The sequence below is a fragment of the Schistocerca serialis genome, chromosome 1, assembly GCF_023864345.2.
Source record: "Schistocerca serialis cubense isolate TAMUIC-IGC-003099 chromosome 1, iqSchSeri2.2, whole genome shotgun sequence".
Classification (NCBI taxonomy): Eukaryota; Metazoa; Arthropoda; class Insecta; order Orthoptera; family Acrididae; genus Schistocerca; species Schistocerca serialis.
In genome coordinates, this window is record NC_064638.1 from 355823553 (window position 1) to 356111910 (window position 288358).

General features: G+C 42.0%; 1 protein-coding gene across 1 annotated transcript; it reads left to right on the plus strand.

Moving 5' to 3' along the window:
• Nucleotides 1–35167: 35167 nt before the first annotated feature.
• Nucleotides 35168–221970, plus strand: LOC126470147 (adenylyl cyclase-associated protein 1). The gene is made up of 9 exons (XM_050097764.1): nucleotides 35168–36514; nucleotides 157846–158089; nucleotides 158652–158847; nucleotides 159032–159117; nucleotides 163046–163308; nucleotides 180809–180981; nucleotides 190807–191013; nucleotides 206576–206719; nucleotides 216783–221970. The coding sequence occupies exons 1-9, from the start codon at nucleotides 35575–35577 to the stop codon at nucleotides 216864–216866; spliced, it is 2337 nt and encodes a 778-aa protein (XP_049953721.1). The 5' UTR covers nucleotides 35168–35574; the 3' UTR covers nucleotides 216867–221970.
• Nucleotides 221971–288358: the final 66388 nt, after the last annotated feature.

Consider the following 288358-nt stretch of genomic DNA (forward strand, 5'->3'; position numbering starts at 1 on the left):
ATTGTCTCAAAAACGAACCCATCGTAAAATCAAATAAATGTTAATGGTGTGCAGTTGCACAGACTGATGATAATTTACACGATGAAAGTGAATGTCACTATGTATTTCTTGGGTCCTGATGAAACATAAATTAAAATAGCGCTTTTTATGGCATTAATGCACTCAGGAGTGAGTTGAACACGGTTTTAACTTTTACTCATTTCGTGTACATGTAGAAAGATGTATACAAATTTTGCACATTTTCTTTTGTTTATTTAGGACATAATTTCTCGATGTAGTCCATCTAAATCAACGAAATGTGTGCATACAGAAAAAGTATGTAAAATTTTTTCTGGTGCCATACAAAACACACAGTTTCTATCACCGAAGCTCGCAAAAAATGTCATATGCTATGATCGTGACGCTGCTACGAGCTACCGAGTTGAATGAATAGCGCGTTACTAATTCACCTACACTTGAGTTAAGGTCGTGTCCTATTAACTTCATTCCTGTAAACTATGTTAATTCACGGTGTATGAGAACCAAAATTAAAAATTTATACTTTTGACACGCTTTTGAAGCTTACGTAGTGCTTAAACTTCAACTTAAGGGGAGTTACAACGGATTTTTTTAATTTTTCGGATTTTTGTCATTATAAAATTTGCAATTTTACGAATATAATTATATATATATCGCTTATAAACGCACATGGAAAGTATTTTATTTTTTAAATATAATCTACAGTGGATGAAAATGTTAAAATTTGTATCTGCATTACAAGATCTAATGAAATCGGTAATTTTGTATATACAAGGCTGTGGATTGCTGTGTTATTAAGGTTAAATCAACTGTTTGTATTGGTAACACTGTCCAAAACAGTATCGTATCGCTTCATAGTATAAACACGTGTTGTATGTCGAAGTGCTAACGTTTTTGCAAGGAAAAGTGACAAATAGATTGGTAAATCTCTGTAAGTGAATAATGACGCAAAAACGACGTTTTTTAGAAAAGTGGGTTTCATGTTACGTAATAGATTTTCGAATAAAGGGAAACACTGTGTTCAACATGTGGCGTGTGAAGTCACAGACAATGAAATACAGGTAAACTCGTCAGTATCTAGAGAAACGCCCATTAGTGCTTCGAAGATTAAAATAAAACGTTGTGATACAGTTTTCTCGAAACTAAAGTGATGTAAATGTAGGTTAGGTTATATTGTGATAGATTTACACATCCTAACAAGGATGTTACGTGAATGTGAATGTGTGTGTGTGTGTGTGTGTGTGTGTGTGTGTTGTAAAATATGTGGAAGGCCAATTAGTTTACATGAAGCCAGTGAGGTATCAAATGGACTACCCAGGAAACTTATCATTAATTGTGCCAGTTGTAAGTATACTCATTTATTCTGGTAAGTGTAAAGATAATTATTTTGAAGTAAATGTTAGGTGGTTTTATGGTTTGAGAGCTGTTGGCAAAGGACACATCGCAGCAGAAACAATCTGTGCCGTGATGAATATGACACGCCCACCTTGCCGGCCGAAGTGGCCGTGCGGTTAAAGGCGCTGCAGTCTGGAACCGCAAGACCGCTACGGTCGCAGGTTCGAATCCTGCCTCGGGCATGGATGTTTGTAATGTCCTTAGATTAGTTAGGTTTAACTAGTTCTAAGTTCTAGGGGACTAATGACCTCAGCAGTTGAGTCCCATAGTGCTCAGAGCCATTTGAACTATTTTGAACACGCCTACCTTGAAAATCGACCAGTATACAGGATTTATTGGAGCTGCTATGGAATCTGTTGCATGTGAGTCAATGAAGGGTGCTGCAAACGAAGCTGTTTAAATAAATGATGGTATGACAGACATACCAATACTTCAAAGAATTCTGTTGTTACGGTGACCAGTGTGGGTACTGGAAAGGTAATAGATTTCCAGATTTTAACCAAACATTGTTATAAGTGTAAATCAGGGGCATAAATTATGAAGAAATAAGCTATTGAAATTTTTAGTCGATCTTTGAACGAAAGGGGAGTGTGTTACTAAGTTCTTAGGTTATGGAGACTCAAAAGCATATTAAAGTGTAGTAGCCGCTCATCCTTATGGTGAGAAGGTTATCACAAAACAGGAATGTGTTGAGCGTGTCCAGAAGAGGATGGGCACCAGGTTGAGGAAGTTGAAATAAAGTTTGAGAGACAAGAAACTTTATGATGGTAAAACCATAAGAGGCAGGCTGACAGACAAAATGATTGATGAACTACAGCAGTATTATGGGATGACCATTAGAAATAATGCTGAGGATTTGTTGAAAATGAAGCAAGCAGTTCATCCACAGACTGTCAACTCATGAAAAACCAGTACACCACCGTTGCCCTCCCTGACATAATTCATGGTGCAATTACTGCAATGCCCAGTACTCAAACAGTTCATACAGCCATAAACATTCCATTCCAGCAGCAGACATGGATATCATAAAACCTATTTACAGAGACCTGGAAAATCCTGAATTACTGAAGAAGTGTCTGCATGGTCTGACTCAAAATCCCAATTAGTCGTTCAATAATCTTACATGGACTCGCTTACCAAAAAATGTTTTTGTTGGAATGAATACACTAAAATGGGGGTCAGTGATGCGCTTCGAGTAGAGTATTCAGATTTTCATGGAGTAATAACGTACATATCCTGAGTCTACTGAACTAAAAGAACAACATAATATTATGTATAATAATTAAAATTATGTAGGTAAACGTAATAAAAAAAGGCACACAAAATTTTAACCATGTCATTAAAAATTGTATTTCTGAAAGCAGTGGCTGAAATGCAATTATTGTAGTTCAGTAGACTCGGAGCACACAATTTAATATCCTGTAAAAAGTTCATGTCAGTGGCTACAGTGGTTCCTGAAAGACAGGGAAGCCGTCACCTAATTTGACATTGTCGGGATAAGGCGTTCCATCTCCTCTTAAGTATCGCAATTCGACCTATTATTGTTATTACCAGTATTAACTTTGCAATCTCTAGGATAAAGATTGTGTCTGTCCAAATATTCGGGTTTCCTAAAGAATGAATACAGGATACACACTAATTTGCCTGCTATGCCGACATGTTTCGTTGAATATTGCTTCGAATGTTTTTTTTTTTTTAATGATAATTGCCGTTTCTGTAAATGTTGTTTATCATATGGTTTTTGTGCATTTAATGATTGTATACCTTTATCTTATAATCTTCATTTAACCCTTTTTACGACTATTTAGTAGCCGCAACAGAGCGGTTTCATTCATTATTCCAATCCCAAATAGTTACTGACCATTTTGAAAGCGAAATATACTATTTTAGGTAAGTTATGGCTTACAACTGTGCACTTTGAAGTAATTAAGCCCTAGTCTGCTTTCTACGTGTCTACAAGGCATTAGGAAATACCCGTTACAAACTGCTGGGACTTGTAGAGGGGAGTGAGTACGTAATATTTTGAACGCGAACCCATAGCCGGAGACGTTCTGTTTCCATTGTAGGACAATTTCAGCCCAGATGTTTACCTTATCAATTTCTGCTTTAGGAATTGAATTAGTCCTCGCCCAGTACAGTTATTAGGTAACATTTCGAAATGAAACATAATGTTACATCCATTTATCAAGCACATTTGTTTGTTTTGCACTTAAACATTGTGTATTTACATTATTCAAAAACAAAAAGTACCTATTCTGTACGTACAGAACAGCACTGATGCATTACAACAGCGGCTCGGTGTGGTGACCACCACCGTTGTTACAATGTAGCTACGAAGGATGTTCTGGTACACTTCATCCCTCCTGGTGTCTCTTCAGTTTCTAATTCAGAGACCAGAACTCGTGCCAGCAGATCTTCTTCTGTCTCAACAGGACTTTCGTAAATTAAACTTTGTGTTCGACATCAGGTGACAGTCTGACGTAGTACGCGTCATCGTGTGTACCCTATTGCATACTAGCAGAAGCATTTCTGAGACCTTTCTCTTTCCGTCAGGAGCGATGGATGCATTATACGTTTGTATTGATACTGTTCTACGGAAGCGGTACGTTTCTAGACATGGATTCGTATTCAAAATATTGTTCACTCACTCCCCTCTGCAAGTCCTAGAAGTTTGTAACGGGAATTTCCCAAAATCCTATATATGGCTATATACGAAGTCTGTTCAAAAAATTTTGGATCATTCATAGTTTCGCGATAATGGTGTGTTGGAGGGAAATGCAGTTGGCGTACCTGCACACGCCTGTGTTTAATGTGTAACTGCTGGAAGTTGTATGTCTTTTAGTTATTGTTCAGTACTGTATTGAGTAAAATGTTGTGCCGCACAGTTTGCGAATTTCGCGGTGGTAGAGTTAGGGGAGCAATGCGACTGCATAAAATTTTGCATGAAACTAAAAAAAAAAAAATGACAGACACTAAAGGGTGCAGGAGGTCTACGATGAGAGTGCTTAAGCCGTACTCGGTGTTACGGATGGTTCACTCGGTTTAAAAATGGCGGGACGGATGTTAACGATGAACCTCGTTCAAGACGCGCTTAGACGCCTGCAAACGACGATCACGGTAGGAACGTCAACAAAATTGTGCGTGCCAGTCGAAGACTGACTGTCCGAGAGATTGCAGAACAATGTAACATTTCAGTTAGATCATCTCTTGAAATTCTGACAGCATCTTGGAATGAATCGTGTTGCCCGCCTAGTTCGTCCAATGGCTCGTGAGGCAAGACCAGAAAGACCATCGTCTCGCATTCTGTGAAGGTCTTTTGGATCGCGCAAATGAGGACGAGATGTTCCTTGACAGAATCATATTAACTGGCGAAGAGACGTGGATCTACAGTTATGATGTTGAGATCAAGGTTAAATCTTCACAATGGGTCGGGAAAGGTTCTCTAAGACCAGAAAAAGCTCGTCAGGTCAGGTCAGGTCAAATGCCAAAGCCATGCATAATTTTCTTTCACTTTAAGGGATTAGTTCATCGTGGATTCGTGCTACAGGGACAAACTGTTAATCGATGGTACTATCGTAACGTGTTGCGACACCTGCGAGAAAATGTGAGAAGGAAACGGCCTGGAAGGAAATGTGTCGAGACAGTTCGTGGGTCCTTACATCACGATAACGCACACGCTGCCTCGTCCTCTGTACTCTCCTGACCTGGCTCCTGCGGGCTTTTTTTAAATTTTTTTTTAACTTCCAAAGTGAAAACCCCTTTGAAAGGACGAAGATTGTAACGATAGACGAGATAAAAGTCTGCAGACGGCGCTCTCCAGCAAGAGGCGTAGTGAGACTGCTTCCGGAAGTGGAAACGGCGTTGTGAGCGGTGTATGAATTGTGGAGGAGAATATTTCGATGGTCATCGTGCACAGTAAGTAAAAGTTTAGCGAAGAAAAATTTTGTGGACGAAGTTCCGAAAGTTTTTGAACAGACGTCGTACATATATAAATCTGATATTCACTAATATTCTTGTTAGGTCATTCACCTTACATTCCGTATCTTTGGCATATACAAATTTCATCTCAAAGACAAAACATTTGAATCATTTCTTAATTGTCTATGACAACGGCCGCGGAAGCCTACGTTTACATTTGAATCACTTGTCACGTTTACTCCTTTGTCATTGACACCTGCTGACTAAGTTAGCGCAGTGGTAAGGCACTAGACTTGCGTGGCTTTCCATATTTAGGTATTCCTTTATTTTTCCTAATTCACTTGAGGTAAATGTCGGTTTGGTTCTTTTTTAAAGGATACAGCCGGTTTTCTTCCCTAAACGAGCTTGCGCTCCATCTAATGATTTCGGTCATGGTCGAGACATTAACCCCTAATCTTCCGTTTTTGGTCTTTGGTAATGCCTTCTCATTGCTTCTTTAGTTGAAATTAAAATTGTGTATTCAACATGCTGTCTCCAGCCTCCATCCAGGCCGGACATAAGTCGTGGTCCCGGTGCGTGTACGTCGACTGCACCAATTGTGCGTCTCTGGTTGAACGGACGTCCTTCCGTCCCTCTCTGTACTTGAAATTCCAAGGGAGTGATGGAAATTGCTCACAACTTAGTTGTGTGAGTAGCCACTAGATAACGAAGCAGAGGTTTGACGACTGACTGCGTTATGTATGCGTCGTTATTGCCTCGAAAGCAATGAACAATACGGCATGGTGTCAGTCTTGCAGCAGACTGGTACATTGAGAAGAAATTTATGCCCTAACCGCAAAGGTCCACAAGTATCTTCATACCGAGGGCAATGCAGTATTTAGTTAACGAATAAAAAAATCATTGTTCAATTCCAGGTATTGGTAATAGCTTGTCTTCAGTTCGAATAGAAATCAGGTGAAATGTGTCCGCGCTACATTATTCTAATTATTCTATGCATAGCATTTGGTATCCAAAAAGTTTCGTGACTGGATTAATAAAAATAAAAGTTAAAATTTTGGCATTGACGCTTCAGGTGTTCTACGTAGCCTCCTCCCGCTTGATTACGAAGCCCAGAACTTTCAACCAGCCATGTGAAACTGTCAAACGTCCTCCTTTTGGATGTTGTTCAACTCGCGCGTCACATTGGCGCGAATGTTGGTTATGTCATCAAAGTGTTGACCCTCCGTGTGAATTTCTGCACTTTGTCGCTTTGTGTTAGGTTCATATTGACACACATGGCACATTTGTTTGTGACCATATATCTTTGTGCCACTTCTCCTTTTTGACACAGGTATTTTCGCAAAATTATTGAACACACGAAACTTCTATAAGTTTAAGAGAAATTGCCACGAAGTGACAAATTCGACAAGTACTTGTAGCAAGAGCCAAGAAACTAGAAAGAATTTTCACCCTGCAGCGGAGTGTGCGCCGTTTTGAAACTTCCTGACAAAACTATGTGCAAGACCGGGACTCGAACCTGGGAACCCTGTCCGGCATGTAGTTTTAACTTACCAGGAAGTTTCATGCAAGACGGTGTTTCGACTAACTTGGGAATTTCTTGAAGTTGACGAAACTGGCGGACCTCGATGGGAGGCGCGGGTTGCAGATTTGGTGGATCCGAATACTCCACCCACTTCTGTGATTGTATAGGTAATGCGCCATACCATGGAAGGAAATTCGACAGAATGCCTAATAATTAGGATTTCAGGATTGCGAATTTAGAGTGGTTGCGACACAGGCAAATAAACTGTAACGTCTCATTGAGGAAGGTTGAGCTATTGTCTAAAATAAAATAAAACAAACCAGCCATGAAATGTGTGTCGTCAATAAAATTTCCGGGAGCATAGGCCACAAAGTAGTTCATTTACCCCCCTACAGTTGTGATCTGAACCCGGTAGAATCGGCATGGGCCAAAATAACATGGATAGCAATGTCACAGGTGACTTGTCGAAGAAAAGACTGTAGAATCTGCACAATACTGCCAAAATTTCGGCAGGAAAGTGCAGCAGCTGGAGGGAGAGTATTTTACAGGAGATGGAATAATAGAAATGGCCATTGATGAAGCTCTCATCAATGCCGCGTCCTCAAGCGGCGGCGGCGGCGGCGGCGGCGATGATGGCGATGATGGTCTTGAATCAAACATAAATGTCTGTGTTATCTTTAGTGAAAGGCATTTCGACGTTTCTTTTACACGCAGTTAATTATACTTCTAAACATTACTGCCGTGCTATGTTAAATAAATGCAGTGTGCAAATAGATTCCAAAAATCAGTTTTGGCTTTTGATTCACTGAGTCGTAAATTGTACATTCATCTAGTTTCATTTTTAATTATTTTCGATAAATAATACATACGTGGTATGTAAAACTCTGGAGCATGAATGTGTCAACAAAGTAGGTGATTTCCAATCCGACGGAAGTGTCACTTAAGCGGGCGTTATATTCGCGAGTGCCGTCTTCGATTTGTGTTGAGCACAAAATGCGGGTAGTGGTGCCAGCACAGCTGCAAGCAGCCGACGCTGCGTTCCCCTTACCGCTCCTCTCCCCTCAGCAGAGGGGCACGACGTACCCGACTGCCGCTTATCGTGGACAAACGGTCTAGTTGTTACAGTAACAATTTTTTTCTGTTATATCTTGCCCTTTATGTACGCAAATCATTTATCAGCTGTCAACGCGTTGCTTCGTAGCGTTTATGTGTATGTTGAAGTCGTAATCCCTCGCCCAGCTTCACGAAATATCTGAAATACAAGTGTGTGCTAGTAGCGAAGTAATTATACCTTTGCGGAGAATTGTGTCCCTAACAGAATAATTTACGTGGCTAGTAGACATTTTGTAGAATATGCTGTTGATATTTAAAGGAACTGTGCGAGAAAGAACATGGCATTAAATGTATTAAAAATAGGAGAGACAGTTCGTTCATGGCTAACAGCAGCCATGGTATGAGAAAAATAAGTAAAAGAAACGTGAATCAGAACACTAAAAGAGAAACACCGAATATTGGGAAGTTTCAGCTACAGGATCTGAAGCAGCGCCCGAGAACAACATATTTCACTCTCGTCAGCAGCTCTCGAACATCGGTCCCCATCTTTCCTTAGAGTTCATATAACTGTTATGTCTGCTTTTCTATTAAATGCTCTCAGCTTTTGATAGCATTTTCAGTGGAGCTGTATTACAACTATACATTATTTTTCTATTTTTTAGAGGTGATTTTCAAATCATGGATTGGTTCTGAACTCTCGGTCATAGTATAAAAAAAAGAAGAAAATGAATCCCTTGCGAAACTGCATTGTGCTGGTGGAAATGCCACACGCATATCAGCGTCATTCATTTTTAAAATAACCCAAAATTTACTGGAATTAATTTAGCGGCATTTGACCCACAGCCAGAGGTCAAGGAATTTTCAGTTCTTTGATTTTGCTTATAACGAGAAGCATGTGAAGGCTAGGACAGGAACTAAGCTGTTGCAGGGCCTCATTCTCTACCATTCTTCTTTTACCTTATCGCTGCTTCGTAAATATCAGTATCTGTCTGTGGAATAACTGTGCATTACCTCGAACGGGATTTCTGTATTCTGAAGGCTTACAGGTAGCCACATGTGTTGGTATGGGTTCTCCATCGCGAATAGAGGCGCCTGTAATGTGGTCGTCAGAAGAAGTTATTTTAAACTTCTGGCAAGCGGTGGAAAGTTGCGCAAGTTTTACGGGTTTGCATAATACTGCTGTTTGTGTTCCAGTTGCAGCTGATTGCTGAAGAGCTGCCCGCGGGAGCATGTACATATCTGGGTGGAGATCGCGGTAGCCGATAGACCGTGAATGATGTAGCAGCCGGCTCAATGGCGGCGTTACCACGGCCACCTGATAACGATACGCGCCGGCCGTTAACCGCCCCGAATTGCTGCCACTCCGCTGGGGATTTTATGGCCGCAGCTTTATCCTTGGAGTCTACCTTGCAATTACACCTCTCTTTATGGAGGAAATAGAGATAACTTGTTTTCTCCCACACCCGTATACAGTGGTCACACAGTATCAAGTGTCTGCTGAAGAGTGTTTCAGTATTCCTAGAGCGTAAAGATTACACGCTGTTTTATTTCTCTTTTGAATAACATTTCCTTTTTCAGTTTTAAGATGTATGCTCTCAGGACGAGAACGTCGGCGTGTATCTCATTCGACTGCTGCTGCCGGGAACAGTAGTATAAACTCGGCAAAATCTGAAATGTAGATAGTTGATGGATGAGAGACGTCTTATGTATTGCGAAAACATAGAAATTTGTAGGTGCAGGTTTTCAAAACAGAATCTAAGCAAATTCTGGGGCAGCTTATACGTTGCTCCTATAGAAACCGTGAAGACGAAATTAATAACAGTTCGCACAGCAGAGGCAACGAGCATTCTTCCCTCGCTCAGCCCATGAATGATAGGAGGAAAGAAGGAAAGAACTGTGTATAATAATAATAATAATAATAATAATAATAATCTACTACCGACTTGGAACGGTAACTGTTGAGAATACAGTTACGTAAGTGTTGTTTTGTTTTAGATTAGCTATCAGAATTGTTAAACATATTTGCAACTCGGCACGTTTGTCGTTTTAACAACATGTAGTGTGAATATAACTCTGAAGAACTAATATATTTGAGTATAAAAATAAGTAATAAAAGTGAAATAAGAAAAATAATAAACAATAACATATAAACGACGAGAAGATTAAGTTTCGTATTACTCGATAAATGGCGCAAACAATCCACTGTGCGACAATTTCTTCACCCCATCTCTCTCTCTCTCTCTCTCTCTCTCTCTCTCTCTCTCTCACACACACACACACACACACACACACACACACACACACACAGAGAGAGAGAGAGAGAGAGAGAGAGAGAGAGAGAGAGAGAGAGAGAGAAATATCATAGGTTGTGTGCGAAAGCGTAATGATAAGTGCATAACTTCACAATCGTAGCCGTGGTCATGTGATCGCCGTTTCATCTGTGATCTGCAAACTGCGTGAAAACATTAACTTGCTGTCGTAATAGGTGGAACTCTGCTTCTACTGTATTGCAACAGAGTTCCCCAGTAAGTGCAAACGGTGTGGGTTACGTAAATCAGCAACTGAGACTATAAAAAAGTGCGACAATCTAATTTTTTGGTTAACTACATGCAGCATCTAACTGTGAAATTAGTTCGTCTCTGTCCCTAACATTACAGAAAGGACAAAATGACATCCACATTTAGCCCACCACATATTTCATTTACTGTATAAATTGTTTCTCACCACATTTAGTACATAGCTGGATCAATGCTATTATGAAATGATATTTAAATCAAGACCCTAAGCTGTCAACAGGCGTTGATATACATCAACGGGGATAGTTGAAAAATGTGTGTCCCGACCAGGACTCGAACCCGGGATCTCCTGCTTACATGGCAGACGCTCTATCCATCTGAGCCACCGAGGGCACAGAGGATAGTGCGACTACAGGAGATTATCCCTCGCACGCTCCCCGTGAGACCCACATTCCCAACTTAATGTCCACACACTACTTTCGTAGTGCCACTGCCCATTACACTCATTACTCGCGGCAGATAATCTTGCCGATTCCTGTAAGAGTTCGGGCAATACATGTGCATCCGCACAGGAGGAGGAGGTCAATGGTCGGTTAGCCTTAACTATATGAGTATGGTATCTGTTCTTTCGGACATGTCCAGAAGAATATATACCATCTTCATACAATGCTATTATGTTCTTCGCCCTTCAAGAGTAGAGTGGTGCCCTTTTTAACCCAGACCACAGTTTCCTACTTAGTACTTTGTATTCATGGAATCAAAGCAGACACTCAGACCGGAGCAGCCAGGGGTATTCCTTTTCCATTTCTCTTCTCCCTGCTTCTGCGACGAAACCTTTCAGTGGCATTCTCAGCCGCTTTCGATAAGGACTCCCAGGGCTTCCCTGCCCACAGACGTAAAGGTGGGCACGAAAGTCACAGCTCCCTCATTTATTGTGTGCACTTAACACGTTTCACTTCAGTTTTTACTATTTTCCACTTCACGATCTACGTTTTCAGTGCAGAGTAACTGTTTCATCCTACTAATGCTACACTTCTGTTAAGTGAAAGGAAAATTTATGTAAAACCAGCAGCCATATGAAAAGGCTGCTAAGTGCAAATTTTCTATGTGAGATTTCTTAGGATGGCTTCTTCCACAAACTTATGTTTAGTTAAGTGTGTAACAGGTCAGTTTATGGATACCTTGCTATAGAGTCCATTGCTCTCTGATTAGAATAATAATCGTAACATATCATAGTATCATGATGAAGACTCATTGCGTATCTCGTATTCTGCAATGTGTATTTTGTGTGTACTTGCGTTTCTCATTTCCTTCTATTGATGAGAACATCGAGCAAGATGACAAATGATTGACACACTGATTTCCTTTCGTGAAAAGTGGGAATACAAATGCCCATCAGGACTTGCTAATTCGTTTTCCACGTTTCCTGCGCCACTGTTTCGTTGTAATTATCTCACAATCAGAAATAAGTTGTTGCACACATACCTTTTTTGTTTGATGCCCTTTAATAACAGTAGCAGGAATAATAATAATAATAATAATAATAATAATAATAATAATACAAGCCAGCAGTATAAAATTTATTATACATAACGTGAGAAGGAAATCATGCTTATAGGGATATGCCTCTTGTTTTTTGTAATGTAAATAACAATCATATAGCAGCCGTGGAAACGCTTAAATATGCACAAAAGTGTACATAACAAAGTTACTCACGTGCACCATTACAAAGCGAAGTGCTCAGCCACCATCTCGCCATCTTTAGATCAGTCTTTCCTAATCGACAGAAAAAGAGAAAATGTCAAGCTTGGCAGAGAATGTTATCTTCGCAATAGCGTGTATTGAACGAACTCGTACTGTACTTACAATACTGTAAGACCATCTACTATGTTGAAAGTAGGGCTACTCGACAGGCAGCTGACTAGTGGTCTTTTGATAACTACTGTGCACTGTTGCAGTTAGAAATAATAAAATCAGGCATAAACTGTGTACAATTCATTTCAGATAGACTCCTCGACAAGAAATGATACTGTTGATAATGATATATCAAATCGACAACAAACTTTATTTTGAAAATATCGATATGGTTTCACACGAGTCTCGTTGTTCTTGAAAATGTTGCAGTTGGTCCACTCATATCTACCAGCAGAAACACAATTCCCGTCGCAAAATAAGAACAGGTAACTACAACGGAATACCCAAAATAATTCGTTCGGATGTAGGTGAATAGTCTAGGGCAATACCTGTTGGTCAGTATGGGGGAATGCAGGGCTCCCATCTATATAGCAAATGTGAATACTTGAATGTTAATCAAGTAAACGTGGATTGCAAATGCGAATGAACATTGAGAATGATGCTTCAACTGCGCTGCTACCTTCAGCAAAAACCTAGCCATTCTCCGATCTGTGGATGTAATTGTGTGTGTGTGTGTGTGTGTGTGTGTGTGTGTGTGTGTGTGTGTGTTTGTTTGTTTGCCGTACCAGGGGATACTACCGTGGCTAATGTTTGCGCCCAATGACGGATGACTGTCTTATGTGCTCGCCAACAAGATCTGTGACTGCAATAATCGCGAGCAGCTGTTATCGGCTACAACTGGCTTCATACAGATTTTGGTTCCGACTCTGGACACGTGCTAAATAGAAGCTTAAATTAATAACAAAGAACTTTATGGTAGCGTCTTCCTACAACCTATGCATTTGCACTTTGAGGTATAGTAGCACTCCTGATTAAGGAGTACTGTTTCCCGAGGTATTATTGCAGCAAATCCTGTCACAAACGACGCATTTTTTGTATCTGATTAAATTGCTAATACCCTGGAAAAGCACATTTTCCCTTGCCACGAGTTCTAATACAAAATATGGCACATCAGTAAACTGCATTGTAGTTTGGATTCAATTTGTGATGTACAAACTTACATCTTACTGGTTTCGTAGCGCGCTGCCATTATCCGACGGGACGCAATGCCGTTGTTCATGCGCGAGTGCCTCGTAATGTGGAATTTCAACGGAGTCGACGAATAATACTTCCCTTCTGCCTTGAAATCCATGTTATCCTTCACGTCCCGCTTAAGGAAGGCTTTAGCGAAGTAGACCACAGAGCTTATTGTAAACGCAGTGACGTTTCTGCTAGAACACTGTTTCAAATTACCGAACGTCACAGCGATCCATCCGAAAACAGTAGCCATTGAATCATTGTTGCACGCATGCACTCTGCCACCGTCCACAACTCCTTCCCCCATTATCTAACACACACACACACACACACACACACACACACACACACACACACACAGTGTGTGTGTTTCAAACAGAGTGATATGAAGGAAATGTCCAAATAGCTGGTGGTGCGCGTCCAGTCTGTATGGACATATCTGCTGTAGGCACTTACAGATGTGTACGCAGTAGTGCAAACTGCATTGTAGTCACTCGTCGTTACGAGAAACATTGAATACAAAGGCGGAATAGTAAAGACCGTATTGGTATAACAGGAGTATCTGAAACGACCTTCTAGTTGTCCTCAGTAAGATTTGTGTAGTTTTTCGCTGAATGTTGCAGTGACCCCGCTGATAAAGACATGCTGAGTCATTGTCGTATGCTTTGCAATCAAGTTAGAGTTCGGTCTTGAACGGCATAGATGGCGACGAGACGCTTATTACCTTATGCTACACCGCCGTCATCTCTGCCGCTAACTCATCTACTTATTCCTCCTCCTTGTTCAGCCTTCCGTCGTCGCCGTCGCCGTATTTATTGGCTGTTTGTGTTTCCGTCTTCACGCTTACTGCTCAGCTATCCCCTTTCTCTGTTGACTACTCCTTCACATGTGGAAACCAAGGAAAAACGGGCACGCGATTAAAAAAAAAAGTACATGTTTTGAAAAAGGCTGCTTCAAACAGCAGGCCAATCCAACTAATTTATACAAGGTGAAAATTAATTACACCGATAACCTCTGGTAGATTGCACAGGATATCAAAACAAATATTTTTGTGTGCTGTCATATTTCCTGTGAGCAATTTTTAAACTGTTGGAAGGAGTTGTCTCTGGATGAAAATTAATTAAACCAACAAACTTTGGTACGTTACATGGGACACTGAAAACACTTTTTCTCATGTATTTTCCTGAGAGTCACCATTTTACGAGAAAATCAAATATTTCTTACAGTACATAAAAAGTAACACAATTTTTAATTCTTTATTACCAAGACACAGGGCCATTAACACAACACAATTACTTCAATTGCACTAGAGATTCAAAAAATGCCACCATTGACTTGTAAAGAAAGGTTATATCGGCGGGTCATGTTCTGTCCAAAACGGTCAAAAGCTGCAGGAGTGTCTCCTACTTTCTCCTGCTCTTCCTCCTGCTGCTGCTGCTGCTGCTGCTGCTGCTACTACTACTACTACTACTACTACTACTACTACTATTCGAGCAACCGGATAGTCTTCCGATACAACAGCCGTCCTGTAAACAAGATTGCGCATCTCTCCTCACAGAAAAAGTCCAAAGGGCCGAATTCAGGAGATCGCGTAGCCCATGGTAAAGGACCACCACTGCCAATCCACTTTTATGTAAACTGTCTGTTCAAGAATCAACGTACGGGTCGACTGAAATGTGCCGGCGCCCCGTCGTTCTGGACCCACGTGCGCTCTCTTGTAGCGAGTGATACGTCATCCAGCAATCCTGACTATACTCCGACGGGAAATTGTAATAATGACTGCCGTTTAATGGCCTAGGTATGGCCCAATTAAACTGTCACCAACAGCACATACCATCACATTCACGTAGAACCGCACTTGACGAGCACGAGTAACTGTGGCTAGTGGATGCAGAAGTACGCACATCATTGTACTCCAGGTATGTCGACCCCTTAGTAAACAAGTACTGTGCTGGGTTGAGGTGTGATGGCTGATTCACATTTAGTTGTACAAGTGAAGAGTGAAGTATACCCTCTACCTGCGTAACAGAAACCTTTACAACAACAGTCATTAAAACTGAAAAGTGAATACGCCCTCCATCGGTTTGAATAACTACAGAAAAATACTTCTTTTGCTGCCCTGTGCAACCTCCCAGAGTTTGTCGGTTTAAATAATTTTCACACTGCAGTAAAAACAACTACGAAGATCTTGCAGCGCAGACTTTATTTTCGTCTTTCTCGGTGATTTTTGTTTTACAGGCTTTACGCCTCGAGCAAAGGATTGTTTCTCCGCCGCGTGCCGCTACCTCATGCTCATGAAACGAAAATCGCCGAGAATGACGAAAATATTTATTTTCAAGCTGAAAGCCGTAGAACGTATCAGGAATTTAATTTCTTTCGATGAAGCTTCCTAACTGCAGTAGAGTTTAGAAAATGGAAGCCAGTGCATGTGCTTGGGGCTATGGATAGTTTGATGAACTTTGCAGTTTCCCTCGTCGTACAACTATGCGATTGACGTGTCGTTCGAAAGAAGTGGTAGGAGCGGCTCAGACTTGAAAGCAGTTGCCGCTGCTCGAAATCAGTGGCGGCTGTTTTGCGGACTCGAGCGGCTGACGCGGAAACCGGAAAGATTTCGATAAGAGGCGAGTTTCTGGCGCGGCGTGGCGCAGCAGAGCGCGATCCCGGGAGGAAACTCGGGACAGTCGAGAACCAGGCTTCTGGAAGCTCCCAGCGGCGCGTCAGCAACGAGGGGGGTGGGCGCGGCTGGTCCAGAAATAGAATTCCGTGCGTTGCTCGAGATCAGGACGCAGGGAACTACGCGCCTGCTCCAGTGCCGGTAAGGTACAGCCGACAGCGACGGTAATGGGACAGGCGCGCTGTTCCTGTCCTGCTGGCTACCTTCTCTCGTATACATGAAACCTGTTGCTCGGCTGCGATCAGCATTACAGGAACACGATGGCCCAAGCCCAAAGATTTCGTGTCTGTTTTACTTCATTTGTTACACCAACCACGTTCATCTGTACGTTCCAAGAATAGCAGAGATAAACACTGAAGCGACAAAAGTTATGGGATAGCGACATCCGTATATACAAAATGGCGGCAGGATCGCGTACACAAGGTATAAAAGGACGGCACATTGACGCTGTCATTTGTATTGAGGTGATTCGTGTGAAAAAGTTGCCGACGTGATTATGGCCGCACGACTTGAATAAACAGATTTTGAACCCGGAATGGTAGTTGGAACGAGATCCATGGGACATTCTGTTTCGAAAATCGTTAGAAATCCAATATTGTGGATCAAGACTATGTCGAGAATACCAAAACACAGGCATTAACCTTCACCACGGACAACACAGCGACCGGGAGCAGCTGAGCTGGACTAACACACAAGGAACAGTACGTGAAATAACCGCAGAAATCAGTGTGGGACGTACGGAGAACGTATCCGTTAAGGGAGTGCAGCGAATTTGGCGTTAATGGGCTATGGCAGCAGACGACTGACGGCACGACATCGCCAGCAGCGCCTCTCTTGGGCTCGTGACCATTTCGGTTGGACCCCAGACGACTGGATAACCGTGGTCTGGTCAGACGAGTCCCGATTGCAGTTGGTAGAAACTGATGGTAGCGTTAAAGTGTGACACAGACTCCACGAAGCCTTGGACCCAGGTTGTCAACAAGGCACTGTGCAAGCTCACCTGATCACAAGTGCTCGCGATTGGTTTGGAGAACATTCTGGTCATACGAGCGAATGGTTTGGCCACCCAGATCGCCCCTCAGGAATCCCATCGAACAATTATTGAACATAACCGAGAGTTCTGTTCGTGCACAAAATCCTGCACCGACAACACTTCTGCAGTTATGGACGGCTATAGGGGCAGTATGGCTCAATATTGCTACAGGAGACTTCTAACGATTTGTTGAGTTGATGCCACGCCGAGGTGTTGCATTGCGCCAGGCGGAAGAAGGTCCGACACGATATTAGGATGTATTCTTTGACTTGTGGCACCTCAGTGTATATGAGTTCATGAAGTGGAGAGATATTCCGCCTTGTGAAAGACGCGCTGTTTGCTTTCCGTTACAGTTGGGCAACATGTCGCCAACTATATACAGTGGCGGTCGAAATAATAGAGCCACCTTTATTGACGAGATTAAGAACTAGGATATCTATTAGTTCGCGAAATCGCCACGAGTGCCGTGTTGTCAGTCCCTTGTAGACAACATCAGGGAAGACGTTGCTGCTATCTTTAGTCGTCCGAAAGGAAGCGTTTGAGCTAGACGTGTGAAAAGAGGCATAAAGGTAAGAATCTTATGGGTCAAAATAATAGAGCCGCTTTACACATGTGCCTTTAAATTGATTTTTATGCAGTTGTTTTGTATGTAAATTGACGTGTGGTTTTGTTTACATTCGTCTAGATGGGCAGAGCAAAGCATACCAGTGAAGATGAGCGTATAGTAATGTTCCGGATGTTCAAAAGTGGGATGTCCATGAATAAAATAGCCAATGTCTTGCACGTTTCGCGAAAACGAGTCCAGAACGCCATGAGACGGTCAAAACAAACAAAGCCGCAGGTGGAGAACAGGGGGCGACCTCGTGTAACTACTCCTCGCGTAGACAGACTCATCACTAGGGAAGTGAAGAAAGACCCATTTTTGTCAACACCACGACTGAAAGCCATTTTGTTTAGCGACGAACATGATGTTCAACCATCAACCTCAACGATTCAAAGACGACTGAGATCTGCAAAATTGAATGGGCGCATTGCAAGAAAGAAGCCACATGTTTCACAAGCTAATGTTCGGAAAAGGTTAGCCTTTGCCCGGAGAAATGAACACAAACCTAATACTTGGTGGAGGAACATCCTTTGGTCCGATGAATCCAAGTTTAATAGGTTTGCCTCAGACGGAAAAGTCTATGTGCGCCGCCCACCAAACCAGGAATTTAATCCCAAGTACACTTTAAAAACTGTGAAATACGGTGGCGGAAGTGTTATGGTATGGGGATGTTTTTCGTGGTACGGCATTGGTCCAATACACCGTATCAACGGCATAATGAACGCAGAAATGTACAAAGACATCTTGGCAAATGTGATGCTGCCTTATGCTGAAGAGGAAATGCCGCTGAAATGGAAATTTCAGCACGATAACGATCCAAAGCATACTGCAAGGATCATAAGGCAGTTTGTTCAAGAGCACAATATCGAAGTATTAGAGTGGCCACCTCAGTCCCCTGACGCATCACCCATTGAGAACTTATGGGAGATCTTAGACAAGAGAATTGACCGCTCAAAAGCTACATCGTCAGAAAAACTGTGGGAAGAAATCCAGAGAGCCTGGTATGCGATCAGTAGTGACGAATGCAGGCGTTTAGTAGACTCTATGGGTAAGAGGTGCAGGGCAATCCTCAAAAATAAGGGTTACCCCACGAAGTACTAATGCAGTCCTATGCAAAAAAGACTGTTCCTGTACGTTTCATAAGACTGAGATCAAGTACAATATATTTGTTTCAATTGGCTCTATTTTTTTGACCCTGTGGTCTGGTATTCTTTTGAATATTATCGATTATTACTGATTATTTTGTGTTGTGTTATCGATATAACTGACTATAGTACAATGTGACTCGGTTGTAATGGTTTCCATCATAGTTCAAACATGTCAAGTAATAAATGTGCACTTTATTCCAAACCTATGCCAGGTGGCTCTATTATTTTGACCGCCACTGTATGTGAACCAATACATAGTTTGGCGACTACTTACCCTTCCTCTATATGTATATAAATTACTTTAAGCAGTAATTCAGATATTCCATATTGTTATAAGTTTCACTCAGCAATAAAAAAAACCACTGAAGATAGCACAAAAGTGCTCAAATGAGTTTAGATAAAAAAGCCGGTATCTTCCATAAGGTGGAACCTCTCTTGAATTTATCCCTGCTGGCGCAGAATCAGAGAGAGAATGAAACACAGAATTTTTTTACTCACTGTTCTCGCTCCCAAGCTACCCTTTAACTATAAATTGAGCTCTAGTTGAAAAACACAAATACAGTACATCCTTTGGAATAAAGAATCAATACCATTTTAATAAAAATCTGAAATCACTAAAATGCATATATACGCGATGAGTTTTTTTTTTTTTATCATGAGACAACGAAAGATCTCAAACTAAGCATCGGATTAAACAGTGAACAAATAAGTGTTAAATATTGTAAAACATTCTCTCCGGCGATAACAGTGTTTGAAATCTTAAATAGGAACATCCTGTTTGTATTGTAGATTCGGATTCTGTCGGGAAAAAATACGTTTATTTTGTATGTAACGCTTTTCTCATTGCGCGATAGATGGCGTTCTAATCTACGAGTGCAACCAACACAGCTGAGTTCGGAAACAGTATTATCTCGAGAAAAATGAACTGGTTCAAAAAAAAAAAAAAAAAAAAAATTGAACTTGTAACACCTCAGTGTTGCGCAGTTTTCTCCGTGCAGCTGTTTCGAAACATTCATTTATTCATTATTTGACTTGATCTAATTGCTTTCACGTCGTATCTCATTTCTTAAATACGTTCCGTCATAACCTGACCACGTTATTTATTAGTACGCAGGTTGTTACGATACAAGATAAAATTGAAATGGTTTACATTTATGGATAAATTGACAGGAATGTCAGCTGTCCAGGACTTATCGTCCAAGGCTTTGTGTGTATTGATCCATTGGTCCTTGCAGAACACCACGCGACACACTTTGCAACAACATTGGCATCCTCTTCCTGTTATGCTACCTTTCTTCGGCAGAAGCGCCAAGCTGAAGAGCCCCCCCCCCCCCCCCCCCCCCTCTGTTTTAATCCCCCACCAAGCTGAACCCCATAATGAACCCTTCACTGAATGGGAATTGTTGCAGGATCTTATCTCTTCACATGACATGGCCCAAGGCTCGGATTCGATCCACAACCAGATGATCCAACACTAGAACGTTACCCAGAGGTAATACATACTCAGGATCTTCAACCAAATTTGACTCGCAGGTGCCTTCCCCTCGCCATGGCGAGACAGTATAGTTATCCTGTCATTACGTCCGGGAAGAACCCAACGTCTCTCGACAGTCACCACCCGATACTGCTTGACATGATGGTTAGCTTCTGATTAACTTGGGTACTCGAATCTCAGGGTCTTTTGTCCCTGTATCAGTGTAGCTTCTGTGAAGGACGATCTCCAACTGACCATTTACCCGCCCGAACCGTGTCTTCTTTGACTTACATAAGGCATATAATATAACTTGGCGCCATCACATTTTAGTTGCCCTCCATGACTGGGGTTTTCGTGGTCCCCTTCCGACTTTTATCCAGGTGTTTTTATCCCCCCAGCTTTTCCAGTTTCGAATTCCCACTTCACTCAGCGCCTCTCAGATTCAGGAGAGTGGTATCCCACAAGGTTTTTGCATCTGGTGCAACTCCCACTCAGTAGCATGTGCTGAGCGCCGGCTCCAAGGCGCTATCCGACGGTCCTCTGCGTGGGCCGTCTCCTATGGCTTCCAGTTTTCTCCCTCCAAAACGCGGGCTATACATTTTTGTCGTCGACCCACAGTACACCTCGATCCAGAACTTGATTTAGGCGACCAGCTCCTAGACGTTGTAACACAGTCTCATTTCTCGAGTCTTATGCTTGATCAAAAGCTGATGTGGCTGCCCCATATTTCCTACCTAAAGACTACATACATGTGGAAGCTGAATGCTCTCCGTCTCCTGGCCCAAACATCTTGGGGAGCAGACCGTGCAACTCTTCTCCATCTTTACTGTGCTCTTGTCATGTCCAGACTAGATTATGGCAATCAGGTTTATGGCTCAGCGGCTCTTTCCACTCTGAAAATGCTTGACCCTGTTCACCATTAGGGGTGCGTCTAGCTGTTGGTGCCTTTCACACTAGTCCCGTTAAGTCTCCTCGTAGAAGAGGGGATTCCCCTCTGCAAATATGATGGAACCAACTCCTTGTTTGTTACACAATTACCAATCGCCATTCGCCGATTCCCTGACCAAATTTCTCTTCACAAATGAGTGATGTCTCCCTACCTATAACCGCTCGCAGGTGGGATTGCCGGTTGGAATGTCTCTTTACTGGAATGTGCCCTGTGTATTCCCCCCTCCCTCCCCCAATCACCCTTGGATGCTACCTAGACCATGGATTAGGACCGACATACTCCAGGGTCGTAAGGTCTCCGTCGCTGCTATGGTCTTCTGGCGTCTTATGCATTCCATCCTTGCAGAGTTCCAGGATGCTGCCATCTTCTATACTGATATTTCTAAGACGATAGGTAAGGCGGTGCAACCACAACGGAGGGATATCTGTTGAGAGGCCAGACAAACGTGTGGTTCCTGAAGAGGGGCAGCAGCCTTTTCAGTAGTTGCAAGGGCAACAGTCTGGATGATTGACTGATCTGGCCTTGTAACAATAACCAAAACGGCCTTGCTGTGCTGGTACTGCGAACGGCTGAAAGCAAGGGGAAACTACGGCCGTAATTTTTCCCGAGGGCATGCAGCTTTACTGTATGATTAAATGATGGCGTCCTCTTGGGTAAAATATTCCGGAGGTAAAATAGTCCCCCATTCGGATCTCCGGGCGGGGACTACTCAAGAGGATGCCGTTATCAGGAGAAAGAAAACTGGCGTTCTACGGATCGGAGCGTGGAATGTCAGATCCCTTAATCGGGCAGGTAGGTTAGAAAATTTAAAAAGGGAAATGGATAGGTTAAAGTTAGATATAGTGGGAATTAGTGAAGTTCGGTGGCAGGAGGAACAAGACTTCTGGTCAGGTGACTACAGGGTTATAAATACAAAGTCAAAAAGGGTAATGCAGGAGTAGGTTTAATAATGAATAGGAAAATAGGAATGCGTGTAAGCTACTACAAACAGCATAGTGAATGCATTTTGTGGCCAAGATAGATACGAAGCCCACACCTACTACAGTAGTACAAGTTTATATGCCAACTAGCTCTGCAGATGACGAAGAAATTGAAGAAATGTATGATGAAATAAAAGAAATTATTCAGATAGTGAAGGGATACGAAAATTTAATAGTCATGGGTGACTGGAATTCGAGTGTAGGAAAAGGGAGAGAAGGAAACATAGTCGGTGAATATGGATTGGGGCTAAGAAATGAGAGAGGAAGCTGCCTGGTAGAATTTTGCACAGAGCACAACATAATCATAGCTAACACTTGGTTTAAGAATCATGAAAGAAGGTTGTATACATGGAAGAACCCTGGAGATACTAAAAGGTATCAGATAGATTATATAATGGTAAGACAGAGATTTAGGAACCAGGTTTTTAAATTGTAAGACATTTCCAGGGGCAGATGTGGACTCTGACCACAATCTATTGGTTATGACCTGTAGATCAAAACTGAAGAAACTGCAAAAAGGTGGGAATTTAAGGAGATGGGACCTGGATAAACTGAAAGAACCAGAGGTTGTACAGAGTTTCAGGGAGAGCATAAGGGAACAATTGACAGGAATGGGGGAAAGAAATACAGTAGAAGAAGAATGGGTAGCTTTGAGAGATGAAGTAGTGAAGGCAGCAGAGGATCAAGTAGGTAAAAAGACGAGGGCTAGTAGAAATCCTTGGGTAACAGAAGAAATATTGAATTTAATTGATGAAAGGAGAAAATATAAAAATGCAGTAAATGAAGCAGGCAAAAAGGAATACAAACGTCTTAAAAATGAGATCGACAGGAAATGCAAAATGGCTAAGCAGGGATGGCTAGAGGACAAATGTAAGGATGTAGAGGCTTATCTCACCAGGGGTAAGATAGATACTGCCTACAGGAAAATTAAAGAGACCTTTGGAGATAAGAGAACCACTTGTATGAACATCAAGAGCTCAGATGGAAACCCAGTTCTAAGCAAAGAAGGGAAAGCAGAAAGGTGGAAGGAGTATATAGAGGGTCTATACAAGGGCGATGTGCTTGAGGACAATATTATGGAAATGGAAGAGGATGTAGATGTAGATGAAATGGGAGATGCGATACTGCGTGAAGAGTTTGACAGAGCACTGAAAGACCTGAGTCGAAACAAGGCCCCAGGAGTAGACAACATTCCATTGGAACTACTGACGGCCTTGGGAGAGCCAGTCCTGACAAAACTCTACCATCTGGTGAGCAAGATGTATGAAACAGGCGAAATACCCTCAGACTTAAAGAAGAATATAATAATTCCAATCCCAAAGAAAGCAGGTGTTGACAGATGTGAAAATTACCGAACTATCAGTTTAATAAGTCACGGCTGCAAAACACTAACACAAATTCTTTACAGACGAATAGAAAAACTAGTAGAAGCTGACCTCGGGGAAGATCAGTTTGGATTCCGTAGAAATGTTGGAACACGTGAGGCAATACTGACCCTACGACTAATCTTAGAAAATAGATTAAGGAAAGGCAAACCTACGTTCCTAGCATTTGTAGACTTAGAGAAAGCTTTTGACAATGTTGACTGGAATACTCTCTTTCAAATTCTGAAGGTGGCAGGGGTAAAATACAGGGAGCGAAAGGTTATTTACAATTTGTACAGAAACCAGATGGCAGTTATAAGAGTCGAGGGGCATGAAGGGGAAGCAGTGGTTGGGAAGGGAGTGAGACAAGGTTGTAGTCTCTCCCCGATGTTATTCAATCTGTATATTGAGCAAGCAGTTAAGGAAACAAAAGAAAAATTTGGGGTAGGTATTAAAATCCGTGGAGAAGAAATAAAAACTTTGAGGTTCGCCGATGACATTGTAATTCTATCAGAGACAGCAAAGGACTTGGAAGAGCAGTTGAATGGAATGGACAGTGTCTTGAAAGTACTATATAAGATGAACATCAACAGAAGCAAAACGAGGATAATGGAATGTAGTCGAATTAAGTCGGGTGATGCTGAGGGAATTAGATTAGGAAATGAGACGCTTAAAGTAGTAAGGAAGTTGTGCTATTTGGGGATCAAAATAACTGATGATGGTCGAAGTAGAGAGGATATAAAATGTAGACAGGCAATGGCAAGGAAAGCGTTTCTGAAGAACAGAAATTTTTTAACATCGAGTATAGATTTGAGTGTCAGGAAGTCATTTCTGAAAGTATTTGTATGGAGTGTAGCCATGCATGGAAGTGAAACATGGACGATAAATAGTTTGGACGAGAAGAGAATAGAAGCTTTCGAAATGTGGTGCTACAGAAGAATGCTGAAGATTAGATGGATAGATCACATAACTAATGAGGAAGTATTGAATAGGATTGGGGAGAAGAGAAGTTTGTGGCACAACTTGACCAGAAGAAGGGATCGGTTGGTAGGACATGTTCTGAGGCATCAAGGGATCACCAATTTAGTATTGGAGGGCAGCGTGGAGGGTAAAAATCGTAGAGGGAGACCAAGAGATGAATACATTAAGCAGATTCAGAAGGATGTAGGTTGCAGTAGGTACTGGGAGATGAAGAAGCTTACACAGGATAGAGTAGCATGGAGAGCTGCATCAAACCAGTCTCAGGACTGAAGACCACAACAACAGGTAAGGCGGGATATGCTTTCACATATCCTACTGGCTTAGAACATCATTTATTGCCAGGATCTTGTAGTGTGTCACAGAAGAGCTGCTGGTCATTAACAGGGCCCTGCATTTTGTTACTCAGGCCTCCCTCCATAGTGTTTTAATGTGCACCGACTCAATGAGCAGCCTGCAGACAATCGGGCGAAGCTACTCTCGTCACCCTTTGTCTCTGCTATCCATGACCTTCTCTCGGCCCTCGGCTTTGCCTCCTGCTCAATTGTCTTTCTCTGGGCCCAAACTCATGAGGGTATCCCAGGGAATGAACTGAACTGGCTGACTGTTTAGCTAGAGAACCCCTCCCTTTCGTCATTCCAGCTGCGGATGTACGTCAAATCTCTCTTTGCCCAAAAGTGAAATGACATTTGGTGCGCTATTGCTCTCAGTAATAAACTCCAGAAAGCTGACAAGTAATTTTTCTTTTGTTTTTCTCCGTCCGTGGGTGACAGATTAAAATGAGTCGGCAGGAGAGATGTATTTGCTCAAGTGAGCGCCTGACCAATATCAGAGTAACATTGGACGAAAAAATAATAAAGCAAACGCTGCATCACAACCACGAAACTAAACGGGCATTGTCACTTCGCAGTCGAGGGAGGTACGAGACATTACGAACGCCTAGTCTACCGCTAGAGTTTTTTGAGCATCTCCGTAACCTTCTCGCATTTGCTAAAATATCCTGTGACACGACAGGCTTGAAAACATTTTTCCACACAAGCTACTTCTAATTGGGCGCCCCCTCCCTCCCCACCCTATCACCCTTTTCTATCGTGTCAGTTTCAGCTACTAATTGTTACACACACTGTGTATAAATTTTGCACTTAGGCGTCCTCTTTCGGCTTGTTGCCACAAGCAGTTGCTACCATATCACTCTCCGAAAGTTGAGGACGTGACAAATAAAGTAACATAGCACATTAACTACTAGTTGGAAATGAATGAAAGAATGAGGAGTGGGATCGCGTGATCTTCTCGGATGAGAGCAGGCTTACGTACACTAAAACGGCGAGAAGTGTGAATACGTACTGTACCCAAGAATATTATCGATACTGATCGTCTTGGTGGTCCAAGTACTACGGTGTGCATTGAATTTTCGCCAGTTGCATACTTGAACAGTAATGGGTCTTGTCTCGTATTTATGCGCAGTACTTAAACTATTATTTACGTTCAGAGTCCGCAACGATACGTCGCGGTCGTTACATTTTGTATCGAGATACAGGAGACTGTTCGTTTAAAGTACGCCTATCAATTGTAACTTTTTATTACACTTCGAGATATTGCAAGTACTGTTTTCAATTAGGATACTCCTGTTGAGATGAAGTGACGATTTTCTGACCCAGCAAATTTTGGTCTCATACTGCCCAACTGATTGTGACAACTTTTAACCACAAAAATTAATAAACACTGTATTAGAACCACCGCTCACAAGATCCACTAAGAAATGAAGGACAACGAATAGATTGACAAGTATAATGTACCTAAATTTCGTAACGAAATACGAGAAGAAATGCGCAGTACCAGTTTAAGCTATTTAATTTAATCTATAGTACTTCCCCCTCGCTCTTTCAAATAGCTTAAAAATCGTGATTTTTACATATTGTCATCGTAGCAACGCCTTTGTGTGAAGCGTTGCATATTACTACATCTACATGACTACTCTGCAAATCACGCTTAAGTGCCTCGCAGAGGGTTCATCGAACTACCTTCAAAATAATTATCTATTATTACACTCTCGAACAGCATGCGAAAGAAAACGAACACCTATACCTTTCCATGAGACCTCTGATTTTCCCCTTTTTTTTTTTTTTTTTTTTTTTTTTAATGATAAACCTTTGCCCCTGTGTTGGTCAACGTCGACAAAATATTTTCGCATTCGGAGGAGAAAGTTGGTGACTGAAATTTCGTGAGAGGATCCCGTCGCATCAAGAAATGCCTTTGTTTTAATGGTGACCCCACCAAATCCTGTATCATGTCCGTGACTGTCTCTCCCCTATTTCTCGAGGATACGAAACGTGCCGTCCTTCTTTGAACTTATTCGATGTACTCCGTTAATACTATCTGGTACGGATCCCACCGCACAATCGTACTCCAAAAGAGGACGGACATGCGTAGCTTGTATAAATCTACTGTGTAAATAAATCTTTCCTTTGAATAAAACTTCAAACACCGTTTCTCTGTCTGAAATATTACTCTCTCATGACGCCCCAAATGAGTTTTCACTCGACCGACTATAATTAGTCTGGTTTCGGTGAGAGATTTTACTGTCGACGGCCCTGCTTTCCTGAATCCGAAAGGCGAGCTGCAGAAGATAGTTGGTTAAATAGGCAATATTGAGGTCGATGCTTCCAGTAGCACTATGCTGCCATGCATCAGTCTCTCCTGCTTTCTTGCGTTATTTTGGTTGCACCATCACCCTAAGCTGTTTGTTGCCCGTATGGAGTCGTTCCGATAGAGTTTGATGCTTACTAAAATAAAAGAAAATTGGATCTTTGTTACTCCAAATTGCTACTAAAACGAAAACTCTTATCTCTCAAAGCCTTCAACATCGTTGTCACATTCGATATATTATTTCGGAAAATAGTTACTATCGCCTGGTACGCATAGTATGTAATGCGTTGCATTACAAAAAAATGAGATGTTGCCTCAGCTGTGTTGGATTCCACTCGGGGAGAATGTATCGACCTAAAGTAAAAATTCTCAATGTTTGGCAAGATGTCCAACACCTTGCTCTGCTGCAACATACAGCGCATCATCTGCTTCCACGAATTGGCCAACATAGAGAACATCGCTGATGATGAAAGGGGCACAGATCAAAACCATACTAATGTAGTCATTTGTACGAGCCGCACTTTTAAGAAAACCCCCTATGCTCCTGCCTGTATTCAGGAAGCATCTGGTACCATTTTTACAATGCACGGAGGCGCGTGTTGCCACTAAAGGAAAAAATAAAGCTGCATTGGAAGTGCTGCTAGTGAGTGGCGCTGACATTCTCTTATGAATTCGGCTTCATGTAGTCTTATTTTTTCCGGTTCTGTGCCAGTATTCTCGCTGGAATTAGCAAGCTGCTTTGCGTTCTTTCCGTGTCGGAATGTTAAGTTAATCTTTCTGCCTGCGCCCGCCTCGGGTTCTCGAGGAAAGTTGCTTTGTCCATTCCATTCCAGTCCGGGCTAAAGAGCGCGCTGCAGATATTAAATAATTGAGTTTCACTCAGGAGCGAGTGACTAATTCCTCGCCGAGAGCACTCTCACTTCGTTGATTAATCTTCTCGCGGGAGGTGTCGCGCCTTTCATTGCAGTTGCCCTGTAATAAGGGCGTTTTGTAATTGATTGCAAGCACATTTTAAAGCGATTACGAAGCTTTCGTTTAGACGAAAATTCATCTAATTTTGCGGCTAAGCCGTAGCTCTTTCATCCTAATGGGAGGTAGCTGTAGAAGAAATGCATGCCTTGCAACAGATTACCACCTTACGTGTATTTCTCTCTCTCTCTCTCTCTCTCTCTCTCTCTCTCTCGCTCTCTCTTATGGAGGCAGCGGAAACCGCTGGATTATGTTCACCATTCAAAGGCACTACAAACGGTAGTACTCCAATGTTTCTTGGTAAAGATAAAACTTCCAAAAAATACACGCCACCCTCTGTCCCAAATGTTAGCAGAGAGACTATACAATGAACATGAGCAAACACAGTTCGTTATAAATTTGTTCATATCCAGCTCAGTAGATGTCTTTTGTTTTTCGGAATTTCATCGCGAAAGCTTTCCAAAAACATACATTTAGTTTTTCCTCTATGCTATCAACTGCATTGGACGTATTTACTTGGGAGGAAGACAGGTAAGGTCAGTTGAATACTTAAGAAATAGAATACGCTAATTCATTTGGAGAGAGAGAACTGTAGAAAATGATATAGGAGAGTACTGTTTGCGGTTGTACGTGTAGAGTGGTCTAACCGAAATGTAGTGTCTGACAATCGTGAAGTCGATTTCCAAAATAGTTATACGACTTCTTATATTCTCTTGATTTTCCCCAAACTCCACAGAACTGCCACTGTCAGTTATAGGTTTCTCACATTATGAGCTTACATCTCAAGTTACATGTTGGCTGCACCACCCTAAGCAAATAAGCCAATCACACGAATGGAAATTCGTTTTTATGGAAGTTTGGCGTTCAGCCAATCAACATTAAAAACACGGGGAAACAACCATTTGATATCGGTACCAAACGTTACATTCCGCAATATTCGCCATCATTTACAACGTTTTGTCAAGGTAGCCTGTGATACAGCGGAATATTTCCTCAATCTGGTGGGTACGCTAGGCTCATATCACGATAAATGCTTTTAACTCGATTAACATGTTGTTTCGCCCCTGTCCATGATCGATTGAAACTGTTTTTCCCTTCAGTGCAAGCGACTAGTACAACTTCTCCCGATGCATCTTACGACTGACGTCACAGAAAATGTTACAGCATTGGGTGTGTGTAATTACGGATTCATTCACTTATATCAGTCTTGAGATCGTGGTTATAAGGTCTTGGTCATCCCTCATCGAAACGCTACTTCTATTCAGTCCAGCTGTGACGAAGACCACATTATATTAACCGCGTTTCTGTTGGCACACTGCAAGTATACTGAGGTGACAAAAGTCGTGGATAGCGATATGAACATATACAGATGGTGGTAATATCGCATACACAAGGAATAAAAGGAAAGTGCATTGGCGGAGCTGTCATTTGTATTCAGGTGACTCATGTGAAAAGGTGCCGCACGACGGGAATGAACAGATAGTTGGAGCTAGACGCAGTGGACATTCCCTTCCGAAATCATTAGGAAATTTAATATTCCGAGATCCACAGTGTCAAGAGTATGTCGAGAATACCAACTTTCAGCATTACCGCACACCACCGACAACCAGTGTTCAGGTGTTCACTTAACTTACGAGAGCAGCGGCGTTTTCGTAGAGATGTCAGTGCTAACAGATAAGCAACATTGCGTGAAATAGATGTAGAAATCAATATGGGACGTACGACGAACGTATCCGTTAAGAGATTGCGGCGAAATTTGGCGTTAATGGACTATGACCGACGGGAGTACCTTTTGCTAACAGCACGACGTCGCCTGCAGCGCCTCTCCTGGGCTCGTGACCATTTCAGTTGGACCCTAGACTCCTGGGAAACCGTGGCCTGGTCAGATGAGTCCCGATTTCAGGTGGTAGGAGCTGCTGATAGGATGCAAGCCATGGACCCAAGTTGTCAACAAGGCACTGTCCAAGCTGGTTGTGGCTCAGTGATGGTGTTGGCTGTGTTTACATGAAATGGACTGGGTCCTCTGGTCCAAATGAACCGATCATTGACTCGAAATGGTTGTGTTCGGCTACAGAGAAACCATTTGTAGCCATTCACGGACTTCATGTTCCCAAACAACGATGGAATTTTTATTGATGACAGTCCGCTATGTCAGAGGGCCACAGTTGTTTGCGATTGTTTTGAAGAATATTCTGGACAGTTCGAGCGAATGATTTGACCACCCAGATCGACCGGCATGAATCCTATCGAATATTTATCGGACATAATGAAGAGGTTATTTCATTAACAAAATACTACACCGGCAACACTTTCACAATTATGGACGGCTGTAGAAGCAGCATGTTTCAATATTTCTGCAGGACGACTTGTTGAGTCCATGCCACTTCGAGTTTCTGCACTACGCTGTACAAAAGGAGGCCCAACACAATATTAGGATGTATCCCATCAATTTTTGTCACCTCAGAGTATTTCGGTTTCATTCTTGTTGTGTTCTTATGTTTTTGCCGGTTGCATTAGGAAATCTTAGAAGCTAACTGGACACGATGAAATAAGACTTAATATATTCGACACATATGAAACGGTGAGATCCATGACGCGCTCCAGTTGCGATCAACGTTTTTTCTTTCCGTGTTTTGTGTACTGTGCTCTCTCGTTTATGGTGATTAACATACGTGAACTTAACAACTACTCCTATTTAGAGATCATTACTTGAATATGGACTATATTTTATATATATACAGAAAATTTCAAGTACCTAGGAAAAACAATACATATTACAGGAAGAAATAAGTTATCTAATGAAGAGAGAAGAGCGAAACTAGAGAAGGCCTACAATAAGTAAGCTATCTCACGAAAGGCCAAGCTACGATACTAGGAGACGGTGGTGCTACCAGAAGAACAATAGTACAAGGATAGACACGAATACAACAAATAGAGAAAAGGGAACGAAAAATACTTAGGAAAATTTTCGGGGCGATGCAAAAAGACGGATTATGGATAAATAGGTCAGCTGAAGAACTATACGAACACACAGAGAAAATAAGACCAAATCAGGAAACGAAGACTACAGTTTTACCGACACCTCAGCAGAATGGCACTACATAGAATACCGAGACAGAGCTTGGACTGAGTTAGCACAAGGAAAAACAACAAATGGATGAATGAAGTAAGAAATGACTTGGAACAACTCAACATCACACAGGAAACAATACAAAACACTCCTTAGGAACCTGATCAGAAGAAACAAACTACAAGAGACACCACTCAACAAACGAACACAATGGACCGAACAGAGACGACAAGAAAACAGCCAGAGGATGAACGAACACTGGGCGATCAGGGTCTCACATCGTATTTTCACATTCACATTTTGTATTCCACTGCGCGTGACAAAATACATCTACTTTTCAGCTTGTCTCGCGGCGCGGGGAAACTAAGTTGCACTGTGAGTTGTTGCGGAGTGTTATTGGTAAGAAAGTAACCACTTTTCACCTGAACTGTTAAGGTTATTCAGGGGTACGAAAGGTATCATATCTAACGGGTAAAAATGGCTCCATTGAACATTATCAGGTATCAGTCGTAATCAAAAGTGAATTCAGTAAATAATTTGTAACGGGTCAAATATTAGCTTATTAAGCAAAAATAAAATGTGTAAATAGATGACTTATATAAAGTAACTCCATTTCGTTCTTTGTATGTGCCAGCTCTACAGTCTGGAGAACTATAATAAATGAAATAACCACATGTGCCATTCCTATTGGACAACAATTGCTAGATAAAGCCGTCCTCCATACTTTTCCATGCGTTGTCGTCTCCATATTGAGGCATCCGTGTTGCTGCTGTTTCCTATTTTCATCGTTCCACGTTCCATTAGGGTGTCATTCCGGAATTTTCCCATCTCTAAGAATCCAACAAATAATTTCCGGAGTATGTCTTCGCCCTTCACTTCGCTTGAACACAAGCTATGCCCACCACAATTTCAAGTTCGCCGCAGTCGCAGTTACGTCTTTCATTCCACTCTATTCCCTGATTCATTTGCTTGTTTTCCTGCCTTCTTCAAGCAATTGGCAACATGCGTCTCCCCATCGTTCGCCTAACAACTCTCAATTTTTGGATGATTTGCACAGTAAAATTCAACCCTACTACCATGAATTAGTAGCACATACTGATTGTATACTTTCTGTTTCACACACATCGGAAGTTTAGTCTTGAATCGTTTAGTTTATCAAAAGCATTGCAGACCATTTTTACTCTTCTGTTTTTTGTTTTTTTATTTTGCAGTCCGTCCATTTATCGTCTTTTACTGCCATAAATGTAAATTACGATTTTCATAAATGTATCTTCAAAATGCTATAGTATGACTTTAATAATGATATTCATTAAAAAAAAAGCTTTCACCAACTATTTCACCACATAGGGGCCAAATTTCAAAAAATGCTGAAACACATATTTCTTTATTTCTGACCGAGAAACCGACGACCAATTTTTGTAGTTTTAGATTCAAAATTGCAGTAACAGCGACATACTTTCGAAAAACCTTTCTTCCCCTGTTTCGCCTCATTAGGGGTGGAATTTCGAAAAATCACTTCTTAAACGATGCCTACAGCATAAGGTCATAACCTCCTAATTTCAAGTTTCTGAGGCGCCTTGCAACGGTTCGCGCGGCTCCCTCCGTCGGAGGTTGGAGTCCTCCCAAGGGCGTGTGTGTGTGTGTGTGTGTGTGTGTGTGTGTGTGTGTGTGTGTTGTCCTTAGCGTAGGTTAGATTAAATAGTGTGTAAGCCTAGGGACCGATGACGTCAGCAGTTTGGTCCTATAGGAACTAACCACCAATTTCCAAGTTTTTGTCTTTAGCGGTTTGGGCTGAGCGATGATGGGTCAGTCAGTTTGTAGAGAGTTCTACATTTTTCTTTTTATTGTGTTATTATACATTATTTTTAATGTTGTTATAAATTATTCTCAGACCTACTTTCATAGTTGCTCCATAAACTTCGTCGATTCGTTTGCTAAGTTTATCTGGACTCGTACAAAAAGTACAGTATCATCAAACAGACGAACGTAGTCCAGGCACGTCCCACTCACTTATTTTTCTTAAATTAGGAATGTGAAAGCGTATCCCAGCGCCGCTGAGAATGGTCTCGTGATAGCGAATTTCCTTGCCTGACTTCCTTCAAATCTGAATTTTCCGCTTTCGTGGCCAAATAAAATGGAAGATGTGGCTTTGATGCATATATTCTTCAGTTATATTAACATAAGTTTAGACGGTGCCTGGTTTGAGTGGGGGGTTTGTAAAGATTTGTTTGATACTGAATTCAAAAGCTGTCTCGATCTCTTTGGCTTCTAGGCAGAGCGATAAATCATGAAAATTACTCTGAGATATTCATAAATGACTTGAAGATGTTGCATTCACCTACAAGAATCTAGAAATAATGTAGTTAAGACAGACAAGTGCTCAAAACTGAAATATAAATGAATAAATAATTGCTGCACACTATTGGTAGTGGTTCTTCTTTGTACTGCTCCTTATTTAAAATACGGCTGTGAAAACACAATTGTCCAACTAGTCAGGAGGAAGAGGAGGAGCAGAAAGAAAAACTTTAGCACTGTGATGACAATAAAGTGTATCAGAGGCCACGCGTTCGTGTTTCGGAACTCACAAAAGGAGGGACAGGGAAAGGAAGAAAGGTTGAAATATGCTAGCAGGTAAGAACTCGCGTAAAACTTTCGCAGAAGTGGTCGAAAGAATGCCGGCAAGTGCTTTGCGGGCACGTTTGAATTTATTGTGCTGACTTTACCTGGTAGAAAACTGCTTTCGAAAGTTTGCTGCCTAGTGGAAATTCCTGTTATATCTGTTGACAAACAGATTCTAACATTGTGTGGTTGATTTTTCGCTCTACTTGTGTAGGGAGAAGAGAGTTAGATATTATACAGATAGGCAGGTTAATTTCATTGTATTGTACAGCAATGCAGTCGTCAGAGGTATCTGACGAAGGTCATGTAAGAGGAGAGGGAAACCAGAGGAACAAAGAGTAATAAATTTTCCTGTACCCAGGTTGACAAATTTGTATTTTCACACCCGTCCAAAAGAGTGCCATGCACCATGTAGCAGTGCTATTGGTTCTGTGACAAGCTTTTGTCCGTAATAAGAATCGAAAGAAGTTAGACACAGGCACAGATATGGAACCCACTTACGTATATTCCCAGCCTACCAACATTCATTTTTGTTTTTCGTTTCATGCAGTATTTGATATTTGTATTTTCTGTCTGGAATGGGGTGTGTGTGTGTGTGTGTGTGTGTGTGTGTGTGTGTCAGTAATAGCCAGAGACTGAATAGAAATGACAGCTGGAAACAAAAGCAGGGAAGCATTATTGTTGCGGGAATCAGTTTCTCCTCGTTTCGTAGCTGCTTTTCGAATAACAGTGTTACTGAGTCCTAATCTTTTACTGATTGTAAAGCTTAAGGGATTACATTATAATATAGCTCTTTAGTGCTATCATTAGATGAAACATAACTATATACTTTATATCCGTCCTGGATTGTGTATAGTCAAACTATGAGTGGTTACTGAACGAACAACAGGTGTTATGTCATTGTAGAAGTTAGAATCGTAATTCGATCGAAGACCACCTTGTTTGCAGTGAACTTGACATCGACAAGTAGTAAAACACACACACACACACACACACACACACACACACACACACACACACACCAGTGCACGTACACGAACTGGCGCTATCCGGGTGGCGTGTGGGCGTCGAGATCGCAAGTGTATTGAACGCCGCCGCGTAAGACGGCGCAACGGGCGGGAGGCTGCGTGCTGAACTCTGCGCGCGGTGCGGGTCCCGTGCGCCAGATGGCTCTGCGCTCGGTCGGATCCCGGCAGTCGCGCTGCTCCTCCCCGAACGTGCCGTGCCCTGCCGTGTTGCGTCCGTAATGGCGCGCTACTGACACACAGGGGCGCGCCTCCCGTTGCGTGGCTATTGGGCGACTACCGTCACGCCTGCTTGCTTCGACTGTGGTGTTTCCGCGAAGCGCCGAGACGGTGCGACAGCAATCGCCCCCGCTGCCGCCGCCGCCCTGTTCCCGGCCGTGCCTGGGCTGCACCGGGCGGCGCGAAGTGGGTCACGAGGCAGCCAGCACTCCCATTGATAACGGCTGCGGCTGTTGTCGGCGACGCCGCTGACCCGCACGGCCGGTGTCGTGTCGCGCACCGTCTGTAGTGAACACTCCGCACAATGCGCGTCGCGACACAGCTAGTGTACGTATCGTCGGGTAGGTGACTTCCGCCTCCGTTTTTCGGCCGGCTCCGTCGCGCTTCAGGACTACTGAGCGTCTCCGAGCCGCTGGCGTCCAAGTTTGTTTCTGTGCACGAGGTAGGTCCACCAAAGTAGAGGTGCGCCATGTTCAAAAACTGCTGTGGTTGCAAGAGCAATCCGGCGAAGAAGCAGAAATGCGCGGAAAATGAGATGGACGTCTACAAACCGGACGAGACGAAGGAGAGTATACAGAACAACAAGGTGTCCGACGTGAAGGAGCCGCGGCCTATAGAAATAAAGGCGGAAGATGTCGACGGGGTAACGGAATTGCCGGCGAAATCGGCCGTCATAGCGGATGGCAAGTCGCCTAAATCGGACAAGGTGAAACAGGAAGGCGTCAAGATACAGACCGACGGCATCGCGGCGCCGGAGAGGAAAAAGTCGCTGTTGGTCGAGATCAAAGGAGCCGCAGAGCAGCGGGCGCCGGAAGAGGATGCCAGGAATGTAAAGCGGCCGAGCGACGCGAAGCGCGCCAGCGACGCCAGGAGTCCGGAGCCGCCTGGCGGCGCGGGCGAGGCCGAGGCGAACCCGGGAGCAGGCGGGGAGGCGAAGACCGAGGAAGAAGAGCAGCACGCCAAGCAGGCCAAGGACGCACCTGGCGAGGCGAAGGACGGCCAGGAGGGGGACCGGCACAAGGCCGAGGAGCCCTCCGAGGTGGGCGGCGGCGGAGGCGGCGCCGCCCCTGGTGGCGGTGGCGGCGGCGACGACGACGACGAGGAAGAGGAGCCGCTGGACGAGACGGAGGCGGCGGCGCTGCGCGCCATGGTGCCGACGCCGCACCCGGCCAAGCGATCAGGTTCCGTGCCCGGGCTGGGCGCCATCCCGCAGTGGCTGTCTCAGGAGGACGACGAGGTGTTCGAGGGCGGCGGCGAGCCGCCCGCCACACCGGTGGGCCGCGACGAGCTGGCGCTGCGCAGGCACCGCTTCTTCTCCGACCTGCTGGGCGCCGCCAAGGCCAGCGTCGAGCACCGTGTACGCTTCGACCCGCTGGGCCCCACCGTCGCCGGGCCCGCGCCGCAAGCCGGTCAGTCCCCGCCCTCACGCCTCGCTTCCCTCCGATTCCAGTAAATCTCTCACCATTTGGTAGTCATATACTTTCGGATGGTCAGTCGAGCTGTCGATTCCATTTTTCTGCACGATATTTCGACGAGCAACCTAGTCTTCTTCTTCAGGGCGCCCGCATCTCGTAGTCGTGCGGTAGCGTTCTCGCTTCCCACGCCCGGGTTCCCGGGTTCGATTCCCGGCGGGGTCAGGGATTTTCTCTGCCTCGTGATGGCTGGGTGTTGTGTGCTGTCCTTAGGTTAGTTAGGTTTAAGTAGTTCTAAGTTCTAGGGGACTGATGACCATAGATGTTAAGTCCCATAGTGCTCAGAGCCATTTGAACCATTTTTTTCTTCAGGGCCTGTGAGTTGTGTTATGCCCGCTCGCTAGCAGTCGGGGGTCCAGGCACCGACTACCGAGTACGCGTAACAACACAGCTCGAAGCACCTGAAGAAGACGACGACGACGACGACTACGGCTGGGTCCGTCTTCGAAATATCGTGCGGAAATACCGACTGAATCCCCGCCAGTACACCATTAATTTGTTAAAAAAAAAAAGCCACGTAATGTCTTGGAGATCAAGTGATTGACGTGTGTTCAGATAACAGATTGCAGCCTGGTGATGTGTTCGACAACCACGGTTGTTCAAGACATCACACGCCTGCATTGCCGTAAGTTATCTGAACTTTCTATAGCGTCTCTCTCCTAAGAGTCGTCATGCGCCTTTTCCTGGTGCTTCGGCAGATATTTACAATTTCGTTTTTGCAGTGCCTAGGTGGAGTCAGTCCAAACAATGCTGTTCATCGTGTCTTTCGTACGGCGGAAAGCGTAAGATTGTTTCCGGTTACGAGCAAAATGATTTTTTAAAGCGGAGTTTTACGCGTCCTTCAATAGGGTGGCTCCAAATTATGCTAGTGCGATATGCGTTTTATCGGTATGTATTAACAGGGGCAATAAAACACGAAGAATAACAACCAGCACTACAGCAGCGGCCGGTTAGCGCTCCTACTGCACGGCGGTAGCAGTGCCGTCCACGGCGGTGCTGTCGCTGCTGGAATATTGTTTATTCTTCATTTATTGTCCCTGTCAATACATACCGATAAAACGAATATCACACTAGCATAATTTGAAGCCACTCTATAGAAGGACGCGTAAAATTCCGCTTTAAAAAACCATTTTGCCCGTAACTGGAAACAGACCAACGCTTTCCATCCTAGGAATGACGTGATGGGTAGCATTTGTTTGGGCTGAGTCCAACAACACTTTACAAAAACGAAACTACAAATATCTTTCGAAACAACACAGTAAATGGGTCCGACTACCCGTAGGAGATAGACCCTGTATTGTCCGGTAGAAACAAGTTCGATTTACTTAGATCTTTTATTATTTTATATTTTATACGACTACACAGTGCCATGACGATTCCACAATGCCATAATCGGTTTCGAACACCTAGTGATCATCTTCAGATTGCCAGTATATAAACATCTGCCGAACTAGATACTCCTTTCGCAATATTGACATGGATGAGTACACACACACACACACACACACACACACACACACACAGTATTGCACTCCAACTACTAAACCTCCTTTCAGTGATGTTGAGAACGCAACGGAAACTGCTTGCAGCATATCCCTTTAGATATTAGTTTCTTCTTTTTTATCATTGTCAGATTTCATAGATTATAGAACGAATCTTTGTTTCCTGTTTTTTATCTACTGCCAGTCTGAAAATGACATCTAGCAGGTCGAACTGGCTACATCATTGCCAGATGTTCATGTCATTGTGTGAGCACCTATTGTTCCTGGTAAAGTTCATTTGGTTGTGTGACAATCTCATATTTTAAAATCCAACATTTCTGCCGATACTGCTTTTAACCTCCTTAAGGTGGACTATATGTCGTCGTCCTGATGAGAGCCACCTACAATATTCACACATACATGGGGTTTGTACATTAGGGTGCGGTAGTGTCGTTGTCGCGGTGTCCAGTCTGAAAACTGTTTAGATGCTGCTCTCCGCAGTAAACACAAACAAGTCTCCTCATGTCTGTATGATTACTACAATCTACATTCACTTCAAACTGCTTGTTGTAGCAGGCCCTTACCTCCAACTATTCCCCTCACCACCATATTACACTGGTGATCCTGAACATTATGACTATTTGCTTAATAGTGCAGATCCGCCTCTGCAATGCAGTGCACCAGTGATTGCACGTAGCATGGATTCGACAGGTCTTTAGTAGGTTTCCGTTGGTATGTGGCTTCAGATGTCTACGCACAGTCGCAAAAAACCCATAGATTACTGACCGATGGCGCGGAGCAGACATCCTATAGCGTCCCAAGTGTCTTCCATTGGGTTCAGATGGGTGGATTTGGTGACCAGAATATCAACGTGGATTCGCTCCTCAAATCACTGTAACACGATTATGACCATGAGACACGGAAGATGTCTTCAACTTTGGGGAATCATGCATGAAAGAGATGCAGATGTCCGCAATATCGTCCACGTAGTCGAGAGCTGTCACGATGCCTCCGATTATCCTGGAACCATAGGTTCCATTGAGGCCCAGGTGAACGTCCACCACAGAATAAGGCTCTCCACAGCAGCCTGCGTCCGTATCACCATGGATATTTCGAGAAGCCTGTAGCCTGGATGACAGCACATGCAGACACGACCATCGAGCTGGTATGGCAAGAAACGGGACACAGTCGACAAGACGACACGTTTCCATTGACCTGCGGTCCAATGTCAATGATCCGGCATCCACTGCAGTCGTAGTTAACGGTGTCGTTGAGTCAACGTCGGAATATGCAGGCGTCGTCTGCTGCAGAGACCCATTTCAGCAATATGCGCTGAATGGTGTGCTCCGAAAGAGTTGTCTTCGCACCAGGATTGCATTCTGCCGTCAGATCGCCGCCTATCCTGCTCTACAGATCGGGCAAGCCAGGGCGCTCCTTATTCTGTAAGGCGTCAACGTGATGTTCCTTGTCGCCTATTCTCGCGGTTCACCGTCCTTCAGCCGCTTTCCACTGATGCTGACGATAGCAGCACGTGAACAGCCGCCGACCAGTTTCGCTGTTTTCTAGATGCTCATTCCCAGGCGCCGGGCATAACAGTCTGCCCATTTCTCAAAGTCTTTTTTGTCAGAAGATTTCCCCCATAGTCACTAGAATGATTCTCCATTTTTCCACTGTTACACGTAGGCCTATACTGTATAGTTTCCTCACAACGTCACGTGTCCACAACGCGGGCGGCATTCAGTCTCGCGGCGGGTAGTGTTCATATGTTTTGGTTCATCGTTTGGGTCTGGATTTTAATGATCTGAAAATAGTGAAATATTCAAGTATTTATGACCTAAAACGTATATGACCTTAAAAATTAAATATGACTTTTGTAAGCTTATTTAAAAATAGTCTTGATTTGCTTTATGCACCATGTAGTGCAAAATTAATTTTTGAACAAATTGTGTGGCCGAGTGGTTCTAGGCGCTACAGTCTGGAACCGCACGACCGCTACGGTCGCAGGTTCGAATCCTGCCTCGGGCATGGATGTGTGTGATTTCCTTAGGTTAGTTAGGTTTAACTAGTTCTAAGTTCAAGGGGACTGATGACCATAGATGCTAAGTCCCATAGTGCTCAGAGCCATTTGAACCAAAGACTGTCACTAATTTTGCACATTGTGGAATGCCCAGTATTCTTCGCAATTTGTTGTTCACATTGTCAGTTCCACTACCGCGAGCTCCATCCAACTCACTTTGCGCATGTTGCATAGTTGAGTACTTGCAGGTTTCAATAGTGTGATGGATTTTGATACTACTGAAAATATGCCGTTGATATATGCCAAGTTTCCAGACAAGGTGTCTATAAAGACCTTTTTCGCAGTTTTGGTAGCAGTGGATTAATCACATTTAAGCCTCACAAAAGAATGTCTTTATTTTGGTGAAGTAATACTCAGTAGGATTAAGCCGAGAACCCTATCGACTATCGTCTAAGAACAGGCTGTAGGGGGAGGAGCAACGAAGGTGCTTGTTGTGAATTTTTGCACCCGCAGCGGAGTTTTCACATAGATTTTCTTGTCACAGGAAATTAATATGTCCACATCAGAGTTATTTGACCACATCTCTTCTGGAGCTCTGTGTAACACATGTGCAAGGCATATGACATATACCGCATTGGGTTAGAGGATTTGAAGTCCCTTGGTGCTTCAGCCATTTATGAAACACCATCTGTTACTAGCAGCAAAACGTTATCTCTGTTCAGACCCATCTGGCTACAATAGCTTCAGAGAGTTGCCAAACAAAATGGCAATAGTAGAGTTGTTTACTCTTGAGTGAGAGTCGCACGTTAGAATGTACATTTCTGCAGGCCCGTCAACTATTAGAATACCAATAACATTTTCAGCATAGCCCATACGCACTTCGATGGTTTCATCTATGGACATTTGGGCCAACCACACTAATTAGTATTTTGTTGAGCAAGCCCTCGTAGCACACGAGGAACTGGATGTGTACTTCCCAAGAACTGTCTCAAGCACGGATTCCTCAGCTTCTCCTGTGAGATAATAACACTCTCTAAGACTGACCTGCCCGTTCAAAATAACAGCGTTCGTCTGCTGTCATTTTCAGCACAGCTGCTGCGTTTGATGATATTACAGTGTTCTTGCGTGTTAAAGCGCATGTGTGCACTAACTTCTCATAATTTAGAAAATATTTACCCATCAGTGCTGAAGAATCTCTCCAGAATCACAAACAAAACCTCGCAACTTCATGCTATTGGGCACTTTACTTTCCGCATGAACTAGGCTGAGTTTGTATTCGAACTGAATAGTGTGACTACGCTAGCGATGTTTGTTACGTCGGAATTTGTTTTTATTCGCTGAGCGTTGTGTTGATCTCGCGCAAGAGTGTCTTACGTCAGCGAACCGATTACCGTGTTACGCTGTTTGTCTACTGTAGTCCTGATAAATAGTCTTGTAGTAATTGTGTGCACTTGAGACAGTATAACTTGAAACATTGTCATTGAGCAACATTGTCATTGAGCAACATTTTCATGTATTTCTTCTTGTGTTTTTAAAGATATGACAAATATAAGCATTTTTGGGAAAAGCTGGCCGAAATGTGACCTATTACTAAAAAAGAAGTAAATATATATTTTATATGGACAATTAAAATATATTTTTCTACACTTTAATACCTAGATTTGTGCATACATTGTTGTAAAATTCATTCGTAAATTCAAGAAAAAAATAGTTGTCATTAAAATCCGGGCCCTACTCATCAGTGTGGATATTTCTTGATGACACAAGATGTGCCCTGTCAGCTTATCCTTTCTTTTAGTCAAGTAGTGCCATATTCGGAGATTTCCCTCCCTGATTCGGTTCACTAGAGTGAAGGAAAAAATATAATGCGTTCGATGATCACACCATCATCATAAATAGGCTGAAGCTATCTTTTACATAGCTGTTCTTAGTGGCAAGCATTGGTTATTTCTTTCAGCAACAATGAGAAGTGAGGCTGCGACGTTCAAGTGCAAGAAAAAATTGTGTGTGTGTGTGTGTGTGTGTGTGTGTGTGTGTGTGTGTGTGTGTGTGTGTGACGAAAAATGTAATTTCTTCAAATAATGACTTGTTTTGTGCATCGATGGATTGTCATCTTCAAAAATTTGCATCTGTGGTAGATGAATCTTTAGTGACATAGGACGGCAAGTGTCTTGTTCCCATTCGTATCCATTCTTCCTTGCGGCAGTCATAAACCCATCTTATTACCGGAAATATTACGAGGAGTGACTCATCAGATTACCCTACTTTGCTCCAGCCTTCAGCAGTTCATACTTGATGCTCTGCCCACTGTCCTCTTCGCTATGAAACGTTGCCTTCGGTAATAAGGGGCTACTCTATATACTGGGTGCATGGCGTACAACGGTTTTTGTACAGTCTGATGAACGTTCATTCAGCTGTGGTTTCAGTTGCCTTACAGCAGCTTGACAAGTTTTTGCAACCGTCGTGCCTGGCGTTCGACGAGCTCTTCTCCCCAGTGAAATTCCTGAACTTGACGGTTCGTGTCTCGGTTTTGTGTTAATCTACATTATCGCATCTTGTGTTCTGCAGTTTATGCCGAATAAAATGGCAGTATCTGGAATAGATCGGGTAGATAATTGGACACGGCGGTCCATTCTTTCTGAAATTCTGACTCGATGTTACTCTACGAGATCGTTTACAAATAGAGGTTTGTGTAACAGGTCACATTAGTATCAACTTTCTCATATAAAGGGTACTAACATCATATCATCACAATGTTCCGTTTACCAAGTGAACAGTTTTACCTTCATAGTATGGCATTTGTCATTTTGTACATTCTCTATACATATTCAAACTAGCTGCCCCTTCTCTACTGCAAGCAATACGAAGGGAAGAATCTACCACGAGAATGATGTAAGGAGACGAAATGAGGAGATTAAAAATTTGTAATTATTTTTCAGTAGCGTGACAGCCACGGTTGTATCTGAAGATAGGTTCTCAAGTAACATAAAAAAAGATTTAGTACGAAGCACTTATTTTTCCAAAAATTATTCCGTGAGTTGCCCTTGGCCATTCTCAAAACCACTAAGCTGCCAGCAGTAATCATGAATTAGATTCGAAGGGCCAGCATCCAAATTTTTCTTCATGTTAGAAATTCAGGTGCGGCATAGCGTTCAGTAATCTGCTGGCTTTCATCCCAACAATGGGTACCATATAGGCCAGTGGTCGTCAAGTGCAGGCCGTGGGTCGCATGCGGCCCGAATCAAGTACTCGTGAGGCCCGCGGTTCTCAGATGCATTTTGTAATAATGGGCAAGTAGCTACTAACGGTCAGATCCAAAATGTCAACTATCGTTAAGAGCTTCTTGATTTTTCCTGCTCAGTAATGCACAGAAATACTTACAGAAACGGTAACATCTTAATATATGCTTAATTTTAGAATGCGTAGGTGAATTCGTCCATGAGATAAGTAGCGTAGCCACTGCGGGGCTAGAGGATGTGAGAGGGGCGGGGGAGGGAGGAAGTCTTATTATTTGTCTTCCAGCACTTACAACTCATGAACATGCGCGACTTGTACCGATCAGTTGCTATGGTAAAAATTTCATGCGGAAGTCACATGGATTTGTGAAAGCACGTTATAGAGACAGTCATTTTCGAGTGCAATAGATATTTGTAGCAAGGAATATGAAATTAAATTAAGGCTGTTGTAATATAGTGAAATGAGTAGAAGAAGGAGGACATTAGCAACATTTAGCAAACATTTATGATCGTGTCTCATATTGCATAATGGATTTAAATTTAAGTACAGTTACTCTTGTCAATCAGTTAAACTTCGTATCACACGGACAACGCAGCTACACTCCGTCAGGCAATTACAGTGTCACAACTTTGCAGTCGCTGAGGGTGGAGCAAACTGAAACAGAGAACAGTCGACAAGTAATGTTCCCGCATGGTGCGGACTTCTGACGATCAGCGGGCCGGCGGCCAATTTGTCACGCCCTTACTGTAGCTGTCTTATTGGGGGCTCGTAAGATATCAATTTATGTGGGTTACCAATTAATAAGATCGTTCCCTGAAGGAATACAACCACACGCGTGGCAATACTCTTATGCGACCCGAAGTGGCAACCAACACTGTCAGAATTGGCTCTTAATACAAACTCAGTGTGCGTGATACGGCCCTCAAATGCTGGGGCTCGTGTGGCTCTCGTTGTTCGTTGCAGCAAGTTCAGCAACCAGTTTGTTCACACTGTTTTGTTTGAGCATTAATGCTGGTTGAAGCGATACTGATTATTATTGTACGATGAAAACACATAGCCAGCTGACTGCATAATTTTGATTGGAGGAGGTTGGTAAGGTCCCATTCCCTTAAATAACATTTTCTAGCGATTTTTCTGACACATTTCCAATTAATTTTATGTCCATGGCGTTTCGTAATACTATCATCATAGCAGGAAGTCCATCACGTATGTTAATACAGGAATGCCGTCCTACATACAGTTCCATAGTGAAGAACCATAAACTAATTATATACCTGTGTATACGTCTGTGCAGCTCTTTCTTCCAAGTTCGTGTTTCTTTTTTTAACTACATTTCTGAGACACAGCAATTTGACAACTTAATAGAAAAATGTGACCTTTCGATCTTCTGTCACAGTTACAAATCATAAATGTAAATTGTAAGTTTTGTGCTTGCTGTCAATCCAGAAACTATAAATTTTCATCGGCGAAAGCAATTTACACATTAAATTTTATTTACAGATTAAATGCTCCGTTAATGTACTTGCAGTATGTATTCCTTAAGCTTAATTACTATTAGTGAAACTCTCCTTACCCCTGCAGTAGATAAATGATGAGTTTGATGAGTCGACGGAAGAGAACCTGAAGTCCGAACTACAGACAATCCGGTATACGTATTTTGTGGCTACCTACATGTCAGGTTCCGGGATGACTACTTCAAGAAATCTCCACTAGAATTAAAATTCTCCCTCTGTTCATGTTCAGCTGAACATTACTTCGCTTTTTGATATCGACATTGACGAGGCATTAATGCCAGCGCGAAAACTAAAGAAAGAAAGAAAGAGAGGCAGAAATCATCCAACTACATGTTTCTGTGAATTAAATTATACGCTGTGCGATCAGTAGTATCCAGCCACATGACTGAAAATGACTAACAAGTTCGTGGCGTCCTCCATCGGTAATGCCGGAATTCACCCTTAGCCTTGATGACAGCTTCCACTATCGCAGGCATACTTTCAGTCAGTCAGGTTTCTTCGGGAATGGCAACCCATTCTTCACGGAGCGCTGCACTGAGGAGAGGTATCGACGCCGGTCGGTGAGGCCAGGCACGAAGTCGGCGTTCCAAAACACCCCAACGATGTTGTATAGGATTCAGGTTAGGACTCTGTGCAGGCCAGTCCATTACAGGAATGTTATTGTCGGTAACCATTCCGTCACAGGCCGTGGATTGTGAATAGATGCTCGATCGCGTTGAAAGACGCAATCGCCATCCCAGAATTGCTCTTCAGCAGTGGGAAGCAAGAAGCTGCTTAAAACATCACTGCAAGCTTGTGCTGTTTTGGTGCCACGCAAAACAACAAGGGGTGCGAGCCCCCTCCGTGAAAAACGTGACCACACCATAACACCACCGCCTCCGAATTTTACTGTTGGTACTACACACGCGGGCAGATGACGTTCACCCTGCCATCGGATCACCATATTGTGTACCGTGATTCGTCACTCCATACAACGTTTTTTCACTGTTCAGTCGTCCAATGTTTACGCTCCTTACACCAAGCGAGGCGTCGTTTGGCATTTACCAGCGTGATGTGTGACTCCTGGGCAGCCGCTCGACCATGAAATCCAAGTTTTCTCACCTACCGCTTAACTGTCATAGTATTTGCCGTAGATCCTGATGCAGTTTGGAATTCCTGTGTGATGGTTGGTTGGTTGTTTTGGGGAAGGAGACGAGGTCACCGGTCTCATCGGATTAGGGAAGGACGGGGAAGGAAGTCGGCTGTGCCATTTGAAAGGAACCATCCCGGCATTTGCCTGGAGCGATTTAGGGAAATCACGGAGAACTTAAATCAGGATGGCCGGACGTGAACCGTCGTCCTCCCGAATGCGAGTCCAGAGTCTAACCACTGCGCCACCTCGCTCGGTGTGTGATGGTCTTCAACTGTCGGCGGTCTCTGTCAGTCAACTGACGAGGAGGGCCTGTGCGCTTTTGTGCTGTACGTGTTTCTTCACGTTTCCACTTCACTATCACGTTGGAAATAGTGGCCCTAGGGATGTTTAGGAGTGTGGAAATCGAAATCCCGCGTACAGACGTGTGACACAAGTGACACCTAATCACGTGACCACGTTCGAAGTTCTCGAGTTCCGCGGAGCGCCCCATTCTGCTCTCTCACGATGTCCAATGATTACTAAGATCGCTGATATGGGTTACCTGGCAGTAGGTGGCAGCACAATGCACCTAATATGAAAAACATGTTTTTGGGGGTGTCCGGATACTTTTGATCACCTAGTGTATATTGTGCAACACTTCTCAGTTCCTACTATGATCATAGAGTGATTCAAAGTTCGTTTCCTTCAGTCGATTGCTCGTTTCTCAGGCCAAGTGTTTTATCACCCGTGGGACAATTTCAGATTTGTGCCAAACGTTTTGGGAGGCACTTTGGTTATTTATGTGCCATTGACTACCAATAATAATGTTTTGAACTTCATACTTATTCCTGTGGATATTTATTGAAAATTTGCTTGACGCTAGTTCGTCGTAAGTTTTAACAGCACATGGAAGAGTTTGATAGTGGTTTTTATTATTGTTGTTGTTGTTATTGTTGTTGTTTTGCAACCCTCATACATCTGAACCTGCTTACTGTCGTCAAGCCTTAGTCTCTCTCCCAGGCGTTTACCCGCCCCTTCACTTCTCTCTATTACCAAACTAACCATTCCTTGAAGCCTGTGGATGTGTCCTGTCAATCAGACCCTCCGATTATTAACGATGTGAGGTAAATTTCTCTTATATTCGATTGTACAAAGTGGCCTATTATAAGTTATCCCATCTAGCCATCTAATCTTCGTTCTTCTGTAGTACCACATTTTAAAATCCTCTGTTCTCTTCTGGACTTTTTATCGTCTATATCTCACGTACGTACATATCTAATATCACACAAATACCTTCATAAGAGACACTTTACATTATATTAGATGTTAACAAATTCCCGTTTTTCGGAAATGTTTATCATGCTATTGCCAGCCTGCATTTTATGTCCTTTCTAATTCAGCCATCGTCTGCCATTATGCTACCCAGATAGCAATGCAGTACTTGTGTACTATTCTTAGTGTCTCATATTGTGATGTAATTCGACTACATTACGGTAACCTCGTTGTTTTAAAATGGCTCTGAGCGCTGTGGGACTTAGCATCTGATGTCATCGGTATCCTAGAACTTACAACTACTTAAACCTAACTAACCTAAGTACATAACACACATCCATGCCCGAGACAGGATTCGAACCTGCGACCGTAGCGGTAGCGCGGTTCCAGATTGAAGCGCCTACAACCGGTCGGCCACACCGGCCGTCCTCGTTGTTTTACTTTAGTTGATATTCATAGTGTCTTCTCTCTTAAAGAGACAACCCGTTCCGTTCAAACAGCTCTTTCAAGTCCTGAGCTGTCTCTGGAAGAATTAAAATCTCATCGGAAAATGTCAAAGATTTTATTTCTTCTCTCTGAACTTTAGTTTCGCTTCCAAGTTTCGCCGTGGTTCCCTTTACTGCTTAATGTAAGCATAGTTTGATTATGCCACAACCTCGTTTTACGTCTTCTCAACTGCTGCTTCCCTGTCATGTCCTTGTACTCTTGAGATGGTAGTTGGTTTCTGTACAAGGTGTAGATTTCTTTCGATCCCTGTTTTTTTATCCCCGTTGTTTTCAAAATTGTAAAGACCGTTCTTCAGGCAGTAGTGTAAAAAGCTTTGTATGAAAGAACAAATGCAGTAAATGAAGGTTTACCTTCCTTCACTCTGTCTTCTACGATAACTCGCAGGGCTAGAGTATTGCCATGCGTGTGGTTGTATCCCTCCAGGGAGCAAACTGATATACTCAGAGGTCGGCTTCTACCAACCCTGCAGTAATCATTGCCTGTATATTAAGAAAAGAATGTAGTAACTGTGCTGTCCCAAAATTCTTGTAACGTCACATGGTCATCTCAACGTGCGTTTATAACAGGCGTACAGGTGTCGATTGCTAAGCAAGATTACGGTATAGAATAACTCTGCACACGTCTTAAATATAATGGTTGATCGACACTTCTATAACTGAATTTTATTTTATTTTTCCTTGTATCTGAATGCCAACTAAATTGCTTGCCAAAAACATCGGCTACTGCCTGTTGCTATGCTGAATCTCACCGATTAATTATTTCGTTCCGAATGATCTTACTGTGGACATGACGCTAAATCCCCATTTATTCCAATTGCCGACGTGTGCTAGGTGGATGCTGTGTAGATGTCGCTGTCTGTCAGATGGCCTCTTCAGATGTAATTAATATAACTGGGCTCCGTTCGGTTGTGCCTTGCGTCTTAAACAGTCAATCTCTCTGTGTTGACCCCATCATTCTCAATACATGCTACTGGAGTGAAGGTTCACATTCTTTAGTAATTGGGCCAATTCTGAAGGTCGTGCTCCGTTTCATTTGATAAAGACAACATTCGTTATTGTTCTGTACCTGTCAATCTATCGTGAGATATTTACTGTTACCACGCCAGGTGGCACTGTGGAAGACCCTAGACCGGCAGTTCTAAACCCCGTACTGCCATCCACTTTAAGTTTTCCGCGGTGTCCCTATACCGCTTAAGGCGAATGCCGGGATGGTTTCTTTGAAAAGGACAATGCAGATATCCTCCTTCAATTCAGCTTGTTCTGCATTTGTAATGATCTCCTCTTCAACGAAACATAAAACCCTAATCTCCCTTCCTTTTTTCTACGTTTACTGCTAGACTGCCAGTTGCAACGTGAGATTCGAAAATTAATCAGAATGTGATTGCGCGCAACAGGAGACTGTTAATGAGCAACACATTTCCTTTTTTCACGCTGCTTTCAATTTTCTCAGAACAAGGATTTGTATATTGCTTAAGTTTTTCGATTATTTGAAAAGGTTTCAGATATTTAGTTGTCTACATATCGTCATCAGTGTAGATATTCTTGTATCTTGCCGAGTACATATTCCGAAAGTCGTGTGCATTAGATCAGGTGATTTCGTCTCCTCTTGAAAGATCACTACCATACGTTAAGTAGGACGCCGCTTCATCGAGCATGAGAACTGTGTGCAAGCGTCCTACGTATAGCCGAGATCTTGAGCATTACGTGCTCAGCAAAGTGATAAGCAGCCTTGGCATACCGTCTTTCACTTGGAAGGCAGACACATACAACAGCCTTCCAAGTCCTCCATTGACCGAGAGGGGACTTGCATTATAAGGCATATGTATATGTAAAAGCAATAAATATATTTGCATCACATTGTGTCTAACGTCCTGATCATGAGAAGTGTTACCTGGTCTTAATAAAAATCACGTACTTTTTGAAATACTATATTTCCTAAATAGCCTCGTATCATCTGTCGTGTCATCAGTTTATTTGTCTGAGTAATGTAAAGGCAATCGCGGAAGATGGGTGTATACGGTTGGCTCATCTCTTAGCATTTGGATCACTGAAACGTCTTTTCGTTTAGCTATGAAAATGTTCCGATAACGAAGTTGTCCACTTTCTAAAATGTGGGAGATACTGCTAACAGTAAGAAAGCTAATGTTCCGTGTGTTGTTAATAGCCGGCCGGAGTGGCCAAGCGGCTCTAGGCGCTACAGTCTGGAACCGCGCGACCGCTACGGTCGCAGGTTCGAATCCTGCCTCGGGCATGGATGTGTGTAATGCCTTAGGTTAGTTAGGTTTAAGTAGTTCTAAGTTCTAGGGGACTGATGACCCCAGCAGTTGAGTCCCATAGCGCTCAGAGCCATTTGAACCATTTTTTTGTTTTGTTAATAATTCACTAGCAGTAAAATGGTATGGGAATTTAAGCTAACCCCCATATTGTGGATGAGTACGGTCGAAACTAAAATTAGAACTACAATTTCATCAAAACTACTACAGATGTTAGAATAACATTTCACATAATGCCGTGTCCGAATTGGCTTTCTTTGAGACGTGGGTAATTAGACATCTTGGTTTGAGAAGATGAGATACTATCTTTCTTATGCAATATCCACTTCCCTACACAACGTGCGCGACGTTGGTACCGCATTTTTTTCCTAAATTGGCTAGCCTTCACTTCGAAGGTTTTTTTTTAAGATGTGGAATACGAATTATGTATACCGACTTTTATCGTCTTCAAATCAAAGTATACGTATCTGTAGAACTTTCTCCAACCGTCCCAGTGCCCGGCTACATTTAAACTATATGAGAAACGTTTGAACGGCTTTCGTTTCCGCTGTAAAGCGTTAACTAAATATGTTCTACTTGTTTAATTATGTTCGCCTAGTCACATTTTCGCGTTCCTTCTTTCTTCCCTTGTTAATTAGCGGAATGCACTTCGTTAGTAGCGGTAGGATAACGCGAGACTTGTTCTAATCAGCGCTTGTGTTTCGATTCGATTGTGGTATTCACAGAATGCTATATACTATGGTCAGAGACGTAATGGGAGAGTTAGCGAGCATGTGTCCTTACTGTGTGAAGGAGTTTATATATTTGCACGGAATAAAGCTGCATTCTGTCTTGCTTCTGTTGACTGGTGACATTAGGTACATTTTACAGAGAGCAGTTTGGACTGTATTGAAGATTCGGAAAGTAGCGTATCTTTGGTTGTGAAAGAGATGCCGTGTTAGGTGCGGAGCCAAGAGAAAATCTGAAATTTCAGATTTCCTGCCTTTGTGTGTTAGCGAAATTGCAATTTGGATACTATTACCAGCACAGCAGTGCTAGAACTTTGATATTTGTTATTAAAATGCTCATAGCATAACGATATCAGTTTTCACCGCCACGCTCTCTATATTTGTAGGGTTCCGGACCTCAGTCAGTAAAAACAGAACTTTTATAGGCTCTTTCTGTTGAAATTCATGTCACATACTAAGATCTATAGCCTTGACGATCGTAAAAAATGGAAGCTTCTAAGTAAGTGTAGTCAAAAGATACGGCCATTTATGCCATATTTTTAGATTCGAAAGCGCACTGATCTCCTTGACGTATAGTCATGAACTTTGGCAAGAAGCGAAGTTTCATAGTACAGTCAAAGAAAAAGAAATCCGAAAATAATTTGTAATTACATCACATGAAAAAATTGTCATTTGTTGACTGATAAGAACTGTCTGTTAAGAATACGTTTTCTGTGGAACGGTTAGACATATCAAGTTTTAATTTATGTCATATACTAAGGAATATTCCTTCGGTGGTGTAAAGAAGTTTAGCATTTTAAATCAATGCAATCAAGAGATACGGCCGTTTATATTATATAGTCACTGATTCAAAGCTACAAGATACTTTCCGTTGACGAGGAATTGGGCAAGAAGCAAGGTTTCACGACACAAGTAATTGTTAATTTGTAATTATGTCGAATCGTGCAGCATCCAGATTTGTGGGGCGTACGGATGTGAGAGTCTGAAGTTGGACTGCGTGGGAACGTGATGGCGAACATACGACGATTCCGTGTGACCACCACAAGGTAGGACCGCCGTACTGCGCACCGGGAACGTCGCACCCACTGTACATCTGCACCTGCCATCCGAAAACAAGCAATCGACTCCAAGCAACATCGTGCGTCATTTCGCACCATTGGGCGAGGACTACCAACAGACGGAGTATAAGAATTACCGCCGATGCGTGGGCTGCCGTTAACAGCGCAACACAAACGGTTGCGTCTGGAGTGGTGCGATGACCGAGAAGTGAGAAATGCTGAAAGTGGTGTCGGATTGTGTTCAGCAACGAACATCGGTTCTGCGTTAGATCGGATGGCCATCGTCGGCGGGCACGGCGGCGACCTTAGGGATGGTTCCATTATTAACACGGATTTTGAGAGACACAGCAGTGTTATTCCTGGTGTCATGTTGTGGAAAGCCATCTGGTATGCCTTCAGGTCACGGCTGGTAGTGGTTGAGGGACTTTGATGGCACAGCGCTACATCGCAGACGTCTTGCGTTCCCATTCGTTACCTCTCATGCTACAAGATCGTGGTGCCATTTTTCAACAGGATAGTGCTAATCCACACATGACACGTGTGTCTATGAACTGCATGTGCGATGTTGAGGTACTCACGTGGCCAGCAAGATTCACAGATCTGTCTCTAATACAACTTGTGTAAGACCAGCTTGGACATAAACTGCGTCCCAGTGTTAATGTCCGGGATATCAAGGACCAGTTGTAATAGTTGTGGGCCAGCTTGCCTCAGGAGATGATAGAACGGCTTTATGATACTCTTCCCAACCGAATCATTTCATGCATACAGGCCAGAGCTGGTGCAACGTCAGACTGTTAAGTGGTGTCATACTACCAAGTTCTTTGTAAATTTGACTATATTTTCCAATCACAGAAATAAAGTCTCGTAATCTCTCAACTCATGAAGTTTCATTTCGTTTCCTCCTCCATTTCTAGGCTCTTCACTTTGTCAGGCAGTGTCCGTTACGTTACTTTACTTTCTTTTAATAGCCATTTTTGATTGGTAGTATCCACAAAGGCAAAGAAATTGCCCGCGGAAGCTAAAGATTTACTTTACTGCTACGCTCACCGCCGTACCTCTTACAGGATGCCGTTTCCAGTGCTTTGTTTTTGGTACCTTTCGCAGCAGCATTTCTCCGTAAACGTACACCATTTGTTTTAAAGTCCTTTGAACAGCTCGGTATAACCTTCTAACATTTACTCAATTATATACCATTTCAAGTGCTTCTAGCGGGAGGCACAGACTTAATTTACGTAATGGAGAGCAATATTTGCCCAGCGCCTTCAACAGATAGTCCCCCCCCCCCCCCCCCCCATCTCTCTCTCTCTCTCTCTCTCTCTCTCTCTCTCTCTCTCACGCACACACAGAGAGAGAGAGAGAGAGAGAGAGAGAGAGAGAGAGAGAGAGAGAGATAGTTATTTCCTTTTACTATCATCATTAGTCGAGACATGATAAAATGGCACCTCTAGCACTGTTTCTGAATTAAGAGTTGTGCATATTTGCTGTTCAGAACAGGCTGTGGCTCGATTGAATCTGGCGTTATGGGATTTTAAGAACGAACGTAACAGATTTTCCAGGAAATGTCTAAGTAAAAATATTTATCTTTTCCGCATTTGCTATAGGTGTTGAGGCTTTCCTCAAACTTAATTGACATGCGTTTCCGTTTTTGTGTTGATTTCTCTGTAACCCCTGTTGTGGACTGAGGCACAAAATCCGTTTCTGGTCTTTGGGAATGAGTGCCTTATAACTGTTTTCAGTGAACATAGCAAAACTATTAAGAACAGGTGAAAATGTTACGGTAGCATTTCCTTTTCAGTCTCACAATTTTTAGCAGTACGAAATACTTTCTTTGGTCGTTTATGTAGGACACTAAAATATCGAATGTGCGCCAATTTCCCTTAGAAGCACATATAGAATTTTCCCCTAATGGACCGCATCGCAACAATACGTATGGAAATCATGATTACGTACGCCAGAAAGACAATAGTTTCATGCGTCTTTGAACAGCACACCGTCAGCCTTTCGGAACTGTTCTGCCGTTGTTATTTAGTTTCGTAGCCCGCAGATCTGGGTCTAGTCGTTAGCGTAGCTTTCTCTAATTAGGGGAGGCCTGGGTTCGATTCCCGAACAAATCGATTTTCTTCGCTCTGGGACTGGATGTTTGTGTCGACGTCGTCGTCGTCATCGAGTAAGTCGTCGAAGTCACGTCAAACAGGACGACCTACAACACGCGGCCCAACGCCTCAGATCGGGTCTCCAGGCCGATAATGCCACACGATCATTTCATTTTTGCATTACGGGTGGGGAAATACGTGTTACGACTTGATAGGATGTGCAAGCGAAATCCTTGGATTGGAATCCGTTGCTTGCTACGAACTTCAGAATTTACGTGCATTTGACACATTTTCCTTTTGTACGATCCGTTCACTGTGCACTGCAGGTAAACATGTTCTGCAAAGGGAAAGCTGTCATTGAAGGGTCACGTTTTTCTCACTAAAGAGACAGTACTGTGCTTCACAAGCTTATGTGCGCGACATTTATAATTGCATGTGGGGAACCGTAACCGCTCTAACAGCATTGGAAGCGAAGGATTAATTCGATTAGCCAAAGACGAGAGAAGGATTCAGTCACCCCACCGAAGGAACAATCCCGTTATTTATCTGTTGCTATTTAACAAAATCTCGGAAAATCCAGATCGACATGGTAGATCGTGAATTTGCACTCCTCACCTTCTGGTGCATGTATACCTGCATGACACGCAGAAGCTGGCATGGGGAACAACAGGAGAGACATGCGACAAGAGCATTGGTGTTTACGAACGTCTTTTCGCGTTTTGAGTTGCCATTAATCAACAATGCAGGAATATTTTTTAGTTTTTCATAATTCCGTGCAGAGCATTAAAAAGCACGAGCAAGGGAGGCAAAGTTTGTTATAACTATTGTCGTTAGGTTAGTTGCGTATATTTGTGGCTTGATTAAGCAGAAAACAGATTTTCCATCTTTGTTACATCGTAGAAAAAGGATTTCTGTTTTTATCATTGGATGAATAAATTACAGACGGTAAGCTCATGCTTTAATTATATGTATCTCGGCACAAGGTTGTCTGCTATCTCATGAAAAAGAAAAATTCATTATCCGCATTTAAAAATAACTTGCGGGTAAACCTATAGCTCACTACGCCAGTCATACTGGAGGCAACAATAATTTCCTTTCATGTGCATTATTTTATATTTATACTGCACTGTGGCTCTTAAATTACAGTGAATTGTTGCAGAATGCTGTGCTATTTAAATAGTTGCAGCTAGATCCATTAAGAGCACCGGAAGGAGAGGAGGGGAAGGCAGAGAGAGCGGTCAGTAACGGTCTCACGTATTGTGCGTAATAGTGTAGTAGGAAGAATACAGTAAATGATTAAATTTGTTGGTGGTTTAGGAGTATACAGAGTGCCAAACTTAGGACACGGAGCTACCACCTCAGGCTGCAAGAATGGCTGTAACCCGGCTGGGCATCGTGTGGAACTGAGCTGGGATGGCAGTTGCGGGTATGTCATTACACCCGGTTTCAGCTCTTTATCAGTTTTCTGTCGTAGTAGCCGGGGAGTGGTGGCGTCTAAATTACCGTTTATGCGGAGCAAATGTGGTCGTGAAGTTGTACCATCACCACCATGTCCTGCTCCCTTATGACGATGTGAAGTGCAGTCAGCAACTTTTCTTCTCACCGGAGCGTCCGCATACTGCCGTCCAACGATATGCTGTACGTAGAACCGGGACTCAACTGAAAAGACGACGCTGTGTCACTCTCGTGTGCAGTATTGTCGTTGGGAGCAGCGCCGTCGGCGCGCCTTCCTCTGATTTCGCGTCAAAGGAAGCGGCAACAACGGTTGCCGTGCTGACAAATCTTGGTGCCCAGGACGTAGTGTCACTGTGCATGCGGATGCTTGCTTACCTTGCTGCAGACAAACCCATTTCCTGAATCAGAGTACGGCTGTACGATCCTGCACGGCCGAGTAAACAGTAGTCTGTCGTCTCGGATAGTAATCCGGCTTGGGACGTTGAGATTCTGCATGGCATTTAGTATGGCTGTCCTGAATCTACCGTTTCCGTATTCGCGTGACAGTCATCGGATCCAAACGAAGCGGAAAACCGCAGTCTCTTGTAGGCCACGATCGTGCCATCGTTGAAAACAGACATGTACCGACAGACGTTTCTCCTTCTTACACAAGACATACAGAATCGTGTCACTACCTGCAAACATTCAGATGCGTTTTCTGAAGAAGAGGGCCCTCTGTGTAGTGTTTGCGTATTTACGGAATGTAGATGTCGCTACTCACACCTGTTTTGTGCGATTGCGTTGAAATGCTAATCATTTCCACTGGCAAGGTATCGCATTATGTGGTGCACTTGATACCAATTTTATTCAGGACTCTAATACACCATGTTATTGCTCACTCTTTTGGCTACAAAAACCTATTTTTCAATGTAACCTGCTTTCAGTGCAACGGTCTTTGGCCGTCTTACTGCGAGGGCGTGTATGCCCACACTATACTACTGTAACGGTCGGCGTCGCAGCCTGCTGCATCGATAATCTTCCCAATATCTGCGTACTGCTTCCCACTGAGTGCGTCCTTCATTGGGCCAAACAGTTGGAAGCTGGAAGAAGCGAGATCGGGGCTGTAGGGAGGATGAGGAAGAACAGTCCAGTGAAGTTTTGTGAGCTCCTCTCAGGTGCGCAGATTTGTGAGAGTGCTTGCGTTGTTATGGAGAAGGAGAAGCTCGTGTGCATTTTTGTGGCGACGAACACTCACGTTCCAATATTGCAAGAGTCAAAAGTGTGTGCGGCGGGCTGGCACGCGGGAGGTCGGACAGGTTTGTTGCGATGATGACAGATGCCTCACTGTGCTTTTGTTCATTACCTGGTCTCTGTAGACATTCTACAATGTATGAAAAGAGGAAAAAGAAAGAAAGAAAGAAAGAAACTCAGTGACAGCTCTCTGCTTGGAACGCACATCAGTTACTGACGGTATTTTGAGGGCTGCGTATAGCGCCGCCATCTGCCGGAACTTCATTAAACTATAGGCGCTAGAGGGGAACCATGTCCCACAGCAAATACAGCATTTTTTCAACGGAAATTGACCGAGGAAAAAAATGCGATCCATTACTTACCGATCGCCCATCGTATATAGCTTATAATATTACACTTTAAATCTACGCCGCGGAGGAGGACGAAAGCTGTCTTGTTGTGTGGCTGCTTCTCGAGATCGGTTTAGAGAACTGGTAGCCACTCGTCCGCGTAGATTGATTCGCTACTGGGAAGACTGGAAAAGAGACATTGGATATACATGACGGTTTTCGCCACTGGAGTAAAAACCATGAAAAAAGGCCGGTGAGCCGTGCAGGAGAGAAGCGACGGCGGCGCAGTCACAGCCGTGAAGAGCAGAAGCTGCCCCGGCGCGCCAGCGGCCCCAGCCGCTCGTTGGCGGCAGGCGCTGCCAGACACGGTCAGTTAACGCGCCCGGATGGGTGTCGGCCTGGCGCTGTTATGTGCTCGTAACGCGCGCTGGCGATGTAGGGCGGCGGAGGAGCCCGTGGCGGCCAATTCCGGCGCCTCAGCTGGGATGCCCTTTTTCTCCTGTACTGCCCGCTCTGCGCGATGGACGTAAGTGGCCACGAGTCTGCTACGGTGCTCTTAATGGATCATGTCGTATCTGCCCATGTTCTTGGCGCTAGTACGCGCATGTTATTGCGATGCATTACCCCACCTTGCAACGTGCACTGAAATTCCGTTGTAATAAATGAGATGTAATTTTGTGTCTACTGAATCTTGCTTCTTTCGTGGCGACTGTAAGGAATTCTTTCTTTATTAATGACTTCAGTTACGTACTGTTGATTCTCTCTGTCTTTCTCTCTCCCTCCTTCCATCCCTCCCTCCCTCCCTCCCATGATGAGGCTCCTCGCTAACGATTCAAGAGCTGTAATCCAAGCAGTTCCGTATTAACCCATAAAAACTGAAGCAGTCACCATCTGGACTAAAAGTCTTTTCATTGGTTTGATGTGGTTCATCACGACTTCCTCTGCTGTACTAACCTCAACGTCTTGCAGTAGCACTTAAACCCGACGTCCTCAGTTATTTCTGGATGTATTCCAATCTCTGTCTCCCCCTATGGTTTTTACTTTCTACATCTCCCTGTAGTCCTGTCCGAACTATTCCCTGATATCTTAACACGTGTCCTATCATCCTGTCTCTTCTCCTAGTCAGTGCGTTCCACATATTCCTTTCATTGCTGATTTTACTCAGAACAACTTCACTTCTCACCGTATTAGTTCATTTAAGTTTCAGCATCTAGAGCACTAAAAGAGTGCTGTACGATTGTCATTTCAGACATAGCTCTAAGAGATCTACAAAGGAAGTCCTCTGTAACTGACAGAGATGAGTGGGAGAATATTCCGTCGAGAGACGATGGGGCTTTGTTTCCTCTATAGAGCTGCTTCACATAAGCAACAGATCACAGGAACGAAGTTCTAGGCAAGATGGATACGCCTGAAACGCTCCTAAACGCATGTGGGGGAAACATCGTACAAGCCTCAGTCAAGCTGCCTTGTACACCAGGAAGCGACCTGCTTGGCTCTTATCTCTGTCGCGCCAGTGTTATCCTATACGAGCAGGGAAGGACCGTTATCGTGTACATATTGCTGAGATAAATTTACACTGTTATTCTTTGGGCTACCGACTTTTGCCTGTATGTCTACATCATTATATGAATCGCTAGGTATTTAGGTGATTTTACAAGAAACTGTGCACATCGAAATCGTGGCCTCACTAGGAGAGATATGTGTCGAATGCTCGTCTCTCGAGATGTTGACAAAAGAAACGACGAAAGGCGAACGTATTGAAAACAGAAAGTCATTAAAAATGAGATCAACAGCACTTTTTTTCACTCAAGGGAATTTTTAAGAAATGAATAATATCACTTACATTACTCATAAGGTACACCGTCGTCGTGAACAATACCGCCTGGTATAGGCACCATTCATTTGACTCCTACGCAGGCCACACTTTTGACGCAAATTTTAGAAAATTGGGAGTGTCTTACAGGAGATAATTTACCAGATATTTACTCTCGTGGGACGTTCAAGTCCCATGCGACGTTTCATCGTCACAATAGAAAACAATATCCGTATTTCCCGCGTCGAGAGTCACGTTCGGCACGTATCGCTCGTAGTGAAGCCGCGGCTTGGAAGTTACCAGTATTTGTTGCACCTCTTTATGCAAAACTGTGACATTTGTGACTCCACAGTGAAGAAAGTGCGATTTGTGTACTTAGTGGTATTAATATGGCTGTTGGTTTAAAAATAGGCTAGTTTATGAAAATGTTACAGCCAGGAATATGCAGTAATACTTTTGTGTAACGTTTGAAATAATTGAGAAAGGGGGCCACATTAACATGTACTATGCATTAATAGACGTAATGGCTAGTTTCACATCACCAAAACTGCACTTTATTTATTTTTAGTGTAAGAAGTACGCTCAATTTCATTCCGTTACCCAGCGGGTTACATGAAACATGAAAAGTTCTCAGAGTGGTATGATGATGCGCCTGCCCTCAAAGACAGTTAAATAGCAGAAAAATTGAGACGAAGCACAGGGTGCTGGTGCTGTCGTCCTGTTCACCAGTTATGCACCCTGTGAGTTTCGTGTATTTTACTCTTAATGGAAAAAAGTGATTGTTTTAAGTGGAAGCGTTCGCGTCTATAGTTACTTGTGAATTCATTTCACAAAGGTACGAATGAAAAACTGAGAAATACCACGTGAAGTTGCTAACGTTCCCAACGATTGTTTTAAGTTAGTTTATTACTGTAAGAAACTACAAGAAACGCAGCATGATTTTTATCGTGTAACAGACGAGGCGGCCACGTGCTGTGCTGCTGATCACGCCTTTGTTAATGATAGCTTATGTTTTCTACTCCACTGGTAAACAATGTTGTGTGTGTAAGCCGCACATAAATATCAAAGATGAGTGCGCGGAGAATAGCCGCGCTGAAGAAGTGAGGGAACAGCTGGGAACCAGTATTAGCACATGGATTTCCCAGCTGTTGCACATGAAAATCAGACCGTATCCTATACAACAGGCGTTCCTTGACATTTAAAACAAAATATTCATTTGACATCGTTATTTCATAATAATATGTAATGGTTCCCCCCATGAACCATGGACCTTGCCGTTGGTGGGGAGGCTTGCGTGCCTCAGCGATACAGATGGCCGTACCGTAGGTGCAACCACAACGGAGGGGTATCTGTTGAGAGGCCAGACAAACATGTGGTTCCTGAAGAGGGGCAGCAGCCTTTTCAGTAGTTGCAGGGGCAACAGTCTGGATGATTAACTGATCTGGCCTTGTAACATTGACCAAAACGGCCTTGCTGTGCTGGTACTGCGAACGGCTGAAAGCAAGGGGAAACTACAGCCGTAATTTTTCCCGAGGGCATGCAGCTTTACTGTATGATTACATGATGATGGCGTCCTCTTGGGTAAAATATTCCGGAGGTAAAATAGTCCCCCATTCGGATCTCCGGGCGGGGACTACTCAAGAGGATGCCGTTATCAGGAGAAAGAAAACTGGCGTTCTACGGATCGGAGCGTGGAATGTCAGATCCCTTAATCGGGCAGGTAGGTTAGAAAATTTAAAAAGGGAAATGGATAGGTTAAAGTTAGATATAGTGGGAATTAGTGAAGTTCGGTGGCTGGAGGAACAAGACTTCTGGTCAGGTGACTACAGGGTTATAAACACAAAATCAAATAGGGGTAATGCAGGAGTAGGTTTAATAATGAATACGAAAATAGGAATGCGGGTAAGCTACTACAAACAGCATAGTGAACGCATTATTGTGGCCAAGATAGAAAAAATGGTTCAAATGGCTCTGAGCACTATGGGACTCAACTGCTGAGGTCATTAGTCCCCTAGAACTTAGAACTAGTTAAACCTAACTAACCTAAGGACATCACAAACATCCATGCCCGAGGCAGGATTCGAACCTGCGACCGTAGCGGTCTTGCGGTTCCAGACTGCAGCGCCTTTAACCGCACGCCCACTTCGGCCGGCGCCAAGATAGACACAAAGCCCATGCCTACTACAGTAGTACAAGTTTATATGCCAACTAGCTCTGCAGATGATAGAGAAATTGATGAAATGTATGACGAGATAAAAGAAATTATTCAGGTAGTGAAGGGAGACGAAAATTTAATAGTCATGGGTGACTGGAATTCGTCAGTAGGAAAAGGGAGAGAAGGAAACATAGTAGGTGAATATGGATTGGGGGGAAGAAATGAAAGAGGAAGCCGCCTTGTAGAATTTTGCACAGAGCATAACTTAATCATAGCTAACACTTGGTTCAAGAATCATGAAAGAAGGTTGTATACCTGGAAGAATCCTGGAGATATTAGAAGGTATCAGATAGATTACATAATGGTAAGACAGAGATTTAGGAACCAGGTTTTAAATTGTAATACATTTCCAGGGGCAGATGTGGATTCTGACCACAATCTATTGGTTATGAACTGCAGATTGAAACTGAAGAAACTGCAAAAAGGCAGGAATTTAAGGAGATGGGACCTGGATAAACTGAAAGAACCAGAGGTTGTAGAGAGTTTCAGGAAGAGCATAAGGGAACAATTGACAGGAATGGGGGAAAGAAATACAGTAGAAGAAGAATGGGTAGCTCTGAGGGATGAAGTAGTGAAGGCAGCAGAGGATCAAGTAGGTAAAAACATGAGGGCTAATATAAATCCTTGGGTAACAGAAGAAATATTGAATTTAATTGATGAAAGGAGAAAATATAAAAATGCAGTAAATGAAGCAGGCAAAAAGGAATACAAACGTCTCAAAAATGAGATCGACAGGAAGTGCAAAATGGCTAAGCAGGGATGGCTAGAAGACAAATGTAAGGATGTAGAGGCTTGTCTCACTAGGGGTAAGATAGATACTGCCTACAGGAAAATTAGAGAGACCTTTGGAGAGAAGAGAACCACTTGTATGAATATCAAGAGCTCAGATGGCAACCCAGTTCTAAGCAAAGAAGGGAAAGCAGAAAGGTGGAAGGAGTATACAGAGGGTTTATACAAGGGCGATGTACTTGAGGACAATATTATGGAAATGGAAGAGGATGTACACTCCTGGAAATTGAAATAAGAACACCGTGAATTCATTGTCCCAGGAAGGGGAAACTTTATTGACACATTCCTGGGGTCAGATACATCACATGATCACACTGACAGAACCACAGGCACATAGACACAGGCAACAGAGCATGCACAATGTCGGCACTAGTACAGTGTATATCCACCTTTCGCAGCAATGCAGGCTGCTATTCTCCCATGGAGACGATCGTAGAGATGCTGGATGTAGTCCTGTGGAACGGCTTGCCATGCCATTTCCACCTGGCGCCTCAGTTGGACCAGCGTTCGTGCTGGACGTGCAGACCGCGTGAGACGACGCTTCATCCAGTCCCAAACATGCTCAATGGGGGACAGATCCGGAGATCTTGCTGGCCAGGGTAGTTGACTTACACCTTCTAGAGCACGTTGGGTGGCACGGGATACATGCGGACGTGCATTGTCCTGTTGGAACAGCAAGTTCCCTTGCCGGTCTAGCAATGGTAGAACGATGGGTTCGATGACGGTTTGGATGTACCGTGCACTATTCAGTGTCCCCTCGACGATCACCAGTGGTGTACGGCCAGTGTAGGAGATCGCTCCCCACACCATGATGCCGGGTGTTGGCCCTGTGAGCCTCGGTCGCATGCAGTCCTGATTGTGGCGCTCACCTGCACGGCGCCAAACACGCATACGACCATCATTGGCACCAAGGCAGAAGCGACTCTCATCGCTGAAGACGACACGTCTCCATTCGTCCCTCCATTCACGCCTGTCGCGACACCACTGGAGGCGGGCTGCACGATGTTGGGGCGTGAGCGGAAGACGGCCTAACGGTGTGCGGGACCGTAGCCCAGCTTCATAAAGACGGTTGCGAATGGTCCTCGCCGATACCCCAGGAGCAACAGTGTCCCTAATTTGCTGGGAAGTGGCGGTGCGGTCCCCTACGGCACTGCGTAGGATCCTACGGTCTTGGCGTGCATCCGTGCGTCGCTGCGGTCCGGTCCCAGGTCGACGGGCACGTGCACCTTCCGCCGACCACTGGCGACAACATCGATGTACTGTGAAGACCTCACGCCCCACGTGTTGAGCAATTCGGCGGTACGTCCACCCGGCCTCCCGCATGCCCACTATACGCCCTCGCTCAAAGTCCGTCTACTGCACATACGGTTCACGTCCACGCTGTCGCGGCATGCTACCAGTGTTAAAGACTGCGATGGAGCTCCGTATGCCACGGCAAACTGGCCGACACTGACGGCGGCGGTGCACAAATGCTGCGCAGCTAGCGCCATTCGACGGCCAACACCGCGGTTCCTGGTGTGTCCGCTGTGCTGTGCGTGTGATCATTGCTTGTACAGCCCTCTCGCAGTGTCCGGAGCAAGTATGGTGGGTCTGACACACCGGTGTCAATGTGTTCTTTTTTCCATTTCCAGGAGTGTAGATGAAGATGAAATGGGAGATAAGATACTGCGTGAAGAGTTTGACAGAGCACTGAAAGACCTGAGTCGAAACAAGGCCCCGGGAGTAGACAACATTCCATTAGAACTACTGATGTCCTTGGGAGAGCCAGTCATGACAAAACTCTACCATCTGGTGAGCAAGATGTATGAGACAGGCGAAATACCCACAGACTTGAAGAAGAATATAATAATTCCAATCCCAAAGAAAGCAGGTGTTGACAGATGTGAAAATTACCAAACTGTCAGTTTAATAAGTCACAGCTGCAAAATACTAACGCAAATTCTTTACAGACGAATGGAGAAACTGGTAGAAACGGACCTCGGGGAAGATCAGTTTGGATACCGTAGAAATGTTGGAACACGTGAGGCAATACTAACCTTACGACTTATCTTAGAAGAAAGAATAAGAAAAGGCAAACCTACGTGTCTAGCATTTGTAGACTTAGAGAAAGCTTTTGACAACGTTAATTGGAATACTCTCTTTCAAATTCTGAAGGTGGCAGGGGTAAAATACAGGGAGCGAAAGGCCATTTACAATTTGTACAGAAACCAGATGGCAGTTATAAGAGTCGAGGGGCATGAAAGGGAAGCAGTGGTTGGGAAAGGAGTGAGGCAGGGTTGTAGCCTCTCCCCAATGTTATTCAATCTGTATATTGAGCAAGCAGTAAAGGAAACAAAAGAAAAATTCGGAGTAGGTATTAAAATCCATGGAGAAGAAATAAAAACTTTGAGGTTCGCCGATGACATTGTAATTCTGCCGGAGACAGCAAAGGACTTGGAGGAGCAGTTGAACGGAATGGACAATGTCTTGAAAGGAGGATATATGATGAACATCAACAAAAGCAAAACGTGGATAATGGAATGTAGTCAAATTAAATCGGGTGATGCTGAGGGGATTAGATTAGGAAGTGAGACACTTAAAGTAGTAAAGGAGTTTTGCTATGTAGGGAGTAAAATAACTGATGATGGTCGAAGTAGAGAGGATATAAAATGCAGACTGGCAATGGCAAGGAAATCGTTTCTGAAGAAGAGAAATTTGTTAACATCGAGTATAGTTTTAAGTGTCAGGAAGTCGTTTCTGAAAGTATTTGTGTGGAGTGTAGCCATGTATGGAAGTGAAACATGGACGATAACCAGTTTGGACAAGAAGAGAATAGAAGCTTTCGAAATGTGGTGCTACAGAAGAATGCTGAAGATTAGATGGGTAGATCACATAACTAATGAGGAGGTATTGAATAGGATTGGGGAGAAGAGAAGTTTGTGGCACAACTTGACTAGAAGAAGGGTTGGTAGGAGATGTTTTGAGGCTTCAAGGGATCACAAATTTAGCATTGGAGGGCAGCGTGGAGGGTAAAAATCGTAGAGGGAGACAAAGAGATCAATACACTAAGCAGATTCAGAAGGATGTAGGTTGTAGTAGGTACTGGGAGATGAAGAAGCTTGCACAGGATAGAGTAGCATGGAGAGCTGCATCAAACCAGTCTCAGGACTGAAGACCACAACAACAACAACATGTAATGGTTAATGGTGCTCGTAGTGGGCAATAGCGATATTATCGTCAGTAGTGTTGATTGATGAACTGCCTAGGAGGCATTCTCTTCGGCCTATTCCTTCACGTTACACATGGGCAAATGCAAAATTGCTGCTTCGGTAGTGCCACAGTTAATGCATATGCCATTAGAGCAGATGAAGGCTGCATCTGGGCAACAGGACTACTCTGCATTGTAATACGGTTTTGTTTACGGTGTTGTTCTCCAATAACTGCGGTTTCTGAAGAAGTTACGGTTCGTTAATTATATTATATAAATGAATATTACGTCAGCTTTATTTGTTGGTGAACAACCCACCAGGGTAGCCGAGAGCGCTAATGCGCTGCTTCCTGGACTCGGGTAGGCGCGCCGGCCCCAGATCGAATCCGCCCGGCGAATTAACGACGAGGGCCGGTATGCCGGAGAACCTGGATGTGGTTTTTAGGCGGTTTTCCACATCCCGCTAGGTGAGTAACGGTCTGGTACCCACGTTACGCCCCAGTTACACGACTCACAGACGTTCGCACAATGCCATGGCTTACACCAGGCGCAAACAGCTGGGGTACACTACTTACGTCCCGGGGGGTTCGAGGGTGGCAGCAGGAGAGGCTTCCAGCCACCCTCTGCAACTAATGCTGCCAAATCCGTAATAACAAGGCCGACCCTGCGTGACGCGGGACAAGGCCCAAAGAAAGAAAGAAAATTTATTTGTTGGTGAACAACACTGACACTAAAATCATTGTGTCCCTCCATATCTCCTTTATTTTTTTTTATTTTTTTTTAAGGTAGTGCACCTAGCCTCTGTAACATTGATTCCAGACTCTGTCAACAGTAATTACAGCATTTATTTTCGCTCCGTGACCACTGCATAGAAAAAGATTTGTACTGGGATAAGACTTTGTGCAGAAATTTATGCATTTTTGAGAAAATACCATTTTCAGCAAGCTCCCGACAAACATGAAAAAGTATAACTAAGACCAGAGGCATTATGGTTTCACACTCGACTCATTCTCCGCGGTGCTGCTCATGCCAACATAGGACCTTTTGCTGTATTGTTACATATACTTATACACTACTTTTTTTCAGAACTTTCTGAATTAGTGATTAGTTCGATAACCTCAGACTCTTACAGTTCAGTGACATGTGAGAAAATAAACACACTCCGCTTATTGACACATCCTAATTTATTTATTTCCAAAATCTTACTCTTAATGGGCACTATGTATTAAGTGTAAAATGTTCCCTGACCTACACTGGAAATACGAAGAGATCATTGTCACCAAGAAAGAAATTAATTTGTACTCGCGTTCTTAAGTGATACCTTGCAATTAAGTAACTATCGTGGCAGAGCAGTAGTAACGATAGGATGGACTAAGTTGCCGTTATATCTCACTTATTTGTGAGCTTGCTTTCCTTCCATTGACCGAATAGGTAGAAATCTCTACGTGTACAACTTAAACTTAAGGGTATGTAAGGCTCTCATAACTGAAAGTACACTTACCTTCTCTGACTGGGACCTCAGATCCGCGTTTATATGTCCCTCTACCTGCAACACCCAAGCACCTTTAGCGGGCCAACTCGTAGCTTCGGTACCATTATCTCACTCCTTCGTTCTCCTACTCCCCGTAACTGCTCGTGGAAAGACAAAATTATTCATTATGGGTCTCGGTCCGGCAAACAATTTTAATCTCTTAGGTCCTTATTGTACCGCAAAAGATCGTTGTGAATAAAAGATGTTTTATAAAATCTTTGAGGGTGTACTAGGGTGCTTTTATCATAACTTTTATAAAGAATTGCTGAGCGGTTCTAGGCGCTTCAGTCTGGAAACGCGCGACCGCTACGCTCGCAGGTTCGAATCCTGCCTCGGGCATGGATGTGTGTGATGTCCTTATGTTAGTTATGATGACCTCAGATGTTAAGTCCCATAGTGCTCAGAGACATTCGAACCATTTTTTTATATATATAAAGAATTTGTCAAATAACTTAGACAGTGTAGCGCCGACCTTAGGTTGCTTCGTTGCTTTAATCACAACGCTGTTGAATGAAAATTTTGTTTCGGCGAGTCCTGCTTTATAAACGTTCTACAGTCATTCATAGTAGTGTGTTGGTGTGGTAGCACTCCTATTTGAAACACAGTGAGTCCATATCTTCGAGCTACTATACAACATAGTGAATGTAAGTCTTCGGAGTAACATTCGTAGTTTTTGTTGTTAAGAGTCATAACGATTTGACGACCAGACTCTTTACGTTATTTTCAAATTCCCGTTAAGCCCAAGTCTCGAATATATATATATATATATATATATATATATATATATATATATATATATATATATATATATAGAGAGAGAGAGAGAGAGAGAGAGAGAGAGAGAGAGAAGGTCGCTGTACCTAATTTATTAAGTTGCTGTAGTAGTAGGAGAAATTGTTATTTACTTATTCAGTGTGTTTTTGTCAGTCCTGAAATTACTAACTGCTACAGTAAATGGCGATTTTCAGGCTCTGATCAGGTTTTGATATGAAATGTGTATCACACACATCCAATTTAGCGTTTCAGCCATTGTCTACCATATGTGACATCCTTGACAGGGATCCCACACGTCATATGAAACATGTGCACTGCTCGTTACACTGACATGGTAGCTCTAAATACATCATAGTTGATATAAAAATACAAATGTGCATGCGCGAAAGCTATCGTGTAGCTCTCTTGCAAACGAATTAGAAAATCTATGATGAGTACTTGCAAAAGCCAGAGTTGCTAGCTGTTGTGCGCGTGGAGTGGAGTACTGTCGTTTTGCATCCTCTCCTTCGCGGCTTCTCTTTCACACATGATTAATATACTGCAATACTGCTGAGAATGAACACATGGGTTGCAAAAAATATTACGAATATCCTGGTATGGCATCTCTCTTCCGGAACGTGTATAATTATTTATTAACTTGGCTGTGTAAACTGTCTGACATTATCTTGTATTTACACATGATTAATATACTGCAGTACTGGCGAGAATAAATACAGGGGGAACAGAAAATATTACGAACATCCTGGTATAGGCATCTCACTCTCGGAAGGTCTATAATTATTTATTACGCTATTATCTGGTGTTTGTCTTCAGTGTAACACTCTGTTCATCTGCCGTTATGTCAGACAGACTGATTTTCAATGATAGTGCATTCTGGATGTCTAATCTATGCATTTGTGAAACTAGTCGGTAATTGTCTACACGTATGACCGGTATGCACAGCTAATGCGGCTAGTGATTTGTTTTCATGCCACGATCGTACTAAAACACCGTCCACTGAACGCAGTATGGGAAAAAAATGGATTTCTAAAATACGCGGACGGCGTTAACGTTCTAGAAAAGAGATCTGTACCACCAAAAGATCTGTGAGTAATATCCGGTTACAGAACTATGTGAGCGAAAAAAGCGATGGGAACTCCGTAAACAAAACATTTATGGTAGAGCAGGTATTGACAGACATCTTGCGAACCAAGTAAATCAAAGTCAGCAAGTGCAGTGATGCAAGTGAAGTACACGGGGAGGACACCAGAGGAATTTTTCCAACTGTGAGGCGTGGTTGCTGGTCGTACGGTAACCTAACCTATCCTATCCTATCCTAACAATAGCTGGTAGGTCTGTGAAATGATTTTAAGTGACCAATTTGATTCATTTGGAGAAGCATCGTTTACAACTGTTGACAGCATCTTCCAGGGTAATAACCCCCATTGTCATTCGGTTGAAAATGTCCAATATTGTTTTGATGTCGTGAGGACGATGTGGGAAGTGATATTCAAAAGTTTCTGAAATTTACAATTAAAATTATTACGTCTTACGTAGATTATTTTGCACCATCACCTTCAGAGTAATTCTTCAGAGCGTCATCAGTGCCAGTCTTGAAATGCATCCTGGAAGTCTTTCTTATAGAGAGTGTTTAGTACGTTTTGCAATTCCGCTTGAATCTCCTACACTGCATCAAACCTTCGCTCATCGAACACGATGTTTATCTGTGGAGCGAGGAAGAAGCATGTTGAATACGACGGGTGGGAAACAACTGTCATATTTCATTTAATACGAAATTTCTGAATAATTTAGTCCGTACTCGGTCGTGCATTGTGTTGGTGAAGTATCCAGTCGTTCATACGCCACTTCTCATGGAAGTTTCCTCTTAATCTCCTCCCTCAAACTTAGAAATGACGATAGAATTCTATTGAACATTTGACGAGGTGGAACAAATTCGCTATGAACAGTGCCGTCAGTAAAGATCAACAAGCTGTTAATGTTACTCTTGACTTCTCGAGCTATTTTTGTCCGAAGCGAAAAACTCTCTCACTGCAGTGATTGCTTCTTGGTCTCAGAGTCATATCAATAAACCCAAATTTCGTCACCAGTGACAGCCTTCAAAAGAAAATGTGGATCGTCTTTAAACAGTTAAGTTTCCTGCAGACTTTCACGCGATATTGCCTTTGACCGACTTAAGTAATCGTGGCAGAGACTTCGTCGCCGGCCGGGGTGGCCGTGCGGTTCTAAGCGCTACAGTCTGGAACCGCGGGACCGCTACGGTCGCAGGTTCGAATCCTGCCTTGCGCATGGATGTGTGTGATGTCCTTAGGTTAGTTAGGTTTAAGTAGTTCTAAGTTCTAGGGGACTGATGACCTCAGAAGTAAGTCCCATAGTGCTCAGAGCCATCTGAACCGTTTTTAGCCAGAGACTTCGTCACAGTTCTTGACGTGTTCATTTACTGTGACAGAATACATTCGCAAGTGACAAAACTTACTTCCGAGGTGTTGCAAAGGGCTTAATGGTCTGTCTACGACCTTGCAGAATTAGATCCCTCACTGCTGTACATTTTCTGGTGTGGTACCAGTTGATGGCCGACCGGAACGGTCATCATTAGACGATGGCATTTCTGCGGCTCTTTTCCCAAGTCTAAAACAATAGTGGTCTTTAAGATGTGCCATCGCAGAAAGAAAGAAAAAGAAAACAGGCTGGCATAAATACGATAGTGGAAATATTCCCACCAACTAGCTAAACTCTCAAGCCTTCAGCCACTTTTCAGACCGATTTATGGAGAACGGGTGGGAAGTATTTCAGTATACTCGAAACAATTTGCGAGCAAAATTCAAATTTCGGAAACACTTAGGTCTTTCCCAACTTTCTTAATCTTCAGATTGAATATTATCGGCCCATTGTGGCGTATTAAAAAATGGAGTGGTATAAAATCCTACGTGTGAAGATTTTGACTGTCAAGGGCAGGCATGGGTAACATTTGGTGACCGACGAGCCTGAATCGTATGCTTACTTCAGCTCGTGTGACGGCTCGTCACGTGACGCGACAGCAGCGCTTCTACGTCAAAACCGGCCGGGGTGGCCGAGCGGTTCTAGGCGCTACAGTCTGGAACCGCGCGGCCGCCACGTCGCAGGTCCGAATCCTGCCTCGGGCATGGATATGTGTGATGTCCTTAGGTTAGTTAGGTTTGAGTAGTTCTAAGTTCCAGGGGACTGATGACCTCAGATGTTAAGTCCCATAGTGCACAGAGCCATTTGAACCTGCACGCCACGCTAACAAAATAGGCCTCAAATCATGCGTTTTCGAGAATACGTTCATTTTATATTCACCCCATGTTCAGATGATACATTTATTTGTGCGTCCTGAACATTGTTTCTGTACTTACGATCTTTTGCATTAGATGTGTTAAATACTTAAGCTCCTGTGATGGCTCGTCACGTGACGCGACAGCAGCGCTGTTGCATAATTATGCAATGCCGCTAGTAAAGAAACATTGTTTACGACGCGTAAATATAAACCTCTGAAGATGGGATGCCAGGCATCTTGAAGTGTCATCACGGAAAAATAAACGCGTATAAAAACAACTGGTTGCATTTAATTTATTATAAATTACCTGTTTCAACCGTTACAGTGTTCTAATAATACCACTATGGACAAGAATTTTTTACTGATGATGTTAACACGAGAAAGAATAGAAAAACAAGATACGGCAATGAGACAGGCAATCCCAGTCGACGAGCACCTAGGAGTAACTTGTGCCTTTTGGCCACAGCCAGGCTATTACTGTCTTAGTATTCACAAACACTATTAACAAGGATGTTTTAAATGTTTTTTTTTCGAAAAATACTTTTGATGACTGATCGCATAGGCTTGGGTTGTTTCTGTAACTTACGAAGTTTAGAAGACTAAATCGCTGGAACTATTTGGTTGGCTGCGCACACAATACGAAAGAATCGCGTGCGCTACAAAGGCGGCCCGGCAGAACAAGCGCACGTGCTGCTGGATTCTGCACCGGTTGGGATCTGCGGCCAGCCGGCCGTGCAGAAATCCGTGACGTCCGCCGGCTTTTTCCACATTTTCACCTCGGCTCGTTGTCGACGCTGAACCCGCGCGCGCTTTGTCTGCGTTGAGTGTCTGCGGTCTCTCTTCGCGGCTGACAGTAACCAGCTCATTCACGGTAAATGCACTGCTGTGTCCTGTGTTTGCTTCTTACACTATTCTCTCTCTCTCTCTTTGTGCTTTTTAAGTTTAGAAAATCGCGAAAGAGGCTAATATTTTTTCTCCACTGTTCCGCCTCGTATTCTCATATGAACGTCGCTAAAGTGTAGTTTTCAACTCTCAGTGTGATAGTGTTGAAAGTAAAATCTCCTAACTTGTTAGGTCGCGTCATGTTCCTCTTCAGTGTTCGTGAACACCAGATCATTCTGAAGAAGGTTCCAGCAAAGGGATTGAAACATCGATTGTGTAAGAAGGTACTGAAACAGAACGTGACACGGCTCATATAACAACGTAAAAGATAAAGGCCATAAAAGCCTGCAGACTTTCGGTAATTCTCTTTAACATTCACATTACTTCTTGAAGTGTACCTCTGCTGTCACAATGGTTTGATAGTACCAAGCCGCGTTTTTTTTTCTCCCACTTATTACGACACAAGCTTTCATTTATGGTACTTTATGATTTTCGCACGGTGTTACATATTTTGGATTGATGCACAATTTCGTTTGTACCTTACCTTCTGAAATCTCTCATACATTTTCAATGTGCAGAGGCAATAAAGTTGATGATGTTGTTGATATCTAAATGTGCAGTTAAGTATAACAGTGCACATCCTTAAAATATTGAAGTGTACCTGTACGTGCGACACGTGCAAACAACTTGCTCTCGAAATGCGTTGGCCAAACGGTTTGAAATAATTGAAACTTTGATTTTTTTGTGTAGAGCGAGGTTGCCACCATGGTACTATCGTCGTCAGCTACGTCTTCTCTTCGATGGCTGAACGAGCGAGGTGGCGCGGTGTTACGACGCTAGAAGGCGGTGATTCAAATCGCGGTTCGGCTATACAGATTTGGTTTATCCGTTTTCCCTAAATATCAAGGCTGGAACTGCGGTGGCTCATTTGAAGGAGACACGGCCGGTTTCTTTCCCCAGTCTGAGCATTTGCGTTCCGTTTCCAATCACTTCATCGTCGGCGAGCGTTGAACTCTAACCTTACCTACCTACCTACCTTCCTTCCTTCCTTCCTTCCTTCCTCTCCCCCTCCCCGATATTTTTTATTCGTAGATGATTTAGCCAGTGGCAACGTCTAGAATAGAGTAACTAGCTGAAGCCTATTGGCCAAGTAAATTTGATAGAAGGAAACGCAAGTCCTTGATTGCGATTCGCTGCCTGTGTTGTTACAATCTTTGTCTTAGCTACGAGGAAAATTCTTCAGGAGATAAATGGCGTTATCTGTGCAAGTATTGTTATAAATACAAATAAAAGTGCTCATCTTTTTTTTTCCCAACCAGAATAGATATCCTCCCTGACACACAATGCAGGTGACGTTTGTGTTTCGACGTAAAAGTAGCATTCGTTTAGCTATATCATGAAGGCCTCGTGCCGATTATACAATGTCATGACTTTTGCTGCAAACTCATTAAAGAAACCGATACTGTGCAGAATATTGTTGACCAAAGACAAGAGAACGACCAAATAACTGCTCTTCCATGTAATTTTATGTGTATAATGTATTAGATTCACTGAACATTAAAATCAACAACATGGCGTACTTATTCCCAGTCACTGGATATTTCGTTAGTTGGTTAAAACCCCTCTGAGTTCGAAGTCTCACATTTCGAGGGCCAGTCAAATCAAAACGAGACAGACACGGAACCATGGTTGTGCCTAGGCGTGCATCTTTTCGTCCGAGCAAATCGAGGGCCAAGAATGCCTTTCCTCAGGGCTCCAAAAATATGGAAATCGCTTGGGGAGAGTTCGCGTCTGTACTGTTTGTCCATGGTAAGCTGACGATTGGCGCGGTGGCTGTCTGGAACGGCCGTGCCACCGCATTACGGTTGCCGAGGGATGAGGGGAGGTGAGAGGAAGGCAGCTTCGGCGGCTTGCGGCGATGCAGGCACCTAACATTTGGTGCTTAACACGAAATCGGAGACTTCACTCGTGGAAGTATTATCCGCTTAAGTGACACTTCCATCGGGTCGCGAATCACCCAGCTTGTTGATACATTCAAGCTCGAGAGTTTCGCCTACAACTTAACGCATTATTTATTCATCGAAAGTAATGAAAAACGAAAGTAAATGAATGTATGAGGTTCATTCAATTGAAACCGGTCCAATGCGTCTACCTTTGCCTTACATGTGAGGTGGCACCAAGTAACTGCGGGTGTGGTGGCGCCATCTATTGGTAGAGCGACTGACACGTGCGCGCTGTTTGATGCTGCATAGTGCCAGTGTGGTTTCACGCCGAAGAGAAGGTGGTCACACAAGTTGTCGCCGACTACCGAACATGCAGGAGAGTAAGCAGGAACAACGAGGAGTGATTCGATTTTCGGCAGCGAAGGAGTGAAATTTACTGACGGATGAAGGCTGTGTACGGTTGAGTACAGTCTGAGTTGTTTAAGTGTTGTGGAATGGCACAAACGATGCTTTGAGGTTCGCGAGTCACTGGAAGACGATGTTCGTCCTGGACAGGCTCATCGTGTCATCACACCGGAAATGATTGCGGAAGTGAATGAAGTTTTGGACAACCGCAGAATCACCACGTGCTTGGAGCTCTAAAGCAAGCTATTCGCGGACATCGATTCGCCACGGACGACGAAGTGTGTGACTGGGTCCAGGCCTGGATCCGACAGCAGCCTACTAGCTTCTTCAAGGATGGAATCGATCGGCTAGTGTCGCAGTGGGATAAATGTGCCAACAGTTTTGGCGACTATTTTTGAGTATGTGTACTGTGTATAATAACATTTTTGAGTTAATAAAAGCCGCGCGGGATTAGCCGAGCGGTCTTAGGCGCTGCAGTCATGGACTGTGCGGCTGGTCCCGGCGGAGGTTCGAGTCCTCCCTCGGGCATGGGTGTGCGTGTTTGTCCTTAGGATAATTTAGGTTAAGTAGTGTGTAAGCTTAGGGACTGATGACCTTACCATTTAAATCCCATAAGATTTCACACACACGGTTAATAAAAACGTTACCGTTACTGTACACTAGTGAATGGATTTCATTTGAATGCCCGTTATACGACTTACAACACTATGAATCGAAAGTAAAAAACTGGATTTTGGAATCTGTTTGCACATTGCATTTATTAAATACAGGACAGCAGTACTGTTTACGAAGTGTACTTGACTGTGCCTCAAAGAATTGTCAGAAATATGTTCACTAAATATCACTGTCATTTGTGTTTGATTCAAGAATATTACCATTATCGCTTCGTGGTATTGATGATAGTTTCATCAATGGCCATTTCCATTATTCCATGTCGTGTCCAATACTCTTGCTCCAGCTGCTACACTTTCCTGCAGTAACCTTGCCAGCTCTGTGCAGGAACTGAAAAGAAAGCAGCGTTAATAAGATTCTGCAATCTTTCTTCGACATGTAGCCAGCGACATTGTTCTCCCTGAAATTGGTTTTTTTTGTGGTCCATGCCAGTTTCTTATGATTTATTTCGCAGTTGCAGGGAGGTAAAATGACTTCTTTGTGGCGTGCATTTTTAGCGGTTTCATCCACGATGTACACTTTCACGGTTTGTTTTGCTTTATTTTAGAAAACAGTTCAACCTTTCTCATTGAGTCGTAGCAGTTTGTGTGCCTCGCAATGACTCTTAATATCTTAACCCTGAAATCATATTTATTAAGCATTCTGTGAACATCCTGCTGGGGTGTAGCACAGAATTGGTTCAAATATTAGGTGCCACCTTATCTTCAGTCCCCCCCGCCACCGCGGGTTGACGTCCGCCAGTTTAATTCACTTTAAAAAATTCGCATGTTAGTGGAAACAATTTCTTACATGAAACTTCCTGTCAGATTGAAGCTGTGTGCCAGACCTGGCTCGCAGGTTCGAGTCCCGGTCCACCACAAAGTTTTAATTTGTCAGGAACTTCCATATCAGCGCATACCCCGCTGCATGGTGAAAATCCGTTCTAGTTTCTTGCAAAGTCCTGCAAGTACTTGCTGAATTTGTCATTTCGTGGAAGTTTTTAGCAAACTTGCGAAAGTTGTGTGCGTAAAGTACCGGTGCGAAAATATCAGTGTCTAAAAGGAGAACGGCACAAAGAGAGATGGGCCAAAACAAATGTACCATTGGAATCCCTAAACACACATAATTGGCACCACCAGTCAAGGAAATGAGTTTACCAACCAATTTGTTTTACCAGAAGAAAATCTAGAATGGCAGTGCAGATACCTTTAAATTTTAGCTGGCTTTTTAATGTGACCATAAAAAATGCATTACATTTTTGATGAAAGTAGAAAATACGGCTTGCAAAAATCGAAGCGTAATTAAAACGCCATCTCTTGGTGATGTCGCGCCGCACTTTTGGTTCCTGCTGTCGAATATTTGATTATACATTAACAAGAGTGTTTCGAAATTTGCATACATCCTCAAGGTATATAATGTAAGTGAAATTCTCTGATTTTTAGTTAAATGAATAGTGTTCCTTGTTAACTTAAATATGTACACTCTAAATAATTTTTCTATTTTTTTTAATTCTCCTGAAGTAAGCTTGCCCTAGTGACTTGAAGACAAGTAAACGCCTCAGCAAGTGCTTACAGAAGTTACTTGGTAGTGGACACAAGCATATCGTAGTACTTCGCGTCTCGGTGACAAATGAATAGCTTTCAAGTAGTGCCTATTTTCTCCGCTTCTGGCAGCACTATCGAAGTCGTCAAGATATCGTTGCCAAATAGTATGGGTGTGTAAGGGTTTCCCAGCGAAACTTCTGCAGCGTAGTCGACACAACCTTGGCAACATGTGGTCGGGCATTATCCTGCAACATAATTATGCCTTTCCGTCAACATCCCTCGGCGGCTGGACTTCGATGGTGCGCATCAGTTTTTACAAAGTGTCCGCGTACCGCTGTGCGTTGATTGTTGAGCTGTGTTCCAGAAAGTGAGAGAGCAGCGGACCCTTGCAGTCAAAGAAGGTCGCCATGACTTTCCCGGAGCTGGCGTGAGCGGCTTCGGAGTTTTTTCCAGGGGGAGAATCCTCGTGCTTCCGTTGTTGGCTCAGACGCACTCCGGCTCAAAATGGTGACACCACATTACGCCTTCCCTGACAATACAAGTCAGGGAACGATGTTCTTCATCTTGATAAAGTCACAAGTGCTGCAGTGGTTTCTGTTCAACTTCTTCTCCTCCGTCAGGCTTCGGGGAATGCAGCGCGAACAGATTTCCGGAACTTAAGATGCTCTGCATGAAGACGTGAGCGGTAGATTGACTGATGCCTAGCATGAGCCGAATGCCTTCCACCGATCGCCATCGGTCATTTCTGACTGCAGCATCCAGCGCAGCAATAACGGAATGGGTAACGATACGAGGAGTCTCTCTTGGCCGACTGCTGTCTTTCAGTGGCACCCGATCTTCTCGAAATCCATATAAATACACGCGCATTTGACTTGTTGTGTTCTCCATACACAGTAAACATTGGGCATTAATTTCACGCCCCGGCACACCTTCCACAGTCAAAACCGACTCGCTGACCTCACGCCGAGCATGTCTAACAGACGAATAGCGCAGCAATAAACGTACGCGCTGTTCTGTTCCTTCCTGATTGCCACTAGAGGGCACACCTATATACACACATTTATCCGCGTTACCAGTGCTCACGCCTTGTTCGTTATTTATAGCCTGTCTCATTTCTTTTGACTGCTGCTTGTATTTGTTTTGTTCAGATCGTTCTGTTAGTGTACTAGAAGCTACAGAGGATTTCTTATATATGATGTAGATAGGATCAGGAAAAATTTGGAAACAGTCGTTATATTCCTGAAATCAGGTCAAAACGTATTAGCGTCTTAAGAACAAATTTATCCTGCTAATCAGACTTTTCGTTTGTCCAAATGTCCCTGATCAGTGGAGATTAGTTGTCGAATTATCTTCCCATGATTGGTTTGTGGTGTAAGGTTGTTCAACACTAGCTTTCTCAGCTTAATATTGGTATAGCCCCTCCCGCATTCACGTCGAATTGTTATATCAGTTCAAAATATTTGTAACAAAAGCACAATTCATAATGAATTGTTAATTTACACTTCTCTTGATGTTCGTGTAATAAAGTTTCAGGAATTATCATAACAACCAATTATAAGACCATTATCACATTTTTGTTTGTTAAGCACCATCTAATTTCTAGTGAATAACCACACATTTTAAAGGGCTGAATCACCAGGTTTTGCCGGCCAGAGTGGCCGAGCTGTTCTAGCCGCTACGTTCTGGAACCGCGCGACCACTACCGTCGCAGGTTCAAATCCTGCCTCGGGCATGGATGTATGTGATATCCTTAGTTCAGTAAGGTTTAAGTAGTTCTAAGTTCTAGGGGACTGATGACCTCAGAAGTTAAGTCCCATAGTGCTCAGAGCCATTTGAACCACCAGGTTTTTTTTGCTACAGAATTTTTGCAGCAGCACCTAATAACACCCTCCCATCAACGTTTTTTTCTCTCCATTTTTGCATAACCGTACAGACAGATGATGATGCATGAATCAGAAGCGGCTTGTGTGGGATCGAAACTGTTTAAAAATATAGTGACAAAGTGCATGTGTGTAAGGGATGTTCTGCGCGAGCTTTTCTCCAGCAAAAACGCGTATATTAACGATCTTACGATGATTTGTCTACTTTATGCAGACAAGTATCACAGTTTTTAGTCGTAAATTTGGCGTTTCGTCTGTAGGCTACAGACACCTTTAGAGAGTATGTGACAGAGTCCTGACGTATACAAATGGCTCTGAGCACTATGGGACTTAACAGCTGTGGTCATCAGTCCCCTAGAACTTAGAACTACTTAAACCTAACTAACCTAAGGACATCACACACATCCACGCCCGAGGCAGGATTCGAACCTGCGACCGCAGCAGTCGCGTGGTTCCGGACTGCGCGCCTAGAACCGCGAGACCGCCGCGGCCGGCCCTGGCGTATACAAAGTGATTCCGTGCAGAGCAGTGGTTAAGTTATTGTACTCACATCCGGAACAACTGTGATTCAGGACAATGTTCACGTGTGCAGTTTAAGCATTTAATATGTTTTCCAGAATAACTCGAAGATAACTCCAAGTGGTTCCCTTCAAAATGTTATGGATTGATTTCCTGCCCTATCGTTTTCCTGCCCAGGTTTGTTCTTCGTATGTGACGTCCGTGTTAACGAAGAACCATTGAACCCCAATCTTCATTTCTTTTCTAGTCTCGCTTGGGTCGGATTATATCTGGGACCGAGCCCAGTCCGTCACCATAAACGCCAAGGTGAATCTTTTATGCCAGCCACTAGTTTTGGGGAAACGTCATGAAAATTATTAAACGAACTTCAGTCGAAGATCTCGAGACGGAAGCCAAAGCATCAACAAATAGCCACAAAAATGGTTCAGATGGCTCTGAGCACTATGGGACTTAACTTCTGAGATCATCAGTCACCTAGAACTTAGAACTACTTAAACCTACCTAACCTAAGGACATCACACACATCCATTCCCGAGGCAGGATTCGAACCTGCGACCGTAGCGGTCACGCGGTTCCAGACTGAAGCGCCAAGAACCGCTCGGCCATTCCGGCGGGCAATATCTTGCAGTTTGTATACTTTTCTGCATCTTGGAAGTAGAGTGAAACATAGTTGACCGTCTGCTACGGTCGCATGTTCGAATTCTGCCTCGGGCATGGATGTGTGTGATGTCCTTAGGTTAGTTAGGTTTAAGTAGTTCTAGGGGACTGATGACCTCAGATGGTAAGTCCCATAGTTCTCAGAGCCATTTGAACCAGTCGACCGTCCAGCATGCAGTAAACTGGTTTTTCTTCTCCGCGATAACGAAATAGGGTGCTACTACTCCTCATATAGACGCTAGTCTCTGAAACATGTAGCTTCCCATTATATTCATCACGATTTGCATATTTACCCAAAGTGTGTGTTTCTTAAATGCGACGTCTGGTGCCAGATGCAAACATGTCGTATCATTAATTATGAATGACGTCACTCGCTGTGCCGTCGCCCCGTTGAGAGCTACTGGAGAGCCATATATGGAACGCGTACCGAAAAGGAGTAGAACTCTCGCGCGCTTGCGAAAGCCGGTTGTCGGCGTCACACGTCTTCATGTTCTGAAGCTAACAAGCTTTGAATACACAGGGTTTCACTAAAAATGACTGTGTTGCCACGACTAGTCACGTAGTAAGCGTAAAAGTAGTATCAGCTTCGCGTAAAACATAGGCAAAGATTTAAAATTCAAGCATCCTTATTGAAAATACTTTATTTTTCCACTAGATAAGCGAAAGGGAACAATACTTCGCAAAATTTCGATATTGTTTCATTGAGTAGCTTCCTGATTGCACTCTTGCATGCAGTGCAATTTTAGCGTGCAACTCAAGAGTGCACCAAACTCAGACTCGTGGTTGGTGACTCTCAAACTGTACAGACTTTACAGTTATGAACTTTTTCCCCGGTATTTGGGAGAATTCCCTTTAACATGACACAATTTATGTGCTATGATGTCAAGAACACAGGTTGAACTCCAGAAATGTATTTAGAATAACACGGTAAGCCGTAATCGATTTAGTCCTCTGACTGAATTAGAACACACAAAGCATTTCTGATGTAATGGATTTAATTTGGATAATTTCGACATCGTTTGTGAAGTTTAAAACTGTATGAAACGTAAATTATTCAAACACGAAAAAGCATGTGGGATGTCTAATAACCTGACGAATTGCTACAAGTCACATGTTTCCCACAACGCTGTTTAATCCAGAAAGGACTAACATACTACGGCTTCTGCAGTTATCCAGTCAATACGTGCATTGCTTGGGAAAGTGCACGTCGAGTAAAAAAAAGAGCACTGATCGATGGCTATGTAATCAGTGTCTGCGCCCGGGGAACACACGTGATTGATGGCACTTTTTATCCCGCTGTCCAGTGGATACGTAAAGTATGGATTTACGGCCGTAATTAATGGTTTTTCTCAAGTGCAGTACAGATGCGAGGAGAATTTAAGAAATATCTCACCTATAACGTTGTGTACTTGGTCCTAGTGCGCAGTGTAGTAATTGAAGTTCTTTCTACTGCAGTATTACCAAATAGCAGAAAAACTCTCACCGAGAAATGGAAACTTCGATAGATGAGAGCATTGTGCGCTTAGCTATAGTCAAACGCGAGTTTGTCTATCACCGACAGTATGTTAGTTACAACAATGTGGCCCACTGACTGACGTCAAGCTTTAAAACTTTACCATATGTGTCTGGCAGCTGCGTTTCATAACCCGCTGTACAGTCGGTGCTTTACGTAGCAAATGCCTCTATTATTAGTTACTATGAAAATTTTAGTGGGGATAGTAATGGAAGCGACAGAGAAAACACATCAGTTCTTGCCAAGGTTTCAGTTGTATAGAGTACAGTGGTACACGTAACTTGTCTGCAAGCATACGCAGTATTAGGTATGATGTAGCTGCAAAAGTCTTGCTCCAGGATCTTGAACTGAATTTCCGACGATAAACGCTCGTATTTCGCACATCAGTCTTAAGATTCATGAAAATAATCGATTCTACCAGATCGTAGATTATAACTAATCGTCCCGAGTGGCGAGTTCCATTTTCGTTTACTCCACAACTGCGGTAGCCATATTCATCGTTTTTCTGAAAGCTACAACGGTTCTCTGCACATTGAATATGCATCTTTGATAATTGACGAAATATTTGCCGACGTGGAAGCGTATCAACCAAACTACTTGGCCTGTTATATCTGTTTGTAAACACTTAGCTGTAAAAACTATCACAGAGAAAACTGTATCGTGGTCGAGCAACCATACACATTTGCATGTAGGAAACTTGTTACTTCAGCCAAAGCGCGGAGCAATAGCTTTTCGAATGAGGAGAGTTTTATCATGAAATGTATCCAGAGCTTTCCGATTTATTTTTCTGTGTTGTTAGCGGTTATTTCGTTTCCTAATGTAATCCTGTGGCTTGTTGTATATGAAACATATTTAACGCTTTAAGTAATACTGGTCAGTAAATATACCTCTGAAATTACCATGTATAGTTGTTCTGTTCCCGATTCAGTGGCATGATATTTACTAACACATAGCTCAAGGTAGACTTAGAAATACATAATAAATCGAGCAAGTTTGTTTATTGCTATTCGCAAAGAGTACGTACTGACACATTTAAGCCGAAAGAAACTTCTGTCGTTTAATGCATTAATTATCCTCAGTGTCGACCTTCTTTTCTGTTCATTAATTGTCACAGCGAGACGGCGCAGTGTTTACAACGGAACTGATGTTCGGAAGGAAGAGAATTGAATTTTCGTCAGCCCTTTTTTTTCATTTATCTCTTCGTTGTCCGTTAAGTAACCATCATTCTCCAACTAAGGCGAGCTGTTCCTCTACTGACGTCGAACCGACGAGACCCTATTTAAACGCTAACCCGCCTTCGTTTCGTGGTTATATCCGTATCGGAACTTCATGAATCCACATTTAATCTTTCTTCTCTCCTATTTTTCGCAAGAAATATCTTTTTCAATATGGCATTACAGGGGACCGTAGACGGCAGAATTATAGGGGAAGGCATATTGGAACGTATCCAATAAGTAATTCAGCGGTTTGGGTGTAAGTGCTACTCCGAGGCGAAGGAATTCGTACAGAAGAGAAACTGTGGGAAGACGGATTAACCCAGTCCGAAAACTGATAAAGAAACAAATAATGCTCCTAAAGAAAATTATTTTCGTTCTACACGATAATAATCCGTACTGAGCTTCACTAAACGCTTATAAATTTGGAACTTCCGGGTTAACTTTCGACGCGAGTTAAATTACCCGTTAACTTAAAGGACAACATTATGTGCTTTATGTATCTGTTAATTATCCAATATCGTATCGACAGATCTTCCCGTAACTGCCACCTGATAGGGAGAAACATATACGTCCCAAGTTCAATTTTTTAGGATGAATGTGCTGGAGTCTGATGTGTGCCATTGTCTAGATAGTGGGGTCTGTCAGAGTTTCAGTATCTGAAACTTACGTTCACCTACTGATAAGGGAAGTGTGATTCATGCCCGATTCCTGAAACATCTGAATGATTCGGCCATCCTCCGTTGATTACGTCAGCGAACATGAGTTGCAAGGCTGCTGAGAAATTTCTTCACTGGTTCCAGACCGTTTTGAATTTTCACCTTTCAGATATCAATATCGACTGTCATACGTAACTTCAGGTGTGTAACACACCGATTTTACTGCATGTATATCAACAAGTGAACGAAATATTTTAGAATAACGAAACTTCATTGATATCTCTGTAATCGCTGAATTCAGATAGTATAAGCTCACCTCGTAAGGCTCTCTGGTAAATGCTGTAGAGGTGACTTTTCTATATGCATATATTTCATTTATGTTTTAATTTTTGCTGTATTTAATCACGGTCTCTATATTTAGTGTTCCCTTAAAATACAAATGTGGAGATACAAAAAAGATTTATTTAAGCATTTTATAGAAGGAAATAGTTTGTTAGGAGTGTAACCTTGAACATAATTGCTGCGATTCGATTCGAAGTACCAAGAAACTTTCGCACAGCTTCGGTATTACACCATTCCCGTTCTACGCATGTAGTGAAGAAAACAGCAGTCGTATCTTCTTTAGTTGCTTAGATCAGTGTTAGTCCACAAATGATCCATAGGAAGATTGCAGAATCCAGTGATACTATAATCGCGCAACATAATTTAATTACAAAGTCATGATGCGTTTTGCAGTAAGCCTTAGCTTTGGCATTTCTCTCACGTTACCTAATCACTTTTTTCCGGAAACAAGTATTTAACTTGTCGCCGGTGCAAGCAATTTTCGTTCGTAACGAGACTCCCAGCCTGCTGTGTAATCCAGTTTTCTGCATCAGAGGAGGATATAGGTGGTGTACTTTGTGTGTTGTCGCGCGTGAGGTACCAAGATGAGGCTAGTCTAGCCCAGTTTTTTAGGAGCGTTTTTATTTTCCGCTTAAGCTGGCGTTTTGTACAGAATCGTTTTGCACGTATCTAAACCCATTAGTTTCCTTTGCACCTCTTTTGTCTTTGCATTTACATCTGTGCTACGTAGTCGCTAAATAATGACACCTACCGATTATAAAGAACTACATTATTCACAGCATCGACATGACATCATGTTACTGTTGCGAGAGGTCGGTATTAATCTTGAACTATGCCAGCTCACGTGCCGTTCCATGAAGTCCTGAACTGATTCAGAGGAACGAGATGGTAGTGGTCAGGGAAAACTTAGATGTTGGAAGTTCATAAGATCGAATACTGGAAATAAAATACTCGCTTTGTCAGCAAAGTTCCAGAGTTTGAAACACTAAAAAAAGGAACAGATGTTGTTTTTTTTATGTCACCTAGTATCTGTGCGTCTTTGAAATGACCTTGGCCAAGCGTCCGCGTTAACTCACTAGGTAGCAGGGCTGTGCTCAGTAACATACTATTTAGATTTTTGGCGTATTAATTTCGGTGACACAGTGGGTGATGACTGTGAGCAAAGATTGAACAAAGTTCTGCGTTACATCCCAAGTGAAACGTAAGCAAGCATACGCAGGCGAGACACTTTCGAGTAGTCGTGTTTTCGAGTTGCACAAAAGGCAGAGATTCAGTGCAAAACGAACCCAGAGCTGGTAGCCCGTCTGCAGCACACAACGATGCTAACGTGAAGCGTGTAAGGCAGCTAATGCTAGAAGACCGTCGTGTAACTGTGCTTGCATTATCAGAACAAATTATTTCGAATCGTGATGTGTGTCATTGAACGCGATGATTTAGGGAAACGGAAAGTTTATGCGAAAATCGCCCCTCACGCACCAACAGACGAGCAGAAAGAGGAAAGACGAAGAATTTCTGCTGAACTATGGACTATGGTGGACCACTTCCTGGATTTCAGTAAAGTCGCGGCAGGTGTCTACGCGTCGTTGCTTGTGTTCTGGAATCAGTATGGATGACTAATTTCGCACACACTATTCTCCTCTTGAAATGATTCCGTAGAACGTCTTTAATACTTGATTTGGAGATGTTACTCCATTACGATTTGTGACACAACAAAGCTGACACACTACAGCCGCCCGTCCACCATTTAGCACTGACTGCTCGCAGCTGACTGGTCGAATGCGCGATTCTCTTGTTTACAGTGGTTAGTTCAAGCTGCCACCGTCATTATTCCGCTGACGTCGCTTATACGCTAAGAATAAAATCAGTCTCTGAACTTGTTGTGCGAACGATGTCTACTTGTCAATGATCTGCATCAATACAGCGCCACATTCGGTATGTGAACTTCAGTGTTGATACACTGCAACGCCGGCAGATCTCCAGGGCAACGAGTACATCCGCACAAATGATCGAGGTTCCCGCCTGTTAGCTCACACTACGTGTCTTATATCAAATCTTTTGTTGTCACATAACGTACAAATGCTGAATACCTAATGACTCGTTACCCACATGATGTGTACCAAGAGATTCTGCCCTATATTACATGTAAAGCAGGAAAGAAATGCATCGCCCATGCGAAATGTGTTCAGTGGCACCAGGGTATCATATCCACATACTGAGGGGTTGTAGTATTTGTGAGTCATTTGTCACCGACAATTATATAGCGTTCAGGAGGCCTGTCTGTGGACTCTGTTTTGACTCTGCTTGCAGTAACCATGCCAGGTTTAGAGGTGAACAAAGCGGCCAAGGAAGCATATCAGCATGGTGTTGTCTGCCAATGTCCCATCCCGTTGCACACCATCATACCATTTTCTGACAGACCCATCATGCGTCAGTGGGAGACTGAATGGTTGAAGGTTATGGAAACAAACTACTGTCGCTCAAATCGATCACACTTAATGTCAGCCTCCCTGCTGGAAGGAGGTTCTGCTTACCAGGCTGCGCATCGAACATAGCCTTTTAACACGTGCTACTCTGTGAGGTTTGTGGTGTGCCACTTTCAGGTAACCATATTTTGCAACGTTTGTCTTATATACTGATATCAGGCAGCAATCAGTCTCGATGGAGATATGCCAACCATCCTCACTGATACTGATTCCAGTGTTACCAGAGATGTGACATTTTGTGAACTGTCTGGCCTCATCCCTAAATTGTTACGGAAGTGAGGCAGACTTTAATGCATTGTAAACTGCTCCGCATGTGTGGACTGCCTTCGTCCCCACCCATGAGATTGCCATGCTGACTTTTCGTCAGGGCGCTGATGTCCATGATGTTGAGCGCCCCTCACCTGAAATCATCATCATTATAATCATTGTTTGGAACATTCATTCTAGGTCTCGGCCAAGCCGCACTGACGTACTGCTGTTGAACAGCTACAGCCGTTTGAAAGGGATCGCATTGTGGGCCTATGGGAAGCACAGTTACTGTGTTGTTGTGAGAGAGTTGACCGGAGGTTGGAATAGTGCCGTGTTGTCTTCAGTGATTGAGAGAATGTTCTGTCTGTATGTATGCTAGTGTTGGACTAACAGGTGTATCCCAAGACACATGGGTCCCATATCAGAATTCATGGATTTTTTTTCGGAGGGGGGGGGGGGGCGGTATTAGTTACAACGTGCGGTCACATTTGGTGTTTTTGCAGCATAAAGTAAAAATGCCTGCTACATTGCATGGGCTGTTATCCCCATGCTACTGCCACGTCTTGGACAGAAAGATGGCGTGTTTTTCCAGCATGACGACACATGTCCACTTACGGGCGTTACAATGCAACGTGCTCCTCGTGGTGTACAACTATTGCCCAGACGTGCAAGTTCGCCAGATCTTTCACAAATTGAACACGTATGGGACATGATGAAGCGGGAACTTTCTCGTTCTCCAGGGCCTACGAGAATCATTGCCGAACTGTAACAAAAGGCGCATGAGCTTGGGACAGTTTATCGCAGAATGCCATTTGGCACCTTTCTACTGGTTTGAGTACGAGAATACATGCATGCGTTGCAGGCAGAGGGGACTACACTGTGTACTGATATGACTGTTTGGACACACTTTACACATGTGTGTTTCATTTGGTCTGAAATGATTTTCACAAACTCCCAAAATGATGAACTACCTGTCACCTCACTTGCCACTAAAACGACCTTGTCCTAGAGGGTGTTGCATTTTTGCGGCAGTTTCTCTCTCTATCTCTGCTGTGCGTAGGTCCCCTAAGTCAGTTGATGCTGGCTGGCAATTTGAGCTTATATTGTTTGTGTGTTATACACCCATATATGAATAGAAAGAATGAATAGAAACTTTACTGCAGAACAGGGTGTGTTTGTTTTGCAAATATGGTGGAAACGTGACCGTAATTCCGGTAGTGTTTGTGATTTGTTCGTGGTACTCAAAATATATGATGGACGCATTATTAAACTGCGCTTGACCATACGGCGTAATGGCACATTTGTGCGTGACTTTGCTTACAATTAATGGCAACAAACTGTGTGAAATGTAGGGGGCAGGTAGGGCACGTAATAATGCGTCACTTGTTATAGCGGTCGGTTACAGGAAGAGGTGCGTGGCCAGTAGCGCGTGCAGGAATGAGTATTAGCGGCAGTTACGGTAGCACCGTCCAGGCAAAGAGCGAGCGACCAACTGGACAGTACTGACGCTGAGATACAACAGCTACCTCCGACGCCTTTAGCAAGACTTGGAAATTTACGGTACACAAAATGGAAACCAAATGTTATTCTCTCGGTTCTGTTGTCGGACAGTGAGTGATGCTGAGAAATGAACAAGGAATGTAGCACAAACATTGTACGTGTCGGGACTTAAATTAGTGGTCACAAGCAATACATAGACTTTGTTTTGCCTAGCGTAGTGGTAGCCAGTTGTGAACTTGTGCGTAGGTCCCCTAAGTCAGTTGATGCTGGCAATTTGAGCTTATATTGTTTGTGTGTTATATACCCATATATGAATAGAAAGAATGAATAGAATCTTTACTACAGAACAGGGTGTGTTTGTTTTGCAAATATGGTGGAAACGTGACCGTAATTCCGGTAGTGTTTGTGATTTGTTCGTGGTACTTTTTCCAAACACCAAGCCTCCGTCACGACAAGCTATGCGCAAAATAAATGTAAGACTTGAAGAAATTGAGTCGATAGCGGTGCTTTCTCGTTCAGGTAGGTCAAAGTTCGTTACTGCTAAAGATAATGTTGTCACCCAATGTTTCGTGCAGTCAACGACCACATCTCAAAGCAAAGCGTTCAAGGAGTTCGGAATAGCAAAGCAGGCTTACAAAGGATTAACAAAAAGGTGAAATTGTGATCATGCAACCCTACTTTCCTTAAAGAACTAAGTGAAGATGATTCGGACAGGCGTATGGAATTTTAAAAATCGCGCGCCGTCCGACAAGAAGCTTATCCCAAGTTTTGGAAACGCATTCTTTAGAGCAACGAAGCGAATTATAAGGTGAATGGCAGCATGATGAAGAGAGACAACTGTGTCTGCTGAGTTTCTACGAATTCCTATCTGGCGCTGAAGACAAACTCTTCTTGTGTGAGTGTATGGACTAATCGGACCTTATTTTCTAACAGTACTGTCGAGCCTGTAAATTACCTAGATATGCTTTAAGAGAAGTGTTGTTACACCTGGAAAACAGTAACTTTTTGAACGTCTGCAGCCACTTAGGGAACAGTTGATGTGGCAACAAGATGGAGCATTATGGAATTATTGTGAGACTCTCCAAATGAAAACTTAGACGAGTGGATTGGTAGAGGGGGTACTTTAGATTGGCCTCCACGATCCCCCGGTATCACACCCTGGGATTTTGCAGTCTTGGATATACTAAAAAATGAGGTTTATTCCGTCAGGATGTTGAGCATTTGAAGGAACAAATCCAATCGGAATATGAAAACCTACAGTCCCAGAGGATTTGCTAAAAGTTTTGTAAATCAGGGGTGGAAAAATGAAGTATTTGCTTACAACAGCATAGAAACCACACCGACCATCTTCCGTAGGTTCGTTGAACTAATAATTTTTTACTTTTATTTTGTTTAGTCTTTTTACATCAAGCGCATTTGTGACAAACGACTTTTGGCCCGAACTGTATTATGAAAAAATTTCTTTGCGAAAATTTATAAACAAAACAGCATCGTACACTAGGGATAAACCGAACGAGTTTGCGCTGTTGCTAGCAGACCTACCTTGTCTTCTGTTGGATGGAGGATGTAATTCCAAACTTAAGTTTTCCGTGGCTTCCCCAAATTACTTCAGGCAAACACCGGGAAGACGACGAGTAATACCTGCCCCATCCTTAACAAACTAGGCCTGTAAGAATGACGGATGTTTTTTTTCTCCAACTGTAATTCCACGAAGTATCCAACATCCATGTGAAACTGATTCAGGGATGTATGTAACGGTTATCACTGCCTCTGTTGATGTTGGTGCTACACCACACCAATGCATTATCGCGGTCTGTTATTACGTGTATCGTTTAATTCCAGTTTATGAACAACAACCACTGAATTCGACGACATTCGTCACGGCTAAAATAACAACGTTTATTGCAATACTTTTGTAATAGTTTTTTGTAGAGACTGTTAACTTTTCTGGGGTGTGTGGACATGTATTAGACTGAAACTTCCTTGCTGATTGAATCTATGCGCCGAACCGTGACTCGCACCAGGAACCTTGGCTTTTGCGGGCACGGCTCACGACTCGTCCTCTCAGTTTCACTTTTGCCACTAGCTCTCACCTAGATTCCAAACTTCACAGAAGCATTCCTGCTTATCTAGTGGAACCAGCACTCTGAAAAGAAAGGATAGTAGTGTGTACGCTGTTTTGAAACTTCCTGGCAGAGTAATGCTGGATACCGCTTCCGGTTTCGCGTCCTTGTTCAGCAAACAGCTTTTATCTGCCAGTAAGTTTCAAAACAGTGCACACTCCGATGCGGATAGCGAAGATTTATTCCGAAAATATTATATTGTTGCACATGACATTTCAGGCTTTGTAACGAAATTATAAACAGGTACGCTGACTGAAAGAAGTATTTATTAATCGAAGTGGATGTCTGCAGGTGTCTCAGACAGGTAGTTTGGCATTAACGCCTTCTTCGTAGAAGTTCGTTCGTGCTAGAAACTTACACGTTTTGAGGCCTGCGTTCTTGGGGAACGTTGTTACGCTTGAGATTTATGATAAAGTTTGGAATTACTAAGCAAGATAACTAATGCATTTGCCAGAGGCAGTGATCCTCATAGTGCAAGCTATACAGTTATTGTGGTGTTCTGGCCATATGGGAATTGGCATCAGCGAAACATTATGTCGTTCGATATATGCGGTTGTATCGTTGTTTTTATTGCTGTTCTATCTATATCAGTACTCCGAAAGCCATCGCGGAGTTTGTGTCAGAGTATAAAAATTGCACTACTCATATTCACCCCCTTTATATTCGCACTTTGGATATTTTATGGGCAGAAAGATTGTAGAATTGGGCGAACGAGAGTTTCGTAATCGAGCTCTTTCGCCCGTGAGTTACTTCCTTTTAGGGTTCTCTTTCTAAATGTGAGTCTGCCACCTACACTCTCCATTGATAGGTCTTTGTGGCCATTCCATCTGTAATTTCTCCGCAATAGCTAGTTACTGGCCACGTACTCGTACGATATCATCGGGTATTTGTACATGTTTACGCGCTTTATTAACGTTGGGAAACTCTGTCTTTGCACTAGGTTTTGTTTGCTAAAAATGTCTTTAATTCAGTTGTATGTCTGCTTGTATATTTCTTATGCACCATTTTGTTTAATAGGCGACGGTACAGAACTGTGTCTTGCAATGAAATTGTTCGGTCTCCAGAAAATAGGCAAATAATCGACCGGACACCCCATAGGTTGCGGCGGTCTTTATCGAGGCACGTGAGTCGATTATAAATTCCTCGCTTACTTTTATATCTGCCCTTTTCGCCTCAGTGCGACGATGAGAAGCAGACTGTAGTATTTCTTTGTCTTCCTTTTGCCAGGAGTGCTCGACGAATCACCTCAGGTGAAGTGCATTTATCCTGAGGGTCCGTTAGCGACTCTGTAACTACCTGATTCGCATCACTGTTCCACGCAAAAATTGAACGTATTCGTTAACGGGCTGCAAGAGAAGACATTTTTATTCGTGTGATGCCTTATCCGTTGTCCATAAAGTTCATAAGAAAACAGCTATCGACCTTCTTGCCTTTAGCAAATTGCTATAAATACCAGCAAGAGACGACTGACGTACGTCCAGTGCCTCAGCCTTATTGGTAGCTCACTAAGCTGCTCACATTTTTTCGTTGGCTGCTTGTACTCGCGTATGGCCACGCAGTTCAAGCTATATTATGCTGCGTGTTCTGATTAATAAGTGGTTTAGTATTTCTTATTCGTCTCATGAATTCAAAATTATATGCATGTGTCCGTGATTGTTTTCTGAAGCTCAGAACGAAACTAGTGAAGAAATGTTTCACATCTTTCAAGATATGTCTATTCTGTTGTCGGCTAAATATCATTCAGCTCATTGTCACCTTACATATACGAATTTGGGTAAGAGGAGATTTCTTTGATATTTACAAAATTTGTTTTATTTTTACTTTTTCTTTTACGTTCGAATTTGCTGCGTGGCCCATGTAAACCAAATACCACCTAGATCTGCTTAGTCATGCTGGATGTGTTTCATGACTGCCAACTATTGTGGATTTCCGTACCGTTACGGGATTATCACTTTAATTACGGAATAGACAATTTACAACTTGATGTTTAAAAAAAAAAATCAAATCGAGTGAAGGACTTAGAAGAGCAGTCGAACAGAGTGGACGATGTCTTGAAAAGAGGATATAACATGAACATCAACAAAAGCTAAACGATGATAATCGGGTGATGCTGAGGGAATTAGATAGGAAATTTTGGAAATCTGTGGTAAGGTCTTATGGGACCAAACTACTGAGTCATCGGTCCCTAAGCTTACACACTATTTAATCTAACTTAAACTAACTTACGCTTAGGACGACACGCACACCCATGCCCGAGGGAGGACTCGAACCTCCGACGGGAGGGAGCCGCGCGGACCGTGACAAACGGCTGAGACCGCGCGGTTGCCCCGCGCGGCAATTAGATTAGGAAATGAGACACGAATTATTAGATGAGTTTTGCTATTTGGGAAGCAAGTAACTGATGATTGTCGAAGTAGGGAAGATATAAAATGTAGACTGTCAATGGCAAGAAAAGAAGAAGAGAAATTTGTTAACATCGAGTATAGATTTAAGTTATCAGGAAGTGCTGGTGCTGCAGGAGAATGCTGAAGATTAGATGGTTTGATTACGTAACTAATGAAGAGGTACTGAATAGAATTGGGGAAAGGAGAAATTTGTGATGCAACCTGACTAGAAGAAGGGACTGTTTGACAGAGTACATTCTGAGGCGTCAGAATCACCAATTTAGTACTGGAGAGAAACGCGCGGGGTGGGGGGTAAAAATCGCAGAGGGAGACCAAGAGATGAATACAGTAAGCAGGTTCAGAAGGGTGTAGGTTGCAGTAGTTACTCGGAGATGAAGAGGCTTGAACTGGACAGAGTAGCATGGATAGCTGCGTCAAAGCCGTCTTTGGACTGGTGACATTATCAACAATAACAAACGAAGAATGTGCAGTTTAAATTTCGTTAATCATATCCTACTAAAATGTTTTATGGATTGTAATAATTTCCTTTCTGAGTATGCCGTAAACCTGTCTGGAAATGATTTCATAACGTCTACTTACCAAAAGCGCATTTACTCTGAGCTCTAAACATCTTCTGAAACATTGTTCGCAGCTAGTACTGGACAATTGATGTTCGCAAAATGTTGTCAGCATCTTGGGAACACAAAATCAGTGTCCCACTGCTGTGTCTGTACAGATTTACACTGTTCTGGCCTACTACCACTAAATGCCGTTACACAGCGCTAGTGTTTTTGTTCTGTGTGTAGTGTTACGTGTTGGCTTTACGCGCGTTTCTTTACGAAATGGATTGAACAAGAAGCAAAATTTTCGAACTTGGCTCGCTGTATGAGGGAGGGGAGAGCCTCTGGAAAGTTTGACGGCATATTTATACAAATACATGACTCTTGTGTGAATGGCCTCCCGAGGTGTTTAGTGCCAAATTGTGTCTAGTTGAAGCAATAAATGGTCAAAATCCCGAGATCCCGAGCTTAATTGGGGAGATATCCGGCGACCTTTCCGGCCATTACAGTATTTGGCAAGTACGAAGATCAGCAGTAGAAACTCTCGCTGTGTACGGGCGGGTATTTGTTGCTGAAATGTGGGCTCAGGATGGCATGCCACGAAGGACAACAAAATGAGGCGTAAAATATCGTCGTCGACCGCTGTGCTGCAAGGGTGCCACGGATGACAACCAAAGTGGTCCTGCTATAAAAGAAATGGCACCCCTGACCATCACTTTTGGTCATCGGAACGCGTAGTGGGCTACAGTGAGGTCGGTATCCCACTGCCGGTCGTCGGGGCTCAGTTGGAAGCGGGACACGTTACTGAAGACAGTTCTACTCCAGACAATGAGATCCAGTCCGAAGACGCGTCTGTAGATGCCCCGAACGGCGGTAGGATACCAATCTGTCTCCCGCCTCTGGCGTGTCGTATTTTTTCATAGCTGGACGCCTTTAGTTGTCATCTGCAGCACCCTTGCAGTACAGCGGTACATCGACGACATTCTAGCCTCGTTTCATTGCCCTTAATGGCAAGGCATCATGGGCTTGCGTTTCAGCAAGATATGCCCGCCCTCAAACGCCGAATGCCAAACCCTACTTTGGTCAGGAAGGTCGCCATACCTCTCCCCAGTTGAGAACGTTTGGAGCCTTACGGGCAGTTCAGAATTTTGATGATCTAACGACTCAACTGGAGGGAATTTGGCACGACATCCAACAGCTCTTATGAATCAATGCGAACCCGAATAACTGCTTGCATAAGGGCCAGAGGTGGGCTAACGGGTTACTGACTTGATCAGTTTGTGTAGCTCTTTCTCTTGAATAAATCATACAGATTACCTGAAATCATGCAAAGAATACATAAAGGTTTTTTACATTTCTTAGTCTATACATGTACATCACGTCTACTGATTTCCGCCGTCGGATAATTCCATCGTGGGTGATTAGAGTGTACTACGCAAATTATCTAAGCTGAATGTATCTAATACGCGAGCACAAGCTAGATTTGTAAATCTACACACAATATGAAGTCCCCCGCCGCGTTTTCCTGTGTGCATATGAAGGGGTTTTGAAATGAGTTTCACAAGCCGAATGATTCACGGGGGAGCGCCCCGGAAGGCTTCCAGTCCTAAATAATTAGTGCTACCCGTGCGAAGTCGGGGCGCGCCGCGAGTACATAAATATGGGACAGATTTAGGACCTCTGCCACCTCTAGAGAAATTCATGAATGGAACACATTTGGATCCTTATGACGAGGTTAGGCAGTCAGCCATAGATGGGTTTTTGCAGACCCTCTATTATAATCTCACTTTAGGGATGAAATCAATGCAGTGCAAAAATGTTGGACGTAGTGCGTGAATCAAAAGGGACTACGTCAGGAAACAATTTTGGATTGTTACAGCAATGATTCCCTGTCACGGCAGAAGTCTACTGGTTCTCTTCCGTGGACTTGCCGACATAATGGAAGCATTAGGTGACATAGAGCAGAATACAATCGCATATTATCCTAAACTGGGTCACATCAATCGCGATTATCTAGTGAATTGTGAACGATAGAACAGGAACACACACACACACACACACATACATACATACAAGAGTAATGTCTCGGGTGTCGGCGTAGGATACGGTACTCCGGACTCTAGTGATGCGTGCTGGAATGAGCAACAGCAGCAGGTACGATAACGCTGTGCTGATGGAACTGCCAGGTGCAGAGTGAGACGGGCGTATGAGAGGCACCCACTACAGTTACACTCTTTGTGTTGTCTGCACTCACAGGGACAACGAAATGAGGTGCAGTCAGTACTATCCATCATGACACGCTCATCGAACTTTGACGTATATGCAAGTGCATACCGAGCTGGAACTATCACTTCTTGTTTAAGGTCAATTCACCGAGCAAAGTGCGCCAGAAAACCTAACGTGGCTTCCTATTATATTGCCACTGATCACTGAACGGAACATGTGGAGCTACTCTGCTGAAATGCAGTAACTCTTACTAAGGAAGAAAAGGCTCACCCACTTCCAGACAAATATCGCCCGCGTTTGGACCCGTCTCTTGTAGCTAACGCAATAATTCGAAGGACCATTCAGGCATCCGATAGCGAGATTTAGGCCTACTATTCAAAAATCTAAATATGTTTCGGCGTGCTGAACTGAAACCTGCGGCGTCTTCGGAACTACAAGCGCTTCGCTTTACAGTTGCGTCTTCGGAACTACAAGCGCTTCGCTTTACAGTTGCGTCTTCGGAACTACAAGCGCTTCGCTTTACAGTTGCGTCTTCGGAACTACAAGCGCTTCGCTTTACAGTTGCAGGCCTCAGCAGATTTTTTTAGAAAAGGGAGGATACTATGCTAATAGCGATGCAAATTTTAGCATTGAAGGCGGAACTGTGTTTTAACAATGTATGACGTAAAGCAAACAAACAATATTTATCAGTTTTACTATTTTATACATCTTCAGCAACTGTTTTTGTACATATCGAAATAATCAGCATCCAGTTGCATAAAAGAAATTTTATTTATTCATCGGTTAAAGGCATTTAGCGCCTTTCTTCAGAAGGTTATAACTATTGCATTATTTGCAAGTATCAACAATAAGATGCATGCAGCAAGTTTCTGTGGTCATGTGGTTTATAGTGCCTGTTCAAAAATGGTATGAAAAAGCCAAACAGCAAGTTCTGGCATGATGTCTGCACTTTCGTTTAGCTTTTGTGCCATTTTTGTACAGGCACTATGAACCACATGACCACAGCAACATACTGTGGGTGCCAGCCGACCCTTTGAGAATGTTGTGCTCGGACACAGTCCGCCACCTTTAACTATCGCTTATAGTGATATTTTGTTAGAAATGCGTATTTCGCAGCCCCTGGGGTAATTAGAGCGTAGGGCACAGTCCGAATGGACGGTTCCAGCTGAGCTACAGTAATGGTTTTGGCTGCCAGCAGCGCGCCGTGCCTTGTTATTTGCTTGTCTGCAATATTTGTGTGTCTAGGCCACGGTGTTCACGCCGGCGATGCAACTACGCCGTCCATTTCGCCGGCTCCCTAGTGACCTGCTGTAATTAGAGCAATCTTTTCGTCGGAAGACACACTAACGCATTACTCTGCGGAATGTGTGCACCAAATGATGATCTAATCTCGGTGCTACGGCGTTCGGAAACTCCACGCGGGAACGGAATTTCTCCATTGACTTGCCGAAAGAGATTATTTAGTAATTGAATAAATGATTTGCACTTTGGATGCACCTTATACAGGGTGTTACAGAAAGGTACGGCCAAACTTTGAGGAAACATTCCTAACACACAAATAAAGAAAAGATGTTATGTGGACATGTGTCCGAAAACGCTTAATTTCCATGTTAGAGCTCATTTTAGTTTCGTCAGTATGTACTGTACTTCCTCGATTCACCGCCAGTTGGCCCAATTGAAGGAAGGTAATTTTGACTTCGGTGCTTGTGTTGACATGCGACCCATTGCTCTACAGTACTAACATCAAGCACATCACTACGTAGCATCAACAGGTTAGTGTTATCACGAACGTGGTTTTGCAGTCAGTGCAATGTTTACAAATGCGGAGTTGGCAGATACCCATTTGATGTATGGATTAGCACGGGGCAATAGCCGTGGCGCGGTACATTTGTATCGAGACAGATTTCCAGAACGAAGGTGTCCCGACAGAAAGACGTTCGAAGCAATTGATCGGCATCTTAGGGAGCACGGAACATTCCATCCTATGACTCGCGACTGGGGAAGACCTATAACGACGAGGATACCTGCAATGGACGAGGCTATTCTTCGTGCAGTTGACGATAACCCTAATGTCAGCGTCAGAAAAGTTGCTGCTGTACAAGGTAACGTTGACCACGTCATTGTATGGAGAGTGCTACTGGAGGACCAGTTGTTTCCGTACCATGTACAGTGTGTGCAGGCACTATCAGCAGCTTATTGGTCTCCACGGGTACACTTCTGCGAATGGGTCATCCAACAGTGTCAATCCTCATTTCAGTACAAATGTTCTCTTTACGGATGAGGCTTCATTCCAACGTGATCAAATTGTAAATTTTCGCAATCAATATGTGTGGGCTGACGAGAATCCGCACGCAATTGTGCAATCACGTCATCAACACAGATTTTCTGTGAACGTTTGGGCAGGCATTGTTGGTGATGTCTTGATTGGGCCCCATGTTCTTTCACCTACGCTCAATGGAGCACGTTATCATGATTTCGTACGGGATACTCTACCTGTGCTGCTAGAAAATGTGCCTTTACAAGTACGACACAACATGTGGTTCATGCACGATGGAGCTCCTGCACATTTCAGTCGAAGTGTTCATACGCTTCTCAACAACAGATTCGGTGACCGATGGATTGGTAGAGGTGGACCAATTCCATGGTCTCCACGCTCTCCTGACCTCAACCCTCGTGACTTTCATTTATGGGGGCATTTTAAAGCTGTTGTCTACACAACCCCGGTATCAAATGTAGAGACTCTTGGTGCTCGTATTGTGGACGGCTGTGATACAATACGCCATTCTCCAGGGCTGCATCAGCACATCAGGGATTCCATGCGACAGAGGGTGGATGCATATATCCTCGCTAATAGAGGACATTTTGAACATTTCCTGTAACAAAGTGTTTGAAGTCACGCTGGTATGTTCTGTTGCGTGTGTTTCCATTCCATGATTAATGTGATTTGAAGAGAAGTAATAAAATGAGCTCTAACATGGAAAGTAAGCGTTTCCGGACGCATGTCCACATAACATATTTTCTTTCTTTGTGTGGAGGAATGTTTCCTGAAAGTTTGGCCGTACATTTTTGTAACACCCTGTATAACAATTACAAGACATGTTAGGCTGTGATTCCCGAAGTTTTCTTGTGAATTGTATGTATAGGAATCGTGACTATATCATACGCGTTTAAATGGGCGTGGCGATCCCGCGACCATTTGTTCAGTATCAGTGTAGTACAGTTAATGAAGGCCATCACACAAATAGGATGTTACTTTTACTCGTTTCGTTGAAATAGCGCACCCACTAATTAAATCTCTGGTAGTTTCGTCCCACACCCGAATGATCCAGCTCAGAGTGACAAAAATAAACTGCTAGATCACGGGAAATATGAAGTCTTTAGAAGCACTCGGCACCGAACTCGTTTGACACTCTAAAGCTTTAGCTCAGGACGTGTTAATTGCGTAACGAAACAGCCGTCTGTCTTTGTTCGCTTATCGCTTGAATAATGAAGATTTGTGTCTCAGCATTAACATGGATTGGTTAAAAGAAGCTATTAACAATCAGAAGACCTATTGTCTTGCGTCCTGTGAACAGGTAAAAATTATTTTATTTTATGCTGTTTTTTGCTAATTTCGGTGTCATTGTTTGCCAGTTTTGAAATTAGCTTCTAGCGGAAGTTTCTCGAAGTATCGAGTGGCTTTATTTTTTTTTGACTTCTTTCATTGGCTTTCGGTGTTCGGTATGTAGAAGATGAAAATACAACATTTTTTACTTAAAGTTAAAATTTTTAGTAAAAACTTTTAATAATCAAGATCGCAAGTAAATAACATTACGTAACGACTAGTTTTCGCTGATTATACAGCCATCTTCAGATCTGGAGCAACAGAAAATTGTTCTATGGAAGAGCACCAGAAGGTTCTATAATAGGAATTAACAATCGCATTGTATTTGACATGACAGATCGCGTTTGTTATTAAAAACACCATGTGCGTTAAAATGCGTTAAACCCATTAAATCAAATCAACTGAAGAAAAAAAATATGCCGATGTCAAAACAGCACTCAAATGTGAACTTGAAAGACAAATTACCTTGAGAATAACACGAGACATTTGGTAATACCCACATTTCGTGCTGGCAGGAGAACCTACTATTCCACTAAATTTATATTCCCACTGGGTGTGGACACGTCTGAAACCTGCCATTCCAGGTGCACATAACAGATCCCATTGCTATTTCGACATTACTAGAGCCCCAGTCATAGTCATCCTATGGTTCAAATGTATGTGAATTCCTAAGGGACCAAACTGCTGAGGTCATCGGTCCCTAGACTTACACACCACTTTAAACCAACTTAAACTAACGCTAAGGACAAAACACACACACACACACACACACACACACACACACACACACACACACACATTCGTGATATGCCGCCTCAAACTGCGCTGCCACTCCGTACGGCATCGTATGGTTGAAACAAGAGCAAATGCCTAGGGCTGTGAAACGGACCTACACGGATTTATGGCCATAAGAGTTGTCTAGCTTGAAGATGCAACCCGATACGTTTCTCTGTTTCCTTATCCCTGCGTGAAGTATCTATCCCTGCATATTTTTCAAATGCTTACTGGTTACATTACCTAAAATTCCTTTTCCTGCAATAATGAACCAATCTTCAAACTCTTTTTAACTTCGAATCGTGGTAATAATTGTATACAACGACCTCACATTTCCCACTGTTTTTGTGCAACGAATCATACTAAAAATAATCCGGATTGGATAATCATAGCACATTACACGTGACATTATGTAAACGTGTTTCTGGTGGTTAACTAGGACACTTCGAATGCTTATTTCAATATTTAATCAATATTACCTTAACTGTTTTATGTATCCAGATTGTGGTGACAGCTTGATCTGTTCTGTAGCTCGAGGCTTAGGTAAGTTGATAGATGATGATTTGGTTGAGAGTTGGCGAAATCATGAACGTGACTCGATAAGAAGCTAGTAATCACTCTGCTCGTACAATATGACTTCAGTATTTCCATTTATCATGGTGTTTGTGTGACGTCACGTATTCTGTTCTACGATTGGTTCGCAGAAGCAAATCCAATTGTCGCCATTTTGATTTGCGTATTTGAAAAACAAAAGTGCCGGTATAGGTGGGTTTGGTGGGTTTTATATCTATACTTGCTTACTATGAAAATATACGCATTAATTTATGCGCCATGTTAAGAATTCCAAAAACGCGTCCTTTTTGGTACGATTTGTTGTACAAAAGTATCGTGTAAATGCGACGTCCACCGGGGGCCGAACCGCACAATAACCCTGAAAGAGTGGTTCGTGGTTCAGTGTGGGGCGGCGGAGGGGTGAAGTGGACTGCGGTAGTCGTCGTGGGGTTGTGGACCACTGCGGCCGCGGCGGGGACGGAGCCTCTCCGTCGTTTCTAGGCCCAAGGTTAACATACAATACAACATATTTGTCAGATACAACTCTTCTTCCTCTCTTTTTATTTACACTTGGTTTCCTTTTTGGCTTTCAGCGTCAGGACAACAGACTTTACGCCTGCGTTTACCCAACTGTAATGCATATAAAGACCTGATTCCGGAAAAAAACCAGTGGATATATCAAAAGTTAAAATCAAACGGCAATCAGAATTATTTCCATGAAAGAAAGTGACAATTATGTCGAAGGTATACCGCTATAAACGTAAATTTACATGTATTAGTGCTACAATGAAGCTGATACGACAGACGATTTGTCGTGGTTTGACAGCGTTTATTACAAAAGTAATATTTAATAGAGATTACGCGAGAAACGGAAACGTTCGTGGTAGCCTTCGCCGATAAGTGTTGTCATTTTTACAGATTGAGGCACGGAAACCTAAAAACTATGTTCCTTCAAACAACACGCAGAACATTACGTGTACAGAATTTTGAAGAAGGAACCAGCGAGCAGCTGCGTAGAAGCTGTGCACAGAAGGGGCGTGATCTGCGACGCAGAGGAAATTCCCGCGCAGTGTTTGCGGTTAGAAGCGCGCCGCTACCCTTTCATGGCGACTGAACTGCCGCCCCTCAGCTGTCAGCGCTTCCGCGCTGCGTCTTGTCACAGCACAGCTGTATCCGGCCGAGCTGCTGCCATTGCTGCTGCTGCTGCAGCAGCAGCAGCAGCAGCAGCAGCTACTACTACTTCCAGCCCGCCATTCTAGTAGCTTGAGCCTCCCCTTCCCATTTCTTTCTGGATATGTTCTTCTACATGATCTCTTCAACGACTTTTGAAGTTCATCGTTTTATTTTGTTGTTCCTGTTTGCATCAACATATCTACTCCGTTAACCGCGTTTTCGACGTAGCGTGTTAGGAATTATCCCCCGCCCTTTATCTCGGAGGGCTAGTCATAACGCTTCAATTATCATATCGAAAAAAAAAGTCAAGCTGCAACTGAAATATTTGGCGATGCCGTTGGTCCCCGCCCTCTGTCTGTTCACTCCTCAATACAACATAATCCGAGCCAGGGATTTTCTCCGTCCGGGGACTGGATGTTTGTCTTGTCGTTGTCGTCTCATCATCATTCGGGTAGTGGTGAGACAGGAACTTGTACAGGCGCTGATGACTACGATGTTGAGCGCCCCACGAACCAACATCATCAGTGCAACATAATGTTTTCCATGGTGGATGACTCGTTGGAGACACTCGTTGCAGATGTCTTCATTTTGGCTGTTTGGGAAACTTCTTACCTCGAAAATCACCTTGTCATTATCCTACGAGTACATATCCCTTGTGTAGATCCTCTGTGTACTACTCTTGTCTTTCGGCTTTCCCTTCTTTGTTTAGGACTGGTTTTCCATCTGAGTTCTTGATATTCATACAGGTGGTTCTCTTTTCTCCAAAGGTCTCTCTAATTTTCCTCTAGGCGGTATCTTTTTTTTCCCCTAGTGAAATATGTTTCTACATTCTTATATTTGTCCTCTAGCCATTCCTGCTTAGCAAGCAATTTTGCGCTTCCTGTGTGTCTCATTTTTTAGACGTTTGATTCCCGATTCCCTTTTCTGTTCCATTTGCAAAATTTTTAAATTTTCTCGTTTCATCAACTAAATTCAATATCTTATGTGCTGTCGAAGGATTCCTACTAGGCCTCATCTTTTTACCATCTTGATCCTCTACTGCCTTCACTGTTTCATCTCTTAAAGCTGCCCATTCATCTTTTACTGTATTCCTTTTCCTTGTTCTAGTCAACTGTTACCTGATGCTCCCCCTGAAGCTCTCAACAACCTCTGGTTCATTCAACTTTTCCTGGTGCTATCTCCTTAACTTCCTATCTTTTTCCAGTTTCTTCAGTTCCAGTCTACAGTTCAGAAGCAATAAATTGTGGTCAAGAGTCCACAACTGCCCCTGGCAATGTCTTACAATTTAAAATCTAGTTCCTAGACCTCTGTCTAACAATTACATAATTAATCTGAAATCTTCCGGTGTTTCCAGGTCTCTTCCATATATACAGACTTCTTTTATGAAGCTTAAACCAAGTGGTAGCCATGATTAAATTAGCTCTGAGCAAAACTCTACCAGGCGGCTTCCTTTTTCGTTCCTTCCCCCCCCCCCCCCCCCCCAGTCCATATTCACCTACTATTTTTCCTTCTCTTCCTTTTTCCTACTATCGAGGTCCAATCCCCAATTACAATTGAATTTTGTCTCGTTTAACTATCTGAATAATTTATTTTACCTCGTCATACGTTTCTTCAGTCTCTTCATCATCTGTGGAGCTAGCTGGCATGTAAATTTTTATTACTGTGATAGGCGTGGGCTTCGTGTGGTTGGTGGTTGATTCGGGGGAAGGGACCAAACAGCGAAGTCATCTGTCCCGTCGCCCTTTCAAAGGAACCAAACCGGCATTTACCTAAAGTGATTTAGGGAAATCACGGGAAATCTAAATCAGGATGGCCGGTCACGGGTTTGAACCATCGTCTTCCCGAATGCGACTACAGTGTGGCTTCGTGTCTTGTCCTAGCTATGATAATGCGTTCACTATGCTGTTCATAGTAGGTTCCACATTCCTATTTTCTTATTCGCCCCTTAAGCCCCATTTAAACGAGCGACCTTCTTGTTCACAGTCAGTTGACAACTCCAGATAAGTGAGTCTGCTGCAGCGCCCCAGACTTTTCATTCGTGTACTGACTATCGTCTGTTTCGAATGGTCGTATTCGTTTAACATGTCAGCGCCAAAAATGTGAGAGCTGTCTGCTGTGCAGTTTGGCATCTGAAGGTGAAAGTGAGGTTATGGGATATTACCGTTTTCACGAAAAAAATCGAATATAGTAACAAAATTAAGAACACGCGGTAATATAGCTTACTAATGACCAAAGCAAAATTCATAGTTGATATTCTCGTCAAAGGTGTGGTTATTCTCTACACTCCTGAGAGCAGAAAGAATAGGTCAAGTGTCGTCCAAAAATTTTAATGAAAAACCTACACATCTGTTTGTTCGAGAACACTTGCGAACACATCAGTGAATATCTAGAACGCAATGAACCGCGCCTATTTACTTTACCCTACGTATCTTGTTACATCGAAAATTATTTTTCGCGTCAGATAATTCTGACGTTTTCACTGTCGAAATAATTTTATTAAAATACTTAGATTTTTATTTAAGCATAGTGGACGCATTTTCTCCTTAAAGATAGTTATCATCTTTCAGATACTTCGTCGCTCTTGAGGAGAACACTAGTAGGAAAAATACGAGGACCTCGTGAAACCTTTTCAGTGCCACGAAAACAAAGCAAACAACACAATAAAGATTAAGAACACACGAAAGTAGAAAATCCATTTCTGTAAAAGGAGTGAGCTCGTACAGAATAGGTTAAGTTCCGAAGTTAGCAGAGACTGCTGCAGTGCCGCTGCCCGTTTCTGGGCATGCGCAGTTCGCAGCGTCTCGAAAATGAGACCTCCACAATCTATGGATCATTGAAGTCGTAGACGTACTAGTGACGTGGTTGGCTGCTGATTTACACGCAGGCACAAAAGGCGCACACACTTTGAATAGTAGTCGATTTTGACCGGAAGTCGTTCGTGTGAAATCGGCTTTACCACCACATCATTGTAGCAGACCACAACGTCAGCAGTTCTCCTACGATGACTAAGGAAGACAGCTGGGCTGGTCTGACGCAGCTGCAACATTTGCGCCGCTGCCCTGGCTCGGCGGCCTTTTGAGTGGGTGTGAGCAGTCGCGGAACCCGGTGGACGACGACCTTTGTCATATTTAAAATGTCGTGCGACATGTTGAAACCTGATCCGTGACTGATTTCCTCTTGATTGTCGTCGAGCAACAGGACCTCCACTTACCATGACATTGCCGATTGTTCACAGGTGATATATATATATATTCAGGTAATTCAGACTTGTTCTAGAACACTGGAAGAGTCTTCGCCACCGTTTCATATGATGGTTCGTTGTTGCCGTAGACTTCCGTCAATTCAGCCTGGATTTTTGTTCCCTTGCAATAGCAGAAAACCTACACCACTCTCAGTAGGGTACGCCGTTCTGTTTCGGCACATCTACGGTATTGTGGCAGGGGTTTCAGTGTGTACCCAGACTGCAGGCATGTACCTGCAAACACATTAAAAAATTAACTATGGAACTTAATTTTTTCGAAGTGATAATTAAAACTTTGACTACCCCGTCAAATTTAATTCATTTGTTAACATGCGATGTACAGCTGTCATTATGCCGCCCGTATAAGTCAGAATTATTATTCGATTTATGATTTATGGTAGGTATTGTCTCCTGCATCGTCTCGGAATCCGTGCTATAGGAATTTTTTTTCATACCGCCTCTTTCATTCTGCTCCTCCCACTAGCGTTAAGACGAGCATTTGCTCGAAGCACTTGCCCTAGCTAAACAAACTGATAACGAATCGAGCAGTTTCCTGTGTCTCTTTTACTAGGACAACTTGACTCTCGGAATGCGGACAACACTCAAGAATTGATCAGACGAGAGTTTTGTCAGTGATACTCCTAGTCTGCGCTATTACTGTTACATGACAGAGACCTAGTTTTCTTAATTTATGTGTAAGGAGGTTTCTACAATTGCAGCTACATCATGTGCATCAAAGCAAAGTGTTGCGTGCAATCCTTTCGTTCACGCTACTTCAAATTTACTCTGTATAATACGTCCATTAGTCGCTCCCATTTTGCTGCAGAATAACTCTCATTCGACGACAACCAGAAATGGTTTCAAAATTAAGAATGCTTTTTGCAGACTTATTCTTTTTTAATAAAAACAAAAGGAAAAATAATTCCACGTGTTAATTTACTGTCACCGAAACCGTAGTCCCAATTTTAGACGCATTATATGTAACATTACTGTATATTCTAGGACTGCCTCTGCGCCGTTTTCGTGTGTCTCCAGTTGTTTTTGGCAGTAGCTATGTAATTTCGGTGTTTCAGCTTGCAGGGCTACAATGTGCACCGGAGAAAAAGTTATATTACTTTATGTGTAATATAGTTTCATAGTTGTGGCTGCTTGGTGTTCCATAGCTGGTTGAGATGAGATGAGACTCTCTTCTCTTAGATTTCTTGTGCTAGAAGGGGCTAGTAATTTCAAAATGACTAAAGTACGCCTCTTAACACGTTAGATACGTTTTCTTTAATCACTATAATGATTGGAGATGAAAGTTTTACATTTACCTCGCTTGGGGGCTTACATCACGCTTAGACCTGTCATTGTAGGGTTAACTGCATAAAAGCAAACGTCTGCTGGAGCCGGGTGAAAACAGTAAACACCGAGCGTGCCGTGTACACTTTGTTCTGTCCCCTTTCATATTTTAAGCGATATTCATGTTGTAAAGCGGTGATGAAGCGGAAAATTTACATTATGTGTTTGCAGACCACCGAACGTACAGGCAAACCCTCTCTGCGTAATCGAAATAAACAGGTGAGTACGCCGTTGGGCACATATTTGCCACCGTCAGAATTAAAAAAAACTATTTAATTCTAACTGTGTGATCATATAGAGTTTATTAAAGGTATTGGCTATCAGTGCCTCATTCGTTTTCTGCTACATCAAAGTTATTTCCTACCACCGCGTGGGATATTCCACTCGCAATGAAACCTACAGTGATAAAATAGATTTTTTTTGGGTAAATACTGTAGGAGTAACGACGAGCAAGTGGATATTAAATTTTCAGCATATAATATTCCAATTCTTAAACATATTCGTTGTAACCTGCAGTACAGCTGAGTCTTTTATACCACAGTTACCATTTCGGAAAAGGTGCTGCCAAAGTTTATAGGCGAATTAGCGACGACAGATTGAGAATTTAGGAAATTTGTGTTGGTCATTGCAAGATATGTAAGTAAAGAGCCCCTTTTTTTACTTTTATTATTAGAGGCTGCCAATAGTTTACTGACGAGAACAGTTTGAAGGGAGTTGACCGTAGAAGAAAATATTCTATCGAAAGTGGTAGTACGCGAAGAAAGTCGTATTTCTAGATATATATGTTGATAAGAATATTGGCACTCATGTTTTATTAATATACTCGAGACGGTGTCGAAGTCCCACTATTGCACTGGCATAGCCAGTGCCCGATTGAGACTGGCGCCATCTCGAAAGGTTTAACATAAAGAAAAAATCATTCACAAGAAGAATCACCTTCATCGTTATTGTCGGACTCACTTGAAAACATTGCCACCTCACACCTCACACGTCTAATGATGCCACTGTCACCTGAATCATCCTCAGAACCATAACAGAAAGTTCATCCGTTCACTCAGTCATCAGGATCTTCATTCTCGCTAGGAAGTATTGAATAATCATCATCAAAAACCTCCGAAGGTATTTCAGTGTCGTTTAATTGCTTCCGTTTTCTGAAGAGGCCATCCATAAAAGCGGGAGGAACTTAAAGACAAAAGTAATACAACTATATGCCAAATAAGTAAAAAATACATGAGGACAATCTAGTTTGATACATTGACTACAGGTACAAACTTCCAAATAGATTAGTGAATGACGTCTTCAGACAGCGTGTAGAAATTTTTTTTATCTCGAAATCCATCTGTAACGGATGGCGTGAAGCTCGAGTAAACTCGGAATCCGTTCGCATTGTGTTCACAAAGATTTTAACGGGATGTCGGTTTCGACTTTCACAGTGCTCTTCTAGCCGTGGTCACAGTTGTATACAAAGCACTCTCCGCCACGCACCAGAAGTTAGCTTGCCGACTATATATGTGTGTTCATGTGGCCCTATTAGAGATTGTGCGCTCTTACCTTCCTCCGACTTAAGTCAAATTACTCAACCATTTATTGGACGGTGACCTAGATTATAACGCCAATCAAAACCCCGCACCTTTATTTCTTCACATAAAAAAGTATTGCCAGAGATGAATGTCACTTTTTTCTTCCAGAAATAAAAATGTGGGGGCCACTTAGGATCATCTTACGGTCTGTCACTTACTGTGCCACAAAACTAAATAATTTTAATGTAATAGTCTGTGTCATTCAGTGGCGTGATTGAAGCTTCTATATAACATACATTTTTATTCTCCAATAATGGTGTGATTCCCAACAGTCATGAAATCTGTACTTCGTTAAGTAACTAAAATGCATATAAAAATGTACCCCTCGTACTGTAATTTATTTGGGAATAGTTTTCTACTGTTAGATTCATTACCGTTACAGATAACGTGTTTTATTTCTGTGTGATCACTGGTATAAGTCAGCCCCTTGTTATTTTGATGTAGAGTACGAGGGAGCAGATTTTCGCAGTACAGCAGTCGAAGCACTGAAAGATGTCCGCATTCTTTGGCAGCACTGCAAGCTCCTGAGCCGTCCATTCACAGCGTAACGCAATGGGGCGCGGGGTAGGTTTCGCACAGCTATAGTGCGCGCATGTTAAAGACCCGTGCTTTGTGCTGCACACCTTTTGCCCGGCTTCTCAATAGACTCGGGTCGGCAGGCTGTTTTATTTTTCCCGGCGATGCATGGACGGCAAAACGTTTTGCTCTCGGTGCGTTCTTATTAAAAAAAAAAAAAAAAGAGAGAGAGAGAGAGAGAGAGAGAAACGCATTAACTTCTTCTCGTACTCTGGACGGCAGATGTTCAGTAGAAACTAACGTAACCCCAGGATACCACAAATGTTCTCAATATATCGTTTGTAACGATTTCTCAAATAGGGTCAGCTGCGTTATCGCATTGATCATACTGTCTACTGGAAAATAACGTCATCGGACAATCGTAAGATTATGTGGAAGACTTGTCCAAAATGTTCTGTTAACGTAATGAATGACAGCTCTCATTAAATGCGATTAAATACAGCAGACAAAGCCCTATAATATCCAGTTACAAGGTTAATGGTAAACCTCTGGAGCCAGTCACATCATGTTTAAAATGATTAAGGCTAACTCTAAGAAGCTATTGAAATGGGACGAAGGCGTGAAGTAGGAAGTAGGAAAGGTTCACTGAAGACTCAGATTTGTTGGATGAGTTTTTTGAAAGGGCGGTGATTTCGTAAAGAAAGTCCTCCCACATACATGAGGCTAGTGCAGACAAGTCTAGAGGGCTGCACCATCGTCTGGAGTACTTATCAAACAAGGCATGACAGCACATGTCGATCAAATTCTGATGCTATAACCAGACATTTAGTGTTTCAATTAATTTCATGTTCCATGGATCATTTACACGATAAATTGTAATGATGTGGAAGTGGAACGAATCATTTTATATTCACATCATAAATTATTTTGTAAATATGGCTCACGCTGGACATTCAGTTTTTTAAAATACAGATGTGAGTTAGTAATTCACTACCCACCACCTTTTGTACACATTACTATAATAAAAACAAATCTTGTACCGGATAGGAGGTATGAAGGAGAAACTTTCTCAGTATGTTTTCAAATTTTACTTTACTGCGTGTTAAACATTTCATATCTCTAGGTATGCAAAGTATGTCAACTAACAGGGCTGTATACACCATACGAAAGTGACCTGAAGGAACTTACTTGAGAATCTTCGAAAGAAAAGCGACGTTGTTCTTGCAAAAGTGTATGTGGTAAATTTAGAGATCCGTTATACTAGAGGAGAGCTGTACTACAATTACGCTGCCACCACAGTGTACCTCGTGTAGGGCTGTAGGGATCGTGAAATTACGCTCGACTGGGGCACTTGGCAAGATATACAGTCAGAATCTTTCCCTTGCTTAGTACGCGAAGAGAGTAAGACAGAAGATTGCTAACATGGGTACGAAGTACTCTCCATCATGTACAGCAGCTTTCCCAGTGTATTTGTAAATGTGAATTGTTGTGTCGACTGCCTCCACATCTACGAGGCGTGTTTTTTAAGTAAGTACCGTTTTGAAATTAAAAAAACACGTGCAAAGACATCTCAATAATTTTATTTTTACATGAAAGCCTGTACCTTAATCTACGCACTGACACCATTACAGTCTGATTCTTCCTTGTTTACGTTGTGTACTGAGTGTTTAAGATGCCTCCGATAATCGTGAGTTCCGCCGATTGTGAAGTACGGGCTGTTATAAGATTTCTTAGTGCTAAAGGCCTAAGAGCGATCGATATTCATCATGAGATCTGTGCAGTTTACGGAGAAAACATTGTGAGTGATGGAATGGTAAGAAAGTGGGTGAGAGCATTTAAAGATGGCCGCACAAATGTGCATGATGAACAACGGAGTGGGCGTCCTTCGGTCGTTAATGAAAGTTTGTTGCAGGAAGTGGACAATAAGGTGAAAGAAAACAGACGCTTTACGATTTCCTCCTTGCAGGATGACTTTCCTAATGTCTCTCGTAGTGTATTGTAAGGCATTGTGACCGAGCACTTGAATTACCGAAAATTGTGCGCACGTTGGGTACCGAAAATGTTGACGGATGTGCACAAAACCAAACGTTTAGGCAGTGCATTGAGTTTCCTTGAGCGGTACCACAACGACAGTGATCATTTCTTAAGGCAAATTGTTACGAGCGATGAAACATGGGTGGCTTATGTCACACCAGAATCAAAGCAACAGTCCGTGGAAGTTGAGCAAGCGCATCGTTTTGATGTAAGACAATGCCCATCCGCGTGTGGCGAATCAGACCAAAGATCTCATCACATCTTTTCGAAGGGAAACTCGAGATCATCCTCCGTACAGCCCCGAACTTGCGCCCAGTGACTACCATCTGTTCCTGCACTTGAAGAAACACCTGGGTGGTCAGCGTCTTCAAGATGCAGTTATGCGGTGGTTAACAAGTCAGGTGGCAGACTTCTATGAGGAGGGTATTCATAAAAAAGTACAACGTCATGACAAGTGCCTCAATATTGACGGAAATTATGTAGGAAAGTAATTAAGGTACAGGCTTTCATATGAAAATAAAATTATTGAGATCTTAGTACGTCTTTTTTTAATTTCAGAGCGGTACTTACTTAAAAAAACACGCCTCGTATGAGGTGGATTTGTGCGTTACATCGAGAAGATACTCGCTTCCGTTGTTAAATGAAAATACTTTACGTTGCACTTCTAGTGCATGACTCACGGTTCCAGACTGACAGTCGAGTTCGCTGCTTCGAGAAGATGATCAAGTAATAAACACCTCAGAGAGCAGGCTCCCTTAGTATGCGTTCCGTCCTCAAAACTTTGGCTGCTTGCTTCGCATACATTTTAAAGCACACATTAGATTGTCTTCGGCGAGTGCCCAAGGAGACAAAATTTGTTTTGCTAAAGACTCGTTAAATGTTGAAAGTGGAGTTTCCCTTAAGACGAAGGATATAGTCTGACAGTTTGCATCATTGTGACAGTCTCCTAGATTTGAGGCGTTTAATTACCTATAGCCCACTACATGCTCCACCTGATGTGCTCTAGTGAAATATATATATATATATATATAAGACTTCCATTATTGTGGGATACATTCAAGGTCATGGATGATCGCCGGCTTTTCGCCATTGAAGGAAAAGCTCCTTGTCCAGGCCATGAATGCCCAAGGATTGTCGACCGGCCGCTGTGTCATCCTTGCGGCGTCATGCGGATGCGATGTGGAGTAGTATATGTTCAGTACATCGCTTTGCCGACTTTCTAGACCGTCTAGCTGCTACTTCTCATTTAGGTGGCTCCTCAGTTGGCATCACAAGGCAGAGTGCACCCTCACTAGTCCTCTCGCCGAGGAAACATCCTTGATAGTACAGCGAATCTAGCTCAGATCCTCCTCATGTCCAGTCATCTAAGCTGACCACTTACCTACGGAGGCGGACTCGCCATTAAAGATATGCTCTACTGGAAAAGACCACTGCCCAAAACAAACCGGGCCGCAAACTGTCTCGTGTCTGCCTTAACAGTTCATCAAACCCTCAGGCGAATGGGGCTATGGTACAAAGAAATGGCCTAACATTGAGGCCATCTTCCTGGGGTCAGTTCCTTTTTTTTTAAGTGGTATAATACTCATTGTCACACTGCTAGAAATACCGGCAAATGATGGAAGAGTATGTTCGTGATTTAAAGTGTTTGTTAACTCACTGCCATCATCATATTCGCTTTCTCAGTCGTATCGTACACGTTTTGCAAAAAGTGTAGGAAGCAGTACAAGATATCAGTGTTCTCTGTACCTGTAGAAACCTATCAGAACGCGGTAGAGTTGTTTCAAGGACGTAGCCAAAGAAGGGTCCGGAACCCTCACCCCCTCCCCATCACTAAATGAAATTACACACGAAATTGTTTCGGTGTAGTGAAACTGAAAGATAGAATGGGCGATCAAAAACTTTCCGTCTGATTGCGTTGTTGCAGTATACAGGCATCATATCGCGGCTCCGGTGCCTGTATGTAAGTACTGGTATGTGGGCAAGGGATTAAAGTAGCATTAGTGTCTTATCGGCGTGCATGGGGTAAATGTGGAAACATGATCTATAACGACGTTGTTACCAAATGCGTCTAAACAGGACCAACATGCTAATATTCTTTTTTTGGCTGCAGAACAGCAAACAGTGGTAGTCACCTGTCGGAGGCTGAAGAATGTGTATGAGGAAGCACTTCTGTCGACTTGCACAGTCGAGGAATGGTGCAACAAGGGATGGTGCTGCTTCAAGATAACACACGTCCCCATACCGCAAGTCTAACGCAGAATTTGCGCGAACTCAGGTGGGAGACAGTCGAGCACCCGCCCCATAGTCACGATGTCTACCAGGCGATTTTTGCGCCTCCGGCTCCTTAAGAAAAGGCCTGTAAGGGCCAACGATTCCCGTTGTAGCAGGCACTAACGGACTTCTGCAAGCAGCAGGACACGGCGTTTTACCAAACGGGTGTCTTCAACCCAGGATTTCCTGTGTCGCCCAAAAATGGCGTTGATCAACAAACATATCACCCAAATGGCGATGGTAGCATTTCTTTAAAAAATTTGCTCAAAATTCTATCAATATTAGTGTGGATGGGAAAATATCGCCCAATCTGGTTACCCAGGCTGTACTCAATTACGATTGGGAGGGGTTTGTGGAGAGCGAAAGAGGTATGTGATGACAACACGTTATATAGTTCGTTCGTTTCTAAAAGATGTTTTGAGCGGGCTGCTTGAATTCATCCGAGCCGACTGCGCCGTGCACCCCCCTGCCCCTCTCCCTTCCCTTTTTCGTCCAAAATCTATATACACTCGTGTAATATTTGGTTGGTGCGTAAGTTGGTAACGGTTTTGTTTTGCTGTGGGTTTATTTATCGATTGCCATTTTTTATTTGTAATTCACGGTCGCTATTTGAGTTTACATATTGTCATTTTTTTCATTTCGAGGTAGTAGGTCGAGTTGCGGACGCTAGAAAACGGTGTGCCAAGTGGAGAAATCGGAACAATTCCGACATATTCCTCTGTTCTAGGACAATAGAGAGGTGACAGCAGCGGAAGCAGCCAGAAACATTATCCTGCGTAAGAGAATAATGCCGTTCGACAGATCAAGGCAACAAAAAAGTTTTCTAGTTTTATGGAGGATCGTTTTGACATTGGTGACTCTCCACGTTCAGGAAGATCTTCGGGCTTCGAAGAAGATCGTTTAAACGTATTGATCCACAATGATCCAGGTCAGTGTTCTCTAGAACTGGCAAATATTATGATCATTCCACCATCGTAGGACATTTGAATCCAGTGGGAAAGTTTCAAACATCTGATGTATGGGTACCGCAGGATCTAAGCCAAAATTGCAAAAATCAGCCGGTGATTATATGTACGCGCATCTCTTTTTGTACCCCGTCGTCAGTTGGCTCAACATCGACTGTTCCTATACTGTATCGTTACTGGTGACGAGGTGTCTTTATGCTAACACAAGGAAAAGAAAGGAATGGTTGAACCCAAACAAAGCAGCAACTCCCGTACAAAGAGCTGCCCTCATCCACAAAAGATGTTACCCATCTGGTGGAACAGCAAGGTGTGGTGTCCTACGAATTGCTTTCCCGAGGTATAGCCATCACTGCTGACATTTATTGTCAACAACTGAGATGTCTTGCAGAGTCAGTCCAAAAACAACGATCAGGAGGACTGTGTGAAGTGCTGCTACTACACGATAACGGCCGCTCGCATTCTGCAAGATTGACAAAAAACATTATACATATTTTGGGCTGAGGAGTCATTCCGGACCCACTTTATACCACTGAGCTTGCGCCCTCAGATTTTCACTTCTTCCGCTCTCTGTAGAACAATGTCCAAGGAGCTTCATTTCCGGATAAAAATTCGCTCCGAACATGGCTCGACGGGTTTTCCACCTCAACATCGCGTTATTTCCACAGTCACGAATTCGAAAAGTTTCACCAGCGTTCGCAGATTGTTGTAAACAGTTAATGATAAAATATTACTGATGACTAATGTCTCAGTTATGTGTACCTGTTGTATTTATTAAATTTAAGATAAAAGCTGCACCGAGCGAGGTGGCGCAGTGGTAGCACACTGGACTCGCATTCGGGAGGACGACGGTTCAATCCCGTCTCCAGCCATCCTGATTTAGGTTTTCCGTGATTTCCCTAAATCGTTTCAGGCAAATGCCGGGATGGTACCTTTGAAAGGGCACGGCCGATTTCCTTCCCAATCCCTCCCTAACCCGAGCTTGCGCTCCGTCTCTAATGACCTCGTTGTCGACGGGACGTTAAACACCAACTACCACCACCACCATAAAAGCTGCGAACTAATAGATAATAACTGAAGGCACAAATTCCCTGCACAACTAACTCTAAAGATATGCGTTCATCCACGCACTGTCAGATGACGAAACATGTACAATTAAAGGAACAACATTCAGAGTCAAAATTCCATGTTTTGTAGTGATGCCTTTTATTTTATTTGGCAACAGTGTACAACAACCAGTTTTTCCAAATTCGTCACCGTGCGGGGTAGCTCTTCGCCTTGAGGTGCTGTGTTAGCAAACCCTGGATTCGGGAGCCCAGATGGTTTGAATATCCGCCGACACCTTGAGAATACTATTCTAAAGTTTCCTATTTCGGCATATACGGGTTGTTCCCTTATTATAAGCCACACCAATTCCTTCCGAACTGTTTTCTTTCCTGACATTCTAGTTTCCTTAAAGAAGTCGCCTGTGTGCTTAGATGGATAGAGCTTTATCTAACGCGAGCCGCACATCTTTTCGGAATCTCCCGGCAGTAATAGCCATATTACAGTGGAATGCTTCTAGCGATCGTCATTTTATACTACGAATCGACGCATAAAGATGGCTCTCTTGCAGAACAGCTATATATCATGTTTTCAAGTTTTTTTACAAGAACGATGTTGTACTGTGAAATGTTTTATTCGTAATATCCTTGGAACGGTGAGGCCAACCGTCACAACTCTACAAAGCATTTGTAAATAAATGTCAAATAAACTGCAACGTACTTTGTATATCGTAGAGGAATTTATTGACGTCAAAGTTTGTATAATCATATTGTCATGGATAAATACAAACTCATTTTATGATGTCCAGTTTGTAGAGGAATTTATTGGCATCAAAGTCTGTATAACCATATTGTCGTGGATAAATACAAAGTCATTTATGATGTTCCGTATATTAGAAATCTAATTGAAATTAATGCTTGAATCAGTGTTAAGATCTCAAAACTTCTAGCTCATAGTATCTGTGTATTCCGTTTTGTTTTTACAAGTAAATTGGGTTGCTCTAGTTTGAAGTGACTGTTGAAATAATAATTTTGAAAAAGTGTTGGTCACATAAACGGAAGAACTTAATGAAATGAAAAGTACTTTAATAAAATTTGAGAATGAATTGAGGAACTTTGGATGGCTTTGGACTGCTGAAAAAATTATAGTTTGGTCTCAGATAAATCGTAAATATAAATACGAGATTGTAATACGAGAAAGATAACTATTGTCAAAAAAGATGTGAACCCGTTTAAGATCACAAATTATTCAGCCAAAATTTAAGGATCTTCTGCTCTGCGATGGTGAACCTTGTATTAGGTTAGAAGACTGAACTGTGTTTTGCTAGCAAAGAGGCAGTTCATAATTAAGTTCGTTTGCCGATAGAGTGAAGTCATCGTATTGCCAAATTAAGAAATATTTAATTGCGCATATTGGGCATTTGTTATATTATATATATATAATATTATATGAGAGTTTTTTTTCGTAAATATAGACCAAATATGAGGGGCGTTTGAAAAGTCCGTGCAAAAATAAAAACTACTGGGTAAACCTTTTATTATTTTTCGACATAGTCTCCTTTTAGACATATACACTTCGTCCAACGCTGTTCTAATTTGTTAATCCCTTCCGAATAATAGGAACTGTCCAAGTCTGTAAAATAGCTATTAGTTACTGCAGCCACCTCCTCGTTTGAATAAAATCTTTGTCCCGCCAGCCATTTCTTCAAATTGGGGAACAAATAGTAATCCGAGGGAGCCAAGTCTGGAGAATAGAGGGGATGTGAAACGAGTCGGAATCCTATTTCCATTAATTTTGCAACCACAACTGCTGAGGTGTGTGCTGGTGCATTGTCGTGATGGAAAAGGACACTATTGCGGTCCAATCGCCGGCGTTTTTCTTGCAGCTCGGTTTTCAGACGGTGCAATAACGATGAATAATATGCACCTGGAATAGTTTTACCCTTTTCCAGATAGTCGATGAGGATTATCCCTTGCGAATTCCAAAAGACAGTCGCCATAACCTTTCCTGCCGAAGGACTGGTCTTCGCCTTTTTTGGTGCAGATTCTCCCTTGGTAACCCATTTGTTTAGATTGTTGTTTGGTCTCAGGAGTATAGTAGTGCATCCATGTTTCATCCACAGTGACGAAATGACACTTAAAGTCCTGTGGATTCTTCCTGAACAGCTGCAACCCATCCTTGCAACACTTCACACGTTTCCGTTTTTGGTCAAGCGTGAGCAGTCGCGGAACCCATCTTGCGGATAGCTTTCTCATGTCCAAATGTTTATGCAAAATATTATGTACCCGTTCATTCGAGATGCCCACAGCACTAGCAATCTCACGCACCTTAACTCTTCTGTCATCCATCACCGTATCATGGATTTTATCAATGATTTCTGGAATCATAACCTCCACAGGGCGTCTAGGGAGTTCAGCATCACTCCTAAAATTTTGAAACCACTTGTAAACTGTTCTAATTGAAGGTGCGGGGAGTCACCGTAATGTTTATCAAGCTTCTCTTTAGTCTCCTGAGGCGTTGTGCCTTTCATAAAGTAATGTTTAATCACCACACGAAATTCTTCTTCGTTCATTTTTTGACAATCACTCGACTTCCTTGGTTCACACGAATGCCAAACACAAAGAATTAGACCAATATGGCTGAAACTTGGTGTGCGTTCTTTCCAAATATGCTACTAACTTAACATGACCTCGATACGCGGGGCCAAACAGATGGTCATACTATATAATGCCAGTGCTTACGCAGTTATAGTGCGGTACGTAGTGCAGTAGTTTTACATTGTCCTTTAAAAATGATCGTGGGGTTCTCAATTACATTTTGTTGCAGAAATAGGAGACCGAAATGCGGAGATATCGTCCCATGTAAAGGAAATTATTCAAGTTGTGATATTGTGGTAACTAAACGCAGTTACTTGCTGTAATTAACATGTGACCAGCTTACCGAATAACAGTCAGGCTTCCGCACACATTATAACACGCCATCTGCTTCAATAAGTAGCAATGGGAACGGATAATATCAAGCGTACCTCAGAGTTTGGTATTAGGTCAGATACCCTTCTCATTGTACGGCAGATACATGTCAACTGTTCTGGGTCAGTACGTATACTACAACTAAGGTTTTGACTTCCAGTTATACATATTGTTGAAACAGCTATCTTGAGGATAGCCTATGATCGTTGCTGAAGAGTGAAAATTATCAGTATGGGGACGGAACATACACTTAAAGCTCAGTCTATCTGAAAGCCAGTCCATGCGATCCTGGTTGGTCATTGGTTCATTAGTAAAAACTGATGGGAATTCCTACCACCTTTAATCCTAAATGGAATATGCATAAATTTCTCTCCCTCTGCGAAATGTGTTGGAGTGGTAATAGATGAACACCTCAACTGTGTTGACTCATTAACAATTTTCTCACTGTCACACAAAAATCGTAGTGATTTACGGATAGTGCCTGATTGTACTAAATTGAGTTGAGTTGATGTGGTTGGTGCTTCAAGGGGATCTGTGAATCGTATCTTGAAAACATTACCTTTATGTCGCGATTAATTGTAAATACATAAGTGGAAACTCGATTTCACTATCTAAACTTCATTATTCATGAATCATTATGAGTGGAAGTTAAGTTTGAGTTGTGCGTTCAGTCTTGCTAGTGATAGCTAATGAGAGAACGAAACATCTCAGAGGAAAGAGACTCAAGAGGGTGTCTCGAGAGAAAAAAGAAGCAGAAGAGAAGGAAGTAAAACGTATGTAAGTACACCAAGGATATCAGGAATGTGGGACATAATGCAAAAAAAAGAGAAGGAAAGAACAACTAGGAAGAGCTTACTAAAAACAGGATGGGGGGATTTAAGCAAACACTACTTGTTCCATACCGGGAGGCGAAGAATACTGTTGATTAAGAAAAAAAAAAAAAAATCGGCTCTTTGAAAACGGACGATATATCTAATCATATTGGATAATATCTTTTGGGCACGAATGGCCGGAGAGAGGAAGAAACTGGAGAAAATTTTGGTATCATGCCTACCCACACTCCCTTGTGTTCGCCATCAGACAGGCAAGGAAGTAATTTTTGTGGACATTGTGGAAAAGGTGTGTGTGTGTGTGTGTGTGTGTGTGTGTGTGTGTGTGTGTGTGTGTGTGTGTAGGGGAGAGGGAACAGAACTTGTCGTTGCCGTGGTAACTAAACGTGTTTATTAGTTGTCCCTTTTAATGTGAATTTGGTTAATTTTTATATGCATTAAAAGTTTGAAATGATTCTTGGAGTGAGTGTGTGGCATAAAATCTGGAAGGAGGTCAATTGCCGGTTAACTTCGGATCACAATTTTGGAGTGCTATGAGCAACATGTTGAAAGAGAAAAATGTGTGTTTCTAGGTAGTTTAAGCGACAGAAAAAGCAATTTTATTCATGTTATGCAGTCATCTGTGAAGTATGAGCAATTCAATTCCTGTTCCATCAATTTATTCATCGCATGCTGTAAGCTGTTAATCTAACCCTAGCATTGATTCTGCTTTCATTTTAAATAGAGACCTCTGGCTGCGCTACCAGCTGTTGCTGTTAGCACACATCTCCGGCAGAATGGCAAATTGTAGCTCGAATGTACTTACAGACTACTCCAGTATTGAGTGAGCAAGTTTCTCTCTGTTTGATTTACACCGACCTGTTGCTTTGTTTGCACTTTATTGCCGGCGGCCGTTTAAGCACTCATTTCGCTGTCGCAGAACCAGCTAAATTGAAGTACAATACCTACCATGCGATACTTCCACCGCTGCCCCGAAGCTTTAAAGCCGCACTCCACACATTTGAAGGTGTCATTCATTCTACGTTTCGTATTGGATTCGTTCAGAGTCTTTGATTATCAGATGCTGCCTGTATATGAAGCACAACTAAAATCACAACGGCGTACAATGTGGCTCTATTGCGACATCGTAACTGCCAGGCTACTAGTATTATAGCGAGCTGAAGCTAATCGCAGCGTGAAGTATGGCTCATTTACCGTTGCACCAAATTCCAACTTGGTTGACCCAGACTCTGAAGCGGGTGTCTCCCTTAACCCTTCGTTGAACACGTTAGGTCGTAGGCAATTTTACAGATTAGTCCAGAAGGACAGCTAGCTGTCGGAGTCCTGCCTAGTAACAGATGTTACATAGTTCACCAAGAACAAAAGCGCAGTTACCATCGTTGGGCAAAGTTGAGTGACCAAAAGAAGTGATCGACAGTCATGATCGAACAAGCCAAGCTTCATTCATGCAGTACGATCGAAATATCTTGTAACTTGTAAATGGTTTCGTTTGTTCAAGAGAGGTGTTAAGAAAAATGAAGGAAGAAGATAAATGTGAATGTCCGGTGGGCGACGAAGTCATGAGAAACGGATCATTGGGCAAGGATGTGAGAAATCGGTCATGTCCCTTTTCAAGGGCCATTTCCGGTACTGAGACGTAGGGAAACAACAGAAAGTCATAATTTGGATCGCCGGACGGCGATTTGAACTCCACGTCTCCCGAATATTAGTTCAGTGTCTCGATGAGTATTCCACCTCACTCGGTGACCCTCATAAGACGACTAAACTATCCCATGTAGTTTCTTTAGTCAATGACAGACGTCACTGACATTTATTACACTTCCCTATTCATTTAATCAGAGGATACCCAACCATTTCTCTGACGGAACACTTGGAGACTCCTTGTACTTTGAATACCTTGTATATTTTGAAAGTTAATAATTTTTTTAAAAAATGAGAAAAGTTGTTTTATTCAGTGGTTACTTGTGGTTTTAATCATAAATAATAACACAGAAGTCATAATAACATTTTAAAAACACAATTAGACGGCCGGTGTGGCCGAGCGATTCGAGGCGCTTCAGTTTGGAACCGCGCGACCGCTGCGGTCGCAGGTTCGAATCCTGCCTCGGGCATGGATGTGTGTGATGTCCTTAGGTTAGTTAGGTTTAAGTAGCTCTTAAGTTCTAGGGGACTGATGACCTCAGATGTATAGTCCCATAGTGCTCAGAGCCATTTGAACCATTTTTTTGAACTAGGTCCCACTAGACGCGTTCTCGAGTCGCAGCTACTCTTATGGCAGCTGTTCGCTTGGTGGAAACGGCATCGTTTTCACAACTTAACTTTAATTCAACTTAATTCAAGTGTAGCAACTAGTCACAACCGGGTTAAAATACCTACTGCAGTTCTTGAGATTACCCTGCGTATACACACGGACGCGAGGAGGCCACTTTAGTTTATATATATTGACAAGAGTAGAACTCAGAATAATAAGTGTCCTGTTACATTCCAATTAGGCGTGCCCCGGCGTTACGTTTCCTTCTGATTTAAGTATGTATTTAGGAACTTACAGAGCTCTGTCCAGTAAACTCATTCCAGTTGCTTAGGTATCCAAATATTGAGTAAGAAGAATAATAAAACTAAAGAGCAGTGAGTTAGAGAACTCAGTCGGAGAAATTTTAATATTTGTGTTTGTTGTATAACCGAGCGAACAGTTTTGTCCTTCTGCTGCGCCAAAGCACATTTTTTATGACATAACTGTGAACCCCCGGCATTGTATAATTTTTTTCTGTTACATACGACATATGGACGACAAGTGTTTAACGTCCAATCGATATCGAGGTAATTAGAGACGAATTAGGGAGGGATGAGGGAGGAAATCAGCCATGAAAGGAACCGGCCGGGCATGTTTGCTTTTCGGCGATATAGGGAAATCACGGGAAACCTAAGCCTGGATGGTCAGACTGAGATTTGAACGTTGTCCTCCCGAATGCGTGTCCAGCTTGCTAACCGTGCGTCACCTCCCTAATTATAAAATGCTTTCACTAAAGGCCTCAAAAAACTTATCAGCAACGCCGGTGATTTACGGGGACGCTGGTGTCACAGGCTAATTGAGGAACAGACCGACTTCTTACCCAACAATGATTCACTGCTCTGTAGGATAACTGTTAGACAACTCCCAAAAGAAAGGGAGAAAAGGGATTTTCAAACGTTCACTGTGTATAACTGCTCTTCATTAGGACATGCACTTTCACTAATCAAAAATTACAGGATTTATGATATGCTTCGGCGTTGTCGTCTGAATACCCCGAAGCGCACCATTAATCAATCTGCGGAGACATCGCAGTGTAGGGTTTGTGAGTACACCTTGAAGGACTCTCTCTCCAGACTGATTTCGGCGAACACTCGCCATCATCAGCGAATTTTCTTTTATTTTAGAATACATGAAATATAGAATTCGTACATAATGGAATAAGTAAAAAAATCAGTAAACAGTTGATAAGCATCATAGCAGAAAATGTGAGCACACGAAAAAAAAAAAACGGTTTGCGAAATGCCATTAGACTGAATATGCGAGGAGAAAAAAATTGCTTCTTACTGTCTTTGCAAAGATGTTTTACTTTCGATTATAGTAGGAAAGTATTGAAGTGTAATGTTCGAGATGGAAAAGTATAACTAATCTTTAAATATAGAAAAGGTCGTTAGATAAAAGTGAATGGTACTCTCCATTCCCATTGCTATGCAGACACTGGACATTTATGGGGTGTGGCGTCGCATCAAGGACGGTGCGGCCTCGATTCTTGTAAAACTGTCACCGTTATGGTCAGCTATAGCGCGTAGTTTGTGAATGAATATATCTGAGCTGCAGTCCATTCGATCAGATTTTAAGAACGGACATTGTCCTTGGCGATGCCCTCATAAGGGAAATATAGACTCTGCTACTTCTTCCATTGTCCATCGATATCCATTTATTATTCTGTTGCACCCCTCTACTGCGCAGTAATTAGGACAGCGCTGCATCCCCGGACAGTAGAACAGTGGTTTACCAAGAGCCCCGCGAACATAAAGGTTCTCACCTGGCCTCCATAATCTACTGACCTGCTGTTGAACCTATCTAAGCTATTATTGAGCTAATTAAACTGCTTGGGACGCTACTGTGATGAGTCTTCGTTCTGCTAGTGGTTTTGAGCGGTCGTGGAACAGCGTGGCTTGTGGAGTCAATGCCATGGCGAGTCGACACGTGAGGTGCTGCACGCTACTGGGAAAGTCTGTTCCAGTTGATCGTCGGCATAGTTGTCCCTAAGGGCACAATTCTAGAAGCTGCTCGGCAGTTCACTGACAACCAGTGTCACAGTCCAAACGATTCTTACGAATAGTGTACTGTACGGAAGAAGATATCATAGGATTAGAAACTACAACTGGTATCGTGTTACACTTTTTACAGACAGAACGATGGCGAACGAGCGTCGTCTGCTTCCTAGGTAACGTAGATGCGGCTTGGTGAGTTTATAAGATTCGTCATCTACAACTGAATGAAGGGCTTTAGTACTGGTACTTTGATCCCAAAATGAGCTCGTGTACATTTTACAGTGACGCTGAAATAACCGCCGAGCGCCCTGTTATCGCTCTTTAAATTTGACCATTGCTCGCTCATAAACGATAACAATGTTATATTACCGTTAGTAACGTATTAGCAATAGTCAAACATATATGCGCTACTATCGACATTCTGTGAGCGCCGCTTAACTATATATTGTTTCTCTTAAGCGATAGCTTCCATTTCACCACCAAACTGTCTAGCAGGAAATAGCACAACCCGCATCGCTATTTGATAAACGTCTGCTTACGACTTAAATTCAAAAATTCATATCAGTAGAATGCTTATTTCAACACTTTCTCGTTGAAAGATTCGCACCTAAAAGACAAAACTTGCACAAGTCATGCCAGCACCCAAGAAAGGAAACAGGAGTAATCCACTGATTTACAGACCCATATCACTCACGTCGATTTGCAATAGGATTTTGGAACATGTACTGTATTCGAACATCATGAATTACTTCCAAGAAAGCGATTTATTGACAAGTAGTACGGATTCTGAAAATATCGTTCTTTTGAAATACAGCTATTCTCACGAAGTAGGCCTAATGAGTGTTATCTACAGGAGATGTCAAATTGATTCCATATTTTTAGATTTCCAGAAGATTTTTGACACCGTTCCTGAGAAGTCTCTTCTAATCAAATTTCATGCCTACGGGGTATCGCTTCAGTTGTGCGACTTGACTCGCGAGTTCCTTTCAGAAAGATCACATTTCGTCATATCTGCCGGAAAGTCATTAAAAAAAACCAGAATTAGTATCTGGCTTTTCCCAAGGAAGTGTTCTAGGCCCTCTGCTGCTCCTGACCTAGATAAACGATATATAGGAGACAATCTGAGGAGCCCTCTTAGATTGTTTACAGATGATGCTGTCATTTATCGTCTTGTAAAGTCATCAGATGATCAAAACCAATTCCAAAATAATTTAGATAAGATATGTGTATGCTGCAAAAAGTGTCAATTGATTCTAAACAATGAAAAGTGTGAATACTCAAAGAAATCCGCTAAATTTCGATTACGCGATAAGTTACACAATTCTAAAGGCTGTAAATGTAGCTAAGTACTTAGGGATTACAATTTCGAATAACTTAAATTGGAACGATCACATAGATAATGTAGCTTGGCAAAGCTGACCAAATACTTTGATTTATTGGTAGAACACTTGGAAAATGTAACTGATCTACTAAAGAGACTACTTACAGTACGCCTGCCCGCCCTCTGTAGGAATATTGCTGTGCCGTGTGGGATCCACATCAGATGGGACTGATGGAGTACATCGAAAAAGTTCAAAAAAGGGCAGCTCGTTTTGTATTGCGAAATAAGGGAGAAAGTGCCACGGATATGATACACAATTTAGGATGGCAATCATTAAAACAAAGGCGTTTTTCATTGCGACGGGATCATTTCGTGAATTTCAATAAACGACGTTCTCCTTCAACTGCGAAAATATTCTGTTGGCTCCCACCTATATAATGAGAAATGAACATGATAAAATAAGAGAAATCAGAGCTCACACACAGAAAGAATTAATAAATGTTCGTTTATCCCGCGCGCAGTTCGATAGCGTAACGGTAGAGAAATAGTTTGAAGGTGGTTGGATGAACCGTCTGCGAAGCACTTGATTGTGAATTGCGGACTGATAATGTAGATGTAGATGTGGATGTAGGTTCTCGGTGACCAGATTTTGCCCTTTCTTGCTAAGTTTTTTATGGACGCCCCCGTCTACGGAGGTAAAAAGTCATGTTCACTAGCTGCACGCATTTGTTGGTTTGACGAACACTCAGGCTCCCTATCGCATCTCGATTGGCACGCTAAATATTCCTATGTAAATAACGTAGAAAATGTATGGGACTACTTGGAAGAGCGGGAGACACATAATAATAGACATCGCCGCGACTTGCTGGTTCTATGGATCTAACTGTCAATGATGGGCTTCAGATGAATATGACGTACGTAAACAAACTTGCGTACTTGCATCCTGGCTGAATTGAGGCCATTACCACGTCTAGATGTGTTTTTACGTGGTGTTAAGCATGATGTGTCTTGAGATGACTAATTTTTTTGCCCTACTAGGTTACGCTCAAAAGAAAAAGGCATCTCGGCTTGTAGATGTATCGTGGATAAGAGGCCAACATATGAGTAATTCAGGTAAAATAGTTTTTGGACTGTTCGATACGTGAAACCAATATGCATACGGCCTCAGATTGTCTCCCCGACAATCAGATATTTGTAGTGCACGCCTCAAGGGAGTTGCTGCCGTGAATTTCAGCCAGCATCAGAGCAGTTGCGACTGTCACTCCCACCCTGCCGACCGCTCCACTTGCAGTTCCGGAGCACAGAGGAACTGGCGCAAGTTTCCTGGCGGCCGCCACAGTAGCCTCCCACTTCCGAAGAGCCGGTCGCCTGGCCTCGGGCGGCGCGGCGTGGCGTGGCGTCCCGCATTTGTTGTGCGACGAGCCATCGATCGGCGCCCTCGCAACGGAGCGCTATCGAGTGCGGCTGCCGGCAACGCGCGAGTGCGGCAGTCGCGGTCGACTCCATAAACTAGTCCCTCGGCGCAGCCCTTGACAAGACTTGTGTACGACTTGTTCCGCGCCAACAGCTGCCGCTTGTCAAGCCAGCTGTAAATTTGAGCCTTGTTGGCCTGAGGGAAGGTTCCAGTGTGGTTCTGTATACACATTCGTGTGTGCCAGAATAATAGTTTACCTAGTTATTTAACTTGTGATCAAATGTCGAAATAACAATAATCTTTCCCAGCGAAATTTTTAGTAACATAACGTAGGAAGTAGCAGTATTAAACTGGAGAAATGTGTCAAGCACCTGGCACCTGATTGACAACAATGGTTTGAGTAATGTTACGCTGAATTTATGATATAAATAACAGAAGTGGAAGATAGCACACTATGAAACACTAGACCAATAATTATTAAACTTGTGAAGACATTCATCATCATTTTGAGCCTGTGCGATCTCCGACGGTACGAATATATTCGTCTATTTTTTGTGTCATAGAAGAAAACAGTATGCGAATGTCATCTTGAGGAATTTCTTGCTATGGTAGAAATCCTTGCTGTCTCAATTATGATGGTTACTCAGTGGAATGAAAGTATACTTCTTCCCATCGGATCTTACTCATATTTTTTGGGTGACAAATCAGGGTATCTGGCAGGTCGACCAAGCATCCGCGTGATACTCAACGTGTTAGTGGTGTGAAATGCGATGTTGGTTCGCCATTATAGTGCTGAAATATGCCGTTCGGTACTGTGGTCATGAAGAGTTTGACAGCAGGTTTTACCCTTCTTGTCACATACTGGTGAGCATTCAGGCTCCCTTCATCAGTTACTAATTCAGTCCTTCTGTCACATCCAATAGCTCCCCACGTCACGATTCCAAGAGTTTGTTTGGTATGGGTCTCAGGAATCGCTGCTCCGTGTGAAATTTCACCAGATCGCCTAAGGAAACATTTGTGTCGATCTAACCGCCACAAATAGAAGCAAAGCTCGCACCAGAACTCGGCGGAATGCTAGCCACCGCCCCAGGTGACACTGGCTCTACACTGTCAGAGTCCCTGTTTGTGGTGTGGCATCAGCAGTAAACAGCACATGGCAGCTCGAGATCTCAACCGAGCTTCAAGTAGGAGTTCGCGACGGTTTGAAGTCACTCTCTCCCTGTAACCTCTGCCCGGATTTCAGCTTCTGCCATCAATTTTTTCGTCAGGCACTCGAAGTTGCCACCCTCTCAGCCTGAGCCCATCTCGTCAACACTCTTTTCTGCATTCATTGCATACAGCCAAGTGTACGTACGGTATGTCAGTACGAAGTTATCAAATGTTTCATACCAGTTCTTCAATCTGTCCGAAAAATGGCGATAAGCTGTAGGTGCACGTCCACTAGGCAAGCTATTTTGCGATTTCCACTTGAAAAGGGCCATTTAATTCAGATATACACCTTAGCCATCGTGTACTCTCACCTTTCACCTTTCATATATTTGTGAGAGTAAAGATCGCTTGATTTTACGGCCTTTATTCCAAATACTAGTTTCGACAGAATCGTTCTGTCATCTTCAGATTGGCGTTACACTGTATGAAAAGAAAGTAGGCAATCGGTAATCTGCACAAGATAATAACCAGTTTTTGGGAAGACTCAAACGGTACAAAAACTTTTACATGCCTTTGCATATATGTTCACATACATGTGTCGTCCATAAGAAAAAAACACATGGTTTGCCATTTATAAAACAGAATGCTCCCAGATGGGTTGTCTAATGAATAAAAGGTAAAAGTACAACATCCATAGCAGCAGTAGAGTTAAAACTAAACGCCATGTTGACGACCTCACATGGACTAAACTGAGGCGCCGCAGTGCCCTTGTGACTAGCCGTGTAGACGTCAGGTGGCGCCATCGTATTAATCGGTGATATATTGAAATATTTTGAAATTAGGCCAAAAAAAAATTTTTTATGCACAATTTAAAAACATTCTATAGACTAAAGGAACCACTAAGGTAAATCTTTACGCCTGATGTGGCGCATTTCACCGTTATAAATTACATGTATGGAAAACGTAATGGTCACAAACATTTATAATCCTCCTAGACTGTCATCATGTGCTACAACGCGCTCAGTACTCCGCAATATCCGATGAGTTCGTCCACTGTACATGACAATCTTTTTATTTACATCCTGTACATACCATTCACTGATCCAGCCAAGCCTAATCATACAAAAATTATTGTACGCACCGTAGAACAATAAATCCAAAAAGCAGGGGGGTGGGGTAAGAGGATGGGTGGATAGCGGGGGAGGAGAAAGGGCGGCCCTTGGGGGGAGATAGTGGAAAGGAGGCAATGAGGGAAGGGGTAGCGGGAAGGGGAAGGAATCCTACAGGGTTAGGGAAATGTATAGGAGGAGGGGCAGAAAGAGGATGGGTGGAGTGGGGTGGTGCAAGGTTAAAAATTGTTTGTTATGGCAAGAATAAAGGGGAGTTGGAAATTTGGGGTGGGGGTGAAAAAATGAAAAAGTGGGGTGGGAGTTGTGGGAAATAAAGAGGGGGTGGTCTCTGATAGAAGACTGCATGTAAATTTTGTGAAGGAGCAGCAGGGAGTGGAGGAGGGGGTCTCAGTTTCACAATATATCTTCAGAACTATTAAAGGAACTGTTAATTTTTTACTCTTAGGTGGCAATATTTTCGTAATGTGTTCAGTTTCATAGACTGTATGGTTGGAGAGTCGTAAATGCTCACCAAAAGTTGTTTTATTGTGATTACCCATATGCTCACCAAATATTTGCCGGTCTGCCCTACAAAGAGACTGTCACTCCCCTCCCCCTCCCCCCACAATGTGATAGGTACACAACTGATTTGCCACATAAATCGCGGGGTGATACACTATTATGGTGAAGTATAAATTGTATCTTATGACCCATACTAAAAGCTGCTATAACATTTGTCTGAAACAGTTCCTTGGTAGGTCATTGGCATGTACTTGGTTTTAACCAGCAAACGTGTTTCATTTTTGATCTGGTTCCTTTTAATTGTTATATTTAATTCATATACTAAGGATGACTCAGATTCATTTCTAATAGCAGTGTATCTCAATACAGTAAGTTCATCAATTGCTGGTTGTTCTAAGGGGAGATTCAAAAGTCTATATATCATTGAACGAAAATATGCTTTTTTATAGCTAGATTGGTGACACGAGTTGGCGTTAATTACCAGATCAGTGGTACATGGTTTCCTGAAGCTCTGAAACGAAGTACCACAACTACCACTGTCAATGGTCAAACCCAAAAAGTTACCTTTGTCATTATCCTCAAATTCAGCAGTGAACGGCGTGCTTCTGTGCATACCGCTGAAGTCCTGTAAATAAACCTCTACATATTTTTATCACCTTGGATTAGAGCTATAATGCCATCAACATACCGCATAAAATATTCTTGTGTACTCGGTATTGGGTAAATAATTTTTTGTCAAGGTCGTTGACGAAAATATGTACCAAGGTTACCGCAAGACAATTCCCCATGAGCAAACCTTTTTCTAGGTAGTAATATTTATCGTTAAATTGGAAATAGTTGAAAGACAATGGCAACTCTAAAAGTTCTATTAATTCTATTGCTTCTTTCATCTTTAGGGATGAATTTTCCCAAACTGAAAATAAGCTTTCGTAAGGATGAAATCTGGATCTAACAGGCCTGCAATTTCTGGAGTATTTGTTTGGCAGCCTTCGGTCAAGGTGGTCATGATGTAACGGTTTTCACTTCAATCAGTGTAGACAGGGTGAGGCAGAACTCGATTGACAAACTTTCTGAGGTTGTTCAGGGGTACTTTCTGAGTATTATGGTATAAGAGACCCATGGTCTTCGGCGCCTCGTTACAAACTAATAATGTAATTATGATTCACTCGGTGTTTCACCGTAGTCACCCTCTGTGAAAATACCTTCACAGCAGTGAAGAATCCCATAAAGTGCATTAGCCAAAACGTACCCCTCACAATACACAGTAATACAACAGCCCTCAAACGAAATAATGTACTGTGGCGTGGCTACCGTCGCTGTGAGAAAGGCTCAGCATAGCGTCGTTGTGCCACTCTTCCATTGTATTCGGTGAACCGGACACCAGCTGTGTGTAGGCCAACTCTTCGTCAGTAAACGTAGCCGTATAGCCGAGTATCACTGTGAACGTATGACTAACACTGCCGGAAAAACAAGTCGAAGACAGGAACGAGCAGTACTGAATACAAGCTTAAAGATGAAGAGTAAAATGTGTACCACCGTTGTCAACAGCAGCTACTGTGAGCGAATGGAAATCAGACACACAGCTCATATTGTAGCCACTTGCTCTGATGTGCCCTGTTTCCATTGGAACACAGATACGAAGCTAATGGTGGCAAGGAACCAAACGAAATGCAATAACTTTGTAACGAGCCACGGGAGCGTGGTTCCCTTCTACCAAAATACTCAGAACGTGTCACTGAACAACCTCTGAAAATATGTCGGTGTTCTGGTTCACACTGTACAAATATAGCCCTGAAGTGTTTCCTCCTTCATACTCGGAATGTTTTGCTGGCTGAGTTTACCCTAAATATGCGACTGTTATCTTGTTACATGTGTAACAGTTCTCGCACTGCATTGAACATCGATTAGGGAAAGCGATTTCTGTCGCAAACTGTTCGTCTCGACATCTCAGATCTGGAAGGAATCGTAAGGACCTAGTCGCATGCTACAACTTTATAGCTACCCGTGAAGTATATCCGGAACTCGATAGGAGAACCTCGCAAACGAAAGAGAGGTGCCTGTTTCCACGTCTCGATCCAGCATGCTGTTTGCATTGCCCACAAACATTTATTTTCAAGCAATCCTTGAAGATGAACGTCTGCTTATTTTTAAGCGTTAGTGTAAAGCAGAAGTTGCTGACGTATGCGGATGACGCAGCAGTGTGTGAATTTCTAAAGATATAAGAGTTATTTTATCACTATTGTATCACTGAGTACTTGAACGCAGATGCGATGGCACCGTGTGCATTTAGCTGCTAGCAAACATTATTAGGTTTCATACAACGGTTCTATTACGATGCACACAGCTCTTGGTATTTCCAGTAGATTTGTTACTGCTCATATTTATAGGGGGAATTTCTTTGATGCTTGTGTACATCCTTACAAAGTGGAGTGGGTCATCGTCTTAACCTACAATACAACAGCGTTTTTCTCGTGGTTTTATATCATTGTCAGAGAACAGTTCTGCTCGTGAAATGCCCAGATCCATCTTCTAACCTGCCTCCGTAGAGCTGAGTTTGCCAAACTGCGTCCCTTGAAATACTGGCGTTCCGCGGGAAGTGTATAGGTGCTGCGTGAAAAACTATTAATAACATGGCAGTTTTTTCGACATTTTTCTTACTTTTCAAAGATTTTCTTATGATTTGTATGCTATTGGTTATGATTTAAAACTGAAGTAATCAATGAATAAAACAAGTTTTTCTCGTTTCATTAAAATTTTTATTACTCTTCAAAATAAACTTTTCCCACAATAATACAAGGATTCTCTAAGTGTTCCGTCCGAGTTGACAACCACTGCCGTAGAGCATGTTGATGCTAATACCCCTCCACAGAGGTTCGACGCACTGAGACAATGTACTGGTACGTTTTACTTATGCCGATTCGTATGTCTTACGTATTGGCTCAGTTTCATTGCAATCAACACTCAACATTCTAAGTTACCGTTATTTTCCTCTTATTTTGTGAAAGACACTGCACTTAGTGTGTGATCTCTTGAAATTTACTCCATTCAGTGTCGTACGTATTTATGCTACAGTAAATGATGTGTGCTAATACAATATTGGACTCCAGCCACGTTTGCAACAAATGGTCCACACTTTCGGGGTGACACAGTGACTCTCATTCTGGAGGGTGGCGAATCAAATCCCCGCTCGACCATCGCGATTTAGGTTTTCGTAAATCGTTCAAGACAAATGCTGGTGTCACTCGCTTGAAAATAACGTAACAGAGTCCCTTCATCATCCATTCCCAATCCGAGCATGTGCTCTGCCTTTTAAATAACGTCTCTGCCGACGTGGCGTTGAACCATTATCTCCTTTCTTTTTATATTACAACTTCATCAGTGGGATTTCCATGTACATTTGTATTCCACAAACCACCTTATGTTAAAACTCTAATCTTCCTTCCTTCCTCTCTCCTTTCGTCTCTCTCGACGCGAATTCGAGTAACGGCCCCAGTCTCCATGGGCAGGAAGGGCCGAGCAGTTAACACGTTCTGCTAAGCGCGAAGACTTAACAGTTACTGGTGCTCTACAGCGCATCGATCGAGACGGTGGAAAGAAACTTGTGGAGAAAGTATTAACACGGCCCAAAATCCCCATCCTTGACGCAATTTTTCGCACTTCCCTTAAGTCACTTTATGAAATACGGTAACAGTTCCTCCAACAAGACCGCGATTCGTTTGTGTTAGCTCTGGCTGTTCTCATTTTCGTCGGTATGTCATTAGATAAGACGGTTGAAAGTATTAATCTTCAGCAAAATTGGTTCTCCTTTTAGTACTATGACTTGATAGAAACCTTATTAAAATAGACTACTGGTCATTAAAATTGCTACACCACGAAGATGACGTGCTACAGACCGTCAGACTGTTTGCAAACTGCAGCACACACAACGCGTTCTTCTTTCATACTACAAACTGAGAAGACGCACGGAGAGTTTTTGAAACTCTAGGCGGCGCCCATTCAAACAACACACATTTCTTTGGCGGCGCGTCCCATGTTTAGTAATTATTACCGTCCAAAATGAGGTCATTCCTTTTGAAACACCTTGTATTTCATTTAACAATAAGACGTTTCGCATTTTTACCAAATTTCCACCTACTAAGAATACCCTCATTTTCAAGCAATTGGTTATTAACTATCGTTACTCGGTATTTGTTAATCAACGTTTCAGTGTGATATAATATAGAATTCAACTAAAAGTAAAGAAGACAGCGTTTAGCGAGAATCGAATCAGCAACCTGGCGATTACTGGGCTCCAACGCCGCACTCTTGCCCATAAGCAGTTACGTTAAATCGCTCTAAATTTATTATATTTAACTGCGCTCTTAAACGTTCAAAGTAGATTTTTTCGAGTTTTTTTAGAAAGTGTGCTTATGGAAATTGATGTCCGGACACTGATCTTCTCACATTAGAAGTATGAAGAAAATCTTTGTGGACAATTCAATCCGTGCGGTCCCTTCTCTACCATCCTGATTTAAGTTTCCGTTATTCCCCTATATGCCAACTTAGAAATTCAGTAGGATCGCGACCGGTTAACTATTCTATTCTTGGCCAACTGAGCTGCTGTTGCTCGATCACTGCGGTAAACTAGAGTCAAAAGCAGCACTACTGGTCGTAGTTAATATCGCCAGGTCTAGAGTAGCCGCGGCTGAATTTCGACTCTTTAATCTGTAACCTTAACGTGTCAGGCACTTTAACAGAGTTGACACACTGACTCTCCCAGCTTGCTGTGTAGTGGCTATTGGCCTGTGCCTCGTGTTCCCTGCAGTATTAACCACCAGCGTGGAGTACTTGGGGAGTTAGCGCGGCGATCCTGAGCGCCGAGTGTTGTGTGTCCGCTCGGCTGGTGTCGGTACAACTCCCATGTGCGGCAGAACAGGCCAGCCGGATGAGCGGTTATCAAGTGTCGGCTTTGAGCCTCGCCGGACACGCCTCTTCTGCACTGCCTCTGACAGACGCGCCTTTGTGTCTGCCTCTGCAGTACACGCTGTTACTCCGAATTTAGCTCTCAATACAAACGGCTTCTGTCGAAAAGTAGTAGTGTTGTGCGCTGCAATGTGCTTGCAGTAGTTGTTGCAGCAAGGAGGCTAAACGGTATCCCCCTATATAAGCCTGTTGTTTGATTTTCTGTGTAGATGATTCCTTCACATTCTCTGACGTAATTAATGTTATTGACTAAATTCGTTGCTGAGACACACAATCGATTGCTGCATGTAATCTCCGGCACCAATTACTTCTGTTGTGTAAATTCAAACATTCTAATAGAAGCCAACAAAAAAAAGTAGTAGTTGTATATTTATAATATGTAATTCGTTTTGATTCATTTGTTGTCTTCTCGGCGAGCAGTTCCTTTCTGTCATCATTTCCTGCTATCCGTTTCTTTCTTTTACAGATCTTTTTGTCTTCTCCCACTGTTCATTGCACTTAATGCCTGACTAATTCGTCCCCACTTTTTTAGTCTTCATCGCACCCACTTTCCACAAGTATCTGCCCTTTCTATGTCCTTTCTCTGTGCCAAAGTTCCTGCAGTTTTCAACGTAACACACAACACAAATTATTTATAAGATATTTCCTCAGACTGAAGTCAATAATGGGGCAAAAATATACTCCTGTTCTTTATAAACAGGAAACTTTTCCTGCGTACATCTTTCTCTTTTAATTTCTAAATTTTTTGTTCTTGGATATATTCCAGTTCTTCCATATTCAATATTATTTCTTCTTTTACTGTTTGATAGCTTTTGTTTTCGTGACTTCGATATTTATTACTTTAGCATTTCCATAAGTGACTACTGTTGCCGTCATTTCCGGAGCTTCTTTTTACTGTTTGGTAAAAGGATCATTTGCCTGACCCCCAGATATTTAATATCGAATTTACGTTCGTTGGTCTTGATTGTAAGACTGGTGGCCACTATTCTCGTGATTTCCACGTCTATGACGAGAAGTTTAGATATTACTCAGGGTTACGTTTTTAATACGAAACATATCGCTGTTGAAATGAGCACAGTTCATAGAATATACTGTTTTGTCCCACGGCTAAATTTTACATTGTCTCGAGAGCAAAATTGGTGGAAACATTTCGTGAGCGCCAGGAGTAACCTTCCCGGAGTACTGAAGGCACCCAGAAGCCGAGAGTTCGCACAAAAATCAATCGGTGACAAATATTACGAATGTGTCTGTTATATCGTCCAGTTCTTGTTTTTTCGTGATTTAGTGGCACACTGGTGCTTCCCTTTCTTTACTTTTTTCCCTTCTTTGATGTGTAGATGTTTCAAACGTCAGGTTTCCTATACGAAGCCGCGTGTACTATGTATGTTGCTGGTTTCGTGTGTAAGCATATACACTCGACGGTCTTCGATACCTGGCCCCATTTCTATGGGCTCCTCTGCTCCACGTTTCAGCACTTCATTTCAAAGCCACGATGCATGTTCATAAAGTGAATAGAACACTGAAACCGTCTAAATTGTGTTTGTCGTAGTTTCGTTACAACAAATTATTTTCGTCTATAGTTAAACTGGGAATTAAAGAAAAGTACCTAGAAAAGTGGTTCAGTGGTCAGCACACTGGACTCGTTTTTAGGAGGACGTCGGTTCAGCTCCCCGTGTGGCACTCCACATATTCGTTTACTGTGATTTCCCTAATTCGCTTAGAGCAAATTCCGAGATGTTTCCTTTGAAAAAGGGAACGGCCAATTTCCATCGTAATACTTCCGCAATCGGAGCTTGTGTTCCGCCTCTAATGACCTGGATGTCGACGGGACGTTAAACTCTTTAATTTCCTAAGTTCTTTCTTTCCTTTAAACAATCACACTGAAGATTGCGTTCGAAATTAAAGAATTTGCGTGTTGATTAATCATAGGTCACGTCACGTATTGAGGAAAGTATACATTATGACCACATGCTTAATTGCTTGCTTGTCCGTGTTTGGAACTACATCAGTGATTGTGCGTATCAGGGATCCGACAGTTTGTTGGTAGGTTTGTGGAGGGGCGTGGCGTTAGAGGTCTACGCACAGGTCATATAATTCGCTTAAATAAATGGCCGCTTATTTGCGTACGCGGTGATGACGAAAATTTCTGTTCCGACACTGACAATGTTGAGTGTTTATGGAAAAAGTTCAAGGCAATCGTAAAATGCGTTTTAGACAGGTACGTGCCGAGTAAAACTGTGAGAGACGGGAAAAACCCACCGTGGTACAACAACAAAGTTAGGAAACTACTGCGAAAGCAAAGAGAGCTTCACTCCAAGTTTAAACGCAGCCAAAACCTCTCAGACAAACAGAAGCTAAACGATGTCAAAGTTAGCGTAAGGAGGGCTATGCGTGAAGCGTTCAGTGAATTCGAAAGTAAAATTCTATGTACCGACTTGACAGAAAATCCTCGGATGTTCTGGTCTTACGTTAAATCAGTAAGTAGCTCGAAACAGCATATCCAGACACTCCGGGATGATGATGGCATTGAAACAGAGGATGACACGCGTAAAGCTGAAATACTAAACACCTTTTTCCAAAGCTGTTTCACAGAGGAAGACCGCACTGCAGTTCCTTCTCTAAATCCTCGCACAAACGAAAAAATGGCTGACATCGAAATAAGTGTCCAAGGAATAGAAAAGCAACTGGAATCACTCAACAGAGGAAAGTCCACTGGACCTGACAGGATACCAATTCGATTCTACACAGAGTACGCGAAAGAACTTGCCCCCCTTCTAACAGCCATGTACCGCAAGTCTCTAGAGGAACGAAAGGTTCCAAATGATTGGAAAAGAGCACAGGTAGTCCCAGTCTTCAAGAAGGGTCGTCGAGCAGATGCGCAAAACTATAGACCTATATCTCAGACGTCGATCTGTTGTAGAATTTTAGAACATGTTTTTTGCTCGAGTATCATGTCGCTTTTGGAAACCCAGAATCTACTATGTAGGAATCAACATGGATTCCGGAAACAGCGATCGTGTGAGACCCAACTCGCTTTATTTGTTCATGAGACCCAGAAAATATTAGATACAGGCTCCCAGGTAGATGCTATTTTTCTTGACTTCCGTAAGGCGTTCGATACAGTTCCGCACTGTCGCCTGATAAACAAAGTAAGAGCCTACGGAATATCAGACCAGCTGTGTGGCTGGATTGAAGAGTTTTTAGCAAACAGAACACAGCATGTTGTTATCAATGGAGAGACGTCTACAGACGTTAAAGTAACCTCTGGCGTGCCACAGGGGAGTGTTATGGGACCATTGCTTTTCACAATATATATAAATGACTTGGTAGATAGTGTCGGAAGTTCCATGCGGCTTTTCGCGGATGATGCTGTAGTATACAGAGAAGTTGCAGCATTAGAAAATTGTAGCGAAATGCAGGAAGATCTGCAGCGGATAGGCACTTGGTGCAGGGAGTGGCAACTGACCCTTAACCTAGACAAATGTAATGTATTGCGAATACATAGAAAGAACGATCCTTTATTGTATGATTATATGATAACAGAACAAACACTGGTAGCAGTTACTTCTGTAAAATATCTGGGAGTATGCGTGCGGAACGATTTGAAGTTGAATGATCATATAAAATTAATTGTTGGTAAGGCGGGTACCAGGTTGAGATTCATTGGGAGAGTCCTTAGAAAATGTAGTCCATCAACGAAGGAGGTGGCTTACAAAACACTCGTTCGACCTATACTTGAGTATTGCTCATCAGTGTGGGATCCGTACCAGATCGGGTTGACGGAGGAGATAGAGAAGATCCAAAAAAGAGCGGCGCGTTTCGTCACAGGGTTATTTGGTAACCGTGATAGCGTTACGGAGATGTTTAACAAACTCAAGTGGCAGACTCTGCAAGAGAGGCGCTCTGCATGGCGGTGTAGCTTGCTCGCCAGGTTTCGAGAGGGTGCGTTTCTGGATGAGGTATCGAATATATTGCTTCCCCCTACTTATACCTCCCGAGGAGATCACGAATGTAAAATTAGAGAGATTAGAGCGCGCACGGAGGCTTTCAGACAGTCGTTCTTCCCGCGAACCATACGCGACTGGAACAGGAAAGGGAGGTAATGACAGTGGCACGTAAAGTGCCCTCCGCCACACACCGTTGGGTGGCTTGCGGAGTATAAATGTAGATGTAGATGACGCCCGATAGTGACCCAGGTGAGTTTCACAGGATCACACCAGGCGAATTTGGTCGGAAAAACATCAACGTGAATTCACTGTAATGCTCCTCAAACCACTGTAGCAAGTTTCTGGCTCCGAGACACGGATAGTTATACTGCTGAAAGATGACATCGCCGTCGGGGAAGACATCGAGCATGAAGGAATGTAGGTGGTTCGCAGCTATCAGCGTAGTTTCTTGGATTGCTACCACAGCGCAGGAGAATGTCTCCCATGGCATAATACTGCTCCCGTCAGCCTGCATCTGTGGCGCGCTGCCGGCCGCGGTGGCCGAGCGTTTCTAGGCGCTTCAGTCTGGAACCGCGCGACCACTACGGTCCCAGGTTCGAATCGTGCCTCGGGCATGGATGGGTGTGATGTCCTTAGATTAGTTAGGTTTAAGTAATTCTAAGTTCTAGGGGACTGATGACCACAGATGTTAAATCCCGTAGTGCAAAGAGCCATTTGTGGCGCGCTGCACGTTTCGAGCCGCCGTTCACCTCGATGACGGCGATTGTCGAGACGACCATCGACCTAGTGTAGCAAAAATGTGATTGGCCCAAAGAGCAGACACTTTCCATTGTTCTACGGCCGAATCCCGATGGTCCCTTGCCCACTGCAATCACACTTGACGATGTAGTTGGATCAACAAGTGAATACTTACGGGTGGTCTACTGCGGAGCTCCATTTTCCGGTGTTGCTCTGAAACATTTGCGCGTGCACCAGCATTGTGCTCTTTCGGCAGAGATGTCTCAGATCACCATCTATCGTTCTTTACAGAGCAGACAAGCTTCCGAACCGCGCGATCTGTGAAGAGTTAGCCCCTAATGGTAGTTTCACTGTCTTTCTAACTCTCTCCGTAGATATTCACGACATAGTACGTGAACATGCGACCAGCTTCGCCGTTTTCAAGATAGTCGTTCACTGGCTCTGCATAATAATAATCTGCCCTTTGTCAAAGTCGCTTATCTCAATGGATTTCCCCATTTGCAGCCCATATCTTGGTTAGGGTGAACCCCCTTCCGTGTCTGCTCTGCTTACATACTTTTGTGTCCTCCCCGATAGCTGAATAGTCAGCGTGACGGAATGCCGTCCTAAGGGGCCCGGGTTCGATTCCCAGCTGGGTCGATGATTTTCTCCGCTCAGGGACTGGGTGTTATGTTGTCTTCTTCATCATTTGATCCCCTTCTGGCGTGCAGGTCGCCCAATGTGGCGTCGAATGTACCTGCACCAAGGCGGCCGGACCTGCCCCGCCAGGGGCCTCCCGGCCAAAGACGCCAAACGCTCATTTCCGTTTTACATACTTTTGTTACCGCGTCACGTCCCCGCAACGCCCCCAGGCGGCTTCCAACGTCATAGTGTGCAGTGGTTATAATGTTTTGGCTCATCAGTATATACATCTGCCGAAGTACCTCCTCTGCAATCTGGAATATTCATCAGCATTTTGTATGCAAGCAGTTGCCGCCGCCGCCGCCGCCGCCGCCGCCGTCGTAGTAATAGTAGTAGTAGTAGTAGTAGTAGTAGTAGTAGTAGTTGTCATCTATTGTGATGAGGGTGCAACAGGTAGTCGGACGCGACCTTCCATGGTGATCCATCCCGGCATTTGCCCCAGGTGTTACGAGGAAACCATAGAAAACTTAAATCATTATGGCCGATCGAGGTCAGGGCCTCTATCCTACCGAACACAAGGCCAATGTGTTTAAAACAATGCAACCTGTATCGATTTATCCATTGCGTACAATACTGGTTCGTTGATTGATACATTCTTGAAAATAAGTTCCAGAATGAGATTATTTAGTAGTTGTATTAGGCTGGTGTTATACTGTTCAATACTATGACGATAATATTTGGTTTCCATCTTGTGTATCCCACTTCCCATTTGCTTCTATAAAAAATCTGTCATCCGTGATAAGTGAGATCTTGAGTCAGTAAAAGGATAAGACGGTAGTGTTGACCAACGCAGAGGTTTGGTGTGAAGTTCTGCAGGAAAATAAATATTTTATTCGAGGTTACGCATGTAATACGAAACATATTGCTGTTTAAAGGAGAACATTGCAGTTCAGAGAATATGCTCTGTGTTGTCCCATGGCGAAAGTTTACCTTGCCTAGTAAGCAAAGCTGGTGAAACATATCGTGAGCGCGGGAGCAATCTCGCCTTGAGTACTGAAGGAAGGAAAAATGCAGAAGCTAGGAGTTCTCAAAAAAGGCAGTCGATGGCAAGTTTTATTATTATTATTATTATTTACTTGTGTTACATTTTTTGAGAAACCCATACTCTGTTACCTAAGTAGACCCCCACCTAGCAAAACGTATTCCATTTCAAATAAGTTTTGTTTTAGTAATCTCCTAAAGAAATATATTCTGCAATTCTATTCCTTGACAGATTTGATGTTTATTCTTCATTGGTAAATAGAAATTCTGTCCAGGCCTTGTGCTACGTCCATGGCTAAAACAATTTACGCAGTAATTATGTAGGTCGTTTTGTGTGTGTAATTGACTTGTCAATCTACTGACGTGGTGCAGTTTAAGTCTTAAACATGTACATATTTTTCCAATGAACGCGATTACTATTTTGATTATTTTTCTTGAGACTATTTTCTGCAGTCTGAAACTTTGTTCATATTTTCTGCGTTTGTTCCACGGGAAAGTATTCAATACTGTTAATTTTTAATTTTGTATGTTATGAATCATGTTCGAAACTTCTAGACTACCAGCAGTGTGCTCTACAAAGCAAGTAGAGGTATGCCACAGGAAGGAGAGTTGCTCACTTACTGTCACTTTTGGAATGTCGCTTTTGTTTCCACGGAATGACGTATTCTCTCTGAGGACAAATCTGCTGTTGTTATGGCATTCATGTACTGATTTCTTGCCTCATTTTAACGTTTTCATGTAGAAGGCACCTCATCGTCTGTTTACCATTCTGATAGCGAGTTGGAGGTTATGACCATCTCACATTCAGGTTTATATGTAAACTTTTCTCATTCGGGTCCCTTTATTATTATTATTATTATTATTATTATTATTGTTCTAGTACTACTAGTAGTAGTAGTAGTAGTAGTAGTAGTAGTTTTTGTCGTCGTAGTCATCTTCAGTCCAAGACTGCTAGGTGCAGCTCACCACGCTACTGTGTACTGTGCAAGCCTCATGATCTACTAAGTGCTGCAACCTACATCCTTCTAATCTGCTTCAAGTGCCACAAATTTCTTGTCTCCCCAATTCCAGTCAGTACCTCTTCATTAGTTACCCAATCTATCCATCTACCTATCTAATCGTTAGCATTCTTCTGTAGCATCACATTTCAAAAGCGTTCATTCTCTTCTTGTCTGAAACTTTATTAACCACGTTTCGGTTCCATAGATGCGCCACTCCATACAAATACCTCCAGAAAAGTCTTCTATCATTTAAGTCTGTATTCGATTGTGGCAAATTTCTCATCTTCAGAACTCTTTTCTTGCTATAGCCAGTCTAAATTTTATTTGTTTTTCGTTTTGCAGTTCATCTACAACGGTTGATACGCAATAAAAGCATTAAACCACTCTTAATGCTGCAGTCAGCTTTCTTATTACGTTTTTCATATGCAGCAGCTAAAGCTATTCAACATTTCATCTGTTGCAAACTAAATAGTATCATTTCCTAAATAGAGTACCTGGTGAAACTTCTGTGTCTCTAGAATCAAAGTTCAATATTTCAATGAATAACAATATTTTACGTACCACACAGTCTGCATACAAAATTTACAGCATTTACAGTGGGTCCAGTTGCCAGTGCTGTGAAGTGATTCACTTTAGAAAAAAAGTATATGATATTTTCTCCTGTTCCCCCTCCCCCACCCCTTTCTGTTCAGTATATGCTGTATTTGTCCTGCCTGGACAAAATATCGTGACTGTCACCAGTTCAGAGAATGGTTTCTCTTCCCTAAGAATTAAATCTTCCAGGCCCACTGCATTTCATAATTTTCCATCCTGTATATCTTGTTGAAGACTGAAATTTTTGCTACTATAGGTCAAACTCCAACCACAGATGAAGGAATGTTCAGCTTACAACTTAATGTATAGACTGTGTATTAACAAGTTCAGTATCTACAATACCTATTATTATTATGTGTATTTATACCAACATTTGATATGGATTAACGATGTAGCACTTGCAGCATCAAGCAATAGAATTAATGATAACTGTTCCATTTATTTCATAGCCGTAGCTATCATGAGCTAGTTCGTACCATATATTTATATGAACAACGCTTTGTAGCCGGCAGTATGTAGTTCACAAATTCGGCATATTTCCGCGCGGGGAAGCAATTTATGCGCTATTGATGCACGGCGTGTGAATAAATTGAAAATGAGTACCGGCGTTTGATTCGCGGTTTCTTCCCGATTAGAACTGTTGCTGGGTTTCTGTTCCCTCATTAGGAAGTCCTGACACAGAGTTTCTGCCTTTTATGAATCCAGATCGATAAGTGATTAACACGTCCCACTCGTCTGATCAGGTTTCGTGACAGTTCTCATGACGTGTGTGGAGATAATAGCTCTGTTGGCCGTTATTGTTTTGTTCATCCTGTGCGATTCTGCATAGGTGCAGAGATGCATTGGTTCATTTGTAAAACTGTTACAGTTCTTCTTCTGTTCACCACTTGACGATCGGTACTAGTTATTATTTTCGGGTTAACGTTTCATTGCCATTGCCATCGCCACTTGCCCGTCGTCGCAGTCAGCTTTCACTACAGAGGACTTTACACGCACTGACGCTGTAACCTCGACGTAAAAAGCCGATGCGCTGATGATAGTACGTTTGACATTGATAGTATATAGAGACAGTGGTATAGCGGGTGAATTATATGTTTGCTGTTGCTTCGTTCAACATGGAAATTATGGAGCTATGTAGAGTTTTGTTATGTACATACAAAACCGTTTGAAATATCGGTTGATTCAATGGAGACGCAAATTTTGATGTTTCTCTACCAGTGCCTCACTGTGGTTTGACCGACATTGTCGACTATTGTGTACAAACAACATAGTTCACTTATCTGAACCGTGAAAGATCTTTCACAGAATGTGGCGAGGGTGAACAGTTTGACGAATAAAGAGAAATGTAATTTCTGTGGAATGCAGAAGCGGCAAACAACTAATGCTGATTGTAGGTTTTGACAATAAAAAAAGTAATTGAGCTATTAGAGGTTTTCGTAGTGAAGTCTGGAAGACATATCCATGTATTTAGAAACGAAACGCTATGTGTGTGTGTGTGTGTGTGTGTGTGTGTGTGTGTGTGTGTGTGTGATACAATGCCAAAAATTTAGGAAAACAGATTTTTCAAACATATCTTCATTTTGTAGCGCACATCTTTCTAAACGGTTTGACATATAATACATATGCTTTAGAGGAAATGTAAGAATGTTTTTCGGTCTTACGTGTCCCAAAGCGAAGTGTCACTCCTGTTCTCACAGCATTCTTCTATCGTACGTCACTCTATTTCGCTCTGTGGAATTCAAACATCTATGTTTTTGTAATGCAAGCCTTCAAATCTATATTAAGGACAGTGGAAATCAAAATGTCCTGTGGTGCCTCTCCTACTCCCAGTCGGGTAGGCCGGTTTGATATACTATCCCCCTTTAGGAGGGGGGGGGGGGGGGGGGGGAGAAAGCTCACAATTGATACTGGGTGGGATTATTTGTGACCGAGAGAATAAGAACTCTTCTGAAAATTTGCACTCTTTATTGCCTTTCTCTTTTGTGCGACATAAAATTAAGTACAGAGAAAATAAAACCTGTAAAGACAAGAGTCAAGCAAGACAGTACACATTTCTTCAACCCTTCGGTCCCAGCATGTTTTTCTCTCTAATCTTGCTACACGGCGTGCTTTTCTTTCTGCGAAAGAATCTATTACTTCATCAAAGTTCATCGAACGTTTTGTTACTTGATAAATCAAAATGTCGTTGTATAATATTGAAAAATCTGATGATGCGAATAGTATCCAATAATGGTGAGGTTTCTCGATTTGTTTACGTCTATTTTGTCACTGTCTGCTAAATAAAACGGAATAAGCCTTTCAAATATTGCACCAGTTGTAACACAAGCCAAGTAAGCGAATCTGTTTTGGCACAAATGGTCATTTTTATGTATCTCATTTACATAAATAACACGAAACAACATAATTCACGAAATACCAATATCAAATGCATGTTGGGCCTACTACAAGCAAAAAGTTTTATGTTAGGAAATAGTTTCACGTTTCATTCAAACGCCCTAGTTTCTCAAGCATGAAATCGAAAAGTGTTAGTATGAAATTTTTATATAAATTTGGAATCGTCATATTCTACCATATAATTTGTGTGATGTCCCCGTTTCTTCTCCTCATTCGTTCTAACAGTCAATCTTGTCGTCACTAATTCTATAACTGTTCCTGTCATTGTGAAAACTTTTTCCCCCAGTTAACTTCTCTAACGCTGCCAGAATCATAGATTCAGTTATGCCGCGTTTATTCTGGCAAACATTTTCTGTCAAAATTTCATTTTCTTGGATACACCGAGAAGATAATATGTAATCTTTCATACCTGTTATTCCTGTTAGTCGTTTTTTTCCACTCTGGTATTCCGAATCTGTGGACTTCGCTAGTAATTATAACAATGCTGATCATTATCACACCCAATCAACCACATAAAAAACAGCGATTGGCATTTGTCCGTTTGGGTTTATTCTACTCATTTCCTATAGTCCCGTTCCATGCGGGAAAGTATTTTACTTCTAGATGCGACGGGGCTTCCCCTGGCTGACACATCACATCACATCACATCACATCACATCACATGCACCACTCAACTTATGACTGTACACTATGAACGCATTCAAAAACCAACTTACGACTCGTTCAGAAATCAACTTAGAATTTACTAAAAAATATTCAAAAACCAGCTGGACGCGTTTCAAAATCATATGAATAATCGATAGACCAGTGTGCGCTGGATGTTGGGCGCTTTGTGAAACAAGGTTTTTTTCCTTCAAGAATATGAATTTGGCGCCCCCTGAAATTGCAATTGCCGCCCGGGACAGATATCCCGGTTTACCCCCCACCCCCGGGCCTTCGTGCGTGCGTGCGTGCGTGTGTGTGTGTGTGTGTGTGTGTGTGTGTGTGTGTGTGATATTTTGCTTGGATTTTAATCTGTGCTCTGAAATTTAGTGAAACAAATAACCCTTCTCAAACCACCAACTTTTTTTAGAATTGGCGTAGCGGAGAAGAATGCAGCAAGCTTCACCGCCCTCAGGTAGTGCCACTCTAGACTAGAGAAATGGGAGCCATAGTTAGTATATCGTGGTGAACATCTGTGCAGCTAAACTGACTCGCAGATGTTTGTAAGTTTTATGGCACAGAAACTGAAACTACATATCAAAGGAGTCGTTAACGACTCCTGCACTGGGCGAGTACATACTTCTGGCGCAAAATAATCGAAGCGCCAGTCGGGGAACAATGGTCATAGTCGTCGTTCGTTCTGTTTATTGCCGGTTAGGGGCTAAGAGCTGAAGGTCAAGAGAAGAGACGGCGAATCCCAAATAACTGATAAGTACTGGCATGAGAAACAGTATCTTATCGTTTCAAGTGGATAATGACGTTTAATTTCCGACCTTTTAAGTCCAGAGACGTTTTCCTGGTTCTGGTGTCGTTAACGGCTGTCCATTTAGTGATCTACTTTCCAATGGCATAGTGAGGAATTAATTTGTCAAAATGGCAGAGTTTCCCAGAAGACACTTTGGTCCGAAACCTTACCTGGCAAAAAAGAACGGCAATGGTTCAAGACGTGAGTATCGCTGCCGACTGCATGCAGCGCTAGAGAGGCTGTATTGGTGCGTCGCCAGTGCACTACACTCTTACAACGTAATTTTAAAACGCTCTGTGTGCCTCCATGTTTGTTGTTGCATCATCAGATTATCTATCCGCGCATTGTAAACTAAATCTTCCCGAGAACAGTCGCGTACGTTTATAAGTGTGCGTTACGCTGCAGTCGCACAGCTCCCTCATCACCATACTAAAGTATTTAACCTGCAGCCAAACAGTAAATCGTCAAATGTCATTTACTACAATTTGAAAAACGATGAATTAATATACGATAAAACTTGTTTTATGCTTTCCGGGTTATTCGTTGTGAAGCCTCTAAATGTTTGACGAGAAAACGAACAATAAGAAATGAAAAAAGAAGAATTCTGGGAACATAGTATATTTCAACTGCTGTTCAGATGCTGACTGCCGGCACTTCGATTATATGTCTCACAAAGCACGTCTCCTGAAACACAGTGATATGGCCAGTAGCGTTGGGAATGTATTACAACTGTTGGTGTATTTGTGTCCACATAAAATTTATTATATGTATTATGGGCAGCTTATACTTTGTTAGGAGGACTACCGTTATGCTTGTAAGTACGTGACCTGTAGTAATATCCAGTTTAATAATTAGTATGTTTCCCGAATCATCTTGTTGGTCTATAGTTTATACAACTTTCAAGATGTGTAAGAAATAAGGAAGTGTATGATGGTCACAATTTTTTAGCTTAACGTATCCCTGTCTGTAGCTCCGTTCTTTCGTAAGCAGGCGTTGATTTGATCTCAGTACAAGACAAAAAGCAAAAGAAAGGGGAAAAAAGTGCGGAGCAGGATAAAAAAGGAAGCAAGATTAGTGTGCTGTAGTATCTCGTCATTTCTTCAATGTCCGCAGCTCGTGGACTAGTGGTTAGCGTTGTTGACTCTGGATCACTGGGTCCCGGGCTCGATTCCCGGCCGGATCGGGGATTTTCTCCGCCGACTGGGTGTTTGTGTTGTCATCATCATCTCCTCATCATTCGGGAAGTCCCGAGACTGGAAATGGAAAGATTTGGAACTTGTATGGGCACTGATGACAACGATGTTGAGCGCCTCCACAAACCATCACAACCATCATCATCGCTTCTTCTGTCAGTTTTCCCTTGATAACATGCCAAACTATTACAGCTGTAACACTGAAATGCGAAATAAGCGAGCATATAGGAAAAGAAATGGAATTGTGAAATTGTTACCATTATTCATTGCGCCGGCTGTACTCACATTCCATTCCATGTGTCACGTCCATAGCATTTTTGGCACACCACTGGGCCTGATCCGTTGAGAGCGTCCCTATATACATTTTATTCCAAAACTGTTGGATCTCTCTAACACGGGAGGTTGAGAAGTCATACCCCTACACACACACACACACACACACACACACACACACACACACACACACACACACACACACACAAATTAGAGCGCAGATTGTGATGCCACGGAACATTCACAGCACTGACACTGAGATTTTGAACCAGGTCTGCAGGCACGCTCAGCTAGCCTAATGATTAAGGCGGCTGCTCGAACCTTTATTAAACTTGCAAGCAGTCGAATGCGTTAGTTACGAAGAGTGCTTTCAGATCATATCTGTTTTCAAATTAAAAATTTTCGTACTCCTGGTGGGACTCAAACCCACACTCCCAGTTTTAGGAGACCGATGCCTTATCCATTAGACCACAGGAAAGCAAGAAATTCTGGTTACAATCCCGGTCCGCCATAGTTTTGTGTTAGCCGAGGTAAATTAGTTTGAAAAACTACCAGAGACAGTCGTTTAATATGATACAGGCAACTGTTGTATTACATGAGCTGCTCGAATGTGCGACCAACTGACATCACTGTGTGTAGAACAAGATGCTGACTGCACGTTCTAAAGACTCTTGGTGTATACCGAACGGCAGTAGTACGATAGAAATTACTGTGGTGGAGTCCTCTTCTGATCCAGTTATGGTTTGATATACGAACTACCTTGTATGTTCACAGTGATGAAATCGAGACAAGAGGCGTCGGGTAACCGCGGCGCCCAACCCGTGGCGCCACCTTACCCCATCTATGGGTTCCCGAACGTGGCTGCCAGACGGCTCTTGCAACACCACATTGCCTTATCGGAACTACGTTACTCATCTGGTATACAGAGACATATACTGCAGCACGTTTGGGTTCGGTAACTTGCTGTCGAGGAATGCGAAATATCGTTGTCTGTTGAGACAGGAAGGAGATCATGGGGGTCAAATAACTCATGGCCTATTTGCATAGCACGACGTTGAACCGTTCTAGATGAACACAGGCTTTTGTGGTTAATGGATTTTGTTCTGTAGAAACTTGCACATTGTATGCTGCACGTTGTCGTTCGCTAGTCTGAGGCTAGGACAGAGGCTCTAACATCATAAACCAGCGACCGTGTGGTGGTACTGTACTCCAAACGCACTCCCCCGTTCTCAGTCCCCGGTATTAATTTGAATGAATAACTGCGACACCTGATACGTACGCTTATAAGCTGTTCTCCCCTCCCCATCAAGTATCAAATGGTGAAAATTTGCAACAATGGCAGTTGTAAATGCTGTCTATGCATGCTTAATCGCCATCAACAAACCACAGGACCTTGCATATCCCAGCAGCGCAATATGCGCTTCGAGTCCCATTAGACCAAGGGTTCGCAACCTATGAAATTATCTGAGGGATAAAAACAAAAGGATTCCATTTATTGTGTTTCAGTCACGAAATGAAATTTTTTAAAAGACCATTACTGTTATCACTGTTTTGTAAGAATGTGTTACCGTTTACATAAGTTACCAATAATTACTTTTTTTTCTTTCAAATCCTAGCATTAATGCCTGACACACTGTGGTGGAGGTTCAAGCTTGTAAAGCAAATGTATAAACATCTTCCTCACACACACAGTCCACACGCTACACACAGACAGTGACATTAGTCAAAGACAAAATATTGATAGCCGGAAATCTTCCAATTTCTGCGATTTCTGAAGGAAGGATTCCAGCAGTCAAGTGATTCACAAACATATAGTGCACACGTTGTAACTTCGTCGATGTTAAACGGGGGTGCTGAATGTGGGTGAAGGAAGTGCTGCTAGGGAGAGGAAGCATGTTTTGTGACAAGTGTCTGCGCTTAGTGTGATAGATAACTTTCTTTTGTGGGAAAGAGTTGCAGGTAGTGCTCGCTGTTCACCGAAAATTCCTACAGCACTGTGTTAAAAAAACTTTTTAGAATGAATCAGCGCCAATTATCTCATTGAATCATTAGCTACTAATCATGGGCTACTAAGACACGTATAACTACTGAATGCCATTTACCTTTCGTCATTTCAAAAATAAAAGTGTTCAGAGAAATTTATTTTTTGTCTTAAAGTTTATTTTGACGCTAATGTTGATAATGTTTAGGGGGGGGGGGGGTGTGCACCAGCTAATATCTGATTGCACTCAAGTATGAGCGGCCTCAGAAAGTTGGGAATCACTGCATTAGGCCATGTATGGAAACCCCTAGAGGGCTGTTCGGGGCCCTGCTTTGTGTGCGACCATCGGTCGCCGGTCCCGCCAGCAGAGCTGCTGCCTCCGGCGTCGCCGGGATCACAGCCAGCAGTGGCGAGTGGCGCCCTTACGTCACTTTTAAGAACCTCCGCGCGTTTCGCCATCAGGCTGTTATTTTTCCATTTCACTTGGCACGCTGCGAGCGTCCCGACGAAATATGATCGTACTTCGGTAGCTACAGTTGACAAGTCTACTGGAGCGCGCAAGAGGACATGTGGTATCCAAAGATGGACTCTTCTAATATTTTAACAGGCTATTACTATCGTGATAGGACCGTTTGTTTAACCATTTGCTATGTCCCGTGGGATACTAACAACAGTAACAAAAGCGCTGTAGAGAAGGTATTTAAAGTTTCAATACAGTGGCCTACCTCGAGCACATTTTTCATTAAGACAGTGAACTCCGAAAATGTCAACTGAGGAATACACTAGTGCTCCCTAGAATACTGGTCTTGCAAGGATTATGAAAAGATTAGTTTACCAGTTATCTGTGAACGAACTAGTTTATTTTAAGTGGTTTGTAAACAAAGAATAACATTTTCTGCTGTGCAGTTCTCCGTGATTTGCAGATGAAATTAATTCAGTTCATCTCCCATTCTTCTAGCATGATTATCTGCTGCTCACATTTAACTATTAATATTCAGAACACAAGCGATCCGTGTAAAATTAAATGCTACAAAGAAAGTGTTTTTTTGTTTTTTTCCTACACAAACTGTTATCAGGATATTCATGAGTGTACTACATAATACCCATATTTACCGAATTTACAAATTGTTGTTGAGTAGCTACAGAATGAGTTCCTTCTTTCTGTATTTCCCATAAATAGTGCGGTGGAAGAACAGTTACCTGTACGCTTTTATTTGACTCAAAAATTCTGTTAATTTTTCCGTCTTCGTGATTATGGGATATTACGATCCAAGAGGCGCCTGAATTCGTGATTGGACGTCTTAGGTGTTTGAAGAAAATAAATGAATAGAAATGAACTCGTACGTGATGAAGAATGATATAGCGGTTGTGACATCTTTGACAACTTCTGTGATTCTTTGTTCATAATTTGAGATCAGAACTTAATCCAAAATCTCACATGTATCCAAACATTAAAAAACAATTCCAAGTTATGACTACGTGTTTTGATAAGATATCGATCGAACCAATATGGAAGTGATAGGAAACCCAACCTTGCCACGTTTTTACATTGAAAGTTCTGCCAAATTCACCACGGAGACAGTAGCGCGAGGAGCCGGATGCATTTCGTGCACAGCCCGTTCTGAGTTATTTACTCTTCCGAGCTTTATCCAGATCACTGCAGACGAATACAGAAATAATCCGCTGACGCCCGATTTGTTTCCCCGTTAGTGTAAAACCGAACTCGCACTTCACTGCCAGCGAGCTCATTTCCGACAATATAGTGACTCATTACAAAAAATATGCTATTACAAATAGATTTTTACAATCGCTGCAATTTGTATGAGAAACGCAAATAGCCGCGAACAAATTTTCCGCCGCCAGAGGTACCTTGTAACTACAGTTACGTTGCCTACCGCGAAAAGTTAAACACCCGAAAGGGGAGGAGGAAGAGAAAAGAAACTTCAAAATTTGAAGGGTACGTGATGTTACTTCAGTTATTACAAAATAGAGTCAAATTTACTAAGAACTTGGCAGTATGATCCAACTTGTCAGTATGAAGTTGCACTCCCCCTGACCTAAATGTCTGCACTGGTTCATTTGGGAAACCGTTGTATCATCTCTTTTTGTGAGGAGTCGACAGAAAGGACAGATGGTTTGGATTCCATGTTAACAGTAGGCCTCCTTTCCCCGATTGGATAACAGGGGTAAGTTAGGGACATGCAGGTCCCGTAAGTGGCGTCCAACTGAAAGACTTGCACCAAGCCATTGATACACAGGAAATTATTATTATTATTATTATTATCGTTATCGTCTCTTTAGGCAAGCTGGCCCACAACTTTTGTACCTCGTCCTTGATTCTGGCACTGGGACGGAGTTGGCGTTACAATTGGTCCCACACATGTTCTGTCGGATACAGATCTGGCCTGGGAGTGCCTCATCACCATGCAGACAGTTCATAGTTCCTTACCGCGTGTGGAAAATCATTGTCCTGCTAAAAAATGGCACTACGATTCTGTCGCGTGGGAGGAAACACATGAGGATGCAGGATGTCCGTGGCGTACCGTAACGTAACGTATCGCTGTGCCGTCAAAGTCCCCTCAGTCACTACCAGCCATGACTCTCACTACCAGCCATGACTCGAGTCTTGCCTGATGGTTCCCCGCACCGCTTTGCCATTCCAAAACACTGGAAGAACGGCACCTCTCTCTAGGTTGCTGTATGTTCGCCGACGATAGTCATCCGCAGTAGTACAGAACCGCTTTTCATCGCTGAACACATTGCGACACCATTCACTATTTCGTGCTTCCCGGTCAAAATCTCACTTCAAAAGCAGCCGTTTGTATCGTGGTATTAGTGGCAGCCTACACATGCGACATTAATTCCCTTAGTATGGCTTTGCTAGCCCCGACCAATGTTGCAGGGAGTCCATTACTTGCCAGGCGCAGAAGTGAAGGGGTCACTACGATGTGCTTGGTGCCCAATACGGCGATCGTCCCTCGTAATGGTCAAACTTGATCAACCAGAAACATGACAATGTGTGTGCCTGACATCAGGTTCCCTTGCAGTCCAACATCGGGCTATTGCCTTATCTGAATGCCCCACAAACGTGGATGTTGCACAGTTCTGCCAGCCGGCCAAATGAAAACCTGCAGTGAGGTCTCTTTCAAAGTGCGTCAGGTGCTGATACCACACTAACACGAGTACGCGGCATCTCCGTGTCCTTGACAGTGATAACATCTAACGCTGTTCACGCCCCTTATACAGGGTGTTACAAAAAGGTACGGCCAAACTTTCAGGAAACATTCCTCACACACAAATAAAGAAAAGCTGTTATGTGGACATGTGTCCGGAAACGCATAATTTCCATGTTAGAACTCATTTTAGTTTCGTCAGTATGTACCGTACTGCGTCGATTCACCGCCAGTTGGCCCAATTGAAGGAAGGTAAAGTTGACTTCGGTGCTTGTGCTGACATGCGACTCATTGCTCTACAGTACTAGTATCAAGCACATCAGTACGTAGCATCAACAGGTTAGTGTTTATCACGAACGTGGTTTTGCAGTCAGTGCAATGTTTACAAATGCAGAGTTGGCAGATGCCCATTTGATGTATGGGTTAGCACAGGGCAATAGCCGTGGCGCGGTACGTTTGTATCGAGACAGATTTCCAGAACGAAGGTGTCCCGACGGGAAGACGTTCGAAGCAATTGATCGGAGTCTTAGGGAGCACGGAACATTCTAGCCTATGACTCGCGACTGGGGAAGACCTAGAACGACGAGGACACCTGCAATGGACGAGGCAATTCTTCGTGCAGTTGACGATAACCCTAATATCAGCGTCAGAGAAGTTGCTGCTGTACAAGGTAACGTTGACCACGTAACTGCATGGAGAGTGCTACGGGAGAACCAGTTGTTTCCGTACCATGTACAGCGTGTGCAGGCACTATCAGCAGCTGATTGGCCTCCACGGGTACACTTCTGCGAATGGTTCATCCAACAATATGTCAGTCCTCATTTCAGTACAAATGTTCTCTTTGCGTTGAGGCTTCATTCCAACGTGATCAAATTGTAAATTTTCACAATCAACATGTGTGGGCTGACGAGAATCCGCACGCAATTGTGCAATCACGTCATCAACACAGATTTTCTGTGAACGTTTGGGCAGGCATTGTTGATGATGTCTTGACTGGGCCCCATGTACTTCCACCTACGCTCAAAGGAGCACGTTATCATGATTTCATACGGGATACTCTACCTGTCCTGCTAGAACATGTGCCTTTACAAGTACGACACAACATGTGGTTCATGCACGATGGAGCTCCTGCACATTTCAGTCGAAGTGTTCGTACGCTTCTCAACAACAGATTCGGTGACCGATGGATTGGTAGAGGCGGACCAATTCCATGGCCTCCACGCTCTCCTGACCTCAACCCTCTTGACTTTCATTTATGGGGGCATTTGAAAGCTCTTGTCTACGCAACCCCGGTACCAAATGTGGAGACTCTTCGTGCTCGTATTGTGGACGGCTGTGATACAATACGCCATTCTCCAGGGCTGCATCAGCGCATCAGGGATTCCATGCGACGGAGGGTGGATGCATGTATCCTCGCTAACGGAGGGCGTTTTGAACATTTCCTGTAACAAAGTGTTTGAAGTCACGCTGGTACGTTCTGTTGCTGTGTGTTTCCATTCCATGATTAATGTGATTTGAAGAGAAGTAATAAAATGAGCTCTAACATGGAAAGTAAGCGTTTCCGGACACATGCCCACATTACATAATTTCTTTCTTTGTGTGTCAGGAATGTTTCCTGAAAGTTTGGCCGTACCTTTTTGTAACACCCTGTATATTCTACCGGAACCTGGTAACAACACTAAACATGACCAACACTTATGCACTATGGTAGCCGTTCTACCCTTCACAGAGAATTGCACTTCTAATCCTTTACACACCCGGCGATGTTGTTTACTTGTTTGCAGTTACATTGACATCCGACCATATCCATTGGATGCTTCAGGTAGTGTATATAGAAACTGAGCTCTGCATTATTTGTAGGTTAATTAAAAGCGATGCACGTGACATGCATTGCGCAGAGGAATTTTGTTCTCAGGCGGTGCGGTGTCGAATCAAAGGATATAACTTTTATCATATGCCGCCGGTTTACCCTTCGAAATTTCACTTTCCGAATAGATCTGCAAGGTAAAAGTGTCTCCGCCGTATTGAGTCATTACTTATAAAGCTAGTGCATTCGTGAAGTCTTTTCTAAGTTACCATTTCCAAGTTGCTTAATAGGAGAGTCTGTAATCTTACACCTGTTACACACTAAAATTGTTTCTTATTGTCTTGATGAGGAGAATAAGTAGGTTTTAACAATGGAAAATACCAGAAAGTCCATAAGAGTAAGTTTTCATTACTGTAGTAAGCTGCTGCGAAAAAATCGTAAAATTTCCGTGTTAAGAAGTAATGAATAAGGCGTAGAAGAAAGGTGCAGTGTCCGGTCTGCTTATTGGTACATTGCGTGTATTAATCTGTATCATTCTCGTTTACAGCAACGTGATCATTGTTCTTTATATTAATGTGAGGACTTACATAGGGTTGTTCAAGGAATAAAGAGTTTTGTATTTTGTAAACGCATTTAGCGAATTTCAGAAACAGCAGCGGCGCTTAACTGGTCGTGTGTGCTAAAGAAGTAACTACTTCACGGTAAAAGTATGTAGGCAATAGCTCTAGTGGCTGTACCGCATGACAGGCCGATTGCACTAGCGCACACCCCACGTTGGAACCTGAATTGCGTTTACCGCAGCATCAAGTATCTTCCCAGCGTACCACTGTTGTGAAGACTGCAGTTTAATTGAGGAACTGGCATTACCTGACTGTTTTCGTATGTCGGTGTTTAAGAACTGCATACTTACGAGATTGTCCAGTTACAAGACATACGAGTCATTCCCTGACAAAGGAAAGAAATAAGCCTATAAGAAATTCGCCATGGGATGACTACTTTATTTCATGGTGATGCTTCATCTCTCTGTTAAGTTTTAAGCCATGCAGTTTCAGTGTGACAGTGACTCGACAGAAGACGGCTTTTATCTAGAAAATCTTATTGAAATATGTTCAAAGAAAATTTTAAGTTGCAGATACCTTTTGGAAATATCAGCTTTTCGAGGTGGCATTTATACTTCATAACTAGGCTGCTTACCGAAGGGACCTAAGCAAAAACTCCATGGAAAACAGTCGACTGTTGTGTTGATACGCGTTGATAATGTGTCACGCAACGCGCAGAATCGAACCCGACACATTTACGTCAGAAGGCAGGGGTGTTGCCCCTAGATCAAGCGATATGCTGTGTGGAGACGCGGCGAGGTGGGCTCAAATCGCCGTATTGCTGTCCTGATTTCGTTTCTCCATGATTGCGTTAAGTCGCTACATGCAAATTCTGGTGTGCTTCCTATCTAATTTCATCATCCTTGCCATGTCAATTTAGTGCTCCACTTCTGTTAAATTCGATGAGACTTTAAACACTGAAGCAAGGGATTCCATACTACCAAAACTCTTCTTTGAAGCAGACGTAGAGGATGATTTCGGATCCTTAAGCTCGTAAAACGGAGGAGGAGTAAGTGTTAATGGCACGTAACCAAACCTCTTTAGCTTTGCTGATGACGTAGTACTGTTTGCCTGCCTCTGGTGCGAATAAATTTCCCCAACGAACGGAACAACTTAATAGAGCAAATTTTAAAGTAGACATGAAAGTTAATTACAATGAGACTAAAAATATCGATAAGAAAATAGTAAAACTCAACATTAAAGTCCCAGAAGCTGTTGGTGAGTTTTTGCATTTAAGGCAGTTGAAGACAGCTGGATGGACAGAATTTGAAGAAAAAAAAAGAAAAAGAAACGAGCCACTTATTTATCTGAAAAGGAATCATTGTGTATGGGTGGTTTTGACATAAATGGAGTTGAAGCGTGGAAATTTAATGCAAAAACCGTTAAAAAATCGGGATTTCTCAGGGAGCAATGGAGAGACGTATGGGTGTTGCTAAGAGACTCAGGAAAACAAAGATGTGCAACAAGGAACACTCAGAAGTGTAATACGTAATTATTTGTGACTGTGTTGGAAATGAAATGGGAGTGGGCGAGACATTTAGCCAGACCAACGGTGACAGGCAGTTGTTTAGCTTCAAACAGGTAGAAACATCCCGAGACGACGACCTAGCAAGGCGGTGTTAGGAAACATGTAGTAGCGGACATGATGCATAAAACGGAAGACTGTAACATATGGATTCTAGAGGCGGACTTATCCAGCAATGAATGTCGAATGTCGCACGTCTGATGACGATTAATCTTTAATTATGGCTCTCTTACTCCAGTTACCTATACTGTGCACCAACAATTTAGCGCAGAATCCGAACAACGGTACAGCTTAGAATATGGTCAGGGGTGAAATCAGTGGTAAGTGATAGAAAAAATAACTCAGCATCGTGTGAGGTTTGAATCCCAGGAGTTTGGGTTTGTAGTTTGGCATCCTAAGCCAACTAGCCACGTCGTACTAGGCAGTACGAATTTAAGTACGTCGCTGGTGGGAGACAGTTCCTACGCCTATTAAAGAGAAAAACAGTGTAAAAATGGACAGGTAAATGGAGTAGATGGGGAGTAGAAGTGACAATAAGAAGATAACACTTTAGGGAATACTCACACAGAGATCACGCAAACTCTTAAATGGTGTATTACAAAAATTACGCGTTATGCATCGATACTAATGTTGGTGGTGGAACACCCAAAATGCCAACGGGCAACGCGATGTGACCATTCTAAACACATTTGCCGTATTAGGAGGCGCTGCAGAAGACTGTAGAGTCGCGCTGGAGAGAACCAGGGCTCGGATCCATGTCTTACTAGCTTGATCAGGGACTTCCTTGCTTTCTCAAAATCAGTTTTACTGATAGAAGAATGATAATTGGAAAAGGATCGTGGACAATTTCTTTCCCCAGTTTTGCCCAGCGCTAGATAACGCCTCGCTTCTGATCACGTCGAGGGGAGCTATGTTCTTTCATTTTCGCTGCAGTGATCATTTATTGCATGATCACAGCTTCTAGTATTAACAGTTGCCAGTGCTGTGACGTCTGCAATTATGGCTGAACAGACATCGTCAGTTCCTATCAATCTTTCCCAATTGAATGTGAATCTTTGTGGACTTCTGTTCCAGCTTGATGAGTCGAGCGTAGAAGTACCGTCGCATCCCAGCACTCAAGCAGTGACGCCATTCAGGACCCATTCTGGCGAGTTCCTGGTAGTAGCTGTTTTTCGGTAGTTGCAGCTGATAAGTCTGTTTTTATGTTTTTATCTCCAGCTCATACCTGGAGGAGCCCTTGAATTTAAACCTTGAGCGTCCCACTGGTCTCTCTCCGCGCGCAGCCTTCTAGAGAATTATATCATGCAGTAAGCTGCTCGGGTCCGTTCCGTGAAATTGTTACAGCCAGCAGCATTAGCTGAGTCTCGTACTGGCTGGGATACTACTGCACTGTGCCTTCTACAAAAATGTTTCGTCATTCATCTGATACTGTCTATCTAAGAAACTCGTAAAATATTCCGCAAGCATCAGATGTAGAAAGCAGTTAGTTATCATTCCAGGTCGGTGTTAGTAATCTTCGCTTCCGCTGCGTACCATGAACACAGTCCATGTTGTGAGAAGTATGGTGGAAATTGTGAGTCACACTCGGGTAAAGAGTTCCGCCGGCCGGTGTGGCCGTGCGGTTCTAGGCGCTTCAGTCTGGAACCGCGTGACCGCTACGGTCGCAGGTTCGAATCCTGCCTCGGGCGTGGATGTGTGTGATGTCCTTAGGTTAGTTAGGTTTAAGTATTTCTAAGTTCTAGGGGACTTATGACCACAGATGTTAAGTCCCATAGTGCTCAGAACCATTAAAGAGCTCCCATTGTACTAGATCGTCCGATGCGCATATCGATATGCCTCTTGCTAGAGAGGCAATACTGCAGCCAAAATAACGGAAATTATTAACCGCTTGGAATGGTGAATGATATTGGGAGGTTGATCTACATCAGTATCCATAGAAATTGTCGTTTTAATTGACGCATATCGCGAATAGTTGGCAGGTATGAAGGAGTATCGTGATTAACAACTTGTTGGTAACGTTAAAGAGAAAATATTGGGAAGCCACCCGTCTTTCTTTAAATGCTAATGTACCCTGACGCCGCAGTCGTTAAATCCAAGACAGTGAAGGACGTGTGGATAGTTGCTCTTTTACCTATGGGAGAAGTCATGCGGAAAAAGACGGGTTGCTTCCTCCTCCTGTCCCGTGTAGATAGACTAGCATAGTCAAAGGGTGAAACAAGGAAAATTTAGCAATCGATGTATCATTGTCGTTGTCGGGCTAGGGATGCGTATCGCGTGTGGTCTTGCCGGGAGCCGTTCGAGATCGCGTGGGCGTGTGCACGGCGTTTGCGCACAGCTAACGGCAGTCTTCACCACCGCCTTAAAATATCTCGCGGTAAGGTGCGTGAATCAGTGGCGAGCGGGTGCAGCCTGCTGCCGTCGGCGCGCGCCGCTCGCGGTTCAGTCAGTACAGCGCCGGCTGCCCGTGGGCGTGCTGCGAGCTTCTTCGTGGGTGAGTCCTCCCGTTGTGTCGTGTGTTCTATTTGCGCCGTACTATGACGTCATCTGGCGTTTTCCTCTTATTTTCCACATTTTCATCATCTATGGTTCTACCTTGTATTTCTTTGGTAGATGAGTTCACAATCAGCTGGAATATGATCTCGCAGCGGCCAACCCGCCGAAGAGTTCGTGTCGTGTGACCGATATTCTGTCTGTGGTCGTCCATGCAAGATCATCAGTGTCTCCATCTCACGATGAATTATGGCGAGGACTTCACGTCATTGATATTTATTAGCCCGTGCGACTCTTCTGATGCTTATTCGCCTTCTGTGTACCTCAGTATTTCCGGTTAGATTTAAAAAAAAAAAAAAAAAAACGTTCCCAGCTGCATCACGTAGCGTTTGAGAAATGCGACCGCGCGATGTGAGCTACACCAGGTTAACGAAGAGTTTACTGCCAACATCATTACGTTGTCAAATAATTATTAGAAATTCCCGCGAAGCACAGCGTTATATGCTGCACAGTTCCGCGTTATAAACCGACGCTTTTGTTTGGCGCAACATCATACGCAAGTGACTGAACAGAAATTTATAAAACTGACTATGATCTTTGAAGAAATCTTGCACAGCTGGAGCCGACGTATCATTCGTTGCGCAACGTCAGTACCGGCGTGAGTCATGGTGTGTGTATTCGGGTCAGACATCTGCCAGGTGCGGCCTGTGCGAGATCCGTACCGCAAATCTCCGTTCATTGCACGGAGCCCGATGTCACGCGAATATACGTATACCTGTTAGCCAACAAGCCACAGTAATCATAACACATCTGACAGCATTTAACGACATATTATTGCAGGTGTCTTTCTTAGCCTAATTCAAAAGCAATTAGCCCGAGATTTTAGCCATCGTCATGGTGATTGGTGAACAATACAATACTGGGAAAGTTTGAAGAATCACAGCACACTACTTTCTGGACATGACCTGCATGACCCCTGTTTAACTAGGCCTAATTCATTACATTTCTTTCAAGATCTATGTGCTGACCTAATGTAAAAAGAACAACAAGAAAATAATTAACAGTGTGTAACTCTCAGTCGCGTATATGTTTAAAATATATGGACTCTGAAACTTACAGTGATTTATGTACGCTCTCTTTTCTGTTTACACAGGTGAAGCAGACGGTCGCCCCTCCTCTGCCGAATTCGAAGTACTGATAAATCGTTTGGAGAAAGTAACGACACGCCTAGAGAAAACAGTTGAAGTTGCTGAATCTGCCCTCAACCTCCGTACCAACATGAGTGTTGCAGGATATAATGACATAATACAAGGGGCTTTGGCTTCCTATTTGAAGCTTTCGGGGCAAATAGGTGGTGATGTTGCCTCGCACGCTAACCTTGTCAGTCAGGCATTTCAGTAAGTATAAATATTCATTTGCATTGCAATTGTTGTTGTCTGTACAGTCACTTTCTTCACAAATCGTATTTCCTAAAGCTTTCCAACATTAAAATGTACTGTAATTAAATTCACACGTTCTTAGCCCAGAGTTTATTGTTAATATATATACTGCTTACAGTGGGCAGCATACAATCACCTGTAAAAGTGAATTATTTTACTAGCCTGTAAACTACTGTCTTAAATTACACTGTAGGAAATACTGCAACCACCCCCAAGTGTGGAAGATTGCGGTATTTCCTACAGAGTAATTTATGAAAACAGCCATGGTCTTCTCCACTCAAATGGATAAAACTACCTTTTTTAATACACTTTACAAATTATCATCTTCTCCTGCTGATGCTGATAAAGATAATAGTATTGAACAAAGAATCCCCCCAAAATGAAAAATACTAATTGTATCTATTTTATTGACACTGGTTGACAGAGATCTACTTAATTAGTATCATCAGATTTTGAAATTGTAGAACAGAGATTTGTAGCAAACATTTCAGTATGATTTACTTTTTATTTTATTTTGCAGGGCCCAGTTACAATATTTGACAAATGCTGCTCAGTCAAAAGAACCTAATCAGATGCAAAATATAGAGCTTCTGAAACCAACATCTACTCACATTCAGGCTATTCAGGAGTACCGTGAGAAACACAGAGATTCTCCTCACTTCTTCCACCTGAGTGCAGTTAGTGAGAGTATTGCTGCTTTAGGATGGGTTACTGTCGTACGTAAACTTTCATTATAAATGTGTATTTTCCTGACGAGACACCATATAAAGTTTCTGACTTTCATGCTTTGATTATTTGCCTTAAAATTCAGTGGCAACCATTTCCGTTTTGAATTACAAAACAAAATAATTTCTTTTTAGAATACATTTTATTTAAATATGCAATACTTTGTGTTAACAGAGCCCAGCACCTTCGCCATACATCAAGGAGATGAATGATGCATCACAATTTTATTCAAACAGGGTACTGAAGGAATGGAGAGAAAAGTAAGTGTTTAGTACTTTCGAGATAGAGCATGATGATACACATGCAATTAGAATTTTTAAAAACTATTTGTATAACTATTTCAAGATACATTGAGCAGTTATCCAGCTAAGCAAACTGTGTTGTAGATGAACATTGAAAAATTTTGAGCCTACATCTTTGCTAACATCTTAAGTTTGAGTTCATTTTTCTCATAAATGAAATTAGTCCCATTAATAGTAAAATAAGAAAAAAAACTAACAAATATAAGAGTGCTATTGGTGAGGTTTTATGGAGATTCTTTCTTAGCTACTCTTTTATGAGTCATATATACCTATGAAGTTTTAAATGAAATGGTTCAATAAAGCATATTTTTTTGCATTATTCTTCTGAAGTAATAAAATAGGATCAGAGGGTGTTCTAGTTAAATGCAGGCACATGGAACCATACTCTGAAAATGACTGTAAAATGCAAGACTGTGAGTTCTCCCTATTTTACCGCATATTATTAGGGTTTCCTCCAGTTCCATTGATATATGCAGCAGGGAAGAGAGACTGCTTAAATGCATCTGCATGCCCTGTAGCTAGTCTGTTGTTGTCTTTGCAGTCCCTATGGGAGCATTCCTTACATGGTTGTAGTATATTCCTAGATTCCTCTCTTAATACTGGTTCTTGAATATTTGAAAGTAAGATTTTGTGGATCAGTTGACATGTAGTCTTCAAGTATCTGCTAGCTCGTTTTTCAGCATATGTGCAGCTATTTGTGTCACCTTTTTTGTATACTTTCATTATCACCTGTTAATTCTTTTTGGTATGAGTCCTAAACACCGTGACAGTATTCGTGGATGAATCACGCATGTGTTTTTGTAGGCTATCTCCTTTGTGGACTACATTTTCCTAGTGTCACATATCAATGATCCGAAATGTGACAATTGCTTCATTTATGATTAAGCCTGTGTGATCATTTCATTTCAAATACTCGCATATTGTTACATCGAGGTATTTGCAAGAGCTAACTGGTCATAAATTTTTGTGTTTTTGAAATACACAGTTTTACATTTCTGGGGATGTAAAGCAAGTTGCCAATCTTTGCACAACTTTGAAATCTTATGAAGATCTGACTGGATATTTGTGCCACTTTCCCAGGTAGTACTTCTTCATTATAGACAACTGCATTATCTGCAGAAATCTTAAGATTACTTATTAATCTCTCATGTCAGGTCATTAATATACAAGATGAACAGTATGAGCCCCAACACAGTTTTTTTTTTTTTGGGAAACGCATGCAGTTACTGTACTTCTGTCAACTACTCACTTTCCAGGATAACATGCTGTATTTTTCGTACCAGTAAGTCCTCAATTCAGTCTCAAATTTCATATGAAACTCCATATAATACTACTTTCGCTAATAAGCTTTGGTGCAGTACTGAGACAAATGCTTTACTACAGAAGTCAAGAAATACCCCATCCAGCTCACTGTCGTGAGTCACAGCTCTGGCATTCAGGATGTTGTTTGGGAAAAAAAAAGTACAAATTGGTTTTCACATAACCGATGTTTTTGAAATCCATACTGTTTGGTACGGAGTACGTGTTTCTGTTAGAATTATCTCATTATGTTTGAGTTCATGAATCCAGGATACCACAATAGATGGTTGTCAAAGATTTGGACAGTAGGTTTATGAATTAGTTCTGCTACCCTACTCGTCGACAGATGTATTGTGTGTTCTCTTTCAACTGCTAGACACAGTTTTCTGTTCAAGGGACCTACAGCATATTATGGTTAAAAGAGAACTTACCTCTGTGGCAAATTCTGGTAAGAATCTAACATCGATTCCATCAGTTTGGATTTTATGAGAGGTCCTAAAATAAGATTCGTGCAAGTCAAATCACTTGATAAATTCCATTTGATTTCTGGATCTGTTCAACTACAAAGCTTCCTCGAAAAAACCTTAAGCAGTTAACACCCAAAAACTGATTTTGTGTTATAAAGGGAGAAGAACCTGTGTAACACCGCATATTTAAATGCAGGAGGATTGTTGCCACAGACAGCCACTTACTACAATAAGCTGGCAGAGCATTGTGTCATTGCACACATTTAGGTCCTGCAGATGGTCAGCGAGCGGACAGTTACTGAAATGAACATGCAGCATGTGTGATATCTGTGGAAGGCACACAATAAAAAAGTCACTTTGGCATGTCGAAATATTGGTCATCCGACCAGGCTGGACACATCTATGAGTCGTGGAGTCAGCATCCGCAGTAGTTTCAGCTTCTGCCACAGGGCTGATTTGACTCCACTGTTTGCCTGACAGGACCACCTGCTAGGGACCCCAGTCATAGCATTGATAGGCTGAGGTTCAAACCGAGCCACTTAGTGCCAGACCTACCCGCCACCCAGGGTCACTTAATGCGAGCCTGGCTATGCCACCTCACACTGTAACTGAGTCATCACCACCATCAGGTTGAGTATGCAGGCTTTGCAAGGTCCCTGCACTGCTGTGCTTAGCTAGACATGGCTACATTTGGCTGCTTTGTGCACTGACGACCCACCTCCCCAATCCTCATTTCATGTGGGCATGAGCCTCCTGTGAACACTTTCGGAACATGAATAAATGCTGCTACTGGGCAATGAACTGCTTGTGACTTACCCGCAACCCACCATCCTCCACTGGAGAACACCCGTTACACCTAATATAAAATTTACTGGTTCTCTGAAGCTAGTTTGAGCTTAGAGTCTTGAATTTTTGTTTTATGAACGTTGCACTCACTAACAAACTCTTGTACAAACTTTAAGAAAGTAATTTGACATATGAACCCAACATAAACTGCTGTTGAAGAGGTAAACTAAATGGAACATGATATGAGAGTTGTAATATGTGCAGAACACACCATTCAGCCACAGTATCAGACTTCATAAGAACTGAGTTTATATTCCAATCATACACCTTTCAACATTTCTGTAGAGCAAAATGGCTGAAAAGTGGGATGTGGTGTAAATATTGCACTAAATAAGTACCTACAGTGCAGTCAATGCAAAGGATATTCCATACCAGAAGTTGGTGCCAAAAAATTTTAAATGTCACTCCTTCCTTTGTTAAAAGAGAGAAATTGCTATACAAAATTATTTGTTCAGTGTTGTAGAGTGGATCATAGAGAATTACTTTTTATTCTTTACTCAGTAATTATGTCTAACAATGCTCCTCTTCATTTTACTATTTATAGTTTGAGGTAGTGCAGTCTGTTACTAAGTGAGATGAAGTAAAATTAAAGATAATGGACAATTGTGCAAATTCCACCTGGCTATCATGGTAATGGTTTTCTGTGGTTTATCCTTATCTAAATACTCTCTTGTGTGTTTGAATGAGCAAATTGATAACTATTTTATTTTTCCTGCCCAAAGGTTGTTTAGTAAATGTTAACTTAGCTGTAAACCTGATAGAAATTCACTTTTTCCCATCCTTTTTTCTTCTTCCTTCTTCTCCTTTGTTTTTCTGGTGTGTCTCTTTCCAGCTTTACAGTGCTTTATGTGCATGAAAAATGATGGATTAATCTTTAATATGAGTGTTGTTATAATTTCTTATGTAGTTGCTGGGCGAGCCACTTCACAGATTGGATGAAGTGAGGTCAGTTGAATCATATCTTCTATCACACCACTATGGTTTTCAAAGGAACATTTTCCTTTCTTAGCAAAAATTTTCTTCATCCTCCACTCATTTTTTTGCTGATCCTCACTACCATTACCATAATAATCATGGTTGATGATTTGAAGCACAAGTCTCTCTTTGTGATAGGTTTTCTAGTGGCCTTTAGACCACTCATTTTAGAAGTAGGCATTTAACATTTTTAACACTTGTTTGAGTTTTTTTTTTTTTTTCAATATTCTTGCATTTAGATATAATGTTTCTATTAAGTTCCATTAAGTTATGATTCATGTAAAGTTATTCTGTTTCAGAGACAAGACTCACGTTGAATGGGTTAAGGCTTGGGGCCAAGTATTGACAGAGCTGCAACAATTTGTGAAACAGCATCATACGACAGGCTTGGTTTGGGGTGGTGGTAAGGCGAGTTCTGCAGCACCCCCTCCCCCACCTCCTGGCCTGCCTCCTCCACCCCCTGCACTGCCTACAGGGGACATTGCCCCATCACTTGATAGCTCTGCACAGGACCGGTCTGCTCTCTTTGCTGAAATCAACAAAGGCGAAAGTATAACAGCCTGTAAGTAGTCTCTGTGTGCACTATGACTTTAATTAGTTGTAGCACTAGTGTATGCTAACATTGAAAGCTTTGTCATTCACACGTGGAAGTTTCTGCACAAGTAATAGTGTCCAGTCTGCCCGCAGCTGCACAGCAGGTTAGTGCCTATCTTGTTAACAGTTTGTCCACCATCTCTGAAGAAACAAATGTCATTTTATTTTTGCATATACCATAGTTCATTTTGTGAAAAACCTGTCCTAAATGTTTACCTTTAGTAGCAGATGTCCTTCGCAAGTAGTTTGGAGCCATACCAATTTCCTGTTTTATAACTGAAATTAAGTTGGATCTGGTGCAGAAACTACAGAAAAACATCCATGCAAGTTCCTTCACACCAATTTGTGAATAAGCACTGATGGAATTGACTCACATTAACTTCTATTGCAGGGATACATAGGCAGAGCCTCTATTTCATAATTTTGTGTAGTTACATCAAATGAAAAGACATTGACAGCGAGTTTTGGAATACTCGATATGTATCACCTAAAAGGCAAATTGCTTAGTTTGATACAGTCACTAAATATCTCGAGCATAAAGAATTATATGCTTTCAAGTATTCAGGAAGTAAATCAACCAAGAGAGGAAGCATCAAGGATGAAATTAGCGAGTGAGTTGATGCAGTGGTTAGCACACTGTAATCACATTCAGGAGGATGACAGTTCAAACACGCATCCAGACATCCTGATTTAGGTTTTCCATGATTTCCCTAAATCGCTTCAGGCAAATGCTGGGATGGATGCTTTGAAAGTGCATGGCCAACTTCCTTGCCTATCCTTCACTAACCCAGTGGGACGAAAGACCTCGCAGTTTGGTCCCCTTTCCCAAACCAACCAACCAACCAAGGATGAAATTTTAGAGAGAATAGAAAATAGTTCAAAATTTTGTTATTGTGTATTGGATGTTATTAGAAACTGGAAAATATCTGTCAAAAGCAAAGTTCCTGGCTTACAGATCATATTATCTGCCAGTTTTGACAAATGGCTCAGAATGTTGGACATTGACAGTGAAAAAATAAAAACACCTTCAGCCATCCTTATGATTTTATTTTATTTTGTCACTACCAGTTTCGACACTTAATTGCGTCATCTTCAGTCTGTTTTGATGCGGTACAGGTTGATACGATCCCCATGCACAACCCATCATTTTGCAGCATTACTGGATTTGCAGATAATGTGTCAGTATTCCAACCATCAACTGTAACGATAGTAAATGGCCGTCGTCCCAGAGATGTCGTGCTAAAAGGATGGACATACAAAAGCTTGACAGTGGAAGGTCTGAGCAGAATACAAGCAACAGAGATGTGCTTTCTGGGACCCTGAGTGAGATGAGAAGTAACAGGATAAGGAATGAAACAATATGAAACACCCCACAAATCAAGTCTCAAAAAGAAGCTGTGGAGAGTAATAGGCTTAAATGGTTTACGACAAAAGAATGTGATCTGAAAGACTTCGAACAAGAGTCCTAGAATGGACAGAATCTGGACAATAAGATCATGAACAAGATTGAGAAAGCAGGTGAAGAATGATGTGAATTAAAGGGGACTGCAATGAGTGGAGATGCCAAATTATAGACTTTAGGAGAAAAAGAGTGGCTTGGAAGAGACACTATAAATGACCTTCATAAGTAGAAACATTTCAGAAAGAAGAAGAAGAAGAAGAAGAAGAAGAAGGGGGTGGAGGTGGAGGTGGTCTTCGAAGGCTTATGGATGGACTGCATCCAAACGATTGTTAAAGTTGGATGGAGTACTGCAGGCTTTAGGCAGTGCAATTTTGCGGAAATAGATCCTTTGGTCAAGAACCTTGAACAGTTCCTGAATGACAAGAGTTTTGACACTCATTCGTGATCTTAGTGATGATCATAAAATGATGATCTATGTCATCTAAGCTAAAACTAATTTATTGGCATCATATGTTTAGGTGCAATCATAAATTCAAACATACTCTCAGAGTCCCCAAATTGCTGTCCCACTATAAATCATTGGGACCTGCTAGAACTATGCTGCAAACTTTAGGAACAGCATCCATGCATTTTTAATGATTTGTATTAGTTGCTGCAACTAAACTGGCTGGACGTGAATGTCTTCAACATTGGGAACTTTAAGTTTCCCTACCACACTGAATAACAGTTGTAGAGATGTAATTACTGTTAGGACAGTGGTTTTATCTATTAAGTTTAGTAATTAAATTTATCCTTTTAGAGTTTAGATTGAGAAGTTTACAGCATGCATGACGAACAAGAATGCACAGTCTCATTTTTCTAATTCATATGTGCAGCTGCTCACTTTCTGTGCTCATACTCACAAGTACAAACTCAGCAAGGATCTGCGGATGCCTACAGCATGATTTATGATTTAATTATGGTGAAAGAGCGATGGAAAATATATTCTGCAGAGAATTCATTCTGAACTTTATTCTTGTCATTTTTACGTGCCTTTTTACTGTGAAACTGCGTAGGTGCAGCATGTATGTATGAGTCAAAGCTGTGAATGCTTTTGCTTAACATGAGTTATTATAACTCATCAACATTTTCAGCTGATTGACATCCACTGCTCTCTAAAGGCTTTATCAAAACTTCTCCATCCATTACATTCTTCTCTGTATGTATCCATCTGGAAATGTAGACTTCTGCAGTGGTGGCCTCTTCAGTAAACCATTCCTGGTGTTCGGTGCCATTGTCATATTGTTTTTATAGACCAAAATTTTGACTGCTGATGCAAGTGATCTTAATCGGGGTGGTGTGTTTAATCTCCATTGTAGCAAGAAACAATGTAAAATGCAGTCACATACCTGGAAAACTTTTATTGAAGTATTTTGATACATGTTGCTCCTGCATGTTTTCTAATGTTGTCCACCCACATTCCATTAGTTCGTTATCTTGTTCCCCTCTTATATCCTGCAACCCGGCAAAAAACATTGTTGGTCTTCTATAATTAGTTTACCTGGCAACACATCCTCCCACCTCAGTTTCATTTTTATTGGTCATAATTGCATTTTCTGATCCATTGTGTTTCCTGACCTGTTTGTTTTCTTATCACTCCTAGTAATTTCAGACATTCATCTTTCTGTCATTTGCTAGACAGCATTCAGTTTTTGAATTGTTTTTGCATTGGTAGTCCATGTCTCATTGCCATAAGTAAAAATTGGTAATAAACACCGATTGTAATCTTCCTCTTTTAGACACATTGGAAGTTTAGTTTTGAAACTCCTATTTGGTTCATCACAAGCAACCCAAACCAGTTTCGCTGGCCGGTGTGGCCGAGCGGTTCTAGGCGCTTCAGTCTGGAACCGCACAACTGCTACGGTCGCAGATTCTAATCCTGCCTTGGGCATGGATGTGTATGATGTCCTTAGGTTAGTTAGGTTTAAGTAGTTCTAAGTTCTAGGGGACTGATGACCTCAGATGTTAAGTCCCATAGTGCTGAGAGCCATTTGAGCCATTTTTGACCAAACCAGTTTCAGCTCAGTTTTTTGTGTCCATGCAGCTGGCGCCTTCGAATGTATTAAATACAAAAAGAGCCTCATCTATCGTTCCTATGCATTATAACAAGGGTGTGCTGAAAAGTGACACCTGAATTTTTTTTATGTGAAAACACTCAAAGCTTTTTCCATAAAACAAATGTTAACATTCTGCATCTTTGTTCTTATTATCTATGTATTTATTTCTGTACACAGTCACCTTGGCGCCAAACCTATTTTGAGACCAGTTTGTTGGTACTGTCATTGTAGAATGATTAACTTTCTTGAGGAAGCTACAACCTCACTTATGCTTGCACCACTTTATCACTATCAAAGTGAAGTCCTCATTGGTGTTCTTTAAGTTTTGGAAACAGCTAAAAATCAGATGGGGTTAAGTTGAGACTTTATGAAATATGATCGATGACAGTGACCCAAGGCATCGGATTATTGCAGATGTCGCAACACTCGTTTGTGGTCTGGCATTGTCTTACTGAAGAATTGGTTGCTCCATGTAGACAAACTCTTTGAATTCGAACCTCCATTACAACATGCCGTTTCTCATGTTACACACTACAATTCGGAGCCCTCTAGCGGCAGAGGGCTGCAAATATGTAGCCATGAAGAAAAAAGATGAAGAATGTTAATAACATTTGTTTTATTTAAAAACCTTTTAAGAGTTTTTGCTTGAAAATTTTGGAGGCATTACTTTTCAGCACACCCTCGTAATTGAATTTGCACCAACATCTTTTTGGAGAGTTTACTATGCGCTACTTATCGCTTGCTCTATTTTTTTTACAAATCTACTTTCAAACTACATAATTAGGTTCCTATATTCACTGTTGAAGGATATTTATCTTCGTGGCTTGGTTCTCAATGGGTGTTAAACAGGTTTCGTTGACATGAGTGAAAACCTTTCAAAAACAATGGATCGCAGACTGAGTATTAGTTCATACTCATTGCTGGGTTTTACAATTCATCCACAACTTGCAAGCAGCCTGGTGTGCTTAATCCTCTTCCAAAGAAAGCTTGTTACATCATACTTTCACCGAGTGAGGTGGCATAATGTTAAGACAATAGACTTTTATTCAGGTGGACTGCATTTCCAATTCCTCTCTGGCCACCCCAATTTAAGCTTCCCACCATTCCCTAACCCAGTTAACACAAATGCTGAAATGGTTTATATGAAAAATACACTACTGTCTATTAAAACAGTAACATCACAAGGAGGACTTGCAACAAATGTCAGATTTTTAGCAAACAGAACACAGCATGTTGTTATCAATGGAGAGACGTCTACAGACGTTAAAGTAACCTCTGGCGTGCCACAGGGGAGTGTTATGGGACCATTGCTTTTCACAATATATATAAATGACTTAGTAGATAGTGTCGGAAGTTCCATGCGGCTTTTCGCGGATGATGCTGTAGTATACAGAGAAGTTGCAGCATTAGAAAATTGTAGCGAAATGCAGGAAGATCTGCAGCGGATAGGCACTTGGTGCAGGGAGTGGCAACTGACCCTTAACATAGACAAATGTAATGTATTGCGAATACATAGAAAGAAGGATCCTTTATTGTATGATTATATGATAGCGGAACAAACACTGGTAGCAGTTACTTCTGTAAAATATCTGGGAGTATGCGTGCGGAACAATTTGAAGTGGAATGATCATATAAAATTAATTGTTGGTAAGGCGGGTACCAGGTTGAGTTTCATTGGGAGAGTGCTTAGAAAATGTAGTCCATCAACAAAGGAGGTGGCTTACAAAACACTCGTTCGACCTATACTTGAGTATTGCTCATCAGTGTGGGATCCGTACCAGGTCGGGTTGACGGAAGAGATTGAGAAGATCCAAAGAAGAGCGGCGCGTTTCGTTACCGGGTTATTTGGTAACCGTGATAGCGTTACGGAGATGTTTAATAAACTCAAGTGGCAGACTCTGCAAGAGAGGCGCTCTGCATCGCGGTGTAACTTGCTTGCCAGGTTTCGAGAGGGTGCGTTTCTGGATGAGGTATCGAATATATTGCTTCCCCCTACTTATACCTCCCGAGGAGATCACGAATGTAAAATTAGAGAGATTAGAGCGCGCACGGAGGCTTTCAGATAGTCGTTCTTCCCGCGAACCATACGCGACTGGAACAGGAAAGGGAGGTAATGACAGTGGCACGTAAAGTGCCCTCCGCCACACACCGTTGGGTGGCTTGCGGAGTATCAATGTAGATGTAGATGTAGATGTAGATGTAAATGTACTTCTGTGCGTGAAAATGCCATTATTAGCATTTCATCACAACCACACACTGTAGTTTGGAGTAAAGCTTCTACATTCTGTGTATAAGGAAAGATACTGCAGTGTTTCTCTCATTTAGAAATTGGATTGGATTGCTGGTTGTTTGTAAGGAGACTGTATTATGCTTCATGTAAGAAGGAGAAGTGTCTACCAGTGTAAGTTTGGATTCAACAGCAGAAGAATCATTGCATGTCAAGGATGGGTTTAGTGTTAAATTTGTAAAAGATTTGGAGTTATAAAGGGTGAGAAATGTACTACATAGAGCGCCAGCTCTTGCAGCAACAGTGGCTGTAATCTGGCTGGGCATAAAGTCAAAGTAAGTTCGAATGACAGTTATGGCTATGCAAATCCATGATCCTTCAACTCTGTGGGCCTGTCAATCTCAGTGGCAGCCAAGGGATGATGTGGCATTCTCTTGGCAAACTGTGTGACCAGATTTTTACAGTTGGTGAGAGAGCTGGAGAACATGCTGGTCAGAACAACGGCTGAACAACTTCTGTACCTTAGCATATCAGGACAGCACTGGCACCTTATGGTCTCACATAGTCATGTTGATAATGATCACGATTTTAGTTGGGTATATTCCGAATCCTCAGAGCCTTTGGACCTGAATATATCCTTTATGATGCTGTCTGCTGAATTGTACTCATCTGAAAATATGACGTGATACCAGTTGTATGCAGTGTTATCTTGGAGCACACGACTGTCTGTCTCTCTCTCTCTCTCTCTCTCTCGCTGCTGGCGGAGGCACATTTCTTGGCTCAGCATAAGTGATGCGGCTGTTTGACTGTGCACAGTTGAGCAAATAATTTGTCTTACTTGGTGCAAGTCGTGTAAATCTTCGTAGGCCTTACACGAGACATAACATTGTCTTCTCACAAACAGCCGACATTCAAATGTGATTTCTGAAGAAAAAACCAATTGTGTAGTCTTTTTCTTCGTATTCATAATGCAGGTTGCTATGCTCGTTCCTACTTTGTGGCATTATGCTGAAATGCAAAACATTTGTGGCACACTTCATGGCTGTTTGACGTTTGTAACTTGCCAACTTCATGGTGTTTCAGTACTAAGTTTCAGTATTTATTGACAGCAGTGTTAGCCAGCATAATCTGGAGATTCCAAAGACTTTAATGAAGCATTCATCTTCCTCCCTCCCTCCTTTTTCTGCCTTCCCACATCCATAAGAGACAGCTGAATAGTTCTATTTAGTTTAGTGCTTGAAAGTCTTTTCTTCATGTGCCTTATTCACGCTTGAAACATCTCATGTTGTTCACTTTGTGAAATAATTCTCCTTTTTGCCTAATGAGTTTGTTTCTTATGTACTCTGCTCCTATTTTTACTCAATATTGACAAAGTTTGTGATCACTCTAAATGTTTGTGATCACTCTAAATGCAAGACTGATATAGGTTTGTTACATCTGATATAATTTATTAATTGTTTGACTGCAGTCCATTCCAATTGTTCCCTGACTTTCTCATAAATAACCGTACTTGCAGACAGCTGGGGTATACATATTCCATCCGAGGGGTGGGGACGGTGGGTGGTGGGGGTGGGAGGGGGGTGGTGACATGGTGCAAATAGAAGGGCATCCTGCCACCACTTAAACTAACCATGCCACATATGTTCATAACCATGCCAAATACATTCATATCCATCCCAAATACATTCATAACCATGTCAACTATATGCCAGTGCGGGGAAAAAGGCACCAGAAAAAGAATTACAGATTTGGTTTATTTGTAAACAAATCTTTCCATTTTGCCTGAGATTTATTCAATACCTGCAAGTTTATTTTAAGACTCTGGAAAGACCAAAATAGTATTACAATTACATGAATAAAGATAAAGGAGGCTCATGGTGGCAGACAGGTGCATTTAAAAGTAAAATAGACCATCAGACAATGTCTTCAGAACTCATACTTGGATGGCCACTGTCACCTCCATGTGTTGAAGTCTGATTGTAATGAGCATCCCAGCCAAGATTGCTGCTCACTGCACTCAGGCTTCAGTGCCCAGAGACCACAGAGGCCGTGTGTGTGTGTTGTCTTGCAGGTTGCATAAGGTTGACAGCACATTCATGTAGCTGTATAAGCTAGGAACTGGGGACTCATTGTTAGTGGCTGCAGTTATATAGGGAGATGAAAATCAACATTATTACAATTAAAGCAATGAAATTAATTATATTAATTACAATTAAATGGACTGTACTCACCAGTGCCGCAGTAGGTGCAGGAAATGTTTTCCTCTTTTCTTGAAGCCATAGTTCAACACTTTTACATTTGTTTGCAAACACCTTTACCAGTGTTTCTCATGTAATCCAGTGCGGATAATTAATTATTGCTGTCTACAGTTCATACATTGTCTCTGGATTATTTTGATACACAAATCTCTTAGCCACACCACAAAGGAAATACCCAGGCAGATACAGATCTGGTGAGTGCGGGGGCCAGGGACCTTTTGTAATTATTCTGCCTCCAAAGATTTCATCTAAAGTCATAGGGACTAGTGTGCCATATGAGCAGTAGGGTTGCCTTGTTAGAAAAGTGAACTATCAATCTCATTTTCATTCACCAGGGCAATAAATCGATAAATCATCCAGAAACAATAGACATCTGAAATGACAGTAGTATCAAAAAAGATTAGGCCTATAATTCATCCTCACATTACGGCATCCCACACTCCAATTTTCTGCAGGTGCACTGGTGTTTCTCTTAAGACATGTGGATCCTCAGATGGTGATATTCATGAAGTTTGGGAATTAATGCAGCCAGATAGGTGAAACCAAGAACCATCAGTGACAAAGGTTTCATCTAATATACCAACTCCACTTCAATTAACAAATCGCTGAAATCATTCACAATATGCTCCTCATTTTGTGAGGGCCTTACAATGTAATTGTTGAATGGCAATAATTTTGTACAGATACATTCTCAGTTCTTTGGATACAGCCTAACATGCTGTCATAGAAGAGACTTTAGCATCTTGCGATCATTTTGTCACTGATTTTGTTGGGCCCCGCAACACAGAGTCTGAAATGTCATCAAGCTTCTTTCTGTTAAAACTGTGGGCCTACCAGTTCGTGGTGCATCATGAAGTGAGGCTGTTGTCTGAAATTTGTGAATTAAATTGTGTACAGCGTCACAATGCGGTCAACTCAAAGCACGAAAATGCAATATAAATTACCACCTTACACACTCTGTAAAGTTTCCTCTTCCTCTTGAAGTTTCCTCTTCCACTGAAAATGCTCTCTGCAATAGTAAGCATCACCACTACACTTGTCTTTCACAAGAACTAGACAGTAACACAACTAACAGCTGCAACACATGTGCAACACTACTGCCCCCACCCTACCACTGCAGGTCCACACACATGTGCAGGTGAGACTTGAATGTGCTGCCAGCCTTACGCACCCTGCTGGAAGAGATGCACAAGTCTCTTTGGTGCGGAGAAGAGACTGCAGATGCGCAGTACATAATATTCTCATTTGCTTTGTTGTCAGTTTCTAACTGTTCAAAAGATTAATGCTTGTTTTAAAAACATTTGTTACAGAACTCTTTGTAGTGTACAGGTAGGTAGTATCCTTTTCCTGAAGAGGCTTACCTTTTTCTTTTGGTCTACTATATCTCAGGAGTTTTCATCTTCTCCATATTTTGTGCATTATATTTCTAGTGATTCATAATTAGAGCAAATGACTGTGTTTGACACAATGAAATCTCAGGTAGTGATGTAATACAATAATTTTTTGTTTTGTTTTAATATCTGTGGTAGTTATATTTCAAAAGCTGTGAAAAACATCATCTGAATACTGCTGTGCTTGCTCATGGCTGCTGCCACACTGGTGAAACTTCATCACATGATTCTGACAAGTGCTGTCTTACATGGAAAGCAGTATCTTCAACTACAGAGAGTTATCAATAGAAACTAGAAGCAGTAGAATGATTTATCACACCCACAATATTTTGCAGGTGTTTTCTATCACCTATGGTACTTGGACAACCTTCAAGGCTGAACAACTCATTGCATGATAGCATAGGATAAAAGGTCTCACTCATAGCAGTGCATGGAAAATCAAAATTGTCACCAGGTTGTTCCTATTAAATATTTATTGTATTGAATTGCTGGTTTTTGCTGTCCCAGCAAACATCTTTAGATCATATTGCTGCCATGTCAGTATATTAGCAAGTTATTGTGTGGTGAAACTACATGCACCATCAAAATGTTGTTCTACGTTGATATTACATGCAGTTCAGTATGGTAATCACTTGGCAAGATTATTGCTGTGACACTGAGACCGATAATTCAGTACGATAAGTGTAATATTGTTGGTGAAATAAACATATTTAAAAAGAGAACCAAATCACAGAAGAAATCTCTTGTCACCTCACAGTGTTTGCTTTGCTTTTTCAAAACATGATTGAACAAAAAATGAAAATTCTGTATCTGTAACCAGAATGTTCTTCTTATTATTATTATTATTATTATTATTATTATTATTATTATTGTTATTATTATGCCTTGTGATTCTCGGAGTGCTTGTATTCACAACTGATACCATGCTTAAACAGTCTAGTAATTTTATGGATAAATTTCCCAAATTAAAATTGATTTTTGACATAATTACTTTACTGTGTAGCTGAAATTGTCTAATGACAGTTGCTTGTTTTAAAGCTGATGTAATACTAAACCCAGTTTACAAGGTTTAGAATGAAGGAAGAAAGGAAGATTGGGTTTAATGTTCCACCAACAGGGTTTTAAATGTATGCAGTACATTTCCTTTGTTGCAGCCTAGCATCACCTATAATTTTAAATCTAGTGTTCAACAGACACTTCAAACATTTTTACCAGAATACTCAAATTATGAATAGGAATTGCAACATTATCATTTAGTAGAATGAGTAGTGCTTAAGAGTTGTAGATATTTTTTAAATTTTTTTGGTATTGCTTTACCATTTTATGATGTGTGAGGAGAAAACATTTACGAGTGTGCAACCTACCACACTTTAGGTGCTCTGCCCAACTAGGCTGTTAATTCATCAACTGATAATGATATTTGGATCTTAATGAAACAAAAAGAAAACTGTAATTTCTCTGTCTGAAAACTGTGACATATTTGAGAGTGCCAACACATAAAACTAAAGCATTGTCATCTGCTGAACATATCAATGCTAAATCAAAAACCCGTAATAGTAAGGTAGATGTGTGTTGTAAAGTTTGTATAGTGATAAATCAAGCTTCAGAAAAAAATGAAAGCCATTTAAAGTGTAAGAAATCAGCTCGCAAGTATTCTACAACACAGATTTCTTGGTAAAATGGCTTTTTTGACATGTATTACCATGAAAAAGACTGTGATGGTCAGATTTGGTTGCACATCAGGTGTTTCTGTACAAGCAGACACCCGCACTCTCCTATAATACAGTGCCACAGTGACAGCCACAATCATTGTCTGAAGTTAGAGAGAATATTTACAGAACACAGTAGCTGTAAATTATGTAAACAGTGCACACATTCGAGTTTTGAGACGGTAACTGAGATGATTGAATATAAAGTACATTGCACAATAACAGTCCGAACTAAAACACATTCTTTGGTTCAGAAGACTTGATAAAAGTACGTCAGGCAAATCCACACATCCATGCTAGTCATATATACACAATCCATTCATAGGAATGTTAAATGTGAACTGCATGAATACTGATTAGTTGTATGTATGTCAATACGGTAAATTGTCAGCACTATGTAAAGATAGAGCACAAATGCTAAAATCAATTTTAAACACTAAATGTAACAAGATTGATGAAATTAACATACTGTTAACAGATAAACTTGAAGATATCTCAGTGTTATGCATTTCTGAGCACTAGGTTAACCCATAATGAATAGAGAATACGAAAATAAACAAATTCATTTTGGCTTCTTACTGCTGCAGGAAAAACAGCAAGCTGTGTGGGGTGGCAATTTACACAAAGGAGAATGTAGATTTTTATTACCCTACCTGACTTAAATAGAATAAAAGTCGAGGAGTATAATGAAATTCCAGCTATAAAAATTATTGAGTTCAACCTGGTTATTACTATAGTTTACCGATAATCATCTGGAAATTTCGAACATTTCTTAAACAAAATGGAGTCATTCCTAAATAAAGTAAATAAAATGGATTGTGATTTGATAATCTTTGGTGACTTCAGTATTGATTTCCTCACAATTAGTGGAAATAGAGAGCCCATTTTGATCCTTGTAACATCCTATAATTTAAAGGCTGAAGTAATAGCTGCTACCTGAGTAACAGAAACATGCGGAACAGCTCTAGATCAATTTCTAGTCAAGAAGAGTTTAACAACATTTCACTAAAAATTTCCAATGCAGGTTTTAGTGACCATCTTGCTCAAATATTAAGCATAAAAGTAAAAGGCAGTATTATTAACAACATGTCTTTAAGAATCTGATGTAGAAGTTATCAGGATAATGTAAACTACTTCAACATCTTATTACAGAAAAAAAAATTAGTCATAAGTGTACAAAATGAATGATATAAATGGAAAAATTCAGCACCTTCAGTGATACATGAATCCATTTTCTTTCAAATTGCATTGCCACTGAAAACTGTAACCATACGGGGAACTCTAGAACAAACTGCTTGATCACAAGGGGAATAAGGGTTTCATGCCAGAAGAAAAGACTACTTCATGAAATATGTAACTCAAATTCCTCACCTGAAGTATATGAATACTATAAAAAATACTCCAAAATATTAAGAAAAGTAATAAAAGCAGCCAAAATAATACATAATGATAAATACATTTATAATTCAGCTAATAAATCAAAGGCTATATGAAGTGTTATAAAAAAGAATCTGGAGAATACAGACAATCTTGCAAAAATATAACACTATCATAAAAAATAAAAAAGTAACAAACTCCTTATAAGTATCCAACACATTTAACAATTATTTCACTGGTGTTGCTGGTAATATGTTACAATGAAACTATCATAAGAACAACCAGGCAAATAAATATAAAATAAGTGCATGTAGAGGATCAATTTACATCAGTTCTGTTTCACGAGATGAAGTAGCTAAAGCAATGAAAGGACTAAAAAATTCAAACCCTGCAGGCATTGATGGTGTACCTGCGACAATAAAAAAAGGAAGAGAGCATCAAACCTAATTGAAATACTCACACACTTATGCGACTGCTCACTTCAGGCTGGCACTTTCGCTGGTATATTGAAAACATCAAAAGTTATTCCAGTATATAAAAAAGAAAGATAATGTACATAACTACAGACTCATCATAATTTCCTCCTCATTTCAAAAGTATTAGAAAAAGTTATGTATGTCAAACTTATGAAATTTATAAATAAAAACAACATCCTATGTAATGAACAACATGGATTCAGAAATAAGACGCCAGTGACAACTGCTATTTACGAGTGCATCAGTTCCATCCTAAACCTGATGGACAGAAAACAGGAATCAATAGGAGTATTTACTGACATGTCAAAAGCTTTTGACCTCAAGCACACAAATGTTGAACTAAAAACAGTATCCGAACACTTATCTGACTATAAACAAATTAAATGTGGTGTACCCCAAGGGTCAGAAAATGGGACCCTTCTGTACGTGAATGATCTAAGCTTAAATGTTGATGCACATAAAACAATAATATTTGCAGATTAGAGCAATCGGCAAACATGGTCACAAAACAACTTAGGAGCTGGGCACAGAATAATCAGCTTGTAATAAACAGTAAAATAACTATCGCACTAAAATACCACTATGCTCCTAATAAGAACATGTTTATTCCGTCAGTCTTTGTCAATGGCAAACTAGTTGGTAACAGTACTGAAACCAAATTCTTAGGACTTTGGCTGGAGAGCAGTGTAAAATGGAATAGACATAATGAATAAATCAATGCAGAACTGAGAAAAACATGTAACCCTCTTTGCTCACTAAAATCATGTTGTAGTGAGGTAACAGTAATGAATGCATATCATGCCTACTTTCACTCTTGTCTTAGATGTGGGGTCACTTTGTGGGGGAAACTCCCAAGACAGTTAGTAGCTCTTTTAAACTACAAAAAAGGGCCATTAGCATCTTATTTGGTTGCAAACCTGGAGACTCTTGTAAACCTCTGTTTTAAGAAATCTGATATTCCTCCATTACCACGTGTATACATTATAGAAACTCTTTTATTCTTTAAAATAAATATATTAGGAAAGGACTGCAGACTGCAAAAAAAACTGTGATATAAATGATCACTTTACCAGACAAACAGAAACTTATATATAACTCAAATCGGCACAGCTCTGTGCCTAAAAGGTAATTTTCACATTAAGCTTTATTAAAACCTTCCTGAAAACATAAAAGCTATTACTGAAGTCAATACCTTTGGAAAGTCTCTAAAGTCATATTTACAGCATAACTGCTTTTACGCCATTGAAGAATATTTAAATTTTTGAAGTGTGTTATGTAAATACTAATATATAAAGTGTACTATTGTGACCTTAAATAAGTATGCCTAGAAATGACTTTCAGCTGTATACTTATAACTTGACTTGTCCAATGTCTTATGCATAAGCTGCTTTGTAGACAAGAGGACCAATAAATACAGTACAGTACAATACTCAGACAAGTCTTGGCTTATCGAAATCTCACGTAGGTGTTGGACATGTAATAGCTGGTTCCAGACACAATCGACATTGATTTTACTTGTTGTTCACATGACAAAGTCTCTTACATTAAAGTTACACAGAGGTGTTATGTGTTAACTCCCCAAGTGCAGACCTTTTATGGTCCAAGTTGTTCGTAGATGTTACTGTTGATGTATCTGAGTCTAGGCTGAAAATTTTGGTGTCCAGCTATTTAAAGACTGATGCATGAACGTATTGTGATCTCGGAAACTAAATAATGATTTGAAAAATGGATAGGTTAGATTTTACCACTTGGAATGGAATATGAGTATTAACAGTAATTTTGTGTGTGAAATGTATGGTGGTCTAAGAAATTAGAGAATTTTATGAAACCATTTTATGCAGCCGCATTGGGAATACTCTATTTACGAATACAGGCACCATATTGAAAATTATGATAAATTATACAAAAATCTTTATTAATTGCATAATCAGTTAGAGAAGTACATCATATTGTGCATAAAAATTAAGTCAACAAAAGTATAATGGCAAAGGTCTTTGTCAAGCATAGAGGCAAAATTTGCAATGGAAAATACAGTTACTCCTTAAATTTAATGTTAATTATAAGTTAATTAGTTTCGCAGACATTGGAATACATTACTGACGTGGTGGAATGCATAGTCTTTCTAATGAGTTGTCATAAATACATATAAGATCACACAAAAATTGCAGTCAAACTACAGTGAAAAGTTCAGTTTGTCATATTTCTTGATTAACAGATTTTCCAGTAAACTAGATTCACCACTGGAATCAGAACATTAAAAATAATGCCTTAAATAATGAATTTAAATAAGGGAAAAGCTTAGTTAAGGCTTTTTAAATATTGGAGCACCTGCCACCTACTTAGAAAATGTACGGAAATTGAAAAAATAAGTAAAATAAAAGAAATTAATTATTAGTAGAGGTGCAAGTAGAGCAGATGGTAGATTCCAGCTTTCTTTCTGCCATTGTGCCCATTACTTCAGTAAGGTTTCCAAAGTAGTTGTTAACCTACAGAAGGAATGGGAACTATTAACTATTACTTAAGTAGAAGATCTTGGAAGAAAGTCATAGAATTTATAAAAATGTTATCATTTTTATTTCATGCTATTTAATACTCGATTCTTAGTGTGAAGTACTACCTTCATGGGTAGTTGCCACATATGAAATCTTTAATTGTTGCTAAAAGTGCAGTGATAGCCAGTAAAGGAAACCCAATTTGAAATAATTTGGGAAAGAATGTACAAATAGGTACCACCTAGTGTTTATGAAAGAAAAAATAGGCAGGACTTAAAGTAAGAAACTTGGCTAATAACGACTGGCTACGTGCTTGGCAGATCCAGGGACATTGTTACTCAACCTGAAAGTGTACAAGGTGCTGTTTGGGTGGGGGGACTCAAGGCAAAACGAAACACTCCCATTTGTTTGAGTGAACTTTCTCACAATGTATATACACTCAAGTGAAACAAAGTACTTCAGATGTCTGCTTTTTAATTTGTTGCTTGTCTAAAATTATGATCACAAGAGATAACCATTCATACCTATTGAGCTTCGTATTTAATGAGCAGCTAACTCATACAGTACAGTTTCGGACTACAAAACAGGTGCTTCTAATTCATCATATAACTGTTGATATCTCATTTATGTTTTCTGTAGCACAGTGAAGTGAAATGGTGAAGTGATTTAAGTTGCTTAGTTCATATTTAGGACCAAAAGGAGCACAAATTCTTGTCAAGTCATCCTCATTTGAATGTCTGTGGTTTCTTTAAACTGCTTCAAGTAAAATTTAGAGTGATTCCTTAGCTATGTCAGGGATGATTTCTTTCACAATTCTAAAACAAATTACTTCAATGTAAGTGCGACATTGAATCTGACCTAAGTATTTCTATTCTCTCTGGAGCACAAATGGCATCTGCTTATAGCAGTTTTACTTAACTGTTGAGTAATCTTCCCGCTCTTAAAGATACACTATTAGTTAATTTGGAGTGCTGTCATATCCATAATTGCAGTGCATTGCAAGGTTCCCAGATTGTGATTCATAATGCACCGTTAAAAACTGGAGACTGGAAGTTCACCTGGCATTACCTTGTGGGTTTTAGGTGCTGATTGTGATGATTGAATGCCACTGTTTAGATTTTGTTGGCACAATTTGAGCACAGAACATGATGGACACTATCCTCCATTTGTTTATACGGCACTCAGTTGAGCAGATGAAATGTTCCGAAGTAGGATAGGGTTAGACAGAAAACAAGGACGACATGAACCAGTGTACCCTATGGTTGATCAAGTGGCTCAGAATAATCATCAATTTGATACTGTTTAGCACTATTAACTTTTTTTCTAATAACATTTTAGGTAGACTTAATAAATGTGTTATGTTTACATTGATAATTTAATAGATAGTTACAAAATAATGGTTAAAGATACATACATCAATTTAATTTTTGAGGTTTTATGGGAAGTGAAGGACTATACCATTATTAGTAGGGTAGTGAACTATATTGATAACACACTATTCCAATGCCTTTGCTTCACAAAGGCTTCAGTAAGTCTAACTATAGATAAAAATCCAGAGCCCATAAGACGTGTGCCTTTGAGGATAAGAGCATTATTGAGTTTTGCTGTGCATCAGGCCACATATGAAATGAAGAAATGAAGTATGAAGGCAGAGCCAGCTATTATGGCCAATAATAAAGTAAGAATTTTTTTTATCTTCTAGAAAGCTGTCAAATTGAAGGGCCATGAATTGGAAGGATATTTATGGGTGGAAAAGTGAAATCCACTGATTGAAATTGTTACTTGTGTCTTCTCACAGTAATTGTTAACTACATTGTTGTCACACAATGATAGTGATAAATTTTGTAATAGAAATTAATAAGGAAAGAACACAAATTTTAACATTCAGTGTATTGTACAGAACTAACCGTCATCTCGAAAACAGATGCATTGTGTTAAAAGATTAGCATATTTCACATAAAGCCTACTACATGATGTCTTTGAACTCATTTCCACAGGAAAAAGATTAATATTTCTCATGGTATGGATTGTGAATTTCAGCCCTGAAACGAGTGACACCTGACATGCAGACACACAAGAATACAGCTCTACGAGCAGGTCCAGCACCTTTCAAAGCACCTTCACAGTCATTGACGACGAGGCCAGTTACTGCTCCAGTTAGTGTTCCAGACAAACCACCAACTTTCACTAAAGAAGGGAAGAAATGGATGGTGGTAAGAAAATCTTTTATTAACAGCCATAAGAAATTTAACATTTTTATTGTTACTTTTGACTGGCATACAGATGGTATGATCATATATATTGTGAAATGAGGAAAATGTATAGCAGTACAGCCATCATTAAAATCAAAATTACTAAGCTATTAAAGCATTGTAAATTCCAGATATGTGTTAAAACAGTTAATAATTACTACAGCTTTCTATTCAAACTTATTGCACACAAATAAGCAGTTTTTGAAAATATAATTTAATTTGAGAGATAAAAAATTTACTCAACATGCGGCAGCAGGAAAACACAAAAATGAAAGGTATTAAAGTCTGCAAGCTTTTGGAGCCAGTAGGCCCTTCTTTTGGTAAAAGGGTTGAAGGGGAAGGAAGATGTGCACACAGATGTTGGACTACTTCTTCTTGCTATAGCTTATCACATTTTTACTAACAGCAGAAAGAAAAACTTATTCTGGTTTTTACACAAACCTAGACAAGCCATAACAGGAAAAATCATTTTTCTTGATATCTTGTTCACAGTATTGACGGTGAATTCATTAAACTGTTGAGCTTTTTTCCATTGGACAACAGTAAGGTGAAGAATCAGCTGTGGCCTAGTGTACTGAATTGTTCTAGTAATTGCTATAGTCTGATTGAAATTACTTGATAGTTGACATCCGACTCCTGTCACTACAGTGTTGCCACATTGGCTGTCAGCAATGTTGTGAGGTTAAGGATGTCGGAACGCCCAAAAGAAAGTGTGTCGTGCAGCTATTTTGGCTGTTGCTGGTAAACAATAAAAAAAAAAGGAAATAAGTCTGAGAATGGCTGAAAAAAGAAGTGACTTCTCACATGTTAATATACTCTCTAAAATCATAGCCATGAGGCAAAATGTGTCATAAACTATTTTCGTGAGTCCTGCAACTTATGACAAATTATTAATATAGATGCAACATAAAATATAGAAGCAAAATTTGTTAATGGGAGAGAGAGTTGCAGTCAATGAGAGATTAGGTAACTGAGATTTGTGGCAACAGGCATGTCATTTGAATGCTTGAAGTTTAGTGGTGTAATATCAGCAAAAACAATTTGCAAAAATGTTATTGAAACACATGAAGAAATTATAATGTGTACTGCAATGATATATTCAGGTAATTAATGTAATATGTGTGTGTGTGTGTGTGTGTGTGTGTGTGTGTGTGTGTGTGTGTGTGTGTGTGGGCGCGCGCGTGCGTGCTAGCGTGGCGGACATGAATTTCAGTCATTGTATAGATACGGCAAGGCCTATTAATTAATAAAGAAAGCAGTGCCATAGAGACTCTTCCACTGACCACTGTAAAGTGGTAGATATGACTGCTACTGCATAGTCCTATTAAAATTGTTTTGTGTTAAAAGACTACTTGAAAAACTGAACCGGAGAGATGTCATACTCAAAGGTGAACTGAAAACATAAACAGTGGACACTAATGCTTTGTGGCTGATTTATGAAGTTCTGCCAACATCTGAATCTTGAATGTTATCGAACTGCCAAAAGTCAGTCACACATTCCGTACATATTGACAATACTGAGAATATATGTTTCACATTGCATCAGTTGTTGGAGGGCAATCTGAAAGTTATATTATTCTTGAAGAATCAAGCAAGTACATATAATAATGTCACACAATCCAATGATGACAGCATAGGTTTGTCGAAACCAGTAATAGTAATAAAAAGAATTACTAATGATTTGGCAAACTTGATTCTTAAAGAATAATAATACTGAGAATATCTTTGGAGCCATCAATGCTGCTCATCAGTATTTCTAGTATTGACAGTATGCCAGTACCCACCCTTAAGAAATCAGTACATTAATAGATTGACAATAATACTGAAAGTGTGAGAACCCCTATTTACATGAAACCCTGAGCAGTGTGACAGCGGCCGCCATGAGGTATGACGCAAACACGAGATGCCCTGTCAACAGCTGACTAATGACAGAACTGCTAACATTACCACAACCCAGTGATGCGAAATGTATCCAAGAAAATGATGGTCAACAACTAGTTGCAGAACTATTCATCCCACTTGCTGTGTTCAGTGTGTGAAGCTAACATTAATGAGCAAACTGAGACAGAAATCATTGCTAAAAGCAGACTGTAATATCTTGCTTTGATTGGTTACATGAAATTACCCTCACACTGGCTTCACAAGCTGACACATTACAGGTTAGAGGTTATAGGTGACACAGGCACAGCATACAGAAATAAAGTATACTATGTAAGAGGAATAAATTTTTTTTTTTTTTGTGTATGTGCCTCCACTGATTGCAAACTGCATTGTCCAAAAGAGGATAGATACTGCTCATTTCAAACCAGTTGAACTTTGCAAGCTGGTTGAGCTACTGGAAGCAGTAATAAGTTCCATAACCATATCTTAGAGAAAATCTTCATTATTCCATGCTTCGTCAGTTACTTTGTATGCATCACAGTAGTCCTCCAGTCCATTTCACTGACATTTTCCTGGCTCTGAATAGTTAGTTCTCAACTTCACTCACAGTAAACTTTTTTTATTTTCGTGAGTAACATATTCTTTCTTCTGCATCCAGATAAGTTCAGTTGTGTTAAAGTGCCAGTGATAAGGTGGCAGTCTTATGACTCTATCTCCGTGTTTATAAACTACCTCATAAATAACATACATTGGAATTGTGGCTTATGAAGTGACAAGAGTTCTAATAATGTACTTTTTTCAGTGTGTCACTCACAGTTACTTTTGTGTTTCCATAACCACTGAATATTGTCTTCCTTTTGAGAGGACAGGATTAGAACCTTATCCTTGTAAACTAAATGGTACGAAGCATTGTAGAAAAAAATTGCTGATGGCAACATTTTTGTGAACCAATTTTGTAATAACTTAAAGTTGAACAAATATATTTCAAGGAAGACGCAATACATGAAAGTCATAGATCAAGTAAACAGAGTAAGACATGTGTACACTTTAACAGTCAAATCATAACTGAGTCCAAGTCTAGTGGCCGCTGGCTGGCTGGCGGCTTAGGTGGCGGTGCGGCTGGATGGCTGGCAGACAGCGCTGCTTGTAGAGGACGCGTGTAACTGTGCGGTGGCACTTCGAAAGATCGGCGACTCACAACATTTTTTCCCCCTTTGAATGTTTTGCACAGGTCTTGATGGAGGTGGCCTGTAGATTGCTAACGTCCATAGGTGTTGTTTGACGGGCCGTAAAGTCTCGAGGAGGCGGCTTGCTGTACGGTCGGAAGTGCCCCCAATGATAACGGGTCGAGATGACAGGAGACGTGGGTGTCGAATCTGCTGGGGCCCCGTGCACCAATCTGCCTGTTGCGGCAAGTCCTGTTGTTATAACAGGAGACATGGACGATGTGTCCGCGTCCGTAGGAGGAGGAGACGAGTAGAGTTGCTCCAGCAGATGATGGTCATCTGGTTCCTTCATGGGCACGTCTCCTGGTGGCGTCAGTTCTTGTGCTGGCACCGATATGATGATGAGAGGACTGTGTTGTGAGTAATGAGAGATTCCAGTATCCCAAGCGTCAGGTAGAGCCGAAGGTGGTGTAGCGGCATCCGGAACAGGCGTTGCCGGCACACAAGGCCGAAGCTGGTCCGAATGACACACTGCAACACCTGTGTCCATCTGGATTTCATACAGGCGTCGGCCACGGTGTTGTAAGATGCAGCCAGGACTCCATTTTGGCCGCCTGCCATATCCCCGTACCCATACAAGGTCGTCGGCGGTGAACTGTCCAAGCAAAGGCACCCACAGCCGTGAGGTGGAAGGCCGCAGAAGATGAAGTAGTGTGTGGGGCTGTCGGCCATGTAAGAGCTCAGCTGGGCTGTGGTCGCCCATGGGGGTGAAATGGTAAGAAGCCAGAAATTGGAGAAGCGCATCATCAGCAGAAGAAGTCAGGAGTTTCCTCATCTGAGCCTTAAATGTGCGGGCCAGTCGTTCAGCCTCACCGTTTGACTGTGGATGGAATGGAGGGGCCGTGACATGCATGACGCCGTGACGGGCACAAAAATCCCCAAAATCGGAAGAGGCAAATTGCGGACCATTATCAGACAAAGATGACTTCGGGGTAGCGGCCTGTGACGCACAAGGGCTGCAGGCAGCGACCATGTGTGCAATTTCAGAGTCGATGCCGGGCCATACACATGACAGCGCGCCAGAGATTTTGTGTGAGAGGCACCCCAGTGCCCTTGGTGAAGGAGGTGCAAGACTGAAGCACGCAAAGACGCAGGTACCACAACATGCGGCGAAGCATTTTCGGTGGAATGGAGGATAACACCATCCCTAGCCATGAGGCGGTAATGCAAAGCGTAGTAGTTCCGCAACGGATCATAAGTCTTAGCGGATGGATGATCTGGCCAACCCTTCTGAATATAGCGGAAAACCCGGGAGAGGGTAGGGTCAGAACCCGTAGCAGCCGCCAGCCGGTCCCCGGTGATGGGGAACCCGTTCACAACCCACTGTTCGGCAACATTCAGGTGGAAACACAAACGTTCGTCCCTATCGAATGCCAGATCAGGACCCATGGGAAGGCGAGACAGTGCATCAGCATTCGCATGTTGAGCCGTCGTCCGGAAATGAATATCATAATTGAAACGAGACAAGTAAAGGGCCCAACGCTGGAGGCGGTGTGCAGCCTTGTTGGGAAGTGACGTTGATGGATGAAACAAGGAAACAAGTGGTTTGTGACGTAACAAGATGAAATTTGGATCCATAGAGAAAAACACCAAACTTATGAAGAGCATAAATAATGGCCAAAGCTTCTTTTTCAATTTGAGAATACTTTTGTTGGGCAGCTGTGAGCGTTTTGGAGGCATAAGCAATGGGTTGTTCAGAACCGTCAGAAAAACGGTGCGCAAGGACTGCACCGACCCTGTATTGAGAGGTGTCCGTGGCAAGAACAAGATGTTGGCCAGGTCGATAAGTAGCCAGGCACGGGGCCTGTTTCAGCATAGTCTTCAATTTCTGGAAAGCCGCATCACATGACGCGGACCAGTGAAAAGTGCAACAGCTGAGCCACTGAAGCAGCAGACGGTAAAAACTTGTGATAGTATGCTATTTTCCCCAAGAACGCCTGCAGTTCCTTAACAGATAAAGGGTGAGGAAGGACATCGATCGCAGCAACAGTTTGCTGAAGTGGACGAATACCATCCCGAGAGAGTTGAAACCCCAAGTACGTGATAGATGCCTGAAAAAATTTTGAGTTCTGAAGATTACACTTAAGACTGGCAGTCTGAGAGACATGAAAAAGTGTGCGGAGATTTTGAAGATGTTCGTCAGTGGTGGAGCCAGTGACAACAATGTCGTCCTGGTAATTTATACACCCAGGGACAGTGAGCAATAATTGTTCCAAGAAGCGCTGAAAGAGAGCAGGTGTGCTGGCAACCCCGAATGGCAATAGTTGGTATTGATAGAGGCCGAAAGGCGTGTTAAGGACCAGAAACTGCCGGGAAGCAGTGTTGAGAGGAGGTTGAAGGTAAGCTTCTGACAGGTCAAGTTTAGAGAAATACTGGCCTCCAGCAGTTTAGTGAACAATTCTTCAGGTCGAGGCATAGGGTAAGTGTCGCTAAGGCATTGAGCATTTACAGTGGCTTTGAAATCGCCACAGAGACGAATATCACCATTTGGCTTAGCAACGACGACAGGAGAGGACCACTCACTGGAAGTGACAGGAAGCAAGACCCCTGAAGCAGTGAGACGATCCAGCTCCCAGAATGAGATTTTCACTCTGCAGCAGAGTGTGTGCTGATATGAAACTTCCTGGCAGATTAAAACTGTGTGTCCGATCGAGACTCGAACTTGGGACTTTTGTCTTTCGCGGGCAAGTGCTCTACCATCTGAGATACCGAAGCACGACTCGTGCCCGGTCCTCACAGCTTTACTTCTGCCAGTATCTCGTCTCCTACCTTCCAAACTTTTACAGAAGCTCTCCTGTGAACGTGGCAGAACTAGCACTCCTGAAAGAAAGGATATTGCAGAGACATGGCTTCGCCACAGCCTGGGGGATGTTTCCAGAATGAGATTTTCACTCTGCAGTGGAGTGTGCGCTGATATGATCCAGCTCCCGTTTGACCTGATCACGAAGGGCCACAGGAATGGGCCGAGCCCGAAAAAACTTAGGGCGAGCAGTGGGTTTGAGCATGATACGAGCTTCAAAGTCGTTTGCTCGGCCTAACCCAGCAGAAAAAAGGGATGAAAATGTCGTCAAGGAATCCAATTGAGCATAAGGAATAGCATCAGAGACGATATTGACAGAGTCATCTATGGAGAACCCAAAAACGCGAAATGCATCGAAACCAAAAAGATTCTCCACGTTACTGTGGTTGACCACAAATATGGGAACAGTGCGAACGACAGATTTGTGAGATACCTCAGCATCAAATTGTTCCAAAAGAGAAATCTTCTGTTTATTGTAAGTTCGTAATTGCCTAGTGACAGGTGACAGGATTGGGGAACCCAAATGAAGATAGTCTGAGAATTGATGATAGTGGCAGCAGAACCAGCATCCACCTGCATGCGAATATCTCGACCAAATATTTGGACAGTGAGGAATAACTGAAAAGGAAGAAGTACCATTGAGAGACAACACAGAATCAGAATTAGCGTCATGTTCATGAACATCATGTATGCAGTCAAATTTGCAAACGGATGACACATGACCCCTCTTTTTTTTTTTTTTCATTTGTGACACACGGCCCAACGTTGTGGACAATCTTCTTGTGAATGTTTCGTAAAACACCGCGTACATGAAGGACGTTGCCATGGGTTTTGCTGCAGTTTCTTAGAGGGTTGTTTACGGTTAGGCCGAAGCTGTGCTTGGGAGCGTACTGCGGCCACGTCGGCCGGCGGGGACACGCCACACGCTTCGTCAACATCGCACAGAGGTTGTATTTCCCCGACGTCGCCCCATGCCTCTATTTGCGCTCCAGCGGCGCGAGAAATTTCAAAAGACTGAGCGATGAATAGGACTTCATCTAGAGTCGGATTTGCCAACTGAAGGGCACGTTGCCTTACTTTGTTGGGCGCCGATCGGATAATAGCATCCCATACCATGGAATCGGCGTAGGATTCTTTGTGAACTTCAGTAACAAATTGACACTTTCTACTGATGCCATGAAGTTCAGCAGCCCAAGCGCGATAGGATTGATTCAGTTGTTTTTGACAACGATAAAAGGCAACACGAGAGGCTACCACATGCGTTTGCTTTTGAAAATAGATGGACAGAAGTGAGCACATTTCAGCAAAGGACAAAGACACAGGATCTTTCAAAGGAGCCAGTTGCGACAACAACCGATACATTTGAAGTGAAATCCATGAAAGGAACATGAAATGCCAAGAAGTGCTGTCGAAGACGGTTTTCGTAATCAGACCAGTCTTTCGTTGTAAGGAGGAAAAGTAGGTAGAGACAACAACGAGAGACGCCCCGCATTTGATGCCGCGATGAAATCCTGAATCGCATTTGTGAGAAGCGTTTGCTGTTCTATGAGACCTTGCAATAGTTGCTCTAAAGTAGCCATGGAAACATGTGGGCCAACGAGGGAAAAGAAAAATCACTACCTTGTTGCCAATTGTAATAACTTCAAGTTGAACAAATATATTTCAAGGAAGACGCAATACATGAAAGTCACAGATCAAGTAAACAGAGTAAGACGTGTGTACACTTTAACAGTCAAATCATAACTGAGTCCAAGTCTAGCGGGCGCTGGCTGGCTGGCTGGCTGGCTGCTTAGGTGGTGCTGCTGCTGCATGGCTGGCAGACAGCACCACATGTAGAGGACGCACGTAACTGTGCAGTGGCACTTTGAAAGATCGGCGAGTCACAACAAATTTAAAAATGTTTCACAGTTCCTTTCTTCATGGTACTCTGACGTTATCTTGGATCTGAAAAGCAGCTGACAGCCATGAATAAACCCATGGTAGATACCAGCATGTAAAAGAGTAATTCTGCCACCTTTGCATTTGGGGAGTGCCATACCTTCTCCTTTGCCATCACTCCAACCTTTTATAAGAGTATGACGTTTCATCTATCCAAACAGTGTCCATGAAATTAATGTCTGCATTGGTATGCGACTATTTCTTCTTGTTTCACCAACATTTTATGACCTGAAATATTTTTATATTAAAAAAGAAAAAGAAAAAAACCTCTGCAGAACCTGTCGCAATGACAGTTTGTTGCCTTCAAAAACTTCGAGCTCGTGCAATGTCATATGCAGCTGATCTAATGTAGACCAATTTCGATTATGATGGTAATTGTATAAGTGGTGCTGAATTGCTTCTTGTGCCAAAAGATCCAGATTAGTTACAAGTTTCTGATTACTTCTTTTCTTGCCTGGTGTACGAAGATGAGGGTCCAGCATCACACCTTTCCTTCTCATATTTTTCTTTACCAGTACAAAGTACAATCACTTCACTAACCAGAACCATGGCTGTTTTTTGTGCGAATACTCTGTAAACCAGTTAGAGAGGTCTCCTATTTTATGCCTCTCTATCAAATATTCTCACACATTGCACACGTGTTGTCGCGATTGTCATTAAAACATAATTCTTTTCCCAGTTTTCTATGCTGATGTGTTTCCATCCTAAATCCTGAGTCTGCCTCTTTGCATTCACATTTCATCAGAGATGATAAGTGTGCATGCACACACACACACACACACACACACACACACACACACACACACACACACACAGTGTCATTACCTCATACCTTGTACCAGTAAAATATAGTTGACTCGGAGAGTGTGCCTATGTTATGTTATGTTATCTCTGAAGGAAGAATTGTTCAGAAGCTCAGCAGTCTTCTCAGTCTTGTACATTTGTCTATTGAAAACTCAGTGTCTCAACTGTTTGGTGATTTTTTTACCTTAACTCTCTTGATTATTTATATTTTTCCAAGGACTTTTCAGTACTGTTTTTGAATTTAGCAATATATTAATTACCATCTTGGTTTTGGAGGCCATTATTTGTAGCCATTCAGCAATCCATTACATGTACCCCATGTAACCACTTGTTGACCCTTTGACTGCTGTGAACAAGTTATCTCGTCATGCTCCGCCACTCCCCTGGTGCTGAGAACATGTTTAAATGCAACCTATGGGGTTTTCCTAAGTGCTATTGATATGTTTTTGCATTTCATTCCACTGACCCTATAACTGCTGCAGATGTTTTACTTCCATATATCAGTGGAAAAAAAAATTGAGAACATATCGTAAAGCATATGTGCCTCTTTGTGTGCTATCATTTGCAGAAAACATCATCCTTCTCTCTTGAGCCATTTATGAAATATGATTGTTGTTATGGCACCAGGATTCCTAGTGTGCAGGGACGGACTTTGGCACATTGTGCACAACTGCCTGCCTGATATAAAAGCCAATAATTTGAGAACAAAATGAGACATTGTTCTGCTCTCAATTTGAAGTAAAATATCGATATGTTATCTACAATTCATACACAGAAATGTGTGAGCTAAAATCAAATATACACAAAAAAACTTATGCAATGCGAATTTGCAGACTGAGAATTTTAACATTTCAGTAAGTTTCACATAGCTAAATTCTCATAATTACATTAGTACCTACCTTAACAAATTAAAAAACTGTAGTTTTCTCAAAGAAACAAGGCTGAATTAATTTATCATCATTTGATAATTATTTTGCAATGATCTGGCCTGCAGTTCAGGATATTAGTCAAACCATTGAGCTTTTTTGCTGCCTTAAGAGGAAAATGTAATAATGGCTTTGTCACTAAAAAGATTGTTAAGTAATTTTCATGTACAGTTGTTGATTCACTTGTACTGATTCTTTGTGCTCCTTTCAGGAATACCAAAAAGGCAATCATTCTCTTGTTGTAGAGAATGCAGAGATGAATAATGTTGTGTACATGTTTAAATGCCAAGATTCTACTCTTACTGTCAAAGGCAAGATAAATTCAGTTGTGTTGGACTCTTGTAAGAAAGCATCAATTGTTTTTGACAACTTGGTGTCATCAATTGAATTCGTGAATTGCCAGTCAGTTCAAATGCAGGTAAATGTTATTTATTAACGTCATCTTATTTTTAAATTTACAAATGAAACATAATGCAATTCATGAAAGGTGTGTGAAATATGCACTGAATATAAATTCTTGACTAAAGAGCTTTTTAAGTTATCATCAGTTTTGTTATTTGCATGTTGGAGAAAAAACACATCACATGTATGCTTTACCTCTACACTAGTGTACAGAGAAGTTGTTATTACACTTTACGAGCCAGTTACATTGTAACTTGGTCTGTGTCTCTCATGAATATAGAAATGGTAATGATAAGTGAAAAACCGAAAAATGTTTGTTACGTTGACCTGGTGTAGAACAGTGCTTTTGAATGTTCCTTTGGAATTATGTTACTCTTAAATGTTAGAGATGCAGGTAATTGTTTGTAAATGAACACACTTTTGAAACTAGTCACCATTAAACATAATATGCAGTGTGACAATAAGATGTGAAATGGCAGTTCAGTGGTAATTAGGGTGGAAAAGCTCCCTGTTTGGTGATGTAAGTAGTATTGATTAAACAAAAAAATGTCATATCCAGATATTCTGTCACATGTACAGCAGAAAGTAAAATTTTTGCCCAAGAATTTCCAAGTGGCTACTGTATCTAAGTATATAGTTCTTACAGGTAATGACTGGATTGTTTCATGTCAGCAGTGAAGTCTTGGAAATATGGATCCTGTGTGGGAAAAGGACAGTGCCATGCTTTGCTTGTCAACACAGTAATATGCTGAGTAGAGGGTTAAGCAAGTCATCATCTTTAGAAGTTCTCTCAAAGTTATTGTATGCAGTAATTGTATATTGGTTAGTTCAGTACAGCACACAGCCCTTATAATGTATGCCATTAAAATGCAGCATCTGAGGATATTTTAGTAGTCTCTCTTTCTATAGATTTGGGCATAGGTAGAAGGTTGCCCTTTTAATAGAGAAGAATACGGAGGGCAGCCACTCACATGTAGATGCTTAAAGTATGGCACATAAAAAAGTGCACCGTGCAGAGTTGCTACTAGGTTTTGAGCTACCATTCTTTTTCTGTTGTTAAGCACACTCACTCTCCCACACAAACATAGAGACAATCAAATGTATATTTATTATTAATAATACTGATGGCAGTGTTGTCTTATGGTTGCAATACTCATTCATATTGTTGGGGTGTAAGACGTGGCCTTTTTCTATGTATACACTCCACAAGCCACTATGAAATATAAAGCAAAGGGCACTTTCTAATGTACTGGTAATTAGGGCTTCTTCACATTTGATTCACATATATAGTATGGGAAGAATGATTTCTTAAATGCCTCTGTGCGTGCTGTAATTAGTCTAATCTTGTCCTCTCAGTCCCTGCTCGAGCAATACGTAGGGAGCTGTAGTATATTCCTAGATTCAGCACTTAAAGCTGGTTCTGGAAAGTTTCAAAGTTGGCTTTCTCAGGATAATTTCCGTCTTTCATCCAGACTGCAAGTTCAGTTTCTTCAGCATCTACATGTCTCTCCCATGCATCAGACAAACGTGACAATTCCTGTTGTCCTTCTTTGTATACTTGCAGTTCCTAAAGTATAGACAAAGAGAGTTGTACCAAACTGCTGCTGATACAACATTCTGCTGAGAATGTTTTAGGGCATTTGACTAACTGTTTTGTGGTTTTGACACAATGTCTTGTTTGCTTGAACACATTACAACCATTGTTCTATTCAGAAAGGATTCTAGCTCATACTGATTCATGAAATTAGATTTATCGACTGATCTTCATACATCTGTAAGATCTCACCATGATGATGCAATATTGCAGAGACTGTCCAGTATTAGTACATATTTATGATGTTCACTTGAAACTGGAATATAAAAATACAGTGCCATATACAAAAAATGGTTATCTGACTTTTTGTCCTTCATTTAATGGTGCATTGGTTCCTCCACAATGATTTCACGTTACTTTTGGGCCTAAAGTCATGCATATTTTCCTCATCTGTATGTAGTGTCCTTTGGAGGAAAAACAGAAATTGGTGAATATTTAGTAGAGGAGTGTCTATTCCAAAAGACTGTTTCCTACACAGATTTATCCAAGTTTTACCTGATGTGTGAGGCATCGTGTAAACAGGGATATTCCACAAATCACACTTAATGCCTGGCAGAGGGTTCATCGAACCACCTTCACAATAATTATGTTATGCCACTCTTGGACAGCGCATGGAAAAAATGAACGCCTTTGTCTTTCCATGTGATCTCTGATTTCCCTTATTTTATTATGATGATCATTTCTCCGTATGTAGATTGGTGTCAACAAAATACTGTCGTATTCAGAGGAGAATGTTGTTTATTGAAATTTCGTGAGAGTTTCTGCCACAGTGAAAAACGCCTTTGTTTTAATTATGTCCACCCCAAACCCTGCACATGTCAGTGGCACTCTCTCCCCTATTTTGCAATAATAAAAAGCATTGCTCTTCTTTGGATTTTCTGTATGAACTCTATTAATACTGTACTGATGTGTTACAGTGGTGGCATGAAACTTGCTATTATGCCTCCATATAGCTATGTTTATTTTTACTGATGAATATCAGGTAAATTTTGTCATGTAAAGAAAAAAATGATGGGTGTGATAATCTTCATTATATGTCTATGTGTTGTAAGGGTTTCCACACACTGCACTGTATTTTATGTTGGTCACAGTGTCCAGATGAAAACGAGAAGGGGGGATGAGCTGTTCTAGTATAGATGTTTAATGAAGGATGGCTAACCACAAGAAAACTACCACAAACTGCTGTTTTAGGAAAATATTTCCATAAGCTGTGGTGCATGCAGTGTGGCATAACGGTTTGCATCTCTGGCTGATGTGCTGCAGGTCACCAGTTCAAACCTGACCAACAGCAATTGTTTGTTATTTAGCATTTGTCATTTCTGAAAGGTTCTTGAAATGTTTTATTTGAATGTTTGTATATTCTGGAGTAATCAAGGTTTGTGTAAATACAAGAATTCTGGAATATAACTGTTAAAATAGGTGCACTCTGTCCAGGAAGTGAGTTCTTTTCTATTGGTAAAGAGTGTTCGTTATGAAATTGCTTTCAGTGCTAAGTGTTGTACTTCATTGACACCCTGTTTTCAGATTTGGCCTTGATTGTGATTATGACATGACATTTTTTGGTGGCGACCCTGACATTTGAAAACATCTATGTGACTGTGGCTTCAGTTAGGCTACATAAAAGCCATCGCCTACACAGACAGGAACACAAGCAGTACATCATTTCCAGGGTCCATATATTCAGGGTACCAATGGATTGCAAGCCAACAGTAAGTCAGCTGCACATCAGCATCCATTGGTGTTATCTGGAGAGATTCTTGTCAGGGCTCAACAAAATGGCTGAAAAGATTTGATCGAATCACCCAGTGCAGCAGGTGGGATGATATGATGTGTTTGCAAATGTGTAATTTTACTTGAATGACACAGCCCGGCAGTGATCAGGAAGAGAAGCTCAAGCCGGGAAAGATTCCAAGCCAAAGTGAAGAAAATGTTGGTGACAGTCACAGCTAGTGTGCGTAGCAGAGAACAATTGAAAAACAGGCATGGGAAATGGTGCAGTCCTACATGCAAAATGTTTGGGTCCTGTGGCACATTGTGAATCTGCATATGACAGAAGCTGACAAAATCTTGTGCTTGCTGAAAAGAGTCACAGAAATGTACAAAGCTCTTCTGGTAGACAACAGAGGAATTCATCAAGTGACGCCAGTTAATCAAGAAAATGCTACAGAAGAAGAAGAATTGGATGAAAGAGATATGAGCAACTACTGAGTGTGGTCTCTAAGGCAGTTGTGGAAGACCACCATGAGCTCACCTCTCATAAGTGAGATAGCAAGAGAAGAGATAAAACAGTGTATAGCAGCCTGAAATGTCAGACTGAGTATGCAAGAGAGAGATCAGCCATAAATTTTGACCCCACACGTCAAGTGGTAATAGAGAATGCTGAAGAAGAGGTGTATCGTTCTTTAGGAGCAGTCTCCACCATTAGCTGATCACGCCATGAAGAATGAACTAGACCAACTCGGACTTCCGCTGCAATTGTCAAATAATAAAGCATCCGACCAATGTGGGTACAAGCAACTCCTCCATGAAGTACAATGCCACACAGAGAAACAGACATTTGGAGGAGAAATGTCGACCTGTTGCTATGTTTCCACTGTGGATGCCCTGGACACCTTACATACTACTGCAGACAAGTGTTTGAAGACAAGTGTTTGAAGACAAGTGTTTGAAGACAAGTGTTTGAAGACAAGTGTTTGAAGACAAGTGTTTGAAGACAAGTGTTTGAAGACAAGTGTTTGATGACCATTATGCCACAACAAATGAGCCATATAACAGTCCTATTCACACCACCCAACTGCAAATCACTATAGTCAACTCGTGGGATGAAGCCCATCATTGTACCCAGGACAGGGTTGTTCCCCAAGATCCCTTAGCTATTCTCCATCACTGTACAGAGGTACCGATCTCTGGCATAGCTGTCAACTTCAAAAAACTAAGTGATACGACCGTGTATGGAGGCAAGGCCTCCACAGGTGCAAGTCCTCCGTGGATGTGAGTAACTGAGATGTCAGGAAATCACATTGACAACATCATTGGTGGCCAACCTGTCCTAACTCAAGTTGAGGCAGTGGATTCCCTATCATCATAAATTAAAGAAAACTGTTTCCTATGATACAGAATTTGTTGCGCTGAAGGTCACAAATGAGAAATACGTGCAGCCAACAGGAATGTATCTTATTAGAAGAGCTATCAGTGCAGAACATGGCATTCAAATTCATTGTTTTAGCAGACTGTAGTCATGATGTTATTCTGAGATGGGAAGTCTTGCAGGTACTACATGCAATCATAGACTGTGGAAGGTCAGAGCTCTAAATTGTGAAGCTGTTCCAGTGAGCATGCCTAATGAAGATTGCTCTGGGTGGGTGTTTGTCATTAAAGACATTGATATTCTGCTATCATCATTGAGATGAGTTCCAATCATCACTCGAGATGCTCAGTTAAACTGTGAAGCTTTTGTTGATTACGAAGAGCTACTCAGGATTACTAAAGAAATCTACATGCTACTGAAGATCATAATTGTTGCCAGGTGCCAGGGAGAACTTTGGAACACTAATTGTAAACAGGAGCCACAATTCAGCCCTAAAGGTATGTGCTTAAGGACAGTCAAACCAATCTAGGGGGGTTGCTTAATGTTACTGACATAGAATTGTACTTCACTACTATCCTAGACAACACTGGGGAGGAACCTGCTGTAATTGAGATGGGGTGGAGGGTTGGCTATGATGTCAGGATGGCAGACGGAGCAGGACTGAAGCAGGGTAGCAGGCCAGTGGAGGCCCAGGAAGATGGAGCTGCCAAAATTAATATTTTCTTTTCTTCTCATACATTTATTGGGAAAGCCAAACCTGTAAACAGGAAAGAGTGGATAACACCTGAAATAATTTGTCTAATGGAAGAAAGAAGACTATACAAAAAAATGCCTCTGACGAGCAAAGCGAAAACAAATATAGAAAGCTTAGAAACCAAATAAACAGAGAATCTAGGAAAGCAAAAGAAAATTACCTCAACAGCATTTGTAAAGAGGTGGAGGAAAACATGGTTAAAGGAAAAACTGACTTGGCCTACAGAACAATAAAACAAAACTTTGCTAAACGGAAAGTAAAATCTTCAGGAACTATAAAGAACAAAGAGGGCAAGGTACTATTTGGATATGACACGCTGAAGAGATGGCAAGAATACATTGAAGAGCTATATCAAGGAGACCCTCTAACAGATAATATGATAGAATTAAGCGAAGAAGTAGAGAAAGAAGAACTAGGGGACACAATTCTGAAAGATGAATTTGAAAAAGCACTAAAAGAACTACCAGATAAGAAAGCGGCAGGTGTTGATGATATACCTTCTGAACTAATTAAGAAATCAGGAGACAAAATGAAAGCTACATTACTGCAACTCATACAGAAAATATACAAAACAGGTGAAGTTCCTGAAGACTATCAGAAATGCATCATATTCCCCATACCTAAGAAAGCATCTACTATGGACTGTGAAAACCATCGAACACTCAGTCTTCTTTCACACGCATCAAAAATTCTAATAAGAATAATTTTGAAAAGAGTTGAAAACCAATTGAATAGCACTCTAAGTGAAGACCAATTCGGTTTTAGAAGCGGTGTAGGGACGAGGGAAGCAATCTTATCTTTAAGACTAATAATTGAGAAACAAATTTCCAAAAACAAACAAGTATTTATAGCCTTCGTAGACCTCGAAAAGGCATTTGACAATGTTGTATGGCCAGAAATGTTTAGAATTCTGAAGAAGGCTGGTCTGAAATATAATGATAGAAGGATAATCTTTAAAATATACCAAAATGAAACAGCCTTAGTTAAGAAGGAAAACAAAGAAGAAACAGCAAGAATAAGGAAAGGAGTGAGACAGGGATGCCCACTATCTCCAGTAATTTTCAACGCATATATCCAAGAAGCAATAGACAAAATAAGAGAGAATATTGAAGTAGGAATAAAACTTAACGGAATGAAAATAGATATGTTGCGATATGCAGATGATATCGCCATAATTACAGAAAGGAAAGAAGATTTAGAAGCCGCACTCAATGAAATGGAAAACACCTTAAAAGAACAGTATGGAATGAAAATAAATAAGAAAAAGACTAAAGTGATGGTGAGTGGCGCCCTGAACTACAATGAACCCATACGAATAACAATAAAGGGAGAGAAACTAGGGCAGGTTACAGAATTTAACTACTTAGGTAGCAAAATAACAGCAGATGGAAGGAGCAAAAGTGACATTAAAAACAGAATACAACTTGCCAAAATAGCATTCAATGGAAAAAGAAACTTACTGACGAGTAGAAATGTTAGTTTAGACGTAAGAAAGAGAGTCATGAAAACCTATGTGTGGAGTACAGCCCTTTACGGATGTGAAACTTGGACTAGTGGAAAAGAAGAAAAGAGAAGATTAGAGGCATTCGAAATGTGGTGCTACCGGAGAATGGAAAAAATCAGCTGGCGAGACAAGGCTACAAACGAAGATGTCCTCAGAAGAGTGAAAGAAAACAGATCTCTTTGGCGAAATATACAGAAAAGAAGAATAACCTTCATAGGTCACATTTTACGGCATAACAATTTCATTAAGAGAATATTAGAAGGAATCATTGAAGGAAGAACTCGCCGAGGACGACCTAGATTAAGCTACATTCAACAAGTAATAAATGACATCGGGTGCCAGACCTATGCAGATATGAAGAAGAAAGTTGACAAAAGAACGGAATGGCGTGCTGCTGCCAACCAACCTGTGGGTTGATAACCGAAGAAGAGAAGACATTAGTACTGTGTCATTGTGAGCCAGCGACCATGCTTCCATTCCTCAGTAAGATGGCTGAGTGGCTGCACCATGCTTTTGCTTAGCTTTGCTGACTCTTGTGCTCAGTGCACGCCACGCGACTCGGTTGTGTCAATCACACTGCGTCAATGATGCTCGGAGATGGTTGGCAGTCCTGCTGTGGTAGCCAGCTCTGCGGTGGATGACTGCATCCTGATGGTCGTTGGTGTGGAGCATGGAGTGGCACCATCACTTTGATGGAAAACAGGTGCCCTGCAAGGGATGTCTCACACTGCCCCCTTGGGCAGGAGTCTGATTGCTGCTGGAGGGAGCCTGGAAGGCCCACTGTGGTGTGGCACAAGTCCAGAGGGTGGGCTTAATCTTGGAAGCTGGGACTGCAACTGACTCTTGATCTCATAACTCCTACTGGAGGCTCCCTGTGATTCCCTCACCTGGTGTAGCACCCACATCCTAGTAGTGCTGCTGGGCTGCAAATGAAACTGCTTCAAAAATAACAGGTATTTTAAAACCTGTCTTACCAATGTTCCTCTTCTGGTTGTGTTCTCGGCGGCACCACTGAAACCTGCAGGTGGAGAAACCATTTTGCCTGTGCTGTGCATTACCACTGTGCTATGGATTCCATCAAGTGAGCTTGGCCTGTGTTACAGTAATTAAACAGCTTGGTTGCTATAACAGAAATGATAACACCCTGTGTTCACCAGCCACTTGCAGCTGCTGCAGTACTCCTCCATGTAGTCTTACAGATGTACTTATAAAATGATTGTAGCAGACACTATTACGAAACTGTGAGTAGGGTTGCCCTGACCAAAGAGCAGAGTTAGCAATTGATAGCCTTTCTGCTCAATTTTCATATGCTTTCAGCTCTGGTGCAGAGAAAAAACAGACCAAGCAGCCGATTAACACTAGGAATTGTACACCAACTAACCAATACTCACATAATGTGCTGCCGGATGAACGACGGACAGTCCTGGAGGAAATGGAGAAGATACTGCAAGGTGACATCATTGAACCTTCAATGCGTCTTTGGTCCGCCTCTGTGGCCCTTGTGAAGGAGGAGGATAGCACATGGCATTTCTGTGTCGACTGCTAACAACTGAACAAAATCGTGAAGAAAGATGTCTATCCTTTGCTGCACATTGATGACACTGTAGACTACTTGAAAGAAGCAACGTATTTCTCAACTATAGACATTTAAACAGGCTACTAGAGAACTGAGGTTGACAGAGAAAAGATTGCATTCACTGCTCCTGATGGCCTCTATGAGTTATACTGTTTGGATTGTGTAACGCACCAGTCAACTTCGAACATATGATGGACGAACTTCTTCGAAACTTTAAATGGATGATGCATATTTGCTATCTGGATGAATTCATTTTTTCAAGGAACATCTAAGCCACCTGACAACTGTGATGAAATGTGTTCAAACTGCTGGGCTGCGTATAAATCTGAAAAATTTCCTTCTTGCTGCTCAAGAAATAAAAATTTTGGGACATCTAGTGAATCCGTATCCATGAGAAAATAAGAGAAGTTACATATTTTCTGACTCCTTGGCATATTCATGATGTGAGATGTTTTATTGAAATGTACTCATACTACCAGCAGTTCATTAATGACTAATGTGCTAATGTACGTCCCGTGGAAGAACTACTGCAGGGAGACGGTAAACTTTTCTGAAATAAGGTGCCAGATTGATCTTTCATCGTGCTTGTGGAAGCACTAACATTTTCTCCAGTCCAAGCATTGTATGCTGAGAATGCCGAGACAGAACTTGACTGAGACACTAGCAATTATGGGATAAGGATAGTTCTAGTGCATAGTTAGGAAGTGGTTTTCAGAGTAATCTCAAGCCTGAGATGAACTACTCCACAACCAAGAAAAAGTGCCTTGTTGTTAGGGCCATCAAAGAGTTCTGGCCACATTTGTTTGCCAAACCATTTGATGTTGTGGTGGACCACCAATCTCTGTGCTGGCTGCATAGCCTGAAGGATCCATCGGGTTGACTAGCAAGATGGGAACTGAGGCTTCAGGAGTATGATGTCACAGTGGTATACAAAAATGGGTGCAAATGCAAGGCACATGGATGAAATCTCAATTATTTCTCCATTAAATGATATTGCTGCTGAACAGAAGATAGACCCAGCACTGCAGAAAACCATAGAAGCCTTGAAGAATGAGGAACGGATCAAAGGAGAATTCCAATTAATAAACAGAGCTTTGTGTTATAGAAACTATGATAGAGTGGGGCCAAATGGTCGCTTATCATCCCTGCTCATCTACATCCAACTACACTGGAGTTCTTCCACTGCACTGCAACATCTGGTCACATGGGATTCATGAAGCCCGTAGGCGGAACCAGATGCATCTATCACTGGCCAGGACTCTACTGATCTGTGAGATACTACGTGAGCCACTGTAAGCATTGCCAGCAAAAGAACCATGTGCCACAGTAACCTGTGGGGCATATGGTACCAATCTCACATGCAGCAGCGCTATTCCACTGAATTGCAGTTGACCTCGATTGGTGGTCCCTAAGGTCAGAAAATGGAAAATTAATGAATAATTATCTACACTCCCAATGGGTTTCTTCGCAAAGAGAAGAACAAGGGCTTCCTAGTTTCTGAGTTGACAGAAGCTGATTGACTTTAGCAAACTCATGTTTTTCATCTGGCCGTTGCCAACCCCAGCAATCTAATACAGATTCTTGCACATGTAGCCCTTATGAAGTGACTGTTGTGCTGTGTTGTGTTGTGTAGTAAAGTAATGCACCTCTTTATGTGTGGTGAAGCAGTTCTTGGCCCATCACAGGCAACGCCAGATACTCCTCCTGTTCCTCAGAGAATGACAATGGTACAAATTATGGAGTGAAGCAAGAAAAATAATTAATGATGTCACTGAATATAGTGAACAACAGACGAAAAATAGAATTGCTCCACCCTCTCTCTTAGCTGACAAAATCAACAGTAACTTACAGAGGGGCAAGCTTCAACTCTGTGAGAAGAATTAACAGCTTTTGTAAAGACAATCAGGAAATCACAAGAAGCTCCTGGCAAAAACAGGAAAATTTCAGTTAAACTTTTGAACTTGACAGTGCTTTGACACTGCGTTTCCCTTTGTCTGAATTTCTTAAGTAGCCATGTATGGCAAGTTCTGGTTGAAAATTACAAATTACTTAAGAGGAGATGACTCACCAAAAGTCAGAAGGACTGCATTGTGCTGGCTCACGGTGTGTATACTAGAGTGAGAGGGGGTTGTCAGGTCACAGGTCGGGTGGGGTGAGGGAAATGGAGAGAGCAGGAGGCAGGAAGTGTGCTGGGAAGTGGCTCATGGGAGAGTGGGGAGTGTCTCTGGGCTAGCTAGGGGTCCAGGTAGAGGGGGCGGTGGCAAGTCACATGATTTCACAGACTAGGGTGAAGGTGTGAGATAACAGCACACAACTAGCTGATGGGGGGCAAATTGGCCAGGGGATGGTGTGCGCGCGCCCACACACACACACACACACACACACACACACACACACACACACACACACACACACTCACACTCTTGTGTGTTGTGGGGGAGGGGGGCAGCGGTTTAACTTAGGTTTAGGTCAGGAAGGTTATGGGGGTGGAGGATGTGCTGTAAGGATAACTCCCTTCTGCGCAACTCAGAAAAGCTTGGCGGGGGGGGGGGGGGGGGGGGGGGATCGAGATGGCACAGGTAGTGAAGCAGCCGCATTGAAATCTCCCATGTTATGCTCTGCTCATGTTGTGCCACTGTGTGGACCAACTGTTTTTGGCAACAGTATGGCAGTGACCATTCATTCTAGTTGACAGCTGGTTGGTTGTCGTACCAATCTAAAATACTGTGCAGTGGTTGCAGCAGAGCTGGCATATAACATGGCTGCTTTCACAGGTGGCCCGGCCTCTTATGGGGTAGGATAAAACTGTGGAAGGGCAGGAGTTCGTGGTGCTGGGTGAGTGGTTGAGCAGGTCTTGCATCTGAGCCTTCCACAAGGATATGATCCCTGTGGCAGGGGATTGTGAGTGGGAGTGGGATAGGGATGGACTAGGATGTTGTGGAGGTTGGGTATGCATTAGAATGCCCCCATGGGAGGGATTGGAAGTACCTTGGGTAATATCCCTTTGCCATTCCCATCCACAATACCCTGCCACAGGAAGATCCAGATGTAAGACCTTCCCAGTCGACCCACTCAGCACAACCTACTTCAGTCCCATCACAGGTTTGTCCTACCCTCATGAGAGGCTGGGCCACCTATGAAAGCAGCCATGTTATATACCAGCTCTGCCACAACCAACCAGCTGTCAACTAGAATGAATGGCCACTGACAAACTGTTGCCAAAAGCGAGGTGGACCACCCAGTGGCACAAATGCAGCAGAGCACACAACATGCAAGATTTCATTGACTGACTGACTGTTTCCTACAGCTAGAAAAAGGAAGTGCATTCTGAAAGCTAGCCAAGTTCTGTACGTTTTGTTTGTGTGTCTATAAATGACGCAGTGCTTCTGCCTTTGTGAGTTATCTCTTGTATTCCTAAATAATTTGTTACTTAAGTATTCATTTTGTTTGTGTGTGCAAAAGAATTTCTTGCCATGCAGTAGGCGACTAAAGCTGAAATAATGAAGTTGATTTTTTGTAAAAAAAAAAAAAAACAAAAAAAAACCCCTGTAGTAAAGTCACTTGGTTGGTATGCTGAAGGTAGTTGGCATGAGTCCTGCCACATATCTTTATGTCCTTTTTTTTTAACATCATAATAGAAATGGTGGTTTCGAAAAGTCAATCTTTCCTCTGGGGACCTCTCCTTGTTACTTGTAACTATACAATAACTGCAAATAATGCAGCCATATTTTTTGACTTTTTAAAAAATATCTACTGGGAGAACCAAGTTGGATACCTCTGACAGAGGTGTCTTGAGACACTCAAAACATTGACCTCTACATGGTGCAGAAGATTGCTCCCCGTCTGTGGAAACTTCAACTGGAACTCAAGGAAAAGATTGGCTGGACTTGGAGTATTACGTCTGTATGAAATATTTCTCTATCCATCTCACTCATGTGGGTTGAAGTGGCGAAATAAGAGGTCTTTACTGTTAGAGCATGGAGACATTATTGATTGGCAGTTGCATTTTATTGTAAAAATGAAAAATATTGAGGAAGCAGCCACTGAAATATTCCATCTGAATGAAACTTGGATAGACAGTAATGTGATGGTTGGTAAATATTGGCGGGAGAAGGATGATGTCAGCGTGATGGGGTGGGAAACCCAGTTTTGAAAGACTTATTATTGGAAGTGTTGTATCAGGTAAGGGATTCATCAGGGATACACAACAAAAATTGTGAGCTAAAGCCACAAAAGGTGATTAACGTGGTCAAGTGAACTCGGGGAAACTTTGAAAGGTGGTTTGCAAATATGATTCTCCCAAATCTTCCTCCAAAGTCGGGTACTGTGGTGGACAGTGTTCAATACCATAATAGACAGGTGGGGGAAAAACACCCACACAGTATGATATGAAAGTGAGTATGTTGGAATGGCTGCAAAAGAGACATGTTGCCTGTAATGAGAGCATGAAAAGCAGGCCCTGTTCACTTTAAGTCAAGAACATAGACTTGCAAAAACCTAACGATCAATGAATTAGTAAAAGAGAGAGGGCACATTGTTGTCTGCTTGCCACCCTACATTTATGATTTGAGTGCGGCAGAACCGGCACGGCAAAAGTAACACGGTTGTTTAGGGAGTGTTTCATTTCAGGGGACATGTAAAAGACAACCTGTTAAGGCTGCAAATGAATCCCTTCTGTCAGTAATTGATGACAGCTGGGAAAGGGTCCTGCAGGAAGGCCCAACAAGTGGAACAAGATTAGTGGTGGTGAAATGGTGTTGCCAAACTATCAATACGTAAAATCATTATTCATACTGCTGAATCAGCCAGTGGCAAGAATAATGAATCATGCGCAGGGACTGATTCTGAGTTACTTCTGTGTGTATGCAATTCGGCGTTATGTATGAGAATAACAATTTTCATAATTTTACTCATTCTTTTTTTATTCCATTGTGTTAAGGTTTACTACTGGTTCTTTTTAATTTCAAATTGTTCTGAGAACTGATGTGGAATTAGTAGCAGCAAGCACCAGTATTCAACATGAAACAACCAGTTTTGATTTCACAAATCCTGTGAGCTTTTATTACCCCATCTTGGCTTTTACTTATGTCGATGTGCCAAATGTAGTGGTTGACAGCTGTCACAGGAGCAGCAGCATCAGCAGCAGCTAACAGATGACACTGTCAGTGCTGCTTGGAGCACAGCTTGTATGTAAATGTAAATATGTTGCCAGCACTGTGTCATGTTTGTTATGAGCTTGCTTCCTTCACTCCCCCCCCCCCCTCCTCCCCTCCCACAATTCTTTCTTCTTCTTCTTCTTCTTCTTCTTCTTCTTCTTCTTCCGAGTAGACTTGTACCTCAGCAACTATTTTGTTATCAAACCTGTGCCAACTGCCAAAGCTCCAGAAATTGCGAAGTGCCTTGTAGAAGACATCATTTTGGAGCACGGAGCGCCCCATGTGAAGAACTGTGATCATAGATAAGTTTTCCAGTTGACACTAGTAAAAGAGTTTACACCTAATTGTGACATCATTCACTGGATGAAAACTGTCTACCATCTACGGATAATGACCTCACAGAACACTTTAATAAAAGATTGGAAGATAAGCTTTTGATGTATGTCAATGTCGAATGGAGATATTAGGATAGAATAGAGTCTGGTTGAAATGATAGTGGATACAATGTTCCTGGTTTAACTGGATGTATACAGGATGACTACATGAAACACCTAATCATTGGAACCATAGAAGCAAGGCAACTGATTTGCAGATGGACCATGGATACTCAGGAGGAAGACTGAGACAGCTAAAATATCAAGCACCAAACAGTGAGATACTGCACAGGAGACTTGGTATGAATTTTTATGCCTATGCAGAAAATGGGGACTATCAGAAAATAGAAAATGTACTAGTTTGGGACGTTTGTATCCTTTGTCCATTGTCGACGTCACATATGAAGTAGAGGATTATGACCCTGCATTGTTAAGACAAAAGCACAGAGACATTGCCCATGTCTTCCGCACACAGATCAGCTACGGTGCAGAGGCACAGATCGATGATGGGGACTCTTCGTTCAAGGAAACTGAAGATCATGAAACTTTGACAGGAGTGCTACTGTTGCTGCTTAATAAATTGAAGAGGATGTAATATCATGACTAAAACATGAGGATCCAACAGCGCTGCTATACAGACAACCATTGACAAGCTCTAGATCCAGAGTGCTGTAGTTGACTGCAATGAGAACTTCTGAAACAGTGGGTCACTGCTTGTCCGGGAGAGGAACAATGCTGTGAAATGGTGGCGCACACATTGTGACATTGTAGTTAGTGACTCTGGCTGGTGTGTTGCTGGTTGCTAGTTCATATCCGACCACCAGCAGTCATTTTTATTTACTGTTTATCATTACTGGAATGGTTGTGAAATACCTTATGTTTGTACATTGTGGTATATTCAATGTTTATATAAATGGATGCATTCTCCATCCAGGAAGTCAGTTCTGTTCAAGCAGTTCCTTGTTGTTCATAAAAAAAGTTGCTTTCAGTTTTGTGTTCTGTGCTCCATTAATGGCCTGGCTTTTGGATTTTGACTTGAGTGTGGTTACAATTGGATAATATTTAATTTCAGGAATTGTTTTTGTCCGAACCAAAACTGACATCACTCCCTATATTGTATATTAACTGTTGCAGGCCATTATGATTACTGTAACTAAATAAAGACTGTAACATCACTGAAAATTAGAGCATTTGATGTGGAACAAAGACAGAGGATCACATTAGTGATGTCACTGTGTGTTCTATGTCCCTCCCTGTTTAGTATTCATCATGTACCTCCCTATTTAGCCATTAACCACTCAGTGTCATGTATACTGAATTGCTGGTGTACTGAGTAACAGATTTTGCAATTGTCTGCCTGTAGAGTATTATGTTGTTGTTTTTGTTGTCATCATCTCTTCTCACTAGAAAGTATAATATAAAAAGCCTCCTGACAAAATACAAATTTCCTTACTGTACTTCCTATTACATAATAAGCCATTCGAGTCTGGATGTATTCAACTTATATTAATGCCTGTCTGTTACTTTTAAAGGTGTTAGGTAAAGTACCGACAATAACCATTGACAAGACTGATGGCTGCCAAATGTACCTTAGTCCTGAATCACTGGATGTTGAAATTGTCAGTTCCAAATCATCAGAGATGAATGTAATGGTGCCTAAGGGAAATGGTGACTATGTAAGTATATATGTTGGTTGTATATTAAACACAGACTTTTGTTAAAGGGTTAATGAATATACACCATGTCAGTTATCCCCTCTGAGCTCAGAAGAACAATTACAATTGTAGTATTCTGTGTAGTAGAGTTCATAATGCAATATAGCTCACGACACAAGAATTTTTTGTAAAGATGTGAAATTATTTAAGTTACATTAACACATCAGTCCAGTTGAATTATCACTTATTTTCGTTTTACCAACATTTCCGTAATCTTCCCAACAGATGCTACAGCGGAAATTGTATAGGCGTTTCTTATGTACATAGATCTGACTGAGAAGTTCATATTCAGAAACACTTGGTGTCGATGTCTTAAAATCTCAGTTCACAATTAAACTGATATGGGGGCAGGGGTGGCTTTTGGCAGTGAGAAAATTTCAATTGAGTGATTATCAAATTTGGAGACTTGCTTAACAGATGAATTTGATGTGGTTTTAAGCACGTTTTATAAAATACTTAATCCTTTGAGTGACAAAATGCATGTCAGCATGTACTCTGTGGAAACAGTAATGAATAAAACTCCTTAACTTATTTCTAAATCCAACATGAGGCGTGGAGTGGTAAATATTCATACCAATGAATCAGAAGAAAATAAATTATACATGGTAGTTAAAGTGGCATACATATTTACCAACGTCACTTAAAAGGTTAATATACAGTTTGGCCCAAAATTATAGGGTCAAAATTTTACGTGTTTGAGAAGAACTATGCTGATTATTTGGAGGAATAGGCCCAATGTTTGCAACTGAATAGTTCAGGCACTGTTAGGTCATGAACAAGCAATATGTATGAAACATATTATTGTAAAAGTTCTGTAAGACAAATAGTTGCCTGCCCCAATGAAGTTGATGAAACTAACTTGAAAAACAGTACCAATTGTGTGTGATGTGTCCATGATAAAGATTATCATTGTTTACAATTTGTGACTGGTTGTCCATGGCAAAACATTAGCCACTACAGGAACCTGAAGGAATGCAGTTAATGTATGGATAATGGAAGGAATGCCAGGACGAATGATCAGATATACAGGGAAAGAAGCAAAAGGCATCAATCATCCTGATTCTAATAAATTTCTTGCCTTTGGTAGACACAAAGAACTCGATAATTGGCCATCAACTTGGCGGTTATCACCTTGAACAGATGCTATAAGCTTTAATTGTTGTTAAAAAGTACAAGTTACTAGTAAAGCACTAAGAAACTAACTGGACATTTCCAACTACTAGCTTCTCATTCAAAGTACTTAGCTTAGGACACCCTACTATCTGTATAATTGTGACCCGACCGACGACACCATTTATAATTTTGTAATATGCAATTTCTTGCAGCCAAGATAAGCTTTGGACCCAGGAATAAAGCTAAACTGACTCAGAGCTTGATACTTCATCTTGGAGGTTATCAGGCACACAAGTATTAGTTCAGTGTGTATACAACCTGGGACAAGCAGAAGATCTGGAAAGTTTTTCATCAGGAAGAAAACTGGGAAAAACCGGGGAATTTTTTAGAATTCCTAGAGCTTTTCATTGTTTTAGTTTTCAGTTAAATTTTTGTAATTTTGGCTGTTGAGAACCAATACTCTAACAAAGGATATTACTGTGTCCTGCCACGGCAGAATAATAGTGCAACAATAAAACATGAAAGAGAGAAAAAAAAAAACGAAAATAAAACTTAAGTTGCAAGGGAAATGCACCATATACAACAACAAAACACAGTGCTCATACAAGGTGTCTAACAACAGCAAAATGTGTCAAAGGCCTTAGGAAGACTGTGCAATGCTTCAGAACAACAAATTGCCTGTGATGAGCGTGACGTCACCATTGTTTATGTTAGATTCATCTGAGTAGTGCGAGCGGACTCATGCGCATGCACTGTTGAGTCACGTGTGAGTAGTATCTTCTCCCACTTCTGCCTACGGAAGTGTGGCTGTTAGCTGTACAAGCAGTAGCAGCAAGCAGCCAGATACTGCCCAGAAAAATTTTACTGGCGTGTGCAAGCTACCAGATTCACACTTGCACAACAGGCCCTGATCAAGGGGGTGGGGGCAAACCGGGGTATCCACCCAGGGCAGCAGTTTGGGGGGGGAGCACCAAGTTCATATCTTAAGGAAGAAAACATTGTTTCACAAAGGACCTAGCATCCAGCACACATTGGTCTATTGATTATTCATATGATTTTGAAACTTGTCCCTGTTGGTTTTTGAACATTTTTGAATGCATTCTAAGTTGATTTCCAAATGAATCATAAGTTGATTTTTGAATGCGTGCATAGTGTACATGATTTCCCTGCTAGGGGAATCTCCATCGTATATATAAATAAACTATCTTCCAGACAAAAGGTGGCAGGGCTATATGAGGTAAGCGGAGTAAAGCGGAACGGGTGAATGCCTATTGCTGTTTGTATATGCGGTTGTCTGGGTTTGCAAACGATAAGTGTTGTTATAATTACTAGTGAAATCCATAGTTTCAGACTACCAGAGTGGAGAATAAATGGCTAACAGGAATAGGCAGGTAAGAAAGATTACATATTATCTTCTCGGTGTCTCCAAGAAAATGACAGAACATTTTTGGCCAGACCCCTACACTACTAAGAGCCAGTTGTACAGTTTCCGGCTAGCAGCTGCCTAAGTTCTATTCTGGGAGTAGTGCAGAAAACACGTTGTACGAACATGTAATAATGCGTAACTGGAGAATAAACACAGGATAACTAAAACTAGTGATTGTGACAGGGTTAGTGAAGTTAATCGAAGAATAAGTTTTCACACTGGCAGGAATAGTTACAGAATTAGTGATGACAAGATTGATTATTAGAATGAGGGAAACGGGGACATCACACAAATTATAGAAGAATATGATGATTCCAAATTTATGTAAACATTTCGTACTACTACTTTTGGATCTCATGCTTGAGAATCTGGGGTGTATGAATGAAATGTGAAACTATTTTCTAACATAAAGCTTTTTGCTTTTAGTTGGCCTAATAGGCATTTGATATTTGTATTTTATGAATTATGTTGAAATGTTATAAAAATGACCATTTATGCCAAAACAATCTCATTTATTTGGTGTGTGTGATGATTACTGTAATATTAGACAGGCCTCTTGAATTTTGTCTAGCAGACAGTGACAAATTACACGTAATCAGATTGAGGAACCACACCAGGCTTGGGTACTGTTTGTATTAACAACTTTTACCATATTAGATAACGACATTTCGTTTTCTTCATGCAGCAAAACGTTTGATGAACTTTGGTGAGGTAATAGATTCTTTTCCAGAAAGAAAAGCATGCTCTGTAAAGCTGTAGTAAGATTAGAGAGAAAAAAATGCTAGAACTTAAAGGTTGAAGAAACGTGTACTGCTTGCTTGTCTCTTGTCTTTACTGGTTTTATGTACCCTATATTTAATCTTATGTCACAGAAAACACAAGTTATTAGCTAATAGGCAATAAAGAGTGCAAATTTTCTGAAGAGTACTTGTTCTCCCAGTTACAAATAAACCCAACCAGTAATTGCGAGTTTTTTTTAAGAGGGACAGGAGAATCACCACAGGACTTTTTTAATTTCCACTGTCCTGAAGATAGTTTGATGGCATCCGTTACAAAATACGAGGTGCGACAATAAAGTAATGAGACTGATTTTCTTTGCAAGATGTGGCAACCATGTAGGCTCGCATAGGCACAATACCTTTGACCTTGGTCTATAAGCTGCTTCTAGTCCAAGCGGCACATCGATGCAGCTGCTCAATTGTGAGTTGTGTTGTAATAAGTTAACACGTGTTTGTCTCTCTTGTCATGGAAATGGAACTGCATAATATTGCAAAGTGGTATGCCATTTCTTTTTGTGTTAAATTGGATGAAAATGTGACGACAACTTATGGTAAGCTTCAGAAGGCTTTTGGAGAGGAGGTTATGTCAAGTGCTCAAGTTTTTCGTTGGCATAAAATGTTTAGTGAAGGCAGAATGAATGTTGAAGATGTCGACCACAATGGACGACCATCAACCTCATGCACGGATGTCAACTTGGCCAGGGTGCATGAACTCGTACGATCTGATCGAAGATTACCCGTGAAAATGATTGCGGAAGAACTGAACATCAATCGAGAAATGGTTTGTGTAGTAATAACTGAAGATCTTGGTATGAGAAAGATTTGTGCAAAAATTGTCCCCAAAAACCTCACACCACAACAGCAAGAAACACGGAAATCAATCCAGAATTGTTGAGCCTTGTTATCACTGGTGATGAAAGTTGGTTTTTTCAGTATGATCCAGAGACAAAACGCCAAAGTTCGCAATAGTGCACAGAGGGATCATCCACACCGAAAAAAGCTTGTATGTCAAAGTCAAAAGTGAAATGCATGCTTGTGTGCTTCTTTGATTCCAAGGGAATTGTTCACAAAGAGTGGGTGCCTCCTGGACAAACAGTTAACCAATATTACTACAAAGAAATTTTAGAAAGACTTCGTAAAGAGAGTTCTTCGGGTTCGTGCCAACATTACTGATAATTGGATTCTGCATCACGATAATGCGCCATCCCATATGGCTCTGTCAGTACAGCAATTTTTAACCTCAAAACAAATTTCAGTACTACCGCAGCCACCTTATTCACCAGATATCGCTCCATGTGACTTTTTTCTATTTCCAAGAGTCAAAACGTTGGTCAGGGGACACCATTTTCAAACAACACAAGATGTCCAAAAAGCTGTGATGAGGGTCTTGGAGGATATTACAGAAGGTGAGTTCCAGCATCAATGGCAGAAGTGCAGGAAAAAGTGTGTATAATCAGAAGGGAACTATCTAGATATATTATTGCCTCAGTTCGAAAATATCGTTGGTTCGGGTCTGATGGTGCAGAGCAGTCCGAGTTGTAGTGGGGAGATGGGTAGTCTCCACATGCCTCGTGTTTACGTTTAGTAATTTTGCTGTTTCATCTTCGTTTATTGCTCTCGTGTCAAACGAATACAAAACGGATTGCTGTGCCAGGGGCTGTCAAGTGAATTAAAATATATTCACATAATTATGGAAGGCTGAAATATGTTATTAGTTTCAGATTTTATTTATTTCCATCTCTCTGACAGTCAAGCATTAATCGACTTGCAGAACAATGAAGTTATTTTTGTTGATTTGCTAAAGAAATTTGGCTTTTATTAATCTTTTCCCCTGAAGCAGTCAATTTATTTAAAACGAAGTGTTTAATTCCCCACTGTGGCTCACAAAATTCCGATGCTCTTGGAGTAACTTCTGATGTTATGTTTCTTTTGTGACATAATATAAGACCTTTCACACGTACGAACATGCGGGCTTCCTGCGTCATTGTAGCTGCGTAAGCGTGATGACTCCTGTTACCTGGCGCTCTGTGGCAACTGCTGAAATGAACCTATATGTAACAGGTTGTGGGAGAATATTGCAAATGGTTGTTTGACAAGCATTACTTTGAAAGTAAATTTCCTTTTACGCGAGATGAACTATGTGCGAGAATGTACGATGAATTAAACTCTCATTTAAAAATCAACTCTTTGAGAACGGCCATTTACAAGAATTATGAGCCCAGAAAATCAGACGTTTGTTGTTATTAAAATTTTTGCTGGCACATTTGTGTGATGTAGCTTAAAATGTAACACATGCAAAAAAGATCAACATTATATTTAAAAGCTTAGCTTCTCTTGCAGCTTATTAATCTTCGAGACCAATATTATATGCAAAACCTTTGCTTTTTTTGTAGCAACACTACATAAATTAATTTAAACCATTAACTTTTCCTATTTGTGTGTTTGGGCTACATAACAGTGGTATTGCAATTGGTTGACTACATCACATGTCCTACGCTCTGAATATCCGCCGGCATCGGCTGGTGAGATCACGTGATATGAGCTATGACTGGCTTACAAAAGCACAGCACAATCTTGATTACAATGCTTTAAAAAGTAACATGTGGTGTTTGGTGGAATTCGAATTTATACTTTCTTAATACAAAAATATACAGCATACATGTTGCTGCACCACAAAGATCTTTCCAAAAAGTGATTCCCCCCCCCTTCCACGCCCCACCGAGAGTTTTGTTTTCTAAAGTGCCGGGAAATTCTATGCCTCTGTATAAAACCATAACTAATCAAAGGATTGATAAGTCGTACAGTTCCTAGGAAAAGTATACTGTCACTTAACACAGAAAAAGTGTATTTTCACCTGGGAGGAAAGTGCATTTTTAACCGGGAGATCTGGGAAAAATCCCCTTGTCTGCATATACACCCTGTAGTTGTATGAATCACTAACATTTTGATAACAAACAAAGGAGATATTACTTGGCAAAGTGAAACATATTCCAACAGTAGCAGAAACTAGCTTGTTCGCTTGACTAGATATAGCTACACTCCAGTTAAAGTGGTAGACGTCGTTAACAGATAGTTAGTTATATTGTTAGCAAAATTAAATTTTTTTTGCTATGGAAGGGAAGTGTGATGGAATGTGCAAGCAAAATGTGAGGCATACCTGCCTTGACATTGTGGATAAATGTGTTATTCAGCAACAATTTCTGTGCTTTTATGAACAACACAAGGAAATAGGAACATTGCTAGAACTTTACAGCTTGTGTCGTATAGAAGTGGGAGCTAGTAAAGAAACTGACAAGAGGAGTGCATGTGGTCAGAGATGGGGAACAGAGAACTGCCTAAATAGTGGAACAGTTTAAGGTACACAGTGTCTTATTCTAGAAGCAGTCATCTTAGTTGGCTTCCAGTCAAAAGAAGTGATTAGATGAATTTAGTTATGATGAATTAAAATAACTGCAGTCTGCAAAATAGCATGATAGCCTAATGATAGCCTAATATTTTAGGTCGCAACCCATTACACAGAGTTTCTGGGTTCGATCCTACTATAAAATGAATTCTGTCCTCTCTCTCTCTCTCCCCCCCCCCTTTTTTTTTTTTATGATACCTATAAACCACCTTAGTTGTGTTGGTTACAAAATAGATTATGAAGGGATAAAATTAAATGATTAATGACTCAGGAGGTAGGTACAAATTCATTTATTACTAGATGGGTACCTGGCCTTGTCCTAGTATGTATTTAAGTGATTAATGGAAAATCTCATATAAAGATGTGAAACAAATACTAACAAAAGATTGAGGGGCTGGCCAGTACTTACCTCAGCTCAGTACAGCCAATAGATAATACAAAACAGAACAGAAAATTTACATTTTCCTCTGACAACCATCCATCCTTGCTACCCTCCCTGTTTACCTTTCCTTGCTGCTTCATAACCTAGGTTGTGAGTAACTAAATCCACTTTCCCTTCTTCCCCTCTCTCCTCCCTGATGAAGGAACAAAGTTCTGAAAGCCAGGAATGTAAATTTTCTGTTCTGTTTTGTGTTATCTATCGGCTGTACTGAGCTGAGGTAAGTACTGGCCAGCCCTTCTATCTTTTTGTTAGTATTTGTTTCACTAGTACGTATTTATTCCAATCTTCTATTAGTCCATCTCCTCCTTCCCCTTCTGTCACCTTCTTCTCCCCCTTCTATCTCCTTCTCACCCCCCTCTAAACCCACCTTCTCCTCTCCCCTCCGTTCATCTTCTCCTCACCCCATACTCACTCCACATTATCACTCCCACTGATGGTTCTTCCCCCCACATTATTTCTTTCCAGATAGTAATAAGTGTACCAATTTTGGATGAAATCAATTCAGGGATTTAGGAGGAGCATTTTACCCGGGGCTTTGCTTGCGCACACATACGTCACATGTATTTAATGTATTTCACGCATAGTTGTATACATATTTCACTTGTATATCTCACGAATTTTGCTATTTGGTTTTGTTTTCATGCAGCTTAATGTTTACAATGTCATATCTCCTGAACTATGTGTCATTTAATTGTATAATTTTGCAGGTAAGTTCAGTTCTATATGTGGATAGTGTCTGCAACTGTGTTGCAAATTGATTTGGTAGGGAAGAAGTAATAAATTAAAATGTTGCATCTGATGCTCAAGTTTTAATGCGTGAACAGTGAAAATGTAATAAGCAATAAACCTTTTACATTTCATCATTTTGTGTGTGTGTGTGTGTGGGGGGGAGGGGGGGGGGGGGGAGAGAGAGAGAGAGAGAGAGAGAGAGAGAGAGAGAGAGAGAGAGAGAGAATGGTGTTGGGGGGGGGGGGGGGTGCAGCAATAAAATTCTCTAAAGATTTGAAATCATTTTTGATGTTGGTTGCACGTCACTAAGTGCTCTCACTCTCAAGTATTTTGTGAATACAGTCTGGCTGTTTGTATGTCATGAGCTCCCCCCCCCCCCCCCCCCCCCCCAACACACACACACACACACACACACACACACACACACACACACACCCGCATGAGAGGTAGGTGGTTCTTACTTTCAAAGTGGTTCTTTCCAGACAGTAAGTAATATATATAACAATTTACTGCATATACTTGAATAACCCACACATTTTTTCCCAAATTTGAGGACGATTATTCAAAACAAGGTTAGTACTGCTCCGCCTCCAACAATAGATCCCATTATATTATTGCATTGTTGTGGCCCCAGTCTGTGATGCATCAGTAGCATGTTAGAAGTGAAGTATTAACAATGTCTTCAAACTTGTTAATTATGGCTACGAGTTCTCATTATCGCTTGTACACTGCTAAAGAAAAACTGAAAATTATTGAAGAAGCCAAGAAAGTTTGAAACCGAGCAGCTGGAAGAAAGTACGATGTGAATGAGAGTTGTATTCGCGACTGGCAAAAAAAAATATGACTTCAAGAAACTAACAGTAATCACCGGGCAATCCACGGCCAAAAAGTGAAGCATTTGGACCTTGAAAAAAATGCTCTGTGATTATGAAGATGAGAAGCGATAATACAGATGTGCAGTGATGAGTGAAATGTGCCAACTTAAAGCATTGGCTTTAGCCAAAGAACTACACATTACCAATTTCAAAGCTAGCCAGGGTTGGCTATCAAGATTTTTCAACTGAAATGGATTAGGATTCCGAAGGAAAATGACCATCACTCAATGGCTTCCAGGTGGGTATGAGGAAAAATAGTGTATTTTCATCATTATGTGGTAAGTCTGTGACACAAATAGTCTTATATATTATTGCAAATTGGTAATGTGGATTTAATGCCAGTGTATTGTGAGATGTCGCTTGACAACACCGTGAACAGGAAAGGAGAATTCAGCATCATGATAAGAACTGGTGGCAGTGAGAAGCAAAGGTGTACAATGATGGTTTGTGTAAGAGGCAATGGACGAAAGCTATAACCTTATGTGATATTTAAAAGAAAAACTATTCCAAAAATATTAGAGAAAGGCATATTAGTGAAAGCAAATCCGAAGGGGTGGGTAGACAATAACCTTGTGATTGACTGGGTGACACATGTTTGGCAACGTCGTCCTGGTGCATTACTGAATTTATGTAACATGTTGGTCTTGGACAGCTTCCACGGACGTAAAACTAAGGAAGTGCGAGACAAATTACAAAAAAGGGAAACTGACTTCCTCATTATCCCCGGAGACCTATCATCGATTCTAAAAACACTAGATGCATGTATAAATTCAAAGCTGCACTTAAACAGCAGTGCACTGACATACAGACATGTAGTGTGTGGCAGCACCTCACTTGTAAGTGTGTGCTGTTCTGCCTTCCCTTCTTCCCTTGTGTAAACATGATGGGGATGCCACACTGGCCAGGTTAGTAGTTCGGTTGGCCAGGTAATAAGTAAAACATAAGTTTGTATCACTGTTTATGCATCATGCACAAGGCAGAGAGAAGTTAGGTGATACTTTTGCCAGCCTCCCATTAAAGAATGCACTCAATGATTGTGCTTCTTCCTCCATTTTAAATCTAGCTTCCCTCTTCTATAATATTGTGCACCAACTTTGTAATTCATTGTAACATGAAGATATTGGTAGACTAATAATAGTTTGTCAAATTATTTGAAGACTAAATGTGAGTGATGTAATAGTTTCTTTCTTGTATATCCATCAGCTGTTATTGCATATTACACTGGCTTTAAGTGTCTACTAATTTGATTTGTTTCAGGCGGAATTCCCTGTACCAGAACAATTTAAAACTACTGTAAGCCAAAAGGGGTTGCAGACCATTGCTGTTGAAAATAAAGGATAAACCATTTCATTAGATGTAGAAATATTGTGCAATCATCATAAATCAATATGCAATCATTTTTTTATCTTCATATTAAAAATAAGTGACAAGAATGATAGATGCAAGGAGTACAGTATATGAACTGTTAAAATTTGGTGTACAGGATAATTGCTTGATGTGATAAATCTACTTTTTAGACGTTTCTGTGGCTTGAAATTTGTATCATTTTTGAAAGCCGTAGTGAACAATAACAAGCAACTGAGTTTATGTATATATATTTTTAAGAGTAATGAAAGTCTTACTCTAGGGTTTCTTATTACATTGTCATGAACATTAATGCAGAACAAGGAATTGAAATTTGTCTTATGTTAAAGATTGGAAATGAAGTTTCATTCATATATTCATATTTTCTATTATAAAATTTTACTATAATTTGCTATTGTCAAATGCAGATAGAAATAATTTTCTCAGTAGACTGAAAGTAACGCTGTTATGACTCCTCTGCAGACAAAGGTGTGAGAGTTTTCCCTGTTTGACTTCAATAGTACTTCAATGCAGATTGTTGATTATTATTTTTTTGTGCTACTTGTCAGTTGATAGTGTGTGTCACTCTGAGAGTTAAGATTGTACTTTTGAACTGTCAGAATTATTGTGCAAGTATCATGATGCTGGGTGTGTACAGATTTTTTAATTTTTACAGCTGATAAATTATTTTCTTCTTATTAAAGTGGTCACATTTTTGACACATCATTTTTGAAAAGATTTTTAATGTGTGAATTATGTCAAATCAATAAAGCTGTACTATGTATTATGTAAATGGTGCTATTTTTTAAACAAAAATATTGTCTTTTCTACTATTATGGGTGCTAAATTTGTAATTAGCATTTATACAGTTTCATATATTTTCATATCGCCTGTTCCATCCTTTTATCTGAGCAGCAGTCATTTTTGTTGTCATACTTATCATCTCATTGTCAGAAAGAAAATGGGTTTGAATTAATCGTATAGTTCATAATTTTGTTTATTCACTGGACATTCATTTCTTCTCTTGCTATTTTACACCTGGAAAATGACTTTTTTTACCTTCTATTTTAGTTGTGTGGAAAATTTCTGTGTATTACAGCATGACTATATGTGTTAAGCTTTTTTTAAATATTTTGGCCATAATTATTGAAAGTGTTGAAGTTAATAAATATCACTTGAAATTTATTGTATCATTTACAGCAGCCAATATTGTGGCTTATGGACATGTGCATTTGCAATGTAGATATTGTTTTCTATGACTATTTTAATTTGAAATCCAAGGCAGACTTCATTCTAAATTGATGAATGTGTAAAAAAGAAAAGAAATAAGATTTGCATAGTATTGTAAATTGTTGAGGTTGCACTAGGTTTTTTAATACTTGCTGATGTTTGTCTCTGTCCTGTGACCAGAGGAGTATACAGCAAAAGAGCTTTCTAAATGAAGCATGTTATGATCATGTGAAAATAGTAGAAGATTGGCAGTATTCCAGGAAACTAATATATTGAATAACAATTGAAAGAATGATTGTGGATAAACAACTTTTTCAAGGTGCTGCTGCAGAAGAAGAGAGACTAAATGCTAGTGTGTGTGTGTGTGTGTGTGTGTGTGTGTGTGTGTGTGTGTGTGAGCGAGTGAGATTTACAGAGAATAGCGGGATGGTTAAGAGAGAACTGCACATTATTTGAGGGTTTAAGGTTTTACAGATGACCTGAACATTTGATGGAGTTACAAATATGATAGTGAAAAGTCCTGAGTGGAATACAAATTCCATTAGATGGAGTTGTTATTTACAGACAGTTGCAGTTTATTGTTAGTTAGTTTCACGTTCTGTTGATCATTTGCACAGTAATTCTTAATTATGTGAAACAAGTCACTTTACATACACATCACAACTTAATTTTTAAATGTTGCTACATGCTGAACTTCTTTTTAAAATCTAATGTGCTTTATGTCCACAGTGTGGTGGAAAGTTATTTTCAGTTAGCAGAGTAAAATATCTTGCATATTTTGTAGGATACACAGTCACCAAATATGGTATGCTTAATATTGTGGGTTATCCTGCACATCATTACATTATCACATATCACATTTGATGTTCCTTCCACCACAGGTAACAATGATGATGCCAGCATCTCTTGCTCAAAGCAAGAGACAATCAGGGATAGTATGGTATTTACAAAATGCCATTACTAACAAAACAGACTGTTCAAAATGTAAATTCTTATACATTTTATTAGATTTCAATGATTATTAGATTTGGACCAACTTCAATCAATTGTAATTATACTCGTAGTTTCTGGTCACCCTGCAAATAGTTACATGACGCTGTAAGTCTAATCTACCCCCCCCCCCCCCCCCTTTTCCCATGTGAAAAAAGGTTTTGTGTGTGTGTGTGTGTGTGTGTGTGTGTTGTGTGTGGGCGGAGAGAGAGAGAGAGAGAGAGAGAGAGAGAGAGAGAGAGAGAGAGAGAGCACTTCCTTGGCCCAGTTTCCTGTTACCTGGATACTCTGTGCTTTTCATATACCACATCCTGCAGTCAAAATATCATTAGGTAATCCCAATCTTTTATCCAACTCTTAATGACAGTGTCTTATTCTTGTTTTGGGCAGGACCATTACCTCCATACCATGCAGGCAACACATCAACATCTGCAAATTTTGTGAAACTATGCACTCATTACCTTCATTATCAGATCTGCAGTTATTCACCAAACTTCCAAATAAAGCAGTTGCTTGGATTCAACAAAAATAATATTTATTCTGCTACAACATCTTTTGCAAAGCGTACTTGGAATACAATTTTTGTTCTTTAAATTTTTGCCATCATTTAGTACATAGATGGAGGAAATGGAGTTAAAATCTAGCATTCATCAATATTAATGCTGACATACATAATACTTTATCTCAGCTTGGGCTCTTCTTCCTTCAGCAGTGTAAGCCGATAGTACTTCAGAACCTTTGAGGAACAACAACTTTAATTTATTTATTTTATTTTAGTCATTATACTCCTACCATGAACACATTCTTACAAGAATGGTGTAGAAATATCAATGGAGCACTGAACAGATGACTGGCAAAGGTTCCAATGTCCATGACTATAAATTTTGCGATCCTGAAATATACAACATGCTAGAGTTGTATATTTCGATATATGAATAACGTAGCTCACACAAACATCTGAATTATAAAACTAACTGCAAGTTCTCATGCTTCTGGCATGGGAGACATGTTCTTCTGTAGTTCCTGTCTCACAGCTGTAAAATTAGTGCTTCATCAAAACTAGATTTACAATACCAAATGAATTCCTCCCTGTCCAGATAATTATCGTGAAGACAGTCAACTTATTCCTGAGCAATTGCTTTGTCTTAATAATAAAATCAATTTTAATCAGAAATCTTATTTCTGGGAACACTCAGCTACCACCAGCACACTATTTCTGACAGGATGATTAATTTTATTTGTATGGATTTGAAGAAAAAATTGAACTGTTTAAAGCGCTCAGATTTATGTGATAACTCTGCTGACCCAGCATCTGATTTGCAAATAGCTGAACAAAACTGTGTAGCTACCTTTCACACGTAAACCATAGTGAAGCAATCAGGTTCAGTCATTTTCATTTAATTACATTTTTTTTACTTCTGAATGTGCATCATAGACGGGAGTGAGTCAGATTATACTGCCTGTAATAAATCACACTGGAAATATTTCCAGGTGTAGTGTTTTTACTTCCTATGTTAAGTGGTTTTATCCTTACAGGAACACTATACCTATTTTTGGAATACCATTTAGACATAACATAATACGGCCATGGTAATTGTTTGTATAATTTATACAGTGAAACCACCAAGGTCTGTATTGCATGTATACATGTACAAAAGGAAGCATTAGTGGAAACAGTCATAAAAACCTTATCCCTGTTTAAGCTAAAAGTGAGTTAATGAAATGTTCCACTGTTCCTGAAGAAAATTCAGTTTTAAAGAATGATGCAATAAATATTCCTGTGACAGAAATATAACTTGAAATTTAATGATATAAGCCTAATATTTTATAGGTCTCAAACATGAAACAACGAAACATGCATTGTTTGACATACTACATACTATTGGTTTTGTGTAATGACTGAGTTATATTTGTGTCGCATCCCCCCTGCCCTGCCCAAAGTAGTTTACATACAGGAGATTCCAAAGTTTCTCACTTTTAGTGAATGCGGGTAGAGAGAATGTAATGTGTTCCTGTTCTGTTCACAATATTATCCTTGTATGGGAGCTCTTCTTGGTTATTAACTTAAAATGAACAATCACTGCCTTCCATGAATGTGGATATAGGCTAATTGTAATTAAAAATCCCCTGTGCATTTTCTTCGGTGGTTTTACTATATAAGCAATTGTATCAATATTTAGAATGACATATTTACTAAATAAAAATAAAAGCATTAAACACTAAAAATTCTTATTCATAATAACAAATATTAAATTTTATAGTGTATACCAAGAAATAAACTTCTGAAACTTAACTATCTGGAGTAGCATTTTTGTTCACATCTCTAAACTGTGTAGGCTACTACTTGTTAAACAGGATCATATCGTAACAGAAAGGTTATCTGTTTAAAACGTTTTTTATAGCTACTTTTCCTGACATATTGATACATGTTGGCATAAATAATAGAATGTAATTTTATATACATTAAGCTTTTCTGAAAATTGTGTAAATGTTCAAAAACATTCAGAAAAAAGCTTAAATACTGTGTTCTACATTGATAATGTAAATAAAATTGTCACTATTATTAAATTTCTGCTACTTATCATATTAAACTGAAAAAGATGGTACTGTTTTATTTTTAGCAAACTTGGTATTTTATGCCAAGTATTTCTTGCAGTGGAAAGATTGCTGAATGTACTTTCAGGCATGATGTTTATGTGGAAACATGATTTGCTCATAAAATTTACCTGTGCACCTCCGCTGTGAGTCAGTGTTACTGTATATTTTCCTCAGCTTCTGCATTTAGTAGGTGTTTCACATATTTTATCAGTAGGGATTATTTTTAGATTGTCTTCTTTGTAAAATAATCTACAAAAAATAAATTTAAATTATTGATGATTAATATGAGCAACTTCTTATTTTCACAAAGATAATATCTATTAATAATAGTTTTTTTACTTTAGTGTTGTGTAAATTTCTTACTGCTTACAAGGGAACCTCCCCATCGCACCCCCCTCAGATTTAGTTATAAGTTGGCACAGTGGATAGGCCTTGATAAACTGAACACCGATCAATTGAGAAAACAGGAAGAAGTTGTGTGGAACTGTGAAAAAATAAGCAAAATATACAAACTGAGTAGTCCATGGGCCACATGGGCAACATCATGGAGACAGGCAGCTCAGGAGCGCCGTGGTCCCATGGTAGTGTGAGCACCTGTAGAAGGAGAGGTCCTTGGTTCAAGTCTTCCCTCGAGTGAAAATTTTACTTTCTTTATTTTTGCATAGTTATTATCTGTCCGTTCGTTCATTGACATCTCTGTTCACTGTAATAAGTTCAGTGTCTGTGTTTTGCGACCGCTTCGCAAAACCGTGCGATTAGTAGACGAAAGGACGTGCCTCTCCAATGGGAACCGAAAACATTTGATCGCAAGGCCATAGGTCAACTGATTCCTCCACAGGAAAACACATCTGATATATTCTGTACGACACTGGTGACGGCACGTGCGTCACATGACAGGAATATGTTGTCGACCCACCTAACTTGTACACTTGGCGAATGGGTAAAAAGATTCTTCTGCCTTGCTCGATTTAGGTTTTCTTGTGAATGTGATAATCACTCCCAAAAAAATGATGAAAACATAAGAGTTTGTCACATAAACTGAAAATAAAAAATTAAACTTTTCACTCGATGGAAGATTTGAACCAAGGACCTTTCGTTCCGCAGCTGCTCACATTACCACGAGACCACGGCGCTCCTGCATTTCCAGTGTCCTTGATGTTGCATATCTTCCCATGAACTACTCAGTTTGTATATTTTGCTTATTTTTTCACAGTTCCACACAACGTCTTCCTGTTTTCTCGATTGATCTGTGTTCAATTTTTCAAGGCCTATCCATTGTGCCAACTTATAACTAAATCTGAGGGGGGTGCGATGGGGAGGTTCCCTTGTTAGCATAAATAAGTGCAATTTGTTGTTGTTGTTGTTGTTGTTGTTGTGGTGGTGGTGCTGTGTGTGTGTGTGTGTGTGTGTGTGTGTGTGTGTGTGTGTGTGTATATACACATGCATTCAGAGATTACAAAGGATGGTGTAACTAATGAGAAATACACACTACAAAATACCCATTGCTACATCCTTTAGGAGTTTACCATTTCCTTTGATTAGTGATGTATTAGGTACCGTGTTTACTCGAATCTAAGCCGCACTCGAATCTAAGCCGCACCTGAAAAATGAGACTCGAAATAAAGGGAAAAAAAATTTCCCGAATGTAAGCCGCACGTGAAATTTGAGACTCAAAATTCAAGGGAGAGAAAAGTTTTAGGCCGCTCCTCCAAATCGAAACAAAGTTGGTCCATTGTAATACGAGACACTATTTACGTCGAATGAATGACGATACAGCTACAGTAGTTTGGTTCAAGTCGTAAGCTTAGCAGTTAAGCTTTACCAGGTAGCCATTGCTATGCGTCAGGCGCTCCGTCCGTATTTATACGAGTACCCTTCCTTTTTTACGTGCTTCGTCTGGTTTGAATCGATTGCTTATTTTGCTTTGATCTGATAAGTGCCGTTTTCTTTGTTATAGGTGTTTACGTCACTCTAAGCTGAAATGCATTACTGTACTCAGTCATGCATTGTTTGTCGCATTCTGATAGTGCGTGTTTATGGCCTGCCGCCACTCGCGGCATGGCTTGCTTTTGTGCGCGCTACCGCCGCTTACAATTAAAAGAGAGAGAGAGAGGAATCGTCTCACTAGCGAAACAATGGCAAGAGACTGCTATTTGTTGTTCCTAATTCAGAACGTAGAGTTGGCCATATTGACAAACATACAAACATACTTACACTGCTGCTTTCTTTGATAATGATCAACAAAAACCAAATAATGGACTGCATGTGATAGAAAATGTTTTGAACGAGAATTTAGCGAAAATTTTTCTCCGTCTGGAAATCTTTGCAGACGCCTCTTTAGTACATTACATTCTGCGCGGAAATTAGAGTCATCTTAGATTTAAAAATCTAGTCAGTTGCCGTGCTTCATTTCTGACTATCACTATTAGGCATAAGAATAATACGAATATAAACATGACACGATATGCATATTCTTCCGCGTTTGCTGTTGTCTCACTCTAGTTTCGTAGTTTATTAGGCAGACAGGATTTAAATGAGATTGCAGCAAACACGAAAGAATACATGGCACAATGTTTATATTCGTATTATTCTTATGGTGAAGAGAATACTGCATGTGATTCACATTTCATCAGGTTCCTATTAGCAACGATCTCTTCTCACAGGTAGGAAAAAATTCAGAACGTAGAGTTGGCCATATTGACAAACATCCCAAACAGTCTTGCCAGTCAGATTTTTGTAGTACATTCGAAGATGAACAATACGGAATTTGTATTTACTTCGTTGGATAATGTATGAAAATGCAGTGGTCGAATGGTCGAAGCTCGGGGCGGAGGAAAAAAAAGCTCGTCTTCCACCCTTTTTTTTTTTTTTTTTTTTTTTTTACTGACGCAGAGGTTTTGGCGCCAGTATTTATCTTTGTGCCTACAAAGCATGCCTGTGTAGCGCTACATATATTCGACGGCAGAAGTTAGTTGTGGCGGCACCTACCAACATTTTTCAGAACATGCGCTTGCTTTGCACTCGATTCTAAGCCGCAGGTGGTTTTTTGGATTACAAAAACCGGAAAAAAAATGCGGCTTAGATTCGAGTAAATACGGTAAGTCATTTGAAGGAAATAACTGCCACCATCCTGAGAAATTAACTCAACACTGAGCTGGGTTGCTCAGCCTATGCACAAACTGTGACAAAGTAGACTGTCATACCTGGTCCAGGATGTGCAGATGGTCTGAAGCTAATTTTATCCTACTGTTGAAACATATCTTCCTCTCTACCACATGTTGTTTTAGGTCATCATTGCCTCAAATGGTGGTGCTTGTTATTAACTATGTTGCTACACACATGTCTACTGTTGACGTGGGTATCACATGTTGAAGACGATTGAAGCCCTCATAGCACATGGCAAGGAAGAGCTGTAATATAAGACCATTTTGTACGAACGAAGCTCTTACGAACAAATGCGTTAAGTTATGCACATCCATCACCTTTAATACTATAGGGGTGTTAGTCAGCAAATACATCATTAAAAGTCTTCATACCACAATCAACACACCATGAGACAGAGAGAAAAATGTATTAACTCTTGTACTGCAGTGAACTTCCACAGGTGTCAAAAAGTGCCACATGTCCCGAGTGTGGTTGGCTCTTAAAGTAGTTCAGCGCTGACATTCCCCAAATGCAGTTGGGTGCTGTAGAAGTTTTGAGATGTAGGCCTACCCTCATTAATCATTTAGTTGTGGTGTAATATGAAGTCCTTTTGATTTCAGCATTACTGGTGGCACTCACCACACCTTATTATTTGTTCAAAAGCTAATAGATGACATCTCAGAATATATCTTATTTTTCTGTGGATTGAAATTTTCACACTTTTCTTAGAGACTGTATTGTTGCCGAAGGCTACAATAAATACTCTTAGTTCTCTCAATGTCTGTAGAATGCCCAGAGCAACAATAAAGGTGAGACATGATGAGAGTATCTGAGATAGTAAACCCCCAGTGTATAATGGCAGTACAGCACCCATGGCACAGCAGAGGGCATGGTAATGCTTACAATGTCCAGGGTATTGTCAATGAAGCCGCATATGCTCTTGGGGCTGGATAGTGTTGCTAGTCCTCTGTAACCATAAGCTCTGCACACGTTTCAGCAATTATTGTGTGGTGTGTTGGTGGAATGTTGTGTATCATAGGGAAAGGGAATCTTGATTTAATCTTCCAGATTGTGAGGAAGGTTTGCTTGTGCTGATGAGGTAAATGGTTGTTGAGGTGAAATGGTTCCTAGTGGGCAGCCTCCGTGGAACCTACTGTATCTCAGCTGTATAAGACTTACCTAGAACAGTGGGTCTTTGTGTGGGTGGACTCTTATTTCCCTAGCTGTTCATGGGAATGTGATGTTTCATAATTTGCAAAAAGAAAATCTTGCAGTGGGTAGGTGGACCACTGGTTGTACCTCCCACCCAACCACCAAAGAGTGCCTGGTAGGCTCATCCTCCTGAGCAATAAGCAATGCCTGAGAAATGTGGACAGTGGCAAGATACATGTGTGTCAAAATGTATTTATTGTTGTTAAATGGGTGGAGAGGACATTTGATAGCTGTCTTCTTTTTGAAATGGGAAAGTGCTTGGATGTTTAACAACATCACTAAAATCAGTTGAGCAACTTTGCAATGGGATGTTACTCCTAAAAGCAAGTAAAACTAAATAAGCTAGCCCGTTTCTTAAGTGCAAGAAGTGTGGGGAATTCTCAGTTATCATGTTACTGTGGTCTCCAGTTTGAAGACTGCTCTGATGCAGCTTCCCATGCCACTCCCTCATGTGCAAGCATCTTCATCTCTGAATAACAACAGCAACTTAAACCCTTCTGAATCTGCTTTCTGCATTCATCTCCTGGTTTCTCTCTATGATTTTTACCTCCCATAATTCCCTCTAATACTAAATTGGTGATTCCATGATGTCTTAGAATGTGTCCTATCAACTGATCCCTTCTTCTAGTCAGGTTTTGCCACTAATTTCTTTTCTCCTTAATTCTGTTCAGTACTTCCTTATTAGTTAGTTGTACATGATCTATCCACTAATCTTTAGCATTCTTCTGTAGCACCAAATTTCAAAAGTATCTAGTCTCTTCTTGTCTAAACTATTTATTGTCCATGTTTCACTTCCATGCATAGCTTACACTCCATACATGTATTTTCAGACTTCGTAACACTTAATCTGTGTTAACAAATTACCTTTTTTCAGAAATGCCTATCATGTCATTGCCAGTCTACTTCGGCCATCATCAGTTATTTTGCTGCACAAGTAGCAAAACTCATCTACTACTGTGTCTCTCTTCCTAATCTAAGTCCTTCAGCATCACCTGATTTAATGCAACTATATTCCATTGTCCTTGCTTTGCTTTAGCTGATGTTCTTCTTATATCCTCCTTGCACAAGTAGCAAAACTCATCTACCACTTTCTCTCATTTCCTAATTGAAGTCCCTCACATCACCTGATTTAATGGAATTATGTTTCATTATCCTCGTTTTGCTTTTGTTGTTGTTCATCTTATATACTCCTTTAAAGACACTGTCCTTTCTGTCCAACTGCTCTTCCAAGTCATTTCTGTCTCTGACAGAATCACAATGTCATTGGCAACCTCAAAGTTTCTATTTCTTCCCCCTGATCTTTAATTCCTTCAGCAGTCTGATCTCCGATTTCCTTTAATGCTTGCTCAAAGTACAGGTTGAATAACATTGGCAATAGGCTACAAAATCCTGTTTCACTCCCTATTCCACCCCTGCTTCCCTTTCTTGCCCCATGACTCTTACAACTGCTGTCTGGTTTCTGTACAGGTTGTAAATAGCCTTTTGGTCCCTGTATTTTATCCCTAATAGCTTCAGAATTCCAAAGAGAGGATTCCAGTCCACATTGTCAAAAGCTTTCTGTAAGTCTACAAATGCTATAAACATGGGTTGACCTTTCCTTAACCTATCTTCTAAGAGAAGTCATAGGGTCAGTGCTGTCATGTGTATTCCTAAATTTCTCTGGAATCCAAACTTATATTCCCTAAGGTCAGCTTCTAGCGGTATTTCCATTCTTCTGTGTTAGCATTTTGCAGCCATGACTTATTAAAGTGATAGTTTGGTAATATTAACACCTATCAGCATCTGCCTTCTCTGTAATTGGAACTGTTACATTTTTCATGAAGTCTGAGGTTATTTCGCTTGTCTCATGCATCTTCCACACCAGATGGAAGAGTTTTGTCATGGCTGGCTCTCCCAAGGCTGTCGCTAGTTCTGCTGAAATGTTGTCTACTCGTGATATCTTGTTTCGATTTAGGTCTTTCAGTGCTGTCAAATTCTTCTCACAGTATCATATCTCCCATCTCATCTTCATCTACGTCCTCTTCCATTTCTCCAGCCTTCAAGTACACCTCCTTTATATAGATCCTCTACACAAGGTGTTTCAAAAAGGACTTTACAACTTTGAAAATTCATGTAAATTAATTCATAGTACCTACAGAGGTAAATCTAGTGTCAATTTGTAGAGAAATACATCAAGTTTTGTCTCACGTAATACACTAGTGCCAAATTGCACCGTATGGAGCGCTAGCGGCAGTTGCATTAAAGATGCCTGCCTTCACTGGACATTAGCGTTCTAGATGTGTTTTGGTTTGAAGAATTGAAGTCGGTGACAATAATCCAGCATAATTTCCGTACCAAGTACTCTAAAGATCCTCCTAGTAGGTCTACAATTGATGAGTGGCATAAATAGTTTGTAGAAACAAGGTGCTCGGTAAGACATGGAAAATCATCAGGTCATCCATGCACTTCTAACAATATCATAGAGTGGATTTTGTCAACAGCGGTACAAAATCGACCCACATGCATCTCGCGAACTACAAATCCCACATAAGACTGTTTGGCGTGTGTTGCGAAACCGTTTGCATTTGAAACCGTACAGATTGATGATTATACAAGCGATAAAAGACACTGATAAAATTGCTCCCGAGAACTTTTGTGCTGATATGTCAGATTGATTACATAAGGATGAACATTTCTTGGACAAAATCATCTTTTCTGATGAGTTAACTTTTCACTTAAGTGGCAAGATTAACACACACAACTGTAGGATTTGGGACAGTGAAAATCATCAAACATTGCAACATGTTCATGATAGCCCTAAACTGAACGTTTTTTGTGCATTGAGCAAGAACAAAGTCTATGACCCTTTCTTTTCCATGAGAGAACCATCAACGGGATAGTGTACCTGGATACGTTACTACAATTTTTGATACCACAGATTGATGAGGATGATCAAGAACAAAATGTTTACTTCATGCAAGATGTTGCACGAACGGCACTATCTGGGTGACGTCCAGGATTTTTTCAGTGACCGCCTTCCAGGTCAATGGATTGGCCATGATGTGCCAATTGCATGGCCCCCACGTTCCTCAGACCTGACACCACGGTTTTTTTTTCTTTTTTTTCACCTTTTTTTTCTTTTTTTTTAAATGAGGATTCATCAAGGATATCGTGTTTGTACCTACTGTGCCGTCTTCTATACCTGAACTTAAGAGTAAGAATTTACGCGGCTACTGAGCAAGTTACACCTGCAATGCCACAGCAAGTTTGGGGAGAAATTGACTTATGATGGGATGTGTGCAGGATAACTGACAGAAGCCACATACAACATCTTTGGTTCAAGGTAAAAAAAACTTGACATGTTTCTCTATAAAACAACAGTAAACCCAGCTCTACATCTTCCGTCAATAAATTTATATGAAATTTTAAAGTTGTAGAGTCCTTTTTGAAACACCCTGTATATTCCTTCCACCTTTCATATTTCCTTTCTTGGCTTAGGACTCATTTTACAGTCGAGCTCGTGATATTAGTACATGCCTCTTTAATTTTCCGCTAGGTGGCATCTAGTGATATATGCTTCTAAATCTTTACATTTGTCCTCTAGCCATTCCTGCTTAGACCTTTTGCACTTCCTGTCTATTTCATTTTTTAGATGTTTGTATTACCTTTTGCCTACATCACTTACTCCATTTTTATATTCTTTTCTTTCATGAAGTAAATTCAATACCCCCTGTGATACCCAAGGATATCTACAAGGCTTTGTCTTTTTACCTATTTGATCCTCTGTTGCCTTCATTGTTTCATCTCTCAAAACTGACAATTTATCTCCTACAGTATTTCTTTCTCCTGTTCTTGTCATTCATTGCCTAATGCTCCCCCTGAAACTCTCAGCAACCTCTGTTTCTTTCAGATTATCCAGGTCCCATGTCCTTAATTTCCTACATTTTTGCAAGTTAACTGTGGTTGGAGCCCACTTCTGCACCTGGAAATATCTTGCATTTTAAAATCTGGTTCGGAAATCTCTGTCTTGCATTTACATAATTAATATGAAACCCTCCAGTGTCTCCAGGTCTCTTCCATGTATACAACCTTCTTTCATGATCCTCAAACCAAGTGTTGTGATGAATATGTCTGTCCATAATTCTTTCAGGTTACTTTCTCTTCCTTTCCTTTTCCCCCGCTCCATATTCATCTATTACTTTTCCCTGTCTTCCTTTTCGTACTATCGAATTCCAGTCCCTCATCACTATTAAATTTTCATCCCCTTAGCTATCTGAACAATTCCTTTTTTTCTCATCATACATTGCTTAAATCTCTTTATCTTCTGCAGAGCTAGTTGGCATATTGTACTACCGTGGTGGGTCTGAGCTTCGTGTCTGTCTATCTTGGCTACAATAATATGTTCACTATGGTGTTCATAGTAGCTTACTATTTTCTTATTTTCTATTTTCTTATTCATTATTAAATTGACTCCTGCATTGCCCCTATTTGATTTTGTATTTACAAACTTGTATTCACGTGACCAGAAGTCCTGGTCTCCTACCACTGAATGTCACAAATTTTCACTGTATCTAACTTCAACCATTTACAAACTCGTATTCACGTGACCAGAAGTCCTGGTCTCCTACCACTGAATGTCACAAATTTTCACTATATCTAACTTCAACCTATCCATTTCCCTTTTGAAATTTTCTAACTGATTTGGCTGATAAAGGGATCTAACATTCCACATTCCGATCTGTAGATCACCTGTTTCGTTTCTCGTGATGATGACATCCTTCTGCATAGTCCTCACCTGGAGATTCAAATGTGGGGCTAATTTACCTTCAGAATATTTTACCCAAGAGGATACTATAATCATTTAAACATACAGTAGAGCTACATGACCTCGTGAAAAATAATGGCTGTAGCTTCCCCTTACTTTCAGCCATTTGCAGTGACAGCACAGCAAGGCCGTTTTGGTTGATGTTACAATGCCAGATTAGTCAATCATCCAGACTGTTGCCCTTGCAACTGCTGAAAAGGCTGCTGGCCCTCTTCAGGAACCACATGTTTGTCTCGTGTCTTAACATATGCCTCTCTTTTGTGGTTGCACTTACAGTATGACTACCTGTGTCGCTGAGGCGCAGAAGCCCCCATAATTGGCAACGGGGAGGGGGGGGGGGGGTAGTTGTGTTAGAGAAACATAATTCCGTAAAGGGCATGTGGCACACTAGTGTAGCCACGGCCACACTTGCTGCTGGTTTACAAGACAGGCGAATGTGCAACACTCACACAGCCAATTTGCAAACTGCTGCCCCATCCAACCAGTGTTTTGTCAAGCGACCAGCCTTCAGCCAGTTATTCACTTTGCCCAAAGTTGTGTGCAGCTGAATGGGGCAGCACTCGTGCTAGATTGCCGGTGTGTGGCCGGCCATCGATGCTGTTCCAGCTGTGTGTATTTTTTTACATTTTATTATTTTTTGTTGTTACTGCATCTCTGCAGAAGGAGCTTTCTGTTTTCATGGATGGAAAAAATTGTTATAAAATGTATAAAGAAGCCTGCTTTTGGGGACTTGACATGCAGATGATAGCCTGCAAAAGAAAGTGTGCAAGAAAATGGCTATGATATTAGGTGGCAGCCAATCTACAACATTACAGTACGGAAACAAATTGTAAGTTCTTTCACAACTTGTACATATAATTCAGAGAAGCCAGCTGTCACAGTAAAAAGCCTTCAACTTCAAAGTAATTACTAAATATGTTTCTGGAATGTGAATTCTATCTGTGATTATGTATTCATTATGGAATATCCACATGAATAGAAGTATATCGATAAACCTATCTATAAATTGACCAACATCTCTGTTTCGTACATACTTGTATAAAAGACTACAAACTTTAACATCATCTACGGCAATATCAGTGTCAACTTGTACACACTCCACAAGTCACCGTATAGTGCAAGGAGGAGGCTACCACCTTGCAGAATTGCTCATTTACTTTCCTGTTCCTCTCGCAGATAGAGTGAGGGGAAAAAAGACTGTCTAAAAAACCTCCATACAAGTCCTAATTTCTCCCATTTAATCCTTATGGCCCTTATGCTAAATGTATGTTGGCAGCAGTAGAATCGTTTTGCAGTTGGCCACAAATGCTGCTGCCTTTAATTTCCGCAACAGTGCCTTGTGAAAAGAATGCCATCTTTACTCCAGGGGTTCCCCTCTGACTTCACAAAGCATCTCAGTAATATTTGTGCACTCATCAAATATAGCAGTAACAACTTTAGCAGCATGTATCTGATTTGTTTCCGTGTCTTCCTTCAATCCAACCGGGTGGGGATCCCAAACAGTACTCAAGAATGAGCCACACTAGCGCTCTGTAGACCATCTCCTTTATGGATGAGATATATTTTCCCAAAGTTCTCCCAGTAAAATGAAGTGAAGCGTCACCTTCCCTGCTGTCAAACTGAGGAGCTCATCCCATTTCACTTCACTTTACAATGTTACACCGAGATAGTTAATCAATGTGACTGCGTCAACGAGTACTCTACTAAGCTGTATTTGAACGTTGCAGAACTATTTTTCCTACTCATCTGCTTTAATATACATTTTTCTTCATTTAGAACAAGTTGCCAATCATCACACCAATAAGAAATTCTGTCTACGTCATCTTGCATACCCCTACAGGCATTTGAAGACGACGATCTTCTTGTACACCACAGTGTCATGAGCAAACAGTACCTTCGTAATAGTAGGTGCTGAGCTCGTCACTGAAGACAATTCTACTCCAGTCATTTAGTATGGAGACGTCCCTAGGCAGTGGTACGATATAAACCTGATGGTAGCTCGCCATACGGCCCGACGGTCGAGAGTGATGGTCTGGAGTGCCAATTCATTTCATAGCAGGACGCCCTTGGTTATCACCTACAGCACCCCTTCAATCCCAGCGGTACCGGTACGTGGACAATATATTTCGCCCTGGTTTGTTGCCCTTCATGTAAGCGATTCTGGTCTTACATTTCAGCAAGATAATGCGCGTCCACACACAGCCAGTGTTTCTGCCGCTCTTGTGGTTGCCAAAACCTATCTTGGCCAGCAAGGTCACCGGATCACTCCCTAATTAAGAATGCTAGTACTTAGTAGCATCATGGGCAGAAGCTACTTCTGCAAGCTCTTTGATGTGGCAATACCCGCAGCAAGTCGATTTCTGACAGCTTGCAGAAGTAGCTTCCGCAAGTTAGTGGATCATTTTCGTGCGAATTGCTCCAACTACTTGTCAAACTAGCTGATTGCTGGAAGCTTTCTTCAACTTGCAGACATTTTGTGTTTTGTTAAAAATGTCAATGTCGTTGTGAGAAAACGCAGTTGTTAATATAAAAAGTGGAATGCTTCCTTGTATTGTGGGATGTAAGGCAGGTGTACTTCAAAAATTGAATAAGGAAACAGAACGCTCTCGAAAATATAGTGGCAGATTTCTGTACAAGTGACGCCGAAATACGAAAAAACAATATTAATTTGGGCGCACAATACGCGCAGGAACACAACAAAATGAGGTAACTGAAAAGTGGACAGAGTGCTGGTGATGTACACAGAAACAAGTGGGAATATTTTGATTCACTGAAATATATGTTTCGCTGATGCACGCCAAAGGAGACGGACGATAAATTTATATGTGACATAAATTTTACATTTTACAAATAATACTTTTACCTTTTTTTACAAACATGATGCATGTGCATGCTAACAGGCAGAATTCGGTGAAAATTTAATGACGTTGGTAGTGCCAGTCTGCTTCCCCTTTTGGCGAATCAAAGGAACTTGTAAATTCGGCTTATTGTGCTTAATCGTGTACTTTTGTGGGTTCCAGTGGTACATTTGTTTCTGCCTACTGTCTATCTTTGTGCCATTCTCCTTGAATTTGGGAAGCTCTAGCGTCAAATGTGATACTCTCCTCTCATTAAAAAGTAGTGATGTTTTCATGCAAATTTCGTGCTGTAAGCGATCCAATAATCAAACACTCGATGCTGCATTGGGTAACCTCTAAAATGCATTATCAGCTGGTATATGGAGTCAGAACAGCTCTAAAGTTGGCGGGAGGAACTGGTAAATTCAAAGTATTATGTTCAAGGCATTCCTACAGTTTACAGTTATTAAAAACTCCACAGCCATTACTGCCTACATCGAAGTGCAGAACTCTATAGTCAGGCCCAACCAGTTCTAATAAAACAGGTCACAGTGCTAAGTGTGCCTTTATAATTTAACTATACACTGCCTTCTTTATTGGGAGGGTGTTTGGCTACATGTTTCGCATTCATAGCACAAATACAGTTTGACAGATCTCATCCATTTGCAAAACTGTTGGCAATTGTTAGCAATTGGTAATGTTATGGAATCACTCATAATTCTGCTTACGATTATTTTTGCGACAAGCCAACCCTATATTGCGCCCACACACTCTGTTCAGAGGAGGCTAAGGTGACTGAGGCGTGAGGCAATCACATTTATTACAATGATTGAGATGCATACAATCATGCCTGATATAGTCCATCGCCGACTGCGTGACTGCGGTAGACGGCTTGAGGTGGAGCGGTGCGTGATCCAGAGGGTGTACACTCCACAAGACATTGCGTAGCCATGTGCTCGCGGGCAATTCTCTGTACGGCCAGCTCCCGACACTATCCATGGAGAGTGGCGTTTTTCGTGAGCGAGACGGAAGCAGCTGCATAAGCAGACGGGCCGGCTTCTGCATGTGCTTGTGTGGGGAGACCACGATCGCTCAACACATGTGCTTCACAGGTAGGTTGGACAGCTCTTCGTGCAATGCATCTGGCATGTTCCGATGCCTGGCTCGCAGTGGTTCTCCCTTTGTCTTCACACGACCGGTGAGCACCGCGCCGTTGCCGGGCTTTCAGCTAATGGTAAATGCTGTTTTGGCTGCGATAGTAGTTCTAGCATTTGCACAGCTGTGTGGTGGGCCGCCATACAGATTCCCCCTCGTAGAGCGGAGCTTAGGAGCTGCATGACACCGCAGCCATCAGTCTATGCAGTAGTGGTGGGTGCTTCCTCCACGAAGTCCCTGGAATAGCCAGTGAGTGTCCATATATGAGGTCAGCAGATGAAGCGTCGATTTCCTCCTTGGGAGTAACTCATAGGCCGAGCAGTACCAGGGGAAGTGCCTCTGTCCAAGTCGTGTTGCAGCAAGTTAAGCCATCTTTTAGCGTCCTGTGGAGCCGCTCTACCATGCTGTTGGATGCTGGATGATAGCTTGTCGTTTATTGCAGCTGCACTCCACAGTCAGGCGACGTGTGTGAATAGTGCACAGTCGAACTGGTGGTCGTGGTCAGTGGTCATGTGGCTGGGGCATCCAAAGTGGGCCACCCACGTTTCGACGAAAGTGGTGGCGACTGTCTCGGCGGTGATGTCTGCAATCAGTGTCGCTTCCGGCCAGCGTGTAAAAGGATCTACCATGGTCAGCAGGTAGTGCTTGCCATGGGACGAGGGAAGAGGACCCATGATGTCCATGTGAACATGTTCGAAGCGCCATGTCACATTGGGGAACGCGTTGACAGGCGCTTGGATGTCTGCCGACCTTGGCACGCTGGCATGCAATGCAGGCACATGCCCACTGATTGTAGTCTTTCCACATCCCTGGCCAGACAAAACGTGTAGCCACAAGCGACATAGTGCTGTTGACACCGGGTTGCGAGAGTCCCTGCACACGGTCGAAGGCGGTGTGCTGGAATTTCTTGGGGAAAAACTGCTGCTGCTTGCCTGTCAAAGTCTTGCAACAGATCTTGCGATTGGAGCTGGGCACAGGCACCAGTTCGAGTTGTAGGCCACTGGAGTCATCGTGGCGGAGGTTATTTAGTTTGTCGTCACTCTCCTGTACGTTGGCAATGTCCACAAAGTTCAAAGGGTGAGAGATGACGGCACATCCATGAGATAGGCAGTCGGCCACAATGTTGTCAATGCCAGAGATGTAGCAGATCTCTATGGAGAACTGCGAGATGCGCTCCAGCTGCCAGAACTGGCATGGTGAACACTTATTGCAGTTGTTCACAAACATGTGCATGATCGATTTATGGTCCGTGAATATAATAAAAGGACGAGCTTTGACAGATGGGTGGAAGTGTTTCACAGCCTCGAATATCACTAAGAGCTCACAGCCATAAGTGCTCCAAACGCGTTGCGATTCGAAGAGCTTCCTGGTGTAGGAGGTGAGTGGCTGCTAGCTATCGGTGATGCATTGTTGCAACGCCACACCTATAGCTGTCTGGCTGGCGTCTGATACAATGGCTGCTCAATGTCATGCACTGGGTGCTGCGGGGATCTGTGTAAATGCCTCCACACAGTTGGTGTTGCTACACAGTACAGACCCCGCCAGAGTGTGGCTGAAGTCCTGCAGGTATGGTACCGGGTAGCGATCTGGCACCGTTCAAGCATTTAGCACATGGTAGTCACTGCATGGACGCCACAAATTTTCCTTTTTTCAGGCTAGATGCAAGGCGGAAGACCAGGGACTGCTTGACGGGCAGATGATGCCTTGTCGCAACATAGCCTCGAATTCAGCCTTAGCTATGGCAAGCCGATTGGGGGAAAGGCAATGTGGTCAGCTAGAGGTGGGTGGACCGGTTGTGGATAATATGTGATGTACTGTGGATGTTTGACTTCTTTCGGTGCGCCAGGTATCGAGTCAGTTCCAGAAATTGGTCTAGTATGTAGGCGTAGGGACCGGAGCACTACACTGGTTTCACATTGAAGAAGGCAGTGTGTTGCTGCTGTGCCGCTATCTGCAACCCAGTCGTAGAGTTGATCAGCTGGGCGTTCGCTGTGTCAGCTAGCAAAATGAAGTGCACCAGAAAGTCCGCACCCAGGATTGGCCAAAGTAGATGTCCATGCGAGTATGCAGCACAGCCTGCACTTCAATTCTCGGTAGTATGTGCCATACGTTTTTATAGAGGAATTGTTAGCCGTGGTCCGTGACAGTAACTCGGCCGATCTTTTGTCCCTGAGCATAGATCTTGGGTATATAAACAGGTTGGAGCCCATGTCTACTAGGTAACTGACACCGTCATCCTGGTCTGCTACACAGAGATGCCTTGATATGGCACCGCAGCTGGGTGCATCTAATACTGGCTGCGGTTGGCATTTGGGTGTGAACACAGAGGCTGGCAGTTTGTCACGTCATTGCCAAAGTGGGTGTGGTACCAGCAGTAGCCATCAGGCGTTGACTAGGATGTCTGTGACGTACCACCAGGCCAGCTACTGCGGTTTGGATTGCATTGTCCGAAGCCAGAACGGCTGTTGCTGCAGTTCCTGCTGCACTCTGGAGGGTAACACGAGAAGCACTCAACCTGTGTGGTTAGTGATGCCACCTGGGCAGCCATGTCGCGAACTTCAGTGTGGAGCTCAGCATCCGCTGTGGTGTGGCCGGGGACAGCGTTTCGATGTGGGCCGAGCATTGGTGCTGGTTCTACGGTGGCACAGGCTGCAGAGTACGCGGTGTTTGGCGCCATTGAGAGTGTATTGAGGGCTCTGTTGGCCAGGTCTGCTATGCCGTGCAACTCCCTCTCAGGCTGGGCCGCAATCGCTGCTTGTACTTGCGTTGGCAGATTGTGCACCCAGATGGCGCATAACAGCGAATCCAAGACCATATCGGGCTGCGCCAGGTCCTGTAGATGGCGCAGGAACTGCATGGGCCTCATGTTGCAGCGTTCTTGATGTTGCAACAGCTGATGCACCCGTTGCTCCTGCAATGCTGAAATACGGCGGATTAGTCCGTCCTTCAGCCGCTTATATGAGGACTGTGTTGGTGGGGCGGTGATAATGTCTCGCACTACAACAGCGACGTTCTGGTCGAGCTGGCTTACGACGTGGCCGACTTTCGCGCGCTCACACGACACGTTGTAGCTGTAGAACACTTCTACTGCCTCCATCTGGCTAAACCACAGGAATGGATCGCATGGCCAGAAAAGTGGCAGCCTAATTAACATGCATCCTGTGCTTGTAGTAGGGTTTGCCGGTTTGATAGCAGCAAGCTTGCGTGAATTTTCGAGGGCCGGCTCCTCGCGGGCTGTTCATGCCAGTAGCTCAGCCTCCAGCACCCAGTTGCTCCTTAGCACGTCCTGGACTGTTCTTTCCAGCTCCTCTGCAGTTGCCATCTTACACAATGATAGACAAATTCACACAAAATTTTAACTCAAAAACCACTCTTTAGCTTGCATTCACACACAACTGTGGATCACAAAAAAATCGTCATTGCGCAAGGTCATAAGCATAGATAAGCGGTTTCTGGCACGGAAAACAGTAAATAAGAAAAGTTTGTCACCACGAGTTGGCCTTTACATCACTCCGGGTACACCAGTGGCGCGGCATTGCTCGTAATTCCGCTTACGATTATTTGTGTGATAAGCCAACCCTATAGTCGCGCCCACGCACTTTGCTCGGAGGAGGCCAAGGGAACTGAATACAAATGAAATGCTGGCATGAGGCAACCACAATTATTACAATGATTGAAATGTGTACAATTGTGACTGATATAGTCCATTGCCGACTGCGTGACCGCGGTTGACAGCTTGAGGTGATGGAGTGCGCGATCCAGAGGGTATACACTCCAAAAGACATCGCGTAGCCGTGTGCTCACGGGCAAGTCTCTGTACACGTGTGTCTCGCGGGCCCCGAGGAATCACTTCATGACGTCATCAAAAAGGCTAAAAGCGTGACAGCGCTGCCTGGTGACTAGACCTGTAAACAAGTCTGTTGACGTAAGTGACGTCACACGTTGGCTACCATGGAGGTAAGAATAAGGGGAGATGGCGCTACGTATCCCAGCCGTACTACGTTTTGAAGCCATGGGGGCGTGGCTCGCTGCCATGACACTCTCACCAAAACATTGCCAGTGTGCTATAGCGCTGCGTGTATTACAGTCGCTAATTGCACCATATACGCATGTAACGTCATCAGATTGGTTGTTTCAAAGTTTTTGTTTAAAATAAAATCTCGTAAAGACGAAATTCCGCGTTTCTTCTGATTAAAAATAGTTTTTAATGTAATATTACGAATAGCTAGCCTTCAATGTAAACGATACAATTTTGTTATTTCAGTAATAAACGTGTATCACAAACTAAATAATAGAAACTGAAAACTAAGTTAGCTATACCCTCCCTCCAAAGCCCCATAAATACATCTTGTTTGTAATATGTACTGGGACATTTCCGTTACGTTGCACTATTGGGAAACACTGCTCATTACCACCAATATTTACTGAAATATGGTACATAGAATGGCAAATCTACACAGTGTCCTGTTTAGGCCCATACTTTACGCCAGTTAATGTAGTGTTAGCTTTTAATTTGGTACATGATGAAGACAACGTGAGTTACTCAACACTTCTATCGACGATACGTACGTATTATACTGAAACGTGAACTTGAAAACTAGGAATTTAATTCTTTGAATTAACATACCTTTTGCGAATGTTTTGGGTGTGTAGGGAAAACTGATGGTACAGCATTTTCTCGGAGCCTTACTGTTGAAAGGGAAGTTCGGTCTATGTCCTCTTCTCGGAAATGTTGAGAACATATAGTGCTCCATTTAGACGCACGCCAATTCTTCCTCCTCATGGCATTCTCCCACAGAGCTTTCCGACTTTCATTTTTAGGAAATCTAAAATCATACAGGAGAAAAACACGCTATAGTGCGAGTACCGATGTAGCACACGTTCACTCACAATGAAGTTGTAAAATCACACTTAACGAGACAACTTACACACGAAATGTTATTCCCTTCGATTTCGCATCACAATCAGAACGATTCGTACATCCGAACACCACACAAGTCACCATAATAGCGCAAAATCCTTCCAAAAGCGAGCGACAAGCCTATGCACACAAGACTACAGCAGCAATGTTTTGGTCGGATTGAGATGGCTACCCTCGGCTTCACATAGCTACACAGCTGTGACGTCACGGCGTCTCCCTCTATTCTTACCTCCATGTTGGCTACAGTGATTATACAGACTTGCCTTCAATTGTTGTTTTGGAATGTCAAATCATTCCAGATTGTTTGAATGAAGCTTCCATTAACAGAATAAAATGTAGAAAGAAGGTTTAAATGCGAATAATCTGTATTATGGTGACATGATAAATTCGCAGCGTAGTCAAAGTTACATATTAGAGCCGTACGTGATTGATTGAAGCCAACTGATTACAAATTATTGGTCGAAAGGCAGAGTGATTTATAGCATAACACATATTACGCATTGCGGACAATGTGTCTAAATGTTTTTAACGCATTAACTGCAGCTTACTAATGTAGGCTAACTACCACTGAGACGTTTGCAGCACGAATTTGTCTTTGAACCCACACCAGCAGTAGCAAATGCGGAAAAACGAATCAAATATGGTAAAGGATGCGTAGTGGAACGCCCATTGCATTTTTCCAGTTTGTGTACGATATCTGTACGTAATATGCATCAAAACACGTCGGATGCTTGTTCATTTTCTAATATATGTTTTTTGGGGATGACCTAGTAGTTTTATTTTTTTTATTATGAGAAATGCGTTAAATGTGGGAAAGTGCATTTAAATATGCCGCAAACAAATAGTAGGCAAAGACACACGTCTGTCTGTTACCACAACCTTTATTTCTCATTCGCTGTGTTGCACAACTGTCAACGGAATTATCGCTTTTCAACCTAATGTAGTCCTCAGACTATGCTACAAATAAAGTTATTACTCCAGTGAAGGTTTCTAGGGAAAAGGGGGCGAAATCCAGTATAGTGCTCTTGCCCAGATATGTGCTCTTGCCCTGTGCGTGTTACCGATATGCTTAAATTTTGATCGTTGTTTTTCTGTAAACAAACAGCTATATGCCAATCACATCTTCCTGTATGTAGTTTCTCAAAAATCCAGTTTATGTGATCTTAACATAATAAGAGCTCAATGAGGGAGTATTAATAGATCGAATCAATACTGACATCTCCATATTGTAAGACTGCTATAGATGGAAGTCACTGATTGTCAGAGTGTGTCAGTGGGACAAAACATTTGAAGTAAATCACGAAGCTTTAGGTTAGTTCAACTATTACTTCTTAATGTAGTAGGCAGTCCCAATTTTCTTCCGTATTTTTATGTATATACATACTACACAAGCAACCAAATGGTACCGTTCCACTCGCAAATAGAGAGAGGGAAGAAAGGCTGTCTATCATCCGAGCCCTGATTTCTCATGCCTTCTAAATTTTCTCACTAGTGTTATACAAAATAATACTCGCACATAGTTTGAAACTACTGGTAACCTATCTAGCATCCAGCCTCTGAGTTGCTTCAATGTGTTGCTTAAATCTGACATGGATCTCAAACTTTGGAGCAGTACTCATCAATGTGTCACATAAGTCTTCTATACGGGTGGTCTAAGTGATCTTCCCCTCGTTTCCAGTCACAAAACGTATTCATCTTCCCAGAGGAAGGAAGTAATGACCCTGAAAGCTAGAAATGGTTTTTTTATTCAAGTGCTGTTTTTCTCTCATACGTCGTACAAAGCATTTCAGAATTTTACAATGAATACTGGCAGCCCTACATATAATGGTAACATTAAAACCCTGTTAATTTGAACCTTAGTGTTAACTAGCATATGCATCCTTGAGTCGAAACATTACCTTTAATTATAGTTATAGGGGAGGCTAATAAAATAATTTTTTTTACTTTGTATTTTATTAATATCTTAGGATTTTCAGTTTTCTGCCTGATGTCTAGCAGCAACCTCTTAAAGACTTTCAATCAGAATGTGAAATTCCATTCTGAATCGTAGGCAGGGAAGTATAGTCTACATGGACATTGTTTTTCCTTCCAGTATTTTGCAAGTTCATTTCACTGAACAGAGTAAAATTACCCCTATTATGAACAACAAATACTATTAGGGAGTAAATATATTGATATGAAAGTGAAAGACTCCGAAGGCCCTGATGAGACTTCTGTAAGAAGCTGCACTATCGATTTTACACAATAATTTTACTCACATGGATCAAAAGTTCTGTTAACTTGCCGTATCAGATTTGAATAATATTGCAAGCTTTTCATAACAGCCTCCATCACCATCACCAGTAATGGTACTGGTATGTAATGGTATGGTGTACTGTAGCAGCACATTAAAAGTGTTTCAATTGAATTGATTCTGCATTATTTCTCTTCCCCATGTCCTTGACATTAATGCTACCAAGTTATGTTCTTGTGCGGTAATTAGTTTCCATGTTATTTTATTTATTTATCGTGTCAGAAGCAAACTAAAAAAAACAATATTAGATACATACATACATACATACATTATGGTTTATAAATTAAACTAGTCAAGAATGAAATAAATGATTAGACACAGATTGTGTTGTCAAACATAAGGTAATTTTAATCTATACAGTGGATGCCCAAAAATTTGCAACGTCCAGCGCACTTTGTGTAGCGTTTACGAGGTCCTCCATGGTGCACTCACTTGGAGGTAATGTGCATTGTAGTAGATGTGTTGATGTCTGCACGGCAGCTCCGCAGTCACACTGGAGAGAGTCCACCTGGAAGCCCCACCTCCACATATTACTCTTGGATCTTGTGACAGAAGAACGCAGGCAGTTGAGTGATTTCGAAGTGGACCATTTCTCTGTTTCTCTGTGTGACCTGGGGGAAGAACTTCTTGCAGGATCAGCCACTCCTCGAGATGCTGGCATCTGACCTGCCATCTCTTCTCCCGGTGTTGATGTGGAGTGTCAGCGAGTGGTTCTGTACTGTGAAGGAAGCTCTTTCTAGACACAAGTCTTTGCTGTGCCAGTTGGTGGCCATGTAGTGGGTGGGCTTCGGATGTTCTGCTGCTGTATCTCTTCGGATGTCCAGGGAGGCTATGCCGGATAAGCAGTACAGTTTTTCCTCAGGTGTGGCTCTTAGACAACACGTAGTGATACGACATGTCTCATTCAGAGCAACATCAACTTTCTTTGTATGTGTAGATCTGCACCATACTGGGCAAGCGTACTCAGCTGCAGAGTAGCAGAGGGCTAATGCGGATGTGCGCACTATGTCTGGCTGTGCTCCCTATGTTGTTCCAGTCAGCTTCCTTACCACATTGTTCCTGGCAGCCACTTTTTGCTTTGTTTTTAAGCAGTGTTCCTTATATGTAAGAGCATGGTCCAGAGTGACTCCGAGGTATTTTGGAGTCTTGCAGTGTTCTAAAGAGATTCCTTCCCAATCTATCTGCAAGGTTCTACTAGCCTGTCTGTTTCAGAGGTGGAAAGCACAGGTCTGGGTCTTAGAAGGATTTGGTTTCAATTGATTGTCCCTGTAATAGGCAGTTAATTCCTTCAGAGCATCAGTTAGCTCCCACACCACCCTCTCAAAGCTGTGATCTTGTGCTGTGATTGCTTGGTCATCTGTATATATGAAGCTTTGTGTTCCTTCTGGTAACGGCTGGTCATTAGTGTATATATTGAAGAGGGTGGGTGCCAGTACACTGCCCTGTGGCAATTGATTTTTCTGCTGCCTCCATCTGCTTCTTTGTCCTTGATATTCCACAAAATATCTTCGGTTCTGCAGAAGATTTCTAATTAGACAGGTTAGTTTGTAGTCCTTGGTGAGGTTGTATAGCTTCAGCAACAAGAGTCTGTGGTTGACAGTGTCGTAGGCGGCTGAAAGATCTATAAACACCGCTCCTGTTATCTGCCGCCTTTGGAAGCCGTCCTCTATATGCTGTGTCAAATTCAACACCTGTGCTGTACAGCTCTTCCCTTGTCTGAATCCTGCCTGTTGAGGGATCAGTAATGGTTCTATCATATCTGTAATTCTTTGGAGGATCAACCTTTCCAATACCTTATACAGGTGGCATAGGAGGGAGATTGGCCTATAGCTTTTGGGGTCATCCCGGTCTTTCCCTGGTTTACGTATATCTATAATTTTTGCTCTCCGCCAAGATTTTGGTATCTTGTCGCTCTTGACACAATTATCCATTAGCTCGAGTAGCCAGCACTTTGCGCCTGGACCAAAGTTCTTGATCTGTTCACTTCTTATGTCATCTACCCCTGCTGCTTTTCCGACTTTGCACTTATTTAGAGCTGAGTTGAGCTCATTCAAACTGAATGGTCGAGACAGAGTGTTTCCCTCTTGTTCGGGCTCCCTTTCCAGGGTTCGTCTCCCGATTTTACTGGTATGGTCAGGTTTAACATTTTTCAAAAGCTGGTGTGCGATCTGGTCTGCCTTCACATTTGTATGCGTATTGGGTTGGGAGGGATCATTGTTAAGGTGTCGTAACAATCTCCAGGCCTTTTGACTACTTCTACTCATCTCATATTCTGTCATCAGTTTAATCCACTGTTCTCTCTTCGCCTCAGAGATTGAGGAGAGAGTATTTTGCGCAGCCAGATAAGTCTCCTCGCTATAAGGGTTTTCTTCATATAGTCGATAGTATCCCTCCAGCAGAGCAGCTGTTTCAGGTGTCACACCCTGCAGATACATTGTCCTACACCCTCTTGGAATTGATGCCCGGGAGAAATGTTTGACAGTTTAAACAAAGCTGTCATATTCTTCAGGAATAGGTCACACAGACTTAATCTCCTTGTCCAGCATCTTAGCAAATTTTTTCCAATCAGCTTTCTTGAAATTGTATCTCCGTTTGAAATTCATCTCCTGTGGCCTCATTGCTGGAAGAACTTGACACAGTAGTGGCCTGTGTTACATCTTTGGTACGGGCGAGCACACTGATTTGGAGCAAAGCTGTGTGATGTCTTCACTCACAAAGAGGAGGTCAGGGTTAAATCCACGTTGCCACCTGCCACTGTTGAAGGAAGGGGGTAGCTTGCTGTCATGTATAAGAGACAACTGGCAGGATTCAGCCCAGGAGAGGACTGCCTCCCCATTTTCGTTATCTTCAGAGTATCCCCACAAATGACTATGGCTGTTAAAGTCACCGATTATTACAGACGTCTTGCTGTTATGGAAGTTCCTGGGTGGTGTGACGGAAAATGCAGCCGAAGGGGGCTTATACACAGAGGTAGCCCCGCAGTTACTCAGCTCCACTGAGATGACTTCGATGTTATTTTCTACGGTGCAGTGAGCACTGATTATCTGAAGCCCTGGTCTTACAAATATAGCACTTCAGTACTGAGAGTGCGGTGTTTCTGCAGCTAGTTTCATGCCCGGTATTTTTGGTCGTCTCTGTCGCTCATCTCTATGCGTCTCTTGTATACACAGGACGTCGCATTTTTTGTCACGGCATAGGCTGATGATATGCCTTCAATATTTATAGATATGATAGTTAAAGTTGGCTCTGATAAGGACCGTTTATTTCCATTGTTATAACATGTTAAATATAGAAAGTTTAACTGTAACCAAGCAGTAGTTTTCTTTGATGACAATATCAGTTCCAGAGCACAACTGAATTTAAAAATCTGCCTTGTGGGGTGAAAATCCGTTACTGCTGCTATCTTGTGCTGACAATGAGATGACTTTCATAGAAATACTGAGTTATTTCATTTGTAATGCAGTTTCATAGTTTTTGTAGTTGCTCACGATCTTTACACTTGCATGCAATGGGTGTAGCATCAGCATACAGAACTATCCTTGAATTTGAGGAGCAGTATTTTGTCATTTACACAAATCAACAAAAGAAAGTATCCCAGTACAAAGTCATGGGTACCCTGTATTACCTATCAGTAATGGTAGATCTGTGTGTGCTACTCGCCATCCTTATGAGTGAAAACTGATTTGTGTTAGATAAGGTTTTATTAAACTGCGAACAATTATCAGCATAATTACCAGCCGTTTTCCCTTAGTATTTACTATCTCTCTCTACAAGCAACTGATAGAGATTAGCTAAAACAAATCTGTGATTTCAGATGGAGGTCTGTCTATATCTAAAATTATGTTTCCTTTCCCATCTATAGCTTATCGCAGAAAGTTGATTAACACCTTCAACACGTAGGAATTACATCTTTGAGCACCAATTATTGCCACTTTTTGCAAAATCACCATAAGGTTTGATATCCCTACTGAAAGATGAGCAGAAATTCTTTGTTAATGGGTGCATAATAAGATTCTTTTTTGGTATACCAATGCTCAGTAATAACTGAAACATCTGGTTTATTAAAACATGCTACTATGTCCAAATCATTGTGCTTATTTCCTAGGCTCGTAAAATTTTGGAGGATGGTCTTGGTTTGCAGGTTGCATTGTATCCACATATTTATTTATTTTTTTGTAACCATAAATATCCCCATTAAGCAAATCAGATGTGCTTGTCAAACTGGGAAGAGGAAACAAAAAGGCCACACATGTACAAAACAATAATAAAAGCAAAGATTCCAAAAGAGTTCCTGACAGCAAAATGTAAAACTTAATTGTTTTTGGATATATTACTTCTTATATCCTTCATTCAAAAACTTAAGAAGGCTGTTAGTTTAGTGTCTTCAAGGCATAATGCTGTTTCATTGAGTATCACAACAATCAAGTCTGAGATAGTAGTGTACTATGATACTACCTATGAAGAAATTGATGCACTGGATGTGAAGTGCACAGTTTAGTCTACCCAGCAGGTGTTCCAGATGATGGCCCTGCACTGTTCTATACCATCATGAATATACCTATACATTAGTGATATATTCATCACTGACAGAAAATTGAATAATCACATTTTTGCTTCAAGTTTCTGAAATGGCAGTTGATGAGATCATATCTGAAGAGACAGCTATCAACCCACACTTTCAGCATGAGGTAGGACTAGCAATTACCAGAATTCTGAAATGTGGATCTTGTAAACCTAGAGTTGCTCTAGGAAAACAAGTAAGATGTGACACGTGTTCCAGATCAAAGATGAGAAAATAAAAGGTTGCTGTATTAGTTATAGCACACAAATATGCAGTGAATAAGAAGTGTGAAATGACCGTGTTCGCCGGCCGGGGTGGCCGAGCGGTTCTAGGCGCTACAGTCTGGAACCGCGTGACCACTACGGTCGCAGGTTCGAATCCCGCCTTGGGCATGGATGTGTGTGATGTCCTTAGGTTAGTTAGGTTTACGTAGTTCTAAGTTCTAGGGGACTGATGACCTCAGAAGTTAAATCCCATAGTGCTCAGAGCCATTTGAACCAACCATTTTTTGGCTGTGTTCAAAGCTATGTAGACTGGTTTAATTCCTGGTTTAAGTAATTCACATTATTTCATTGCTGTTTCCTGCTGTCATCCATTAATACCTCGATGTCAACAACTACTTTGTTACTTTAAAACCTTCAACATGTTCACTGTGGCTGACACAAAGGTCAATAAGAGCTACTAACACCGTGCTTTTAAGTGTCATCTGCAGTGAATGTGCAAAACAAGAACATTTTTGCAATTTAATTGAAAGTCCTAATTCAGCTTCCTTTTTCAGGCATGTTTATTTTTAAATATTAAAACTGATGAGAGTTTCATTACTAGACCACTAATTTTGAAATCTGGATGACATCATCCCAGCACTGTAACAAAATGTGCACCATACACAACAGGTTCAATGGAATCTCTCCTCTCCACAAATTTGCACCTCAGATGTGTTGTATGTCATATAATACTAAAGTTAATTTTCCATATATCTGAGCAAAACCAGTTCTTGCGTGTCCACGTTTATCTCATCTAGGCATTGCACCTTTCCCTTAACTTTAGTGTGCTTTACAATAAAATTTGTATGAAAAGTTTTCTGTGTAAATTACCTATTCTACACCTACAGCTAATGCTTGTATAACCCAGTGTCCCATTCAGGTGGGTTTACTTGTGTGTCAATATAATTGTCAGGTTTGGTATAAAAGGGTTTCTTGAAATATATTCCCACATAAATTTTTTAGTATCTATTCTCAGTTGAAAAATATGTTACGCACTGTCAGTGCCATTTCAATGCAAATATTTTAAATCATGCTGGGGAATATACCAATAACACAGTTCCAGCACACCTCAGAAATTTGATTTTAGTTGCTTCAACCAATGAGAATTACGGACCAAGTCTTGCGCTGCCCTGTTTTGTGTATTAACCTGTTGGCTGGCATGAATGTGCCAGTGGTCACAGCAGACTGCTCTGCTGGGGCCAGCAGTGATATGGTAACAGCCAGGTATCAGCAATTTTACACTTTTATCTTACTGAGGAAAAATATTTACTTATATTTGATATTCCTTGCCATTTCCAGACTATTTTTGGGTCTGCAGTATTTTTATTTAAATGTCTTACAAAACCAAATGGTTAAATGACTACAAAGTTATTCATGAATTCAGTTTTAGACACATATTTAACTGGGTAAAGGATAATTCCTGAAACATTAATTAGCATTATAGCTGTTCTTTTTAGCCACGACTGTACAGGTGCACATACTTCACATTCAAAGTTCCTAAATGCCTGCTTAACACATTGACTACCATGCTGCTCACAGCAGAGCAGGACACTTAATGCTGTATGCCTAACCTGGTGGTGAAACATCCATTACTAGTCATGTCAGGGTCAAGAAATGCAGATGATAATCTCTCAGGGAGTACTATAATCTAAAAACGTAAAATTGTAACTAAAAAGGTCATTTCCAATTATGTCTACCAAGCAAATTATGCTTTCAGTCAGTGATTTCTTTTGCCATAAATGACTAGTGAACGCACATGCCAGAGGATGGTAAATATTCATACTTTGCCTCCGAGAAGCGGCAAAGCCATTAGAAACAACTATGCACATAGGCTAGTCCAATTTATGTTGAAATTATCACCCGGGTACTTTAAATAAATTTGGTCTACTATAAGCAACATGATAAAGGAATCAAAAGAAACACACACACACTGAATTAATTTCTTTATTAACAATGCTCGGATTTCCACATCACAACAGAGGTACCAAGCTTGATGCGTTACTCGTTTTTTTACATGGCGAGTTTCCCCAGTAGGCCTATAAACCATGAAACAGACAAAAAGCTACTTCCTGCTGTCTTCTCTTCTTTGGATTTTCACTTCAGAAACTGAAACATCCATTACAAAACAGATTACATCACTCACAAATCTGGATTCAGTCATTGCAATTCATACCTATTTTACTGTAAAAAATACTGACTATGATGAATGATGTAATTTTGAACATTCAAAAGTTTTCAAATGTGCAGGTTACTGACGTTAGAATACAGTTACTACACAATTTTTGATCAGGAAAAAGTTACGATGATTGAAACTTAAATACCGAAGCCATTTGTTATGAGAATACGCCATTACCACAAATAATCCACATAGATGCATTGAAAGAAACTTTACTGGGTAACAATGCATCAGAATACTATAGGCACAAAGAATGAAATTTCTGTAGATTTACCATACACTTTACTTTTCTTGAGCATTATAAGATTACTAACGGAAGTTACTTACCGTCCATTATCTGGAATATAAACTATCCTTTCTCCTCTGCAAACATCTGCTTTTGCAGCAAGTATTATCAATTTTTTCCCGTGACTGAAAAGCTTTAACACACACACACACACACACACAATGCATTAGCATGTCATGTTAAAAGAATATCCGCGTTTCGAATACTACCAGCGATATTGGCTAGCGTGAGAGACGACGTCATGTCATGATGTGACGTCATGATTCCTCGGGGCCCGCGAGACGCTTCTTCTCTGTACGGCCGGCTCCTGGCGCTATCCGTGGAGTGTGACGTTTTTCATGGGCGAGGCAGAAGCGGCTGCATAAACGGACAGGCAGGCTTCTGCGTGTGCACGTGTGGGGGAGTCCGCAATCGCTCAACCCACGTGCTTTGTGACTAGGTAGCACAGCTCTTCGTGCAATGAGTCTGGTGGATTCTGCTGCCTGGCTCCCACTGGTTCTCGCTTTGCCTTCACACGTCTGGTGTGTGCTGCGCCGTTGCCAGGCTTTTGGCTAATGGTAAATCTGTGCACGCACGCGCTGCAAATGCTGTGTCAGCCATGATAGTAGTTCTAGCGTCTGCACAGCTGTGAGGGGGGCCACCACAGTAACAATTATTCTTCTGTTGAAGGTACCTAAAATTATAAGAAGTTATATCTGGGATTTCCTCATGTGACTAATAAGATATGTACTACATTATGATATTTATTTTGGGTATCTGACATAGAAATAAAGAAAATGAATTGAGACAAATAGTCATATAGTTCTGAAGGAAAAATTTATGGAAACCAAAGTCGCAAAGACCCCTTACAAAAGGAAGAAAATTATAATGGCAGATTTTGATGCTATCTTAAAAAATGCATTAGAAATGATGCAGAACATAATTAAGAATTTCAGTTTTTTGGTGATTATATTGCTTCTGAGATTAGAGCATTTCACAAGTATAAATTAAAAAAACGTTAATATGTACAATACAACAAACCATTGACACGATGTACAACTATGTGAGAGTATTCTGCACTTGCACTTACGTTCAATCTAAAATGAGATGGAACCTCAACATTATCTCTCAAAGCCACATTACTATATTTGGCGTTGTTCTTAAACTGAGTAGTAGAACGTCTCAAACAAAGAGTAAAAATCAGTAGTTACTCTGCTATTCTAAGAAAAATGTAGCATGTTGCTGCAGGTGTATCACTGCCCCCTAGCGGCAGAAGCGCTCAGCGTCAGGGCACCCTCCTTCTGTTGTCACAGTCGCGTGTGAACTGTGTCGAACAAAATTTGAGACTGGCGCGAGTGACTAGAGCACATGCTGACCACAGTGTCCAAGGCCTACAAGAAAGACAGGCCGCAGCACATTCACTGGGAAGGTAGGCCAGAGCTTGCTCCCTCGCTCAACTCAGCAGACAAACTATGTTTCTACACCTGTTAACTCATAACTAGGAGTGTACGTACAATCGAGAATTGCATCTTCTATTGGAATCCACTATTATGGAGTCATACTGCTATGAGTCCTACAATGATTGTAAGTCTATAGGCCTACTTATAATTTGTTATGGCTGTACTGTGGTACAATAAAATTAAAATCATGCCAAAATGATTATCGCTTGCATAAGGCATCCCTTCTTGCATGAAATGGGGACTGTTAAGCAAAAGAGACTAAATGCTATTAACAAGCCATTATATCATTTATGTTGAGTTCTGATCTTAAGGTGGGTAAGACGTCAATGTGTTAGTATTTTGGAAAAGCATTTATTTATAGGACCTAAATCATAAGTTGACTGTAATATAAAATACACCAAATACGAGCTTGACGAAATTCAATATGGTCTCATCCAGGTGCTTCAGCCAAAGTACATGTCTGAAAGAAGTGCAGCCACAGTTCCTCCTACCCCTTGGCGAGAGCGGAGCACGGTAAGTGTTCTCTGTACCTGCCGGGAAAATGAACATATCTTTCTGAGCAAGTGGCTCATCTTGAAGCAGTTGTGGTGGGGAGAGGGAGGCTGGCTTGTAGCCCCTTCCTTTCTCCTCTCAAGATCTTCAGCAGTGTAGGCCGCATCTCTTTGAACATGTAGGCCGACTTCATTCTATTCATTGAAACTGTAACCTGTTTGCCGTTAAAGAGAATGTCCTTGGTATCCAAACTCCTGCGCAGAACACAGTGCAGTCCAGTGTAGGGGTCAATTCTAGAGTCCAGTTCCACTCTTCAGCTTTGAGCAATGATGTCACACTAAGGCAGAGAAGCTACATAGAGGCAATGTTTGAAAGCAGCTGATGATATTCGTAAGCAAATGAATTTAGCGTACGATAAAACATAGACCATACATAACATAGACTACGCGTGACGTCATTACACTGAAACCAACACCTAAGTCACGCGAGTCAGGGCAGGACGCCGAATTTCTGTTATTACACGCCGGCCGGAGTGGCCGTGCGGTTCTAGGCGCTACAGTCTGGAACTGCGTGACCGCTACGGTCGCAGGTTCGAATCCTGCCTCGGGCATGGATGTGTGTGATGTCCTTAGGTTAGTTAGGTTCAAGTAGTTCTAAGTTCTAGGGGACTGATGACCACAGCAGTTAAGTCCCATAGTGCTCAGAGCCATTTGAACCATTTGTTATTACACACTGTGTGAAGAGGAGTTGACAAAGTTTTTCTCGTTTACAGCTGAAATGAAGCATTGATTTTAACAGGAAAACAATTTGCCTTAATGCTATTTTACATGTAGTAGTGCAGTTAACTTGATTTCTCCGAAATTCTTAATAGTAATGCGATGGTTATCGTTTTTTACGTGTGCCCAGGTGAAACATACTGACAGCTATCCAGAATGAGATATTCACTCTGCAGCAGAGTGTGCGCTGATATGAAACTTCCTGGCAGATTAAAACTGTGTGCCCAACCGAGACTCGAATTCGGGACCTTTGCCTTTCACGGGCAAGTGCTCTACCATCTGAACTACCAAAGCACGACTCACGCCCGGTACTCACAGCTTTACTTCTGCCAGTATCTCGTCTCTCGGGCACACAGTTATAATCTGCCAGGAAGTTTCATATCAGCGCACACTCCGCTGCAGAGTGAAAATCTCGTTCTGGAAACTTCTCCCAGGCTGTGGCTACGCCATGTCTCCGCAGTATCCTTTCTTTCAGGAGTGCTAGTTCTGCGTGGTTCGCAGGAGAGCTTCTGTAAAATTTGGAAGGTAGGAGACGAGATACTGGCAGAAGTAAAGCTGTAAGTACCGGGCGTGAGTTGTGCTTCGGTAGCTCAGATGGTAGAGCACTTGCACGCGAAAGGCAAAGGTCCCGAGTTCGAGTCTCGGTCGGGCACACAGTTTTAATCCGCCAGGAAGTTTCATACTGACAGCTATGTTTACAAGCATGAAAATTACAGTTCTTCAGTGGGTATTTGTTTTTGTTGCACTGTGGGTCTTTTAGTCCACCGTTTCCATAGGAGTGGAAAACAAAATAGGAGTTCGGCAGGCAACATTAGTTTTCTGATGATTCCTCAACACAACGTGTGAAATGTTTTGTTATGGATTTATAAGAAATGAAATCCATTTATAACCATAAGAGCTAAAAGATTGCCAGTTTACGTTAAAAGTACTCAGCGAGCTCTCGTCTAACACAAAGCAAGGGATTGAAAATTTCTATTAACTCAAAAGAAAACTGTACTTAAATTAACTACTATTCTAATTACTTGAAGATCTACACCCAATAATTAAAAAGTTGTGTTGGTTACTTGGTAGGTACGAATGTTTGTTGTAAAACCGTATGCTAAATACTAATGCACTGCAAGTGTAGTTGTGGATACTGAAGTTTTTTTTCAGAGTAGCAACTTTCTTTTTACTTTAATTAATTAGCTGCTGTAGGTATGAATACAATTGTGCAGTATAGAGATAGGTACTTTAATGTTAATATAGATTGTCTACAATTTGTTTGTTACTGTAGATCTTGACTCATTCCACATCCCTGAGGGTTCTCCATCTTCAGTTTAGTTTGTTCCAGATCAAATTTTGTGCTTTGAATTAGGAGTATAATTAATGACCTTCATATACGCCCAGAGAAGTCTTCTTTTGACCCTACACACTTCACACAAGGACCAAAATCTCAGTTATGAAAGGGAAATATTTCAAAATCCTTGCAGAGGTATTTCCATGAGGTGAAAATTAGGATGGATTTTGGTCCCTGCGTGTAAAACTTGATGAATGGCTAAGATTTTGAGACGACATATCGTTAAGATCTAGCTCACTGCACAAGTATAATCAATATATTACGCTTCCTATCTTGATATCGTTTCGGTATCTGTAGTGGATTAAGCAAATGTCGGAAAAAATGTGCGCTTGTTTTGTGCAACTACCTTACATTATGCACATAAACGAATTTCTTTCTTACAAATGCATACTAAAACATTTCACACGTGTTCTTGTGGAATCGTTAGAAAACTAGAGCTGCGAGCGAAATTGTTATTTTGCTTCCACTCCTGTGGAAGTGGTAAACTACAAGAGTTCAAAGTCCAAAAAAAGCATTTCCGTTTCAACTTGACCACACGTAAAACGATAACCATTGCTTTATAATCAGGAATTTCGGAGAAACTAAGTTAACTGCACTGTTAAATGTGTAAGAGTAGTGCTACAGTTCATTGAATTGTCAAAATCAGTTCTTGATTTCAGCTGTAAATGAGAAAAACTGTAACTTTAAGCTCCACACAGCGCGTAATGACAGGAGCTCGACTTTTTTCCCTGAGTCACATGATATAGATGTTGGTTTCAAGCGATAACAAGGCAGCGGTAGGGACATGCGCAGTCTATGTTATATATGGTCTATGCGATAAAATTACAACCACACTTCACGTGATTACTTATCCATAAATTATGTCGAAAAGAACTGAAGGTATCGAAAATAAATAAGAACATAAAAAGGGGAGTATACATGTCTGAAATAAAATATTATTGTGGTTTATACAAGTAATAACAGCACAGAGGACCTTTAAATCTATTATTGTATGGCGTATGATGAAGTCATAATATTGTGAAATAAAGTTTAGATTTAATAATAATTATTAAAAACTAAGGGCCTAGTATACAAGCAACGAAAATTCACAAAACGTATGGTCCAGCAAATATTGGAATCCTAACTAGAATTAAGCTATATAGGTCAATTCTAGTTACTGATTCCAACCATTCCATGGTACAAAGGGCGTCCAAAAAGTTTTGCACAGCCGTCTCTATTTTTTTTATTTTTTACATGAAATTTTTTGTGAACGTACTTCGAACATTTAGCTATAAGTTGGTATATAAAAGTACTTTTTTCTTATATACAAGTGAGCCAAAATGGACCGTGAAATAGATGTCAGATTGCGACAACGGTCGGTGATGGAGTTCCTCTTCAAGACTGGCGATGACTCTGCCACGTCGATTCGTAGGAAGTTGCTCCCTGTTTGTGGGGAGGACACAGTGGATCGCAGCAATATCCGGTAGTGGTTGCAGAGGTATAAAGAAGATGATTTCTCTCTACTGGATAGTCCACAATGCGGTAGACCATCGATGGCAGTGAGTGATGTGAATAAGGAGACCAATGATCGAATCGTCCAAAATGACAGATGTGTGATGACACGACAGATTGCTGAAATGACTCGTTTGTCATTGGGTAGTGTGGTATCACTGGTACACTCACTAGGGTACAGAAAAATCTGTGCACGTTGGGTGCCTAGATTACTGACAAGAGAAATGAAAACGATGAGGAAGAATGTGTGCGAGGGTCTCATGAAGACCTTTACTGAAGATGGCATCATTACCCAGGATGAAACATGGTTGTTTTTGTCTGAACCTGAGAGCAAAACCCAATCCATGGAGTGGCGTCATCCGGGTTCGTTTTTGAAGAAGAAACCAAGACTTTCATGAACAGCAGGCCGAAATGTGATGGCCTCCTTCTTCTGGGATCAGAAGAAGGAGTCATTTTCATTGACTTTTTGGACCCTGACTCCACAATCAACTGGGATCGTTACTGTTTGTTATAGGACAAGCTGCGACGTGCCATCAAGACCCACAGACCACAGCTTCAGGGTGAGCTCATCAGACTACACCATGACAATGCCAAACCCCAAACAGCCCTTATGATGCAGGAGAAAATTAGGAAAATGGGTTGGAAAATTGTTCCTTATCCTCCCTACAGTCTGGATTCTGCTTCGTCTGATTTTTACCTCTTTGGTCGTCTGAAGGCCCACCTGCATGGTAACACATTTGATAGTGAGAAAGACCTTAATTCCTGTGTCAAGCAAATGGTGTAAAAGTCAATCCCCAGAATTTTACCAAAGTGCATTTATGTCATGGAAAGAACGTTGGGCCAGATGCATCACAGCTGATGGAGGCTACATTGAGTAGGCTCAATGTATAGCTAAATGTTCCAAGTATGTTCACAAAAATTTCATTCTCCTCCTGCAAAAAATAAAAAAATTTAGAGACGACTGTGCAAAACTTTTTAAACACCCTTTGTACATAATTTAGCTCTTTTTTCCAGCAGGTGTATGCACTTGAAATTTAGTAGGATTTCTGCATTTGCAATTGCTCTCTGAACTTCTGCAGAAAATGACTAACATAGGAACCTATATAAACCAATTCTAGTTACCGATTCCAATTTTTGTTATTTCACCATAGTCGTTTTGGAGAGCAATTACAAACGTAGAAATGCTATTACGTTTGAGTGCATACAACTCTTGCAAAAAGAATTTATATACAACCATGGCAAGGTTGGAATTGGTGACAGCGATTTAGCTATATAGGCTAATTCTAGTTATGGATTCCAATATTCGTTATTTTTTGTGGATTTTCGTTAGTTTTGCACCGGATTTTCTTTTAGAATTTAGTGTGTCGGTTTCTCCATATTTCATGCTATTGTTTCGTATTTGTTAACATTCATTTCATTTTCCAGTTTTTCTGTTACTTTTTAGTTTCTCCCCGTCCAAAACCCCAACTTCCCTACTCTTCTTCTGTTAGATTCAATAATTAATACTAAAAATAAACCTACTTTACAATAGTATGACTTCGCCATGCACTTTACTGTAATGCAACTTAAAAGGTTATCTGTGCTTTTTGTACTCTCATAAATAAATTCCTATCACATGCGAATATTTTTTAAATTCTTGCTCTTAATTATTTTCGTTATCTTCAATTCGTTTCGATCTAATTCATGACTAAGTAAATAACTGCATGAAATGTGATTGTAATTTCATTGCATGCTATATATGTATGTTCACGAGTATGATCCATTGCTTTCATAGATTGCCTAGAGATAGCTTCTTTGCCTTAGGTATGACGTCATTGCTCAAAGCTATCGAGTGGAACGGAACACTAGAATTGATCTCAGTGTAGAGTGGTTGCAGTGGTGGTTTGACAGCATCTGTGCAAAGCATAACCTGAGTGCACTTGTCCAGATCATTATGCATGAACGTCATGTGCAGTCCACGCCTAGGGGCTCTCACTTTTTTCGTGTGGTCTACCATCTCACCATGAGTACAAAGGAATTGTGGCTGATGGTTAACATCACATGCCTATGAGGCATCGACGAATTTACCTGGCAGACGCAGTGACTCTCTGTATACAAGCTCTGCTGCTGAAGCCTTAATATCTGGTTCGAATGCAGTCCTCAGACCAAGTAGAACGATGGGCAGTGCAGAAGTCCATGTGGTTCTGGGACACATCAATGCTGCCTTCAATGTATGGTGCCACCTTTCCTGCATGCTATTACTAGCCAGGAGGTAGGCTGTGGTCTTATGGTGCGAGTATTCGCAGAAGTGGCTAGTTGCATGAACAATTCAGCCTCAAACCGTTTCCCCCTGTCAGCTGCTATATAGAGAGGGCAACCGAATCTGGTGAGCCATGTTGACATGAAAGTTGCTGCAAGCATTTCTGCTGAAATGTCGTCAGCAGGTACTGCTTCCGGCCAATATGTTATTAGACAGCGTTAGCCGTCTGGGGGAGGCAGGGGTCCTACCACATCTAGATGAATATGAGCAAAACACACACTGATACCGGGGAACTCCCCTATTGGAGCGTGCATGTGTCGGGCAACTTCGCATAAGAACTAGTCCACTGACAATGATCTCTGTCCATGCCCTGGTGCCCAAACCTCTCTGACACCAGCTTAACAGTCGTACCCACTACAGGGTGACATGTTATGGAGGTTATCGAAAACTGTCCAGCAGAATGCAGTCGGCACATATAGTTGTGATCTGCCATGCAGTACATGGCACTAGACCTTGCCGGTTTCGTCTGGAATGTCGACCAGCTGCAATTTTACCGAACTTCTGACATCGCATAATGCTGCTTGTAGTTGAGGGTCTTCTTGCTGTGTGACTGCTAGTTCTGTCATGTTCAATGGTTGTGAAATACCAGGTACTCTGGACAAGCAGACGACCACCATGTTGGTCAATCTGGAAATGTGCTGCAAGTCTGCAGTGAACTGGTTTATAAACGCGTGTTGATAGTACTGCCGTGGTAAACACCTGTCACTGTGCTTACAAAGTGCATATACTAGCGGTTTGTGATCGGTATAAACTAGGAAATCCTATGCTTCAATCTGTGGCCTGAAGTGATTGACGGATTTGTAGATGGCCAACAGCTCCCTGTCATATGCGCTCCAGCACTTCTGTGAAGGCGTCAGTTTATGCGAAAAATATTCCAGTGGCTGCTATACATCATCTACCAGCTGTTGCAAGGCCGCGCCTATAGCAAACTGGCTGGAATCAACGACCAAGACGATTGGAGCGTCGAGCGAGTAGCGCGACCTGAGTCTGCATTTCATGCTTTGAACACCGCTTCCGTAATTTCATTCCATTGCATGGGAGCATTACTCATACCTTTGTACCTGATAGTGCTGCATTTAACGACGCTTGTTGCTCAATAGTATGTGGTAAGTGATGCCACTAAAATTTTGACATCCTGAGGTATCTGCATAGCCCTTATACATTGGTAGTTTTTGACATTTGTAATATGACCTTAACTTTTTCTGGTAGTGGAACAGAATCAAAGGACGATATGCAGCGGTCCAGAAATTCAACTTCAGGCTGGCCAAAAATGCATTTAATAGTGTTTAAAACCACGCCATACTTCTCCAGACGCTTAAAAAACTCACGCAAGTGCTAGTGATGCTCTTCTCTGGTTTCTGAATGGATCAGCACGTCATCGAGGTATTTGTAGCACAAAGGTAGCCCACACAAGACGGTACCTATAAACCGCTGCCATGTCTGTGCAGCGTTCCGCAACCTGAATGTCATAAACTTCGACTCAAACAACTCGAAGGGCGTAATTATAGCCGTCTTGGGAGTGTCCTCTGGCACGACCGGGATCTGCATGTAAGGCTTTGCGCAACTAAATATTGTTGAGCCATGAACGACGTGGTTTTAGTCATGTAATAATGGTACCAGGTAGTGGTCGAGAATAGTCATGGTATTCAGCATTCGATAGTCACCACAAGGACATCAGGCTCCATTTTTTTTAGGGACTAGGTGTAATGCTGACACCCACGGACTACATGGCAGGAGAATAATTCCCTCCTTCAACATAAGGCACACTCTGCATTTGTTATTGTGAGATATCCATGTGATATGACGAAGGTGGTCCATTTGTAGTTTTGATGTGGTAGATAGTGTCATGCAACACCTGTTGTGGCGTTCCCAGTGGTCTGTTTAAGGCCAGGAAATCTTGAAAAATCACGCTAGTTGCACAAGCTGGATGCTACTGGTTCTAGTGTCATGGTGACATCTGGCGGCTGTCGAACCAGAAAGGCTGTCCACAAGTCAGGAATTAGATATATCAGGCAAAAGTTTGAAATATGCGAAAAATTCAGCGCTTATAATCACCACCGCCACGTCCGCTACCGTGAAATTCCATGTAAATTGTCTACGCAGGCCTAAATTCACATTTCACACAGTGTACCATTAGCTCGGATCTCTGTATTGTTAGCAGCTGCCAACTTGACTGCGGTGCCTGCAGCAGCGGAGTGACTTCGTAGGTAAAATGCTTAGATCAGATCCTGTAACTAATAGATATTTCCTTCCAGAGATCCATTCCGTTATATATAGGTGCCGATAGGTGGTGTGGCAGTCCGTGGCGCCTACTAACGACTGACGTTCCCATTTGGGAATGTGCATGTGCTTGTACACTTTTTCGACTGTTCGCTGTATCTGCAATGGTACCAGTAAACTGTGGAGCTAGACTCTGCCATGGAACGTGAAGTGGTGCGACTCCATGAATTTTGTCGGCTATGCTCTCTATGGCGGCTCGTTATTACTGCGTGAAAGCAAAGCTGCCATCAGAGCTTAAGAGATCCATCTTGGCGATTAGCGTACCGTAATTGGAATGTGATACTGTTGGGTTATGGACGTAACACTAGTAGGAACAGTTACTGCATTGACCTGCGTGTATGGCGTAATGGCATCTTGAATGTGGTCAGCAAATTCTGCGACCGTGTCCAGTTACATGTCCGACTGTGTAACAACAATGGCTTTTACCTGGGCCAGCAGATGGTTGCTCCAAATTGTGCGCAGGAGGTTGTCAGGAATGGTGCTGAAGTCCACTTTGTTGCAAAGATGGCAAAGGTATCGTGAGTGCTTCCCGTCGCCCCTTCCTTCTTGAGCCAGCGCCTGGCAAATTCGATCTTCCTGTGAAGGCGCTGTAAGGCGTATGAGCTCCGCTATTAATGTGTCATAGGCGTTTTCCGTCAGAACAGTTATTATTATGTCTTTGGTCTCTGTAGCATATCGCTGGTCGAGCAGGCTTATGACCAAAGAAAATTTTGCGATATCGACAGTTATTCTGGCGTAGGAAAAGCGTGCCTCCACCTGAGCTGACCACAATACAGTGGCGGATACATATGGGGAGCACTCGGGGTGTCCCCCCTCCTCTCCCCCCCCCCCCTCTTGCGGTGACGCCCGCGTTGTCACCCGAGCCGCCCCCACTCTATCCGACTGAGCTATCAAGGACACAGAGCATAGTGGGACTGCAGGGACTTATCTCTGGCGTGCTCCCTGTCAGACCCACACTTTCCAACTTTCTGTCCATACATTACATTTGTAGTACCCCTGCCCAACATATTCATTACTCACAGCAGTCAATTTACTGATTCTCGTAAGAGTTCTGGTAATCTGAGTGCATCTACACTGGAGAAGATCGGTGGCTCAGTCGGATAGAGCATCTGCCATGTAAGCAGGAGGTCCCAGGTTCGAGTGCCAGTAGGGGCACACATTTTTCAACTGTCCCCGTTGATATTAATTAACGCCTGCAAGCAGCTAAAGGTCTGATTTTATTGTAATTTCATTCTTCGAGAGCTGCAAGATCACGACTGGTATCTCGACAGATACCAGCAGTGATCTGTACAGATACCAGCCCCATGTAAATGGAGTGACTGACGTCATGGAGAAGTATCCCTCCAGTGAGCCTAATGGGTCGTATGAATGGGAAAGAGAACATTCTCCAAAAGAGATTCTCAGAGCACAAGAACTTTTTCTGAGGAAGTTCTCGTTTTCGTATGAGTAAAAAATTGGAAGAATATTCTCTGACGAGGGATTTCCTTGTCACTACCTTCCCTTCTTCCTGAGGATGTTCTCGCTGTGTGTTGTCTGGCACAGAATGCATGTGTAATGTTGCATTTCATCCAACCTGCCCAAACAGGCAAACTGTTCGGTGCAAAAATACGGAACTGGCATCATGGCATCAGTGTGTTCTAGAAGAGTTGCACTATATTCCAGTTCTACTTTTATGTGCGGCAACAAATTATTAAGACGACTATGGACAGTTTAGTAAAATGCATTTTCTTGCGATATTACCGAATTTTCGACATGTGGGAAACATGCTTGTTATTGATGTTAGGTGAACACATTATGCGAAGGAAATCTTAAAATTACATAACATTTTCATCTACTCCGAACGGGAATTCTGTCACAGATTTCCAACACAAGATAATTTTCGTTAAATACGACGCATATCAAGTATGTAAGCAGTCACCCATATGGTTTGTTAGATCGCTAGGTTTGTAACAAAACAGTTAGCAATTGTTCTGATCCGCCTACGTATATCTAACATCGCAATATATAAAATTTATGCAGTGAGGAAGCATAGTAATGAATATTTGTAAATGTCAATAACGCAGTAGTTTGCTGTATGCCTGAGTCTTCCCGTAAATCGGTCTGAAAACTTGTGTCAGCTAAATAGTGAGGAGAATGTTTTAATTTTCGGTTCATTTGAAAGATCACCCCTCTCCTTTCGAAATTTTCTGGAAGTCAGTCCGCCATGCAAATAATGTTTTATGTTAAACCCATACAAAATTCTATAGTTTCTCTCTTCAGTATTTATTTGGGCTACCGATATCTACAGAGCGCGTTCCATAAGTAATGCGACCAATTTTTTTCTGACGCAACGGTACACCACAGCGTGTTGTAACCGGCTGGGCTAAGTGGAGGGGGGTGTTAGCTTCAAAACGCTCTTTGTCTAATTCGGCTACGAGCTGCCAGAGAGTCAGGACGTGCGCTATCAAATTTTGCGTTAAACTTTGGAAATCCGCCACCGAAACGTTTCCATTACTTCAGCATGTTGGAAATGATTGCTTGTCCAAATCACGTTCTCCGATGGCACAAGTCGTTCATGGAGGGCCGAGAGGAGATCACCAACGAACCTCGCAGTGGACGGTCATCAACTCATTCAGTATGTCTTTGGGCTACCTATATCTACAGAGTGTGTTCCATAAGTAATGCGACCACGAGTCGACGAAAATGTGACGCGTGTGCGCGATTGTTTGAACTCTGACAGACGGCTGAGCCTTCAATTGACACCACAAACTCTAAACATGTCAAAAACAACCGTTTTCCGCATTGTGACCGAAGATTTGAACACAAGAAGTGTGTGCCAAACTCGTCCCAAACGTGTTGACCGACGAACACAAGCACATGCGAGTGCTTCGATGCCGAGAAATGTTGGAAATGTGTGAAAATGATCCTCATTTTTTAAACTCAGTTATTACTGGTGATGTGTCGTGGATTTTTGAGTATGACCCTGAGACAAAAAGGCAGAGTTCAGAGTGGTACACCCCATCTTCGCCCCATTCCAACAAGGCACACATGAGCAAGTCCAGGATCAAAACCATGTGCATTATCTTCTTTGACGTCAGAAGCATTGTCCACCACGAATTCGTACCTATTGGGACTACAGTGAACTCAGCTTTCTACTTGTAAGTGCTCAAAAGACTCAAAAGGAGGGTCTCGCACTGCCGAAACGACATCAAGGACACGTGGAAAGTTCACCACAACAACGTGCCGAGTCACAGCGCCTTCATTGTCAACGACTTCCTGGCTAGGACCAAGACCCCATTGGTTCCCCAGCCTCCCACAGTCCTGACCTGGCTCCCACTGACTTTTTTTTGTTTCCTCAGTTAAAAGGAGTCATGAAAGGAAAACATTGGGACACAATTTAAAGCATCCAGGTGCATGTTACATCAGCTCTAAAGGACATTCCGGAAAAGGCATTCCAGGATGCCTTCCAGGCATGGAAACACCACCTCCACAAGTGTATTGACGCAAAAGGTTGCTATTTTGAAAATTTTTGATTATTTGTACAAATATATTCAATAAATGTTTTTTTATGAATTTGGTCGCATTACTTATGGAATGCATCTTGTACTTTGCCTTCCAAGCAGCATAAATTCTGCCATTACTACCAAAAAGTCGGTAAAACTTTACCGACAACAGTACTCAGCTCTAAGTATTCTACAAACCTCACTTCAGAAAACAGAGAATGTTCTCCACTTGAGTGAAGCAGCTTCTCTAGTTTTATTCATACGAAATCATAGCACGTTCTTTGTTTTGAGCAACTTCCTCTGGTGAAGTATATTTCCCAACTCACTTTGTTCTTGTGAACCAGAGAATGTTCTCCAAAATTTCGAGTACATTTATTTATTTAACTTTAGTCCTGTGACATGTACAGATAAAGGACAAGTCAACAGAGGAGATATATATATATATATATATATATATATATATATATATATATATATATATATATATATATATAAACAGTGTGTTTCACAATTCATGTTACACACTTCTGGAGGTTGTGGAGGTGACTTAGTAGATAAAATTTTACATAGGAACCCATGTCGAGAAATAGTTCATTTCAATGTTACAAAGAAAAAAATAGTTACTCAGTCATGCTCTAGATGTTTTTTACACAGTTCACCTGCTATTGTAGGCTACCAATGTTCATGAACAGTACAATGGCGCAATGTCATGTGATGTCCTCCGATTCCATCTGCCTTGTTTTCACGCTTCTTCGTCAGTTGACGTCAATGGTGACTAGCACTGCAGTAACAAAATGCCTGAGTACACAATCACAGAGTACATCAATATGTTATTGACTTACAGCGAAGCTCACCGTAAAGGAAGAGAAGCTCAACATCTGTACCATGAATACTTTCTAAATCATGTGACTCCATCTCATACTGTATTTGCCAGAGCAGAACAAAGAATTGCAAGAAAGTGGGAAATTCACAAGCGATACAGCAAATTGTGATGCTCCTTGAAGGCAGTGCACTGTTGTAATGGTAGAGGAAGCACTTCATCAAATTGAACAGCATCCATCAATGAGTACTTGATCCATTGCACTTGGCTTGCATGTGCCTCACTCATCTATCAGGTGTGTTCTACATGAATGGCAACTCCACCAATACCACCCTCACAAGGTACAACCCACGTTCCCGGTGGATTTTGTGCCAATTGTCAATTTCTGTACTTGGTTTTTACACCATCATGTGGATTTTCACGTTTCCAATGCAAATTTTGTTTCGTGATGAAGCGCATTTCAACAGGGAAAATGTTTAGAATGCTTAAAATAGCCATATTTGGGATAAATAATATCACAAATCCATGTGTGCATGAAGAATTCAGCACCCCTGTGGCATAAATGTTTGAGTGGGTATCTGCAATGTTCATATGACTGGGCTATACATCCTTCCTCCTCATCTAACTGGTATCAGATATTTGATATTCCAGCAACAAGTGCTGGCGGAGTTTTGGAAGATGTGCCATTGAGAATTCGGTATGATTTGTGGTTCCAGCATGATGGTGTGGTAGTACATTTTGCAGTTCGTGTCTGAAATCATCTGCATGTAGTCAACGAGGACAAGTGGACTGGTTGAGGTGCACAAGATGCTTGGCCACCACATTCCCCAGATTGGACTTTTTCTTGTTGGATCACATGAGAGTCGCCTGTCAAGTTGGCAGAAGATCTGGTTCATAGATCATGGTTGCAGCAGGAATGATAAAACCATACACCACACATTGGACAGCGTTCATGTAAACTTACTGCACAGATACACCATGTGCACTGAACTTGGTGGTTGTCACATCGAACGGCTTTTATAATATCATGGTAAACATGAGTGACATCTGTACCTCTCATTTTCCTTGTTACATGGAAACAAATCCTTTCAGGACATGGGTTCCTATGTAAAACTTGTTCTACCACCTCTGGAAGTGTGTAACATGAATTGTGAAATATCCTGCATATTAACAGTGGTTTAAAATAGTTCTGTGTCAGTTGAGTAAGAACTCTTAAAAGAAAGAAAGCGAATGTGACCATACTTGTATGAATCTGACACACATTTCTCCATCTACCTGCAAGTGAGCCAAAACTACCAGATCTTAGAATTATGTTACATAATGTCATCTACTGTTTAAACACCAGTGACAGCAAATGTGTTAGCATGGGAATGATGTCACAGCCTCAGTTTTATCGAGTGCTGGTTTTCAAAAATCCTTGATGTAGTGGTAGAAGGTATACGACTCCATAAGCAGAGAAACAGTCTTCAGCACACTGGAAGAAATGATGGCAGATAAGACTAGAAAGCTATTCCAGCAAACATGAACAAATATAACATCTATAGTGAGTTCACGGGAGAATTCTCCAATTTGTTTGATATGCAGGCAGGAGTGAGACAGCAAGTTGGCTTGTCACTCATTTTATGTAATGCAGTTTTAGAGAACAAAAGTTGTGCCAATTTCTGTTCCCACAGTGAACTGTGTGGGAGGGGGGGCTTGCGAGCAGAATATGGATATGAGCAATGTGAGCGTGGATACACGTGACTAGTGGTGAGAGCTTGGAAGTGGGGACGGCTCTGAGTCTTCAATGAATTCAGCAGGTAAGGTCAGGGGTTCACTGTAAAGTATGGCAGCCACGGAAGATTGTAGTCCACCTGAAACGTGGTGTGAATTCTGATTAGGACCTAGGGGACGCCCTTGGACCAGGAAATAGAATGACTCATGAGTGCTGCCTTAGGGGTACAGTGCTAGTGCTCGTAACCCAATACTTCGTGGATGATAAGTCGCAGTGCAGAAGTTATGGGCACCAAGCCGTAGTGTGGAAGTTATTGGCACCACACAAGTCGCAGGGCCTGCTGAAAAGGACGGATCTAAACTGTCGCCCTTGATCAGTCAGTAATAATAGATTAGGGGCAACCAAAGTGAGCAGTCCAAGAGGTGACAAATGCAGTAGTGACAGTATTTGCGATAATATTCAGCACAGGAACAGCCTTCACCCACCTGGTGACATGGTCAATAACAGAAGTACATAATTGGAATCCTCTGAGGGGAAAGACGACTGATGAGGTTGAGATGAACACTTCAGAACCGTCCTTTGGGAGTGTTGAATTTACCAGAGGAAGAGCAGGTGTGGCGCCCAACTTTACTGTGTTGGTATGGTAGGAATGCATGTGTCCTGGTGTGACAGTCCAATTTACAGACGTCCATGTAAAACGTTTGGTAACAAGGCAAGTAGTGGCCTTAATACCAGGATAGGTGAGCTCATGCATAGCCAAGAAGACTTTGTGGCATAGAGGGGGGCTGGGAAGAGGAGGTGTACGGTACCTGCAAAGATGTCACGTAGCACCACACACAAAGAGACAAGAAGGCATCATGGCTCGATAACGAATGAGGTAGTATCATCTCGTAATAAGTGGCCTATATCTGGACCATCCTGTTGGAGCCGTACCATGTCACCCCACAGTGAAGAGATAGTGTGCACCTCAGACATGTAGTTGTCTATCATGTTCTCGGCTCCTTTGATATAGAGACAGTGGTGTACTGGCAAATGAGGACCATGTGACGAAAGCCCCAAGGCAGCAAGTCTTTGATTTGATTTAATTTTTTGTTATACTTTTATTTATACAGGACAAGTTAAGTGGAATAATACAAAATTATGTGATCATTTTATATATCACACAAATACTTATTTTCTGTGAACGATTGGATGCAGACAACCTTACACCCAGCATTTTACTGGTTTTAGTTGAAGTGTATGCTGAAAATAGTAGATGAATCAAAGTATATATTTTTATCCCAGTACCACAAATAAATAAATTTACATTTTGCCATTAAGGTTTAAATTAAAATAATTTTTTTTAAAATTTTCATCACATAAGTAAATTCAAGAAATACTTAGTAGTGTAGAATAAATGGTAGAACACATTTGAACCTACCATATAAATATATTTACATTTTATCATTATAATTTATGTTAAGACTACACAATTTTATCGTCGTGACATAAGTAAAGATTTTCTCTACTTTTACTTAGAAGGATGCCTTATTACTATAAGAATTCATTCATTTTGTTCTCTGAAGAATGCTTTTAGTTTTCTTTTGAATACTTATACGTCATTAATTTCCTTTTTCATATTCATGGGAAGCTTGTTGTGTACTTTTATTCCCGTCTCAGGTCCAGATATAGGCCACTTATTATGAGACGATACAACCTCATTCGTTATCGAGCCATGATGCCTTCTTGTCTCTCTTATATATATATATATATATATATATATAAGTAAATATCCTGAGAGTCTTACAGAGACCTCTGCAGGATGTTCTGTTTGAGGCTCCACATATTAACCTCACTGTTCGTTTTTGTAGTATGAAGACTTTTTCAACTCCTGTAGTATTTCCCCAGAAGATAATACCACATCAGAGTATATAATAAAAATATGCAAAATATGACAAAACCAATATATCTCTGTCAACAAGATAAGAAATAGCTCTCAGGGCAAAACACACTGTGCTAAGTTTGTTGACCAGTTGATCAATTTGCTCTCTCTATTTTAGCTAGCTGGATGCCTAGGAATTTTGTACATGTTGTGACAGAGCAAGCTGGGGTAGTTTTACTTCCCCTCTTGTTTTGCCATATGACTCCTTAAAATTCTTTTTTTTTCATTTTTGAATTAATTACCATTAACCTACCTGAATATAATCTGAATTTTCGTAAAAGAGAAAGAGTGGCCCTCAGTTTTAGAAAATATAACACCAGATCTAATTTTGTGCTTAGTTTTATGTATGTGTGGCGCCTCTGGCTTGAAACGTCATGTCTTTGAACCGATGTACTTTGACTTTACTTTCAGTTCACTTTGTGTCTCACTGCACGCCATGTTCGACAGCTTCTCTTGAATTCGCGTTGTTCAGTGGTAAAATAAATGTTCATTCGACTGCAAAAGTGTGTTATTATGGTTCTACACCACATAATACCCACAGTGGTGATACCGACATCATTGTCGTGTGTTCGAAAACTATTTTGTGCTTCTTTTCATCATTAACGAACTTCGTGTGCCGGCCCATATTGTCCTCGGAACAATGGATATACCAGTATCGTTTTGTGCCAATGCCTCGCACCCTATTAACTATGCCTGCATTCTTACTAGTGTTCTCGATGTACATTTGGTTAAAAGTGAACAATTACCTGGCCCCAAATATACTGGTGGCCTCTTAACTGTTACTGGCCCAATATGGCCACCGTCAAATGCTACTATGCAGCAACACCTGCTGCACGGGCAGTGCATGCCGCTTAGTGACATTGTGAACGATAACCATGTGAAGGACGTTGTGTTTCATGCCGCAGATAAACAGTCGCCTTCGGGTTGGTTTGAGTAACAACGAAGTTTGAGAACTGTAATTCGAACATTCATGTACACGAGGTTGCACACTCTTATATGCCTGACGTCATTACACCCCCCCCCCCTCCCCCGCACGGCGCCTCAGTGGCACCGGTCACCTCAACTGTGCCAGTTTCTGCGACCATCGTTCTGTGGTCACACGACACTCGCCTTCCACCCACTCTCACAATGGCACTGGCCGTTTCATCTGTGCCAGTTTCTGGAGCTGGCCCTCCTTGGCTGCATCGCGATTGCCTGCCGCATGCTGTTGTAACGGCACCGGCCGTTACACGCACGCCGTGCCCACCTCCGGGCCTGCAGTTGGGACACATCATGCCGTCAGTGGCACCGGCTTACTCCACATCGTGTGCTGCCTACAGCCGCCCCCCCACGCAGACCTCGATCAATGCATCGTCCCCTGTACTGCACTCCTGGCGTCGGGGGCTTCCTACACCATTCACACATATCTTCGCCTTCCTGTACTGCATCAACATGTGTTACTCGGCAGATTTCCTAAGCTGCCTGCGTTGCAAGAGAATAACCTTAAGTCTTGGTTAACATTGGTGGATCATCTACTGGATATCTACGGGATTTTGGACAACGACGCATGTTTCGTCTGCCTGGTGAGCCACCTCCATGCTCATCCAGAACTCATCAGTGATCTGCTCCTCTCACCGCCTGCCTTGCCCAAGTATTAACGGAAAAACATTATTCATTGAACGCCTTTCTCGCCCTCCAGCAGAGACTATCCACCACACCATCCATGACAAGCACATCGACGACTGCACATCTTCGCAGCTTTGGTGGTGCCTTTGTGCATTAATTGATGACCAAGCTCTACGAGATGCTGCACTGTGGACCCTGTGGACGGTCAGGCTTCTGTCGGACCTACAACTTCACCTAGTATCTCACGTAGCAGACCCTCTCGATTTTCATCTACACATGACTGATCAGGTCTACAGAATCATTTGTCACCGACACCATCTGTCACGGACGACATAGCCTTCACCTTCACTTGGCATGCCTGCATATTTGGTCCCGCACCCTGCCGGTAGGGGTCAGCGCCCGTGTTTCAGTAGTTCAGTGGCCTGCCAGAAGGTGCCTCCTGGTGACGTACAGGAGGTACTGCCTGCGACCTCGCAACAGCAGCCGACCTCGCCTGAGCAGCAGCCCGAGCGGTCTCAGGCAACGACGCAGTCAGCTATGTCCTCCTCCCTCTCTGCACCACTCCTATGCTGGTACCATGCAACATAAGGGGACGCCACTCATAACTGTCGAGTGCCCTGTGTGTACCCAAACGATTCTGGCGGGCGCGTTTAGGCATCACATCCCACCATGATCGTCGATGGTGCCTACTTTCAGACGCCGCACCGCTTGCTCCAGCGGCATGTTGCCTCTATGTCAAGGACCTGTCATCGGGCATGTGCTTTCTTGTTGACACTGGCACTGGTGTCAGCGGTATCCCGGCCAAGATAGCAGGCAACATGCTTTCTCCTGCCAACCTCGCTTTGATAGCTGCAAATCACTATCCTGTCACGGTCCTCGGCTCCATCGAGATGTCACTTCGTCTATCATCGGTCACAACCTTTCTTGGACCTTCCACATTTCCGACGTGGATGAACCTGTGATCGGATTGGACTTTCTCCACCATTATGAACTTTCACCAGACCTGCAGGACACAACGCTCTGCCACACATCTGGTTCTACCGTTCTGTGCTTGAACGAGTTCATCACGATTCCACTCTCCGCCATCTTGGCGACGCTTTCCACTTGGGCATCTCTGCTAGAAGGTATTATTGCACAGTCAACATGGGTTTAGAAAACATCGTTCCTGTGAAACACAACTAGCTCTTTATTCACGCGTAGTGCTGAGTGCTATTGACAAGGGATTTCAGATCGATTCCGTATTTCTGGAAGGCTTTTGACACTGTACCACAGCTCGTAGTGAAATTGCTTGCTTACAGGATATCATATCAGTTATGTGACTGGATCTGTGATTTCCTGTCAGAGAAGTCACAGTTCGTAGTAATTGATGGAAAGTCATCGAGTAAAACAGAAGTGATTCCTGGCGTTCCACAAGGTAGTGTTATGGGCCCTTTGCTGTTCCTTATCTGTATAAACGATTTGGGAGACAATCTGAGCAGCCGTCTTCGGTTATTTGCAGAACATCAAAACAAACTGCAAAACGATTTAGAAGAAATATCGGAATGGTTCGAAAAGTGATACTTGACCCTAAATAACGAAAAGTGTGAGTGCTAAAAGGAACACATCAAACTTCGGTTATACGATAAATAAGTCTAATCTAAAAGCCGTAAATTCAACTAAATACCTGGGTATTACAATTACAAACAACTTTAATTGGAAGGAACACATAGAAAATGTTGTTGGGAAGGGTAACCAAAAACTGCGCTTTATTGCCAGGACACTTAGAAAATGTAACAGACCTACTAAGGAGACTGCCTACACTACGCTTATCCATCCTCTTTTAGAATACTGCTGCACAGTGTGGGATCCTTACCAGATAGGCTGACGGAGTACATCGAAAATGTTCAAAGAAAGGCAGCACGTTTTGTATTATCGCGAAATATGGGAGAGAGTGTCACAGAAATGATACAGGATTTGGGCTGGAAATCATTAAAGAAAGGCGTTTTCGTTGCTATGGAATTTTCTCACGAAATTCCAATCACCCACTTTCTCCTCCGAATGCGAAAATATTTTGTCGACACCGACCTACACAGGGAGGAACGATCACCACGATAAAATATGGGCAATCAGAGCTCGTACAGAGAGATACAGGTATTCATTCTTTCCACGCGCTATACGAGATTGGAATAATAGAGAATTGTGAAGGTGGTTCGATGAAGCCTCTGCCAGGCACTTAAATGCGATTTGCGTAGTATCCATGTAGATGTATATGGAGACTCGGGAGACGTCCAAACGCAGATCGTTGGGCTCTGCACACATAAATAGGAGTTATGCACACGCATTGCTGTCCCCTCGACTGTATTGTTTCACGCATGGCAGTCTGTCTGCCGAGACAGTTCTTTCAGATTCGTCAGCCGCTTCTGCAGCATCTTCATTCTGCATCACTGCTAGGCCGAGCTTATCATCCCCTGGTTCCTGTTCCGCAAAATCCCTGTTGAACCTTTGAACCTACAGGACGTGCATGTTCTCACTCCGTGGGATCCCTCGCATCGTATGGCTGCTGCGCCACACCCTCTGTCGTTGTCCGCTGCTATCGCACTGCCCACCCCATTCCGGCCCAGCAAGGTCAGCGAATCGCCGTTGTTTGTGGCCCCCTTCCGCCCCCTTCGTCCACCCCCATCTGCCTCCCTTCATGGGTTTCGGCAATCAGCAACGGCACTCATCACACTTGTCACAGAATCCGCACCATGGATGGCCCACCTGTATGTCATAACGCTAGACGACATAACACTTGCAAATTGCTATGAGCAAAAGAAATTGTTCAGGATTTATTGGCTTGGGGCGTGCTCCAACCATCGGACAGCAACTAGTCTTCGCCTATCCACCTTGTGCCTAAGAAGGATGGCTCGCTACGCATATGCAGAGACTACAGGTCCCTTAATACTAGGACAATAATCGACAACTATCAGATTCCCGGCGGGGTCAAGGATTTTCTCTGCCTCGTGATGACTGGGTGTTGTGTGATGTCCTTAGGTTAGTTAGGTTTAAGTACACTCCTGGAAATTGAAATAAGAACACCGTGAATTCATTGTCCCAGGAAGGGGAAACTTTATTGACACATTCCTGGGGTCAGATACATCACATGATCACACTGACAGAACCACAGGCACATAGACACAGGCAACAGAGCATGTACAATGTCGGCACTAGTACAGTGTATATCCACCTTTCGCAGCAATGCAGGCTGCTATTCTCCCATGGAGACGATCGTAGAGATGCTGGATGTAGTCCTGTGGAACGGATTGCCATGCCATTTCCACCTGGCGCCTCAGTTGGACCAGCGTTCGTGCTGGACATGCAGACCGCGTGAGACGACGCTTCATCCAGTCCCAAACATGCTCAATGGGGGACAGATCCGGCGATCTTGCTGGCCAGGGTAGTTGACTTACACCTTCTAGAGCACGTTGGGTGGCACGGGATACATGCGGACGTGCATTGTCCTGTTGGAACAGCAAGTTCCCTTGCCAGTCTAGGAATGGTAGAACGATGGGTTCGATGACGGTTTGGATGTACCATGCACTATTCAGTGTCCCCTCGACGATCACCAGTGGTGTACGGCCAGTGTAGGAGATCGCTTTCCACACCATGATGCCGGGTGTTGGCCCTGTGTGCCTCGGTCGTATGCAGTCCTGATTGTGGCGCTCACCTGCACGGCGCCAAACACGCATACGACCATCATTGGCACCAAGGCAGAAGCGACTCTCATCGCTGAAGACGACACGTCTCCATTCGTCCCTCCATTCACGCCTGTCGCGACACCACTGGAGGCGGGCTGCACGATGTTGGGGCGTGAGCGGAAGACGGCCTAACGGTGTGCGGGACCGTAGCCCAGCTTCATGGAGACGGTTGCGAATGGTCCTCGCCGATATCCCAGGAGCAACAGTGTCCCTAATTTGCTGGGAAGTGGCGGTGCGGTCCCCTACGGCACTGCGTAGGATCCTATGGTCTTGGCGTGCATCCGTGCGTCACTGCGGTCCGGTCCCTGGTCGACGGGCACGTGCACCTTCCGCTGACCACTGGCGACAACATCGATGTACTGTGGAGACCTCACGCCCCACGTGTTGAGCAATTCAGCGGTACGTCCACCCGGCCTCCCGCATGCCCACTATACGCCCTCGCTCAAAGTCCGTCAACTGCACATACGGTTCACGTCCACGCTGTCGCGGCATGCTACCAGTGTTAAAGACTGCGATGGAGCTCCGTATGCTACGGCAAACTGGCTGACACTGACGGCGGCGGTGCACAAATGCTGCGCAGCTAGCGCCATTCGACGGCCAACACCGCGGTTCCTGGTGTGTCCGCTGTGCCGTGCGTGTGATCATTGCTTGTACAGCCCTCTCGCAGTGTCCGGAGCAAGTATGGTGGGTCTGACACACCGGTGTCAATGTGTTCTTTTTTCCATTTCCAGGAGTGTAGTTCTGAGTTCTAGGGGAACTGATGATCATAGATGTTAAGTGCCATAGTGCTCAGAGCCATTTGAACCATTTGATAACTATCCCATCATATCCAGGATTTCACTCAGTTATTGCATGGCTCGAAGTTCTTATCTGTTTTAGACTGTTCAATGGCGTACCACCAAATTCCCATGCACCCACCTGATATTCCGAAGACGGCCATATTTGGCCATCGTTACACCCTTTGTCTATTTGAATACTGTTACGCGCCTTATGTCGGGAAAAACGCTGCGCAGACGTGGCGATGCTTCATTGATTCAATTTTGCTACCTCTGTCTTTCGCTTTTGCCTATTTGGACGACATACTTACTTTTTCCTCATCTGCCGAGGAACACAAATGTCACCTTGACGCAGTTCGTATGGCTCTCGCGGCCAACGGTGTGATTATCAACAACGACAAATCCCACCTCTACTCGGCATCAGTTACGGTCCTTGGTCGTATGGTGTCGGCCGACGGCCTCCAAACAATGGATTCTCGTGTTGAAATCATTCTCACACTGTCTCTTCCTGAGGATTACATGCAACTCCAGCACTTTCTGGGTATGATAAACTTTTATCGACGCCATATCCCCCAGGCTGCCTCCGTCCAGTGCCTCTTACCGACACCCTCTCCGGTAAAAATACCACGAGGAAGCGAAAGTTGGACTGGACTCACCCCATGCTCGATGCTTTCGACAATCTGAAATCGGCCATCATGTAAGCAGTCACTCTCACTCACCCCGACCCTGAGACCCCTATTTCTATCACTACTAACGCTAAGATATCAGCTGTGGGCGCTGTCTTGCAACAGCACACCGCGGACTCCTCGCAGCTGCTTCGTTTATTTTCGGAAAAACTAACCAGGAGTCAGTGTAAATGGTCGTCCTTCGACCGCGAGCTTCTCGCGGTTTATGAAGCAGTCAAACACTTCAGGAGCGACTTGGAGGGGCGTCCTTTCACTACCTACTCGGACCATAAACCCCTCGTTGACGCAATACGCAAGACGGCGAAGGATCTACCGCCGCGCCGCTTCCGACACATGGACTTCATTTGCCAACATTCTTCAGATGCTCGTTACATCCGCGGTGCGGGAAATGTTGTAGCTGACTGTCTGTCTTGTATCTGGGTGATCTCCGCACCCTTGAACTTAGATGAAATGGCGTGACATCAGATTGAGGACGCGGGCATCCAGCGACTGGTTTCGGACGACAAATATTCGCTGACCATCAAACCTCTTATCGTGTATGGGCCGTCGACCTCTGCGACACCTCTACTGGTTCCCCCACCCCTTGGTGCCGTCCACCCTTTGGCGCGGGATCATCGATGCTTTACAATCTGATCCTACCCGAGACGCGAACAACGACAAGACTAGTGACTGAATGTTTTGTCTGGCCAGGCGTGCGGCATGATTGCCGCTCCTGGGCATGCGTGTGTGTTCCTTGTCAATGTAGTAAAGTGGGAAGACACGCGAAGCCTCATTTAGGACAGTTCAACGTCCCCAAGGGCCGCCTGCGGTACGTGAACGTTTGATGTGATCGGTCCTCTTGCCCCTTCCAAGGGGTACAAATACATTTTGTCTATGATCGACCGCGTAGCCCATTGGATTGAAGTGGTTCCTCTGGTTGACATTACTGCAGAGAGTATAGCTCGTGCTTTCTTATCGGCGTGGGTGGGGAGATTTGGCTGCCCCCTTTCACTTACTATGGACCAGGGACGACAATTCGAGTCCTCGCTTTTCGCTCGACTGTGCGAGTTGTGCAGAGTAGCGAAATTTCACATGATGGCCTACCATCCACGGCAAATGGCTTGGTTGAGCGATGGCACAGAACTCTTAAAGCTGCACTACTGTGCCATGGTGGGTTTTGGTCTGAGGCTCTTCATTGGGTCTTTCTCGGCATCTGCTCCGCCCACAAGGAACCCATGAATGCTTCGCTGGCATAGATTTTATATGGAGAACCTCTCGTCCTGCCAGACGCTTCATCGAGGACACACCCCTGATCGACGTAACCGATCTTCTGGCCCTTGTAGAATGAGTGTGTGCGCACATCGCTCGCCTTCGCCCACCCTCATCTCGCGCTCATTCGACGCCGCCAGTATTTGTACACGAACACCTGGCATCATGCAAATTCGTCATGCTATCAGACGACTCTGTATGGGCGGCCCCGCAGCCACCTGGTCTGCACCACGTCTAACGCCACGGAGTTAGTACCTTCGTGATACCACTCAATGGACATCTGACACTGATTAAAAACTGCTTGGTCTATCTCCAACCCATGTTTCGCTGCCCCCGGCTGGCCTGCCTTCACCGACACATTGCCCACTGATGCTGCTGACCCGGCCTCCGACAATTCACCAACACCTGCGCAGCTGACCAACACGGCTTCCGAGATGCCCACTTTGCATGCTGGACGTCGCCTTCATCCGCTGCACTGGCACAAGGATTTTGTCTTGACATGAGCTAGCTTCGTGCTCAGAACTGCCGGGGGCGAGGGCGGGGGAGTGCTCTGTGGCACCTCTGGTCTGGTGTGAAGTTCCATGTCTTTGAACCGATGTTCTTTGACTTTACTTTCAGTTCACTTTGTGTCTCACTGCACGCCATATTCGTCAGCTTCTCTTGTGTTCGCTTTGTTCAGTGGTAAGATAAATATTCCTTCGACTGCAAAAGTGTGTCATTACGATTCTACACCACGTAATACCCACATATGTAATTGATTTTCTAATTTATTTCGACTATTTCTCTGTAGTATCTTTTGTTATAGAGTGAAATCACTGATTCTTCCATAACTTAAATTCTATTGTTGACGTACAAACAAATATAAATTCTGTACTAATTATAAACATTTGGGAGACGGAACAGTAGCATTCTTAAAGGATCTATTTGGCTCTTTTCGAAAACATGTTAGCAAACCCACGCCATCATTAATCCCAAAGTAATTAACAGTTTTTCAAAAGTACTGTTTACATAACTATACATGTTAATTTGTTCATTAAAAAATTATTCAGCCTAAACCTTGCTGTAGAAGAAACTGTTAAAAAGACGGAATTTTTCGATGTATTCAGTTAATTTAATGAGTTAAGTTTTAATTGTAATTTCTATAAATTTAACTTTGATCAATTTGTAATTCCAATATCTATTATTGTGATGATATATAAGGGTCCGATTTTTGGTCCCGTATCAGTCAGTTCATGGCGAGTTTCAGACGAGGAATTTGCGTTGGTTAGAATGACAACAGTACATTAACTTAACAGTGAAATAAGTGTTACACCAGTACGACGTGTGTTAAACCACTGACAGTGACTGCTCCATACATACCTGATTATTCCGAAAGAACTGCTGACATTGTGGTTCTGTTTTTACTGCACACAGATATTCAACAGTAAACTATTGTAGCAGTATGTGGAAATTCGCCTGCAAACTATTAGTGAGGCTTATCGAAAGTGAAGCAATAGTGCCCTGGTCTATAACTATGTAATATTGGGGGGTAGTAAACAGTGAAATTAACGCACTGTGAAATGCAACTGTGCACTGGTTGGCTACATCATTTACAGCATTTATTGTCAGAATTGGACCCTCATTTTCCAGCCAGTGTAACAATGCAGTACGTCAACACAGAGGACAGTCAATGAAGAAGTAAAGAAGGTGAACCGCTACAGTGTAGTTTCATAAATGTTTTGGTTGTTGATCTCCATTTCAGGAACTTGGAATTATATGTTTACTGTCTGAAACGATACTGTCGCAGCAGAAGCTCAGTAGCACCGTGGTGTAGTGGTTATGATACTGAACTTTTGCTTGGAGGGTCGTGAGTTCAAAATTCACCTGGACTCTACAATTTTTATTTCTGTATTCGGCTCGAGGACATTCTAGAAGTATCCACAAATGTCAAGAATCATCGTACTGGAATGTTCTGTAAATGTATATATACTGTACGTGCTCTGGTCAGAGGCAGTTCGCTCAATTCTCTTGTATGTGCAAGTGCTGAATAAACCTTCGTTAAGTTAGTGTTCGTCATTCATCTAATTACACCTCCTTCTACGTGACATTATTCTGGTGGAGACACTGGGTATTGGGACTTCTGATAGCGCACATTATCAACGACACAGTTACTCCTATCAGGCCACGAGAGAGCCGCCATTTATGTGAGCCCGAGTTCGAGCCATATTCAACAGATCGCAATCTATTGGAGACAGAAGAAGAGGACGTTATGATGACAGCAACTGTGTACCACCACATGAGACATCCTTCCTGGTTCTCTGGTGACGGTGGCCTAGGTCCAAACAAGTGGCTGAAAGTATATGAGCGAATAGCCAATTTAACAAATGGGATGACACCGTGTGTTTGGCTAACGTATTTTTCTACTTGGACGTTACTGCCAAACAATGGTATGAGAACAGCAAGGATAAGTTCACAAGCTGGAAAGTATTCCAGGCGGAACTGCAAAGATATTTTTGCGACTCGCAACAACAGAAGTGAAAGGCTGAAGATAAATTAAAATGCAAGACACAGCGCCTAGGAGAAGCTGCAGCATCCTACATTCAAAACGTGTTGGAGCTGAGTAAAATAGTGGATCGTAGAATGAACGAGGAAGATAAGGTTGCGTATCTCATGAAGGGTGTTGCTGAGGACATGTATCAAGCCCTACTCCTGAAGGAGGTTTCGACAGCAGACAACTTCATAAAATGGTGCCAGTATATCGATACAATGCATCAAAAAAGAATTACATGCAAGATGGAGGAAGGAACTGATTTCACAAGTGTTCTTCGTCAGACAGCGAGAGAGTAAGTGCAGAAGGCACTTGGATTACACGGCTTAAAAAAAAAAAAAAATAAAATAAAATAAAATAAAAAAAAATAAAAACCGAGACGCTTCAAGAGGTCATAAGGGAGGATGTAGAACAGACATTGAACCCGATCTCTCGTCCTTCATTTCCCTTTAAAACGGTGAAAAATTCGAGACCCAGGCGAAGCTACGTTCCTACAATACTGCATGAGGAACCTGTTGGGCACCAAGGAAGACTGACGTCTGGAGGACCCAGGATAACCAACCAGTATGTTTCCACTGTGGACGACCGGGACATGAGGTGCTGTATTGTCGAGAAAGACGGTGGATATTTGATGACGCCTGCGCCAGAAGACAGCAGACCAATCTTAGCCGACACCAACTCCAGGACGACGAAGATGAACAAGAATACGTGATTGCAGGACGACATAGGTCACCATCACCGCAAGCTAGCCGCTGGAGAGGACACTCCTCAACATGCTGATCAAGGTCTACATCGCCATTTAGAAGCTCCAGCCGATCACATAGCCACTGCAACCTGGAAAACTAAATTTTGGTAAACATTATTGGAAAACAGTGATCAATTAATTATTATATTTTGACTAAAGGTCAGTCTTGATCACACCATTTATGTTTTAATGATATAGGTAACCGGTTTCGGTTCTTTTTACAAAACCATCATCAGACGTGTGAATAAATTTTAGGAAATACTAGAAACCAATCTTTAAATAAAATGAAAGTGTCTAATGATATCAAAATTAAACAAGATAAAATAAAATTAATTATACCCATGGCTCCCTTAGGATGGTAGGCGGAGCTTTCCTTGCTGCTACGCAGTCAACTGATGGTTATGAGTACTGAGCACGAGCTTAAATATGCAGAGGCTCCGCCTACTTCCTGTCACACTACTTCACAACTGCCAATCAGCGTTCATAATATGACGCTATCGTCAAAGTATAAAAGTAGGTAATACACTAATAACATAAAACTGATTCATTTAAATGTCTGATTAACAGATAGTTAGTATGTGTACAGCTTATTTATATTTTGGATAAAATCAGTAAACTACGATGTGTAATAGTTGTGCCCTCTATGGGCAACCTTAATACTATTACAGTGTCAGTTACATCAAAGATGTGAAAGTCCTTGGAGTTGTGGTATATATCGATTATACCGAGTCGCCTACATCACAATTGCATCTTTGTTGGATGCTGCAGAATCGACTTACTTTAACTGTAGTTTTCATAACAATATTCTTTATAGCAGTAGGGTAGCAGCTAAGAGTACTTTCCGCATTATGTATGTCTGTTATCAGTTATTCAGAGGTTGCGACCTTTCATGGAGGTGAGGCCATCAACAAGAAAAATCTTCCACCGCCGATTACTAAAAAAATGGTAGGAAACTACATCGATATACTCATGGGTGGCCGACCAGCCCAAGCTCTTGTGGACTCTGTAGCATCATATTCAGTCATTTCGGAGAAGTACCGTCGCCAGTTGCAAAAAACCGTATTCGTCGACAGCAAAACATCTCTGCTGAAGGTGGCTAATGGGAAATATGTAAAACCTACAGGAAGATGTACCATTCGTATGGGTATAAGTGGCCATACACAGCTCTTAGAACTCATCGTCTTACAAGAGTGTGGTCATAATGTCATTCTTGGATGGGACTTCATGAAAACTTCTCAGGCAATTATGGATTGTGGTCGTTCGAAGATTATGCTAAGCAAGATGAGATACCGTGGACAGAAAGATGCACATCTGGGTGTGTGAAGACTATGTGTGCTGGATGAAGTGATCATTCCTGCAGTCAGCGCTAGAAAGGTAACTGTCACGTTTCATGCCATGCGTCAACCCATGGATCTTGTAGTGGAATGTAAGAGAAGCATACCACTGAAGAATAACTTGGTTATCCCAGCCTCTGTTGTCTCGTTTAAGAACGGATTTGGTGAATTGTGGATCGTTAACTGTCGCCAAGAAGAAAAACAGTTAAGTGTCATAGAAACCTCCCATGCCGAGTGTTTGGGCGAAATTGGCGCTACCACTAAGAGACAAGATCTTCTAGCTCGACTATCACCAGATCTCATTAAAGAATAACAGAACAAGCTACTTGCCATTCTTCAAAGGTTCTCCAAACGCTTCAATCCACAGGTGAAGAGGAAATTAGACAAATCGATGGTGAAACACCATATTAGCACTGGAGACCATCAACCAATAATCCAGAGAGCATACCATGTGTCAGCAATGGAACGTCGTATAAATCGCGACGAGGCAGAGAAAATGATGAAGAATGACATCATTCAGCCTTCGAAGAGCCCATGGTCGTCACTGGTGGTTCTCGTCAGGAAGAAAGATGACAGTTGGCGCTTTTGTGTTGATGATAGGAAGCTTTATAAGATACCTAAAAAGGACGTTTACCTTCTTCCACAAATTGACGATACGCTAGATTGTCTGAAGGGGCTAAGTTTTTTTCAAGCATGGACACATGCTTGGGTTACGGGCAAATCGAAATAGATGAGGCTGATCGTGAGAAAATTGCATTCATCACCACTGAGGGCCTGTATGAGTTTAAGGTAATGCTGTTTGGTTTGTGTAATGCACCAGCAGCTTCTGAGCGGATGATGGATAATCTTCTAAGGCACCTCAAGTGGACGATGTGTGTTTGTTATTTGGATGACATTATAGTGTTCTCAGAGACATTTGATGAACATATAAAAAGACTGAGGGCCGTTCTTAAGTGTCTCCAACAAGGCGGACTGAAACTTAATCCAAGAAAGTGTCTCTTTGGAGCAAGAGAAATTAAAGTACTTGGACACCTTGTGTAAAACGAAGGTGTGTGGCCAGAACCAGAAAAGGTGAGATCTATAACGTAATTTCCTATTCCTATAAGTACTAGAGATGTGAGAAGCTTCCTCGGATTATGTTCTTATTACCATCGTTTTATCAAAAAAGACTTTTGCATCAAAGCCAGGCCACTCCAAGAGTTATTAAAAGCTGATGCTAAATTTATCTGAAGTGGTACTCAACAAGATCCTTTCGATGTGCTGTGAAAAGCTCTGATGACTGACCCCGTACTTGGTATATGTGGTGAGATAGCACCTACGGAACTACACACAGATGCCAGAGGGTATGGGATCGGAGCTGTTCTGGTGCAAATTTCGGATGGAAAAGAGAAGGTTATAGCCTATGATTCTAGGACACTTATAAAATCCAAGAGAAACTACTCAACTACAAAAAGAGAACGTCTTGCTGTGATCTGTGGCATGTGCAAATTTCGACAGTATCTCTATGGAAGGCCATTCACAGATGTTACAGACCATCATTCACTTTGTTGGCTCACACGTCTTAAGGATCCAACAGGATGACTCGCCGGGTTGGCACTACGTCTTCAAGAGTATGACATTACCATAGTGTACAAAAATGGAAGAATACACCAAGATGCCGTCTGTCTCTCAAGAAACACTGTGAAAGACCATCAAGACTTTGATAAAGATAGTGACAGTCTCGCTCCACTCCAGGATCTCTCTGCTGAGCAGGAGAAGGACGCCAAGATATCTCAAATTATGCTTGCCTTAAATCGGTCAGAGAATGTGAAAGGACAATTTAAGGTAGTTCATGTATTACTTTGCAAGAAAAACTTTGATCCGTTAGGAAGGAGGTGGCTACCAGTGATTCCTAAACACATGTGCTTAGATGCTCTACAGAAATCCCATGACACACCTGAGGCCGGACATTTGAGATTTATTAAGACTTACTATAGGATTCGCAAGAGATTTTTCTGGCAAGGTTTATTTAGGAGTGTCCGTCACTATGTGTCGCACTGTCGAGCGTGCCAGAGGAGAAAGGCAATTCCTCAAAAACCACCTGGCCGACTCATACCCATTCCACCAACCGAAACGCCTTTCCAGCGTGTTGCGATTGACGTCCTCGGTCGACTTCCAACGTCTGCTAGTGGCAATATGTGGATTATTGTTTTCACTGATTGCCTGACACGCTCTGCCATTACAAAAGCCGTTAAAACAGCCGAAGTATCCAAGGTAGCCAAATTCATCATGGAAGACATTGGATTAAAACATGGTGCCCGAAGGTCGTTAGTTACGGATCGAGGGAAAGTTTTTCAATCGAATCTTGTGACAGAGGTAAACCGTCGGTTCAACATTACTCATCACACGACGACTGCTTACCATCCGCAAACTTACAGGCTTACTAAACGCCTTAATAAGACCTTGGCCGGCATGCTATCAATCTTCGTCAGTGTTGAGCAGAGCAACTGGGATGAGGTGCTACCTTTCATGAAGTTTGCCTACAACACCACCAAACAAGACACCACAGGATTTTCGCCATTTATCCTGGTGCATGGGCGTGAGGCGACTACTACGTTGGAGATTGTGTTCTGTTACATTCTGATGACGTGGACGAAGACCTACATCGGCCAGGTGTTAACCAGAGCCGAGAAAGCTCGGCAGTTAGCTCGACTCCGCACTCTGCAGGCTGAACGAAGCGATCACCGAAGGTATGACGTGAGCCACTGCCCTGTTGTCTACCAGTCTGCTGACCTCGTCTGGATCTTGACTCCTGTTCGGAAGGTTGGTCTCTCTGAGAAGCGCCTCAGGTGCTATTTTGGACCTTATAAGGTTGTAAGACAGTTGTCTGATGTTACTTATGAAGCTGAAGATTTCGACCCCAACACAAGACAACGAAAGATCAGAGATATGGTCCACGTCCTTCGAATGATGCCGTACAAGGATCCTGCAACCCAGGGTAAATTCGAAGCTCCAGCGACAGCCAAGAAGCGGTGGAAGAAGTTCTTAGAAGAACACCTCCACGGTGAGAATCAGTCATCAGGGGTCGGAGTATGCAGGATCGATGACTCGTTCCCAGACTAGGATGACGTAACACCGAGACGCTGTTCGCAGAAGGAGTGAGCAATGTTGTACGAGACATGGAGTAGCACTGTGGTGTAGTGGTCATGATACTAAACTGTTGCCTTGAGGGTCGTGAGTTCGAAACTCACCTGGATTGTACAATTTTAATTTCTATATTCGGTTTAAGTGCATTCTAGAAGCGTCCACAAATGTCAAGAATTATTGTACTGGAAAGTTCTGTATCTGTACATGTACTATATGTGTTCTGGCCGGAGGCAGTTTGCTCAGTGATCTTGTATGTGCAAGTGCTGAATAAAACTTCATTAAATGAAGTTGGTGTTTATAATTTATCTAATTACACCTCCTTTTACGTGACAATATAATGCTAGCTTTTGAAAAATGTAGGGTTACGCTATTTACTGTGAACCATATGCGTACTTGGTTAGTGACTGTCAGGGCTGTGTCCTGCATAGTGGAGTTGAGACCCGTGATCTGAATCATGTATCATCTACAAACATAACTATTTTTGCTCTTCATTAATTGTAACTGGTAGATCGTCAATGTAGATCAGGAAAATCAGTGGTCCAAAGACCAAGCCCTCTGGATTTTACAGTCCCACGGTAGTAAGAAACAATTCTGTAACTACTTAAAAGTATTCAATTGATTTCTGTAGTTTCTAGGTGATGTCCAGTTAGGAAGAGTACATCAGCAATAGTTTCATCAGTTTTCTGAAGAAAAAGCAATAGTTCTGCCTTTGTTCGAAGGCTTCTTATGTTTTGGTGAAATATTTTTATAGTATTCACGTAAACTATTGCACTTCTGACAGGGTTCTTTGTTTGATTTGATATGAGCTAAATTATTATTCAAGGGCACAACATTTACTCTGTAACTTTTCCTATACCCCTAGTCTAAAAAAGGTTTTCTTTGGGTGTTAACTACTACAGGAATGTGCTGCAGTGCAAATAATCACTATTTCTCTTTTTTGTAGTGGGAGGTACAAATTTTTTTATAACTTCTCTTGTATCTGACTGAGAGAATTAAATGTGATCGTTTTGACTTTTTTTTTTTGAGTTATGAACTTTTTCCACAAGGCCATTCAAATGAAGGCTGCCTGTGCTATAGAGTATTCAGCCGGTACTATTAATATCCAGAACCTTCAATTTGTAAACTGACTGCATATGTTCGAGAGCCATTCTATTGCAGTGATGATCTCTTTGTTCACACATGACCAGGGTGGTAAACCATACCATGTACTATAATAATAAAAAAGGGATATATATATATATATATGGAAAAATGAATAGATAGTACAATTGCATTATTATTAAATATGCATAATTAATGAATCTTTCGAATCTGGATACTTTCCGGAGTACCTAAAACAAACAAAAGTTATACCTATCCTTAAAAATGGAGATGTGGAAAATGTAGAGAACTACAGGCCAATCTCTATACTGTCTATCATTTCTAAAATAATAGAAATACAGGTCAAAAAGAGACTGCTAAATTACCTGAATAAATATAGTCTTCTTTCCAATGACCAATTTGGTTTTAGGCCCGGAAAAGGCACACAATATGCTGTAGCACAGTTCACTAAAGTAATTTTAGAAGCACTGGACAAAGGTGAAAATGTAAGTGGTATCTTTTTAGACTTGTCCAAGGCCTTCGATACAGTTGACCACAAAATCTTACTTCATAAATTAGGGCAAATAGGAATAAGAGGTATGACAAAGAAGTGGCTCAAATCATACTTGGAAAACAGAGTTCAACGAGTTGAGATATCACAAGTTTCAAACAATTCCCTTATAAAACACCTGTCTGACCCAGAAAATGTGAATATAGGCGTCCCACAGGGAAGTGTATTCCTATATACATTAACGACTTCCCACAAAGTATCAGACATGGCGAAAAAATACTTTTTGCTGATGACAGCAACATAGTAATAACAGGTGAAAATCCAACACAACTGTCAGAAAGAGCAAACGAGACTCTCAATGATGTCCACAACTGGTCATTAAAAAATAAAGTAACCCTAAATACACTCCTGGAAATTGAAATAAGAACACCGTGAATTCATTGTCCCAGGAAGGGGAAACTTTATTGACACATTCCTGGGGTCAGATACATCACATGATCACACTGACAGAACCACAGGCACATAGACACAGGCAACAGAGCATGCACAATGTCGGCACTAGTACAGTGTATATCCACCTTTCGCAGCAATGCAGGCTGCTATTCTCCCATGGAGACGATCGTAGAGATGCTGGATGTAGTCCTGTGGAACGGCTTGCCATGCCATTTCCACCTGGCGCCTCAGTTGGACCAGCGTTCGTGCTGGACGTGCAGACCGCGTGAGACGACGTTTCATCAAGTCCCAAACATGCTCAATGGGGGACAGATCCGGAGATCTTGCTGGCCAGGGTAGTTGTCTTACACCTTCTAGAGCACGTTGGGTGGCACGGGATACATGCGGACGTGCATTGTCCTGTTGGAACAGCAAGTTCCCTTGCCGGTCTAGGAATGGTAGAACGATGGGTTCGATGACGGTTTGGATGTACCATGCACTATTCAGTGTCCCCTCGACGATCGCCAGTGGTGTACGGCCAGTGTAGGAGATCGCTCCCCACACCATGATGCCGGGTGTTGGCCCTGTGTGCCTCGGTCGTATGCAGTCCTGATTGTGGCGCTCACCTGCACGGCGCCAAACACGCATACGACCATCATTGGCACCAAGGCAGAAGCGACTCTCATCGCTGAAGACGACACGTCTCCATTCGTCCCTCCATTCACGCCTGTCGCGACACCACTGGAGGCGGGCTGCACGATGTTGGGGCGTGAACGGAAGACGGCCTAACGGTGTGCGGGACCGTAGCCCAGCTTCATGGAGACGGTTGCGAATGGTCCTCGCCGATACCCCAGGAGCAACAGTGTCCCTAATTTGCTGGGAAGTGGCGGTACGGTCCCCTACGGCACTGCGTAGGATCCTACGGTCTTGGCGTGCATCCGTGCATCGCTGCGGTCCGGTCCCAGGTCGACGGGCACGTGCACCTTCCGCTGACCACTGGCGACAACATCGATGTACTGTGGAGACCTCACGCCCCACGCGTTGAGCAATTCGGCGGTACGTCCACCCGGCCTCCCGCATGCCCACTATACGCCCTCGCTCAAAGTCCGTCAACTGCACATACGGTTCACATCCACGCTGTCGCGGCATGCTACCAGTGTTAAAGACTGCGATGGAGCTCCGTATGCCACGGTAAACTGGCTGACACTGACGGCGGCGGTGCACAAATGCTGCGCAGCTAGCGCCATTCGACGGCCAACACCGCGGTTCCTGGTGTGTCCGCTGTGCCGTGCGTGTGATCATTGCTTGTACAGCCCTCTCGCAGTGTCCGGAGCAAGTATGGTGGGTCTGACACACCGGTGTCAATGTGTTCTTTTTTCCATTTCCAGGAGTGTATAAAGAAAACTAACTATATTAACTTCCAATTGAACAAAAAACACAATGCCACTAGAATAAAAGTTAATAATAATGAATTAGAATGTGTAACAAGTACCAAATTCTTAGGGATGAATGTAGACAGCCAACTGAAATGGGCAAACCATGTCAACATTTTGGCAAAGAAATTATCCACAGCATGCTATGCTCTTAGAATCCTTGCACCGGTATGCAATAATACCTGTCTTAAAGTAACATATTATGGATATTTACACTCAGTCCTCAGCTATGGGATCATGTTTTGGGGAACAAGTGCCAGTAACATACAAACTGTGTTCAAAGTACAAAAAAGAGCCATAAGGATAATAGCAAATAGCAACAACAGGGCCCACTGTCAAGAATTATTTAGAAAGCTAGGAATTCTAACTGTTTCTTGTGAGTATATCTTTCAGAACATAATGTTCATTAAGAAAAATCTCAACATGTACAACACAAACAGCCTAATACATGACCATGAAACAAGAGCTTGTCACCACCTCCATCTAGATAGATAGAACAAGGCAAAGACGCAAAAAAGTATATTTTATAATGGGATAAAACTGTATAACAAATTACCACAAGAAATTAAAGAAATAAATGAGCCCCTCACTTTCAGACAAGAGCTTAAAACCTTTTAGTAAGTAAAAGTTGTTATACTGTAAAAGAATATTTAACATAGATGTAGATTATTAGCAACATATGACATTATCACCAAAATATTTTGTAATTATAAATATGTGTATGACTAGTTATAAAAACTACACAAAATATGAGAAACCTGTTTAATTGTAAATGTATGTGTGCTCATGTGTTGTAATCTGACGACATCCATACAATATTTATTGTTCCACAGATGAATAAATAAATAAATAAATGTTCTGTGTGCATAAAATTGTGCTGCTGTTCATTCACTTTACCTTGTATCTTCTCTTTTTTTCTGTATCCATCACTATTTATATTCTAATAGTATTTGCCATCTTCTGAATGCTTCTCCTTCTTGTTACTCTTGCAAAAATATGACCATCCGATTTCAGTTGTAGATGCAGGCAGCTGGCTCCAGGGAACACCAGTGCCCCTCAAGATGATATAAAACATGAAGGAAATTCCTTCCGACTTGGCTCCACTTCAGTTCAATAAAAACACTTAATAGTGTTGTTAAGTCTTCTCTTATTCAGAATCACAGATAATACAAAACACTCATAGCACGTCATACTCTGAGCAATACATCTTAGCTATCCTTCTACATACAAGAGAGTGGAACAAAATCATGTACAAAAAGTGAATGATGTTTTTTGTTCATTTGTCTGCACCTTACGGTGCATTCATAATTAATGTCCTTTCTGACACTTATGGTTAGTCTTTGATTCTGTCATTATCGCTATTTCATTTTTTAATAAATTTTAACTTTACCACATCTGGGGGGTCTTTCACCATGTACCTATACAATTGCTCCTTCACTGTACATTGACATAGTATGGAGATGTACAGTGTTTTTGCATGTACATAACATATATTTACATTTGCTGATAGGAGTTGATGCCATTGGTTTGGTGGCTTCTCTTTCATCCAATGGAATGGATATGTCAGCTTTTCCTATGTATGTTAGAGTTCTACAAGCAGCAGCTGCCAAGCCAAGAGAACATGCAGCAGAGCAGCAGCAGACTTGTCAGATAAACTGTAAATTAATTTAGTCTTAGTTTTTTGTTTATGTGCTTGTACAAGAAAGTGAACTGCATGTGTGTATTTTACTGTGTAGACTAGTGGTTAGAA

Bases quoted from the DNA above. Each gene is read 5' to 3' on its own strand.
- LOC126470147 (XM_050097764.1), top strand. From the start codon at position 35,575: ATGTTCAAAAACTGCTGTGGTTGCAAGAGCAATCCGGCGAAGAAGCAG. The intron at 36,515-157,845 runs GTCAGTCCCCGC...CTGTTTACACAG, and splicing joins CGGGCCCGCGCCGCAAGCCG to GTGAAGCAGACGGTCGCCCC. The intron at 158,090-158,651 runs GTAAGTATAAAT...TTTATTTTGCAG, and splicing joins CTTGTCAGTCAGGCATTTCA to GGCCCAGTTACAATATTTGA.